Source organism: Molothrus aeneus, chromosome 6 (assembly GCF_037042795.1).
Source record: "Molothrus aeneus isolate 106 chromosome 6, BPBGC_Maene_1.0, whole genome shotgun sequence".
NCBI classification, from domain to species: Eukaryota; Metazoa; Chordata; class Aves; order Passeriformes; family Icteridae; genus Molothrus; species Molothrus aeneus.
The window spans coordinates 51,934,830-52,171,024 of NC_089651.1; the positions used below are offsets into that span (position 1 = coordinate 51,934,830).

Below are 236,195 nucleotides of genomic sequence, written 5' to 3' on the forward strand. Positions count from 1 at the left end.
AATTTGGGATTATTTTAATACTAAAAGTCTAAACAATATAAATTATATAAAGAAAACTATTTAGAAATTCTTTTGTGAACAGAGAAAAGCCAAAACTTTTTTCCAGAAAATACTGAGGTGGATACTGATGTGTTTTTCCAATGTGAAAATACTTATCTGTTGGCAATCTGATATCCCCAGCTCTGTCTGCTCATGATCATAGACTAATTCTCAAAATTAATTCTTAAGATCTTCATTCCACAGTTTTAAAAGAAGTATTAATGTGCTCTGAAGGCTTTGTTCTCTCTTAGAATTTCACATTCGTCATTAAACAATCACTTTTCATTGTATACGCTGCTTACAACTTGCAGCAAAGTTTATCTGTAATTAACAGTGATCCAACAAATATTCTGGAACAGATTAATTGTTTGTCACTACAACTCACAGTCTTGTCTAAAAAAGAAGAGATGCTGATATTCTGTAATTCAGATAAATAAAAATATAAGGCATCCAAATATGCAATTGTTTGCGTTTTTTTTTTTGTTACCAAGACACATATACTAAAATCTGTTCAGCAAAGCAGTTTGGAATTCTTAATTTTTCTAGGAAAGCTTTGTACAGAAGCTTCCTCTGTAATTCATACTTACCTTCACACATACACCTTACTAGATCCTAACTAAATACTCTGGATCAAGTCCATAGCTGCAGTGTTTTATAAACGAGGAGTGCCCAGAAAAAATTAATCTTAAAATGTTTGGACCTCTGTAAAGATCAAAACTAGTTCAAGTGTGCATAAAACATGAGATCATTGTGAAATCAAAATGGAGTCAATAGCTATGCAGAAAAGTTGTGGAGGCTCGGATGGGGAACTTACAGGTGTGTCTTAGCAGTGCCTAGACTAGAGATATTATACAGAGATTCCATTGTGTTTAAAAGACAAGAACATCATGAGTCCCGAAGAACTGTTTTCTAAGGATTAACAGTAATTCCATCATATAGAATATTACTGTTATGCAGTACTATCTATTCCCTTTAGTAATTAATTACCTCTGGTAAAAGACAGTTTATTCACTTTGAAATACTGGTTGACTTCTGCTCTCAAGTGTTTTGGTTGCTAGACATGCTGAAGCCAGGATGCCTAGCTTGCCAGTTATTTCAATAATCTCTTTCAGTAGCCAGAGTCTCCATCCAAAATCTGAGTACAGAATGTAGAAAATAGGAGCATCCTGTGTCTATTGCAAGTTCTCTGTCTCGGAGGAAACATAAATCAAAAATCTAAAACGAATAATGCATGGCCAAGGCTTACAGTCTTCAAAGCCTGTCAAGGCACAGATCATCTCATATCAGTAATTAGTAAAACATTGTTCCCTTTGCAAGAGAACACTCCTAGCCAACAGAACTGGTCTGAGAATTCTAAAGACTGTAGAGTGGAGCTTAATTCTGGAAATGAAAATGGAGGAATGACTAGACAGCAAATTCTCTATGAGTATTGTATGTCCCAAGGTGGCCAGTGTTCTGTGACTATGTAAATCATCACTGCTGAACAGGTAGGACAATAGAATGGGAACTATGTCTGCCATATCAAGAACAGTCAGGAGTGATGTCATGGCTGAGAGACCATCTGGCCTTCATTAAAACAGAGAGGGAAGTATTAGGAGAAAAAAAACACCGAGAAGAAACCATTTGAATCTGTGTCTAGAAAACAAAGCCAAATACTTCAGCAGCCAACACTGCAATGGTGTTGAGAAATAAGCAAGCCCACTTAGACTGAGGAGAGAGGAAATTGATCCACATAAGCCAATTCAAGAAGCAGACAGCCTTGGAGTAAAACACACACATACACTATGTGTGATGGGTAGTGATATGGAGAATTTAGACTCTCTGGAATAAGCTCTTTTAGTGATCAGAGAGAAGATAAACATAATACAAAAGCTTTCTTAACTCCTGATAAGAAAACCTCAAAGTCTAGCTGCCTTTTGCACAGTATTTGCATCTTGAACAATCAGCAAAGAGAAAACTCCTGAGAAATATGGCCCTAATTGAGAAAACAAAGGTAATCCCACATGTAGGCTTGGCCAGGTGACTTAACCTTTGCATGTTCTGCACAACCAAAATGAGGTTTTGGACTTAATCCTCAGTTCAGGAGAAGCGAATCTATTAATTGCAAAAAATCCACAAATCATTCCCTTTCAACAAGAGAAGTTCCTTATATGAAGACCAACAGCACACCTCTACTTATACCACAAGGACAAAATTTTGGATCTTGCGTGCCTGTGATGTAGCAAAGCCATTGTAATAGCTAACATGGACCCATTTCAAGAACTTGTGGTTTGAGAACAGATACCGTTTAAGACCAGAGGGCATATCTAGGACTTGACTTTTTTCCCCAGCAACAATAACCTTTGAAGAAAGAATATAGTCTCTGAAAAGGTTGATCAGGCAGTAAATGGAAACAGCAGTGCTAAATATGCAAGGCATTTTGGGGGCCTGTTTCTTCAAATAAATACAGATTTGGGGCAGGTGCCAGACTTAGAGGGAGAACAGAAATTTGGGGACTGTTCCTCATCAAAGAGATTATCCAATAATAGGGAAATACCAGAAGAATCCCCTTCCCACAAGGTAAACTACATGTCTGTTCTTTCCTTAAGCCACAACTAACATACCATGCCTAAAATATGAAGTTGTTCAAAGGAGTAACGACACACATTCTTGGTGCACACAATATCACCCTTAAAACTACAGTAGCAATAGCTCTGAAAATGTAAATAGTGTTACAGTGTTTACCTCTCTACTTGATCACACAAAAAACCACCCTAGAAAATCTTTTATCCTTCAATGTGTCCAACTGCACATGGGTGCCAAGGTCCTGCTCCTTAAAACAATGTCAAAACAGAAAGCTATTAATTCCCACAATGCAGGATCCAATTCTATATGTAACACTGGAGGAGAGACTCATATTTTCAGGTACATCATTAGTCAAAGACCAATTTCTTAAGTATTGCAGTATTTATTGCAAAAATTCTATGTGAACATAATAAAGGGTTAAACTTAAATATTTTAAATCAAAACACTTATCAATTCTCTCCACTTTTATCCCTATTCATATCATAACTCCTCAAAAAATAGTGAATTACTTAAACAGTTGCAGCTGGTACAGAATGCATTTTGAATACCCATTAATTTCCACAGCTTAAGCAGCAGTATGCTTTGGCTTGAACAGTCAAAGGATGCCTCAAATTCGATTAATCTCTTCCTCAAATAAGTGTTTTCTACTTTGTGTGAAAAAAAAACTAGTAGTCAAACTAACCAAGGTAGGAAATTAAACAGTTTCAGAGTCAAGAAAGGGCTGAAAAAAACCCATAAACTACATTAGATGTGACCAAAAAAAAGGAGTGGAATGACCAATTAATTGAGATCCTAAACAAATGTAGAAGTTTCATGAACACTAATTGGCTTTATTGCTTCAATTAAGTCTAAAAGTATAGGGATAGAATAGGAGGCAGCATTATTGATGACAACAATTAGTCAGGACTGTCAAATCTAAAACTTACTGCTAGCATTTGCAGAATTATGCCATACTGAGACCAGGAAGTAAAATTCATTAACTACAAAGACAGTATCTCTGACTTTGGAATTTCCTGAACTGCAAACTGCTGGAGCTGGGTAGAATATTCTGACTAAGTAACAATGCATTATTACCCTGTTTGAACACTTTTTTTTCCACCAGCATTTTATTTTAGCCAGTGGCAGAGGTAGGAAACTGGCCTAGGCTAACCTCTAGTTCAACCTAGGACAATCATTCTCAAGTTCTTAAAATGGATCATAGATGCATAAAATCAATAAAGGCAGCATAATTCAAAAGGTCAAATCATATAAAAATATAATCCCTTTATATTATCATAATGAGGGGTGGTCTGAAGAAGACTCATTCTGGATAATTCTTTGAAAATAGCAGTTAAATTTGCACCAGGATTCAAAAAGGCACACAATACAAACTACTAGGAAAGAAACAGAAATAATTCTAAAACAACAAAAACTTACCATGTTCCCAACATGTATAAAGTATGCAGTTTTGACATTCCATCTCAGAAAAAAAGATCCTATAAAGCAATAGTTTTAACTTCTACAATCCTATAGTGTCTATAAAACTATGGAAAGAGTATCAAAGACGAATAAAAGTATGGAACACCTTCATCTGGCTGCTCAGGGCCTGGATAGGTGCTCTTTTCACTGGGTAATGAACTGGCTGGATGGCTGGGGCCAGAGCATGGTGGTGCCTGGATTTGCATCCAGGGATCAGTCTCGGGGCCAGTCCTGTTTAATGTCTCCATCAATGATCTGATGAGGGGACTGGGGACACCCTCAGTTGGTTTGTTGGTGCACCACGCATGATCTGCTGAGGGCAGGAAGGCTCTGCAGAGGGATCTGGACAGGCTGGATCGATGGGCCAAAGCCAGAGGTGGGAAGGAAAACAAGGCCAAGTGCCAGGTCCTGCCCTTGGGTCACAACAACTCCTGCAGTGCTACAGGCTGGAGACAGAGGGGCTGCCCAGCAGAAAAGGACCTGGGGTGCTGGTCAATAGCAGCTGAAGTTGAGCCATTGTGAGCCCAGGTGGCCAAGAAGGCCAAAGCCATCCTGGCCTGTGCCAGCAATGGTGTGGCCAGCAGGAGCAGGGCAGGGATTGTCCCCCTGTACTCAGCACTGCTGAGGTCACACCTCGAGTGCTGTGTCCAGGTCTGGACCCCTCAGCTCAGGAAGGCCAGGCAGGGGCTGGAGTGTGTCCAGAGAAGGGCAATGAAGGGTGAAGGGTCTGGAGCACAAGTCCTGTGAGGAGCAGCTGAGGGAGCAGGGGGTGTTCAGCCTGTAGAGGAAGAGGCTCAGGGGAGACCTTATTGCTCTCTACAGCCACCCAAAATGAGGTTGCAGTGAGGTGCAGGTGACTCTCTTTTCCCAGGCAACATATAATAGGACAGGGGGGAATGGCTTCAAGTTGTGCCAGGGGATGTTTACATTGGATATTAGGAAAAGTTTCTTCACAGAAAGATGGTCAAGCATGGGAACAAACTGTGCAGGGAAGTGGTGAAATCATCATCCCTGGAAGTGTACTAAAACCATGTAGATGTGGTGCTCAGGGACATGGCTTAGCGGTAGACCTGGCACTGTTATGTTAATGTTTGGACTTGTTGACCTCAGTAGTGTTTTCCAACCCTAATGATTTTCTTTTTCTATGAAAAGAAAAACAAAACACCGCAAGACGCTTCTCTTTAAAAAATCCTGAAGATTGGAAGCAAAAGATGACTAATTTTAATGTTGGGATAACTAAAGTCATTAATGTAATTAAAGAGGCTAACAGAGAAGAATAATCTGATTTTTGTTGCTCTGCAAATAATAAGGCTCACCAATAGAATCATCACATAGCAAGTGAGAAGCAATATTAAGCTATACTGACCTTTAGTCTCATTTCATGTGACTGATCTGATATTCTAAATTATATTTAGTAAATGGGGTCAAGAACTTATATGTAAATATTCATATAAAAATAATATAAATAGAGCAGATGCTTACAATTATTATTATTTTATATACAATTATTTTTATGGAAAGAGCTACTTAAAGTGAATCAGATTAGCAATTAGAGTTCAGGAAAATGCCAGCCACAGTAGTTTCCTGTACATTTTTACACCTTCTTTTGAAAGCACAAATGTATCAGCAATTTTCAGAGACAGGATACAGGACCAGATGGAATTCTTATATTCAGATGAACGTAAAGTACAAGCCTTTGAATTTCTGATTTTTCACAATTCCTGAATAATTTTCATCTCATAGAGCTACATATTATTCCAGGCAATATATTTATAAAGTCTTGTTTATTGTTCTGTATTGTTGATATTTCTCAAACCTGTACCCCAGGACTTCTTTTAAAATATACTTCTTGTCATGTCCCACAGCCCAAGCATATCCATGTTTTACTTTTTCTTTTAAATTCCAATATGACTTGGCACACTGAGTAAACAGACTTAATAAGCTGAACTCAATCGTGACTTCTCCACTTACATTTTTTGGCAGAAAATGCCTTTCTGAGTTTCTATTTCAGTAAAATTCACTTAATACGTCCAAAGCTGTGTAGGCTTTGATCCACAATTACAAAGTTAATATATATGGAGAAAGAATAATGCTGGGAAAATGCTCTTTTGGCAAATAAAAGCTAGAGCAAATTAATCCCACAAATTTCCCACCTTTAATGAGTTCAAATCTTGCCATCATTAATAATACTGAAATAGTTATTAACATTTATATAAATATAATGAGAAAAGGTCTTTGGACCTGCCAGCAGGATCGAAAGCTATTGGAACTTTTATCACATGAGCAAGATCAAAACCAAAGCAGCTATACACATTTTTTTTCTTTTGCTTTAAGTAACTCCATAGCCCAGGCATCTGATTATGGTCTTGACTTAAAGTCCTTGGCTATAACCCAAAGACAGGTTCAAATAAGGTTCTTTTATTCCACAAACCATGCACATACACACGTTCTTTGAATCCACTCTCCCTGCATGCAGGACTCAACAGGACTTAAGGGCAGAACTTCAAAGTATGCCCAGCACATTGCAGGATGTGGCCCTTTATCCTTATTTGACCCTTCTTCTGGTTTACTTCTGGTTTTACCAGTTCTATTAATAATGTCCAAACCCCACTAATGCCTACTGCCATCTTTCCTTGAAGTCCTATACAGCACCTATCCCCAAGTTACTATAGTAGTTTCTATATTCTATATCATTAATTTTAGAAAATAAGGTAATTCTGAAAACCGAGAATTAAAATTCTCACTTGAATTTGAAAGGTTGGGAAATTCCTTAGTAAATACATAATTTTTTCTGTGACATATTGTTCTATTATAGTCTGCAAGGAGATGCCTATTTATCTTTAAAATTACCAGGACTGAATTCTCATTGCTCATGATCCTAAAATGTGGATTAGAGTTTATCTTATCATCCAGTTACTCTAATTTATTCAGACTGTTAATCTGTCTAAACTGAAAACTTTCTGCCTGTATCTTTAGGTTCTCATTCAGCACAAATGACAGCGTTAGATTAGTGGGGAAGAGGAATGATGTACCTCTAGAGCTTGTTCTGACAGTCACTTAAAATGCATGTCTGTATCCAGGACCTCACAGACACCACAGCAGAATTCAGTAGTTTATGCACAGCAGTTTTATAAACTTGGTGGTGATGAGTGCATTAAAAATTAATGAGTCTTCTGGACTTCGTTTATTGATCATCAAACAAACTATTAAAATTTCCTACAAATCAGCCACCAGTGCCCAAAGGTAGCATTTTTAAATGCATGTTTATATACTGAAACAAAAGTGACTTGAGCTTTTGGGAAGTCAGTCAGCAATTTGACTGTTTGTGAGTCTACAAATCTGTGAAGGAATTACATTTTAGCACCTAAGCTTGCAAAAATGAGTTCAAATGTTTTGGACTTTATTCTTAGAGGTCATACTGCATTTAACTATGTAGACATTGAGCTTATCAATTCCCTAAAATTTCTGTTAGTAAAGTAATCAATACATTTCCCACAAAGTTTTAGAAGAGACAGGACAGAAGTTTATCTGATTGGAATCTAAATTAGGGAAACAGAAGTGCAGAAGGATTTTTCATTACTGGCTTTTTAACAAGAATGTTCCTAATTTCAAGAAGCTAGGTAAAAGGAAGAAAAAGTTTCCTCCATTTGAGAGACATAAAATGTTTAAAATTTTTGAAATTTTTGCTGTTTACATAAGTATAATCACTTTATGTTTTGTTTCCAAGTAAATTAAATATTGATTGAGTTTTCATCTTTCCACAAGTCCATTAGTAGCTGTGGAAAGAAAGCAGCCAGCAAGACAAGGGAAAAGCACCCCTACTGTAGTATTTGACACTCAGGTTAACATATCCCAACTTCTTTAACAAATCTTTTTAGTGTTTAACCATCACAGCTCCTTTCCAGGCCTCTTTCTGTTCATCTGCAAGAGATAAAATATTATCAGAGTAATCAGATGTTCACTATGTTAATATTTTTAAGTGCTTTCACATTCTTAGATTATTGTCACAAAATAAATTTAAATTGCTACATACAACTAGCAGAGTCTTTATTTAACAAGTCTCATGAGATAGTTTATTAGCAAATAAATTCTCAGTGAGAAAATTAGCACATTGCCCACATAATAATGTATAAATTCAATATTTTAAGAACTCCATTCATAGAATCATCTCTTTTTTGGAAAAATTGGCACTAGAAATTGCTTAGCAGCAGTCCCTACTATTGTTATTTGCACTATAACCCATATCTACTGCATTATGAGTGCTAGTGCATTAATCATTATTATTAATAGATACAGTAGGTGACTCCTGCATGCTTGTCAGAAAAAGTTATGGTGTGCACACCAAGTCATACATTACAGATGTTGGATGATGTTATAATATAACATTATATCACATTAAATACTGTCCAGAAAATGAACTAAAATAAAAAGATGGGTGGCAATACCCTGTAGAAACACTACTTTCCCAAAGTCTGTCTTATACACTACAATGATTTTCTACTTTTAAGTACAATTTAAGAGACAGAATTCTACAATCTGTTTTAAAATACTTAAAAGATAGATATGAACGATGCTCACTACAGAGTTTTGGAGCCACCAGCACCTTTGGAGGCAAATAGTAAAGCTGAATGGTGTAATGGTTGTTTTCAATCAAAATTTATTGTTCGTATCCCATGTAGGAACTGCAATTTAACATATGTCACAGCTCACTCCTTCCAATGAATCAGTGGTAGAAATCCTAAAAAATGCTGACAACTGTCTTCTCAAATTTGATATTGCTGAACTATTGCTGATCTCAAAGCAGGCAATTGATTCACCTTGATTCAAACACACTTTTTAATCTATATTATCTAAAATAATTATTGATATCTGTCCCTAGTTTTGGAGCATTTAAATGTAATCAGTTTCCAAACTAAAGAGCATTTTCTTACTCAAACACACACAAAAAAATAAGGCCAAAACAACTACAAGAAAATAAAAAAACTTCAACCTGAAGCACACTCCATAATGTTACATAAGCCATAGGCACACATGTCCAGAATGTACAAGGATATTAGGTCTCTAAATTTTAATAGTAAATATTCTTTCATGCATAGTTTACCTCATTCTTGACTTCACTCCGTTTTCAGAATCCTACTTTTGATATGAAATCAATTTTTGTTTTTCACTGAAATCAGTGAGGAATTCAAGGAAGAAAGAGGCAAGTCAGGGAAAAAACCCTACTCTGTGCATGTACCATTATATTAAATGGACTAAAACAAATTAAGAAAAATTTTAAGCAGTCAAATAAATGCTAAGTGAATTAAAATATGAACATTCTAGAAAAACGGAAGTTGTAACATACTCTAAAAAGCACCTGATTCTTTGATTGCAGACTATTTCTATGTACTCAAAATTCTCAATAACAAAAAAAAAAGGAATGAAAGGGTAAAGAGAGCACAGAAAGGACAACATCTTGGGTTCCTCATCCAGGTGTTTTTCTTCTGCTGATAAAACTGAAAGGAACGCACATTCCATTAAACACTTCCCTGTACAAGTCAGTTACTCTAAAACACCTTTGGGGGCACATTTTGTGATCCATTCAATATAATCAACTCTTACAGTCTAAGCTAGTGGCTAGACAACTTTGAAGGTCCCTTCCCTACAAAACCATTCTATGATTCTATGAATTGAGAAGCAAGCACAGAACATGAGCAAAACAATTCCAGCCTCATGTGGATCATAACTAAGGTGAAGAATTTGACTGGTCCTCTATCTGTAATGCTGCAAGAGCTGATGTAAAACTGAATTTAGAATCTGAAAGTTCTAAGGTTCTCCCTGCTGGTCCTTTGCCAAAAAACTCAGCCCATTATCATTAACATATTTTGAATCATCCTTCAGCAGGCAGTGCTTACATATAAATCTGGTTATTTGCTGTAGTGAAGCTCAGAAACATAAAATCCTGCCCTTGGTCCCCACCCAGGTATCCCCTACTGTAAAATATCATCTATTCAAAATTCTGAAGTTTTTTGTGCCACTTGTATAATTAGAAAGGAAGAAGAAAATATGCAGTTCCTTTTAGCAACAGGAGTACTCTTCTACAAATCTCAATTCTTTTTTAGAATGATTTGATAAATCTGTTAATGCCAGTGAGAATTCTGATTGTGAAAGAACAGCCACATCAGGGACTAGTCCGGAATACAGAAAAAGCAGAGTACTGTGACTAATATTGTTAATGCCTCTTTACACAAGATTACAGAGTCACATTCTCAAATCCTGAGGGGAATTTGGCTTAGCAGTTCACCCTCTCTGATACTTCTAAAGAACAGAATGTAAGGTGCTAAAAATATTTTTTTGGCAAGAAAATAATCTGAGACACTCTTAGGGGTAAAATAATTTCACAGTAGGGGGGTGCAGGCACAGGAAACAGTTTGGAAGGTAATAAAGAAACTGCAGTTTGTTGTGATTAACAGACAAAATAAAATTATGGAGTCATGTTCTCCATTCCTCAAAAGAAATGTGATTGATAACAAACTTTTTGTAGAAAGTATCTACTTAACGTTTTTCCTTGAGTAGTAAATTACTTTAAATAGCGGTATTATAAACAACAGGCACGTAATGAAAAAATGGTTAGAATGCAGACTCCCATGGGATTTTTTTAACTGTCTTACAATATATCAGAAGCCATGAGTTTCTTTTATTAGCTAAACAAGCAAAAAAAGCACACAGCATATAAGATTAGTATTTAGTTAAACATCTTTAAAAGTACTATTTGACTTATATTGTTAATTCCTCTATTCATAAGTTTGTGTTCTCAAACTGTAAAGGAGCATGTGGAATTTAATGATTGATTTTTAAAGGCAATACCAATGAAGAATGGATATCCTGTACTGAAGAGAACAGGAAGTGACATAATTACTGAGAAAAAATTAAGAATTCATATTATTTTAGATTATTATATCAACACTACGGCACTACTTGGTTTAGGCAAAATGCTTCTTATTCTTAAAGCACTTAGTCCTCTCACACTCTGTTACCAGCAATTTTTGTAGCACTGTTTCCCAGGAGAGACCTGCTGAAACACAGAAATAGGCACTCCCTGGAAAAGCTGTGTGACTCCTCTGTCTGGTAGCACTTTTCTTACACAATATTTTGACCAAAACATTTAGAACTCTTGCTTAATTTAGAAAGTTGTTTTTATTTCATATCAGTTTCACTTGTTAACTTATTCAAATATAGAAATATTATCTCCCATCCCAAACCAATATGTCAGTGACCATATTCTTCATTCATTCCTGCACTCAGCAACTTCTCTTTCAGAGAAGGGCAGTAAAAAATATGCAACCAGAAATGGTGCCATTTTCAAGCTGAAAAACCAACTTCCTCATCACATCAAAAGATTCTTTAATAGCAAAGGGCTCCCAGAGCCAGATAATGAATGATTTTCACAATGGTGAGTACTTATTCTCTTATTCTTATAGTCCCAGCTCAATAAACAGGACAACTAATTTTTTAAGTGCCTTTATTCTGGCCTTCTGTTCTACTTGGTAATAAATTAGTAGGGGTTTTTTGTTTCATACTACTGACAGTATATAATATTTAAAAATGAGAAGGACATAGCTTCTTTTTCAACATCCCCAGTCAACTTCTCTTTTCCTCATATAAGATTTAAAATTTCTATGAACATGAACCTCTCTGTAGCCTAGGTCTCCAGTGAATCTCAGGAGGAGCTCTGCCTTTTACAACCCAGATTCTGATTTATACCCTATTTAGAGATATTTGTTTGAAAGTCAGCAATGTGAAAAAATAATGCAGTATTTTTTCCTCACAAATTCCACAAAGCTGTACATTGAAAACAATTTAATTTTCAAAAACTATAGCTCACAAATTGTTAGCAAGAAATACACCACCATATAAAGTAAAGTATTCAGTAGTAAAATAGATTTTTTTTTAGTAAACACTTTTTTTTCCTGACTTCACATTATGGAAAATCACAAGGCTTTTTTTATTCTAGAAAGATGAAGCAGCTGGTGCAGAACCTGACTGGAGAAAGGATTCTGCTCTCTGTAGTTCTATAGTATAAAAACTACTTTACAGCTACACTTCATTGTACTTTAGGCTCTTATGCAGCCTATTCAAATCAAAGAAATTCTCAGCACATGCTTATATGATCTGTCTATTCAATTTATATTAAAAAGTAATTCTTAATACTTTCCAGATATTTAGCTTGGGCAGCAATACACATAAGAGTGAGCTGATACTTAATAAGTTTTGCATCAAATCTAAATTACAGCAACTGAAATCAATGAAGACAGATTTTCAGATTTGTTGTCATAGCCCTGCCACATGCAGTTGGTCTGCTTTCTCTCACTGGAGATCTCAGGGTCCTTTGTTTAAGACTGATTGCTTCCAGATGCATGGGATAGTGTCAGTGGAGAGAAAGAGAAGGTATACTTCACACTGGTGCAATTGAAAAACACACTCTGCAAATCAAAGTCAGTTCCTTCAATGTATTTCTTTATCCTCTCCTCTGTTACATGCTGAAATACTCTTTCTTATGTTTTTTAGTCAAACTCCAGAAAAACTGAGACTTTTCACCTGCACAATTTCTTAGCCAAGGGACTCTGTGCTGCCCTATTCAGGGCAAGACAATAATCCTATATCCACTGGAGAACACTGCCCTGGATTGCATTCTGGAAGCCTTCTGAAAAGTGACACATTTGCCATATGAAAGATCTAATATTCTAAGCACTGCACACAGTACATCATTACACCATGACAGGGGCTGTGGTTATTAGTGGGAACAGAGCAAAACTGTGCCAGACTGCAAGTTCACATTCTCCAGATCATTGGTGTGCAACTGCTACCTGCACATGACATTGTAGCTCTGCATTGACCTGTGAGAAATACATCTGATGATTTTATTTCCTGTATTTCTTTACAGATTTCTAACAGAAGTGAGCCCTCTGCCATTATTGAACTCCCTTTTTGTGCAAATCAGCAAGCAGCAGGAATTTCAAAGGAGCAGATAAAATGAACCATGTTATAGGTCAACAGAAAAGGATATTATCCAAGGAGCTTTCACTATTCTTCCTGAGTTGTCTGCCCTGCTAAATCCATTTCTGCAGAGCTAGCAGTCAAGCTCCACTGGCAAACAGGATATTGGGTAAGAAAGTCTGTGTTTATTACAGAGCTCTTCTACTGTCCATTCTATACTTCACTGAAACACTGAGAAAACTCTGCACTGGAATACAAAGCAATAAACCGTGAGACTACATAGCCAAATATAATGTTTCCAAATGTTTCAGAATAATTCTTAAATTCCTACATTTGTATTTAAGGTGAGATTCTTGCAATTATAAACATGTGACACTGCAAATTATAATTATACATTTGGTTTTATTGTACTTTTTATTACATGAACTTTTTTCAGAACTTTAAAAGGGTAAAAACGTACGTAGAAGACAACATTTCAAAAAACACGGTCATCAAGGGTATGCAATTTTCAGTAACATAATTTCAAATTAATTTGGTTTTAGCCAACAGGAACACTAAAACACATAATAACCCATATCATACTAAAACTATTTTCTTATGCCATTAAGTTATTTGTTCTGGATACATAGAATCAAGAAACACAGAATTCAAGAGAGTCAGGGAAGTGGAAATAGAAATAGGAGACAGATTCACCTGGTAGTACAGACCTATTGAAGAGAATGTGGAACTTAAGTAGTTTTTTTTATTCTTTCTACATCACAGGCTTATTTTTACACAGCTCAAGAGATAAAGAGAATTATTTTGGTCCCCTAAGATGTAGGACCTGTCTTCATATAAACAGATCACAGCCTGTCACAAACACAGAGTTCCCTTTTACAGATCCTCTAAAGCCTTTCCCCCAGGATATCTGGATATTATTTCTTCCTGACATAACTCTTTATTTCTTCATTTATCTGCAGAATACACATAGCAGAGGCAGAAATTCTGAGACTTCTCTGTATTTCACATGGACAATGTGAAAACATTCGGAGAAGAACTAGAGGAAAAAAGAACAAGTCAATCTTCACTGGAAATTCAAACATTGCCAAAAAAATCACTGGATGGTGCTTTCTGTCATTGGCCAATCTGAAATGTAACTTCTAACTGAATTTTTGGGGACTAGAGACATAGAGTTAAGTCATGAAACACAGTGTTATGCTCTGACATACAATTTTTTGTCACTAGCAATGTGAACTGGAATTAAATTATTAGTCAGAAGTAAGAGGATCCATAACTCAATGTAAGCCCCTGAGTAAGACCTTTCAAGTGTTGTAACATCTGAACTCTTGGCATGGTGTTTCTAAAATAACAGCCTTCAATCATAGTGGTGCACTAATTACAGTACTACTAGTTCTTACTGACACCTTGAAAATAGTTGTTGCTTCTTTCAAGAGAATTGTTTCTGTTCTATAGCTACAGTTATGTTGTCACAAATTTGCTGTTTTCCTATTGCAATTTACCACTGCAGTTTACATTACTATAGCAAACACTGCTCAAGTGGATTGTGGAACAAAGGCAACAAGACATTAACTTCTCTCTGTGCACATGACCTGTCCAAATCAAGTATTTCCTTTGGTCCAAGTACAGAACTCAGAGGGAAAAAAAAAGGCACTGCAAAATTTTTACAATATAAATTGAATGCTGGAGAAAAGAATACTGCATTTTTATGTTCTTTTTTTTTTTTTGCTTTTGTTTTTTAAGAACAACTCACATGGAAATTAACAAAGTATTTACTTTGAATTCTTTGTACAGAAATGAAAAGCAACTTGGCACAGTAGGAACAAATACACTTGTGAATTTAAAAATTACCTTATAAAAAACAGGTAAGTTATATGAATGATATCATATATATCAATGCTAGTAGAAGCCCTTTAGTATCCAGTGCTTACATTTCATGGAGCATTAAATGGTAACATTTAAAAGGAATAATGCCACCTCCTAAAACATGTCTGCTAAATCACCTAATGGAAGTATTGCTAAGCCAGGTATGTGGTCCTCTCACTGGACCTGATACACAGGTGACCTGGCTGTGTGTCAAATGGTAAAAGTAAAAGTAAAAAGTAAAATCAGAGCAGTGGGAACATCAACATGTTCATTCCAAACTGTTCTGCTTCTCACTTGCTTCTCTGTTTCCTGCTTCCACTTGGTCTTGGATCTATGTGGGGCATGCATGAATCATGAAGCATCAAAACCTCGTTATTCCCAAAATACATGATGAAATATTTAGATAAGATTTCTGCAAAATGTGTCAGAATTTCTAAAAAAAAACAAAGACCCCCTAACAACACAAACACACACAGAAAAAAACCCACACCAACCAAAAACCCACAAAAAGGTGACATAGGATTTTTAGCATAGAAAAATTTCCAAACTTCCAGAGCAGGAATATTTTTAGAGAATGAGCGAGAAATAATTTAATTTTTTGTACTATCTATACTCACAGTAAGCAAATACACTTTCAGTCTAGACCAGCCCTTTTAGTGAGTAAGTTTAAAAAACTAATGCATTGAAATCTCAGAGTTTGCTCTCTTACACAAAATTTGTCCTTCTTTATTTTTCCTTAAGCCATATGCTGGATTTTTGAAATTTCAAACCGAAAAAAAAAAGAAATTAAGAATATTTTATATGCTTGTGGATAACAATATCTAGAGACACTCTCACCATGAGAGTTAGACTTTAACAGCAGTGTTGAAGAGGAGACTAAAAACCAGCTGGTGGTCAACCATGTTAAACACAGCACCTATGAAAAAGTCACCACAGCAGAATACAATTACATAAGTTCAATAGTCTGGAAAATCACAGGAAATCATATAAATATACATATATATATATATTCTGTAGTGCTGCTGATGCTGGTGGTTGAGTACATGTCATCACTTTGTATGCAGCATTCAGTTAATTACTCCTTGTTGTGTTATGCAAATCAAAACTCTGAATTTATGAATAATAACGATGACACCCCATCTTTTCAACACACGGAAACCAGTCCCCAGTGCTGGAGCTGGAGCCTTGTGTTAATGCAATCTGCCACTAGAGGATAGTGTTGCCTTATGGCTATGCACACACGTTAGGTACAATGAGTACATGAAATTACTGTAAAGTTCAAGTTGCTTGTTTTCTAAAGCCAGAGGGGAAAAATTATATTTCAATAAAGAATTTTTTTCCCTGAAAAGCCCTGAAGACTATTTTTTTAATAAAAATTAGAGAGTAAAATCACATGGCATAATTGTTTATTAGTTTATTCTTAGTAAATTTAATATGTAGCCTCAGTAATCTTTAATATGTTCTTTGTTTTCAAGGAAATGAGATTAATGCACCTCAGGCCGAGTGTACTACCTGGGAATCTCTTGGAAGGACAAAGCCTTGGTGCAGGGGTCTGACATAAAGCAGGTAACTGAATTTTTTTGTAGTGGTATTGATATGTGTGAGAGTTACAGGTATCAGACTTGAAAAGTGACTGAGTGTTCTGAACAGTAGGAGCCAGGTCAGGCCAAGCTCAGGAATACTCACTTATGGCAGTAGCAGGGAATCAGAAAATCACTCCTAATACATTACTAACGCCTTCACTTCAGCAAAGCAGAGATAGATCAGTGGCAGATTTTAATTACAATGTGCAGATCACACTTAGGAGAAAAACCTGTGCAAGTTTCAGGAATATGCTATATTAAATAAAAAGCCATAGTGAATTGCTGCCATCAGGAATAGGAAAGGAAAGGAGGAGATACTGTCACAGTCATCCCCCACAGTTCTACCTGATGCACTACAAATTTCTCCATGTTCAAAATAAGAATTCTAATTTCTGTGAGAAAAAAATCAAAATCTAACTTCAGTCTGGTGATGATATGGAGAGATATTCTTCCATGAAGAGTATGTATTCTTCCAGGATACATTTTACATACACGTTTTCAGCAGTGGGAATCCACAGCAGAACACAGCCAATGCATTTGGACCTATGATGACTTTATGATGTTATTTCACACACTGAACACCACACCCTTCAGAACCAGAAAGCATTTCTTCTTCATGTTTCTTAAGTACTCATAATTTGCATTACTAACACGACAATACCTACAGTAAGGTGCCTATTTACTGAGTTATTTTGTATTACTTTAATTTTTAAAGTCCGTAGGCTATATTTGCTAATATTTGGAGAAGGAAAACAACAGTACATGTGGCTTAGAAAATGCAACCTATGAGAAAGACAAAGAATCTGAGAGTGCAGAACTTTAATTCTCTTTATACATGAAAAAGGCAGTTATAAAAAGATGATCATTTATTGCTCAATGTATTCACCAGAAGGAGGACTGGAAGAAGCACAGGAAATATTAGTTGAATAGTACATTGAAAAGAATCAAAGTATACATAGTGATAATTCTGCCAAGCAGTAGAATTAGACCCACTATGAAGGCTGTAACACCTCTACCAAACCTCTACCTTATTCAGGAGAAGAAAACTGACAAGAGTCATAAGTTATCATGGATCATCTCTTCAGGCATATTCAATCTTTCCTACATATTTTTAATTCTTGTAAGATCCTAAACTGTTGCAAAACAAAAATCTCTAATCATTTGCAATCTTAGCAAAATCAATACAAACTGAGGAAAAGGTATTGTGTCTGATAGGTCCACTTGTGTTATTAGCAATAGTAATATGGCATTTTTAGGAAAAGAGATCTGAACTAGGTACATACGAAAGCTATTAATAATTGAGAAAAATCCATCCCCATTGTTGATGAGGTTCTTTCAGCTGTGAACACATACTTAGCACATTCTCTCTATGCCCTTGTACAAAACTGACCATGTAAATAATTCCCTCCTCTTTTCTTAGCTATCAGTTCATCAATAATATTGAGAAACATCCAATCTTGGAAACTGTACTAACAATTTCTGAAAGTTTTTTCACAGTACTGAAACCAGTCACTAGAAAAAGTAAATAGTAGCTACTAAAAACAAAAGAACCCAAATGCTTCAGCTTTGTCACACTACAAATGAAGCATTCTTCTTTCAAATGGAGTTATTTAAATTCACTTAGGAATACAATTTTTTAGGTCATCTTAATTTGAAATGAAGTAAATTTGAGTAATTTTGAACCCAGCAAACTCCACAAACATTTAACAGGGATTTTTTCCTGTGAACTGCTTCATTATGCCTTATATTTCTACAGCTATAATCTCCTTGCTGTGGTTGTTTTTATAAACGTATTTTACTCCCATTTTAGCAAACTTTTGAATAACATCTTAATAATCAAGCTTTACACTTTATTGTTTGAGAGGATATTTAAGCAATAAAATTCTGTGTGTGATCTCTGCATTCTAAAGAAATCCACCAAATCTATCAGATCTTCTATACTATGAACTGCTTCATTCAGATAAGAGTTTGGGGTTTTTGGCTATGACTGCTGAAACTAGTTTTAAGTTGCAGTTCTCATTTTCTTACAAATTAATTTCATTTTCCTTGAAGCATTTGCAACAGCTATTCAATTGCATACAATGTCAGAACATGTGTCCTGGGTTGCTCAATTAAATCATTTTTATTACTACTACATAATGTTACTATATCTGCACTAACAAGGTATTTGGCTGTAGGTATAAGTGTTCAGGCACATTCAGTTTTGCTTTTAAATGTACATGATTAAGCAACTGTGAGTAGATAACTGCTGGCAAATGATCTTTACAGAAATGGCCAAGAGCTTTCATAAGAAAGAAGTCCAAATACATGGTCAACAGAGATACTAAATCTGATCTAGAAAGTATTTTAATCAGCATTAAGTGGGTTTTTTGGGCAAGGAGACCTGAATTTCAGATTCTAGACCATGACCACTCACACATTACCCAGGGACATCAGTATAATTATTCTTTAAATTTAATCAGCAAGTCACAGAGATATTAAGAAATTATTTTCTCTCATATCTCCCCTTTCAATCTCTTGGCTTTTGTGATATGGCTATGAAATATTCTCTAATTACCAGTAACTGTGGAGGACCTGGATTTTTAATGTCAGAGTTGCAGCTGGCTTTTGTAATTCAGACACTTTTTGCATAACCTAAATAATAAAAACAAGAATGTTTCATATTCCACCATAACACCCATCTCATTGTTAATATAAGGGCTGTATCTGAAGCTGAGTTTGACCTCAGAAATTTTCTCATACCACTGAGTCAAGCAAGGCTGTGACCAATGAGTTACAGTGCTCAAAGCAGTGCAGTAGATGTAGCAATACTGATACTAGCAAAAAATGAGACACAATTTCTCCCACTTGAAGAATAACAATAAATAAGACTGCAAGAAAATCCCCATCTAAACCAGTTTAAGACTGCACCTGTTTATCTACATAACCTCTTTAGAGTTTCTTACAGAAAGATGAATACGAGGAACAGACAAGGCCTTGATGCTGGTCCTTGTCCTGAAGGTTAAAACCAAAATGAGCCATCAGACCAGCAAGGAGAGCAGTCTGCAGTGAATCCTCAGAGATGCTGTAATTCATGCTGTCAGTAACCTACCAGGCACCGGTTGCCATAGCTATAGCTCCTCTGTCCCTGTGTACTGCAGCAACACAATCTCAAAGCCACAAAGGCATAAAACCTACAGAGATCTGTAGCAGAGGTAAACAGCCAAGCCTTTGGTGGTTTTGGCAGGTCATAATATCTAATATTAAAATTAATTTTAAAAAATAATAGGCTAAAAAGAACTTTTATTTTGCAAATGTCTTGGATCAAGGATGAAACCTGCATGCCATTTTCTCCCAGGCACATAATTCTTTTCCAAGTGTATACAAACCACCCTTTGTAAGGAAAAAAAAAGATCAATACTTAGAAAAAAACAACACTTCCAGAGACATTAAAAACTTAACAGCTAATACAATCTTGTTTTGGCTGGAGGCTTTAATCTGACAAGTTTTCAGATGATATTGTTCATCAATTTAAAAACTAAACAGCTCCTCCAAATGATAAGACTGTAAATTATGTGTTTGAATGGCTTAAGTTCTAATGCAATAATTGTATTGTGCCTGGTGAAACTGTCAATTTAAAATGTTAAAACAGTGTTCAAAACAAACAAAATTCTCTAGATATTTCTGGCTATTTTTCTAGCACTGACTTTTCAACAGAGCTGCATCAATCTATGTCAGCATTCATCTTAAGTCTAAAGCATTGCATTACTTGTTTCATAGCATTAAGTGATTTATATTATCAAGCACAAGATTGGTTGTTATAGTTATAATAAACTATTATACAAGTTACTCTTCTTTGTTCACACTCTGTCTTTTGCAAAACTGTTTTGAAAAAGTAATAAAATGTATTAATGTAGTATAGATTCTTATGAAAATACTAAACAAACTCATACTCGTGGATCAATTCTAATTTCAAGTCATATTCCTTTTTTAATTCCTTTTATCCCCTAAAACAGAAAATACAAAAAATCTTGCCATGGCTACTAAGGAGATGCTGGAGCTCAGAAGCTAAATAATGCTGCTATAGCTCATGCTGGAAGAACTAATAGCAACATAAAAGCTAGACCACATTCTACAAATACATTATTAATGATGTTTTCTTCTCCAATCAGCAGATGGCCACTGAACAGCTCAAGTGACTGGTAATAGGATACTCAGCTTTTCATCTCCAAGTATCTGTGTCAGGTCTGTCTCGAGTGGGTTGTAACTGAAAGGTACAATTTGACAGGCATTCAACAGCAAAAATGTGATAGCCGGCTCAGTCTAGAGACTCTGCTTTTCCTGTGCAATCTGGTAAACAAAGCTGCCATGTTATTTTCAAACTCAGGGTTGAGTAGGCCAGGAGACTTGATTATCCTTTTACATCTAAAGGGTCAGCCCATCAAAACAGTTTTGAAACTCAGGTGCAAGTGGGACAATGGACTCAGTGGTCAGTTTCCATTAATGTCCATCAGGTGTTTTTTTTAATTACTATATTAACTCTTAAACACACAAACAAACAAATAAAAAGACAACAAGAACAAAAAAAAAATAATCTGAGATGAATGGGAAAAAAAAATTAGTGTAGTGAGACAGACTACTGCTTTCACAAAGCTTTCAATGAAGGATGTGATGTGTTCTGCACACTCAAGGCACAAAATTTTTCATATGGATACAAACATACAGTATGGATGTAAAACAGCTGTACTGTCAAAAAAAGAATTAGTAAATTGACAAAATCAAGTGATTGTAACTCCCTTCTGAAGGAAACCTGGCATCTGCTGTTCTCAACAAAACCCATTATGTTCAGCAGTCTCCATGAGCTTTGAATTTATTAGAAGTTTTTTTATAACCACACACTTAGGTTTTCAGGGAATCCAACTGAAATTCAAGGGATTTCAACACAGACTCAAAGGCTGCCTTCATTACCTCGAATCTGATAGAAAAATTAGTCATAATTTAGAAGCCTTCTTCTTGTGAAAAGAAAATTACCATCCAGGTATATTTGGAGTAAGCCTAGAAATAGACATCTCAAACATAATTAATCGGTGAATTTCAAACATAAGGTCAGTGTCATGAAATGGTTTTTTATGATAATATTTTTGAAAATGTATCAGGAATTAAAGGGAATTCTACATGTAAAAGTGCTGCAGACATCTAGCAGCAGGTGATAAGAGTTGTTGAGTCAGAATTCTTAAAAATACAACTTTGTTACCTCCTTGACATCCATGGACATTATGGTTTCTTTCATGTCAGTATAGAACATAAAGACAGATGTTAAAGACTGCTCTCTGATAGGATTGAATACCTTAGGTTAAAGGTGGCTGAACACATAATTTAAATTATGTGTGTAATTTCTTATTAATTAACTCTGTATGTGTATAAAAACTGATTACAATCATACCTCAAAAGAACAATTGAAATTGAGTTTGTATTTAAAGCTACTTGTTATCACTCTTGTTAGAATCACAGTCCAGTTTGCCTTCTTCCTTATTCTGGGCACTGTAAAGACAAATTGCCATAAAGACAGACAAGAGAGATAAAAGATGTGAAAAAGAAACACAGAGATTACCTTGCCAAAATCACACTGCAAATTAAGAATAGAATTCAGATCATTCAAACCCCAGTCGGTTGCTGAGCTCACAGAGTATTCCCTCAGGCTTTTTCTAAGACATTTTTATTAGCTATCAGTGTTTACTGTTGCTAATTAATGTTAGACCATAAAAAGACCTTTTAAACACAAAGCATCTGAATTTACCATCTATCAAAATTCCACTTCCTTTGTAACATTTACAAAATAATCAAGTTGACTAGGAGGCTCCTGAACGTTCTCACTGCACCAAATGTATTTAAGGTTCACTCACTACAAGAGCCTCTCGGGCCAGCTGATGCCTTACCCTCTTCTGCAGCCAAGAGCATGCACAGGAATGCAAGGGGCAGCATCAGGTGATGAACTTTATCCTTCAGGCCAAGCAACACTGACCTAGACACAGCTGAGAAGCCTGGAAAGGCACCACCAGAGCTTGAGCCCTCATGGCAGTGACTAGCGAGCCTTTGCATCCCTTAACTTATGCATACTTAATAAAATTTACTATTTATTTGCTCAGCTTTTGGTCACTTTCCCGTCATTCTGGTTTCTAGGCTACAACTTATGCATGTAGGTAATTTAGCATTTAATTCAGTAATACTATATATGGAGCATACTGTTTGGGAAAGACAGAGCAAAAGATCTTTCTGTGAAAAGAATATTTCCCCTCTAGTACTTCAATTACAGTTCTATAATTCTTCAGCCTTGAATTAAAACCCCTGGTTGGGTCCATAATACAACTAAATAAGAAATCTTTAAAGATTAGGCATTAGTTCATCTAGTTTCTGACATTCTAGACAAATATTAAAATACTTGGACATATTTAGCAGAACGAAAATTCAAATCCAAGTTGGTGCAGTCAGAAAACTTGGGGTGATGAGTAGGATTTCTATATAAATGTGTGTAAAAAAAACCTTTATTTATATATCTTATGTACCTTATCTCGTTTCTGTACACATTTTATTTACCTTGTTACCATTATCCTCTTTACATATATGAAAGGAGCTTTAAATGTAAAATGCTCTGGGAATTATGTACAGGCACTTACCAATCTGTTTCTTTTCTCTGCTAACAACAGGGATTTTTCATTTCAATTTATACTAAAAAGGAGATAACTTTAGTTCAAATGCCTGTTAATTCTTCCTTTAAAAAAAAGATTACATAAGGAAATCTGGGCATTTAGTCTATAAATTAGAAAACACAAGACAGGCAAAGGGCTGCCCATAAAACTGTCTTGATAGCCTGAGTGAAAGGAAGATAAGAACAGCTTTCATAATTGGTCCTTGAATCATGTTACATGTGTTCTCTGAACAGCCAAGAAATGTATGAACCAAGAGTCTACAGATGAAATTGAAAAGAAATACATGAGAGTAGCAATAAAAGCAAAAGCAGACAACATACAGCATGCTGGAGAGACAAGAGCTGGTTTGGGTATTAAACTCTAGAGAAAAGTTGTGATTAATCAGCTGTGCTGACATTGATACATGCCATTTTCACAGCAAAAAACTTTGGACAGCAAAAGAGGAGCATAAAGTTAAAAAAACCCATGAACCTCTGTGAAGGAAATGCATGAAGTATAAAGATTATGTGTCATGATTCTGTGGAATACATGCAGGAGAAAATCCATGTCAAAGGCCTTGTTTTATGACTTCTTAGTAATTGTCTACCTAGTACTTCTAATCAACTTCCTGATGTTCAAAAGAATTTCTAACATACCTAAGAACTGATGATAAAATGTAAATACAACTCATATCTATGTCAAATTTCTGAAATAAATACCAAACATAAGATGCAAACGAATTGAATGTTGGGGCAAAGTTTGTACAGGCATACCAGATAGTCAGTACACAGCATGATATAAATACAGATGGAAGAGAAATCTGCAGTTAAGTTGGTCTAACACTTCCTATTGTAAGATTCTGGTTTGAAATGCTTATAAGCTTTGCCAATGTTTAATTGCTCTGTCTAAATTCTTTCAGAATATCTGATTTTTTTTAAACCTTCAGTAAAAACGGAGCTGACACCTAAAATGTGACTGAGCAAAAACATTCTGGTTTGATGAAGGTGATTTATTCTTAATAATTCTTATATTGAAAAGCTGAATTTAGAATTATGAATTCCTCAGTACAAGCAGACTGGACTGGAGCTTCTGGACTGGGCCCAGCTGGAGGGCTACAAAGGTGACTAAGGGACTGGAGTGTCTCTTTTATGATGAAATGGGTTGAGGTAGCTGGGCCTATTTAGCCTCAGGAAAAGACAACTGAGAGGGGATCCCACCAATGTCTACAAATATCTGAAAGGAGAGTGGCAAGAGGATGGAGCCAGGCTCTTCTCGGTGGTGCCGAGCACAGGACAAGAAGCAATGAGTGGAAACTGATGCACAGCAAGTTCCACCTGAACATGAGGAAGAAATTCTTTACTGTGCACTGACCATGCATTGGAGCAGATTATCCAGAGAAGCTGTGGATTTTCTCTCATTGGAGCTACCCAAGAACCATCTGGATGCAGCTCTGTGCAATGTGCTCTAGGACAACCCTGCTTGAGCAGGGAGGTTGGACAAGATGAACCACTGTAGTCCTCTCAAACCCAACCCATTCTATGATTCTATGGCTCAGGATTTTTACCAACAAGTAGAATCCACAGCTGAATTAGAAGCCAAGGCTTCCATCACAATGCATAAGGAGATTTTGAGCACACCTGCAGTATCAGTTTGAATAACTCTGTTTTGTTCCAAGGTCCTCTTCATTAGCATTCACCTTGTGCACATGTTTGATTATTCCTGGAATACTCTCTGAATCAAAATGACAAGGCTTGCTCATAGAAAAATTCTAGAAGCCATTCAGTGACTAGGTAGTTCTAGGAATGGTATGAGAACAAAATCTCTTGGCCCAATCCTCCAACATTATTCTTGCAAGCCTTTGCCTGGCATGACCCTGTAACATGTCTCTCTGATAATATGGCATAGTAGTAGATAAGTGGTGTGTCAAAAGCATTTATCCTTCTATCTCAGGCAAACAAAAAGGTTTTGTTATTAAAGAACCTTTCAGAATTGTTCAGATGTCTCATATGCAAAGATAGACTTTAAAGTGCCCAGAGGGAATTGGTCTGGCAGAGGCCTCTAGACTATCACAGCTTTTGAAGACAGGGAACCCTGACTGCAGGAGTTACCCTGCCTACCAAAACAGACCTGGTGAGGCTCCTTCATGCTGAGGGATTTTGGTGCAGACCCAGGCAATGATACTTAAACCCAAATTTTATCCTTCCTAAGAGCTGGCCTGATGGCAGGATGTGAGCACAGCAGAGGAGCGATGTCTGTGCCACACATGCAGAGAGGCTGTGGAAGCCTGCAGAGCTCTGTCAGATCCCTGAAGAACTCTCTGAGATCATGCAGCTCTGTCAGATCCCTGCAGAGCTCTGTTAGATCCCTGCAGAACTCTCTGAGATCCCTGCAGCTCTCTCAGATCCCTGCAGAGCTCTCTGAGATCCTGCAGCTCTGCCAGATCCCTGCAGCTCTCTCCAAGATCCCCGCAGAGCCTGCTCGGTGCAGCGGCAGGCAGCCTGCCCTAGGGGGAGCGAGCCAAAAGCGCTGCTGGTAGAAGCTGCTCCTCGCATTCTGACAAGGCAGCACGGATTGCTCCTGAAAATCAGAAATCCAGGGTATGCATCATCTCAGGAGATGGACACTTCTGAGCACACGCAGACACACTCAGCCTCCTGAGTCCACAAACTCATGGCACTTGCAGGGTTAAGTCCTGAGCACGCCTTCTGTGTATGTCTTTCAACTCTTCCCACACTGAGATAAAAATATACAGCTATATTAGCTATGACCAATCCTAAAAACGGCAGAAAAAAGGTATGAAGTGTAGAAGGAGAAAATCTTGTATGGCATCAACAGGAGGTACAATTAATTGGATGTCTTCATTCATTCTATAAATACCAACTTAAATATGATAAAAATGAAAATGTAGGAGTTTTAGCTGCAGTCACCTTTATGTTACTAGTCTCACTCATCTGATACAAAATTAATCTTTCCTTTGATATCGTGTGGGAAGAAGGAATGCTAGTACATGTATGGGAACATTGTATTTAATGCAGCAAAAGCCTGGAATGAACAAAGACTGCTAAAAATTGCACCAAAACACACCATAAAAATACTAAATTTGGACATGAAAAAGAGATGAACTATCAAAAATAAATATGTCCCTTCTACCTCCTAAATGCTAGGCAGAGACAATAAATTTTAAACAGATTATTATATAATATTTTCAAGTAATGCTTAACTCATTATAGAGACAAAAAAACAAACGCACAGAAATAGAGGAAATGTGAAAGCAGACATCCTAATTTATAAATGTCACAAACAGAGTTAACAGAGTTGCCTGTCTCTGAGGTTTTTTCCTGAAAAGATTCAAGTCCATGACATACAGCAAAGTCTTGCTTTTAAGATCTTTTAATTTGCTTCACTGAGGCAGAGGAACATCAAGCGATTTGTACAAAGTGTTTTAACGTTACTATTTTTGTAATTCCCATCTCTCTGGAATTTGGGTATCAGCACACAAATTCAGGCACTTCTCATAGGAATTGGCATTCTGGATAAGACAAATGGTTCATCCGGCTTAATAGCCTGTCTTTTACTTTGATCATCCTCTGAATTCCCCAATGTAGGTCATTTTAATACTTAATAACCACTGTGGTAACTGTGGCCACAAGCAGATAAAAATGTTTTAACTATCATTAGATATTATTAGATATTTTTGTGATATATTATTTGTCCAGAATAGTTCTGAATCTCTGAATAGATGCTTGTGATGGTTTAATCCCAGTAGCCAGCTCAGCATCACACAGCTGCTTGCTCACTTATCCCCAATGGAATAGGAGTGAGAATCAAAAGGGTAAAAATGGGAAACTTCATAGGTTGAGAAAAAGACAATCTAATAGTAATTAAAAGAAAATACACAAAAAAAGAAAAGAAGAAAATATAAAAAAACCCAAAACAATTGCTCACCACCAACAGATGCTCAGCCAGTCCCCAAGTAGTGCCAGCCTCAGCCAAGCTCCACACACTTCCATCCAGTTTTAGTGCTGAGCAAGCCATCATAGAGTATGGGATATCCCTTGGATCAGCTGGGGTCACTGTCCCAGTTGTGTCCCCTCCCAACCTCTTGTGTACTCACAGCTTCCTGATTGGTCGGGCACTGTGAGGAGAAAAGTTCTTGAGGTTGTGTAATCACTGCTCAGCAATAACAAAAACATCCTTATGTTCTTAGCACTGTTTTCATCACAAATTCAAAGCACATCTAGCCCCATAGAAGCTACAATGAAGAAATGTAACACTATCCCAGTTAAAACCAGTAAAATGCTTTAGTAACATTCTGCATGAGCTGTCCATTCTCATTATTTATGTTTTTCAAGTTCATTTGAAAATTAAGTTGGCCCAAATAGAAATCCAGAATCCATGTGTTAGTTAATACTGAAAATTCTTACAGCTAAGATCCAGATAGCATAATCATTCATACATGAATTTTTTTGTCATTTTTTACTAGTCCAAATTTAGCAAACATACAGAGTAATATGCCTTATATACAGAGTAAACTAGAAGGCACCAAATATGCATCATACTACTAAACAGACATGTGATTAATTATGGTTCTGAACATGTATCTGTGATTCTGTGTTAAGTGATGACAATAATTGCCATTTGTAATTATGTGGTCACATATAAGGCTAAAATATCATGTTGTTTTCATGCATGAAGCTCCAAGTTTGACCTATTACTAATTACCTCAAAAGAGTCTGACTTTTATGCTGCTGTGAATAAATTGTTTTGCAACCTTTACAATACTGGAAATTGTGACAGCAGGGCATTCAACACTAATGGATTTTAAAATAATTGAGAATCAAAGCTTTATAATTTAGATTGAGAGCAGCACAAGAATTATTTAATGTGATTCAGGGTAAGTAGAATGAATTCATGCTTGTAGAGAAAGTTCCTGAAAGATGTTTAAGCTTTTTTTGTGAAGTTGAGTATACTGGTTTTGCAGCTTTTAGTGTTAGATTGCATAGAAGCAGAATCTATTGCAGGTGCTGATTAAGTAGTTTCTTCCCTCAGTTAGTTCCTTCAGACATAATCTGCCAGTTCCACTATTCTTGCCAGGAAAGTTACCTTAAGTAGTATTTTGGCTCATGCAAGCATGAGAAAAAAAATGTTTCTATTTCAACCCATCTATTCCAGCCTCTTTACTGCCATTGGCCCTTCAGGGTTCAGCTCTCTCTATCTGACACAGTGTGCCAGACAACCAAAGTCTGCACCAGTCAATGAAGAGATGTTTTGGGAAACAGCCTGACAATGTTTGACAATTATGTATTACGATGACAGTTCACTGGCTGCTAAAACCTTGTCCACAACTGCTGTTGCATAGTTTCAGCTGAGCCAAATTAAGAGCTTCCTAGCAAAAGGTCTCATTGTCTCCTGTCACCACTGCTCAGTTAGTTTTCTGCCATTTTAACAAGCTGAACTGGCATACCACCCAATTAAACCAGAGACAGGGCACGGGAAGCAATAAAGCCATACAACTGGGGATGGAAGATGTTATCCCTGTCACAGTGACAGTGGTCTGTTCAGTAAACTCAGGCCAGAGCATGACTGCTCAACCACTGTAAAGGGATTAAAAAACAAGCAACAAAAACAAATGAAAAGCAATCAGACAAGAATATCCAATACAGCTGGAAAGGACTAATTGTGTAAATATTCCCCTTTCATTGGCACACAGGACACTTGGCCCAGATTCAAGCTATTAAGTATTATCCAGGTGTTTTACACAATACTTGACATTATTTGGTGGCTTAACTTTTGCAGATTTAGAGAATTTGATCAGTACAGTAAAAAATGCAAATTGAAAACTATGCTACATGCATTAGTTTTTGACATTTTAATTAGAGTGATAACCTAATCCATGTGAATATATTCTGGTTTTTGAAAACACCTAATTTGCATAAAATGTTCAGAAATTAATGCAAATATTAATATAGTCATATTCACACTCAAATTACATCACCTTATTTACATAGTTATTCCTACTCCATAGCAGAATAATTAGGCCCACAGTGCCATACCGTTGTAGTAAAACTAAGATTTCATCACATAAGTCACATATCTTAGTCTCAGGTTTTATGAAGGCACTAGAGCATACAGACAGAACTATTTTTCTTGTAAACCTCCTCCACACACTAATTATTTCATATAATAGAGCAGGCCTTGAAAAACACAATTGCTTTCTGTTACTGGTGAATTAGACTCTGCAGCAAAGCGAGGTGAGGGGGAGTCAAGTTTGCACAAGAGTTTCTACATCTGTGGTCACAAAGAAAACCTCATAAATGTTAACTGAGTCAGTGCCAACTTTTGAACCTGTATTCAGTTCAACATATTGATTCAAGGTTTTCCCAACTAACTGCAAAACAAGAACAGACAATTTTTGCTGCTCCTGTTCAGAAGTAGTTGGGTAAGAATGACACTGACAGAGTTTTTCCATTATTTAGAAAAACTATGAGCACTAGCAGCACAAAAGAGGCCAAGAGCCAATGAGAAACTCATTAAGCTGCTTAAACTGATCTAAATCTAGGCTGTTGAGGTCACATCCCGCCCCCGCCACATATTTCCACCCCCTTCCTTCAGCCAGTGTTAGTGTTTACAGAAGCAGGTGGTGGTGTGCCAGTTCAAGGCAAAAAAAAAAAAAAAACAAAACCAAAAAAACAAACAACAAACTCCAAACCAAAACTAAACCAACACACCAACACGTCATTTTGGGAGGATAGTTTTCAACCTGATCAATTCTATGAGCAGGTTTTAACTTCACAGCACCAGCATCAGTGCAGGGGAGGGAGATAGGAGCACAACAGCTGGGAATTAAGAGTAGTTTAAGCTTCTACAAAACTGTAACCTAACAAAGTGGAAGCTCTTGAGTTTATCCCTAGCCATGCAAACCCTTTCACACACTGATTAAACTCCAGACTACAGATGGAGGTAGATTTCTTTCCTTTGCTGTCTATTAGTATTTCAAAAGTCCATGTTATTCTGTTAGTCAGAAATGTCATTTATTAGTAGCAACTCGTTCATGACTGGCTCTCAGCAGAGGCACAATAGTGATAACTGCACCTCATTTCTAAGCTCTCAAACCAGAGATGAGAGAAAGGATAAGAGGCAGACATAATTTGCTTCCTAGCACTTAAGAAACAGGAAAGGAAGAGGACTGAAGTAAGAGGAAGCAGCTCTCCACAGCCAGTAAATTCCTTTGCAGTGCCTGGAAAATGCAAAGTTTCTTCGTCTTTTTCACCACAGCAAAACCAGGGTTCAAATATAGTGGATACAAGCTGATACAAGTATCTAACGTTAGATACCATCCTACCAGATACCAGTGCTTATTGGAATTCCATATCCCAAAAATGAGAGCATATCTGTTTGCTCATGCTGGATTTTATACTCGCAGGCTGGGTAAGAAATGAGATCAATTTCACTTTTACGCTGTATTTATTAAGTAGTATTTTTTCTATCCTTTAGCAGTACAACACAATTAGAATTTAACAAGTACAACCAATCTAAATTTAAAATATTTTATGTCTCGGTGCTATTAGGACTGCTAATGTCCTTTGCACTTTTTCCTCAGCCAATAATTAATTTGTGGCTTAATCTGACCATGGGAGAAATACAGTTTGTAAATTTTCCAGATGGAGTATTTGCACATTTCTTTTGTCTTAAGATTGTCCTAAATATTGCATTCTGGTTTTGGGAGATTAAAAAGTGATTTGCTTGGACAAAAAATTATCTCTAGTACGGGTGAGCATGATGAAAACATGCACAACCAAACTCAGGCTTTTAAAAGCAATCAAGATATCATTTCAAAACCGGTCTGTAACTTCCCAAAGTTCACCTTCCCCATCCACACGCTGCAAGCGCATATTGAAGTCCTCAAAATGATGACGGACACACGGTTTTCGCACGAGAGGGCCAACTAACTTCAGGCATGCTCTAGATTGTTTTCTTGTTGGGTTTGTTTTGGTTTTTTTTTTTCCTTTAACGTTTCCGCTCCCCAGTGACGGGTGCCCCTCGCCCAAGAGCGGCGGAGGCAGCGGCTGCAGGGACCCCCCGCTTCCCACGGGCCGCAACAGGACGAGCTCGCCGGAGCCTCGGGGCCCTGAGGGCACCTCAGCCCGTCCGGCTGCCCCGCTCAGCCTGCGGGAACACCCCGAGGCGTGGCCGGAGCCCGGGCGGAGCGGGGGAGCCCTCGGGAGAGCCCCGATGCCTCCGGGAGAGCTCCGGAGCGGTCAGGAGCGCTCCGATGCCGCCGGGAGAGCTCCGGAGCCGTCGGAAGCGCCCCGATCCCCCCGAGAGAGCGCCGGGGGCGGAGGCGCCGCCAGCCCCGCCCGCTCGGTGACGAGCGCGAGCTGCGGCCCACGTGACGCGCGCAGCCAATGGGCGGGCAGGGCCCGCTCCCCGCGGGCGGGGGAGGAAGGGGGAGCACCAAGGCCGCCGCGGAGCGGGGGAGCGGCAGCGCGGGGCGGGCGCGGCGCGGAGCGAAGCGGGGCCGGCGGGGGCTGCGCCTCCGCGGCCATGCCGAATAAAAACAAGAAAGAGAAAGTGAGTCGGGGGGGATTGGGAGAGACGGGCCCCGCGGGGGGGGCTGTGGGGTGCAGGCCCCGCGGGGAGGAGGGGCCTGGGGTGGGGGGCGGCAGCGGCGAGCGGCGCCCGTTCCCAGGCGCTGGGAGAGCCGCGCGAGGGGGAGCCCCGGGTGAGGGGCAGCTCCGTCCCTCCCTCCCTCGCTGCGGTGTGCCGGCCTCCCCCGGGTGCCGGGGAGGGGGCAGCTCCCGGCGGGGCCTAGTCCGGGGGTGCCGAGGCGGGGTCCTGGTACCGACTCGCCGGCGGCCGTCGGAGGGAGGGAGTCGGTGGAGGGCGGCCGTGGGTTTGGCGTGCGGGGGAGTGCTGGAGGGAGGGAATGGGAAACGTGTCCTGAGCCCGGGCTGGCTGAGGCGGAGCGGGGAGCGGGGCTCTCGCTCGGGGCTGGCCCGGGGGCGTTGGGGAGGGGGAAGGGATTATTTCCATGGCAAGGTGGGGGCGTCCGTACCCACGGCGTCTTGCCCGGGCCCCGTCCTGGGAAGTTTTGCTGCTGCGTAGCTCTGGCTGCAGTGGGGGCTGTGCTTGGGGGATCTCCATAAGTATTCAAGGAGCACTGATCGCCCCTCGGAGGCTTTCAGCTCCTTCTCCTGACAATAGAATGAACCTAGCTTTGGCCCCGCTTTGCCTCAGGCTCCCGGGAGTGATTTGTCTGGCGGCTACGAAAGGGGCTTGCACAAGTAACGATAGCAGAAAACTTGTAAACCCGGCAGGAAGTTAGCTGGATTGCACTTTATTTTGTGTGATAGGCAATTAGCTGTGAGTGCAAGTCAGAAACAGTGAAGTGTGCTGTCCTCCTCAGCCAGCTGCTGTGCTTCTCGACCGCTTCTGTTTAGCTTTTAGTTTGTCAACGTCAGTTTAAAATTGGATGTAGGGAAGTTGAGTGTTGAGGTTTTTGGGAGTTGTTTGCTTTAAATTTTCCCAATATCCTTGGCCCTTTCGATGTTAAAAACATTGAAACTTTTTTTTCACTTTTCTGAGAGTAACAAATCTCAAAAATGGGTGAAGGATTCAAGGGAAGTACAATGCTGTGATGCAGAAAATTGAGTTGTGGGGCCTACTTCTAACAGTGGACTTTCTAGCCCCTAGAACAGACAAAATAATAAAGTGTAAAACGTGTACTATACTGATGCTAGCATCAAAGCTAAACTAAATATAAATATTTCTGAACCAAAAAACCAAAGACAGCAAGGTAGTAAAACTAAGTAATTTCTTAGACATGGTTCAAATCATTTGCATTCTTTGTCCCTGCCTGCTTACCTATGTGAAAGCTTATCTTTATAGGTGAATTTTGAGGCATAAATAAAACTCCAAAGTCTTCCTACATATAAAAAATTATTAAAGTGGCTTTGTAGAGACTTTCAGTTCAATATTATCATCTTCCAGTTAAATTGTATCACTTTTATTCTGCCAACTTTATTACTTTTAGCAAATATCTAAAAAAGCCTGATTCCTTGACTTAAGAATCTATCTAGAGCTCCTTTAAAAAAAACCAAAAAAAACAAAAACTGAAACTTCAAACTTTTTTTTAAGGAACCTGCAAAATCAGTTAAGAGTGGAAAAAGTGGCAAAGATGGACAAGATAACCAAGAACATGAGGTAAATATTACTAAAAACCATAGTATTTTTCACAGTCTTTTCACAGTCATTTGTAATAACTTCTGAAAAGTGCTTTAAGGTTTTCTACGTTGTTATTTTGACATGATGATAGTTTTGAGGGAAAATGACTCTGGAACTACTGCCCTGGTATTTGGCAAGATATAAGATGATGCTTTTAAGGAAGTCAGTTTTATTTAGAGTAAATAAATATTTGCTTGTTACAGTCTTAAATACTCATGTATTCCCTTTTTTGGTTATGAGATGCACATCTGGTTTATTTTCTGCTTTTATTGTGAGTTTTTGGGCTTCTCTTCTTGTTGCTCAATGTCGTTTTTAGAATTCTCTGTAATTCCCAGAGGTCTCTTCTCTCAAACTGTCGATGCTGGCATGTCAGGTAAGTGTCAGTATCCTGGTTTATTGTCAGGAGACCTTAGGCTTAATGAGAGGCTGCCAGCTGTTGTGTTATGTAGATCCTTTTTATAGGTATACCATGAAGTGTGCCATTTTTGACTAATTATTCTGTTGATTTTTTTTCCTTCTGCATTTCTTTCTGTTTTGCCCACTAGCAAGGCACAGCAACTTGAAAAGGGACGATTAAATCATTATTTACTCCCTTGCACACGTTCATCCAGAAACTCAGAATTAGTTTTGTTTGATTTGGAAATCCACCATTTACGTTAATTTCCTGAAATTTCTTTAAAATGTTCTTGGTAGTTTAAATGTAAAATGGTATTCTGAAAAGTTATGTATTTCAGCCTCTAAACAATTCTTGATACTGAAAGATAATGTTTGAGAACAAAACACTCATCTAGCTTTACCATTTTTCCTGTCCTGAAATGACTGTTAGGGGTAGGTGGGTTGGACTATTTATTGTATGCAGCTCAATGAGTTCTCATTTGTCTGTTGTGCAGAGTGATTCATGCTACTGTCATAAATCAAGAAGATCATTAAAACTTGTAATTTGTGTGTAAAAGTATTTTGGTAAATTCCTGTGAGAGTGATTGAGTTTTGATGGAGGGAAGCTAGCTTCTAGAAAGGATCTCAGCTACCAGGGGAGCTTGTAGAATGAAGTGGGAAATGTATCAGTGTAGATGTTCATAGTGGTGTAAATAGATGTACTTCATTGTGATGTGTTCTGTCTTTGCAGTATTATTGCTATGGTATTAAAGAGAGTGTCACTTGGCCATATTTTTAATTCCTGTGTAGTTGTAATACTCATTATTATCACCATCTTTGGAGTACATTTTTGACTACTTATTTTCTCAAGCTTCTGAATGACAAGTTTCTGAGACCAAGACTATTTTCTTATTCCCTCTTGGTACTTCAGGATTGAGTGTAAAGCTCCCCAAGATAATAAGTGAAGAGCTTTGTATGGTAGCCAAAAATGTGTATGTGGGTTTCTTTGTCATTTCTTCCTGTCTTTGCAGATCTAGATTTTTGGGTTTTAAACTTGAAATGTGAGAGAGATGAATCTCAATTGAAGAATATGTTTTACTGTTCATACACTCTTTCTTTTGTCCATCCAGGTAGAATTCCCAGTGAAAAGTACAGTTTACTTGACCATATGTGAGCAGGGGCAGAATGGGAAAGGAACTGGGAATGTTACTGGCACATACAGTATGGTTGTCATTCCCAGTGGGCATTATTTACTCTCCATACAGTTTTGAACACCTCAGTGCTTGACTCATTATCTTAATTAATAGAGTAATTGCACACAAAATAGTAATGTAGACTTTGCATTCTAACGTGGCTGGCTGTAATCCTGCTGGATGTTAGCTGGTGTTTATATGAACAGAAAGGAGGCTATTTATTAACATAGTGAAGATTGGTAAATACAGAAATATTCAGGAGCATCCTGTTAATACATTTTTAGGTTTCCTTTCTCTTTGAAAAAGGTTGTTGTCATGTGTCGTTCTACATATGTTTTAATATGGCTTTTAAAAAATCCTCTCCTAGACTATGAGTAGGTTTGGAAATATGGTGGTTCATTTCAGCTTTTTGTTTCTCAAAATGCATTTAATGCATATGCATTTAATGCAAATGGCAGATTGTAAAGACTAGAAACCGCCTGCTGTTCAAAGAACAGGGACAACACAAGCAGCAGCATCCCACAAATACTTTATTTATAGATACTTTTATAGCACTTAACTAAATTCATGATGCCTTGAACTTCTATAGATAAAAAAAGTAAAACAGGTCTTAGTATTTACAAAAATGAGCATGTGCTTTTCCTGTCTTGCAGTCAGAGAAATGAGGTTTCAGTTGATAGAAGCTGTACAGCAAGTTTGAAAAGGGATTGAAATGATTCCTGGTATACCAGGTCCAGAATGCCCATGCTAAAAGGGTGAAAATCACTTAAGCTGATGGTTTTTGCATTAGCTGAGTGTGTTAACTCTAAAGAAGCCTTGCTACCTGTGAAGTAGCAGGGACCTCCCTTTTGAATTGCTATGTGGTCAACTGCTGATGCTTGAGGAGAAAGAACCAGAGTAGATGTTTATGTAGGATCTTTCATCCTGGTATACTTTCCTTTAAGCCAGTATGTGGTTTAGAAGGTTGTTTAACTGGAAGTTATGTAAAATTAGTATTAAATTATTAATTATGTAATTGACATTTATATATATTTTTAATATGTATTTTATATTTAGGGTTTTTTCCCCCAAAATCCTGCTTAATGTCCCCTACATAGGAGGACTGCTGTTACTTTGATTGTCCTTCTCTTGTTTCCATTTCCTTTTGTTACAGAGGTACCAGAAATGCACAGTCTGTATGAGGTGAGGGTACCTTGTCCTTCTGTACCCAATGCCATTATTCCAGTTTCCAGTTGCATGTTGCTCATTTATTGAACACTTAAGAAAAAACTAATATGATTGAGCTCCTGTCTAAGCTTATTTTGTAACCTGTTAGTAAATGCTAATAAATTAGACTAAATAGTTGCCAGAACACTTAAATCTATTCCTTTAAGTATAACCTCCTATTTCATTAGTTAGTCCAGCATATTAGGGTCCTCAAGTTGTGAACAAAGACTTAATCTGTTGTGTATTGGTTTTCCCCTCTGTGGGAGTAGTGTCTCTGCTCTGGTAAATTCTTGGGGCCTTTGTTTAACAGTGCCCAAAAACTATACTTGCACCAAAAACTGATACTGAAAATTAAATCCACCTGGATGTGGTGATTGGCCATTCCATTGGTACCTTGTGGACATATGCCCTGTGATCTAACTGGCTTTTGCAGGAATTATTTATCTGCTGGATGAGCTTTGTTGTAGAGTTTTGTTTTGTCACAGGGGTGTGGAGGTCTCCTTTTGAGTGGAGGCAGTAGTAATTTATGGACAGTCCCATTTGTTTAGAAAAGGTGACTTGGTCATAGTTAATGACTGTTGAAAAACATGACCTTTTTCTATCTCTAGAAAAACCTAACCTAATACCTAAAATAATTCAAGTGCAGTACTTTAGCAGTGGTTTTCAAATACTACCACAGAGGAAGGAAGTTAAAATTCTAACCCTATATACTCTTTATTTCTGACTTTTTTTTGTCTGTGAGAGAGTAGGTGGTAAAACTTGCTCTTTTCACCAGTCACTGGAACAGTTCAGGACAATTAATTCACTACTGTGATTCACCTGGGGGATGGAAGGGTCAGAAGTAGCTGGTGGCCTTTCATACATGACAATAGTCTGGTATAAAACTAGGTGACAGGGAGTGATGGCTTCTTCCCTGTCTAGCTGGACTGGCCTAAACTGGCATGAAAGTTCTAAATGTCATTTGCTTTCATTTTCAATCCAGATGCTGAGTAGTCTGTAGAAGGCAAAGAATATTTTTGTTGTTTGAGAAAGTATTGGCTTGGTGACTATCAGCAAATGAAAACAGAAGTTATAACTCATTCTTCTGCCATGCAGAAAAGCAAACGGAAAACTAATGTGGTTTTGAGAAGCCTCTCTGTGTGTGTGTGTATTATCTTGTTGTTTCCACGTGCTGTCCTTGTTGGTTCTTTCTACTTTAAAGGTATTTTGTTGTGGGTTTTTTTTCTTCTTTTTAATGTAGGTAAATCAAAATGTAATAAAATGCAAATTGTATTAGCCATTTTTCTTGCTGTGCAAGAAATTGATCTATTGATAGCATGTGTTGCTGATGTTAGACTATAATCACTGCTGAGACCAATTTTAAAAATAATTTAAAGTCTTTTAAGTGCTATCCATGCTTCTATCCTGCCACTGTCTCACAGCCATCACTTTTCAGTAGGTGTATTAGTGCAGAAATTTTGTAAGGCTTTGTTTTCAGAAGTTTTTCTTCCCTGCTTTTTGAGGCCTTTTTAATTTAGAAGTTAACTTCTTAAGCTACTTAGCATAGTGGTAATACTTTTCAGTAAATAGATTTGCCAAAAAATTATAGAAATCTCTGTTTGCATCTTCAAAACACTTCAGCACAAGTAATGATTTTCATCCCTCTGAAAGAACCTCCAGAGGTGGCTATCCAGTTTTCCATGATCACCTTTATTAGCCAGCACATGGTGGGGAAAGACTGTCAGTGTTCTCACTACTTCTTTAAATAATTCCTGATTATATGAGCACAAAGGATTGTCACTTCCATTAAAAGTAGGAAGTTGCCAAAGGAATGGGTAGTAGAAGCAGTGTTGATGTTTTTTGCATGGCTTTTTAAGCTGAGATCATATGTGGAAGTATCCTAACATTTAAAGGAAAGCAAGGAATAGACAAAAGCAATAAATCCAGCACTATTTTGTGTTAACAGGTTTCTGTGATCAGCTGAAGTTACTTAGAATGTTGAGTGGATATTCTCTATATATGCTGCTTATTTTTCTCATGTTTACTGTTTGTGATTTTCATTATTGTGCTATTTACCATGAGAAACAAACATACCTGATCTTGAAGATGGGGACTGTTTCACAGTGTCCAGTTTGAGACTAGAATTTTCTACTTCAGAATTTTTTTAAGTTATACTTGAAAGCCTTGGCACAAGTAAGTACTAATTTGGCAGTTCATTTAGGCACCAAGGCAGAGGAGGTTGAGGTTTGGGGAATGGGGAGGGTACAAAGTTCTGTGATTGTTTTCTCTTCTTTGTTAACATGCATTAGGACTGCTCCTAAATAATTTCTGGAAATACCTCCTTGTCACAGGTAGGTATTTATCAACTTATGTGAATAAATCCCTCCATCATTGTTGTTCAGTCGTAGAATCACAGAATGGGATGGGTTGGTTTGGAAGGACCTTAAAGACCATCTAGTCCCAATCCCTCTGCCATCAGCAGGGACACCCTCCACTAGACCAGGTTGCTCACAGCTCCATCCAGCCTAACCTTGAACACTTCCAGGGGTGGAGCATCCACAACTTCTCAGGAGAAACTCTTCCAGTGCCTTACCACTCTCACAGTAAAGAATTTCTTCCTGATATTTAATCTGAACTTACTTTCAGTTTAAAGCCATTCCCCCTTCTCCTGTCCCTACATGCCCTTGTAAACAAAAGTTTCTGCATCTTTCTTGTAGGTGCCCTTCAGGTGCTGGAAGGATGCAATTAGGTCACCCCAAAGCCTTTCTTCTCCAGGTTGAACAAACCCAGTCCTCTCAGTCTTTCTCATAGCAGAGGTGCTCCATCCCTCTGCACTTGCTCCAACAGCTCCATGTCCTTCCTGTGCTGAGGACCACACAGCTGGATGTGGTGTTCCAGGTGGGGTCTCACCTGAGCAGAGGGGCAGAATCCCCTCCCTCCCTGCCCTGCTGCCCACGGTGCTGGGGATGCAGCCCCACACACAGGTGGTTTCTGGGCTGCCAGTGCCCCTGGCTGGGTCATGTCCAGCCTCTCATCCACCAGCACCCCAAAGCCTTCTCAGCAGAGCTGCTCTCCATCTGTTCATCCCCAGCCTGGATTGATATCAGAGTTGCCTGGACCCTGGTGCAGCACCAGCACTTGGTCTTGTTAAACTGCATGAGATTCGCATGGGCTCATTTCTCAGGCTTGTCCAGGCCCCTCTGCTTGGCATCCCATCCTTCAGGTGCATCAACCCTCACACCATTTGGGCAGTTTCTGTAACTCAGTAGCACTGCATTTTGGATACATGGCATTCATCATCTTTGACGTGTAAGATTGTTCTTTACTTGTTCTTGGTAGAAGTTGTTGTCCTTAACAAAGAGATACATTTAGCACTGACAGGCATCTCCATCTCATAACAACCCTAGCTGGGCCCTGGCTCTTCTCTTCAGTGGTGTGCCCCAGCTGGACAGGCTGCAGGGCCAGTGCTTTCATGAGCCAGTCCCATGCAGTAGTAGATAAAGGTGATTTAAAACTGGTGGTCTTGCATATGGAAGAAGAGTTAGATTATGAAATAAAATTGAAATTTCAAACAACTTGTCCTCTCAAGTTTGAATCATGGAATGATTATAAACAGACAGTGTTAGACCCATTATGTAGCTTTCTAGGGCTATTAGGTTGGGATTTTACTCATACATTAGCGAAACAGGATTTTAAACCAGAAGTGTGTCTGAAGTTGGGGTGGATTTTCTCTTGAATCAGTTATAACGGATACAAAATAAAGTTTGTGGGCTTTGGAGTGGGTTTGTTTAGTTTTAAATTGGTGTGCCAACTTCTTTAAAAAATTAATTTGAAAACTATTTTTTGATCATGTCTTGAAGTTCTGATTTTCTTTCCTAGAGAGATTATTTTAATGGGTTGATATAACCATGAAAAAATACTTGAGTGTATACACCTACTTGAGTGTATATAGCCTCAGCTATTTACTGAGTAAAGAGATGCCATGTGTTATTCTTAGAGCATCTACAAAACTTTTTGTTTGTCTTTAACTTCTGTAATTTTTCTATTTCCAATTTTTATTGACATCTTGGCTTTTTGCTTTTGACAACTAGAATTTCCTTCTGTCTTCTAAGCAAAGGCACCTTAATACTGAATAGTGGAGTTACCTTAATGGTGTTTGTTATGTAACTTTAACATTATGCTTCTAAAATTAATGGTGTTATTAAAGTGTACCAAACACTGCTGTATACAAGTATTTTATTACCTAAAATGAGACACTTCTGAAAACAGGATCTTATGCCCTTCTACTTCTTACACAAGGCTGACAACAACTTGTGTAACATATGAGGTGTCAGAACTGTCTGTGGTTTAGTTCTTGCTATCCTCTGCTTTCTAATGGTGTTTTTAAGCTCTCTGAATCCTTCCTGAATGGAAGCAGCACAGCCATGAAGGTGAAGGCTGTTCTAATCAAAAGGAACAAAGGAACTTTCAAAAATGGATACCAGCATTTTGTAAACTGAAAATATCCTTTTCATCCGTTGTTTCAAATTGCTTCTCTTAATTTTTTTCATAAGAGTTAAGGCCTAGCACTCAGAGAGTACTCAGATGTACATGAACACATGTAATACAGAATTATTAATGTAGTTATTTCTTAGAGAATACAGTGAGAAAAACAGGTAGCTGTTGAATCTACCCATATGTTCACAGACTACAAAATATCTTGTGTGCATTTCCCCCCCCTCAATTTCATTTGAAACCAGAATATATTGGTAATTCTAGAAGTAGGATGGTAGGCTTTGGGGTTTTTTGTTTGTGTGTCCTTCCCTGCAACAGGCTTAGAGGGCCATTTACAGAAACCAACCAGCCAAAAGCTAGGAAAAAAATCCTGGCCTATTCCTGAATATGCTTCTTAAAAGATGACTGCCAAATATTATAATTTGCTACACATTTATAGTGACTTTTATATACTTCCTCATCACTTCTCAATTTAGCAGTCTGAAATACTGACAAGTATTTCAGCAACATGTAAAATAAAAGCATATGAGAGCCAAAGATGAAGTGATTTGGTGTAACAGTTCTGTAGAAGCAGTTACAGTTACTATTCATAGAATCATAGAATGGTCTGGTTGGAAGAGACCCACAAGATTATCTAGTTCCAACCTGCCATGGTGAGGGACACCTTCCAAAAGACCAGATTACTTGTCATGGACTATAACTCTCTCAAAGAGCATCTAATACAAATACCAAATTGGTGGGCAGGAGGCAAAGTAAAATAAGAGTATGACTGTGTGAAGTGAGAAGCTTCTATGAATAGATCAGGGAGCACAAAAATATGGACTTCAGTGGTAAAGCCACATGTGCAGTTGCCTTAGCTCATCAGTAGCTGTATATAATTAAAATTTACAGTAGTGTATAGGAGTTGATGCCTAAAGCAAATGGGTCAGTGTATGATTTCCTTCAAATGTGGGAACCTTACATATATATGTGTGCATATGTGTATGTACATACATATATCTAAAAAGAACAAGGGTAGTTTTTGTTGGTTTGGGGTTTTGTAAAGTAAAAGGATACTTCAGGCTCATCAGAGAGAAATTATAATGAAAATCAGTAAGTAAAGTAATTGAAACCAGGCCATCCTTTATCCAGATTCTTCATCCCTGAATTCATATAAATGTTTTGAAATAATACTTAGGACATTATCTGGTTTAAATCTTATTTAATCAGCTAACTGGTTGTTGCAGGTAACAATTTATTTTTATTTCCTGAGGACATTTCTTGCATTGAAGTTTTGTGATAGAAGATACATTAGGAACCAAGTGTTGCTTTGCTGCTTTTTGTGAAGTACCAGGTGCTCACTGATGGTGGTGTTTCAGCAAAAACAAAGCAGTGTCGATCCACTTGAAGTCTGAGCCTGGGCACCCTCTCATCTTTGCCAGTACTCTGCAACCTTGGGCTGAAGATCTGAGCTCTGACTAAAGGGAATCAAATCTCAGGTTGTTCCTGGAGTATATTAGTTAAAGCAAAATTAAATTTACAAGAAGCAAATGGAAAACAAGCCTTATGCTACTGATGCTTAATTGTGAATGTAAAATTATAGTCTATTAATGTCAAGGATGCAGCACACTGAGCTGAAACATGGGATTGGTTTGGTGTGTTGCAAGTCTGGTCTATTACACAAAGCTGTGGTGATACAATTCTTTAGAAGATAAAATTTGAGTCCTGTGTATAAGCAGCTAACAGGAAATACAAGCAATGCTTTGTGTTGTGAAAAATAAACAGCGGCAAGAAAGGCAGGAAAGCTTCAGCAAGTTAAGACTTCTGAGTGGTTTGTGACAGTCAAGTTTGTTGTGGGCTCCACAGCAAAGAGGCCCAGATGGCCCTTGGTGCTTGTAAGAAACATCCCAGGCACTGACACAATTCAGCAGACTCCATGCTGTCTCTGGCAAAACACTAATGGAACTCCATAGGCAGACATTGAGAGTAGCCAGCATAGCACTGCTGTACGTAAATGCAAAATCATAGTTGTTAAACAAGTACTAGAGCATAAATCCGTGAGTGCTAAAATACAGAGTTTGTCATTACTATCACGTTGAAAAGTTAATCTTTTTGCTTATCATTAGAACAGCGTGGATACTCAAAGCTTTAGGATACAGCTCTTGGTGTAATAAAAACATAGTAAGTAATGCTGAGATAGACTGGATAGTAATCTCCAGCAGTAATCTCAACTGCTGAGAGTGTTTAACAATAATAAGCATATTTGCTAGAAAGGCAGCTGCAAAGATCATTCTAGCAGCCAATCCAGTTATCATTCTGGCAAATGATTTTGTTGAGGAAAAACAATAGACATCTAAATTGCCATCTGTGTGAAACCACCCAGAGTCTTCAGCACCGTAAGCTGCCTCTGCAGAGACTCCTCCCTAAGTTGTCTGTCCAGACTGGCTTGTGGTGGTAAAACTAGTGAATAATAATGGCATAGTAGCAAGAATCTTCAACAAATAACTTCAGAAATATCTGCTGTCCAAAACACTACCCTGCAAACATGTTGTTTCCCTGCTGGTTTTAACTGTGTTATTTATGGATCAGTGTTCCCTTTTATGTACCCAGTGTATTCCATATCAAGCTTTGTATCATTTGTACTGATTCTCTGTAGATTGAAAATACTGATGTTAAAAATCATATCTACTTGTTCCATAATAAACTCTGCCAGCACATACATGTGCTAGAATTACTGCAGACTGTCTGAAAGCACTGTCAGGCCTTATCTTTAATACCATTAGTAAAAAGAGTTTATTCTGATGTTATCCTCTTGGAAGTCATGTTGAATTGGTGCTGGTAACAACACAGACTTGAAATCAGGTGACACATACTGCTCTCCTGGTAGTGTTGTCTTGAACAACTTGCCTTGGTGCCAGCTGCTGATGTCACACCACCAGCCCACTTCCTGTAGGTATGGTGTGGATATATTTACCAGCCTGATGACAGCTGGGCCATATACCAGATACTATCTGTCCTTGTTCCCACCCCAAACCAGTAAACGAAGATCTGCCAAGGAGAGAGCTCTGTGGTAGTGTTCAAGATTCCTGGAGTGTTCAGAGATTCAGAGATTATTCACACTACTTTGAAGTTACTGCAGAAGGGAAAAAACTACATGGAAGGCTCTTTAGCTGCTCCCTGCCCATTTTGATTCCTTGATCTTTGATTTCAGTTGTCATCTCAAGAGATTAAATTAAATTCAGCTTCTCAGCCTAATTACATTGATTATGTATTAAGCCTCAACCTGTTAGCCAAATTATTTTGGTTACATACTGGGCCCTCATACAGTTTTGAAAATCAAGTTGTTAATGTCCCTTTCATGTTTTGTGATGATCTGTGTTTAGTTTCAGTAACCTGTATTTCAATTTCATTTTAAGCATGTTTTAGATGTACTCCAGAATGCTTTCATAGCATTTTCTGGGGCTGCCTTGGCAAGAAACAAGCTCTTCTGGGTGCTGTAGATCAGACCTCTGTTTATCTTAATGAAAAATAAGTTCATGGAGGCTACTTACTATACCAAAAGGAAAAGAGGGAAGGGATTAATTCTGCATTAAAATAAGCATTTTCCCTCTGCTTCAGATTCAGACTGATGATTCTTTTAAAGTGTTCTGTGCTTTTTGCTCTGTGTACTTGTATTTTACAGGGAACCTTAATCATGTGTGAATTGGTACAGGGTTCACCTACCAGATTCCATAGTCCAGAGTTTTTTCTCAAGGTTTTGCTCCTGCCATTGTGGAATGGTGTGCACACTGATATAAGCTTGAATGCAGTGGTGATACTTAGAAGGCAGAAATGTGTATATTTGAATATTTGTATATACAGAAATGTGTATATGCAGAAATGTGTATATTAGTCTTAGAGTGATCTGTGTAAAGAAACACCATATAGCGTGCTACCCAGCACCATGTTTCTTCAGGCAGAAGATCTCTATTGCCTTGTGCTTAGGAGATCTGATTTTGTCACTAGAAAGCCATCCAGTTTTCTAAGTATTTTAATGACAGATGCATCAAGGTGATTTTACTGTCATTTTCAAATCCTCACCCTGCTCTTATATCTTAGGAAGCAGTATCCAAGCTTGCTGCATCGTTATAGAATTGACTTCACTCTAGGCTTGGCTTGGTTTGGCTTTTGATTTTGTGGATCAGAAGGCTTTGTGTCCTTTGGTCTAATTCAGTTACTAGTGCTTTGAAAGGTAAAGTCAGACAGAGTTCTTCTGGTTGCCCTTGTTTGTCGAGGTAGCTTGAATAGCATTTCTGGGAGACTGTCAGAAAGGGAAGAATAGGTTCTCCTGAAAGACTTCTTCATGTACACGGCATGCAGGGTGGATCCTCCTCCCAAGTCCCACCATACTCTCTCTTGTGTCTTAGATAGTTGTCCAGAAGTAAAAGTTGCATTGTGGGATGCTTGATGATGATCAGTTTAACTTAAAAAGAAAAATTGGCTGTAACTGTAGATGTGCTTGCTCTACTCGTGTCTTTCTTTCCCTGGTTGCAAACTTAGTGTTGTGTTCTTATCTTTACCTGCCTGTATAATGTCAGAAAAGCGAAAGATCCAACTTTGCTCAAAAGAGTGATGTTAAAAGGAATGTACCACATCCTGCTTGGTGCAGGATTCAAGGGATGAAGGGATGCAAGGGCTCTCTGCCTTTGAACCGTTGTGACTGACAAAAAAACTTCTCTCCTCCCCACCTTTCACTCTATTGAATTAATTTTAAGCTTAGTCATGGCCACTGAGGAGCATCAGCTGTATATCTTCAATTGTTAAAATCAGAATTTAAAAGTTGAAATCACACTTAAGCTGATTGTCTTAATGTTCATTGAAGTATGTATGTAAAGCTCTAGCTTTTCAGAAATAAATTGATCAGAAAACCTGAGGGTTGTGTTTTAATCATGATTTGAAGAAACATTCTCAACGTGACATTTTTCAGAGCAGTTTGTGCACATTTCACAGAGCAGTTTGTGCACATTTTTAGATGTTTATCAGAACTTTTGGAATTGAATGTCCATATAAACATTTGGGTAGGAGGGAGCTGTTTGCCAGAACAAGGGCAAGAATAGATATTGCTTCCTCTGGTCATAGAAAGAGAATTGATAAAAAGGTGTCTGTAGCCTGACTGTTCTGGTGTCAAATACATTGAACTGTTCACTGATGTGGCAGTGTCCAGCACTTACTCTTGGGAGCTGTGGTGTCTGTGGGAGTTTGGTTTGTTACTGGGAGGAGGAAGCTGAGCTTGGCTCTTCCATCTGAACTCAAAAATCTCCTTACTCTCAAAGAAAGTGTGTTACCGTGAAATCTTTAGCAGATGAATACACAAATGTTAGTCTGAATTTGTTTGCCTTTTTTGAAGAGATGTGGTTAAAATTGCTGAGCTTTGTGGCTTAAGTTGACTTAACTCACTTTCTGGGTGCCCTTCTGTCCAGTGTTGCTGCAAGCCCTGGAGGACAAGCTCCTGGAGCTCTTCCATGGTAGCACCATAGTGCCAGTTGCAGAGGTCATTGGGTACAGCTGCATGGCACTGAAATCATGGTTTAGAAATAATTCTGGCAGCTTTCTGGTATGTGCTGGCTGACAGGAGCATGACTGAAAAGCAGGGGTGATCATGCTTGATGTGTAGGAAGCAGGAGGAAATCTGATGGATAAATGGTCCAGTGATTCAGGACTAGAATTACTCTGGAGTCATCACTTCTAGATGGGAAGTTGCCATAGCAACAAAAAATGCTTTCTTTCAACAGTTCTAGTCAGAAATGTTACCCATCCTCTTAAATAACCACTTCTGGCTAATTTTAGAATTTTTCTGCAATTTAGAATACTTGCTTCCCTGAGGTGTGTGCATGTGTGCAGACACATGAGAGCACCTGTTAATTTGGAATGAGAATTTGTTTGGGAAATAGAGGAAACAGGAAAATGGCTTTTCCTGTTCTAAGTAATGAAAAAATACAGGTGGCAGTGGAAAGTAGCCAGTTCAGAAAAACACCATTAGGCTCAAAAACAATATTGAAAGTACAGAATCCTGTGCAGTAAAAATGTTTATGATGCATCTTAATTAGCATTTATTGCTTAATACTCAGTAAGTTATTGCTTCCTAATTCTTAGTGCTGTTTTTCCTTTAGCTTAGTCTATTAATACTTTTGTTTGTAATGCTTTTTAGAATTTCAATTAATGGATAGAAATTACCTTGCAGATCACTTGTATTTCTGCATAAACATTTTCAAGCATTTAGTGTCTGAGATTGAAAAGTGAAATAGTCTGAAAAATGCAATGTAACAGGTATTACTTGTACATAAATTCTTTCAATTTGCTGATGTATTCCATTTTTACTGGAACAAGTTCTAGAGTGTTTTTGGTAACTGAGACTTATAATATTCACTGTACTGTCTCCCTTTATTTGTTCTATAAGGCTGTATAAGGGGTTTTGCTTTTATAATATTAAATTTGAAAAATGGTCATCTTAAATGGGTTCAATGAAACCTAAATTTTGCTCTCAGTCATCTTTGATATATTAAGTGCTGTGTGTATAATATAATACAATTGTTAATCTGTTCTTGAAGTATATATTCTTTCCTGGTCATACTACTAAAACAAAATTGGAATTAAATTACTTTGAGTGACCTTTTGAGTCTTGGAGAGTCAAAAGGTAGACATTTATGTATGGTAACATTTCCATGCAGGCTGAATGTATACACTACAAAACTATGCAAATTGTTGATGAATAAGCTTTTCTGGAAATACTTTTTAGAACATGAAGAAAATTGGTTTCCCTTGGTTTAGCACTATCTATGAAAAGGCCACAGATGTTATTCCATGCAGGACTGAAGCTGCTTTCATACCTATAACACTTAACGAAATTCTAATGAAATCAAGTCAAACTGCCAAAGTACCAGTGTTACAACTTGATTTCCATCATGAATCCTATTCCCATCTGATTTTTTTCCCTATTGCTTATCTTGTGGGCACTTTCTGAGAAGAATACGGTCTTTCCTGTAAGGAAGAAGTGCCAAGGTATATTTTAAGATGTGTGTGCTTCTAGTTTGCAAATTTGAGAAACTTTTACAGCAAATTAAGGGCCTGCAAAATGAATTACAATATTGCAGCAAGAGGTCCTTGTCAGCTGTTCCTGTATTTTTAGCGTAGATCACTCATAGATGTTTTATCATTCTAGTAATGAATGTCATGAAATTATCCATATTTTGAAAGTTAACTATTGCCTCCTTTAAACCTGCTTTTCCTCCTTCAAAAAAAAAAAAGGAATGAGAAAGGCAGCACCACAAGTTCTGACAGGCTTTTGTTAAGGATGCATTTTATTCAGCTTGAGAGAGAGCAAGTGTAGTCAGTGGAATAACAGCAAACTGAAAACCTGTAGTGGGAACCATTTTTCTGGATTTATGTTATAAACTTCATACAGAGGTACAGTGACAATTTAATAAAAATTATTACAGTAAGAGCAACTTGCTTTGAGTAGGCAGTAAACCATGTTTTTGAAGCTGTTAAAGCTACTACAATAGTAAGACTCACTCCTTTAACTTTGTATCAAAGCCTGACTGCCCTGGCCAAGCTTAGGACTGTCAGCAAGGCACAGGATGAATAGGCAGTGAAAGGTCCACCTGCTGTAAATAGACAAGTTTCTCTGGTCCCTGTGAAGATGAACTTAAATACCTAGGACACCCAGACTTCTCACATGGGGAGAGGTGAGAGTAGCTGAGGAACTACATTATTTGAAAATATCTTTTCACTTGTCTGGTAACTTCAAATAAATGGGCTGCTGCATATATCAAGGTGATCTATTCCCATCTGTATGAGGGTTATGGTGCAGAAATAAATGGTGAAAAGATGAGCAGAATAGGTGGCAATACATTCAGAGGATGAGGGATACAATAGTTTCATTAAAAGCATATTAATTTTCAGTTATTTCTGTGAAGATTTTTATTTCTAAGTTCAGCTGTAATTAACTGCTTTAATTTCTTTTTAAACAGGTGTCAAACAAAAAATCAAATAGCGCTCCTCCCCCAGCACAACTATCTAAAATCAAAGTACCAGCACCACAGACTGTAGTGAAGAAGGAAAAGCGTCAGAGTTCTTCAAGGTTTAATGTTAGCAATAACAGGGAGCTTCAAAAACTGCCAGCTTTAAAAGGTATGTCTTTCCAAAGTGGAATTACTCTTGTGGGGAAATTTGGGCATGAGGCTGAGAAGCACCTCAGCTGTCACACTTCTAATATCTGGACAGCATACATAATACATCAAGTATGCACATCTGCAAACTGCACATACTTACACTGCATGGTTTTTTCTTTTGTTTTATCTCCACTTGAGGACTTCCAGTATGTTGCCTTCTTGGCAGTCAGTATAGGCAATGTCTGTGTGACAGCATATTCACTCATCTCACATAAAAGCACACTATTTAGGATCTCTTTGCAAAATATTAGGCATCTGTCCTCAGAGCAGTGTGCTCAAACCTTGCTTCATTTGTGCTGAAATTTCTCTTTATACTGTTAGAAGACCTGGTCTATCACTATGTATGGGTCTGTTTTTGCTGAGCATGGGTCAGGCAGAGTGGTGCCTTTTTAGTGTATATGAATTTTTCCTTTGTTGATTTTAAGGCATTTTTATCTCTTAGATTTATGTTTACTTCCATCTGTGACAAAAAGATGATGATAATTGATGGGTCTTCTCTTACTAACCCAGCTTTTATCATTTTTATTTGCTCTGAAGGCTTATTTAGAGGAAACCAAAAAAAGGCAGTTTTGAAACAAAAAAAAGGTAATGTGTACTGCTTTACAGTGTTCAAGAGTTCAAGATTGCCAATGAAAGCCAAATAGATCACTGAAATGTTGAGTAGTACTGGTGTAGGCAATGTGAAATTATGGGAAAAATTATTGTATTCTTTCCTCCATTCATCATTTTCTTAATATAATAAATTAGTGTTTCTTGAAAATAAACTCTGCTTCTCAGCCTGTCTGAATTACACTGCATTTCATTCAGATCAAATGAGATTGCAAGATTTTTCTCTTTACACAGATACTGTTTTTACAAAAAGAATCTGAAATACTGTCCATCATATTAATTAAGCAGCCTGTATAGAAGATGCTGTTTAATATATTTCAAGACTAAACTACTGGTTATTTAGTTAGTTAATTTCAATATATGTATTCAATTTTTAATAAGACTATTTAGCAGCACAGATTATGAATAATATGTTCTGTCTTTTAAACTGACATAGAAGGTTCATGCACAAGCTGTGACAACCAGGGCATGAGTGACATAAGCAAAAGATACTAAATTAAAGTAGTGATTTTTATAAGAAGTTACACATACAGAACCTTTTGTTCAAAGACTCAGACAAAAGAATATAATTTGTTTCTTGGTCATATTTTAAAGAGAGTGGTTCTAGTAGTGCCTGGGACTGCAGCTCAGGGATACCAGAACTGAGCATGCAATTAGAAGCAGTATGGACAGAGAGCTGGAAATGGGGAAAATGAGTGCAGATAGGACAGGGGAGAACTAACCCATCCTACAGTAGTGAAGGTGAAGTTTAAGATCTGTTTCTACCTTGGCTGTGTTGCAGTTTAAACCAGTAGGCCAGTGAAGTGCAGAAGAATGTTGCTTGTAGTTGGAGGAGGGAGGAGTAAGAAAAAAAGCAAATTCTTATAAACTGTCTCAGGTATTTTCTCAGAGCATTCTAGCACTTTTTGACACAGTGTTCCTATTTGTGAAGAAATGGTAGGAGTATTGTGCATTGTAATTGCCTTGAGTCTGCAATCACTCCCCCACGCTCAGGTGAAAGGAATGAAAAGATCTTGAGCTTCTCCCTGGTGCTGTGTGTATGTCCCCAGGTTGTCATGGGCCAAACTTTGTTATGGAGCACTGGTGCAGTTGTTGATCTACTGAGGGGCAGTAATTGCCACCTTTCACTAGTCAAGGCAGTACTAGCTTTATTACCAAGCTGTACCCAATCTCCTGCATCATGCCAGATGTCTGCATAATGGCTGTGCTCAATGCATGTGCTTACTCCTGATGTAATTCCAGCCTGCTGGGGTTGCTGAGGATACTGTTGGCCAGTCACACTGCTCCTCTAAAAGATACAGAGATACTTGACTTAATGTGCATTTAGTGGGTCAAGTGAATCTGGGAAACTTTCTTTTTGGATATCTTTGTGTGTTGTTTAATGTCTGTGTCTGGACAGGAGTTAAATTGGACTGGCAGGCTATAATTTAAAGGACTGAAATGATTAAGACAGGTTTGACTTCTGTGAAGTGCTGGGAAGAACATAGTGTTCCTTCAGGTTAGCTGCACTTAACCAGCTTTCAAACTCCTGTTACTCATAACAGGTGGCTGCATTTCTATGGCTACAGTACCTGGGGAACCTTTCTTTTGTCTGTAGTAGAGCAAGAGGTGTGTATTTTCTTACAAATGTTGCACGGATTACTGTGTGGTGTGATGTACTTTACATGAGACTGTATTTTAAGCACAAAATATAGAATGGGGTTGTCTTTGCATACTTTAAGGTCCATATGAGATATGTGGAAGCTTGTAACTGGTAAGATCTAAATGACCTGTGGTATTGGTGAGATAACCACCTTTCTTCTGTGCCACAGGTCTGGAGATGAGGTCAGCAGATCGCTTGAAACAGTGGGAGGGAAAGGAGAAGCTGCCAAGGTGGCTTTTCATCAAGATTTCTTATTTAAGAAATAGCTTTTTGATCTTCAGGCATGCTGCAAACTTTCTCTTGGGTGTTATACCAAAGTGCTGATGATAAGCTTCTGGAAATTCCAGCATATTTGCCCTGGTGACTGGTATTAGTGTGGTATGCTTTCTGTTCATGGGAGCAATTTATGATTAATGTTATGCACCCTCTGATTATCCAGGAAATGGAGGAGCAGGATAGCTCAGATAATGCAGAAAGAAAGGGAAACAGATTATGAATTAAGAGGTTTAAGAAGAGAGCTGAATGTAGAAAAGAGAAGTCTGTGATGTAATTGGTTTGTGGAACATCAAGATCCACATATTAGCAAAGCTGCAAACTTGTTATGCTCCCTGCAGCACAGTGCAGTGCAACCTGGTTTAGCTGGGTAGAACAGGGAGCTCGTCTGCCCACAGATAACCTAAAGTATCTCTGGAGAAGTGCTTTCAGAACAGTGCCAAACATCTTGAAAAGATCTTACCTGTTTTCACAAAAAAAAAAAAAAAAAATCTGTGCCATTAAACTTGTGCTTTGTTCATTTCTGCTTATCCAGTTGCATTTGTTAGCTAACATTGGTAGTACAGGTACTTAAGTTACAGAAAGTTGATTTCTATTTTAAATTGTTAATTGAGAAAAAATTATACTGGACCTTAAGATGTGTTTTGTTTTATTTTATTTTGGTTTGAAAGCTTGCAGACTAATGCTTTGTTTATATCAAATATAAATGGCAAAGGGTGCTTCAGCCTTCAGAAACATACCAGTTTCTTAATTTTTAGTTTCCTAAGAAAGCAGTTAGTCATTTAGGATATGTTAAAATCAGTATATTAAATATAAAATATTAGAATTACATAAACAGTTAAAATTGTTTAAAACTTTAAAAATGTGTTCTCTGTGAAATAAACAGTGTAAGTGTTCAATATTATTATGTAAATATATTTAAAAAGTAGCATATCCAAGGTTGTGCACACTTGAGCACTGACACAGTGAAGAGAGTTTGTGTTCTTTGCATGCTCACTTCAGCTTTATGAATTCATTGTTACATTACTGGTAATTTTTCATGGTAAGTGAGATTTCTAACTGTGCAAACAGGTGAATGTATTTGTAAGTTATTTTGCATGAATGTGCTGATTTTAGTAAACAGTAAATGTAGTAAACTGTAAAATAGAGAAATGACTGTACAAAGTGTTGAGATTTTTAAGGATATGGTCTGAATCATGACAATATGTAAGAAAATGTCACAATGAGAATTTTAAAATATAATATTAAAACACCCTAAATAGGATAAAATGTTTCATGCACTGTCAAATACAGTTGTGTCACAAATCTAACTTTAACCTTCCAGCAATATTCATTAAAAGCAATGTTCTCTGTCAGTTCTAGAATAACAAATTTGAAAAAATAAGTCAGTACTACTTAATATTCCGAAACGTTGCAAACTTTCCCAATGAACATATGTTAGTCATGCATATGTAAATTTGGGCATGATTCAAAAATATGCTTTTTTGGTAGCATTTTCATATATACTTTTTTAAAGCTGGGTAAAATCCTTTTACAGCCATATAAAGGCCTCTTGGGATGCAGTGTCGTGATTCAGTTTGTGCATTTGGCATTGAAGTTTTTTGTTGCTTTTGTTTGGGAGGTTCTTTTAGATAAAAGTGAACATTGTTAGATACAACAGAGATTGGACATCAGCTTTTATTTTCAAATACAGTTCTCAATTTATTTTAAAAGTTACCATTTACCTCTTGGAGTTGGACTTCTGATCTCAAACATGTGGATACAATATTCTTATAAATGTTTTTATGAAGGTAGGAAGAAATAAGCCACATTGACAGCTGAGGAATATGAACTGACTTTTAGTGCTGAGAAGTATAGAATTGTTTTTTTTAATGTAGAATATCTGCATGTGATAGGATTAAACAGATTCTGGTATTTTGTTGTTTAAGATCTTAGCACACATTTTGATCAGTCCTGGTTTTGATCTTCTGATGATGTCAGTTTCTGCTTTAGCATGGTTTCAACATTAGAAGTACTATTAGTCATATCTATTTGAAAAACCCAAAAACAACACAAAAAAACCTACTCAATAAAAGTGGGGAGATGGAAAAGAAAGGAACATGGCAGGTCATTTTTCTGAGCACATTTCATGCAGAGAGCATGGTTCTTGTTTTTCTTCAAGCAGAGACTTCAGAGCTCTGCCAAATTCTGACTCTGTTCTGTGTAAAAGAACATCAGGGTGGTGTCTCAACTCGTCTGCCTGTGATACAGGACTCTGATAGGGAGGGAAGCATTATTAAAGCTTTCCTAATGTTTTTAAGTTGTAAATGGCTGTCTAGGAGATAGCTCTGTTTTCATCATCTGTAAATATTGTCTGATTAATCAAAATTGCAGAAGAGGTGATTTCAGTTTGAGTCTGATACCTAAAAAAACAATAGTACCAAATTTTGATTGATAAAACTGTTGAAACCACAAGAAAGGAGGAAAATGTGAGAATTGCTCAAGAGGTCAGAAATGTGAAATTATTGTGTGTTTTTCTCAAGTGCAGAGTACTAATAAGTAAGCAAAACTGATATCAAGTAAATGAGAAAGCAAGTCAAGTTTTGTTCTCGGTACTGTAGAGAAATTCAGCCATATATGTTGATAGTTTCTACAAGCTCTTATTGGAATACATTTAAACTTAAGCAGAGTGTGTTACCTGTTCATTTAAAGCTAGCATTTATTTTCATGGTACAAAAGAGATTGACTGGATGTGTGCAATGTAATTGAATTTGTGAGAATCATGGCACTAATGGACTGCTTTGGGGTTTTGAGGAGCAATTTTCATATAAGCTGCTGAAATTGGAGATCTCAAGGTTTAAGATCATTTTCATTGCAGAAACCTCCTGCCACTCATAATTTATTAGAGGACAAATATGCAGTACTTTGGTCTTTCAGTTTAATTGTACTTCTTCTGTGCATGCATGGCAATTCAGGAATTGTGTCCAGCTGCGAGGTGGTAGCATTCCTGTTTAGATAAAAGTATTTTATGCAAAGTGAGATGGTAGATTAAACAAGATAATGCTGCTATAAAATATAATTTACCGTAATACATAATTCATTTAAAAGGCAAGACACTAAGGCAAAACAAATTAATTCTCATGGAAAATATCAATGAATGCAGTTTTGTGAAACAGATCATCATCCTCTCCTTCATATGTGACCTATAGTGGAGTAACTATGCTAAATGCTGTCCTTCTGGTCCTGACTGTGTTTGTGCTTTTATAGGTTTTTTTGGCAGCCCAGTGTTGTATCATATTTATTGAAACAAAAAGTCCATAATGGAAAATACTGCAGAAGGTCATTCTTTCCTATATGAGTATGGTTGAATGCATGTATTGTCAGTGAATGTATGTATTGTATCATGTGAAGGAACTGGGGAGGCTTTTTATCCTGTACTTTACCTTAAAAGTATTATCAGTACTGCCTAAACAGACTTTCCTGTACTGATTTTTCTTTTAGATATTTAACATAATCATTAAAATGTCTGTGGTGAGCATATACATTTCTTAAACCAAAAGCTGACAATTGTTTGGTGTTCATACAGGAACATATGATCTGTCAGTGGTTATAAAGTAATTAATATTTAAATGTTTAGAAATTATCCAGTCTGAATTGCTCTGTAGCATTTTAAAGATTAAGAAACATGATACCTAATGAATGAAGAACTTCCAAAAAAAGAAGGTTGTAGAGGAAAAATACTTTGCTTGAGTGTGTGAATTCTTTTCCTTCAGCTAGTTTTACATGAAATCATAGGCTTGGATTAATGAGCCATTTTTCATTTCAACTGCCCTATCAAACACCTACTCATTAGTCAGCAGCTGAAAGTGTTAGAAGAATGCACTACATCTGTCACTGGCAGCATTTCCTACCCAACTTGTTTCCACTGAAGTTTGGATAGAATCCATAAAAATAGGATTTAAAATGTGGTATTGTCTTATTTTCTAGATTCTAACCTGTATCTGAATTCAATTTAGATCTCTCTTAAAATGCCTTTTATTATGCCCTCATTCACAAAGGGAACATTTTGTTCCATTGCATAGATCCTCATTATACTCAGACCTTCACATTTTTGCTGCTGCACTGAACTTCCTTCTTCTTAAGACCTCTAGAGATTAAACATTGAATTTTTACACATGAATATCAATCAGTGGTTGTTGGATAACTAGCCTGGTCTCAAATTTTTACTCTTTAAATGTTATTTTTACACTTTATTTCTTAAAAGTGGTATGTGTGACCTATGTAATAATGCCACAGACACTAGTGAGTTTGGTGTTATTTTGGTGGATTTTGCACAGGGCTTGATTAAAGTAGTGTGGCAGTATTTGAAATGAGCTTCTGCAATCTACCCTAGGAATTACTTTTTTGTACCAATGCTATTTTTAAAACAGGTTTCTTTTAAGGTAATGGTCTTATACAGCTTTCTAAACTCAACCAATATCTACTGGTTTTTCTCCCTGTCCCCACTCACAAAAATTCTTGAGTGTACAAGATTGATTGAAGGAAAACTTGGCACTGTTGAACCTGTGTGCTAGTGACTGTGCAAATATTAGGAAATCCAGATAGAGACAGGAAATCCAGTCACAAACAGACATTTACCAATTCCTCTTTAACCAAATTTTGCTGTACTAGAAGGAGTGAATATTAAAATTTTTTAATGAGGAATTGTCTTTTGCTGTGCTTGAGTTTTGGGAATTTTTTAAGGAAGCTTTATGATAGTTCATATCCCTTTCATTTATCCAGGTAAGTATATTTTTCTTATCTCTGAATTTCTTTTGATAGCTAAGTATTAACATGGTGTTTACTGCCTCTGTTTCCTTGAAGAATTTCCTCTTGGCTGTCCTTTGGATTTAGTCAGAACCTAGAAGGAGAAGCCCATATGTTTCCTATTGCTACAGGTTCTCCTCCAGAATGTTCAGCATCCAGTACCTTTCCTTTTCTAAAACAAAGTTACTGTCTTTGAGTAACTCACTGTTCAGGGTTGTGATGAGACCCATGTTTTCTTATAGCCTGACATCATTTATGAGAACAGTAAGTTTAGTGTAAGTTATAATTGGAGGGGGGGGGAAGTAAATTATATTGCTCCTACCAGAAAAAGCAAGTCATGTTTATTCATGTCCCATTTTGGGTGTCTGTCTGGTGGGCCAGATAATGGAATCAACATGGCTCAAACTCACCCTTTTCTCATTTTAACTGTGCTCAGTTTCCTAATCTGGTTCAGCCATACAGCTGCACAACCCTTGTACAGCAATTTCAGACACTTGGGCACCTGAGCCTCGTAAGAGAGGAGATTGCAGCAGTAGCTCCTGTAAATTTAACTCAGCTTAGACTGCCATGGAACACAGTCTAAGTTAGCAGAAAACTAACCTGACAATAAAGTGGCTTTCTGTTGGCTTATGGGACTACAGCAGCTCAGCTGTGGGTCTGATGACCAGTGAAGCAGATGAGAGCAAAATATTTTTAAATGTAAAGCAGAGAGGAGTGCAGGAAGGGGCCTGAAGCAGCCTGCAACAAGGCTGGCTTAGGTTGGTGAGGAATTACAATTTCAGCAATTGTGCCTTTAGTAACCTTAAAGCTGAGACTAAATATCTTCCCTTCCTCTCTCAATCAAAAAATGAAAACTCATACAGTCTGAGAGGTAACCAAGCCAAATGTCTTCATGTAAGTAGAAGTTTGTGCAGTTTTAATTATATTGTTGTTGATTCTGCCATTATCTGTTAGAGTAGTAGGTGGTGTAGAATGGAAATAAAGGCAACCTTTGGGGAGGTGAATTTGCTATATGTGTTGTGGGGGGATGATAAACAGGGTGAGTGGTTGTTTTTAAAATCAATAACCCAAATGGAGTGTTTGTTTTTGAAAAAGTGGCACATAGCCTCCAAGTTTAAAGAGTATTCATTAGCTATAATGCTGGATCCTAACTAAAGGATCTGATTTTAAGGCCCCTTCCAACCAAAAACATTCTATAATTCTAAAAAGTTACACAGTTATTTCCTGAGAACTTCATAGGATTTTTCCTTCATTTCCATCATTGGAAAGTTAGAAGTGATGAGCAGGGTTCAGAGGGAACCTGTAATAGCTACAGGTTCACTACATTGTCAATATGGTTTTTTGTTCATTTAATTCTAAAAATCGATAGCTGAAGTTAATACTGTTTTTCATTTTCTTGCAACAGAAATGTCTTCATAAATTTGTTAAAGTAAGCTCTTCTTCCTCCCATTGATATTCATTAGCTCTGCTCCACTTGCACTAATACTCCTTCCCTTCCATTAGGAAATCAATTCCTAACTCAATTTTCTTTGCAATTTTTTTTCCAAATGAAGTTGCTCAAAATAATTCAACTTAAGTAAATATTTTCCTTTGGTGGCAAATCAAATATTTTAAGACTGAAACAAAGGGAGTGTATAAAAACCTCCTGAGCAGAATGTACTCTCAATCTGTACAATGGTGAGAAAACTGCAGAGCTGTTAAACCACAAAAGGTCTTATGAAGACCAAAGTCAGCTTCAGTAGCGTCCTGTCAGAATTACACTAGAAATATACTGGTTTATGGGTGTTTTGACCAGTTTCTCTGTGGTTTTTTTAAGTACTGGGCTCAGACCTAACAGAGTCCAGCAAAAAAGAAGAAATGAGAACATTTCTGCAAGAGAAAACTTCCTGGATGTGACTGAGTCCTATCTGCCAATAGGACTGCTAGTCCTGTGAATGTCACGTTTACTTTGTCTAATGAAGAACTTTTTAGGGGGCTTTACTCTTAAAGCACTACCTAAAATTTGCTAATAAACCTCCAACAATAAAAGTCATGCTTATGTATAAATTAGGAAATGTCACTGTAACTAATGTTCCCTTTTTGCTCTGTTGTGAAATTGTGTCCATGGCCACAGGGACAGCCTTCCTGGCCATTTCATCTTTGTAAGGAGTTTCAGAGAGACATAAGCAGCAGCTGCCCATTAAAGCAGACACGAGTAGAGAGGAGTGATAGAGCAGCTGTTCTTAAATATATAGTTACCAGATAAACTGGAATTTTAAACCTTATTTTTTGCAACTTTGTACTGTGGTTTATTACTATAAAATAATCTAATTCTGCTTTAATATCAGGGAAAGAAACAGAATTTGCTACAAGATCCTGCATGTGAAAATACTTCAAAAAATACCCAAATTGTTTTGTTTTTTCCTTCATCCATCAAAATCTTGTACAAAACCTTGATAGAGGTCAGTCTTGGTTTTAATCTAGTTTTTTTAAAGGCATATGTCTATGGTAGCTTTTTATTTTGGAAGGCTAAAACTCACATTGAACTTGGTGACTTTAAAGGTCTGTTCCAACCTTGATGATCCTATGATTCTAAGGTATACTTAAGGGATATATAGATAAAAAACGTGACTTTTTTGGGGATACACCTTCCCTGGTTTTGCCTACATTGTAAGGACAAAGGATTTGAATCTTTGTAGTCTTAGAGAAGAGGTCTAAAAAGTTCATGTGATTTGTTTTGATGTTGTCAAAAGCAGGATCAACTTCATTTATGTGACACATTATGTTTGGTCATTTTTTAAATTACTAGAAACCTTGCAGTCTTTTTTTTTTTTTTTAAGTGTGCTTATTGTGAGAGGATTTCATTTAATTTCTAACCTAATCTTCTTTGAGGTAGGATGCATTTAATGTTTGTAGTGAATGTAGAAAAATTAATTCCTTCCACCTCCATAATTATTCTTTAAAATACTTGGGTATTCTCAGTCAGGTCCATTCTATTTAAAAACAAACAAACAAACCAACAAACAAACAACCCACACACCACATCAAACAGAGGAGCTTTATTTTTTTAAACTAAGTAATATTTTAAAGATTTGTTGTCTTTGGGCTTTCTCATCAGGTTTACATCCAGGATGTACTACTTCAAATTGGGCCTTGTCAGCAATCATTAAATCCAATTGATTTCTTTGTGTGTCTTATGGATGATATTCTTCTTTTTTATATCCCAGTTAGTCTTTTCCCTTCACCAATTGAATAATATCCAGTACAGCTCTAACTCACCTTTGACAGTATATTATTGTAGTGTGATGTAATTTTTCTAACCAGGTACACATATGCCCTATAATTTGTTTTTATTTCAAATTTTCATCAGCAAGTTACTTAATGAAAAAATGTCTTCTGATGTGCAGCCTTTTTTTTTTTTTTTCTTTTTTGAGCAGATAGAAGTTAAGACAGTGTCATAGATTCAGTAATCTACATACTCATTTGCACTAGTATGTGACCTACAGTATTTGGGCAGGACAGATCTGGAGACAGCACAAGTAACAGTGCCAGTTTCTCTGAACATCACTCCCAGCAGACAAAATGGTCCTTCAAATAGCTCATTGTAAAAATAAATGTGCAAGTCTCATATGACCAAAAAAAGGCTGCTCACAGTTTTGTTGTAAATACCTTAACCAGTCAAACTAACAAGATCAGAAATTGCTAGCTATGCTTTTTTTATTGTACCTCTGACATCATGCTTCCATATGCTTATATATTGCTTCTTAGTAATTTTATTTACTCTTCAGTAATAGTTTTAAAAGTTATTTATAATTACTGATCTTTTTAGAAAGGAAAACCAGTATTTTGCAACATCCAAATTTAGGAACATTAACATAAACTGAAGGCAGATCCATTTCTAGATTGATAGAAGTATCCAGGTCCATTTCTAGATGAAAAGACATATTCAGCATGAAACATGAGGTTTTCATCTGCTGCTTGTCATATATATGTATTTTTATTTGTTATGTACATACTAGTAACCAGTGGTGAAACAGTGCAAGGCATGTTTATGAGGTTTTATATTTCTAAATCAACAGTAATAATCTAAGGACCTGTATCTTACTGTAAACCAACTACCTTTTGTTATGGCTCTTGAAAGCTGAAGTTGTAGATGTTACCCCCAGTGCTGTGTTTTTCCACGGTTAAATTAAACCTTGGTTTGATAATCCTGAGAAACCGTACTGAAGGAAAGGCTAAGGAAAGAGGAAAAATAAAACTGCATGCGCTCTTTCTAGCAGGTGCTACTGAATATTATCGAGGGGGCGGGGGTACAACAGCAGCAATGAGATCATCCTGGCAATAATAAAAAACCCAAACCCAACGCAGCAGGGCCGTCATCTCCGCAGCCGCTCCGCCCCAGCCGCGGGCGGCGCGGGGCCGGGGCCAGCGCGGGCGCGGGGGGAGCCCCGCACCGGCCGCGCTCATTCGCGGCCTCCTCGGTGTCATTTGAAGTTGCTGCCGTCGGCCAATGGGGCTCCTCCCGCCCGCTGACATCACTCCCCAGCCAGTTCCCTCCAGCTGCAGAGCGTTCAGTTTCTGTCTTTTTTTAAACTAAAATGGAGGCTGGTTTCTTGCCTTAAGGAATACAGTGCCGTGCCTGCTGGAGCCTAGATGTTGACATGTAACAGAGCTGGCAGCAGGATGGTGGTTGACGCAGCCAATTCCAATGGGCCGTTCCAGCCCGTGGCCCTTTTGCATATTAGAGGTGAGTTATTGTGCGTGTGAGAGTGAATCGCGACCCTCTGACGAGCGAATAAATGGCTATTGTGGAGCTCGGAGAAGGGGAGCAGGAAGTCCTTTGTAGCTCAGTCCCTCTCGGTTTGTTACAGCCGCGGTAAAACCGGCGGAGAGCAAAACCCATTTTCTGTTAAATGTGTTCGGGTAAGATTTAAGAATTCATGGTGGCATTGCATACATAGTTAAAAGCAGGTTTTACAGCTTTCTGCCGTAACTCTCCCATCCCCCTTCCAAGCTGTGCTGATGTCAAAGGATGTGAAGTCACTACCCCAGAAAGGTACTGAGGGGGGCAGGGAAGAGCCAAGTTATCCCTATACCGTTTCTAGAGAATAAGGGCAAACCTTTGGTGTGCTTCAAAGCCTTTTTTTGTTTGAATTGTTCAGATAGATCTGCCTTAAAGTGCACTGCAGCTTGTAAAAGAATTGGAAGTGTCAGAGAAGGAGGGGGAAGGAGATGTGACGCTTACTATGAAAATATCCTTTATGTATTTAGAAGGCATTTCCTAGAAGAGATGCGGTTTGGCTTTAACAAGCAAGCTCTTGTGTGCCTGCCGTGTTATGCAGTTCTGAATGTTCAGTTCTTCACGGAATATGTTCTTTTGGGTTTATAGAATTAGTGCATTGCAAATTACATTTTATATAATTTGAAAATACATGTTGGTTTGACGCTTCTGTACGATATCGAGCGTGTATCTCTTGTTCTGTATTTTTTTACGTAGTACAATTTTCCTTTGTGTTGGAGGGGTTTTGGGTGTATTTTTTTAGCTGGCTCTTAAGCAACCAGTCCTTTTTTTAATATCTGCTGTGGGGTGTTTCTGGTTTAGAACTTTATGAAGGCAGAACATGTATTAGCTGGGATGAGCACATCTTGAACAATGGTATTTATATGCAAGAAACATAGCTGGTACTGTTCTTAATTACCTTTGCTTCTCAGCTTTCACTGCTATAGGCTGGATGTCAGTACTGGAAATAAATTTTAAATTAATATTCCATACACTGAAAAAAATTTCCTTTGGAAGTTTATAAACCCCAACTGTTCAGAAGTCTGTTCTTTTAAGTAGGAACATGGATGTTCAAGTATTTAAAAATCATAATTTCTCTTTACCTTTTAAAAGAGCCATAGCCTGCTCTGTCTGAAGTCGCAGTGGATAATTTTGGATAATCTAGAAAACTAATTTTGATCTCTGACTGGGGAAGAAATGCAGTAAAATTCCCTTGATTTCAAATAAGGACTATGCTCGTTTTCAAGGGAATATACATGGAACTGCCAGACCTCTGGACAAGCCTTTGCTTTTCACTCTGTACAAATCATCTTAATTTCCAGTTAGGTGCTGCCTTTTGGAAGGGAAAAGCACCATCTTTTAAAGGTTCAAGTTAGGAAAACAATCGAAGGCTGGAATTAGAATGATGAAATATTGCAATGATTATCCTTAATCCTTTGTCTCAATATGATAACAAGGTTCATGTCATTGAAGTCCTTATTCTGCCTTTCCTCCAATGTAATACATAATTGTGGAAACCATGGATTTTAAGAAACTGTTCTGAAATTTACTTTCCCAAGACCTACATTTTTGGTGTACTGAATAATACAGTAGTAGAGATTAAAGGGGTTTGTGGTTTAGGGGTTTTTTGGGTGATACAGTTTTTTTCTGTTTGGTAGATTACAGTTTTTCAGTGGATTATGAGAGTAGAGTTTATTGTAAGCAATTAAAGAATTACTGCGAGATTGATTGTTTTTCATTTTTCAGGTGGCAGGAAATGAAATGGGTTTCTGGTATTATAGCCCAGAGGAGTTTCTTGGCACTGGGAGAGCAAAGCATCTCCTTCATACATCCTGAAGTGTGCAGAAGTTCCTTTGGGTTTTTCATATGTACCTCAGAAGTTCCTTTGGGTTTTTTATGTGTACCTCATATCACCAGCTGTGCTGGTGCTACCAGTACTGATGCTTCCAAATTGAAGCCTGTCAGAGCAATACATACAAAATTAATGGCAGTAAAAATTAGCTGGTAATTCTGAAGGCTAATGACACATTATTACTGTTTGTCCCAATGCATGCTGCTTTTACAGTTGTCCTTTTGCATCATCTGTTGTAATATAGGATTAAATTTCTAGTAGAAGTCTTCCTCTTGCCAACTGTGAGAGCTAAAACTTCAAGGTCAAGGACAGGGGGTAGGGGCATAAGCCCCTTGGGTGTTTCTCATAGATATCGTTTGTTGAAATAGAAAAAAAATTTCTTGATCACCAATTCCATAAAATTTTTGAAATTTTGAGATGGTATAGGTACCATATTTGAACTCAATCTTGCTTCTAAAAAGTATGTGAAACCTTGTGGACTATACTGTTAGTACTTTATTGAAAATAAAAATTGCAATCTTACTTATAAAGTTAATTCCAAAGCACTTTCTGTACCTGAATCATATGAAATATGTAATGTTTGCAGAATTAAAAGGAAATTTTTAGCAAGCAACAATGTCATGCCAGATCAGAACCTTTGTCCTGTGTATCCTGAACTGTAAGGAGCTTTGTTGTCTGGGTTGCTTACAGATTTACCTAAGCAACACAGTTGGAAAAAGATGCAATTGATTTTTAACAATTATGTTAAAGTCTTGTGAATAGGAAATAAGAATGTCAGAATTTTACTGACTGCCGTTGCTGACACCGTTATCTCCAACATCACCAAAAGAAGGAGCAGTGGGTACTTGTAGGATAGGAGGTGTCATGGCCCCCATACCCCGTCCTCCAGCAGTTCATTTGGCTGCAGGTACTCAAGTTCATCTTGAGTATGGTGCAGCCACGTAATCGTGACTCAGAGTGCTGTGGAAAGAGCTGTGAGTGTGTTGGGGTTCCCCTTTGATTCAGGAGCTGTCTTTAGGCTCCTGTGGCCTTGGCTGTTGCCTCAGCTGGGTTGCAGCTGTGTGGTTGTCCTGTCATATGCCTCGATGATCTGGATTCTGGTGTGTTGACTTCCCAGGTTGGTGTCCCTCTGCACTGAGCACTTGTTCAGCAGCCACAGGACTGTCAGCTGAGCCTGCTCAGTGTCAGAATAGCTGCTCTCTTTTCTTCATTCAGGTACTGCAAAACTATGCCCTTTGTCACAACTGTAGACTGTTGGCAGTTGTTCAAGAGCAGTGTGTAGAAATCAGAAATGCAGGTGACTTTTGACCCACTGGTGGAAAATAACAAGCACCAAAAGAGCCTAATCCATGCTAAATGCAAGTGGTGTGGCACCATTGCTGTGTGTTATCTGCTTGTGCTGAAAACATTGGCTCAGTGAGAGTGATTGGCCTGCTGGGGTAGTGAGTCTTTAGTCAGCAACAGGCTCTCCTGGGGATCTGAGCTATGCTGCTGCTGCACTGATCTTTCCAGAGTACAAAGGTAGCTGAACATTATGCCCTTGAATTGATTGTCACTTATTGCCATCATCAACTGAAAACTTAGTTGTATTGGAATGATATAAGGCTTCTAGGAAAATTACAATTTCAGTTTAAGCAGCTGTTACAGACATGGAATAACTGCTGTGGTTTGTGATCTTGGATGGAGGCTTGACCTTGTGAAACAAATGCAGCTGAAGGAACTCATCATGGGATATCTGCATGGAGAGCTCCCTTAGGATCTTTGTGCATTGACAGGCCACTTGCAATCAAGGTGACACAGAGGGTTATTAGGTATCATGAATTTAGTGTTTTTACAGCAAGGAGGGAAGCAGATCTGGATGGTGTTTTCAGGATGCATCCCTCCATATGGAGCCCTTCTGGCAGCCAAAGGCCCAGGGTGATGAAGTACGTTCAGGGCCCTGACAGGGTCAGCCACAAAAACAAGGTGAGGCTTGGGGAAACATTTTTATTTCCATCTCAGCACTTCAGTCAGAGAAAGCAGCTGTAAAAGCTGCATAGATTAGAACAAACAGTAAATGTTCATCACTAGACTTCAGAGCTACCAGTTCATATTTACTGTTGAGTGTTCAAAACCATAACTGTAATACAGCGTGTAGTTACAGGTAGAAAATAATAGTAATTCATTCTGTAGGCAGATTATGAATACTCAGGGGGGAGATGTTTTTCATTAGGAAAATGTGTTGATACCAGTGTTGATGACAAAAATCCCTTAATATTGTTTTGTCAGAGCATAGAAGTAGTCCAGATGCCAATGTGTCCATGAACTCAAGACATATTTTGAACAAAATACATATAAAACTCTGTTCTGATCTGCAATGGCAGAATTAGAATGTAAAGGTTACTTTAATGGCTTGGTTGCTGACTGGCTGGAACTGGTAATGTCTGTTCATGCTTTTCAAAAGTTATTTTCAAGATGTTTTGCAAGACATACTGAAAATTGTGTGGGAAGAAGGGTGAGAACACCCTGATACTATGTTCACTCAAACTGATGCTTCCTGTAGACCATAACGTGTTTCACATATCTCATTGTCCATCCTTCTCCTTTGCCTTCCAGAGCAGCAAATGTTTTTTGACAGATTTGATTTGTCATTATTTAAATTACTTTAGATTTTGTGGAAGATGCTTTGACTTTTTTTCAAAGATGATTTATGTTAACTGTGTCCATTTTTTCTGTGTGCCGCTTGTTCATCTTGTGTGAGGGATCATGGAAGGTATTTCAGATTCCACTTTTACATAGTGTTCTTCAGGGCAAAAAATGTCAGTGGTAGTGTTTCTGTGATGAAAATATCTGAGTATTTAGATAGAAATTTGCATGTTCTTCAAAGGTGGTGAAAGATCTTTGTTTAGTTGGGCAATTTATATCTTAAAGGAGAAGAGCTTGGCACTTTCATTTTAGAAAGAATCCATCGTGTGTTTGTCTTGAAAAATAATTGACCTGAAAATACTTCTGTCTAACCACAGTTGCTAAAAACTGTTGCTAGACTGTTGCTTTGCAGAATTGTGACTGAGCTAAAAGAAGAATAAAAAATTATCCATTCTGTAATTAAAAGGGAAGCAGAGCCAAAAGCTTCAGAAGTAGTACAGACCAAACTCAGCATGCAGAACAGCAACCATTTACCTCATGATGTACAAAGGAGGCTGAAAGAACTGGATTTGTTTGGCCTAAAGGAAGGAAGGTTGAGGGGAGATTTGATCCTTGACTAACTGACGGGAGGGTGTAGAGCACAGAGCCATGCTCTTCTCAGAGAACCACAATGGGTGAATGAGAAGTAACCAATATGACTTGGTAACTGTGGAGATTGCAATTGTACACAAGGCGAAAATATTTTCACCATAAAAGTGGTTAAAAGCTGAAACAGGATTCCAGAAGGGGCTGTGAAATCTCTGTAATTGGAAATATTTTGACTGGAGAGCAGCTGGGTTTATGTAGTGGGGGATTAGACTAGCAGAAGTGACTGTCCCTTGTGGTGAATATTATTCTGTGATTCTGTCATTCTTTGGTTCTTGTGGGACCAAAAAATTATTGACCTTGCTGTAGCATAAAAATATTACAATATTATTTTAAATGTCTTTTTTTTTTTCAAGTTCAAGAACAATATTCTTACTGTAAACTCTCTTTATGCCCCTTCTTTTCTTTTTAGTTACTAAGGCAAACATTTTAATACTTGGTGCTAGCATGCCTATTAGTAGTACTTTTACTTCTGTTAACTCAAAGTTTTTGGTGTTAATGGTGTTTTAAATTATTCTTACCATGTTTTAGCAAACTGTTAAAGATGGATGACTGCAACTGCATGCAGTATTAAAAACACTGGCATGCTAAAAGAATGTTTTATTCATTTCTAAATCTTCAGTTAGAAGCTCAGCAGCAGTCCATACCTTCTGAATAAGATAGAATTAATAAATGTACACAGACAGCTATTTCACCCACATTTCTTTACATTTATCAGCTTTTGGAAAGCTCTAATAGATTGAATTAACTTGCTCAGTACTGTGAGATTTTTCTCTAGCCTTTTTTGACAAGTTTGAATTGACAATGAGTACAGCTTTTAACAAACTGTGTGACCTTGCTATTCATCTTCTGTGGTGTTTATGAAAATGTTGAACAGTGTCATTTCTAACACATCCTTACAACATGTTTGTAGTAATCTTCCTGCATTATAACAACATTATGTTAAAAATACAAAAATCCCAGGATAATTGTCACTTACCAAATTTCTAATACTATCCAAGAACTTGATGCATTTGAAGCATAATTTCCTTTACATGTGCTGAGTTTGCCTTTTTGGGAGTAATAATATTTTATTATACTCTGAAACTAGCCTATTCTGATTATAAAAGCATACCAAAAAATCTCAAAGTCACATTTCATGATACTGGTTTTTTCCTCTTAGTATATTCTGCAGCAGAAAATTAATCTGGTTTATTCCTTCTGTATTTTCTGTGTAACTATAATCTACACCTTTGAATGCATCTTGCACCATCCACCTAAGTAGGTATTTTAAGGATGGTGAACTTATTCAGTCTGAGCACATATGTTTATTTAAATCTTAATTTTCTTTCATTCTTTAGCACATTTAAATTCAGTCAATATTTAAGGTACAATCACTCCTTGTTGTTAGAAGTGAGCAAAGTCTTCCTGGGAGGAAAGGTGTATAGAGGAGACATCTTAATTTTCTTCTGAGATGCTTCCATAGTAGTGATGAACTGTGTTATGTCTCTGAGTGAATTTAAATTTTAAAATGGAAGGCTTATTTGTACCTTTGTGGAAATATTTCCATGCAAAAGACCTTCAAAACTTTTTTTAGTCCTTCCAATCCAATAAATGGAATTTCCCATGGTCAGCAGGCACCTTCTATCCTGCTTGTGGGTCATAGTTGGGTTTTGATCTAATGGATAAACCTCAGTTGAGATTTAAAGGAGATGAAAATGCTTGTTGTTCCCTTTTCTCCCCCATTAGCCAATTATAATTTGGTAACCTGAAGGGGTGAGAACAGGTATCAACCCTGTGTTTGGGCTGTTATGTTCCTGCCAAGCCACATGGACTCCGTAGGTGCATGGCCTGACTCCTGGAGCTCATAGTCATCCGTCTTGCCAAAAGTTTCCAACTTCTACTAGAAAATTCTGAGCCTGCTGCTATTTAATATTGCTTAATGACTTGTACACTTAATTGTTAGCTCTGAAACCCATCCACTGTTCCTTTCTAGAAGTGTTGCCTCAAAAAATAGAACCAAGGCCATCTTCCTCAAGGACAAGCAGCAGTTCTGTTCTTAATGAACCTAGGCCTCTTGTATATATCAAATTATGAAAACTTTCATATGTTAGCATTAGATAATCACCTGAATTATCAAAGGACTGATATTGGTACAAATGGCTCTGTTGTTGTATTACTTCTTGTACTGTTTTGCTAGATCTTTTGGAAGACATTCAGACATTGCCGGACATAGACTGATGGTTTTTTAACATATCTACCAAAGGAACTCATGCAGAGTGGTTTTAATATTTGACCAAAAGCAGGTTTAAATGAGGTTATTTAGTTATTATTCCTGCTGCCTTTAACATGATGACAGGCTTATTAACTCTCCACTTACTATGTAGCACTTTCTATCAGAGAGTGTATTTTACCTTGCTACTGCCTTTACTCTTTGCTCTCTGTCACTCCTCCTTTCTTGACTTTTTTGGGTTGTTTTTACCTTCATATAGACCCTTTGCCAATATGAAGAGTGTATGTACGGGTTCTTCTGCTGGAAACAGTGAGGATGTTAAGTTTTCACACTGCATGTGAAATATCTGAGGGCATGACTGTACAATGTCTCTAGAGGGGACTTTATGTTGAGCTAAAAATACCACGAAATTGTAGGAAGGTAGTCAGCTGGAATTTTTACATTGCTTTTACTGACTCATGGAGTAATGTGCATGCCCTTTCAAGGAAGCAAAAATGGATGCCCTCAAATTTTTATTCATACATACTGTTTTGTGATGGTTGCTGTGAAATACATTTTAAGGTAAAAATTAAGTATTATCTGTTTCTGTGGAAAATTTTCATTTCCATTTCTATTTGAAGCGTCTAATAAATAATCGAGACTTCTGTAAAATTAATTCCATGTGCTATCAAACAATTAATTACTGAAACTGCACTGTAAACCACACAGAATAAGTGAATACCAGCAATATTTAATAGATACAGGGTTATTTGCATCATATGTAGACAAGATGTTCATCTGGGGGAGGTGGCTTTTGTGCTCTAACCTTTGTGCTGGGGGTGGACACCTCATAAAGGTAAAGCAGAGTCTCAGCAGCCTCACAGAGCTGCCCTCTGTGTGCACCACCCTGTCTAAAGTGATAAAACTGAGATAAATGGCACTTGGAGTGCATGGTGTTTTAAAGCCACATCTGCACATCCTTTAATCAATTCCACATAATGTGCATACAAATCATGTGGTACCATTTCTGCTATAACTTGCCAATGCAGTTTTCTTTAATAAAAGTATAGTTAAACTTAGGGGTGGGATCTGACTCTGCATTGTTATCAGTAGTGGAAGTGACAGTTTTGTGTCAATTTTCATAATTGCTCTTGTTACTGATAATGATCTGAATTTCATGAAGAAAAATTATACATGAAGTTTAAAATTTAAAAACTAATTTTAAAATTGTCCATTTGGGACTTTTCTGATTGTAGAAGCCTACCAATTGGAAGCACTTTTTAATTTTAAAGATTTTTATGGAAGGTTTTTAGTTTGCATTTTGGATTAAATCTACCAGTTATGTGGCTTCACACAGCCTGTAGAACCAAATTCTGTTGCTACTTTTATATTTAAAGTGAATGTGTAACAGTGTCCATGATGTTTCAAAGGTGTCCTGTGTTCATTCAAGTCCTATTGGAAAGAAAACTTGAACAAAATTATCAAAGCCAACAAAAAAACAATGGGATGTCTGTTCTTTGGGTGTAATAAGTTTTTCTTCGAAAAAATTTTCCAGACAAAATAGTTGTAACAATGGAACCTTTCTTCTAACCTATTCCCATAATACTTTTATACCTTTTGCTCCTGTTACGCTGACTTTATATAAAGTGCCTTAAAATCCAAAAATTGATCCACAGAGGACTGTCCTAAAGTTGTTTGCATGCAATAAAAACTGAATTGTTCTTGTCCCAGTACAAAATTAAGATTTTTATGGCTTTTGAATCAGAATATTACACATCCTCTCAAAAGCAAAATTTTCAGCATACATTTCACTGCATAACTTTTCTTATTTCATATTGTTGGAAACTCAGTAATCATTAATGTATCTTAAGGAACAAAGCATTTCAAAGCTTGTAGTTAAATGGAAGAAATTAGAACAAGCTGCTTTCATTGCACCTTAAATCTTCTGTTAAAAAGGGAAAATGTAACCAGAATAATTAATATTTTGAAAAATTTGCTGGGAGTAAGATGTCTTAATATGTCCAGGGCTTCTGGACATGTAGTAGGGAGTCAGTCCTGGATTCAGAGCTAATACAGCCAATCAACTTGTTTGTGCCCTGTAAATTTACAGATTTCTTGGAGCCTCCAATTTAAATGTATTCCACACTGCAGTTCACTCTTCCTCCTGTGTGAGAGGGGTGGAAATTATCAGCAGAATATCAGCTTTTCTGGCAGCCAAGCAATAGGGACACTTTTGCTAATAGGTACATTTTCAGTTCTTACTAGAATTCCTTTGTGGGACTGGAGGTTAGTATGACTGGAGACTGAAGACATCTGTTGAAGCAAATGTGTATGTTTTCAGACAAATGTGATGTGAGGAAATAATGTTGGATTATGCAGGAATAATCTTTGGGTTAAATGGGAAGCCATTATGCACTTAACTCCTGACAAACATACAAGTATAATGTATATTCAGTCTTCTTAGATGTTGAAAACATGTATTTTTAAATGGGCATAGTTGGCTTTCTACTTTGTTTGAGTCGAAATTTTCATTGCTAGAAAGCAATTTTTATTTCCTAACAGAGAACTGCTCATAATTGTCCTTAGCATTTGAGATGGCCAGCGTTGACTGCTAAGCAATTTACTGACCTAGTTCTAAATATATTCCTTTATTTTCTTACCAAATCATTGTTTGTGTGCTGGTTGATCATTGAGGAAAACTGTGCACTGAATTGGAGGTTTTTTCCCAGTGGATATAAAAAAATCCCAAACAATCAAACAAGAAAAAACCCAAACCAACCAAACAAAAACCCTACCCCCCCCCCCCCAAAAAAAAACCCAAAACAAATACATACAAAAAATACCCTGTACTAGAGATAGGCTTGCTGTCTACTGAAGTCTATTAAGAAATTGCTCTCAAGAAAACCACAAAAGCCCAGTTGATTTCTGGTGAAAACATTTTTTGCATATCTTGTAACGATGTGTGACAATTTGAGATGATTTGGACCTTGATCAGCCATTCAGGACCTTAGTTTGCATCTCAGGCTCAGTGTGACCTATGCTGTTTAAGTTCTTCCTATGAAAAAAGACTTACCCCTCCTAGTTCTAATTTTAAATAGAGTAGAGAATTTAGAAAACTAAACCGGGGTTGTCCTCAAGGAAGGTTTATGTAAGTTTTTGTTAATTTCAAAATAAATGTTTGCTTCAGACAAGTAAGGATGTGCTTATAACTTTAACCAGAGTTCCTTCATGGGCACTGGGTATTTGCTTTAGGTTGCATTGGAGTGTAAAACGCATCAGGTTTGATCACAGAAAAGCTGGGGGGCTTTTCTTCCTGCTTGGAAAAATCTATTGTGTAATCTGTTTCTAAGCCTACACAAGACCCAGTTTGTGATCTCTGTTAATGATTATTCTAAGTGTCATTGTTAAATTCACCAATTTTGGCATTCAGCAGAAAGCAGGCAGCAGCCCCCAGGTTTAGCAAATGTACAGGGAGTGAGGAGAGGGGGAGGCAGTCTGACAGGCTCTGGAGAAGGAACTGAGTTATTTTACATTTTGGCAGTTGAGTGTTCTTTGAATTGTATTTATCACGGATGTGTGACAGGTACTATTGACTGACAAGTTACTCAGACTCAGAGCAGTATCTGACTAAAATTAGGGGTTGGTATGTGGAGTTTGGGTGTGTTAATGGAAACTGTGCGTTTGCTTACAGCAGATGGGTAGGCTTGATTACCTTATTCTTACTTGATCCAATTGTCCAGAGTGGCAGTTTATTCAGGATTATGTATTTCTTAGTTTACTTAATACAAACCTTCTGACTTACACCATGCACTTCAGTAATGTTACAGAATATAATTGAGATCTGGTCTCACAACAGTAGTGCTTAATTTTCTCAGACAGACTGTTGCATATATTTGAAAACCATTTTAAAGTTTTCAAGCACATTTGAAGTTGTTGGGTAACTTGAAAGTGGATTCAAGTACACTCTAATGCCTATGAAATTGAGGGGTTTTCTCTTAGTGTTTTGTGTTTAAAAGTGAGATTTGCTGTCATATTAACTGTATGTGTGCCAAAAAGCTTCACTGAGAGTTCTTTGTTTGGTTTCTCTCCTTCCCCATTAAGACACTTTTTTTCTTCCATTGTCTGTTTGATTATCCTCCTTGCCATTTTTCTCCCTAATTCTCAGGTAGAATTTCCATTTCATTAGCTCTAGCCCATTGCAGCTTGTTTCACATGTTATTTCCTGTATAAGCATTCCTGTTTTCCTCTTTATGCTACATTGCCTTTAAAATATTTATGCAGTTATTATTGCTTTTACTTTTCACTTTCTGCTTTTAAATGTTTTAATATAGTGTAAAAATCTTTATTTCTCTTAACCATATTATAAATATCCTCTTAAGGTTTTTAAAAATTTTACATAGCTTCTAATAAAACAGTTAACTTCTGATAAAACTCTTTTAAAGCAGGCTCTTGGTTCAGAGTCACATTGGTCTGCTTTAGAAAAATCGTTAGATAATATGGTGTGCATATTATTCACTGTTGATCTACCCTTATCATCATCAGACTTATGATTTACACCTGGAATAAAGTTACTGGCAGTAATTTCAGTGCCTCAGGTTGTTTAGTATGTAAAAATTATGCCAAATAGTTCAAAATGATAACAGACCTTTTTTCCTATGTCGTTATTAATCAGTCCTTAAAATCTCCTGTCTTAAATCTTTGACAGTTAAATGTCATTACTTAGTTCCTCTATCCTCAAAACCACAGTGCAATCTCTGTTAGGAGGAGGCTGCCACCCGTGCTGGATTCCCCAATGACTGGAGATTGCAGAGGGGATTAGTGTTGTAAAGCACCTGCTTTGAGCTTCACGCTGGGACTGACAAAACATACGTTTCCCGTTCCTTTCCGGCTCCTTTAAACTGTAGGATTCTTGAGGTGTTGTCCTTTTTTTTTTTTCCCTCTTTCTTTTTTTCAGTTGCTGTTTAATTAGTCTGGTAATAGCTTATTTGATTCTAACAGCCTTTTTTTTTTCATTACATGAAAAAAAAAATATTACTTTAAAAGCCTCATAATCAAATGAAAAGCCACATTTTGAATGAAAATTTAGCCAAGAGATTTCTATATGTAGAAACCAAAAAGCTTAAATGCTATGTACCTTACTGAATTCCAACATGTTGTTCTTGCCTTTGCCCTCCCCACTTCTGTATCATAAAATCACATCATAAAATGGTTCACATTGGAAGGGACCTTAGAGAACATCCAGTTCCAGCCCCCCTGCCATAGGTTGGAACACCTTCCACCAGACTGGGTTGCTCAGACCCCCATCTAACCTGGCCTTGAGCAGTTCCAGGGATGGACATTCTCAGCTCAACCTGTTCCAGTGTCTCACCACCCTCTCAGTAAAGCATTTCTTTCTAATGTCTACTACACCGAACCTGCCCTCTGTCAGTTTAAAGGCATTACCCTTTGTCCTATCACTCCATTTCCTTGTAAAAAGTCTCTCTCCAGGTCCCTTGTAGCCCCTTTACATACTGGAAGGTGCTGTAAGCTCTCCCCAGACTATTCTTAGGTGCAGAAGAGCCCCAACTCCCACAGCCTGTCTTCACAGATGAGGTGCTGCAGCCCTCTGAGTATCTTCATCCCTTCTCGGGGCTCACTCCAGCAGGTCCCTGTCCTTCCTGTGTCAGGGACCCCAGCGCTGGGCACATGATTAAGACTGTTTTCATACACAAGCTGTCACAGGTGAAATAACTTTTTCATTGTAAGTGGAGTTACAGCTTGATCCAGGCTGCAGATTGGCATAGAAACAATATCAGGGCTGTTGCTTTATTAAAAATATAAAGTTTGAATACTTATTACTAAACAGAACTTGTTTGGTGGAAAGAAGGCATCTTTAAATAAGATGGAGTATCTGAGTGTCCAAAAATTGAACTACTTGAAAATTAAAAAAAAGGCACTTGCTTTTGAAATTTAGGTAGAACATGTGCTACATATTTATAATTTTAAATATTGTTTTTAAACTTTTTTTCCTATCAGTATTTAGGGAAGTAGTTATATTTTGTGTGTCTATCACATTTTGGGCGTCAACTTTTCAGGTGAAAATGTGTAACAGTGGCAGATAGAAACAGTGTAATTTCTTCAAATACAGGGAAGTGAAAGGCAGGGTTTTCTCCAGTTACAAATTTCTGTTATCTGAAGAACAGCCAAATGGTATTTCTGGCAGCAGCTCAGTTCCTTGACTGCAGTGGGCATTGGCCTGTAATTGCAGCTAATTCTCATTCTCATGTCTCTGGAGTACCTGCACAGGTGCTGAACATCACGGGGCTGCAGCAGGGCAGCTGATGCAGATCAAGGACACACTTTGGAAGTTTTGGTTCGCTGTCCAAGCATTGCCTGAGACTGGAAACTTCCCCTATGCACCCACCTGCTCTTCTCAGCTCACCTTCTAGCTGGCCTTGAACAAAACAGCTTTACTTTGATAATAGCTGGTTGGAGTAGTTAAGTGTTTTCTTGTAATCCTTAAGGAAGCTCTAAGTGTCTGTAAAATATTTTTAATTACTGATCAAGAGTTGTTTGGGAGTCATGAGCTTGTAGATGAGACAAAGTCTATCTGCTCTTCAGTGTCCTATTTCTGATGGGAAATGGCTGAAGTGTTTAAAAAAAAACAAAACAGGAATGTTTACAGGTCTCATACATGGTAGTTGGAGAAGGACCTTGAACTTACAGTTCAATTCTTTTAGATTAAGCCTGTATTCTTTATGACACTTTACAACACTGACATGTACATCCCTTAATTTTCAATGGTGAGATAAAGAACAGAAATTGGTTCCTCTTCTGTGCTGCTTAAAGTGTTTATATGTGGTGCTCTCTTGAGCTTAGTACTAGCACTCTGTTTTTCCATGAGTGTTCCTGTGGCTTTTTGGTAATTGTGGTCATTTTTCTTGTTTTAAGTATTTCTTCTGGCAAAATGTTTCTGCTAGGTCAATAAATAAAACAATATAAACACCAGTGTCTTCTATGCATTTGTTAGTCCAGTGTATCCATACAACAACTTGCCTGCTTTGAGTTATCTGCAGCCAAATTCCTGCTATTAGTTGCTAGTTATAGTATAAAATGTATTGTGTATAATTTTAGTACTTTCTGGTATTCCTTGAGTTTATTTTTATATGCTGCTAGAAGAAATAGCTTTAATTAAATTTGTCCATGCATGAATTGGAAGTTTTCTTCCCTGTGCCACCCACTTATCTCCAATATCATGTGTTAGGATATAATTCTGTTAATGGGAGACTGTCATCTTTAATTACTGTTAATTATTGTCATCATGATTTCAGTAAAATCACTAAAAACTGTAAAGAGTTGGTCACATAATAGAAATGCAATAAAAATCATTCCAGAGTAGTGTTTCTTGCTTTGAATTAGGATGGTAGTTATACGATTTCAAAATAAGGTAAATATTTTTAATGGAATTTTACCTGATGTTGGTTCAGCTTTTGTAATATTCTAATTTTTTTTTTCTAATTCTTCTCATTTTTAAGGACTTGATCCCTAGTTTTGGAAAAAGTATTAGTTCTGGTAAACCCATGTTTTGACAGATTATATTCTCCTTTCTATGCTGCGTAGCTCCTCTGCCTTTGTGTCTGGCAATTTCCATTCTCTTACTCAAGGCACTGGACTCTATTCTTTGTAAAAATGCTGCTGTGGTATTGTCAACTGAAATGTTTTAAGAGAACATTGCAAGATACTAGAGTCCCTTTGTTGAAGTACAGTTCTATAGGGCATCTTACCAAGCTTCAATAATGCTGCTTTTTTTGCCAATGAACATCAAATTTGAAATGCACTAATACTTTTGACTAGCAGAGGGGACCATGTGACCAATAAATTTAGGGATATCCTCCAGGTAGCACTCTACTTGACAATTAAATGTTGTTTTTCCAAATCTTTTAAGAATTCTAGTCCTTCATTAGGGTTGCTGACGAATTTCCTGAGATGTTTTGTCTGCTTGCAAGTAGGCATCATCTGCTCTACACCAGTGTATTATAGAAGCAGTTACTTTCAGCATATGACGTTTAGTTTGTCTTTTTTTCTATGACCTTCTAAGAAAAAGGAGCTACTTCTCTTTCAATGAAATAGGGACCTATCAGCCAACCAAATCTCATGCCTCTACTAAGCTTTTATATATGAGTAAAAAAGTAGTCACAAAACTGAAATGAATTTTGTGGTCGGAATGTATTTTTTTTGCAAATTTTTAACCATATCTCTGGTTTTCTGTTTTTAAAATTATGTAATATAGTGTGTTTTACTGACCACAAATTGTGTTTTGTGGTAGGAATTGCATCAGCTCTTCTCTGTGTCAGAATATGACCTAAAACTTGAAATTCAACCTTATTTCAGTTCCAATCTGTACTAGAAATCAGCTGTTTCATGTGACATCTCTGGGTCACCCACTTACCCTGCTTTGCCTTTTGTCCTCCTTTCAGCAGCTATTATATTACACTGTTGTCACAGAAAAATGAGCTTCAATGAAAAAGGTAGGGGATGGATCTGCCATCAGTGCCCAGTGATGTCACAGTTACAATACATAACTAAAAATAAGACTTTTAGATTTGAAGGAACATAAAAAATATAGTTAAGAAAACAGTAAGGTCTCTACAGGCCTGCACAGCAAAAATACTTGTGTGTCATAGAATACTGAGCATGAGCTCAGGCACTGAAAACACAAACTTCAGTGTTTTCTGGTTTTTTGGGTTTTTTTACTTTAGCTAATTTTCTTAAAAACCAGGAGAATTTTGTTTTAATATGAAGACATCTTGCTTTGTTAGAATATTCACAGGTTTTAGTTCTTTAGCTGGTCTATACATTACAAAAGAAAGGGTGGGGTGGTAGCTCCTGGGTGCAGACCAGTGCCACATCCTGGCTGAGAAACACTCAAGGTCAAGGGCAGCTACCAGTGTGAAGTCTGTTGGCAGTCAACTCACAGTAGGAATTACTGAAGACATACCTGAAGCTTCCAAAGAATCTGTTTCCATACTGAGTTCAGTGTTTGAATTTAAACTTTTCCAGCCAATTATTTGTGTTCTGCTGAGGACCTGGTAGCTGAGTACCTCTGATCTTTACCTGGCTGTTTCAAAGGGAAATATAGACTGGCAGTGATGCCTTTCAGAGTGAGATATTGGTCTAGTTAATCTGATAATAAAAGCACAGCTAGTATCAGTTATAAAGTGGAAAGTATTTTATTTTATAGTTACCACTATGGAGAAAATCTGGCAAGGCCACAGGCTAAGATGATGTTGAAAATTTTATACTGAATAGCTGTTTCTGTATTAATACTGTTAAAACAGAAGGGGCAGAGTTTGCATATCTGTTGGTTGTATAACTTGATCGAGCAGTTACCCTGTGATTGTAAGGAAGGAGCCTCTGGACAACCCAAATGAGACAAAAAGCTGATCCCTCAGTCCCAGAGATGGACCTTGCTTTCATAATACCTATCATTTTTTTATACTTTTCCCAGTGTATATTTCTCTCTTACAAAAAGGACTGTAGGATGCAGGCCTAGGCATAAAATATGCCATAACAAATTTCTGTAAAGCTGTGTCAGAAACTGCTGGAGATTCAATCCACATAGAAGAATGACCTTCTTTGGGATTACAACAAACTGTACTCCTGTTCTAGTAGAAGAGCAAAAATAGTACTCATTTAAGATATGAGTACTGACAGGGATAAGTGTTCGGAGTGAATAAAAAAGATTATTCTACTGCTACTGTTCAGAAGCAAGTCCTGTGAAAATTATGTAAACCATTGCTACCAGTTGGAGAAGGGGAGCAGAATATATGGGATTTTGGTTTGGTTTGATTGGAAGTGATGGTGTTTGGGTTTTTTTTTTTTTAAACTTTGCTTAGTGAGTAGCTCTAAGTATCAGTTCTGGTATAATTTCTGAATAATTATGACCTTCCCACAGTCATCAGGGAATGGAGCACCAGAGTTGCACAAGTAGGGGATTTTTTTCCCTAATGGCATTCTCTTCAAATATGCCAGTTAATTAAGCAAATGCAAGTGAGGGGTTATCGCTTAATTAAACTGGAAGGTGATTTAGAAATCAGCATGCAGTTAACTGAAAGAACATAACCAGGTAGTCCCTGGCAAATGTCTGAGGATAAATGACTTATTGGGTGTCCCAGAGCTGCTCTGCAGGTGTGCACACATAACTCTTCACAAAACTTAGGGGCTACTCAAGTCATCTTCTTAACCACCTTCCCCTTGGTATCATGCTGAAATCATCCTTTCAGACCTTAAAAGTGGGGGGATCCTGATTTCAAGGCAATTACTCCAGACAAAGTACTAGAAGAGATGTGAGGTCCAGACACTTGAAAGCTGTGGATGAATACTCCTAATGGAGGCAGTTATGTCTCACACAAATAAAACACAGTTCTTTAGAAACATGTGTGGTTCTCAGTCTGTATAAAGAGGATGTCTCAAATAATGAGGATGACTGAGGTACTTAAAATAGTTAAGCCACCTCAGAATAAATGGCGAGGGAGGTGGCTTGCCTAGCTGAGGGTGTTTCTTGATCCTTTTAGTTTTCAGTCTTTAACTTTCACTATTCGTGGTAATTACATCTTTAATGCTTCCTCTCTTTAAGGTTAGTGTACTGTAATCACTGTAATTGTATGTCTATTATTTGTGTAATTATAGTCTGTATTTAGGTTTTGGATTTTGTGGAGTATGCATTCATAGCACAGTATCCCTAAGTGTAACTGCTGTTATGCTTCAGGTTGAACCTTTTCTGTTTTACAGTTAATGGGGGAAAGGTGACCACTCCAACCACTTTGTATGTCTGAGACTTTTTAATTCAGGTCATAAATTTGGCTGGCTTTCAGTATGCAGACTTCTCAATTAATTACTTTTTTGATATTTTCTCAGGAGAAATTATTCATGACTTTTTGATTCAAGTAAACAAAAGCACGGGTATTGAGATAGAAAATTTGCGTGGCTTCGTTCACAACACCCCACAGGAATTTTGGTTGATTTGTCAGAAAGTTGTTGCTCTGCATAGGGACACCTGTTACCTAGCACCTTCTTTCTACTTCTAGAATTCTGCACTGTCTCAGGTGTCTTGGTGACACCAAAGTCTATAACTGGCTGTGGTTTCTTTCATGAAGGCTGCATTTTTGTTCTGTATGTTCTCCAGGGCTATTACTATACAGTGTTTTCTTACTGGAATTGTTCTTCAGAGCAATTAGGCACAAGTAACTTTAAAAAATTGCCAGCTGTTTTAAACAAATAAGTCTTCCAGATTTATTATATCAAAAATACTTTGGAAAGCAGCTTCTCTTCAAGAGAGGAGCTATTCCAGCTTTGTTATCACAGGAAGTTCTTCAGGCACTTATAAGGAGAGCAACTGGTATTTAAACAACTGGACTGTAGATCTGTTGCATGTTCAGTTAATTAGATTGTACATACACATGAGCTTGTATTCAGTAATACCACTTGAAATACTTGGATGGTAGCTGTTGCTGCTTGTGTAAGAAAATTCTTAGCATTTTATGATAACTCTAAGGAAAAAGAAAAGCTCATTAACTAGGAGAAGTGGGAGTAAATTGCAGAACTATTTACAAAGTGACTCTAGTCCTATTTTTTAACATGCTATTATTGCCTTAGTAGTTCATATCTAACAATAAAAAAGTCATTATGCAGAAACATAAAATGTGTTATGGTAAAAGCTTAGGCAGATTCTCTGTGGTGTGTTCACATTTCATTTCTTAAGCTTCGTGCTGTAATCATGTGGCCATTTTAATTGCACACGAGTTTTTGCTGCAGTCAAAACATGGTACTGCTTTCTTTACCTCTGGCCAGTTATCTAGTATTTCCTAGATATTTAAGTCCTGATCCTGGAAGTTTTTGCTATGTATAATTTGTAATCTCACATGTATCTGTCATTTTAATGGCTCATGGGATTACTTCAGCAAAACACAAAGCATATGCAGGCATTTCTTCAAGTATGTATTTTTTCCATGCAGTGTCTGCTTCTGGCAAGGGCAAATTATGTGTCACAGTTGCAATTTTTGAAATCATCCTGATATGTACAGAGTATTTCAGTGGGGTTCATACTCTGGAATGTGATATTCCTGAAAGTTGTGTGATGATTTAGAAAGTTTGCTTATCATCTTAAACACTTCTATACCTGTGTTTCACAAAGTAAAAATTGGGAGGGCAGTGTATCCACTACAATATAATATAAATATTAAACACTGTATAATTATTTTCACTTTTCAGATGTTCCTCCAGCGGATCAAGAAAAGCTTTTTATCCAGAAGTTACGACAATGTTGTGTACTTTTTGACTTTGTTTCTGATCCACTAAGTGACCTAAAGTGGAAGGAAGTAAAACGAGCAGCTTTAAGTGAAATGGTAGAATATATCACACACAATCGCAATGTGATTACAGAACCTATTTACCCTGAAGTAGTACATATGGTAAGTGTTCCTGTTTATGATTCAGTGTTGCTTCTTCACCTGTATCAATTTATCTTAAGAAATTTTGATGAAGTCTTTAGAAAAGATCAACTATGTTTGCACATCTGCAAAAGAGTAACAGGACTTTGAAATTTTATTGCCAGTGTTGATTTTTCTTTTTTGTAAGACAGAAACTAGACACATATATGAAGCAGAATTAGATGATTAGATTAGATTTAAAGTTGGTAAAAACAAAATCTTGTATTTATAAAAATAGGGAGGGAAGTTAAATACATGCATACATACATAGATATATATGTATATGTATGTATATATGCAAAACTGTTTAAAAGACATGTAAATTGTAAAATTGAAATTTTATAAAAATGGGAGGTTAGAATTACGATCACATGTGCAAGCTTGACACTTGTAATCCTGTTCAGTACCAGAGACTAACTTTATTCTGTGTTCAACGGTGAGAATGAGAGTCAGACTTTATTAAGCTCACAGGATGGCAGATGAGGTGTCTGCTGGAGCAAGTTATGTGAGCCATTCAGACCTGCATTGTCCCTCCCTTCTCAATATCCAAATCCTGGCTAGCTAGACTTAGCTTATTTTTCTGTTGTTTGCAAGTCCTCTCCAGAGGAGGAGGCCACAAAATTACAGCAGAGTCTTTCAGCTCTCATTGTGGTGGTGAGCAGACACCAGAGGCTTGGAGTCGCAGTTGGGGTTCTGTAGCTGTTGTCTGCAAAACCCTGAGAACAGAAGGCATATTTTGAAATTCCTAACTAATAAGCCTACAAGAAGCTCTTGGCTGTATGTAACAGGATGGTGTTTCCCAAGGCTTTATAACTTAGGGTGAATTTTCAGTGGGTTGAGAAAACAGTGCTTCTTTACCATGAATGTAAACTTCAAATTTAGTAATTGTCCCACAAATCAGAGACTTTGAAGCTCCTTCAACGATTCTAAGGATTAATAGTATGTAGGATGTTGCTTATGATGAAGATTGTTATCTAAATCAGCCATAAGTGTTTACTGAGACAGAAGTTATTTTCATGAGAATTTCTGAGAATATGAGGATTACACATAACTCTGGATGTCAAACATGTACCCAAAGCACTGAGGATGGTTAATGGGAGATGTGGGATCATGGCTTTTCCCATGTTTTGATAACTTATTTATATCTCTGGGGTTTTTTTCCTAATTGCTTGCTTCTTTGGGAGTACTTGGCACTGTTGAAAGGAGAGATATGAAGGAGAATAAGCTTGCTGAGACTTTCTTTGGGTAAAGTGGAGTTCATGATGAGTTCTTCAATACCAATGTCAGACATTGGTGCTTGCTTTGTGCAAGAGTTCTTAACTGCCCATAGTTCATTGCTTGTGCTTTCTATGCCTGCATTATCTTTCTCCACTAAACAGTTATGGCCAGAGTACATTTGGCTGAGGAGAATGTATGCTTTCTTTGTTTTCAGGTGTACCCAATGGTAACCAAGTCTGCCCTTTGGTCAGTTGAACAAATCTTGCAGCAGAATTTGGCTGCTATCTTGGTTGCCAGGGTTTTGCTGGTAGCAGGCGGTGTTTGAAAATTCTTTTGGTGATATTAAAATGCTTTTTGTCTGCAAGGGTCTGGAGGGTATGGAGTTCTCTTGCATTGGTTTTACACAGCACTGTGAGAGACACTGTCAATGAAGGCACCTGGACTGGTATTTTGAGGTTAAATTCAGATAGGTTTTTTTTCCTTTGGTCATTTCCTTTGGTCAAACAACTGTATACTTTCTCCAGTAGTGTTAATGATCTTTCTTTCAGGCATGTATGTGTAGATTGTCATGAACATTTGCTAAATTCTAGACATATCTGAATTGGTTGTGGGAATTTTAAGGAAAATAAATGTAATGTCTTCATGTACTTTAAAACTCTTCCAAGAAACATTCATAAGTTATGTGCTGCTACTGCCACTGAATTATATTAGTAAGGAATAGCATTTTCAATAAAATTATGAGGATCAAGAAATATTCAGATTTGAGAATGGTTCTCCATTTGTAAAGTATGTGGAGTTGGCAGGAAAGTTGGGATTTTGCTATGCCATTCTGCCAGACTTCACAGCTTGGAGGTTACTTGTTTGTGTACATGTGTACATCCTATATATATGTGTGTGTGTGTGTACAAGTTCTGTTTGGTGTTACTAAATTATTACTTAGTCAGTCATGCAGGGCAATGAATTTCACAGGTTGTCTGTTTACTAGAAATAAAATAATGTTTCCTTTTCCATAGTTTCAAACATTCTTTCTCTCTGACAAAATAAACATTTACCTTATAATTTCATTCCTCTTTATTCTTTATAGTCATAATGCTCATGTCATGTCTATCCATTCCACCCTTCTTTTTTTTTTTTTTTTTCCACTTCAGGTGTCCTGGACTAAATTATAGTAAGATCTTTTCTTTAAGCTATATATTCATCAAGTGGCTTAGCTAATAATTTAGTGTTAAGCCTAAGTCCTTTTTTCAAAAGGTATGAGAAATCAATTTCTAAAATGGATTTAATGTTCTTCTTTCAGAGTGGATTCAAGAGTATTTTCCCTTTCTTCCTCAAAGAGCCAGCTGATATGTCCTTCAAATTTGTTTTATATTTCTAAGCAAAGATGTGATGAAAAAGGAAATGTTTTATTAACTGCTTCTTATACAAGTTCCATTTCCTAGGTGTAGTATAGTTAAGTACCTCTTCTCAAAACTATAAAATGTGTAGGCAAATGTCTGAGTAAATTTTCTAAATGTGCATGATATATTCAGGGTTTTGTGATGAAAAGCATCCATTTCAGAATCTTCCTTAGAAAATAATAATGCTTTTTTTTAGCTTGCTGTAGCAGAAAGCAGGGCTTTACAACAATATTCTCTTGTGCATTAGCACATAGGGTAGTACTATTTTTTTTAATTGATACCATATATAGGAGCAGATCTAATTTTATTCAGCAACTGACATGGTTTTCAGTGCAACTTCTCATACATTATTAGAACTACATACTCATTTACACCTATGTGAGCTTGAGGTTTTGTTGGTTTTTTGTTTGGTTGCTTTTTTTAGTTTTGTGTTCAAAGGGGCATTGCAGATGTGGTGTTCTCTATCTTTGCTCTAGAATAAGAGGGGCTGCTGTGAATAGAAGTGTGCTGTTGTTGCTCTATTAAGTATAAGGTTGGCTTTCCTTCATATGAATACAGAAGGCACAGACTTTCAGTTTATGTGCCTCTTCATTCAGAGCTGTTCTCATCAAGCTTCACGCAGGCTGCTCAGCAGAAGGGAGGAGAAAATGCATAGTATCTGATGCCTACTTGCTTGAAAATATTCTCATGTTGTATGAAATGGGCCACAAGAAAAGCAGGATTTGTGACTACCATTACAGCAAAAGCCCATGAACTGATAAAAATGCAGGTTGTTTTCTTTTCCCTTTTCGTTGTCCCATCCTCCTGTTATGTCCTTTGAAGTCAAGTGTTGTTGGTGCTGGCAGCACTGACAGAATTTTGGCACACTAGGCCAGTGTTCATAAAGACTCTAATTTCATAAGTTTGGGGGTCTTGTGGAATTTTATTGGTGGGAGGAGGAGCTGGGGGGGAAATGTTTTTCAGTTATGCTGTGTTTATTTATACTTCTGTGGGAAATTTGCCTTAGAGGAGATCAGGCTTTGCAGATTGTGTCTTGTCTGTTTGGTCAAGACTGAGAAGTTAGAAAAAAGATCAGCCATTTAATGGGTAAAGGACTCAGTGATATTAATTCATTGTAAATTTTCCTAAACCTCAGTAGGGTAGACGAGAGACAGGGGACAAGAGAGTTTCAGGTTTGTGCTTTCAATGCAAGATCCTGCAGCTTGATTTAAGCAGTTTTCTATTCTGCTGGTCAAGGATATAAAATGCAAAATAGATCACATCAGGCTTCACTGGTTCCATTTCCCATGGAAAAAATACTCTCTAGGTTTTCAATCTGTTTTCTGTTTTGAAAAATACAAAGTACAAAACTTGGTTGCTAACACCTGACATGACCCAGATGTTCTTTATTTAATAGTGATAGCCTGAGACTTTAAGAATTCTTTAGATAAGCTTATTCTTCCATTTTTGTTTGTTTAACAACTTCAACAAGTTTTAAATTTCAAGTCTGATCTTCGGTATTTGTTTTCTTGGAAGACCACTGATTATTGCAAATTTTTACCATATTTTTTAAACAGAAGTCATAGGTGGTTAATCACTTGATGTCCATGCTTTTAAAAAGGGGAACATAAAGATATATCAGCTTTAGTTTTAATTCTCTGCAGTATTTTCCCTCACAGGAGTATAATGTAAGCCTTGCAGATTTAGCTGATGCAGTTTGATACTGCCTCCCACTGTCTGCTCAGCCATCTGTCAGATGGGAGATGGCAGGACAGACGTACACATCCTCCGTGGCCCTTGTATGTAGACAAGCACTTGGAAGCACTAAAATACAGTTATATCAACAAACTTGATAAGTAGTTCATGTTTGCAGACTAGTCCACTTCCATGAGGATGCTAAATGTTTTTCAGGGCATTCAGAATTCAAATGTTAGAAGGATGAGGGTGGGTAGTTCTTCCCCCTGGGTGCTGTGTCAGGTATATGGACATTGTTTAAGAGAAATACCACTGGGGAGGTTGGTGTTGTGAAACTTGGTTTTGAAGTGTTCCCATATGTGTGCAACTGCTATGTGAAATGAAAGTAGTATTTTACAGAGAAGAACAGATGTGAGTTATCTTTGGCTTGCATCTCTACTTCTGGCTTACACTTTTGCAGTTGCTGTAAGGCCTTATTAAGTGTGTATATATAAAAAAGTTTGTGTAAACATTTTACATACATTTGCTTACATACATGTCTGTGTGTAGAGAGATCAGAGCAGTATCCTCATAAAACACATCCTGACAGTAGTTTTGTACTTCAAAGAGTACTTAGTGCATAAAAAAGTGTTCTCCAAGTTAGAACTATGTAAAGTATGAATGTTCCTTACTGTTTAAAATACTGCATTATATAGCATGTATTTTTTTTGCAAATGTTAATTGAAATAGTTGATGTAAAGAATTCTTAGCCAAAACTATCTTGGAAGTTATTTTTTTAGTCAGTCAGTTGTTTCAGAGTTCTTAAAGGCACATGTAATTTCAGTTTGCAGTTAATATGTTTCGAACATTACCACCATCTTCCAATCCAACGGGAGCAGAATTTGATCCAGAGGAAGATGAACCAACCTTAGAAGCTGCATGGCCTCATCTACAGGTACTTCATGGAGGCTGAAACATCACAGTCTATAACAGAATTTTGACATTAAATTCATTGTTTATCTATTCTAAATTGTTTATGTTATGTGTTTATCTCAAAACAGTTACTTTTCCATGTAATTTTTAAAATGTGTTTCTTGAATTAAAACTGATTTTTTTTTAAAAAAATCAGTTGTTATAGGTTAAAGGCTCATGGTTTCTTATGGTAGAGATGTAACTGCCGAGATTTTAAATGAGCTTCTATTTGTCACTATGAATGCTTTGATCTGGCTCTGGCACAGCTTTAGCTTTCAGAGGTACCGTGACAAACAGAGGAGAACAGAGACTTCTTAGAACATGGATTTCTGGGCATGATAAATATTAGATGACTGTGTGTCACTTGAGTAAAGTGTAGTGATGGAGCTCAGCAGAATTTCTGCAGTTTAAATAACCTCAAGTTCTTGTAATTTGTCAGGAGAACAAGAGCAAAGCTTTTACTGTGTGTTATTTAGATAAATATAACTAAAAACATTTTGCAGTTCTGAGCAACTAATCAGCAATTTTAGGAATGTGATGCTTATAAAATGGTTCTTGTTTAAAAGACTAATCCTGGGTTTTTTGTTGTTTATTTTTTCCAGCTTGTTTATGAATTTTTCTTAAGGTTTTTAGAATCTCCAGATTTTCAACCTAATATAGCTAAGAAATATATTGATCAGAAGTTTGTATTACAGGTGAGGTAAAAAAAGATTTTTTTTTTAACTTCAAGCTCTAAATTGTTTTTACAATGCATTAGATTCAGTTAAAGTGCATCTTTTTTCCCCTCTTTTCAGCTTTTAGAGCTCTTTGACAGTGAAGATCCACGTGAAAGAGATTTTCTTAAAACAACCCTACACAGAATATATGGGAAATTCTTAGGCTTAAGAGCTTACATCCGGAAACAAATTAATAATATATTTTATAGGTATGTCAGTATCTTTGTATTATGGTACATGTGATCAGGTATGCAGTTAAAACACTCCAAGACACTGCTCGCAATTTTTAAAATTCTTAATATGTTTATACTCAATATTGCTACATCTAATAATAATTAATACCACTCTGGGAGATTTAAATTAGGGTAGTATTGCCTATGGCATATATCTGGCAGCTGAAATTTGAGTTAATAGATGATTTAGTGGGTGGTTTGGTATCTTTGTGGGAGGCTTTTTTTTGGCGGGAGGGGGTAGTAGTGTTTGTAATATACTAATGCCTTCATAAGGTGTAGTTCTTCATAATGCAGAAAATGGGCTGAAATTGAATGACTGAGGGATCTGTTATTTGCTTAAAGGAACATGTCTGCTACCTCTTCTTTCCTCAGCATTGATGTGTGCAGTTGAGCTCTTGTGAAATATTTGTTTGTTGCCTAGAATGAACTCTAGTATTATCACTGATACAAACCACTCTATTACCAAAGGTTTTTGGAAGTGTGTTTTTACTGCTGTTATGTCTAGTGTGAATGCAAGATTGTGGTGCCTGTTTGACTTTTTTCATTCTTATATTCTTTGCTTTTCTACAAATAATAATGCTGTATATCAGTTTTACATCCTGCTCCTTCTCTGCCACTGTTTTCATCCCACAATGAATGTATGGTGGTACCTCTTTAAGAAAGTAGCAAAAAGCTGCCAGGCCCTCAGTGTTGCATCATGAATGGCACTGGGCAGTACCAGCTGTAGAGGGAGCTGAGGGAGCTGCCTATGGTAACAACTGAGCCTTTGGAAGGGATACAGAGGAGCTACTCTAATATAATTAGTGAGCCTGTACTGTCTTGCAGTCAACTGGAAGTTGACTTCACAGGACAGTCTTGACAGGACAAGTGAAGAGCCAGTATATCCCAAGGAAAAAGTACAAGTGGATCTTGAAGATGCAGATTTTTTCCCCCCCACATTAATAAATTTCCCAATGACTTGAGTAAATTTAATCCAAAACGCATAATTTGGTCAAATATCTGAACAGATGATAAAACAACATCATAGCACATTATATGCACTTCTGAAAAGTGGTTTTATTTGCCATTTCTGGCACTTTGCTTCCATTATCTCTGAAAGCAAAGTCTTCAAATACAGATAGTTCTGGTGCTAAGTTTTTTAAAGACCAAGAAATCTTCTGGAGGTTAGATCAGCTTCATATAGTTTGTATAAGAGAGTTTTCAGTCTGACATGTCTATGGGAGATTATATAATTTGCACAGCTATGAAGTTGTGGGAGAAAAAGAAAAGCCAACCACAAACTTAGACAAAAACTCACTTAGCTGTATAATATTTAGCAGCTCAACTTTTAAAAATTTTGCATCTAAATGTAAACTAGTGCATTTGTAGTGCATCACCAAGGAGAAGTTGTTCCAACTTGTCCTGAATTAGTGAATTGGGCTGTGTGAAATGGATGTGTATATGTACACACATAAAGTATGTGTACAACTTTAAAAATATGTAATTTTGTTATACTTTTACCTTCAAGTTGTCAGTTTATTACTGTGCTTACCTAAGAAATGTGTGACCTTCGTTTGTCTTTTAGTCATTGACCAGAATTACATTAATTCTTTCCCCATAGTGTGTTAATCTATTTTTTCCCAGAAGTAAAATACTTTTTTTGAAAATTATGAAACCTGTATGTGCCTATTACTTCAATCCAAACCTTTTTGTATCACTGTGTTTAATTTTGCTTGGATTTATATCCTGAATTATAAGGAAGGGATCTTTAAGAATTAAAAACTGTTGCTTCAAATATTCTGGATTAAAAGTAGCTTTTATGTCAGCCTATGACAAATTTTCAAATTAAAAAATGCTTTCGAATTAGTGGAATTATTTTCTCCTAAGTGTAAATGCAACTCTGCAAATTACCTGAAGCCATGCATAGAACTTTGTCAATAAATTTGCACTCAGGTGAAGGAGGCTGAAAGGTGACTGCCTAGTAAATTACAGTACTCTGTCTAAAGGAGATTCAGGAAAATGTGACTTCCTTTGTTTATTGCAAGCCTTTTCTATGCACAGAGATCTGTAATGCCAGAAAGCTTTTTACATCCAGAAGTAGTAACTGTTTGAACACCTTGTGCTTGCATTTGCTATAGAAGGTTGAGTCATGGTGTTTAATTGTGCCAGATACTCTTGTGTTATTTTAATATTTAAAGTGTTATTTGTTCAGTTTTGCATTATTAAAATGGTATAAAGTATGAGTGTTGGGAAAAACTTGAGTGTAGGCTGCTTTGTTAAATGTGAGAGAAAAGAGCAAGCAGGTGTGAAGCTTGAAAGCAGCTGGGTGTGCTACTGATTTTTGTTTCCACAAAGTTTGTTTTCCATTGTGTCTCTCTGCTTTTCTTTTACTGAGTGACTGAAATATTTGGGTAATGATAGATGGTATTAGATTTGTATCTCTCTTCAGCAGTAAACCAGTAAAATGTTTCATTTATTTAGGTTTATTTATGAAACAGAACATCACAATGGCATAGCAGAATTACTGGAAATACTGGGAAGGTAAGTTGTAGATTTCATTTCATTTAACTCACTTGCTTTTAAGAGTAGACTTCAAAAAATTGAGGGGATTTTGTGTAAGATTGTAGAAACACAGAAAAAACTTGAACCTTGTGGGGATGTTTTGGGACATGACAATTTTTGTCATGTCTCAGCTGTAGGTATAGTTGTGTGCAGCTTGGAAGAAGAATTTGAGACAGCTGAAAAACTTGGTTAAGGTGTGGACAGAGATTGATCTGACTATTCTATTCATTTGTAAATATTAGAAAACAAGTCCAAGAATTTTTGTATATCCTGCGCAATTAGTGCGAACTTCCATATAATTACTGATCTTTATTTTTAATTTCTTTCTCTGGCAGCATAATTAATGGATTTGCCTTACCATTAAAAGAAGAGCACAAAATATTCCTATTGAAGGTTTTGTTACCATTGCACAAAGTGAAATCACTCAGTGTCTACCATCCACAGGTAAATTTTACTTAGTGTTTTTCTTACTAGTGTTTAAGTAAGCTTGCTTGAAGAGGTTGAGGGACTTGAGTAAGTCTGCTGTAAATTCAGTTCTAAGCTCCAAAACTTCCTTGCTAACTGGCCTGGGGGAAATTACTCAACACATATGTCTGTAATGCTTGACTTGCTGATAGAAAAATTAAAAAGGAAACATGTGGGAATGCAATAATACCCTTTTTAAAAGCACTGTAGTGTTTATAGATGAAACATATGTAGTAGTTGGTTAATGTGAGAGTTCTTAGTATTTATCCACACAGCATTTTTTGTTTATCTTCTTGTCTGTAATGTTTAGACATAATAAATTGCAGAAAAGTATGGTTTTAATGAATGTCATCTATAAACACTTTATTCTAAATTACATTAAGCAATTCATCTGAATTCAGTTTGTTGAATTTCCTGTTTTGAAAGGAATTGGGAATTTACGAGGACATCATTATTTAATTCAATATATCCTTTCAGAAGAACGTAGAAAAAAGGGGTCTCCTGAGTTGTACCGTGCTTTTAATCCATCAGCTTACATTGATGAGCATAGTTATCATTAGTGATCATTGTGATGTATTTAAAAATCTCAAGATTTTTAATATATTTAATATATTTTAAAATCTCAAGATTTACAGCTGTTCAATGCACTTCTATCTAACTTAGGTTATGAAATAGAATATACTTACTAAATCAGCACAGGACACCAAAATGTTATTGAGTGGAAAGCACTCTATAGGACAAGGTCATGATTTTTAAATCCTGTATTTGAAAAGATGAAGTGTGATGAAATGCAAAGTACTGGGTCCAAAAAGGAAGCATCATCATGTGTATCTACATTATAACACAAGAAAAGATGAGGACACACTTGCAAAGGTTGGAAAGAATTGCTAAAACCTATTTACCCTTCTGTTTAAGTTGTCTGCCAAATAGGTTTTTAAATTTTTTTAATTACAGAAGAAACTTGTATTTTCTTTGAAGCATTCAAAATTATTCTTGACTTCTGCTAGTGACTTCAAAATGTGTTCAGTTTCATGGTGAGAATTAATAAAACTCTTTTTCTTTTACTGTAGCTGGCATACTGTGTAGTTCAGTTTTTAGAAAAGGACAGCACACTTACAGAACCGGTAAGTTTATCTTGCTATTATTGCATATTTTGAACTAGTAACGCACCTTACATCTGTAGACTGTTTAAGGAGGTTTGGGGATCAAACTATTTGTAATTGTTTATATTTGAGTCAAATATTTAACCATTTTGATTTATCAAGTTTTAGTTTTTTCCAGCAGTCATTCAGAATATCTAAAACTAACTAAAACAAAGTAGTACAGGTCTTATGAAGAGACAGATTTTATTCTGCTTATTTTGTTCTGGCTGAGCAGACAGGAGATGGTGGATCTAGAAGCAGTTTAGTCAGAAATTAGCTTGCTTGAACTGTGCTCTGTTCAGAGATAGATTTACAGTGGAACAGAGACTTCTGACACATAGCTACCTATTGCAAGGCTTTTGAATTAGTTCCTGTTCATGTCTGCCAGCCTTGGACAAAACCAGGCTTTGGTCTGGCTGCACATAATTGCAGAGATGAATAGTTTTAGCTGTCCTCTATAGTATCTAGTGGTTTGCTTCATTACACCCAATATCAAGTAAGTAAGAACTAAGCTGTTTAATCAGTAGATCAATAAAACAACTGCTGCTAATGAAAGTGCACATTATTAGATTATGACCATTTCCATTGTAAAATGGAAATGGGATTTCTTGAAACAAATGGAAGTATAGACCTGAGCAGGAGTTCACTCCTAGCTGGAGCTTTTGATATTTAATAAGATAGCAAATGTCAGGCATTCTATCATTTGTACTATATGAGATCTTGTTGTCTTAGCTTTCTTCCAGCGTCAGATAGGATGTTGCATATTTCCTAGTAGGAGTCCAGAAATCTAGAACTAATATTGCAACCAGGTTTGTTTCCTTTTTTGATCCCAAATTAGTATGTGATTACAACTTTCTTTAAAAAATTGGCGCACACATCAGCAAAGTACTGACTTCCTCTTCAAAAGATCATGGTGTTTGCTTCCCTTTATAATTGTCACATGAGACTTTTTGATATCTTATTTTTTAAAAATCTGTGTATATTAACCAAGGCTTAATTGAGGACATAATGTCTGCTTTCACGATTGAACAATATATACATGAAAGAAGCTTATTAAGAAAGAACTTATTTCTCAGAGTTGTCTTGTCACTGATGATATTAATTATTGCTTACAGCTTTTATATTTAAAAATCATAGAATCACAGAATGGTGTTTTGAGTGTTCCTGGTTTGCTAGGTAAGCAAGCTGGGTAAATAATTTATTAATCATGAAGAAAGTTAAGACTAAGATTATAGTAAGATAGTCAAATCAAAGTTTAAGAGCAACATACCTAGAATAGTTGGTCACCTGTAATTCAGGCATTTATAATAAATATTTTGTTAAAATATATTGATAGAACTTAATTGCTTGAGTTTTGGATTACATCCCCAAGAAGGTAGAGATTTAAAGCTGCTGTCACTTAAGTGGCGGATAATTTTCCTGATAATGTAGTAGCAAGTGTGTACTTTGATCATATTAAGTTGAATGTTAGGTTTTCTCTCTAGTATTATGATTATTATTTTTGAACATGTCTTACAGACATATAACTTTGTTTTCTGAAGAAGTGATTTTAGACCTATTAACAGTTATTTCTGTGACACTAAACCATGTCTGATTACTACTGTTACATGGGACAAGAAATCATGACTTCTGTGTTCTGCTTAAAATACCAGACTTATTAATGCATTATAATTGAGTTCAAGGTAAAGTGGAATTATCATGAAATTATTTTATTTTTGTCTCTACAGGTGGTAATGGCACTGCTGAAATACTGGCCAAAGACTCACAGTCCAAAAGAAGTCATGTTTTTAAATGAACTAGAAGAAATTTTAGATGTTATTGAGCCATCTGAATTTGTTAAAGTTATGGAACCTCTCTTCAGACAGCTAGCCAAATGTGTGTCCAGTCCACACTTTCAGGTCTGTATTTACTGCATGTATAATGATAGCAGAATTTTTGTAAAGCAGACTTGTAATGTATTATTCAACATAATGAATTTTATTTGTTGCAAAGGAGTCTTCAGTTCTATGTCAAGTTGCAGGGATCCAAACATTAGTTTTACTGTTTGTTCTCAGGAGTGCAATATGTGCATTCATTTTGGGAGATTCACTTCAGTGTTATGCTTACCATAAAAAAGCTGAAAAACTCAGTGTTTCCAGAAGTACCTGAACCCTTTCAGTATAGTGTTTGCATTTCATTACTTGTAATACAAGTTCTACAAATACTGGTTCTTTTGGAAGTATTTCTTTGCTTGAATTTCAGAGTTCATGGGTTATAGATTGAATCATGACCCTAGCAAGGTAAAAAGCAGTTTCTCTGTCTCTCCATCAGCTCCATGCCTCGCATTAGCACTAAAAAATCCAAGTCTGATTTGCAACTTTTTTTACCTTTCCCTTATATTTGCCAAATGTTATAATTATTTGCTCTGTAAGAGATTGAAGAAGTTTTCCTTTTTTCATGTTGTCTTAGGTTGCAGAGCGAGCATTATACTACTGGAATAATGAATATATTATGAGTTTAATTAGTGATAATGCAGCAAAGATTTTACCCATCATGTTTCCATCCTTGTACCGGAATTCAAAGACGCATTGGAATAAGTAAGAAACACTTGTACAAATTTCTGCTACTTCACTTCTGTGTAGTTGTAGGTTTAGGAGTTTGGATCTGTGAGTTGCTAGTTTAACAGTGTGTTGAGCTGTTTATTCCATGACATTGAAGTTGCTGGATAAAAAGACTGTTGTTGTCAATTTTGAGGAAGTATTTAGAACTGTGGAAGATAGCTTTCCCTTTTTTAATTAAACAAGAAAGAGTGTTTTAGTGCATCTAATCCATGACATTCTTCTATAAATATGGAGCAAATTTGGCATTCATCTGTAGTTCAGATACTTCTAAAGACTTAACTTTGATTTCTGATCACTAACCTATTTGCTGATCTGCATTTCTTCTGCATTCTAGTGAAATATATTGTAGAATTTTTTCCCCTTCTTTTTATTTTCTTTTTGTTTACTGCTTTTTTTCTTCTTTCTCCAATGATTATTTTCACTTTTTTCCCCACAATAACGTAGTACTTACGCATGAAAACAGTCCTGGTCAGTTCCCTTCTGCAGCTGTTCCATTGTAAAGTGCCTCTTTGTTTGAGCTATTGTGCAACTGCTGGGATGGTGACAGTATCCCAGTCTGGCTCTAGCTGTGAATTGAGGACTGCTGATGAGCTGGCCAAGAATGAGTAATCAGTCTGCAATTAAACACTAGGAAAGAAATGGAAAATAAACTGATGTTAAAGTGGTTGCTTACTGTCGCTGGGTGCAAGCAGTAACAGATAATGTACTCATTAATAAAATTCCAATTCAGTGATGCAATTATACATAGTAAATGTGGGTTGCTGTTGGTTATTTTTTTTCTGACTTTCAAGGTCATGCATTCATTTTATTCTGAGTAAAAGTCGTGCTACCAGTACAGCTGCACTCTTACTTGTAACTCCAAATACAATACAAAGTAATCATTTAACAGATTGCTTTTTGAGCAGCAGTACATTATAGCTTGGAGCTGTAAATTAATCTGTAAAAGTGCCTTATAAAGCAGATTGGTTTTGTGTAATTTTTGTGATGTTTTCAACTTTACTTTTCTAACACATTTCTTAAGAGTTCTGGCATAATTGCATTGAACTGAGTGCTGTTGCTGTGTGGCAATTTTCAAAAGGAATGGGGTCTTTTTTGCACTCCTTTTAATTACTATCTCTTTTTTTCTTCAATTTATCAGTTGTCAGTAAGTTACTTACATCAAGATCTTTAATGCCATACTGCATTTTCTCTACTAACCCTTATGGGATTAGTGTCTGCTACTAAATTTCACAACTAGGCCTGTATTGATACATGTAGTATTAAGAGTGAACTTCAAATGTCAGCAGTGTAAGTGACGAGTAGAACTGCAGATTAAGAAAACTTCATTCGAAGTTGGTAATTCTAGTACTTGTGTTAGGCCTCTTGTGGGTAAATTGAAACTTCCACTAATTAATTTTATTTCCACTTATTCTGAAATGATGTAATTTTCCAGTTATGTAGGCTATTGGCTACTGTTGACCAGAAAAAGTAGATTTCAAAGTTTAAAGTACTCTGAGTTTCAACCAGAAGTTTTACTTATAGGACAATACATGGCTTGATATACAATGCTCTGAAACTCTTCATGGAGATGAACCAAAAACTGTTCGATGACTGCACACAGCAATTTAAAGCAGAAAAACTGAAGTAAGTTTTCATGTCAGTGTGTCTGTCTGTTCTTGAGTAATTTGTTCAGAGAGCTTTAGCTCTGAAAAACCACTGTGTTTTAAGTGGGAAGCTGCCCATTTGATTCCAGCAGTCTCAAAGCTGACTTCTGCTGAAACTTCTTGTTATATGTGAATTGTAATCTTCCTAACAATAAGGCATCTCATGTAGGCTTAGACCTAATACTTCTGGGGTCACCATCTTCCTAAAAATTAACTTTTGGAGAGGGACAATCTGGTAATGGTGGAGCCCAGTGTAGAGAATCTGTTGAACAGTTTAGTTCACATCCTGTGTTCATTTTTGCATGCTTTATTTACCCAGTGTTATTTCCTTTCATGTTGTCACTCGCTCTGTCCCAGAATACCTTCCCAGTATTTTTCAGCATTGCATTGTGTGTTAGCATATCTTCATATTATTATAGAAGTTACTTGAAATCAAGTGGTTATTCTACTGTAGTGCAGGTCTCTAGTACAGATTTTATTTGATGGAAGAATCCTGCTGAAATGAAGTTGTTTGGGTCTCAGTTTAGGGGCTGGAAGCAGTTAGTAGACTAGCAGAAGTGGGTTAGTACCTACCCACTAACTGGATATAGAATACCTGGATTTGAATTTTATTTTAAATTTCAAAGTAATCAGGAATTCTTTCAAAGAGTGGTTCAGATTATATACCTATTTTAAACTGGTATACTGGAAGTAGCACAGATTCTCAATGTAGCTTGATTTGTCCAAGTTTTAAAGTTTCCAATTAGAATTCAAGAAGAAATGATTTTGTACTGTATCAAATTCTTAAGGTTTGTGTGTTTGTAGATGACAAAATATGAGCATTGGCTCTTCAAAAAAAGACTGTAATTCTCTTTTTCCTGATTGCAAGTAAGTGGAACCCCTTTTAAATGAGAAATCAAATATTTTCTGATTTTTACAACATTTTTGGGTGGTATTCTGAGTGTGAACTAAAGCAGAGTGCTGAGTGATGAGCTAGCAACACAAAACCAAAGTAAAAAATTTCCCACCACATAAGAACTGAAAAAGGGGATGTTTGAAGGGTTCCTAGCTCCCATCTTGAATTAATTTAATTGAGAGCTGGAGGAAAATTGTGGATATGCTTGGATATAACTGCTCTTCCCTTTTTTTCTTGACATCATCTGCTCTGTGCATTGAGAGCACTTTTAGCACTCTTAGTTCAAAATTCTTTTAAATTTTACCAGCCTTCAAAGACAAGTGATCATTCTAGTCTCTGCAAGATGTTTATTTGTAAGAAAGAAAGGAAAACAAACCCTAGAGTTTACATTTTCAAATTGCATTAGGCATAAGAAAACAAATTTTTTCTACTTTGTTAAAAAAAAACTCAAAACAAAAAAACCAACCCACATTTATATCATCACTCTGGGCTTGCTACTCCCTAGGATGAGCAAGGTTTTGTTGGGTACTTCTCTGTTAGAGTTCAATTCCAAATATCTCTGGTGCCTTTTCCCTTAACCTGTTATCTGAAGCCATTGGGCTGACAAGTAAAAATCTGCCCTTTCATGGTCAATTATCAACTTCTTACTTACCAATATAACATTCTAATATTAGAAATTATACAAAAATGTGCTTTCAGCCTAGATCAAAACTTCTTCCAGTTTTAATTTTTACTTTTAACAATGTACATGTGCTAAAGATAAGCTGGTATCATCTGGTTTGTTGCTTTCATGAGAAAATCTTGAGGTTTTTCCCTTTTAATGTTGCTTTGAGATGATGGGGTATGGATATGATGCAAGTTATCCTGTCAACAGTGGTGTTTTGGACAGTAGACTCAAACAGATATAGCTAGATAATTTATTTTGTTGAATTCTTTTACTTCTATATGATTTTTTTTTTCCAGAGAGAAGCTAAAATTGAAGGAGCGGGAAGAAGCATGGGTTAAAATAGAAAATCTAGCCAAATCAAATCCCCAGGTATTTAGAAAAGATTAACATGATCATGTTTAAATACTCTAATTTTGTTAAATACCAATGGGAGAAACAGATCTGACTGATCATGGAAATAAAGGAATTTCACCAACTGTATTATGAAAGATACACAATAAAAGTACTTTTCAAATTTGTAACCTTTCTCTTGTGCAAGTAATTATTTTTTTAAAAAAAAAGGTTTCTCAAAAGTATGATATGAAGCACTTTTTCCTTTCCTTATAATAGGACTTATACCGTATTGCAGTTTGAAAAGTTATTGTGCAAAATTATGGAAAAATATAGAGAGGCCATAATTGGTTTCTCTTGAAAAGCTGTTTTGCAAACAATATATTACAAAAGAGATCTTTCTGCAAACTGTGAGTTTTGACTGGTCAGTTTTCCTTTGTGTCAAATGGATTAATACTGTACGTTCTTGTCTGGTGCATTTGTTCCCATACTTGCACTGGGCTGCTCTGCTGGTGAACCTGCTGCTCAGGTCTTTCCTGCAGGAACCATCCTGTCCAGCATTAATGATGTGGCTCAGTTATGATAACCAAACAAAGGTCCTTTAGACTATTCATTGGATGTTGAAATTACAGGAGAAGGAAATGGTTTGGCTTGGATCCCCCCCACACCCCCTTCACTTGCTTGGAGATTGCTGCCAGTTTTCTTTCAGCTCAGTCATATGAACAAAAAACCTCCAAACATTCAAATTACTTCACAGCCAGAATTCTATTATACTGTGGCAAGAAACTTAATGTACTGTATATTTCCAAAACCATCTAGCTGAGTTTAAAGTGGTGGAAGAGGGAGAAATGGTACTCTGTAAACAGAAGTGGGACACTTCCTGATCTCAGTGCTATTTTAAAACAGAAAGTATGAAGTAATCTCTTTTTCTAAGAAGAGGAAATTCATAAATGTTTTTTTCCTCTTGGGTTATTTGCCAGGGAGCAATTACTAAACTGCTTAAGTAAAATCTATTAAAATTAATAAAATGTCAGTTGACAACAAATCAATTAAATGTCTCAGAAAGGACTATTCATATGAATGCAATAATTGACTTCCACCGACAAAACATTTCTCTAATGACATAAGTCATACAAAAGCCTTGCTTGAAGAGAATTTGATATACATGCTCACTTGCTATCACAAATGATGAGCTATTACCTGTTTAGCTAAATAAGTGGATTGACTTGCAGAAAAATTCAGAGTTCTACGGTATCAATTTCCTTTTCTTTCTAAGGAACTTTTTGTAAATACATTTTCTGATACTGGTTAACACCACCCATATACAGTATGTTCTGCATAGTCTGCTTGAAGAAAGTTAATATTTGGAAGAAATTAAAAAAACAAATTACTGAATGCTCCACTGAATTTGACATAAAGATACAAATGCTTTTTTTAGTGCTCTAGATAATGGACTTTTAGGAGTTTCTTTTTTCCTGAAATGTCTATTAACTTTTTAGTTTGTCTAATAACTAATGATTCTTGTTATTCAGACCTTTTCCTGATTCTGCATGACACAAAAGTACCATTTAAGATTTTAAATCATTATATTTGTTAAATCCTCGCTGTTAGGGGTTTTTTTTAATTTTTTCTCATTTGCATTGAGTTATTGGTACCTGGTTATTAGTTATTACTCAGATACCAAAATATTTATGAGGAAAAACTGATGAAAAGGTCTGTGTGTGCATATAAATAAGTTCTGAATTCAAAACTATATACACCTCATCTGAAATAAAATAAGATCTGATGTATTGAGATTACTAGGCAACAAAGATTTTGGGGTTTTTTAATTCCTAAAGTACTTTTATAATTGTTTTCTTTCCAAAGACAGAAAATGGGCTTTTTTGTTTGAAATCATATTAAATGTATATTAGGTATATTTGGTCTTTTAACAGTGTATTTTTTCTTCCAACACAAAATTGGAGCAGCAAGTAAAATGATTGTGTTTGGATTACTATATTGTTCACAGAGCACTTGAGAATGTATTAATAATGTTTCAGATTGCCAAAGTAGACATGCAATACTGACAAAATCTGAGTATTTTGAAATTGAGACTCAGATAATCAAACCATCTTTTTTTTTAATGCTGATTGTATTTTTCAGCAGGATATTTCTGCCAAGTGTGAAAGTATTGGAGTTCAATTCTAAAATCTGTTACTTAATCCCTGGATGCATAAAATATTGAAGTTAATCTCAGATAACTAGTCATATCAACCAAATGCTCAAATACACTCCTAGTGTTTCGTTATTGTGACTAAGAATGATTATTTTAACATTTTGCATTTTATTAGTACCCAACATACAGTGACACGAGTTTGCTGAACAGTCCTGTTGCAATGGAAACGGACGGGCCTTTAATTGAAGATTTGCAGACGCTGAAAAAGACAGTGAAAGAAGAGGCTTGTCAGGTAAAGCCTTGTGGAGATAGCAAAGTGCTCCAATTTATTAATTAATTTCTTTAGGTGACTGTTAATCATGAACTTGGGTTGTATTTTCAGCCTCATAACCATTTGTTCTATAGTAATAGGCTTCACCAGGGCTGCTACTTTCATATAGTCTAGCAGCCAGAAGCAGTGTTATGTTTCTAATGCCTGTGAATCTGCTACATAGTCTCTTTTAAGGTTTCTTCTTAGAAACTTTGTTGGACCACTGTGATTTACGTGCCAATAAATAAATGGCTGAGTAAAAGCCAGGCAGTTTTTAATAAGGACTTGTTTATAGGAAAAAAAAAGAATAAACAAGCAAATTAGGGTAGGTGAGCCAGACATGGGAACTACATAAAAACACCATTATAAAGTCAAAGGTACTTTGTTAGGAATATTGTCTGGTTTTGAGAGAGCATTGGTAAAATGGTAGTGATGTCAAGATTGTTAATAGCTTAGAATTTCATACTTGTTTCTAGTTTTCCTCTTAGCAAAAAAATTGGTATTAATACTTGAAACTGCATAGATGGTGGGGTAAAGAGGAGAAAGTATAAACTTCTTTCCAGAGATTTTTTTATTTCTTTTCCTGTAAGTGAGTATACTGATGTGCAAGAAGTACTCTTAAGTAATGTTTAGTAATTAGTATGTTTGGCTAACTTTGTTGTATTTTTATTTCAGGCACAAAAAGATCAGAAAAAAGATCGTCCTCTTGTGCGACGCAAGTCAGAACTGCCTCAGGATATCTATACCATGAAAGCCTTGGAATCACATTGCAGAGCTGATGAATTAATATCACATGATGGGCATTAAACTATTACAGTGAAATATTATTTTGGAGGAAAAGTTGTTTTCTTTTCTGGACTCAGTTCTACAGTAGAACTTAATTTTTTGTGCCATACCAATCAGTTACACACAAAGTCAAAGCTTTCTTCAACCCATTTCTGTAGGCAATAACTTAATAGAGTATGCAGCTCAAGATTAGTAGTTCAAACAATGGTAAATTACCCAGTTCCATTTGCAGAATATTGGGTTGACTATAATCAAGTGGACACAATTTCCTGGAGGTGTTGTCATAGTACCAACTAGCTGATAACATGCAGTTTTTATAGTCACATTTGAGAAAAACGTTCCATAAAATCTTTCCATCTAAATAAGTGAATGACCAATAGTTGGTACTAATGATAAATGTGTGTTTTCAGAAGGAAAATTATTTCAGATATAAGTATTAAACTTTTTCTAGGATTTCTCAGCTTTACAGTTGTTTCAACATTATTGCTGTCTTGTTATATACCAGCAGTTTTGAAAATACAATTATTCTTTCGTATTATAAAACATGGCTTACAAACTGGTAACATTCATGACAATCCTCAGTCATTCATTTCTAAGAATTCTGTAAATTCATTTCTCTTTTGCTTAGGGTAAAGATATATATATCTATATATACCACATCCTAATACTTCATGTATATTTAAAGCCATATCTTCCAGTCTTTAGTGTGTAATATGGCACCAGTATTCCAGATATGAACTGGTAGAAGAATTTTTCCTAAAATGAAAATTTGTTTACTATGACTGGGAATAGACTGAATATAAAAATTCATGTTAATTTTTTTCAAGTCAATAAAATAATTCTTTCACTGTTTTCTCCCTTATCTGAGCTTTTAATACTCAGCATTTTTCTTGGGCTCTAGGAGTTCAATATTCTGTGGCAGATATTATGTGTGATTTCAGTTGCATCAGTTTTTATCTGAAAGATGAACACAACATCATAAGCTTATTAAAATTTAAAAAAGAAAAAAAGAACAGGCTCTTGAATTCCATTCTGCTTCTTTTTAAATGAGTCTAAGAGCTGAGGAGATAGTGACCATAATTTTACCGTGAAAATATTTTTTTGTTGTTGTTGTAAAGAGCACATGTGCTGCAAATACACCTCACAAGTGAACTGAAAATGCATCTGAGTTGCTGATGATCTTCAAATGCTGCTATATATTCCACAAGATTACTTGCATGTAATGAGCTTTTTGTTGTAGATGGAAAAGCACGGGAGGAAAATCTCTTTTAAAATATAGTGCTTTGTCTTCAATATTTGATTTCTCTCAGGGTGGCCAGTATTTTGACTTACTTATCCTGCTTACAAGCTGTTTGAAATGTGTTCTGCTATTCTAAATGGGTGATTAGTTTCTTTTGTCTCTGGCAGTAACATGATATAACTTAATGTTTAATGTCTTGATGCATAAAGAGATAAAAAACGTGGCTTCTTTAAAAATAGTTTTGTTTTACTTTTTAAGGAAGTATAACATCTCCTGCATCCATAAAAAAAAGTATTGCTCAAAGCAGACATTCATAGTAACCTTGTGCAGATGTAGTGCCTGCTGTTTGTTGGTTGCATTTAACATTCAATTTCCAATATTTGTTACATTGTCTATTGGAAGAAAATTGTGAGTGGTAAATATTGGCTTACAACACCTAAATTTAAAGACCAACCCAACCTTTAAGTGGAATGTCCACTGTGTCTGAAAACATTTCCTGTAAAACTTGAAAAAGAAAATGCTTTACCATTAGGATAAACTATATGAAAACAGTTTAAGATGCCTTCTACTTTTGAGGGAAAAAGGGTGCTTTTTTAATTGTGTAAAGCAACGTCTCTGTATTTTGATATACCATTGTTTGAACTTCCATCTTTAGCTGGTAGATTATCAGTTACCTTTGATTTTGGGTGTTCAGTATGTCTGTGCAAGAGATTACTGAAAGGAATTATTCTTATGTTATCCAAGGGGGGGAAAAAACCCCAACTGTATATCAGTGTTTGATTGATTGTGTGATACTCAACGTATAAGAACATCTTTCACTGTCTAGATTTTATTTTTATTCTTTATTGAAGATAAACACTCACCAAAAAGGGAAGTATTGTGGTAATTTAGACGCTTCAAGTTCTCTATAAAGGCATATTTGAAATTTTGGGTCACCGAACATTTGCTTAGGCAATATTCCAAAATCTTACCATCACTAATGGTTTAGCATGTTTGTTATCAATATTTATATATTTCGTATAATCTTGTACTAAACAATTCTAAAACTAATACATCCAAAATAAAAAGAAAAATTAAAGTAGAATTTTGGTGACTGTTGTTCTTCATAAAGTTCTGTCTGATACCTTCCCCCATTTTCCAAAATTACACCTGTACATCAGGAATGTCGAAAGTAATATTACAAGTGTCTTTTTAGTGTGGCTTTAGTATGGCTTCATTTTAATATTGTACATACATTGTACCTTGTTTTATGGTAATAAGTAATAAAAATGTAGACTTCATATTTTGTACAGAATCGTCCTATGTACAGAATAAAAAGTTCCTAGAAACAGCAAAAATAGGTAAGTGGCACAATTATTTTTCATTAGACAATATCTGTAACATTATACGTTAGTGGAATGTTAAGTTCAAATGTACCTACATATTTTTTAACATTTTGTAATTCAATTTTTTGTTCTGGCATTGTTTCTGAAGAACTTCATACACCTGCCATTTAATATGCTTTTATCTAATTTTAAAACTTAAAAAAAAAAAAAGGTGTATTATATGGACAAATAAAGAACATGTGAATTTTACTTGCTCATCATGAAACTAAGTTTAACACAAGGTGTTTGGGGGTGTGTTCATATTATCACTGGTAGCAGAATCGTATGTACAAATTAACTTCATAAATTTCACAAAAGCAAGACAAAATTATGGAAAGGCATTAATTAAAAAAAAGAAAAAGCAGGAATAATTGATATTAGGTAGAAAAAGCAGACTTTGCCTGTAGAACAGCAATCAGTACTAAAATCTGGTTGTGCTCTAATCTAAAAAAAAAAAGTCTTTCTTTCATACCATATTATTTTCCCCTGAAACATTCCTGTATTGACAGGCTTCAAGCAAAGTAGCCATAAAGTCTGGGATTATATTGTGGTACTCGATACATAATCAGGTGGCAAGGATATGGGGAAAAACTGAAGTCTGCAGTAAGGCTTGTCTTCCCTCTGCAATCCATAAAAATCTGCAAAAGAACTAAGGAAATTAGTCGCATAAAGCTGGCATTCAGTACCTGGGGGAGTTGGGGGGGGTTGGGCCTGGGATCAAGAGCTGACTACTGGCTTGAGTTACAAATGTAAGGTTGGAGTTACAAGTTGGGTCTGTGTAGTGAAAGAAACAGTTTTCTGCATGAGCTCAGTAGTAAACTCACCAAGTCATGAATGAAAAACAAGATATTGAAACAACTGAGGATCCAGTTATTCACCTTTGGAAATCAGGGTTAAATACATCTCAAAATACAGTGTTTTAAACTACTGAGAGCAATGACATTTTTTCCACATAAATACGTTAGTGAGTTGCCAGCTTTTTCAGGAAATGACCTTTAATCCTTTCCCTCTAAGGGAATTAGTCTCAGGGGCTTTGACCAGCAGTGGTTTTTTGGCACTGCTTTCATGGTTTGGCTTTGTAGAATTGGAAAGGAAGGTGCTAGTGTAGCGCATATTGCTTGTGTTTGGAGATGTGTTCATTTGCTTTATGCACCTCACAAAGGTACCTACAGGAGATAGCTGTGATTTCAGGTTAGCCATGTTCTGCATTGTTTTGTGGGCCACCCACCTAGAAGTGGAGCACTTTTGCCCCTTGTATCTTGTCCTTACTGTGTGCAGTGATTGTTGAGACTGACTGTGTATCGCTAATTAAGAAATGCCATTCTAATTACCATATCACTGTCTCCCTGGATTACAGTTTCTTTTGTATGAGGAGACTTGGCTTGGGCTGTCTTTACTTTATGCAATAAAACTGGATGTAGTTAAACATTTTGTATGAACAAATTCCCAAGGGAGAATTGACTGTGGAGCTAAAAGAAGGCAGTGCATTCATTATTCCTTGCCCAGCTCACTGAAGAGCAGCACGGCTGCAGCTGGCTCTCGCTGGAGCCAGGCACGCGGGGACTGCATTCATTCCCTCCCCAAGGAGGTTTGTAAGCACTGACCCTGTGGTGAGGAGGGGAGAGTGCAGTCATAATTGCCTTGAGCTATTTTAGGCATTTTTGTGATCCAAAAAACCACACTGAGCAGGTTCATGCTAGCATGAAGACCCTGCCATAGTAATTTTTCTAGTACAGTCTCTGTAGAATTAAAGATGCAAGAGGATTAGAGATGGGAAAGGAGGTGATTCGCTCTAATGGTTACTTGTTGGGGTATTTTCCTTTGGTTTTGGTCTCAAATACTACCAAATTAATATTAAGTATAGAAAAAAAATCCTTTTTTTCCCCCTGCTGAAGCTCGCTCTTTTATAAATTACAAAAAAGGTTTTGTTTCTACATACATTGTATTGCATTTTCTAGGAGTAAGTCTCGTATCTTGACAAGTCCTATTTTCATTATGAACCTCTGAAGTATGTGTCTTTAGTTAAATTATATGGGAAATGTGTCATACTGGCAGTCTTTCCCTTTGGATGGCTGATTGCAGTGGCTTCTCACACCTGTAAGAATGGTCAGGTCTTCTGTGTGCCTGGGAAAAGGACATAGATAATTAACTAGAACCAGATCAAGGCAAATTATTTTTCACCCTGACTGAGCAAGTAAAGCCTTTCCTCTCTCCATAGGGTTTGACTGCAGAAGAGAACTTATGTTAAAAATTAGTTTATCTTGTCTCTGCCTCAGTTTCCTTTAACTGAATTTGCATCTTCCTCCTGCTCCCCTTAGCACAGTAGATAAGGCTGAAGTGATTAAAGAAATACAAAGTCTCTGCGTACACTGGCTTTTAGTTGCAAGTGGCCTAACACTTGATATCAAAATTCAAGACCTGTTGCACATGGAGCATTTCTGATTTTAAAATCTACAGTAAGATGAGACTTGAGGATTTTTGACCCTACTTTTTCTGCAAGTCAGCAGCAATATATATAAATATTTACTTGAATTTTAATTTCCTATCCCTGTCCTGCTTTCTTCTACTTAATTCCTTATTTTCCTTATTTGCATTTTTTCCTGGCAAGTTTTACAGGAGGGAGATATTGTATCTTGCTTTGTAAACTACAGAAATTCTGTGACAGTTTGGCACAGCAGATGATGACTGCTCCAGAAGAACTGAGCATGTCAGTACTTGGAATCATTGCTTGAGCTCACCTCCAAAGAGATGCCAAGTTACACTTGAGGTGTATCTACATTGCTTAGGAATAATATCAACACCCTTCTAATGAACATCTTCCACATCCAGAATGTTAATTTAACCTGGGGGTTTGGGGTGCTTGGCCTGTGCTGGCACTTACTGTGTGGATGTAAGAAGTAGCTAATTCTCCCTGCATTGGAAAGCTGTCAGCCAAGACAGGGGAGCCTGGGTGGAATTCGGACAGCCATGCAAAGTTAGCACTTTTTTAATACAAAACACAATCCAGGAACAACCTTCATGTAGAAGAATTACAAGGTGTGGGCAAACTAGACTTCAGAAAATTGAAATAGGTGCGTGCTGTTTTAAACACTGTCTCAGTAACCATTCTATGAACAGAGTACTCAGAGAAGTATTTACCAGTATTTTTCTTAATCAAAAAAATTACCTTGGGGGAGGGGGATGTTAAATAGGTTTGATTCATCAAAAAACAATCACCTCTGTTAGTTTTGGTGCTTGCAGTTGAAACTTAGTTGCTGAGCAAATAATTTTTCTTCCAGACAGGAATGTTTAAGATTTTTATTACTTAAGAAATCTGTTTTTTCAAAGGTAAACTGGACTCATAAATTCTCTAGGAGCCTGCCTGAGCACAGTATGCTTTCTCCCCTGGTAGAAATAGAGGAACTGGGATATGTGAGTGGGCTTTGCAGATTTCAGCTAGTGTCCTAGCTGGACATAAACACTTCATTCTGAGTTACACTTGTGTAGAGGCTTACAGATCAGGTCTTCCTCTGCTAGGCAGGATATTCCACCCCAGCTTCCTTACTTCTTGGGCAGTACATCTGAACAGATCCTGGGCCTGGGGGTCTGTGCATTTCCCTGTGTATCTATTGAGGAAATGCATGGGAGGTTCAGATGCAGTTTTGTATGGTGATTTTGCTTTTCTTTTGGGGACAACATTCCCTTTTCTACTTCCATATGAGCAAAAGCTGGAGTTTCAGTCTGTGGGTCACCCACCATCCCTAGTGTACTTTTGGGGAGTCAGTGGAATTGCTTTGGAACTTCACTGCCCCCTCCCCTCTCCCAGACACCTCCAAACGGCAGCCAGGACTGGGGGACTAGTTTGGGCAAAGAGGAACAGGATGGTCCATCTCAGCAGCAGTGAGTTAAACTCATCTAATACCTCCATCAGTCAAACATACATTGAGATGTGGCAGCTGTAACAGATGTTTAAGAATTTTTAAAAATTAAATTCTTTCATTTTTAATAAAATCCCCTTTCTTACAGAAGTACTCTTTGTCCCTGTCTCCTTTTATGTCCTTTGCTTTTGGGAAGCAGTCTCACCAAAGACTGGGATTAATGGTTTGGGTGCCGGATTGATTAAACTGTAATTAGTACAGCTGGCTGGCTGGGCATGTAAAGCACCAGAGATACTTCACTGAAAAAGCCTTGCAGTTGCCCTGCTGCTTTCTTCACGGGAATGTGTCGTTTTCACCACCTGACCGTATGGCTTCTGGCCTAATTTTTCACATGAAATAAACACTATTGTCCTTTGGACAAACGAGCCTCGGGCCTGCTTTATCTTCCGGCAGGACACATCTCCCGGGTGCTGCTGCCAGGGCAAGTGGGGGGGAGGCTTTGCCTTCCCCTTTTTGCTCACATCCCGCCCTTTTCTTCCAGAATAAATCGCTCTGGTAAAACCCTCGTGGAAGGGTTCCTGTGGGGAACCCTTCAGTAACTGAAAGGAGCTTACAAGAAAGACGCAGAGGAGCTTTTTACAAGAACATGTAGTGACAGAACAAGGGGAATGGATTCAGACTGAGAGTAGGTTTTGATTAGCTATTAGGAGGACGTTCTTTACAGTGACGATGGCGAAGCACTGAAATGAGTTGCCCAGAGAAGCTGTGGGCGCCCATCCCTGACAGTGCTCTAGGCCGTGTTGGATGGGGCCCTGAGCAGCCTGGTCTAGTACGAGGTGTTGCTGCCTATGGTAGGCCTGCTGGAACCATGATTTTTAAGGTCTCTCCCAACATAAACCGCTCCGTGATTCTACGAATAGGCGGCGGCGGGGAGCGGCCGCTGCCCGGGCGGGGCGGGAGGGGCGGAGCGGGGCCGTCCGTCCCAGGCTCCCCCGCGGCGCGGCCGGGCGGGGCTGGCGGCGCGGCGGGCGGGCTCAGCCGGGGCGCGGCCGGGCGGGCGGAGCGCGGTGCCGGCCGGTGTCCCTCTGCCTCGGCATGTCCGACTCCGGCGGCGGCGGGGGCGGCGGCCCCGGCGGCGAGGAAGGCGGCATGGAGGTGTCGGGCTCGGCGGTGCAGAACGTGGCCGACGTGTCGGTGCTGCAGAAGCACCTGCGCAAGCTGGTGCCGCTGCTGCTGGAGGATGGCGGCGAGGCGCCGGCGGCGCTGGAAGCGGCGCTGGAGGAGAAGGGCGCCGTGGAGCATATGCGCAAGTTCCTCTCCGACCCGCAAGTCCACACGGTGCTGGTGGAGCGCTCCACACTCAAAGGTGAGGCGGGAGCGGAGCCGCCGCGGTGGCAAAATGGCCGCTGCCGGCCGCGGCCGCCGCCCTGCCGCGGGTGGGAGGGGCGCGCCTCCGCCGCGGCCCCGCTCCGCGCTCCGCCTCAGCGCGGCCCCGGCCGGGAGGCGCCGCGCCGAGCACCGCGGGTTCGCTGTCGGGCTCAGGCGGTGGCGGCACAGCCTGGGCTGCGGGCGGGTCCCGCTGGCCGCCGGCCCGGCCTCCCCCGCCGCCTTTGTTCCGCGGTCCGGGGCCCAGGCGGATGCGCGGCCGGGCTGTGGGCGCAAATCCGGGCGTGCTGCGGCCGCGGCCGGTCCTGCTTGGAAAGGCGCCTAAAGTGCTTCGTCAGCCGGCCGTGGCAGCGCTCCTGCGGCAGGCAGGCTGCTCGGGAAGTGACCTCCTGGGCGAGGCAGAGAGCCGCTCTGAAACAGAGCGAGAGCGCCAAAACCCCGGATAAAGGGAAAAAAATAACCCCAGCCTGAATCGACCTGTAAAAAGCGTCGTTTCATGGTTAAATAGGTAGGTCCTGTAATTGACAAAGGAAGATGTGGACCTTGCCGTGCCTTTGTTTCGTTATCAAAGCCTGGTGGCCGTGGTACTTGCGCTCAGAACCGCATCAAATGCTGCATGAAATACTGCAGCCAAGCTGAGACTGTGGCTGGAGTGTCTTTGTTACTCAGGTGCTGCTGTAACTGTTTATTTCGAAAATGACTTATTTATCTGTTGCTAAATAGGCTCTTAGTGTCACAGAATGCAGCCTAATATACAGTGACAGAATACAGCAAGGTTTCATCAATAATGCAGGCTTTTACTGTTAAACAAGCCCCTACAGTCCATAAATGGCTACCTGCCTGCCAGCGTGAGCTTGCAAAATTGTATTAAACTTCTGAATCCCTACTCCTAGTATGATGGTGGTTCTGTTCCTGTATATATCAAATCCTAATAAAATCACGTTTCACATTGCGTTATTTAACATGCCAACAGAAACAATTTAACGTCCTGATATATGCCCTGCAGTTGCTGCACACAGAGAGAAACATCAAGAAGGTTCTTTCATTCACTGTCTATTAATTGTAAACTTCAGATGTTGCTCAAAAACACCCCATCATTGTTTATTTTTTGCCTGTATCCAGATTATCCTCCTCTTTCCCCTTCCAAAGTTTGAGATGTCTTTTCCAGTAGGGTTAATTTTCTCAAAGAGAACAAAAGAACAGCTGTCTTTATGAATTCATGATACAGTGTTTAATAAGGTTTAAAGAAAACCATTTAATATTAATGCAGATGATTCCTGCATTTTTCCTATGCCTGGATCATAACAATGGTTATCCCTAGTTCAGGTTGGAAATAATATAGTGGTGATCAGTTATCTCCAGGCTCATGGCATAGATATTGTTGTATATGTATGCATAAAAAGACATTGAGAGACTCATTACATGTCAGAAGCCAAATACTAATTTATGATGCACAGATGCCATTTCTGTCCATGTCTTCTAGTTTAATAGCAGTTACTTGGGCAGAGTGGATTTTGTGAATGACAGCCAGGTGTTCAAACGTAACAGATCTGAAATCTCCAGCAGCGTATGGAGAGATCTGACACTGTTAAAAACTGTAATTATTGAAGCTTGTCCATGGACTGCATAGCATGAAGTAGATTATTGATTACAAGCACAATAAAACAGAAGCCTTATTTCTGCATAGTGAAAGCAGCTCTCTGGTATCACCAGCTCCCCAGCCTGCAGGGGACAGAGCAGGACAGAGTCTGCTGTGATGTGTCCAGTCAGAGTGTGTCCCCCAACCGGGAGTAACCTTCTGCACCGAAATCACTGCATTGCAGCACGGCTGCCTGCATCCTCGGCAATTACATCATCTGTGATTCACTGGCTGTGCTAATGCCTGAGTACTTCCCACAGCTTGGCTTTTTGTTCTGCCAAGAGATTTTTGTTGTTGTTGTTGTTCAGAGACTTTATTTCCAAATCATTTTCAAAGTAGATGTCTGAAAATACAAAGCCACCTTTGGAAGAAAAAAGCAGCTGTTTAATGTTCTCACTGAAGCATAGTTGTCCTGGCAACATACCTCTGCAAATAAATGCACATTCTGTATTGCAGATTTCTCTCTCATATAACTCTTCTGTGAGTTATAATTCACTTACTGTAATGCTTTATTATTTTTATAGCAACCTAAATCTTAATGGAGTTTTGTTTAAAAACAATGAACCCATTCTGCATCTGAGACTTATTGCAAAGCTACATTTGATCTAATTTAGTTAATTAAGTTGGTGTGGAGTTTAAAGATTAGAAAATAGTCTGTTAACAGCAGAAGGTGGTTGAGAAGGAGTGGCAGATGTGTTAGAAATTATTTCTTACATACTATTTTTTTTGCAGAGGATGTGGGAGATGAAGGAGAAGAGGAAAAAGAGTTCATTTCCTACAGTATCAGCACTGACATTCATTATGGAATAAAGTCAAACAGGTGAATTAGTAAAATAGATCTTAACATTTCTACTCTATGTATGTAACACTTGTATAAGCAAATTTACTTGCTTTACCTACAAATTTACCTTCAGTTTACCTATTGCTTTCAGGCAGTGTTTTTATTCAAGCTTTTCAAGGCAGAGGCTCTGATAAAAAAAGGGTGTGTCATGAGGCTGAAAGGAGTGGACCTAGGACTTCTAGCTACAGAGTTAAAGAAACAAAGTTTTATTAATTTTGGCATACATGCAGCTGTAACATACACAACTTAGGTTCAGTATTCTTTGGTTATGTCTGGCTGTTACATCTTTGTCGCTTATATTGAGGCATATTTGACTCTGAAGCTTTGTAAAATGTTTTTTTCTTCAGTGCTCCCCTATTTCAGTTATTGATAGAAGAGTTATATGAGAGTTATTGATAGCTCAGCTTGCTTATTGCTGAACTGTAAAGATGTATTTATTTGGAAAACTTGTATTCAAGTCTCTTAGAAGAAAGGTTGTGAAGTATGATGATACAGATTGCCATTTGACTCCTAAACTTGCAGTCAGATTTAAGCTGTTGTGTCATTTAAGTGTCAGATGATTGGTGAGTAACTCTCTCTTCTCTGTTCCGTAGCCTGGCCTTCATTAAACGTACAGCAGTGATCGATGCTGACAAACCAGTGTCTTCCCAGCTCAGAGTGCTCACTCTCAGTGAAGATTCTCCATATGAAACACTGCACTCTTTCATTAGCAATGCTGTTGCTCCCTTCTTCAAGTCCTATATCCGAGAATCTGGCAAAGCAGACAGGTAATTCAGTAGAAATGCTGCATTTCTGTGCTAATGAACTAAAGTGTTTAATGATTAAAAAGTAACAAACAGCAGTGACTCTTCAAGATGAATCCCATGAATTGTTTAAGCACACAGTTGGTATGATGCTGTTGCTGTTTCTGGGGAAACAGTTCAGGTCTAAATGTGTTATGTACGGTTTTTTGGTTTGTCTTCTTACATGTAAACCTCTGTGCTTTTTCAGAGATGGAGATAAAATGGCTCCTTCAGTTGAGAAAAAGATTGCAGAGCTTGAAATGGGTCTCTTGCATTTGCAACAGAATATTGAAATTCCAGAGATCAGTCTGCCTATTCATGCAACCATTACTAATGTTGCCAAGCAGTGTTATGAACGTGGAGAAAAACCAAAAGTTACAGATTTTGGTGAGAAGGCTGAGGATCCATTGTTCCTTAATCAGTTACAGTCTGGAGTCAACCGCTGGATTAGAGAAATACAAAAGGTAACCAAATAAAGAACAGGGGGAAAAAGCAACTAAGTAATAAGCACTTCTGTGTAGTACTGTGTATCTTCTTCACAGTTTAACTGGAAAAATGCTGCTTGTGCAGGATGCTCTGAAGATCTCAGACCAGGTTTTTGACTCACCAGAGACATTGGTCTAAATTAGACTAAGTCTAGTCTAAAATTAGGCTGAGCCTAGTCTAAATTGTTTGACAAATAACCAAGAGTATGACTTTGTTTTACATGTTGTAATAGACTCAAGTGATTGGCAGTAATCCTGTGAGTTTTGTAACTGTTCTTCAGTTCTTTACAGATTGAGCAGCAGATTGGTACAGCAGATTGAGGAACACATCTGATTTGGCCTGTTTTGTTATTTGTCCCAGGTCCATCCACAAGCACAATGATTGCTCCAGCCCTATTTTATAATTTCATACTTCTGTTACTTTTCAAAAGAACTGCTGTTCTGCTGCTGTTACTCAAAAGCAGCATCTGAGATACTAGTCTGGCTTTTTGCCTCTGTTGCACAAGAAACACCTATCGCTCATGGAACAATGTTGTCTTTTCTTGCTTAAGAGCATAAAACATTTGTTGTCTTGCTTGGGTCATCTGCCTTTAACCAGAATACAGACACTGCTCAGGAAAGCAGGCAGGTGACATTTTTAGGCTATGCTGAAGATTATTACGTGAGGGTCCTAAAACCAACCTTTAGGATCTCTGGAATTACACTTGTCACATGTTGCATACAGTTCCTACACTCTTCAAAGAATGAGTGCCAAAACTGTCTGAGGTTGGGTTGTTAAAACCTGGCAGTTGTTGCATGTTTCAGTTATATTTTAGCAAGTTTTTACAGCTGAAGCATATTAATTAAACGCTTTTCTCTCTCCCTTCTCTTTCTCTCCATTACCTTGCAGGTGACCAAATTAGATCGAGATCCTGCATCAGGCACTGCATTACAGGAGATAAGTTTCTGGTTAAATTTGGAAAGGGCTCTGTACCGCATTCAGGAAAAACGGGAAAGTCCAGAAGTTCTGCTGACTCTGGACATTCTGAAACATGGCAAACGTTTCCATGCAACTGTCAGCTTTGATACTGACACAGGTAAAATATCTGTTCAATAACATTTTTCTCAAATGTCCTGCAACTTAAACTGTTAAAAAACCTGAACATTGTGCTACAAAGATCAGTGCTGTTTAGAGGAACCAGATAGAGATTTTGGTCAATGAAATGAAAAGTTATATTCAAAATCTTTTCCATTTAGGTCTGAAACAGGCATTGGAAACTGTGAATGACTATAATCCACTGATGAAAGACTTTCCACTGAATGACTTGCTGTCTGCTACGGAGCTGGACAAAATCAGACAGGCCCTTGTTGCAATATTTACCCATTTGAGGAAAATCAGGAACACAAAATACCCAATCCAAAGGGCATTGCGTTTAGTGGAGGCTATTTCAAGAGATCTGAGCTCTCAGCTGCTTAAGGTGTTGGGAACCAGAAAACTGATGCATGTGGCCTATGAAGAATTTGAAAAGGTATGTTACGGCTTTGTGATACTGTATTTTTGTGTTGGACGGTGACTTTCGGGAAGGATTAAATTTAGAAGCTGAAGTTCCTGTTCTAAAACTTTTTTCAGGTAATGGTTGCATGCTTTGAAGTATTCCAAACCTGGGATGATGAATATGAGAAGCTACAAGTTCTGCTGAGAGATATCGTGAAGAGAAAAAGGGAAGAGAACCTGAAGATGGTGTGGCGCATCAATCCTGCTCACAGGAAACTCCAGAGTCGTCTTGACCAAATGAGGAAATTCAGGCGTCAGCATGAGCAGCTGAGAGCTGTCATTGTGAGAGTCCTGCGACCTCAGGTAGTCTTGGTTGTTACAAAACAGAAAATCTGTGTGGCTTCTTCAAGAGTGTTACTGTTACTTGAAGTTAGCAACACAAATGTAGTGTAACATTCAGTTTCCATGTTTAGTTTTGAACCCTTGCTAATAGGCTTAGTTTGAATTCCGATTTACATTGCATAATACATGCTCATGTTCACAAACTCAGCAAGTCTAGACATAACACAGAGGATATTAATAAATGTTTAAATCCTTGAACTTGGCTAAACTACAGTGGAAAATGAGATTATGCTGCACAGTAGTGGAAGTTTGTAAAGTAACTGTGCTGCCCTGTTCCTACTGGAAGTTAATTCTGAAGCATGACTGAAGTTTGTTAAGAATTTATCACTGATTGGCTGAGGGTTTGTGCAATATTTTTTAGAACCAACTGCATTTTGCTACTTCAGGGAAATTTTGAAGTATCCAGCTCACTAAACTGTGATTCTAATACAGGTAACAGCTGTTGCCCAGCAAAATCAAGGAGAGGTACCTGAACCACAGGATATGAAAGTAGCAGAAGTCCTTTTTGATGCTGCAGATGCTAATGCAATTGAAGAAGTCAATCTTGCTTATGAGAATGTTAAGGAAGTAGATGGATTAGATGTTTCCAAAGAAGGTACAGAAGCCTGGGAGGCAGCGATGAAGCGCTATGATGAAAGAATTGACAGAGTTGAAACAAGGATAACAGCCCGTTTGAGGGACCAGCTCGGTACAGCAAAGAACGCCAATGAAATGTTCCGAATCTTCTCGCGCTTTAACGCCTTGTTTGTGAGACCTCACATTCGTGGTGCCATTCGTGAGTACCAAACGCAGCTGATCCAGCGTGTGAAGGATGATATCGAATCTCTTCATGACAAATTTAAAGTTCAATATCCACAGAGTCAGGCGTGTAAAATGAGTCACGTTCGTGACTTGCCTCCTGTGTCTGGGTCTATAATTTGGGCAAAACAGATCGACAGGCAGCTCACGGCTTACATGAAGCGTGTGGAGGATGTCCTTGGCAAAGGCTGGGAGAACCATGTGGAAGGTCAGAAGCTGAAGCAGGATGGAGATAGCTTTCGCATGAAGCTCAACACTCAGGAGATCTTTGATGACTGGGCAAGAAAAGTTCAGCAGCGCAACCTTGGCGTGTCTGGTCGCATTTTCACCATCGAAAGCACTCGTGTTCGAGGCCGAACTGGAAATGTCCTGAAACTGAAAGTCAACTTCTTGCCAGAAATAATTACACTTTCAAAAGAAGTCCGAAACCTGAAGTGGCTTGGTTTCCGTGTCCCACTAGCAATTGTCAACAAAGCTCACCAAGCAAACCAGCTCTATCCATTTGCTATTTCTCTCATTGAAAGTGTCCGCACATACGAGCGAACGTGTGAGAAGGTAGAAGAGCGTAATACTATCTCACTGCTGGTCGCTGGCCTGAAGAAGGAGGTGCAGGCTTTGATTGCAGAAGGAATTGCACTCGTGTGGGAATCATACAAGCTGGATCCATACGTACAGCGCTTGGCTGAGACTGTCTTCAGTTTCCAGGAAAAGGTTTGTGTTTTCTCTCAAAATCTGCAAAACTTTGGCATTTCTAATTCAGCAATGTGTGGTTATCTAAAAGTGTCATTGTATAGCTGAGAACCAGTTTTGCAGCTCTTGGTTTAAGTAGCTGATTGAGTCAGCACAAATTGGCCAACTGGATGGATCCTTTAGTATGCTAAAATTGCTATTAGCAATACTGTTTTCATTTTGATATTGCTAAAATCAATGGTTTGCTGCATCCAAATAAAAAGACATGATTAACCATTACTGAATAATTATTGTTTCCTTGATCTAACCTGTCAAACTAAACATCCCATTTGTCCTAAACTGTCTTAGGTGGATGATCTGCTCATTATTGAAGAGAAGATTGACCTGGAAGTGAGATCATTGGAAACATGCATGTATGATCACAAGACTTTCTCTGAAATCTTGAACAGAGTTCAGAAAGCTGTGGATGATTTAAATCTTCATTCATACTCAAATTTGCCAATCTGGGTCAATAAGTTGGATATGGAGGTAGGTTTGAGATTGAGGACTAGTATATGTTTAGAGGTAACATTTTATTCAGGTGCAAAATGTATTTTGATTATTTCTTCATAGTCACCCAGGGAGACTTTTCTTTATAGTTACACCAGGGAGTTAATTCTCATTCCCTGAAAATTTCAGTGCATTTTTGATATGCAGAAGATGCAAGACCCGTGTTGGGGTTTTTTTACTGTTGACTTTTGGGATCAGTTAATTCAAAGGGAATTTTGTCTTTTGAAGAAAAAAGTTTGATGCAGTTTTACAGCCTAGAGGATGCTGGGGAGCAGGGTAGATAAAGGGTGGTGGAAATTTGCTATCCTGGTAGCAAAGACTTGTTGCCATCATATTGTTTGCTTCTCCCTGTTAAGTTCAGGTTATTGGTCGCTAGGCCAACTTCAATATGGTAAAAATTGTTTAATTACAATAAAGTCCATGAGGAGGGGGAGAAGCTTTGAATTATATTCAGTGCAAATTTACCAAAACTCCTAAACCTCTTTAATCATGGAATGGTTTGCATTGGTAGAGACCTTAGAGATCATCTAGTTGCAGCCCCCATGCCATGGGCAGTGATGCCACTGATTCAGTAGCTCAAAGCCCCATCCAGCTTGGCCTGGAACACTTCCAGGGATAGGGCATCCATAACTTCTCTGGGCAACCTGTTCCAGTGCCTCACCACCCTAATACCTAATCTAAACCTCCTTTCTTTCAATTTAAAGTCATTATTCCCTGTCTTATTGCTACAAGCCCTAATAAACAGTCCCTCCAATTCTTGTAGGCCCCTTCTGGTGCTGGAAGGGCTTAGTAAAGGAGCAGTTCTTTGAGGTGCTGTAGTGTGCCTGTCAGAATATATTGATAGTGGGGATCTTCATGCAGTGAATATGCAGGTTTTTCCTCCAATGTCCCTCATTTTCTTTAGATTGAAAGAATCCTGGGTGTTCGTTTGCAAGCTGGACTGAGGGCCTGGACCCAGGTTCTTCTGGGACAAGCAGATGACAAAGCAGAAGTTGACATGGATACAGATGCTCCTCAAGTGAGCCATAAGCCTGGTGGTGAACCCAAGATCAAAGTAAGTTTTCCTGTGGTTTTTTTTTGCATTAGATTTTTTTGGTTTGTTGGGTTTTTTTCCGTATTGTCAATTAACTAATGCAGAAATTATTTTTGAGGCCTGTATGGTAGATAAATATTTCTTGTTGCATCTGTTTTTGGAGAAATATTTTCCTCTTTCCGTTTAAGTGCAAGTTGATTTTTAAAAAGTACTTCTTGAAGTTCAAAATTCTTGTCTATATGTAGCAGTATCTGCCAGTAAAACCAGGTGTTTTTACTATTTCTGCAGAACATTGTACATGAACTAAGAATAACCAACCAGGTGATCTACTTGAATCCACCAATTGAAGACTGTAGATACAAACTTTACCAAGAAATGTTTTCTTGGAAAATGGTAATCCTGTCACTGCCAAGAATTCAAAGTCAGAGATACCAGGTAAGTGTAATGAAGCTGTATCTAAGTCTGAGCAATTGCTTTCACTTATTAATTAATTGTCCTCAATATATTAATGTATTGACCTAAAACCAAACCCGAGTGCCCTGGAAATCCCAGTATATCACAAGTGTAACTGTGGCTCTTAGGTTGGAGTGCATTATGAGCTGTCCGAGGAAGAGAAGTTCTATCGTAATGCATTGACAAGGATGCCTGATGGCCCTGCAGCTCTGGAGGAGTCATACTCAGCTGTCATGGGAATTGTGACTGAAGTGGAGCAGTATGTCAAGGTAGGAGGCTGACAGGATATAATGGAACAGCTAGAATTAACATGGACTTTCAGTTTTCCTGGGGGCTGGAGGGAGACACATGTTTTGGAATATACTGGAGAAGTTCTGAACATTGTGAAATACCTCCAATAGGTTTGGCTGCAGTACCAGTGTCTGTGGGACATGCAGGCTGAAAATATATACAACCGTCTTGGAGAAGACCTGAATAAGTGGCAGGCCCTTTTGGTTCAGATAAGAAAGGCAAGAGGAACATTTGACAATGCAGAAACCAGAAAGGAGTTTGGACCTGTTGTCATAGACTATGGCAAGGTGAGAAATCTTAATTATTAGCTGTGATAAATGCATTGAATTTCAGAATAGGTGTATAACAGAAAATAGCAAGGGTGACAACTTACTGTTATGTAACATTATTCACTTGTAGGTACAATCAAAGGTGAACTTGAAGTATGACTCCTGGCACAAGGAGGTGCTCAGCAAATTTGGCCAAATGCTTGGTCAGAATATGACAGAGTTTCACTCACAAATTTCTAAGGTAAGAAAAGTCCTAATTCCAGTTTTTGACTTTCAGATCAGTTTTTGTAGAATGCTAAAACACTGATTTGTGCCCTTAACAGTCCCGTCAAGAACTGGAGCAGCATTCTGTGGACACTGCTAGCACATCAGATGCCGTGACATTCATCACTTATGTGCAGTCCTTGAAACGTAAAATCAAACAGTTTGAAAAGCAAGTTGAGGTATGTTTGTTGTCTTTTGCTAATGTTTCTGACTTGTGGTAATGTCAGGCTTAGCTCATAAAATGCAGCTTCATCATAAAATAATACTCAAGTTCTCTTAAAAACAGATTTGAACTTCGTATTCTGAAAAATCCTGCTCTATTTATTAAAGTGTGTTTATTTAGCCTTGCAGCTTAAATTTTGTGTTTTTAACTTAAAACCACTGTTTCTTGTAGCTTTATCGCAATGGTCAGCGCTTGCTTGAGAAGCAAAGGTTCCAGTTCCCTTCCTCTTGGCTCTACATTGACAACATTGAAGGAGAATGGGGTGCCTTCAATGACATCATGCGGAGGAAGGATTCTGCCATTCAGCAACAAGTAGCAAATCTGCAGATGAAAATAGTTCAAGAGGATCGTGCAGTGGAGAGCCGAACAACTGACTTGCTGACAGACTGGGAGAAAACGAAGCCTGTAACAGTAAGTAGTGATGGTTAACATTCAGTGAATGAGGTAGATTTTCTGCATTCAGTTTGTTTTTATGCTTTTTTTGCAGTTTTTCATTTTAGGCGATTCTTTTTAAGGGTTCTGTAATAACCAGCCTGTGTTGATTTTTGGTAATAGTTGCAGAGGGAAATTTACCATTAAAACATAGACCTCTCTTAGGTGCAGAAAAGTAAATTACTTCATTGACTAAGAGAGCTTTGTCTGAAACTAGTATATGTCAGAGGTATGCAGGTAGGAGGATTCAGAAGCAAGCTGCTTTTTGCCTTTTTTTTTTCTGAAGTGCTTTTTAGCAAAGCAAAAAACTGCATGTAAAAACTAAATGAGAATGTGGAATGGTATATTGTCTTATTGTCAGCAAAATAGAAATGTAAAAACATGAGACAAACCAACATTTATATTTAGTCCCTACTTTTAGCTTGCCTTCAGTGTAACTGTAGGATTATTGGATTAATGTATCCTGTGCAAACTTTAGGGGAATCTGCGTCCAGAAGAGGCTCTTCAGGCTCTTACCATTTACGAAGGAAAATTCGGCAGGCTGAAGGATGACCGTGAGAAGTGTGCCAAGGCCAAGGAAGCTCTGGAGCTTACAGACACTGGGCTGCTCAGTGGCAGTGAAGAGCGTGTCCAGGTACAACTTGTTCACACACCTTCTTGCCTGTTTTGGATAAAAATGTTTCAGTTCCATCATTTTCTCCCTCAGGAGAGTGACCTGTAGTGTGTGTTGTACCAATATAAGGGCACAGTCTCCACAGTGACTCTGTGCTAGCCTTCAGAGCTTGTCCATGATCTCTTCCTTGACTGTCTTACTCTTTTGAAACTGTTATGTGAGCTGAGATGGAAAATTTCATCTTGGTCACTTGCTGTTGCAGTTCTGTTGAACTGGCAAACTGTCCAAAGGTTTTTGATGGATTAGAAGTATTTTGTTTAACTCACCCATGCTATTGACTTTGAAGAAATTAGGAATAACTGCTGATGTTTGATACATTCTTTATTACAGGTAGCCCTTGAAGAGCTGCAGGATCTCAAAGGTGTCTGGTCTGAACTCTCTAAGGTCTGGGAACAAATTGATCAAATGAAAGAACAACCCTGGGTCTCAGTACAGCCTCGCAAGGTACTTCATTTTTGTGTACATTAACAATTTAACTGCTGCAAGTATATGCAAATTAGGAATTAGACCTCTTGAAACAGACATGCTCTATTATCAGTCTAGATCATTTTCAGTGTTTAGGTGCCTTTTTCAATATCTTGGGAACATGTTTCTTCTGAAGTTTCTTCTTCTTCTTCTAAGCTAAAAAATACTCACAGGATTGTCATAATTTAAGTAATTATACAGGGAATTTATGCAGTTTCCATAGTTTGAGATTGGACTGCATCTACAGAGAAGAAACTGCTGTTTTTAAATAGTCTGTTGGACCTCATTAGAGAAATTTCATTATACAGTTGGGTAAACAGCATTGATTTTAGTTCAATGCTCAGGAGGTAAAGAGCAGAAAGAACACTAACCTATAAACTAACTGCCTGTGACAAGACTGCATCATGAATCTCAGTCAGACCAATAAAATTACATTCTCAGCTGCAGAGTAACCACATCTTAGGCAAACAAGGATAACACTTGTAAATGCTGTCCTGTTGCTAATGTCTCATTAGAGAAAGTGTTCCATAACAAATGTATAGGTAAAATGCTTTTGTGTTACTGACAGCTTCGACAAAACTTGGATGGTCTGCTGAACCAGCTGAAAAACTTCCCTGCCCGTTTGCGACAGTACGCCTCCTATGAGTATGTCCAGAGACTTCTGAAGGGCTACATGAAGGTAGGCTGCCCACATTTCTAAAATGCATGTGTTTTATATTCAAGTTCAAAGATGTAACTTGCTTTCTTCTCTTCTGCAGATAAACATGTTGGTTATTGAACTGAAATCCGAGGCACTTAAAGACCGACACTGGAAACAGCTGATGAAGAGGCTTCATGTTAACTGGGTTGTCTCAGAATTGACCCTGGGCCAGATCTGGGATGTCGATCTACAGAGAAATGAAGCAATTGTCAAAGATGTTCTGCTTGTGGCTCAGGGAGAGATGGCTTTGGAAGAGTTCTTGAAGCAGGTTAGTATCAGCCCTTGTATGTATGCATGTAATAGCAAATCTGAGGGTTGCTGTTAAGTGGCTACTTGTGTAGTTAACTTGTCACTCTGAGCTGTTGGAACAAGTGCCAAGACTCCGTGGTTTGTTCTGTTTTGGGGTGCAATTTAAAGTTTTGTAAACTTCCTGTGATGAAACTTGCATTATTTGGGAAAAACAGTTCTTGGTAGTAACTGCAAAGATCCCACCTTGAACTTCATCATAGTCTCAGTATTTTTAACAAAAGCTTAAGTATAAAGCCAGAATCTTTGGGTAAAAAAAATAGTATCTGACTACTGTAATACATTTCTACTTTGTAACTATGTTGGAGCAGAAATTATTGGTGTCATATCTTAAACATCTTTTTCTTCAGATAAGAGAAGTGTGGAACACCTATGAACTGGACTTGGTCAATTACCAGAACAAGTGTCGTTTGATTCGTGGATGGGATGACCTTTTCAACAAAGTCAAGGAGCACATTAACAGCGTGTCTGCTATGAAGCTGTCACCATACTACAAGGTAAAATGGAGAACAAAGCTAAAGAATTTTTGTTTATTTCTGCCTTCCCCTTCTGTTTAGTTTATATTTTTGTCATCAGGGACTATATTCATTATTTAAAGCTGACAGACTGTTAATTGTATAATGCATACTTTGTAACTCTCAAAAAACTGTTTCCTCTAATAATTATTAATAGACAAACACTTTATAATATCAAAATGAATATTAATGTAGTGTTTAAACTTCAGGTGTTTGAGGAAGATGCCCTTAGCTGGGAAGATAAGCTGAACCGTATCATGGCCCTCTTTGATGTTTGGATTGATGTCCAGAGGCGGTGGGTCTACCTGGAGGGTATCTTTACTGGCAGTGCAGACATCAAGCACTTGCTGCCTGTGGAGACCCAGCGGTTCCAGAGGTAACTTCTTCATTTTGTTGTTTTCTTGCCTCCCTTGGAGCACCCTGTGGGCAGGCCTGAAACTTCATGACTCACTGTAGCACTCTCTGAGTTAAAATACTGGCTGCATTCTTACCTGGTCCAGCTGGATTACAGCTGCTCGGGATACAAGTTCATCAAGCAAAGAGGTGCAACTATGGCAGAAAATGTAGTAAATGAGGTGATGTACAATTTTTAGAAGATGATTTGGACTCAGTTCCTGTCAGTTACTTCAAGGGTTTTTCTGGCATTGTGGCTGCAACAAACAGGCAAATTTCTGTTGCTGCAGCCTTTAATCTCACTTTTTAAACATTATTTACTTCATCTCTTTTAAGTTGGTCTGATAATACTTACTCATTCCACACACTTCCAGTCAGATCAAAGAATCAGATTTATGCATCACTTCAGGAAGTAAAGATAATTAGATCTGCTCTGGACTTGGTAGATTGAACATTACAGAGAAAGTGAGATTTTGTTGTTCAGGGCTTGAGGCAGATAAAGAGAAATTTGGGGAATTTAGGCTTGTTCCCTAGAGCTGGTACAGCCATTAGAGGTGGAGTGGTCATTTAGAGACAAATAACTTCAGCGTTCTGTAGGCCTGTGGTTACTGAGTTTGCACTAATGTATTGTGTTATTTTACTTGCAGCATCAGCACTGAATTCTTGGCACTCATGAAAAAGGTGTCCAAATCTCCACTTGTGATGGATGTTCTGAACATTCAAGGTGTGCAGAGATCATTAGAGAGACTGGCAGACTTACTTGGGAAGATACAGAAAGCCCTGGGAGAATACTTGGAAAGGGAGAGGTCCTCTTTCCCTCGGTAAGCAGTTGACTCCTGAAGTAATCTGATGTTTCTGTGCAGGAATTGGTGTACTGCTCTGTAAAGCCTCTACCAGGCCTTCTGTGGTGCATATATATGAGATGTTATGACCATTTACTTAGGTATTGTCTATATACATAATTCAGTTACAGTTACTTCTCCAGAAGTGGGGCTGAAACTTCCCTTACTTGCTCATCTGTGGCTGGTTTCAGGATTTGGATATTGCCTAAGGAACCACTGCAGTTGATTTCTGTAAACTGAAGAGGTGCTTCTGCCATTTGATTAAAGGACAGTGTCTAAATTGTCACAGTCCAGTATTTAGGTCATTGATTTTGACTTACCCATGGTCTTCAACTAGTTTGTCACTTAGCATGAGAAAATAAGAGTGAGGGAGGTACTGAGTGGGAGTTCTTCCTGACAGGCAATTCAATCCCAAACTCTACTGTTGTTATTTCAGAGATGGATAAGAAAATTATCCACACTATGGAGCATGTATACACTTCTGTATGGTACACGTGAACTTAAAGGTAGCACTGGGGTATAACTGCTGGCAAATTTGTGGATCATGCACTCTTGCAGTGTTGAGGAAATGGTTGTCAATTACTTCCATATAGTGGCCATGGATGAAGCATAAATTATAAGTGATAGTTGAAGTTCTGATACAGATCTGATTTTATGTGATTAATAGGTTCTACTTTGTTGGTGATGAAGACTTGCTTGAAATCATTGGAAACAGCAAAAATGTGGCCAAGTTGCAGAAACACTTCAAGAAAATGTTTGCTGGAGTTTCTAGCATTATTCTCAATGAAGACAATTCTGTGGTTCTTGGAATATCCTCACGTGAAGGAGAGGAGGTATAGCTGCAGTATTTCTTTTTAAATAAAATTCTGAAAATAAGTGGATGTGCACTGACTTAAACCTTTAATTCTTGCAGGTGCTGTTCAAAACACCCGTCTCCATCACAGAACACCCCAAGATCAATGAGTGGCTCACTCTTGTTGAAAAAGAGATGAGAGTGACCCTTGCTAAATTGCTTGCAGAGTCTGTTACTGAAGTAGAAATCTTTGGAAAAGCAACTTCAATTGATCCAGCAGTCTACATCTCTTGGATTGACAAATACCAGGTATTAATGTGGAACACTTAAGTATTCTGCAGCTTGGTTACTTCAGCAAGGAAAACTATCTGATGAGGGTTTTTTTACACAGGCTCAGCTTGTTGTGCTGTCAGCCCAGATTGCTTGGTCTGAGAATGTGGAGTCAGCCCTCAATGGTGGAGGTGGAGACAACAGTCCTCTCCAGTCTGTACTAGCCAATGTTGAGGTCACACTCAATGTCCTGGCAGACTCTGTGCTGATGGAGCAGCCACCCCTTCGCAGAAGGAAACTGGAGCACTTGGTGAGTAAAAACTTCCTTTCCTCTTCAGGGTTTACAGGTGAGCATTTTTAAATTTTAATGAAAAAATGGGTCAGTCTAAGATTTACTATTCCTCCAGGAAAAGATTTAGTGTGATTTAAGCAATTACATTAAGTCCTGATCCTCAGTGTAGGTGGTGGTAGTTTTTCACTCTAGTCAGCTTAATGCATGATATCGTATGATATGCTGTCTCAGTGAATTGATCTTCAAACTGGATCTTCCAGGTATGGAAGTTACTGATTTTTTTCATTCAAATGTGAAATATGTCATTAAGTTGCTTATTATTGTAATCATAATATGCTTCTGTTTGTAGATAGGGATTGGAGGTGGGGGGAGAATTAAAATGATCTTGGGTTATTTCTAGAGGGAAATACCTGGTTTCTGGCAAGTAAAATACCAAGTTCAGTAGTTTAATGGGTTAACAGACTGACTGGGCCAAAGTGCTTTGCTGTAAACTAGGGAAGTCATTAGGAACAGTAGGCAACATTGTTAGTTTTGGCCTTGTAGCAACAAATTTTTAAACCAGAGACTGGTTTTAGGTCATGATTTCTAAGTGATGGCAATTCACTGTGCTCATCTGAGAAGCTGTAGGATTCCTGTCTTTATTGGCTTGTATTGTTGTGTTGTTAAGGAGTTCCTTCCTTCTCCAGATCACTGAGTTGGTGCACCAGAGAGATGTTACAAGATCACTGATCAAAAGCAAGATCGACAACTCCAAATCCTTCGAGTGGCTCAGCCAAATGCGGTTCTACTTTGACCCAAAGCAGACAGATGTGTTGCAGCAGCTCTCCATTCAGATGGCAAATGCCAAATTCAATTATGGTTTTGAGTACCTTGGGGTTCAGGATAAGCTGGTGCAGACTCCTCTCACTGACCGCTGCTACCTGACAATGACACAGGCCCTGGAGGCAAGACTTGGAGGATCACCATTTGGTAAGTTTGTGAGACAAGTGTATAAAATTCTTATCTTCTCTAATATATATGAGAATGAGTGGGTTAGGTCACTTAAAGAATCACCAGTGAGGAATCAGTAAAGGCAGGTTTAAATATGAATTTGTAAAAGCACAACACGTATGGCAAGGTTCATTCTGTTACTTACTATATAGATAAAGCACACAAGGAAAAATCTGATGAAAATAAATCTAAAATGGTATATGTGGAGACTGGGGACACAGAAGGAAAAGCAGGGATAACAGTAAGGGATGCAAAGGGGTAAGGGAGATTGCTATTGTGTTACAAGGGTCAGAGAGGACTCCCTTGCCAAACTTCACTTCAGACTGGATCAAGTCAAGGTCTAAAGGATTTAGCAAAACTTAATTACCTAATCAATACAATAATAGCTGTACTTGAACAATTTATTAATTTAAAACAAAATTATTCAGTAGGATTTTCTATAAGCACAGCAGTAATTTGATCAAAAAGTTTAGATTAATTATAGACCTAAATTGGCAACACTTGAAAGGCACACAGACATGAAGTATGTGCCAAGGTATACCTATGAAAAACTAACCTTAAATTCAGTGCAATACATCAGATGCCTTTGCAGCTCTCCAGAGATGAAGGGTTGGGGGTCAAGGAGTGGGGGATATCAGTCCAGGTTCAGTTGTCAACTTTCAATGGCAATCCTCCATTGCAAACTGGAGATGACAAGCTCCAAGAGGCATCCCACTGGGAGGGAGATCCTGGTCACAGCCTGCTGCAGTCTGGGAGATTTCAAAGCGTCTCACTTAGGAACACTGTTTATAGAGTTGCAAAATTACTGATTTTAGTCATCAGTAAATTTCCATCCTGGCCACAATCCGAGTTGGTGGTTGCTGGAACTTTCCTTGAGAAGTTCAACAACAAAAATATTATTCTACTTGTTCTGTTGTTCAGATAGAAAAAAGAGAAGTCTCAAGGCTATTTAAGTAGAAAACAGGAGCTTGTTAGACAAGAGAAGCTGTGGGAGCAGACAGGGTTTCTGATAAGCACAAGGGGAGCTAACTGGTGCTGTTAATGTAGGCCAAGGGCTAACATGCATTGCTGAGACTGTAGTGTGGCCTAGGATGGGCTTTACGGGGTGGACTGGGGAAAGGATGTGCATCCCCACAATACAGTGTTAATATGAACATGCAGGACACTTTTAACTAAGATGGCGAAGAACAAAATGGTCTTTGGGGGAAGTGAAAGACTTTTAGATTTTGTTTGAACCCTCTTGATTGAACAGGCACCTTCAGAATCCACATGCTGGCAGATTACACAAGTTGGCAGTGCTATTCAGATGATAAACTCTAAAACATGTCCATCCCATTTCAAAAACAGGTCCTGCTGGTACTGGTAAAACAGAATCTGTTAAAGCTCTTGGACATCAGCTCGGCCGCTTTGTGTTGGTTTTCAACTGCGATGAAACATTTGACTTCCAGGTAAGCTGTTTGATTAAAACAAGGTAGTCTTTGTTAACAAGCAGTAGGAATCTCTTCACAACCCTGAAAGAGCCAGCAGTGTTTATTTTCAAGATGATGATGTAAAGTCCTAACTGAGCTGGTATCTGTTGGTCATATATAGAGCCTCTATAACAAAAAAATGCCTAAAGCACAAGTGGGATGGAACATTGCTAGAGCAGAGGTTCTGTGCTTTTGAACAGGTAGTTCTGTAACAGCAAATGGAGGGAAAGGAAGTACAGGGGCAGGGGCTTAAGACTGGCTTTAGGAAAGTATCTTCAACTATGTAGCTTGCATTGATAGGACTGGTTTAATGAGGAATAGATGAGAGTGTGAGATTACTGAAGTAGCTGTACTATTGCCAAATTATCCTTTACAACACAGATGTGCAGTTTACCTCAATGTGTGAAGAATTCTTCAAAACTAAGAAAATTTATCCAGACATTTGAAGATTATTGACATCTTCAAACTGAGAACCAGATTAAATGTCTCTAAACTGTAACACAGCAAATTATCTTAAAATGAAATCCTTGGTCAAGTGTATAGATAAAAAACAATATAAAACATGGACAAGGAAGCACTAAACTTTATGGATTCTGCCTGTTTTTTTTCCTCTGCAGCTGTAATTTGACCAGATCAGAATGCCATTTAACCAGCATTTGGCTTGTAGGGGTGACTGTAAGAACATGCCTAGGGAGTATTAATATCACAGATAATGTGATCCTCCTTGCCCCAGCTCACTTCCTCCCTCTGACAGTTAGAACAATCAGGATGTCCCAGTGGGAGTGTGTTACTCTGTTCATGCTCCAGTGAACCTTTTTTAATGTGCCATTTCTCCCCTTAAATCCACTTACACACTTGGTTCTATAACATCTTTACCAAATTGTTACACTGTGCACTATTACTGTGCACTTCATGAAAGGGCAGCTTCTTTTTGTCTTTTTTCAATGATTCCTAAGTACTTGTAGCAGAAAAGACAGTGAATAATTGATTCCTATTTATCTGAAACCAGTACATTGCAGACCTCCATCATGTTCCCTCTACAGAATCTTACCTTAAAGGTTGTTCTGTATGTAGAAAGGTTATCATACTCTGGCCATCCAATTTGCTCTTCTGAAATGTTTTGTAATTCTTGTACCCTCCTTGCGATAATGGACTAGAACTGCACCTGATGTTAATGGTATCTGCAAACAAAACATTATGCAGTGGACTTAGTTTGCCTGTTTTGGAAGGACTGCAGTACAGTGTGAAGTAATAGGGAGCTATGATCTGTGGTTCTGTGAAGCAGTGAAAGCTGAACTTCAGAACCCTTTCATAACTCTTACAATACTACAAATACAGTAACCTACAAATAAACACAGCTTCTTCTGCCTTGGATGCATTGTATAAAGTGCTCTTCTCTGCTCCTTTTGCCAATGCAATTGAGTGAATTTCCCCCTCTCTGTGCAGGCAATGGGACGCATCTTTGTGGGACTTTGCCAAGTGGGCGCGTGGGGCTGCTTTGATGAGTTCAACAGACTGGAGGAGAGAATGCTCTCTGCAGTTTCACAGCAAGTTCAGTGCATCCAGGAAGCCTTGAGAGAGCATTCCAACCCCAACTATGACAAGAGTATGTAATTCTTCTCTAACATCCTTCATGCTTCTCTAACATCGTTCATGTTTTGTTGCTCAGCTATGTTTCTTGAAAACTGTGCAAGGATGAAGCTACTTTATGTCAAAACTTAAATATCTGATGTCACTTTCAGCTGGGAGAAATTCATATTGTTTGAGTTGCAGTACTAGAGAACTTGCTGTTCTTTATTGTAGGAAACTAAAATAGAATAATGTATGACTTCAGTTCTCAGAGTGATGGATCACTGACTCCGGTATAACTAAATGCACTCTCTTTTCAGCTGCAACACCCATTACCTGTGAGCTGCTGAACAAACAAGTCAAAGTGAGCCCTGACATGGCTATCTTCATCACCATGAATCCTGGCTATGCAGGCAGATCCAATCTGCCTGACAATTTGAAGAAGTTGTTCCGTAGCTTGGCAATGACAAAACCAGACCGTCAGTTGATTGCCCAGGTCATGCTGTACTCCCAAGGTTTCCGTACTGCTGAAGTTCTTGCCAATAAGATAGTACCATTCTTCAAGTGAGTAACAAGTTTGGTTGCAGTCAGTAATAATAGAACTTACTTCAAAGCTGTAATATTCTCCACAACTCACTAAGCACATTGTGCAGCAGTCATTTCAAGCAAAAGTTTCAAGAATGACATTTACTGAGTTTACTGACATTACTTATGTTGGTTCATACTGAGAATCAAATTGAATTTTGTCTCTTGTGCTTCTTAGGCTTTGTGATGAACAGCTGTCCTCCCAAAGTCACTATGATTTTGGCCTGAGAGCACTGAAGAGTGTGCTGGTTAGTGCAGGTAATGTGAAGAGGGAGAGGATTCAGAAGATAAAGCGGGAGAAGGAAGAGCGTGGGGAAGTCGTTGATGAGGGAGAAATCGCTGAGAACTTGCCAGAGCAAGAGGTAATGTGTGTGCAAAGATTTTTACTTTTGTGATAGAGGATGCACACTAAACAAAGGAAGTTACCCTTCAGGGTTTACCATTTAGTATTAAGCCATGTGAACAAAATAAAGTTAGTTACCAAAGGTCATTTGATAGCTTAAAAGCACCAAGTTAAACATGTCTTCTAAGTCCCTGAATCATAGTGAGAAAATTATTCAGATGAGGTGGTGCATCCATGACATTTATTGCTGCACAGCGTCTCAGCAATTAATGCCAAAAGCATAATGAAGAGACTCAAAAAGGACTTGTATAAACTGAAAATCACTAAAAAACCATGGGTAGTTCCAAAGTTGAAACCACATCAACAGTCATTTTGACTAAGACTACCCTGGTCTGGTACTTAATCAGTAAATTATTTAGTGAAGTTTTCCTTGTCAAACATGTTTGGTAAAGTGAACTTAACAAATCTTCAATGAAATGTGACTCTCTCTCTCTCTCTGCAGATCCTGATCCAAAGTGTATGTGAAACTATGGTACCAAAACTGGTTGCAGAAGACATTCCACTGCTGTTCAGTCTCCTTTCTGATGTATTCCCTGGAGTGCAGTATCACCGTGGAGAGATGACAGCCTTGAGAGAGGAACTTAAGAAAGTGTGTCAGGAAATGTACCTTACCTATGGTGATGGAGAAGAAGTTGGTGGCATGTGGGTTGAAAAGGTAAAATATAAAACTGAAAATGTACAGTTGAAGTTTATGTGTAAGACTGAATTTCCTTTTATATTATGAAAAGTTGAAAGCTTTTAAATTTTTCTTGTCTTAAACAAACTGTACCTAAAAGCTTAGATTACCTGCTGAAGTTAATTGGTACATTATTGTGTCACAGGTTCTTCAGCTGTATCAGATTACACAGATAAATCATGGTTTGATGATGGTTGGTCCCTCTGGAAGTGGAAAGAGCATGGCCTGGAGAGTACTGCTGAAGGCCCTTGAACGGCTGGAGGGTGTGGAAGGTGTTGCTCACATTATAGATCCAAAAGCAATCAGCAAAGATCACCTCTATGGTACTTTGGATCCAAATACCAGGGAATGGACAGATGGCTTGTTTACACATGTCCTGAGAAAGTAAGTCTGTGATAACACAAATACAAAATGGCTGGTACATTTGTGCCTAGGATAAACTCACCTTAATTCTCTCCTTCAATCAATATTTTCTTTAATATAGAATCATAGACAATGTGAGAGGTGAACTACAAAAACGTCAGTGGATTATCTTTGATGGTGACGTAGACCCTGAATGGGTTGAGAACTTGAACTCTGTTCTGGATGACAACAAACTTCTGACTCTGCCAAATGGAGAGCGTCTCAGCCTCCCACCAAATGTAATGTTACTTTTTTTATATTGTGTTCATGTGCTCTGTATAAGCTTGTTGGTTTAATTTAATATATACTAGTGTTGTGCCTCTTTCTCATCACAGGCAAAGTAGTAACGAGTTCAGATTGTGGTTTGCTGGAGTAAAGGGTTTTTGTGGAAACATTTCATGTTACACTTACTCTGACTCTGTAAGACAAAATTGGAATTGTGTAGGTCTTATGGTAAATGTCAATAATGATGAACTTACCTTAAGGGAGAGTATAATGCTGATGTTAATTATTCAGAGTCTAAATGCAAATCTGCATATTTTAAAAGCTCTCTGTTTTTTCAGGGAAAGAGTGTTTGTATTGTTTTGGTTGATTGTTTTTACTCCTAAATGTTGTTTTAAATTTCTTTTTTCAGGTGCGTATCATGTTTGAAGTACAGGATCTGAAATACGCCACTTTGGCTACTGTGTCAAGGTGTGGTATGGTCTGGTTCAGTGAGGATGTTCTCAGTACAGACATGATATTCAATAACTTCCTGGCCAGACTAAGAAGCATTCCTCTGGATGAAGGTGAGGAGGAAGCTCAGCGCAGGCGAAAGGGCAAAGAAGATGAAGGAGAAGAAGCAGCATCCCCAATGTTGCAGGTATAACTTAGATTTCATTATGGGATAAAGTAGTAAAAATGCTTGTATCACAGGTACACCATAGTAGAATTTATGACAGCCTATCAAAGGAAAGCTGACTTCCTCTTTACGTCTTTTTCCTTTTTATTTTTTTTTTAATATGAAGCATTTCAAACCTTAAACAAAACCTTTTCTTTCTGCCTGGTAGTCCAATGACAAACAAACACTTAGAGCAGTGTTTACCTCCCCCAACAGATTCAGAGAGATGCTGCAACAATAATGCAGCCATATTTCACATCCAATGGCCTGGTGACCAAGGCGCTTGAGCACGCCTTCAAGCTGGAGCACATCATGGACCTGACGCGCCTGCGCTGCCTGGGCTCCCTGTTCTCCATGTTGCACCAGGCGTGCCGCAACGTGGCCCAGTACAACGCCAACCATCCCGACTTCCCGATGCAGATAGACCAGCTGGAGCGTTACATCCAGGTAAATGCAGCCTGGATGACTGCATTAGTGACTCCTGTGTTTGCCTAGATTGAGTTACTCACTGGGCTTTGTTCCCTTACTCTAAAACCAATAGCTGCTGCTCTTGCTTCTTACAGAGGTACCTGGTGTATGCCATACTGTGGTCTCTCTCTGGAGACAGTCGTTTGAAAATGAGAGCGGAGCTGGGAGAGTACATTAGGAGAATCACCACTGTGCCACTGCCAACTGCACCCAACATACCTATCATTGACTATGAGGTAAATCTTTCTTGTGCTAGAAATGTTGCTCTTTCATTTTCTTAAAAGCTTGCTTTAGATTTTGGAGGCAAACCTGGAGAATAAGCTGCTAGACTGTCTTAAATTTTACAGTTTCACATTTCAACAAACACATCAAATTTGATGTCACTTAAAAAAATAAATTTAACTAAAGTTGAGCTGGATTCCTCTTCTAAATTGTCTAATCATGTTTTTGTACTTCTAGGTGTCCATTACAGGTGAATGGGTGCCATGGCAATCCAAAGTTCCTCAAATTGAAGTTGAAACACACAAAGTTGCAGCTCCTGATGTTGTAGTGCCAACCCTAGATACAGTTCGCCATGAAGCATTGCTGTACACTTGGCTGGCAGAACACAAACCTCTGGTGCTCTGTGGACCACCAGGATCTGGAAAGACCATGACCCTGTTCAGTGCTCTCAGAGCTCTGCCTGACATGGAGGTACACAAGAGACGTGTGTGTGTATGTGTGTGTGCGTGCACATAGGGTGTGTGAATTACAGAGTAGTACATTGTCTTTAATCCTTTTAAGATTAAAGATAGCATAGAACTTATTTCCTAGCTGAAACTCAGTGATAGCTTCACCTCAGTCAGACATGCGTATATATAATAAAAAATAAAACTCATGTTGAGAATGCAAATTCATTTCTCAAGTTCCTTAGCCTAAATCATTTCTTCTTTCTTCCTTTGCCAGTTCAGTAACAGAGGAGCATTCCTGCATTCAGTATTTAAATATACTGTGCATATGTTTAAGAGTAGCTCTCATCCTTCAGTGTATTTAGGTGGAGTGACAGTTACATGAGGCTGTCATGTTCAAAACACAGGGTTAGGCAAGAAGCTTTGCTGCATGGCAAATGGAGAACCTGCAGTTGGAAGCAAGGAGTATCTAGGCTGTACATAGCTGTATATATGTGGTAATATACCTGTAATGTGGATGGTATATATACTTCCATTCTGAACAGCCAAACATACCTGTTTCCAGGACTCTTGATGCACTCTCTTTCAGTCCTTAGTGTATTTTAATTTTTTTTTCCACTGTACTCTTTTTAAGGTGGTTGGACTCAACTTTTCAAGTGCTACCACTCCAGAACTGCTGCTGAAAACTTTTGATCACTACTGTGAATACAGGCGTACCCCTAATGGAGTGGTGCTGGCTCCTGTGCAGTTAGGAAAGTGGCTGGTGCTGTTCTGTGATGAAATCAACTTGCCAGATATGGACAAGTATGGCACACAGAGAGTCATATCCTTCATTAGACAGGTTTGTTTTTCTTTGTAATCAACTGTATCAGAACAGCTACTTACAGAGAAATAAAACGTTCCATTGATTTGATTTGATTTTTATGTTTTTCTTCCAGATGGTGGAACATGGAGGATTCTACCGTACATCTGACCAGACATGGGTGAAACTGGAGAGAATTCAGTTTGTTGGTGCATGTAATCCACCTACTGATCCCGGAAGAAAACCTCTGTCTCATAGGTAATGTGTCTAGTAAATTCTAGGTAACAATGGAATAGAAGTCAAAACGGAAGCATTGATTATGTAATCTGTTCTTAATACACTTGTTTAACAACAGCTGTGCTGAAATTTTGTTCCTTGCTTTTGCTCTATCTGCTGCTTGGTTCTTACTCTGAAAGCCCAGCAGTGGACTCAGTATTAGGCTGTTGAATCACCTGTCTGAAACCCTTGAGAATGGGAGCAATCAAACCAGCTACAGCTGCTGTTGATGGTTTTGAATCAAGCAGTTCTTTAATTTTGGCAAAAGATAACCAAGAGAATACAGATAGTAATTTAACTTTCTGTACTGTGTAATATGCTGATCTTTCAGATTTTTACGACATGTTCCTGTGGTTTATGTGGACTATCCTGGACCAGCTTCACTTACTCAGATATATGGAACATTCAACCGTGCAATGCTGAGGCTGATCCCATCACTTCGCACGTATGCAGAGCCTCTCACTGCTGCTATGGTTGAATTCTACACAATGTCTCAGGTAACTTGTTAAGTGCAACTCCAAACTCCAGTTAGAATGCTTTCTTCTATGCTTCATTTAACATGAGTTGTTAGCCTTTCACATGGATAATATGTGTACAAGAACTCAACTAATTACTTGAGTTCTGGCAAAAATGACTGAATTATGCTATCACAGTAATATCTTGTAATGCCAAGTCCTGTAAAAAATACAGTGCAACTTTGAGATAAAGTAGCTAATTAAGTTTAAATTTTTAGGAGAGATTCACTCAAGACACACAGCCACACTACATCTACTCACCTCGTGAAATGACTCGGTGGGTGAGAGGTATATTTGAAGCATTAAGACCACTGGAAACCTTACCAGTTGAAGGCCTTATCAGGATTTGGGCCCACGAAGCCTTACGTCTCTTCCAGGACAGGTAAAAAATTCATGAGCTGGGGAAGCAAAACCATAAAAAGTTGCCTACTCCTTGCCAACTTTCATTAGAACATCAGACTAAAGTGTGCTTTATGTTAAATAACTGGAATACCAGTGAGAATATTTCATTTTGCTGCAGCTTGACTCTCTTAGGAGTTGTATCTGTACAAAGCAAAAATATACTTCAGCCATAGTGCTGCCATGTGGTGTGATTATATTCCTCCCATTACAGAGGAATGTACTCTGTACATTGTACTCACTGACTTAATTCTTTATCCAGACTTGTGGAAGATGAGGAGAGGCGCTGGACTGATGAGAACATTGACATGGTTGCTCTGAAACACTTCCCCAACATTGATAAAGAAAAGGCTATGAGCAGACCTATCTTGTACAGCAACTGGCTGTCAAAGGCAAGTCAAAGTTTAAGAAAAAATAAACCCTGAAATTAAATAGGTTTGATGCAATTGAGTGATGCAGCTCTTATGACCATATTAAAGTGATAATCATTGCCCATCATGCTGTTAAATCGATCTCTAATAAATTTTTAATATTATTATCTGAAGTGAACTCTGCCACAAATTTAGTTCCTGTTTTGCCAGGGATGCTATTGTAAGAGCCACAGTGGAATGTAAAGGCAGTATAAAATAATATTTCTCAATAATACTGTGACACTACCAGATGACAGTTATTCCTTTTGGAATCTCTTGGATTAGACAGTGACCCTTGAGCAATACTGATATTACACATTTTCTGGTGACCTGTTTCTTATAATCTGAAATGATCCATCTGGGTAAGCTGTACAAATCCTGGTGAGTTTAGGCAAAAATCCACCTAGCTCGCTGCTCATCTCTGACCAATAGTAAATGACTAGGAAACACTGTTCAAAATAAACTGGGGAAGGGATTTAGTCTGTAGTGCTACTTCCCAGTCTCTTTGGTAACTGGCAGCACAGGCTCAGCCTATGGTAGGTTCAGTGCATACAGTGTTTGAACCTCATGCTGCTACCTGTGGCACTCTAGGCAGTGGGCATGTTCCTGTGCAATTTAAATGGCTATGTGGTTCTTAAACTTTTGTAGAGGATTGCTACTTCAAGTATTCTAGTAGTTCTGCTTTGGTGTGCTCATAAATTTACCCCTAAGCAAATTCCCTTAGTGTTTACTTCCATACTGTATTGACTGTATTGGTTCTTTTAGGATTACATTCCAGTGGATCAAGAAGAATTGAGAGACTATGTGAAAGCTAGGCTTAAAGTCTTTTATGAAGAAGAACTTGATGTACCACTTGTCCTGTTCAATGAAGTCTTGGATCATGTGTTAAGAATTGACCGGTAAGTTCAGACTTCCATTGCTGCTCATATAAGCAGTATGTAGAGTTACTCTAAACCAGAATAGCCTCAGAACAGAGTAAGAATGGAGCATGGTCTCATTGATATCTTTAGAAAATATACTGCCAGCCTCCAGATAGCAGAATCCTATCTGGAAAGGTGTGTCAGTTTTGGTGCTAACTTGAAGCTTAGATGTTCTAGGAAATGCTTCAGTAAGTTGCTAACACTTATCAATCACACCTGGTTGTGTTCTTTTTCAGAATTTTCCGTCAGCCTCAGGGCCACTTGCTGCTAATTGGAGTCAGTGGAGCAGGGAAAACAACCCTGTCAAGATTTGTTGCCTGGATGAATGGTTTGAGTGTCTACCAAATCAAGGTTGGTGTGCTAAGTTTACTTCTAAAATCCTGTGAGTCAAAACTCCCATTTATATATTGACCCCTAAAATCCCATTAAAAGCTAAACCAAAATGTTAATGACCAATGTAAACTCGTACCAGGTTCACAGAAAATACACAGGTGAAGATTTTGATGAAGACCTCAGGACAGTATTGAGACGCTCTGGCTGCAAAAATGAAAAAATAGCTTTTATTATGGATGAGTCAAACGTCTTGGATTCTGGATTCCTGGAGAGAATGAACACTCTCCTAGCCAATGGAGAGGTAAGAAGATTTTAAATAAATATTTTTTGCACCTTTTTGCAACCATAAGCTACAACAAAACTTACCCTTTGAATTAGGTTCCTGGTCTCTTTGAAGGAGATGAATATGCTACCCTCATGACTCAGTGTAAAGAAGGAGCACAGAAAGAAGGTTTAATGTTAGATTCACATGAGGAACTCTACAAATGGTTCACCAGCCAAGTTATTCGCAATCTCCATGTAGTGTTCACTATGAATCCATCTTCTGAGGGCCTGAAGGACAGGGCAGCTACCTCTCCTGCTCTCTTCAACAGGTAATTGCTGCATATTCCAATATATTTTCCAGGTACCATTAAAACACTGCTTTTGGGGAAGTCTTCACAAATGCTTTGTGTTTCAGATGTGTCCTGAACTGGTTTGGAGACTGGTCAACTGAGGCACTGTACCAAGTTGGCAAAGAGTTCACAAGCAAAATGGATCTTGAGAAACCAAATTACATTGTGCCTGATTACATGCCAGTTGTGTATGATAAGCTGCCACAACCACCATCACACAGGGAGGCTATTGTTAATAGCTGTGTGTTTGTTCATCAGACTCTTCACCAGGTATGTTATTACACTGCTTAACTTACACTTAACCTCTAGGCCATGGCATCATTCACCAGTTTCCTAAAAACTATGATCCTTGGCATGCAGATAAATTTTAAAACAGTGCATACTCTACAATGCTTTGTTCCCTCAAGGCTAATGCTCGGCTGGCGAAACGAGGAGGCAGAACCATGGCAATCACACCACGCCACTATCTGGACTTCATCAACCATTACGCCAACTTGTTCAATGAGAAACGAAGTGAGCTGGAGGAACAGCAAATGCATCTGAATGTTGGTCTCAGAAAAATCAAGGAAACAGTTGATCAGGTGTGTGTTCTTAAAACTTTGCCCTCTATAAAGCTGGAGTGAGTAAATAGATCTCAATGCTCAATATGAATTCTCTCTTCCATCTTGCAATCAATCTTAGGTGGAGGAATTGCGGCGTGACCTAAGAATAAAGAGTCAGGAGCTGGAAGTGAAAAATGCTGCAGCCAATGACAAGTTGAAAAAGATGGTGAAAGACCAGCAGGAAGCTGAGAAGAAAAAGGTAAAAATTTTTGTTAAATCTCTGTGCATAGGAACTATTTTATTTACAAAACAGAGCCTACAGTCCAAGTACTGGAAGAAGTTCAGCTTCTAAAAAGCAGTATTTTTGTGAAATTTCCTTACAGGTTATGAGCCAGGAGATTCAGGAACAGCTGCACAAGCAGCAGGAGGTCATTGCAGACAAGCAGATGAGTGTGAAAGAAGATCTGGACAAGGTGGAGCCTGCTGTCATTGAAGCTCAGAATGGTATGTTAGCACCCCAAGAGATCACACTGTGGTCTTGGATCTAAAATTGGTCTATGGGAATGTGTTTTCTTGTGATCTGGGTTGACCCTGTCTAATGAAAGTGTAGGCTCGTAGCATGGGGCTGAACAGAGTTGAAGAAATCCCTTCTTTTAAATTCACAGTCTTTGAGCTGTGATTTTTGTGCCTTTTTTTTTCCTTGCCTGTGTGTAATAGTACCAATCTGATTCTTGATACTCCTTCTATGGCTTGTGGCTTAGTTTCTGGCAGGCCAGCTGTAGAAAGACCAGTGATGCCTTGCTGCTGAACAGACAGTATACAGTCAACCTGCCCATTCATTAAACTGTGTAGACAAGTCACTGGTTTGAGGGAATCATTTTTAGGCAGCAGAGTCCTGTGCCCATTTGGCAAGCTGACATTCATGAATGTGTTTCTTGTAACATAGTAGTTTTTCAGTAGTATCTGCTTCTCTAATAACCTCATATTCCTTTTTAGAATCTTAAAGCATTTTTGCAGATCCAGGGTACTCTGCTGGGCTTTGCTAACTTGTTTGTTTTCTTCCCAATCAACACTCTTCATCTTTGTGGCACTGGTTAGCTGTGAAGTCAATAAAGAAGCAGCACTTGGTAGAGGTGCGTTCCATGGCTAATCCCCCTGCAGCAGTGAAGCTGGCCCTGGAGTCCATCTGCCTGCTGTTGGGTGAAAGCACCACTGACTGGAAACAAATACGTTCCATCATCATGAGGGAGAATTTCATTCCAACCATTGTCAACTTCTCTGCTGAGGAAATCAGGTGAAGTGCAACTGTGAGATATTTATGTGAACAAACCACTTACAAAGAACAGAGGGTCTTAACTGGACTTTCCTCTGTGTAATTGCTTTGGTAGCACTTGACTTCTTTTGACACCAGCTTATTGCACATGGTGAATGTGCAGGTGGTACAGGAAATAAACTGCTGAAGCCAAGGTGTATCATGACAAGGCAAAGCAGCCACTTGTTTTATGACTTAATGGCATGGTTGCAAAGCATGTGTTGGTGTCCAAAGCCACAGTCAGTTGAAAATGGTTTTGCAGCAATAACAGACCAGGCTGCTGAGGGCTTTATTCAGCTTAGGAGGTCAGCTTCCTAGCTGGCTCTAACTGTGAGCAGAAGGTCAGACTAGAGACATCTAAATTCCCTTCCAGCTCCAGAGTTGAGCAGTTTGTGAATGACTAATCTTAAAATATTGATAAAATTTTTTTATCACCTTTTAAGCTGTAGTTTCTGAAACATGTTGAACATCTCAGCTACTACTCAGCAAAACTGACAGGAAATGTTTCTTGGCAGCTGTGGGAAGGCAGGCTAGACAAAGGGATACTGAGCACCTGTGTGCTGACATAGTGTACTCATGCTGTCTGTAAAAATTTTTCCCCTGCAGTGATGCCATCCGGGAGAAGATGAAGAAAAACTACCTGTCCAATCCAAGTTACAACTATGAAATTGTAAACAGAGCATCACTGGCCTGTGGACCTATGGTGAAATGGGCAATTGCACAGGTAAAGTCAGCTTGAGGAAGCAAAGGCAAGGTGAAAAGAGTGAAACAGAAGGCACATAGCAATGGCTAAAGGCTCTGAATTTGCCTTTATTCAGCTGAGTATTGCAAGCTATTTTGCCTCAGAGAAATGGGGTAGATGGTTTAGATGAATGCTAATGGGATGTATATATATATAGTGCCCTGTCAGAGAATTACTGGCCAGTTGGGATAGAGCCCCTGCACTGAAAGACTTTAGGTTTACAGTGACCACTGGTGAATACTTTCTGTATGTGATCTTACTCTACAGTACAAGACAGTCCTTCAGTGGAAAATGCAATGCAGTCCTCTTAATGAGACTGCGTTTGTGTTGCCTCAGAGTAGGACCCACTCAAGGCAGACTTCTAAGTTTCCTGAAGGAATAAGCTTTGGGAATCTTGCCTCTAGAGTGAGGTACCCAAGAATGGTTTTACTTGCCTGTTGGTGTCCCAATACAGCAAAATTCTTGGCTTGTTAAAACTCTGCCTGCTTGTTATGGCATGATCTAGAAAAACTCTATTTAACTTGAATCTTGCTAACAGGCCCTGTCCTAATTGTTCTGTGGCTTAACTTGATTCATTTCACTGCTGAGAAGAGCAGATTAGCACAGTACTGGCATGGACACCCCGTTGAATATTTATGTAAAACAATGCTGTGCACTTCTTAATGGGGTCTGAACCTTTTGAATGGCTTTGTGTAAATCTACAGCAGTACAAGGATCTTGCAAAAAGCAATTACTTATGTATCTGTGCTTAGTTTAAACTAGAGTCCTAGGGATTGATAAACAATACTGAGTTTCTCTTAAGTAGTTATTAATTCTTACACAGGTCAGAAGTACATAAATTTGAAAAGATGCAGTTGATAGTATATACCAGAATGCTGTGGTTCCTGTTAACATGTCATTTTAGAAAGTGGAAAGGTTCTATTTTCCATTTGCAGCTGAACTATGCTGACATGTTGAAAAGAGTGGAACCTCTACGCAATGAACTGCAGAAGCTGGAGGATGATGCCAAAGACAACCAACAGAAAGCAAATGAAGTGGAGCAGATGATTCGTGACCTTGAGGCCAGTATTGCCCGTTACAAAGAAGAATATGCAGTACTGATTTCGGAGGCTCAAGCTATTAAGGCAGACTTGGCTGCTGTTGAAGCAAAAGTAAGACTTCATATACCAATAATTTTTCATTCTTTGGTCTTTGACAGTCTGAAATTGAATCATTCTTCAAATTTGAGAGTGGACTTGGTTGCTTCCCCTGTGCAGTGCATTTGAGCTGTTTCATCTCTGGGTGTCATGAGGCTTCTCAAGAAGCCTGTCTGGAGTTAGAGAAATACCAACTCGTATTGCTATTTGATTAACAAGACAGTTCTCATAAGGTTTAAAATATATAGAAAGCCTTTGAAAACAGGCATGGATGTAGTGAAATTGTAATGTCTTAACTGGACTTCAAGGAGAGGAGTATGGATTTCTCTATGTACTTCATCTCATCATTAGTATGTTGCTACTCTGATAGTACTTAGCACTTCTAAGTTCCTTAAGGTAACAGTTAGAATCAACTTAATAAATTAGCACTGAAGAGCCCCAAATTTATCTCATTCTGAGCTTTTAAATTTAACTTGGGCCTTGAGTCGGAATTTAAGTGTTCTGAGAGACTTGTAATATAAGAACATTTCATCATCTAAAGAATCTACCTTCACCACTTACTTCTAGGTAAACCGTAGCACAGCTCTTCTGAAGAGTCTTTCTGCTGAACGTGAAAGATGGGAGAAGACAAGTGAAACTTTCAAAAACCAGATGTCCACTATTGCAGGAGATTGTTTACTTTCAGGAGCTTTTATTGCCTATGCTGGCTACTTTGATCAGCAGATGCGTCAGAATCTCTTCACTACATGGTCTCACCATTTGCAGCAAGCAAATATCCAGGTAAAGATACAGTCATGATAATTAACTGTGAATTGATTTACTGCAGGAGTTAAGCTTTAGGATCGCTAGGTAAAGAATGGAGCTGTTGGAAAGCTGTTGCAGCTTTGTAGAGCTGCACTTGATTAAAATATCTTCACCAGCTGGTTGGAGAACGTCAAGTTAAACATGAACTTTGTTTCCTTCCTGCAGTTCCGCACAGACATCGCAAGGACTGAGTACCTTTCCAACGCCGATGAGCGGCTGCGCTGGCAGGCGAGTTCCCTGCCTGCAGATGACCTGTGCACAGAGAATGCCATCATGCTCAAACGCTTCAACAGGTACTTCATTCTAAGATGTGAAGTTCTTAAGCAACATTCTCGAAGCAGGCAGGGTTTGCACCTATTGAATCACAGTAGCTCCTGCAAAGCACTGTTTCACTGGGGTGTGAAGTTCTAATATTCATAAAAGCTTCTCAACCATGTGTAAAGGTAAAAACTTTCATCCACCTTTGCTTGCCTTTTTTGCTTAGCTGTTAAAATAAGTTGGCTTGGACTATTTTGTTATTTGAGTTATTTTGTTGCTCAAAACTGAAGTGAGTCATTGAACCTGCCTCAGCTTAGTGAAGGAATAAACAAGGTTTTAGAGGTGAGACTAATAATGCAATGTAAATTCATAAAACTGCTTAGACACTGTCTGCAGTCAAAACCTAACCAATGAAAGTGTTTTATTGATAACTTAAGGTATCCATTGATCATCGATCCCTCTGGGCAAGCTACAGAGTTTATCATGAATGAATATAAAGACCGTAAGATAACTCGTACAAGTTTCTTGGATGATGCTTTCAGAAAGAACTTGGAAAGTGCCTTGAGATTTGGTAACCCACTTCTTGTTCAGGTTAGTGGCATGATTGTGTAGAAGCTATTTAAATTCTTGAATTCTGTCCTATGTATTAGAAAAGTTTTCAGTTGTTCTCTTGCATGTAACTAACATGCAGGCTACTTTATTTTCAATTTACAATTTAACAAGTAAACTAATGATACATGTGATGTTAGTCCTGAGAAGAATTAGTGAGCTACAAAATCAAAAGGAGGTATTTCCTTTTCCACCATTTCAAGATGAAATTCTTTTATTTTGAAATGATCTTTCCATACTGTAAAATTACTTGCAACCTATCTGTTCCTTTGTTTTTATGTGCTTTCTCTAGTCACAGACAATGGCAACTAATATGGTTAGTTATCTAGAATTTAATCTGCTCTGAATATCAGGGAGAAATTTCAGTAACATGAAGAAAAAGGCAGCTATAAGAATAATTGACTTGCACTTGAAATGGGTATGTTTTTCACTTCTTAGTATGGAAATGGAAAAGATCAGTAACTGTTGCTTGTGCTGTTTAGAATAGGGCTTACCTGCAGTAGAGCTAACAAATTACAGCCACTAATAATACTTCTCTTCTGTACCTGTGTAGCTCAACTACACATCTAAAGTGTGTAAACCTTCTGAATGTGATACCTATTCCAAACCAACTACCAGTTGTTTGCTTACCAGAATTTAAGCCTCTGTTGGATTGGGAGTTTTAGCTTGAGACATTTGCAAACAACAGTCTTTAACACATCTGTCTTTCTATTTTCTAGGATGTGGAGAGCTATGACCCAGTTCTGAATCCTGTTCTGAATCGTGAAGTCCGAAGAACTGGAGGCAGAGTTCTGATTACTCTGGGAGACCAAGACATTGATTTGTCACCATCCTTCGTTATCTTCCTTTCCACCAGAGATCCAACAGTAAGTAAAATCAAAGCAGTCCTGTTTGTAGAAATGGCATGTGAAGAGAGCTGAGAAAACTTTTCCGTGTTTCCTGTGACAGGTTGAATTCCCACCAGACCTCTGCTCTCGTGTTACGTTTGTGAACTTCACAGTAACTCGCAGCAGCTTGCAGAGCCAGTGTCTGAATGAAGTCCTGAAAGCTGAAAGACCAGATGTTGATGAAAAACGCTCTGACCTCCTCAAGCTTCAGGGTATGTTTGCCAAAATTAACTTCCTCCAATTCTAAAAGAATACAGTGGGTTTACTCTAAGAGCACACAGTGTTCTTATCTTCATATTCTTTTTTTCAGGATGCCCAATGGCAAAGACACATATTTCACATAATTCTTTAACATATCTGTACAATATGTATGTATGACTTTTTTTTCCTCTAATTAAGGTGAATTTCAGCTGCGCTTACGTCAGTTGGAAAAATCCCTACTCCAAGCACTTAATGAAGTGAAGGGACGTATCCTGGATGATGACACCATCATTACTACACTTGAGAACCTGAAGAAGGAAGCAGCAGAGGTCACCAGAAAAGTAGAAGAGACTGATATTGTCATGCAAGAAGTGGAGACTGTTTCCCAGCAGTACTTACCTCTTTCTACAGCTTGCAGCAGTATCTACTTTACTATGGAATCACTGAAACAGGTAAGTTGAGTTCTTCCTCTCAGGAGCTTTGAGTGTTTACTGGTCAAAGCTAAATAGGCACTGCCCAATATTGTAGTTTGGTAGGCATACTCTGTTGGTTATCAAACAGCAAGATTGTGGAGAGAAAAAATAAACTCTCTTCTCTTTCAGATACATTTCCTGTACCAATACTCCCTCCAGTTTTTCTTGGACATCTATCACAATGTCTTGTATGAGAACCCAAATCTGAAGGGAATTACAGATCATACTCATCGTCTCTCAATCATCACAAAGGATCTCTTTCAGGTTCAGTGTTTTAATTAATAAATGTAATTCTTTAATAATTTTCAAAGGGTCAGAATTCAAAGCTTCTTACACTACTACTCTGTTTTGTTCCTAGGTGGCCTTCAACCGAGTGGCACGTGGCATGCTGCACCAGGATCACATAACATTTGCCATGTTGTTGGCCCGGATCAAACTGAAAGGCACTATTGGGTAAATGTTTGTTTTCTTGCTTCACTTTAGTTGAAAAGGAGAGGGCTGTCTTAAAGGCATCTAGCTAAAGTCTTCTTTTCCCTTAACATTAGGGAGCCTACATATGATGCAGAATTCCAGCACTTCTTGAGAGGGAAGGAGATTGTACTAAACACTGCATCTCTCCCCAAAATCAATGGTTTGACTGTAGAGCAAACAGAGGCAATGATGAGGTTGAGCTGCCTTCCTGCATTTAAAGACCTTGTTTCAAAAGTTCAAGCTGATGAGGTGAGTGTTGCCTAGGTTCTGTCTCTCTGCTGAACTATCTTGTTAAGCTTTTCAGATGTCTGCTTGAAAAGCTTCATGCTTACAAACAAGCTCTCCTGCTGTGGAAAGGGAAGTTCTAAAGATTAACTAGTTGTATATGTGGAAATGAATGTTCTTACTTCCCTCGTAACACAGCTGTGAAACTTGTGAAGACCAGCACTGTTCATCATTCAGAAACAGTTTCACCATGCCTCTGGCTTTGTGGTTGACCAGCTTTGGTCCCATGGTAGCAGAAGGTGTGACATTGCATGTATTTTGCTGCATCACTATTGTGTGATAATTAGCAGTAGAGATGAGCAGGCCCAGCCACACATAACTTCATTGTGGTGGGCTCTTGGACATGCCTAAGTGGAATCAAGTTGGATAGTACTCAGCTGCTGAATGCTGCACCTTCTCGTGACTGAAGTGTTCAAAGAGTAATACATCTTTGTCTTGACTGTGAAATATGTCATAAATTATATCCATATCTTAAATAGTACCTGTTTGGTTTGCCCTGCCTAATTTTTATCTTAGAAGTTGAATTCTCTTTACTACATCTAATTTTTCTCAAACTGTTCAGCCCGGGGTAAAATAACTTACAGCTTGGCCTGGGACTTGATAAAGATCTGTAGAATCAGGTGTGCTGGAGGCTATCAGTGAAATGAGGCATATCAGTGAAATGATTTGGCACATCTAAAGAGAGGATAATAGACAAAGTGTAATTTGAGTTTTACATGTCCTTGCTGTATGTTTCTGATATCTTGAAAGTCAACTTCAGGTTTTTTGCCTTTTTTTTTTCAATACAGCAATTCTGTATCTGGCTGGACAGCAGTTCCCCCGAACAGACCGTACCATACCTCTGGACTGAAGAAAAACCTGCAAGTAAGTGAATGTGCACTGTTGTCCATATCAGTCCTACTGTACTGATCTAAGTAGTTACTATGATTTTAAAAGCAATTCTAAAGTAGAATTTAAATTTGGACCTTAATGGTTGAGAAAATCATGAAGTTGGGATTGTATAAGAACCTCAAGTCTAGTTGGTTTTTCAACTGGGTTGTTTTGGGGGTTTTTTGGGAGGTTTGTTTGTTTTGACTGCATTTTTTTTAAATCAAACTTTTCTAAGCTGTAGTTACTACACTTGGTTGCTTCACCTTACGTAATTCTACAATCTCATTAGATTGCTTAAAGGTTTGGATTAACCTTAGCCATTGCCAATCTGGAGATATCTCAATACTCTAAAAAGCTCCAAGACACGGATCTTCTGGGGACAGGGCTGTTCTAGTAAAGTTTTAGACCTGCAGTTGTACCTAAGCATGAAGTTACTTCTTGCTACATTAGTAGTCAGTGCTAATTTTTCAAGAGTGAGAACTTGAGGGTAACTGTTGCCCTTCAGTTCCTCCCCTATCTGAAAGGTAATTTCAGGAAGTGTTGCTGTCTTTGATCATTCCATGCTCATTCCTGTAGCTTTCTAAATTAAGGATTCTAAGCTCATATTTACTAGCTGCTTATTAAAGCTGCTGCTGGAGCATTAACTGAAGCAGCTCTAGGTTATCTACCCTGTCCATGCTAGTAAAGCATTTTGTGAGTGAGAAGATGTGAAAAGATCTGTTGTCCCTGGAAATTAAAATCACTCCTGTCAATAATTTTAGCCTGTAGATTTTGTAAACCAGCTGAAGCTGCTAATTTTTTTTTCAGTTGTCAAATTAAAAGCAGAATATTAAGCATTTCATTAAAAGTTGCATCAGCTCTTCCAAAAGGATAATTAACTTTCTAAATATGTAGTCTTCAGAACAAGATGGGGAGAAATTGAATGGAGAATTGAAGAGAGGAGGGTCCATCTAATCCTGTCTCCTGTTTCCAGCTCCCATTGGACAGGCCATCCATCGCTTGCTTCTGATCCAGGCCTTCCGTCCGGATCGTTTGTTGGCCATGGCACATACCTTTGTTTCAACCAATCTTGGAGAGTCTTTCATGTCCATTATGGAGCAGCCTTTGGATCTGACACACATTGTGGATACAGAGGTAAACTACTTGGATTTGAAATGCTTAGGGCCACCTTGCATGAGTTCCACAATGAACATTTCTTCCACTTTCTCTTCTCTGGTATGAGTGGATTGGTTTTTTTTAAAGTAAAACTAAGAGTAACATAATGGTTTTAGTGGTTCAGAGGGAAGAAACACTGAGCTTACTGCATTCTCATATTTATCTAGTGATTGATTCATATCCTTTTCAACTTCTTGGAGCACAGGTGAAACCAAATACCCCTGTGCTGATGTGTTCAGTGCCTGGTTATGATGCCAGTGGTCATGTTGAAGACCTTGCAGCTGAGCAGAATACACAGATTACTTCTATTGCTATTGGTAAGAGCATTCCTTATTTCAACATCTAAGCATAAATGAAGTTGTTAGCAGTAAGAGATTTAGCAACTCTTCTGTCTTTTAGGTTCTGCCGAAGGGTTTAACCAAGCAGATAAAGCAATAAACACAGCAGTGAAATCTGGAAGGTGAGTTCTATTTCATTTTCAGCTAGAATACTGTCTAGTATTCTAGCTGAAAGGTAGAAGGGTAAAAGGGGGAAGTTATCTATTGGTTAAAGAGATAAAACTGACTAAAACAAAAAAGCAGGCCTATCTTTTCAATTGTAGTTTGTAATAGCAAGCACATCTGCATACATCTTCTGTTTAAATATTTTCAGGAGAAGTAGGTTGTACCTGCAAAACAAAAAGTTAACTCATTTACAGTACATAGTAACTGGTTCTATGTAGAAGGCAAGTTTAAGAGGGAGGAAAATCTGTAGCATTGATATATTCTGTTGCTCTTTGTGATGCTCACAGCCAGGATCCATAAGCTGTTCACTAAAAAACACTTATTTTGTCTCAAAAATTCATAGATGGGTAATGCTGAAGAACGTTCACCTGGCTCCTGGCTGGCTCATGCAGCTAGAAAAGAAACTGCATTCCCTGCAACCCCATGCTTGCTTCAGACTCTTCCTTACCATGGAGATTAATCCAAAGGTAATGGTGATTTAAAATTTTATTATCTTGCTGAGTAACTGGCTTGCAGAGCTAAGAGTGCCCCCCAGGGAACGTTCTCTCATGACTGCCTTCTGCAGTAAAGAAGAAGGAAAACACACCTGTCAGGGCAGTTATTACCCTTGTTTTCTGATGAATAAACTGTAGCTGTAAACTTGATACTGTTCCTTTTGCTGATTCCCCTAATCTCCAAAAAAAAGGCAGTACTTCATGTGCTCACCATGAGGTTTTGAAGCTAATGCAAACTCTGCTGGGATTTAATTTAGTGAAGGCTAAAGCAGCTGGATTTGATCTTCTCTAGGTGCCAGTGAATTTGTTACGTGCTGGCCGGATCTTTGTGTTTGAGCCTCCTCCTGGTGTAAAGGCAAACATGCTGAGGACCTTCAGCAGCATTCCAGTTTCTAGGATGTGCAAGGTGAGGCTGTGATTTGTCTTGATGAAACTAAATGGAAGAACATGTTCGTTGACATCTTACCTTAGATGATAAAACCTGAGATATTAAGATGTACTTGAAGTGTTTTTTCTCTCCTCACCCAAGCAAAGCAGTAGTTGCTTTTTCTGTAGAATGTATTCAGTTTCAGTAGCAACTTAGCATTAAATCTGATACTTTCTAGTCTTTTAGCAGGCTTTGGTTTTATCAGTTCACTTGAGTGACAGTTGTTTGGTTTTGTTGTTTTGGATTTTTCCTCCCCACTTCTAGTCTCCAAACGAGCGTGCTCGTTTGTATTTCCTCCTTGCCTGGTTCCATGCCATTATCCAAGAGCGCCTGCGCTACGCTCCCTTGGGCTGGTCCAAGAAGTACGAGTTTGGAGAGTCTGACCTGAGGTCTGCCTGTGACACAGTGGATACCTGGCTGGATGATACAGCAAAGGCAAGTAGTGTTGTGTGCTTAGGCACAGGTAACGCATTACTTAAGATCTTCAGTGAAACAGTCTGCTCTGGAAAAATTAAGGAAGTTAAATGAGTAGGCACAAAAAACCTGTTAGCGATTCAACAATTATTTCCTGCTAATTATAGGGTCGCCAGAACATTTCCCCTGATAAGATCCCCTGGTCTGCACTGAAGACACTGATGGCCCAGTCTATCTATGGAGGGCGTATCGATAATGAATTTGATCAGCGTTTGTTAAACACTTTCTTGGAACGTCTGTTCACCACCTTAAGTTTTGACAGTGAATTCAAACTGGCTTGCAAGGTTGATGGACACAAAGATATTCAGATGCCAGATGGAATCAGGTATCATTTTTTTCTTATCCTGATCTCTTATGTAAAACTTTTTTTTTAATTAGCAAACTGCACATAAAGATGAAAAAGACCAAGCACATAACCTGTATTTCTGTGCTGTGTGAACATCTGTCTCAGGCAAAGCATTCACTTGGCATTCTAGCAGAGGAAACCCTTTAATGGATATTAAAACTCTGCATTGCAGGCGTGAAGAGTTTGTTCAGTGGGTTGAGATGCTCCCAGATACACAAACACCATCATGGCTGGGATTGCCAAATAATGCAGAGAAAGTTCTTCTCACCACACAAGGTAAATCCAGAACTTAGCAATGTCTTCCATGGAGTACCAAGCCACCATTTTAACTAAAAAGCAGAAGAGAAATACAAGTTTTGCTGAAGAGTCAATAGCTTTCTTCTTCTCCCTCAACATAATTGGTATTTGAGTAATCCAAAAACTGACCAGGAGCCTGTGAATCAAAAAAAGCCACTTCCATTTAGTCTTCCAGATGGCAAGCTCCTATCTTGATTTTGGAAAGCTTTATTGTAAGCTTCTGGAGCCACCTACAGCTGGGCAGTTCTGAATCTTAGGTCTAGACTAGGAATAATGGAAAGTCCTGGTTCTTGCATGTAGTGGGATGTTGTAACCTTGATGCCACTGCTTCTCTAACAGCAAATCTTCTGTTTTAGGCATAGATATGATCAGTAAAATGCTGAAGATGCAGATGCTGGAGGATGAGGATGATCTGGCTTATGCAGAAACTGAGAAGAAGACAAGAACTGATTCTACATCAGATGGACGGCCAGCCTGGATGAGAACACTGCATACCACAGCCTCTAACTGGCTTCACCTTATCCCACAAACTCTAAACCATCTGAAGCGGACTGTGGAAAACATTAAAGTAAGAACTATGTTTTATTTAATGGGGGCATAGGAAAAGCACAAGGTGCATTGTGATTTGGAAGTACCAACTACACTGCTGAGGGGTCAATGGAACCTGTGTCAATGCTGATTTTGAGTGCCATAGCCATGTAATGACCTGCTTGGTTTCTTGAAATGCTCCTAAAACCTGGTTTGTGTCTTTTGGGTAGTATTTGAAGAAATGCAATGGCAAACAGTCTAGCTGGGCAGTCTGCATTAATTGTTCAACTGTGACTTCTAATTTCTTGCTTCTCCGAGGGAGAGGAGATTGTTGGTTGTAAAATAGCTTCTGTAATCACTTTCTGCACCACAGTGCTTGTAGTCAGAGTGTTCCATCCACACGGAATTTGGGGGGTGTTTCTCGTAGCAGTTTTCCAGCAAGAACTTTGATCTGTGTCTTACTTTGAGTGTTTTGGCCATCAGGATCCTCTGTTCCGGTTCTTTGAGAGAGAGGTGAAAATGGGAGCTAAGCTGCTCCAGGATGTTCGACAGGACCTGGCGGACGTGGTTCAAGTGTGTGAAGGGAAAAAGAAACAAACCAATTATTTGCGTACACTGATAAATGAGCTGGTGAAAGGTATGGCAGTTCAAACCAGCATCTCCAGGGCTCTCTTTGCTGCTTGCACTCTGTAAGAGGCTGCTGTGGTCAGCAGCTTAAAAAAAACCAAAAATGGTAGAAAAATGTGGATAGATTTTGTCATTTGAAATTTGAGCATAAAATTCGCTTGATATGAGATTCCAAGTTGAGGTTGATAATAGCCTAATATTTAGGTAGTAATAATAATAATAATAATAATAATAATAATAATAATAATAATAATAATAATAATAATAATAATTATAATAATAGTCCAGCTTTAATATATTAGGCTTTTTTGTACACTTTACATTAGCAGCTTAATTTCTAGGCTGAAACCTTACTGTGTTCTCTCAATTTCTGACTTGTGACAGAACAAAGCTATTTATACCACCAAATGAGCAGTATTGGTCCTATAAAATCTAGAAAATATTCAAGCTCTTTGAATTTCTATTTAAAGATTGTACATGTGGAATTTTCACAGACAATCCTGCATGTTGTAATACATGGTGATTTGAACAAAAGCATTTCCTAAAACACAGATACTCAACCTCTTCAGCTATTTCTAAAGGACTCAAATCTTCATTCAGAGCTGAAGGTTAGGTCTTGCAGTAAATAGCTGTGTGTAACTGCAGCTGCTCTTGAAGGGTGTTTGTAAGTGGGTGGCATTTTAAATACAAAGTAGACCTAGAGGCCATTTGCTCTGTAATCCTTGAAAGTGTTTTCACTTACTGAAGGGCCTTTTAAAATAGAGGCTGATATTCCAGTCCAAGTCTTCAAAGTTTTAATATAGTGTGTAATTTCAACTTGTATATGAACAAAACTTAATTCTAATCACATCTTTGTAGGTATTTTGCCTCGTAGCTGGTCTCATTACACAGTGCCAGCTGGTATGACTGTTATCCAGTGGGTGTCTGACTTCAGTGAGCGCATTAAACAGCTCCAGAATATTTCCCAGGCAGCTGCATCTGGTGGAGCAAAAGAACTGAAGGTACTTTGTGCTGACTTCTCGGGGTTATTGGTGGAGCTGTGTAACTGCTTTCTGGAGTCTTTACATCAGGAATTCTAAATAGCCCCTCAGTCAATGAACTTGAGTCAGTGCTCTCTGAAATGTCTGTAAATACTGCTGAGCGTCTCCTGATCGCAGCGTGATGAGGCTTAGCAGGGTAACTGTGCACAGAGATCAGAGGGAGCATTAGTATTGTGGGACAGTGGGAGACAAAGCCTTAGAGCAAAAAGCATCTTAGCAGTTACACTGTGCTCCAGTAGTAGCAGGAACATTTTAATGTAAATAGATTGCTTAAGTATTTATAACAGTCATTAATTAATACTGCAGCTGAAATACTTTTTCCCCTATATTTTTTCTCCTTAAATAGAACATCCATGTGTGCCTGGGTGGCCTGTTTGTGCCAGAGGCATATATTACTGCTACAAGACAATATGTTGCCCAGGCAAACAGTTGGTCCCTTGAAGAGCTCTGTCTTGAGGTCAATGTTACAACTACCCAGAACGCAGTCCTGGATGCCTGCAGCTTTGGAGTCACAGGTAAAGTGAGCTGAAGGAAGAGAGCTTCCTCTGAAATGTTTTCAGAAGCTTCTGTATTAAATGGGCTATGTCAAATGAAAAAGGGGCTGTTGTTGCAAAAGTTAATACATGCTTTCTGAAAGTATTTTCAGATTAGTTTGATATTAGTTATTAGGGAAGTACTTAAAATGCTAATAAATCTCAAGACCAGGCTGAGTATATATTGAAGTGGTATTGCATAGTGTATCACCTACAACCTCTTCATTTTGCATTATGAAATACTTCTCATTTAGTGGACTTAGCCCTTTAATGATACAGAAGGAGACAGCCTTTGGATGTATGAAAGCTCTTAGAACTCTAAACTGCATTGCAATTTGCAGGCCTGAAGCTCCAGGGAGCTACGTGCAGTAACAACAAGCTGTCGCTTTCAAATGCTATTTCAACTGTCCTGCCCATTACACAGCTTCGCTGGATCAAGCAGACAAACGCTGATAAAAAAGCAAATGTTGTAAGTATGATGATGAAAATATTTAGATATCCCTAGCAATTCTTTCCTAAGGCTTTATGGATACTTGTCCCGGGCACAACAAATCAGATTAGTGTTCTCTAATTACTCTTGTTGTCAGTTGGCATCTGATTTCAGGGCTAGCAGCAAACAGACCTAGTGCTGACTGTGTCTTTCCTTTGTAGATAGATAAAAAGGAGAGACATCCAAAAATGCTGTTCAGTGCTGTTCAAGTCAAAACTCAAATTTATATCTATAGCAGCATCTGTGAATTTATTAAGTCTTGGGGTTTTTCCTCATATTTTGAGTACTGAGTTATCTGAGACTGAATTCCCATCTCATTGGTATCATATAGTGTTAGAGAAACCTGTGACACTCTTCAGCTGTCTTACAGAACTCTCCTATATTCTTGTTTTTCCCCAGGTTACTTTACCAGTTTATCTGAACTTCACTCGTGCTGATCTGATTTTCACCGTTGACTTTGAAATAGCCACCAAGGAAGATCCCCGCAGCTTCTATGAGCGTGGTGTTGCAGTTCTCTGCACTGAGTGAACAAACCTATTTTCACTGGTTAATGCTGTAGTAAGTGTCAGTCTTCTATGTAGTGCTCACCTGTACTTTTGTAATCAGGGTAGGTTAACAGATGGATTTGTGTCAAGTTGGCTGGAAAGGTGACAGTGCAGTGGGAAGATAGGCCAGAGAGATTTCTTTGAAGGAAGATTGAATGAGGTTTTTAGAGGGTTATTGGTAGATGTGATATTTGATGGATTATGTTATATTAAATAAAATATATAGCAAAAATTTTGACCATCTATTTCTGTTAATCTAATTCTTAGTGATGATTTCGGTCTGGAAAACCTATACCCATGATCTTTTCAGAGAATAACTATGAATTGCTCTTCAAGCTAACCTCCAGTAACAGGAACCTTGGATTGTAAGTCTGTAGTGCAGTAATACACAAAACCTGACATCTACTGTGACAACTCAGGCCATTGCATTAATTGCAATGGACTGGGTCTTACTTGAAGTCACCTGCTACAATGCATTGAGAAGCTGGAGCATCCTGAGCTAAACTTTCTTGTCCTATTGACCACAGAGCTTCCTCTTTCTCAAACTGCTTTTATGGTGAAATATGTCCCCAGATTTATGTCTCAGTAACCCAAGAGGAGGCTATTAAATGCTTACACAAGGAGTTACAGTATTATTTGAGACTCTCACATGTGACCAACCATTACTAAATTAGGAAAGCTGAGAGTTCCTGCTATTTGCTTGGGTTGCTGTAATGGTTTGGGCATTTGCTTGCTTTTTCTGATCCTGAATTTGTTGGCTCAGCATTTCTACCTTTCTGACCATCCTCTCAGCACAGCTGTCCTCTCTGACAGTGGCTGAAGTCAAGTGTTCAAAGGCATGTATGAAGAATGTGGGTACACAGCTTTCTAATCTCAAAACAGAAATCTTGGGAGCTCCTTCCTCCCCAGCTGCTCCTATGAAAGCAGTGCCTTTCATCAGCTCCAGTATTTTTCTGTGATAAGGGTTCCATAGTACAAGCCTGGACTGGGAAGAAAAATTGGTATCTCAGCCTGCCTCACATACTTGTTTTGGTCAGTGCTTGCTGTTTACTAAAACAGAATTCTGCTGTCTGCCCTCTCCATACTGTTTTGCAAAGTTAATCCCTGAGATTAAACTGTCCTGGTTTTGTTACTTTACAAAGTGTGAATCCCAGACCAGTGAATCATGTGCAGTTTAATAATCTTTGTGCAGTTCTTACCCAGTTGTGAGGAACAGAGGTGAGAACTACATGCATCATGATCCAAGATGAGTTGTAACTCATCTGCCTTTGCTTTGTCTCAGCCTCTTTGAGAGACTTTGCTTTCCAGCATTAGAATATGTCTGGAACTGGTATCACTGCCTCCAGCATAGTTTCAATTACATTGTACAGAAAAAAAGCAGCGTGCTCTGAGTACCAGCTGCAGTATGAAGTATTAGCTTAAATCAAGAGCTGGCTGTTGGCAGCTCCACTGAATATGCACCTTCCTTTCAGCAGCTGCTGTTTGTGCCCAGCTCATAGACCTGGGCTGTGGCACCACTTACAGCTACTATTAAAACTCTGCCCAAACCAGTTCCACCTATTGGCAAACACTGATGGGGAGATCAAGAGTCTCAACTATCCTAGAGCTTGAGCTTCCCAAACTCTTCAGCTCTTTTATGTTAACTGCTGCATTAGGCCTGAATTAACAAAAGGTACAATTTCAGGCCACAAGTTAATCCACATCTGGATTCTCATACTGAATAAACCTATTTCAATGAGTAGATACTATCGTATGTGGCTTACCTTTCCCCTCCCTTCCTTCCTCTCCTGTTGTCATTTTTTCATGCTGTGTGAAACAGCTGCTTTAAGTGAAATCCTCTTTAGGTGAGTTATGGGGTTTTGGCTGCAGTTTGAAAGTCAGGGGGTTCAGTTTTATTTAGCCTCAGCTGATGGGGCTGAGAGCTAGGGTGTCTGATAGCTAGGACTTAAAATGAGGGGCTTGGCTCCCTCACAATTTTGTATTCTTAAGCTTTTCACACATCCTCATTCCAGAGAGAGCTGTAGCCTAGTTATAGTACACACAAATCTATAGCTGCAAGTGGTTGGTTGTTGGTTTGTTTGGGGTGTTTTCAAATAACTTCACAGTTTTCACTGCAGCAGTCTTTGCCTCTGGACAAATCAAGGGGCAACCACAGTAGCTTCTGTCTTGGGGCAAAGGCCTCTGAAGCTTACTGTTTAACCACATATGTTCCAAGCTGATTAAAAACCATTTCCAGCTAGGGGAATAAGGATGAAAGAAAAGTTGCTTTAATAAAATAAATACACAGGTGGGAGGGTGCAATGTTAGCAGTTAAATAACATTTTAAGTGGCTTTCCATCCTATGAAAGAAACTGGAAACTAAAAGTCTCTGCCAGTTGTACAAAACAAATCCTTTCACAAGTTGCTGGTACTAACATCTTTCAAGCCATCATTATACTTTCATAGTTAGTAGTTTCCCTCCCGCACAAATGGACTACCCAGATTCTAAACCTGATTAAATAAATTACCATACAGGAAAGGGAGATCAGAGAGACAGTTTTTGCTCCCTAACTGGCCTCCCATCTGTGGGCACCATTCCTGCAGCTCCTGAATGATTGCTTTCATTAAGCAGCTCTGAGCTAATGTGTTCCACATCACATTGTAAACACTCTTCTGGCAGCTACACAGAAACTGCCCAAAACATTGGTCAAACAAGGAAGGAGCAGCTGTGTTAACAGCAATTAGACATTTTCTCCTCCTTTGAAGGAGAAAATAAATGCTGGATTGCCAGTAGTTGCAGTCAGTTCAGTGTGATGCAGTGCAGCGGTTGGGAGTCAAACCTGTATGTTCACCACTCGAGGGAGGTCAGACACAGCAGGAGCCAAACATGATGCCAAGCAGGTGCCAGACAAGCCATAGCTGTTGGAAGATAATTGCAGCCAAGGGGTCATTCTTCTTTCCCTCCTCCACAAACCCTTGTCAGTGTTGGTGAAATTACACTGAAACTGAGCAGCTGCCTCCAGGTACTGCACACAGGTGCTGGGGCTGCTGCTTCCAGAGGACCTAGGCACTGAGCTTGTCTTTCATGCTGTGGGTATACCTTTGCTAGTTTTGTCTGGAATTGTCACACAACTTTTTTGGTTCAGTTTTTCAGGTGGATCTCAGAGCTTACTGTACAGTGCAGTGCATTTGTAACAGGCTTGAGGCAGCCTGCTTAGTTCAGGTACACACTGCAAAAGAAATCTCTACCAGAATGATCCTTCAGAACAGTCTGTCCAACGATTTATTCATCCCTTAGATTAAGTTGCACGGAATTTCTTTCTCTTTAGTTTTTCACTAGCACTCTCTGGAGCAGGAATCCCTTGTTTTCTTTTAATTATGGGCTGCTGGGCCATTGTGCCATCACAGTGAGCAGCGAGCAGGGGCTGTGGAGCAGTGTCAGCCGGGACTGCGGGGAGCTCTGCGGAGGCTGAAGGGTTAACAGCCCTCGGTGAGGCGTGGCCAGGTGTCAGCCCCGGGGGGGCAAAGCCTTCTGTGCCTGGAGGCGGCTCCGGTGATTGCAACACACCCTTCTCCGGGGCTGCTCGACACTCCTTTACTGCCTGAATTTCTCTGACATTTGGAGGATTAGGGAAGGATTCTTCATCTTCTGAAGTATCAGCATCCTCCAGAGGCACTGCTTTTGAGGCACTGTTTATCCATGGTGCATCTTTCATACCACAGTCAGTGTGAACAGATGCATCTTCTGAATCACCATCATAAGGATCTGAAAACTAAAATAAACCTCTCTAAACATGGTGGATAATTATTTGTCCCTAAAAAAAAAAAAAAAACCAAACAAGATGCTACATACAATGGAATTTAAAATCCCTTCCAACCTAAGTCACAGACTTGCTGTGGAAACTTTTCTGTTTATCCATACACTCCCTACCTCTGTTTTAGTTTTTGGATGCTAGACGAAGAACTGTGTAATACCCAAAACCTACTTGTAGTCCCCTGGATTCCTTTGCTTTCTTGGGTCCTCCAGCAAGTGGGCTAGGCACAACCTATTTAAGAAAAGTTAACATAGGTTTATCAGGCACTTTCCCTTAAGCTGCCAAATGAAAAACAGAGTAGGTGGAAATCCTAGAAAAGAGGAAGCCAGATTATCACTTTGCTAAAAGAATAAAAAATGTGTCTCAGTCTAACTTGTAAAGGCTTGGTAAAGTTAACCTCAAATAGAGCCAGGGTAAGTCTTTGTGCACTTAAAGCATTGCCCTAAGGAGAACAATGAGTAATTACATGGCACCAGAAAAATAAACCAAATTAGCACTTAAATAGTAGTAGTCAGGATACATTTTACAGACCTTCCCTCCCACTCAGGTCCCTTTCTGTTCTTTCACATGGGGATGATTTGAAATTCTGAAATAGTGCTTAGAGTCTTGGCCCATTAATGGGGGGAAAAAAAAAGCCATATAGGGAGACTCCCTTTAGAAAGCAAACCCCAGGTACCAAGTCTCACAAAGGAAAAGAAGTTAACAGCAAGGAAAGTGGGAAAGTTCTTGAAAAGGATCCACCACAGGTGTTCAGAAAACACCCTGCCAGTCAGTGCTGTGCTGCTTCCAGTGGGAAGGGGAAGAACTGAGCACAGCTGAGACAAATCAGGGCTCAGGAATCTGGGCTCAACAGGAAACCAAAGGCTTTATCAGAGGAGCTGAAGTCCAAGCCCATTTGTGACCGTGTATTCTTGTGCTGCTTCAAGGACAGAGACACCCCCACCAAGCCCTTCTGCTTCCCCAAAGAGCACAGAAACCCCCCAGTCCTGGCCCCTGCCTCAGCAGCCTCCGTGAGAGCAGCCAGCTCTTTGCTCAGGCTGGGACCTGTGGAAGCCCCCCTTCCACCCTGCCCTGCCATCACACAGCTGCACTTCCAGCCTGGTTTCTCACAGGAGAACAGACAACTCCAGCCTTGCCCTGACCTTTCTGGAAGGTGAAGTGGTGGCAGGCAGTTTCTCCAAGTCCCAAAGCACAGTGATTCACATGGACCAACAGTGAGCGTCAATTCCAAAGAGTTTTACCCACAAATTTAAGTATTTTGTTCTCCATTCCAGCATCAGGTCTTTTTTCATCAGCACTAAACACATTGGTTTGACAGAACAATGTTTAATAAGTTACCAATATCTATAACTAACTGCCACAGCAACAGAGCTGCTCTTAATCTCCTCCAAAAGGGACAGTCAGAAGGTTGAGGTTCTCCACCCAGAGCTGCAGAAATCTCATTGGACCAGAGCTGCTGAAAGTTAACCACCAGGAACAGCTCAGGTCAGCATTTTCTTAGCAGGTGTCTGCCTAAAACACTGTCCCTTTCCTGCCTCATCCCCCTAGAATCAACTTTTCTAAAGTTAATAACAGTTGTAAGAAAGAGCCCAATGGAAAGGGGAATATTGGGTTTGGGGTTGTTTTGGGTTTTTTCCAGGCACAAAATCAACAACCCCACAACATGTCTTGGAGGCTCCCTGTTGAGGCTGAAGGAAGGGTTGGATGCACATCAGGGAATCACATCACCATCAGAACACTGCAGAGCCAGTCCTTACCTCTGCCCTGGATTCAGACTCAGACTCTGTGCTTGACTCCACTGTGCACTTCTGCTGCAGAGGAGGAAAGGAAAGAAATTCCACTCAAAGTAGAAGTTACTGTAGCTTCAGGCTGAAGCTCAAGTTCTAGTACCAACTGTGGGTGCTGAGTTTCTCCAAAGCTTCCCCATCTGAAGCCAGCTTGTCTTCCCAAATATCCCACAGTTGTGCTGATTGGGTTGTGCAAGTGAGATATAAGGGGAAAACAGAAGCCTCTCTCATCACTCCTTACCCCAAAACCACAAAGGGAAGCAGTCCAGAGCATGCCTCACACTTGCTAACAATGGTTACTCCAGCCTTGTGAGTAACTTTACAACACATTTTTTAATTTGCACTGTGGTTCTCTTTGTTTCTTTGCTTTTGGTAACCCTACAGCTCAGAAATGTAACTGCACATGAATGACTCAAAACATCCTCATTTCTTCTAAAGCTCTTGCTTAGAAAGAGACCTTACAAACAAACAGCTCCCCTCGTCCCCAGAGGGTAGCACAGAAGTGGAGGAGTTGCTTCCATCCCTCCCATTTAAATTAATTCATCCACACCTGTTCTTCATGCAATCTTTTCCAGCCGAGGCAGCTGCACCATCAGGCCAAGGGCAAACCAACAAATACTTTCTGAATTGTCTTTTAGTAGACAGGTAGAAAAAGTAGCAATTTAAAAAGTTACCATGTATTTTCGTGCCAGTCTTTCCACACAGTCTGGGCTTTTAACAGAATCCTCCTTTTCCTGAGCATCTACTGAAACAGGTAGAGGGTAGGAGAGCACATTAGAGAAAACCTTCTCTGAGATAAAATGCCCAGACATGGCTACTCCCTTTATGCTAGAAAAGTTGATCAGTCCTTCACATAATGAAAGGCAGCTTCTGTTTAAAAATAAATAAGAAGCACCCACTGTCTTCTATAACAATAAGCCTTCATTCATGAGGAAAATATAATTTTTTTATAGAAGCTTATACCAGACCATAAGGGTTTTTTTCCTTTTCTTTTAGGTATTGCAAGTTTTCTGAATGCTTTAAGAGGTATTTGTGCTGAAGACAACCGACCAGACTAGAGAGGGATAAATGCAAAGCTGTGCCATAAGCCAGCCCCCTGTTCCAGGTCCCCACTGCCAAATTCAGTCCCTGTCCACTCCCACATCCCCTTCCCCCCTCAGGGCCCTGTCACAGGGGCTCCCTTTCCCTCCCTCTCTCCCGTACGCTCCATGTCCTCCCCCGCCTCCCGCCTCTTCCTCCGCCGCTGCCTCCTGCCAGCCGAGGCCATGGCGGCCCCGGCGCCTCCGCCTCTGCCGCTTTATGGGCCGGGCCCGCCGCCCCGCACCCTCACACGGGCCCTGCTCAACCTCCTGCACCTGGAGCTGCTCCTTCCGAACACGGAATTCGGCAAGAAAACTCGGGAGTGAAACCCTCCTGTGAAAGAAAGTCCTTTGTGCCACTGCAAGGCTCCAGCGCTACCTCTGTGGGGCCTGCACTCCTTTAGTCACTGCATTTCCCATGTGCATACAAAATACACATGTATATATTATATATATGTATATTTAAAAGCACAGACCCCCCGTTTGCACGGCCTGGTGGCCAGGGGTGCGACGCTTCCCCTGTGCTCTCACCAGTTTATTTTCTGGAGCCCGTTTCCTTCACAGGACCCTCAGGCTGACAGAGAGCCAGCAGTGGAGGCCCTCTTCACCCCCTGCTCCCTCCAGAGGCAGCCAGGGCGACCAGAGATGTTTATGCTGTGATTTCTGGAGCAGATGATCTCCCCTGGAGCAGAAGGACTGTTGTAGCTGGACACAGAAGAGCTTTCTGAGCATCTTCTTAATCTTTTTACAATCACAGCAATTTACAAGCACAGCAATTTTACTGTTTTTAAATACCAGGAGCAGTATTTTTTCAGAGTTACCAGAGAGCTATGGATCAGGTCTGTTTTTCACAAAGAAGCACATTTTATTTGACCCTTTAAAAGCCACATTGCCATTTCCTTTCTTCTTGTTCTTTTTATAGGAAATTAGGAACTCCCTTTACTTTTTTTCCAGATCAAATTCCTTTTCTTGCCATTATCTCTATCCTAGCTGGCTTTCTTGCATCTTTCTGCAGTGCAGAAGGTACTACTGTATAAAAACCTCAGCAAAACAAACATCTCACTCTAAAGCCAGCAGTGGGCTGTTGCTCTGAAAAGGCACCAGGAACAAGTCCCAGTGGAGGTGACAGTGACAGCAGCTGTACTGGGAGCAGCTCACAAGCCTTCACCCCATTTCTGCCTCCAGCTGAGCTAGACCCTGTTCTTACTGCACTTTTATTCCCCATACCTGCCTTTCCATCTCCTCAGCTTCTCCACCCAGACTAAAAATCTGATGATTACTCCCTCTCCTCAGAATCTCCAACCATTTTCAAAACATAGCAACCAAGAACCTCAGCCACCACCCCACAGCACCTCCCACTGCTGAAGTGGGAGCTGAGGAGGCTCACTTAGTGTTAGTGCCTGCAGCTCCAGCTGAGTTCAATGAGCACAAATGACCATCCTGCTCCACCCAAACACAAGGCTGGGACTCGTTACTCCCACAAAGGCTGCCCAAAATTAGCTTCAGATTCTTGTTAGCAGCAAGGTCTGGGCTCCATGGGCTGCTTGGTCTGCGAGGGGCTGCAGGTGAAATGGTGGCTGCAAGGGGGAGCACAGCCCGAGTCCCCCACAGCACCCCTGAGCCCTTCTGGGCAGGGCCAGGCAGCAGTGACAGTCACACAGAGCATGCCAAGGGAGAGCTGGGTGTCCCCCTTCCAGGCACACAGGGGATGCCATTGCTGTGCCCTGTGGCTGCAGTGGGGGTGAGGAGGGGGCCCGAGGGTCCCAGGGGTGCAGCAAGTTTGCTCCAGGGTTCATTCCCATCATTTCCCAGCGCTCTGCCACTCCTCATCACTCTTGGCCCTGCACAGATCTTGTGCCAGCCCCACAAGCTCTGATCTCCCTTGAGTCCAGGTTTCTTATGGTCTGGCTGCCCAGTGTAATGCAGAGAATGATTCAAAAACACCCAACACGTTCTCAGGGCAAGAAATACTGCAGATAGCATGCAAGTTTCACCTGAATTATTCTCTTAAATTAGTTTTCAAGAGAGGTTAAGATTTGTGCCATCACTGACCAAGTGGAAAAGTCTTTAGCATTATATAAATTTTAAATCCCAGTGTTACTAACTGGAAGACACTTTCACCATTCTTTACACAAGATCTTGTAGAATAGATTTTAGTCACAAGTCACACATACCTTAGAATCTCCCTTAGGTTTGATACTATTGAATCCTATTTTCTGACACTGAGGTCTTGAAGCAACAGCTAAAGCTTGCTGAAGTCTGCTCTTCTGATAACCTCCAAGACTGAACATCACAGAAGGAAAGTCTTTTCCTCCTGATCATTGCTTCTGTCACCCACACAAAAAACTGAAGTCAATAATGGTGCACATATTAGAAACTGTAACTTCCCTTTCTGCATCTGGCTCGATGCCATGTTCGTTATTACAGCAGCAGTACATCCATCACTGTGAGGGGTGGTGATGGAACACAGGGACACCTCAGCCAGTCTGAGCAAACAGCTCCTGCCAGGCACAGGACACTTGAGATCACAGCACACCCCATAGTCCCCAGGCAGGGCTGTGGGGGAGCTGCAGCTCCATGGAAATGATGCCCTTGCTTTGACAGTGCTCTTTCACTGACGGGCAGGCACCAGCCTCTTCTGCAGGCTTTTATGAGGTAACCACGTGAAATGATTTTGAACATTTCATGTCATGATACAGAATGTGAGGTGTGGAAGACAAATGCCCCACATGTTACATATGTTCAGCCTTCAGCAGTTGTGTAAGCAGCATTGAAGCAGCTCATTTTCATACCCATCTTATTTCTCATCTTTGATACAGGATTCAGATTTGGAGCTGTGTGACCAGCTCAGTCTGTTGAACTGACATATAGAGACACCAGCTTGAATTCCTCAGCTTGCAGTGTAGCCAAAAAACGGGTCAGCCTCTCCCCACCAAGGGCTGCTTTGACATAAAGGTCTCCTTACAAACCACAACTTGTCCAACTCATTTTGAATTGGTTTGCATGAAACTGAGTTTAGGTACCTGTAAATATACTTGGAGCCAGAAACTCCCATCTTTTCACCCTACTACAAAGGAGAACACCAACACACCAGTGTAATATATATATGTGAATTATTTTATACTGGGAACTCCTGTATCATGGAGCAGGACAAATGGACACAGGAAACCTGCAGGGCAAGCTGGTTAGAACCTGCCCTTAAATCCCTCCTCCTCCCAGTCAGTTAATTGAATTTAAGACATTGCACCAAATACAATCTGCCTTAAGTCAGCAAAAGGGCACCCAAGAGGCACCAAGGCCCAACTGCTGAATGGAACTGCTTACAAAGAATTTCTCTTTGCTACTCTCCAAGACAAATGCCAAGGAATACAGAATGCAGCACAACCACCTCATTCCCTGGCAGGCTCTGTGATGGTACTGGCAACTTCTCAGGTAAAAAGCTCTTACCACCTCCCAGAAGCACCATGGAACAGAGGTGCAGCTCCATTCACCCAGACTTCAGAAAATTACTGAACCATCCCTGTGAATTATACCCCAACTCAGAGCAAATCACTTTTCCAGAGACCCTTTCCTGCTCTGGCGTGGCACTGGTGTTGCAGTGGGATCACCAAGCACACTCTATTCATTACATATTGAGGGCAGCAGCTGGAGCTCAGGATCCAGAACAGCAACTCGTGTGGGCATAGGCAGAACAGTTTTATTTCAGAGTGAACAGACAAGTCAGTGACACAGCTCAATTCTTAACACTTTTATTCTTACAGTTCTAGGTTTGAACTGTACATGCAGAGTTGCATAAGTCACAAGAGATTTACAGTGGATTCTATTCTATGGTAGAGTGCAATCCAGAATCCTTGAACAGTATAAAAAACAACTTTAAACATCAAGACCTTGTTAGGAGCAGAAGGATTAAAGCTTCCCCAAGAGATTCAGCTCTCCTAGATACCTAGTTACTAGGTACTGTATGTTAGACACTTAAGAATTGAAGAGCTGTGTAACACTAAACAAACTTGAACACCCAGATGTCTTCCCATCTCCGTTACTTCTTTCCACATTTCTGGCAATTAAGAATAAGTCAAAACCCCTGCCACCTGCAACCAGCTAATACAGACAAAAATAACTACTCCTTACTTGCCTGTTTAGGGTTGTACAGTGTTAAAGAAAATATTCCCTCAATGGCATTTTTATCTCACATCAGCTGAAAAAGCAATGTAACAAAAATAAAGGTATAACATCTTCGAAAATAAATATAAAGAGGGAATGCAGACAAAGTGTCAAAGATTTTTTTTGGCAGGTAACATTCATAATATACAAAATATAACTTATTCATATTAGCCAAGGAAACATTCATGAGTTCCTGTAAACTCGTTTAATCCACCTCCTCCATGCGTGATGTGTCATCATCTCCTTCAAGAGGGGGCATCTCCTCAGTGACTGCTGGACTGGCTTCCTCTGCAGCAGTGTCATCTTCATCGATGCCTGTGCAGGAAACACACACCCAATTAATGCTGACAGGACAATCCAAACCTTTTATCTCCACAGTACTTCAGCACCTGAGGGTTCATTTTCCACACTACCAAGCAGGACCAAGAAAATACACCCCAAGTTCACAGGAGCCAGGACAGATTTGGTAACTTACCCAGCCCAAGTTTGATCATTCTATAGATGCGGTTGGCATGTGTCTGAGGGTCTTCTAAGCTGAAGCCAGAGGACAGCAGTGCTGTCTCATACAGCAAGATGACAAGATCCTTCACAGACTTGTCATTCTTATCAGCCTCTGCTTTCTGCCTCAGTGTTTCAATGATGGAATGATCAGGATTAATCTCCAGGTGTTTCTTTGCTGCCATGTATCCCATTGTGGAGTTGTCCCGTAATGCCTGCGCTTTCATGATCCTCTCCATGTTGGCAGTCCAGCCATACGTGCTTGTTACAATGCAGCATGGAGAAGTAACTAAACGATTGGACACAACAACCTGCAGAGGGAATGCAAAGCACAAGTTGGCAATTTAAGCATTTTAACAAGTACAACTGATTTACCCAAAATTCATTTTAGATTGACTTTTACACACAGGTAAACCAAGTACTATTTTTACCTTTTCTACTTTCTTTTCAAGGATATCTTTCATTATCTTGCAAAGATTTTCAAACTTTGCTTTCTTCTCCTCCTGTTTCTTTTTCTCCTCCTCATCTTCTGGAAGCTCCAGACCCTCTTTTGTTACAGAAACCAGGGTCTTGCCTTCAAATTCCTTCAGCTGCTGCACACAGTATTCATCAATAGGCTCGATCATGTAGATCACTTCCAGCCCATGCTTGCGGAGACGCTCCACAAAAGCAGAGTTGGCCACCTGATCCTTTGTTTCACCTGCAACAAACAACACCACAGATGAACCTCAGCACTAAGAGCAGCTTGTTCAGCTTCTGCAGAGCCTATGCAACAGCTGTGGTGCTTCGTGGCCCAACCACAGGGAAAAAAGGGCATCAACAGCCCAAAAGATACTCAAGCTGTTTAAACTGACACTCCAGCATTTAATACTCCTAACTGATTTGGAAGCAATTATTTCCTGAAATACATTTTTTACAGGTAAAAAATGCTTCCCATTCCTGCCAAGCAAGGGAACGGGGGACCCTGTAACAGCATTTATAAATCCCCCAGAAAGTAAACCTACACACAGTGTTGGCCTGACCATTTCAGGTCCCAACTCACCAGTAATGTAGTAGACGTGTTTCTGGTTCTCCTTCATCCGAGTGCAGTAATCCTTCAGGGAAACCATCTCATCACCAGATGCAGATGTGTAGTACCTCAGCAATTCTGAGAGCTTCTTGCGGTTCTGCGAGTCCTCGTGGATGCCAAGCTACAAAAAGCAAGAAGAAAAATCATTTAGTGATTCCTTCAGGTAAATACTGAACTGCCACAGTCACCCATCTGCAACTGCAAGTATCAGCAGTGCTCAGCAGAAAGACTACAAACCTTGATGTTCTTGGAGAACTGCTCATAGAACTTCTTGTAGTTCTCCTTGTCTTCAGCCAGCTCAGTGAAAAGCTCCAAGCACTTCTTCACCAAGTTCTTCCGGATCACTTTCAGGATCTTGCTTTGTTGCAGCATTTCACGGGAAATATTCAGAGGCAAATCCTCAGAGTCTACCACACCTCTCATGAAATCTGCAAACAGAATTACCTTTGTTAGTCTCAAACAAGTATTACCAGTCAACTCTACCTACATTTGCCTCTGTCCACTGGAAATTGTCAATTTGTTTCCAAAGAACCCCAATAAACATGAACTAAGCAATACTTTTTTAACTGCTCAACAGCTGTTTAGAACTGAAATTTTCCCCCTTCCAGATTTCTTTACATACGAAAGGAAACTACAGAATAGCTAAGCAGTTCTTCTAACTTTTCAGGGAACACTTTCTGCAGAACTATACTCACTCAGATATTCAGGGATCAGCTCCTCACAGTTGTCCATGATGAAAACTCTGCGCACATACAGTTTGATATTGTTCTTCTTCTTCCTGTTTTCAAACAGATCGAAGGGTGCACGCCGTGGGACAAACAGGAGAGCCCTGAATTCCAGCTGCCCTTCCACAGAGAAGTGCTGTGAGAAAACAAGATGATAATTTTAGTCAGTTTGCCTGGTTCCACTGTGATAACCACTAAACAGCTCTTCAAATGCAGAACACAAACTGCAACCCATCAAAGATCAGATTACAGAGCAGCTGAGACACTGGTGAGAACAGCCTGTCCTCAGACAGACACACTGAATTGGTGTTACATTATGGCCAATTCAGAGCACATTCAGCTCCTTACACAGTATACTGAGATTTAGAAAGCAAACATGCTCCAATGGTACTTCCCCCATCTTTAAACAAAAGGCACAAAACCTTTTCAATGACAAATTACAAACCTAGTCAGTTTTTGTACTTATATATAACCTAGTCTCAAGTTCAATTAGACATGGTGACTAAACTATTAACTGGGAAGGCACCTGCACTTCCTGACTGCAGGTTTAATCCAGATTATGAACATCAATGCATAATGGATCAGTTTAGCAGCATGCTAAACTAAGCAACCTTCCACCTTCAGTGTATATCTACAGATACAGCAACTGTAGCTGTATCTCTAGAGAAAAACTTACTTTTACAGCCAGGTGGTCTTCCCAGTCATTAGTCAGACTCTTGTAGAATTCTCCATATTCCTCATTGGTTATGTCATCTGGATTCCTGGTCCAAATGGGCTTGGTCTTGTTGAGCTCTTCATGATCAATGTACTTCTCCTTAATCTTCTTCTTCTTCTTCTTATCTCCATCCTTCTTCTCTTCTTCTTCATCAGAACCAACATCCTCAATCTCTGGTTTATCCTCTGTCTTTTCCTCCTTATCTTCTTTTTCCTCTTCCTTTTCCTCAGCCTCATCATCGCTCACCTCCTTATCACGCTCCTTCTCCACCTATGAAACAGTATCAGTACTTGAATTGCAAAAGCTGTAAATTTAGTAAGTAACAGTGCTAAAGTATCCCTTGCAGCCTCACGAAGCCAGCAAACCTCAAGAACATGGTGTCAAGCTCTCCCTCCCACACTCCGAGGACTCTCATTCTGAGTGCTGACACAAGTGGGTGTTTCCATGTGCTACGAGCCAAGTTTTTACTGTTCAGCTTCATTACACTGAATGGCTCCTAACAATACACCTAGATTAACTGTTTGGGAACAAATACTACTGGCTTGGAAAACATTGGTTTTTTTAACATAGTCCTGTGAAATAGAATTTTAAGTAACAGAACTACGTTTCCCCAGAGCTTCCTCAGTGTAGTATCTGAGAGAACTGAAACTAACCAAAGGAAGATTGACTGCTCCTTCTTACATGAACTCCCACTTGTGAAACTGGTAATACTTATTTAGCATTTCAAGCAAGATACGTACAAAGAGTGTAATGGGGTAGCCAATGAACTGAGAGTGCTTCTTCACGATCTCCTTGATTCGCCGCTCCTCCAGGTACTCAGTCTGATCTTCTTTAAGATGCAGGATGACCTTGGTTCCACGGCCCAGAGGTTCACCTAGAATGGAATTTACATGTTTTACCTTGCTGTAGCAGGGCAGATTCAATTATTAACTCTTTAAAAACCACAGTGCTCTATCAGCTCTTTTTTCACCTTAGCAAAATGGAGCTTCTGTGTATAAAAACAGCCTAGGTTATGCTTTCTCAAGTTTACTGCATGTATTTCAAACAAGCTTCAGAAGATGTATACTACTCTGTTCAGGGTCTTTAAAGACCCTGCATACAAAGTTGTTGAGATCTTACAAATACTTTTCCATGTGTAAGCTTTGAAAGCTTAATGCACTGTTTACCTAGGCATTCCATACATATCAAATTATGCCAACAGAAATTACAGGGTAAGACCTGGATCTATGCCTGATGTGACACATTAGTTGCATTAGTTTATCTTGTGTCTTTTCCAAGGCAGACTATGCACCATTGCCAAACGTCTTTAAAAGATGCCATTGAGCAGGAACACTGAACACTCACCATTATCCAGTCTGACAGTGAAGGATCCTCCTGCTGAGGACTCCCAAGCGTACTGCTCATCATCGTTGTGCTTGGTGATCACTGTCACCTTTTCGGCAACCAGGTAGGCGGAGTAGAAGCCAACACCAAACTGACCAATCATGGAGATATCAGCACCTGCCTGCAGGGCTTCCATGAAAGCCTTGGTGCCAGACTTGGCAATGGTACCAAGGTTGTTGACGAGGTCAGCTTTGGTCATGCCGATGCCAGTATCCACAATGGTTAGAGTGCGATCATGCTTGTTTGGAATCAGGTTAATTTTCAGCTCTTTCCCAGAATCCAGCTTGCTTGGATCAGTCAAGCTTTCATACCTTATCTTATCCAGAGCCTGTAAGAGAAGAGACATGCTTAAGCATTCCCTGGCTACTCCTAGAAAATGTCAGTATTTGTCAGAACTAACCAGAATACTTTTGGCACTTACATCAGAGGAATTGGAGATCAGCTCACGGAGAAAGATTTCCTTGTTGGAGTAGAAAGTGTTGATGATCAGAGACATCAACTGAGCAATCTCAGCCTGAAAGGCAAAGGTCTCCACCTCCTCCTCCATTGGTTGGTCCTGAGTTTGCACAGCTTCCGGCATCTGTGAAAGGAGAGGGAGGAGTTGAAATTCCATCCTGAACAGCTTACCTAACATATACTCTCTTACAGGCAATGACAATGGTATTCTGAGATCAAGTTTTTTAACCACGTGGTTTCAGTACCAGAGAACACACACACATAAAAAAGCCCTTCCCAGACCCTATTTACAGCTAGTAACTATTCAGAAGTTTTAAAGAACGCAGAAAATAGATGACAAGACTTTTACAACAGGCTTGCTTTACATTCATTTTACCCTGCAGCACTTAAGATAAAACAGGACTGCTCCTCTCTCCTTCCTTTAATTTACGGATTGATATACGACCTTTATTTTCACGTTTCACAGAAGTACCTAAAATCTTTACTTGGATTATTTCTCTCTTAGCCGCATCCCCTGACTATTTTGCATACACAGCTATCCCCACCTCTAACTTAGATACCAACACTGTTTAGCTGAACTCGCTTCTCTGGACAAATATTTGCGTTAATAAATACTCGTCCTTCATCGGCTATAGCTGCCCGTTTGCCCCTCTTGCAGGAGCCGACCCTTCACCCGACAGAGCTCTGTCCAACCCCGCACAGCGAAGGGCACCGAGCGCAGGCCCGGCCCCCGCCGCGAGCGGCCCGGCTCCCCCCGCCCGCGCGGGACCGCGCCCCGAGCCCGCGGGCGGAGCGGCGGCGCAGCGCCCCCTGGCGGCGTCCGCCGGAACCGCGGCACGTTCTAGAAACTACCAGAGCCTTCCCTGGCTGCCCCCGCCTCCCGCCCGCGCATTCCCCACCCCCCCAGAGCGCTGCGGAGCGGAGCAGCCCCCGAACCCGCTCCTGGCCCCATCTCCTGCCTGCCTGTCCCCTCACGCCGCTTACTCCCCCCATCCCCCTTTTTTTTTTTTCCCCTCCTCCATCCCCCGCTTTTATCCCGCTCCTTCCTTCCTGCCGCCCCCACTCTCAACCTCCCCCCCGCCGCTCCTTTCCCTCCTGGCACTCTACTCCTTTCCTCTAATCTCTATTCCTTCTCCCTGTAATACTCCATTCTTTCTGCTTATGCCACCTATTTCTTCCCCCATATCTCCGCCACTCCTTTTCTCTTGCTCCCGACCCCGTCCCCCATCGTCCCCCCCCCCCCCCCCCCCCCCTCGCCCTCGCCGCTTTCCCAGTCCGGCGCCTTCCACCCACCGCCGCCCCCCCCCCCCCGGCTCCTCCATCTTGCATTCTCATGGCTGGGGGCCCATTCATTGAGAGCGGATTTCTCCGGCCACCCGGTACCTCCGCAGCGAGGCGTGCTCGGGTCAGCCTCCCACAGCCCTCCCGCGCACGCTGCGAGGCGGAAGGGACACTGCAGCTGCAGCCCAGGACAAGAACAGCCTTCCCTAACCGCCCTCTGCGCCCGCCGCTCCGCTGCCATACCGGAACCCCCCACGGAGCTGCTCGCTTTCCCCACCTCCGCCGCCATTCTTACAAGAACGCAAATTTAGAAAGCTGGCTTCAGAATCACCAACCCTAGTCTCCTTTTCCCCTATACCAAGACTGTAAGCCCCAATCACCTTTCCCAGGATCCAGAGAAGCACAGAAGAAAGCACAACCAGCGCCACGCGGCTCCTACAGCACACCCCACCCCCACCACCCACGCAACTCCGAACACGAGCCCCGCGCCCCAACCACCGAGCCCCGGGGCTCGGTCAGAAAACGCTCCCTGCGCCGATCCACCGCCGGCGAGCACCGGCTGCTGCCCCCACCGCTCACCTTGGCAGGGGGACGGATCGCTGCTCTCCGCACTGACGCTGTGACACAGCCGCTGGATCCTCTCTAGTGCGCGCTCCCCACAGCCCGCCCGATTTATATACGGCGGGATCCGCCTCCTTCCAGAACCATCGGGAACCTTCACCGCCGGCGCGGGGGGGCGCGGGGAGGGGGCCGCGAGGCGGGGGCGGAACAAGCCGCCCGAGGGGCGGGGCCGTGCCGCTCGCAGCCAATCGCAGCCGTCCGCGACAGGCGCCGCGGGACCGGCGGCTGAATGGGCGCGAGCGCGCGCGCTCCCCGCGCCCCGCCCCGCTGCGCCCCCAGCGATTGGCCCGGCCCGGACTCCAGGGGGAGGGGGAAGCAGGAAGGAGGCGGGCGCGTGCGCGGGAGCCGCGCGGGGCGGTGCCGAAGGGGCGGTGCCTAGAGCGGTTGCGCGAGTGCTGGATGACATCACTAGCTGCCGAGCCCCGCTCCGAACGTCCTAGAAGGGGGCGGGGCCGGGGCCGGGGTCTCTGCCCCCCCGCCATCCTCGCCCATTCTCCCCCCGCACCCGCTGAGCGGCAGGGAAGGGCCTAGAAAACTCGGGGTCCCCCCCCCGCTCTTGCCGGGAACGGCCCAGGGCTGGAGTGTGGGGCTGCGGTCACCCTCTGTCTCCCCGTGCTGAACCCCTGTCTCTGCTGCGCGGCCGGTGCGCCGGCGTGCGGGAGCGCGGGGGTACTCAGGTGTGCGGGAGTGCGGGGTGCAGGTGTGTGAGGGTGAGGGAGTGCGAGGTGCTTAGCTGTGCGGGGTGCAGGTGTGTGAGGCTGGGTGCGTGAGGGTGCGGGTGTGTGAGGCTGGGAGAGTGCGGGTGAAGGTGCGGGAGTGTACTGGACGGAGCGCGGCGGTGCGGAAGTGAAGGTGTGCGGTTGCTCAGGTATGCAGGTGCAGTTGTGCAAGCTCAAGGATTTAAGTTACTTAAGGATTTAAGGTGCGTGGCTGTGCAGGAGTGCGGGGGTGTAGGAAGGTGTGCGCTGTGCAGCTCTGCGTGTGCGCGCAGGTGGAGGTGTGCAGCTCTGTGGCTCTGCGTGTGTGCAGGTGGAGGTGTGCGGGCTGTGCAGCTCTGTGTGTGCAGGTGGAGGTGTGCGGGCTGTGCAGCTCTGTGTGCGCTGTGCAGCTCTGTGTGTGTGCGCAGGTGGAGGTGTGCAGCTCTGTGGCTCTGCGTGTGCGCAGGTGGAGGTGTGCGGGCTGTGCAGCCGCCGCCGTCCCCTCGGCCGGGACGAGGGGCTGCGGGAGGGCGGCACCGCTGCCCCTGCCCTGCTCGCCGGGCAGGATCCGGCCGCGCTGCCGGGCGTAGCCGGGTGAATCACAGCTTAGGGATGCTGTGGTAACGCGTTTCGCCTGCTCAGGGAAAACAACACCCGTTCTCACGCAGCAAGTATAAGTCTGCGAGTTAACAGAATTCTGCCTCTCGGCCTGTGCACTTGCAAAGAGCCGTGGGACCGAAGCCAAGCGGCTCAGCAGACCTACATAGCTATGCAGTTACTTAAGGATTTAAGTGCTAATAGTAGACATGAGGCGTAGGCCAGTGCTGCTGGGTTTGTAACAGCCCAAAGCCTGAAACCTGCTGGGATTCTCAGCCTGAACGTGGCCTTTGCCAGTTCATCTGGGAAATCTCGGTTGATGTTCAAAGGGCACCACAAGAGACACCTTTATACATACATTTACATATCCTGCATAAAGGCTTTGATATGTACACATCTCATTATACCAAGCAGCTCTGTGATTGCAGCATTTAGCAGGGCGGGTATTTTTATATCCTGAATGACCTGATTGGGAGCAGGGAGTTAAATGCAGATCTTCTGCATCTCAGGAGAATGATCTGCATCCCATGTGTTCCAGACCAGCCTTCTAAAACTTTCTTCTTGGAGCTGATCCACTTTCGAGGATATAAATACCCAGAGAAACTACATGTTAAAATTATGCACTGATGTAAGCATGAATTTAGACAAATCTCCTTGCTCTAAAGAATGGCTGTTTGAGGAATAAAAAGAATGTTTCTGTTGCAAAAATTTATCTCAGGTGCAACTTCTTTCCATTTTCTTTTGGCTCTTAAATGTGCCCCAGACTTCTTTTCAACATCTGTCTGACTTTGGCGACTTGAAGTTTAAGTTGCCTAACCTGCCCTTCTCCAAGTTGAGCATCTGAAATAGACTGGCTAGCATGAATTAATATTCCAGTACTTAGATCCATTAACACATTTAATCGAAAATCCTCATGCTGAAATTCATGTCCTTTGCATTGGTTATCCTGCAGTTTTAACCCAGACAAGCAAATCTGATTGAATTGGGGTCCACTGGCTTGATTTTGTTGTAGCATTATATTTTCAGAGTTTTCAGTATTCTGACAAGAAGATACATTAAGTACACATGTAAAACATGCAGGAACACCAAGGAATTAAAATTACAGCTTGTCTTGCTGCAGTTTCTGCAGTATCTGGATCAGAACAAGCATTGGTGCAATGTCCTAGAGGACTCTGCCCTTCTCAGTCCTGGTGCTCCAGCTCCGACCCAAGCAGTTGGCCAAAATACAGGATCCTGCAGGTTAGTTAATTAGGTGGAAAAATTAATCATGGTGTCAACAACGTAAAAGGGTGTGTAAATGAGCTGCTGCTCAGCCCACAGGAGAAATCAGACTGTAAGGGTGAGGTTATTTGCTCACCATTCTAAGCCACTGGAAAAGTTGGCCTTCAGCCAGTGCTCAGGCTTGAAAGTTCCACACTTACGTCTGGGTCACCTTCCTGGTACTTACTTTGGCTGGTTGTTTTCTGTACTGTCTTCAAGCTGGATTTTAGGGGGCTTCTCAATGTATTTCTCTTCCTTTCTCTCAGACACTGTGTGCCTGTACAGAGAGCTTGTGCACCAAAATGCTTTCTTGAGTACGACAGGTTCCTTTCTTTGCACAGTGACTGTGATTTCAGTGATCTGACAGCTGCTTTGCTTGTCTGCTTCCATAAAGCAGCCTAGTGGCTCTTTACCACTGCCCTAATAAAGTGTGGCAGTTACACTCAGGCATAATGATGTGACTTTCATGGTTTTCTTAGATTAAAAAACAGTCATGGTATAGTACAAATACTACAGGATGTGCCTTTTAGGCTGAAATCCTCTTACATTCAGATTCCATGGAGGGAAATGCTTTCTAACATGTATTTGCACCAAAGTAACTTCTGTACTTCAGAAAATGGCTGAAGTATTGCAATATATGTCCAAGCATTTTATCCAGCAATATCCTGCTAAATTTGCTTGTGTGCTCTCCTTTTGTGGTGTCTAGAATTTTAAGGGTGCCGCTTTTATAATAATATTCAAGATTTAAGAAAGTATTTTCCTTTCTAATCTCTCGATTAATGTGGGCCCAGTGATTCAGACTTAGGGATATATGTCATTTCAAGCATGTGAAAACCTATGGAAGGTTTTGCATATGTCTGCAGGATCACATGCCTAATCTCCAGTCACATCATTCTGTTTTCTCTTTTGTGGTTGTGTTATTCAGCTTTCAAAAGCAGGCTGATTTCTTTTGTCAAAGTTGTTTGACAAGTGCACTGGGAGAATGTAATCTCATACCAAACCATCGAAGTTTTCCCAGCTCTGCTTAATCCGAGTTCCTCTGTGACTGTGTCAAACACATATTTTCTTCGTGACTTGTGAATAACCTGTAGTCTTTTTGTTCTGTAATGCAGTGAGGGGTAGCAAATATAGACATTTTGTTCCTATGGTTACTCTATTTTAACTGGTCCCAGTTTTTTATTGCTTCACTTTTAGGCACGAAAAAAAAAAGGTTCCTAACTTGGTTTGTGTCAGAGTTAATTTTGGAGGAAATTCTGAGCGAGATCAATTTTTCAACCAAGAGATTGTGCTGGTTTTCATCGGGTAATTTTCTTCACAGCAGCCAGCATGGAGTTATATTTTGAATTTGTGCTGCAAACAATGTTGATAACCCAGAGACATTTATGTTATTGCTGAGCACTGTTTGGACATCATCAAGGCCTTTTCTGCTCCTCACACTGACCCCCAGCAAGGAGGCTGGGGGGCACAAGGAGCTGTGAGGGGACTCAGCTGGGACAGCTGACCCCAACTCACCAACAGGACACTCCTTACCAGAAAGTCTCAACTGTGCATTTCCTGGTTTCCTAAGGATTAGTTCCACGCTTGGTCTCTGTATACATTTTCATCCTCTTTAATAGGATCTTTAAAATCTTTAATTACACAATTTAATAGAGCTCCTTGCTATATGAAAGTTATAATACTTAAAAAGAACAAAGTAAAAGCTGAAAGGAAGGTATTTAATGTTCAAAGTGTTGAAATAACCTGCAGGAAAACCTGGGTTTATTCTTAATTCAATCAAAGGCTTTTTCTGTGTTGCTGGAGATTCTTTTGTTTTTTATAAGCCACTAAGAAATTAAAAAATGTTTGCACAAAGAATTTGAATTCCAGCATTTAACTTGACTTCTGAGAGTTTGGTGTTGTAGCCTTAATGCTTTTATAGCATTGCTTTAAAATTAATTTTGTTTGAGTTCTGAGATAGTTTTGCCATGTTATCTCAGTGCTTCAGGGTTTACTGAAGGAAAACAAAACAGCACCAACTGAAACTGCTTAACACTGGATTTCAGAAGAATGATATAAGTATAAAGATGTGATAATATATGTCTAGTTTGCTTTAACACATGGAATTATGCATGTAAAATCTGTGTTATCATAATGAAATATAAAGCTGGGAATGGATATCTGTCTGAGCAAGCTTCATGTTTTCTTACAACTATTTCCCAGGCTGTGTTCTTTTGTGCTTTCTCATTGCTTGCTGGAAGCTAAAGTGATCATAAGATCTGTAGGTCACAAAAAAAGGTGATTCATTCTAGAAATAGGATCAATAGTCACTTAGAAGAAATATTTCTCTGGTGAAGAAGCTACTTAAGAGGCAAAGAACAAAATCGATCTCATACAATGTAATTGTACTGAAGAACTGCAGGTGGCAGCAATAATTGCATGGACCATAGGCTGTGTGTACACGTTCTTTTTCCCTAAAAGCTTATGGTTCTTGAAATATTTGTCAGGGACTGTGAAAACTGTCAGTCATTTCTCTCAGAAGGAATTCTAAAGGGACTTACTGTTGAACAAGAATATATTTGTTATAGCTAAAGTCAACAATTCCACTACCAACAAATGCCAATTATAATTTATATTTTATATATATAAAATATAACATATATAATATATTTCTATAGATATTTAAAGCTCAGCTGCATAGAAAATCTGAGAGAATGAGCATGGAAAGGCCTTATTAATTCATAGGACATTAATAAGGTTCCAGAATAATTGTTCAGGATTATAATAAATTACTTTATGTGGTGTTCGTTATAAAATTAATAGGTTAACCTTATAACAACTCAAATTTGATATTTAAAATTTTTCCTCATCTTAGTATTCCCTTATGTCTGGAACAAAACATTCTTTATAGTTTTAGACCTTATATAATGTTTTACACTTTCCCAGTATAAATGCATCATTTTGTACTTCTTAGCTGAAGTTATAGGTACAAATCAAGCATCATACCTATGCCAGCTGAGCTATACAAGACACTTCATCTTCCACCAAGTTAAAAGTTCTTCTCTGGTTCTGCTCTTTGTTTTATGAGCATTTTAAGACGACTGTGGTGCCTTTTGTGGAAATGTGTGTGATCTCCATGTAGGATGGGACCAAGAAACCAGGACACAGTTACATGGCTTGGAGAGAGACAGGAGAATGTCATGCCCATCAGAGCTCCCTTAAATCAGAACAGTTACATAAAACTGTTAACTTTGGAGGGAGAACAAGAGGTACGGTGGCAGCTGTAACTTTTATTATCCATAGTTAAGAGCCTTGTTCTATTCATAGCCAGAAGTTTCAATAGATCCTAATTCAGAAGGACAAGAAGCTTGGAGAAAAAGCCCTTCCAGACCGCAGAAGGTTTGACTTACAAAGTCCCTAGACAAACAAAACCCTAGACTTTCCATGAAGATGTTAAAAACAATAGTGATGGTAAAGTTACATGGTTAAAAAAATAACTTAATAGAGCCCCAGTATCAGTGAGCATGGAAATAAACCTGACACTTTTTCCCCTGTACATACTCAAGTTGTAGGAGTTGAATTCAGTATAACAGTAAAGGTTGGGGGTTTAGTACCTATAACAGCTGAGCACTGCTGCATATTTTATTATTATTTACTTATTTTGTGTGCCTGGTAGATTTGGAGACAAAACTCTCCTTCAAGCCACCTTCTAAATGTTGGATGCTGTTGGTAATTATGTCACAAAGGATGTGTTCTGTACTTCACTAACATTCTTGATGCAATATTATTGATTTTGCAAATTATTGACGACAGGCAACTTTTCAAAGTGAAGTTAGGTGATTATGACATGAAAGAAAAGTGATAGTAGGAAATAAATTTTCAATTCATTTTAAACAGAGGCACAGGAGGTAAGTTTTAGTCCTGGGTTTTAAGCAGATAAGAAAGATCATGTATTTTGGCATTAGGTAGATTTTCTTTAAAGAAGATATCTTTGGGATCAAATTGCTCTGCTGACTTCAGCAAAAGGAAGAAGAAAAATTGTTGGAAAGGCCTTTATAGTTCAGGAACACTTCCAAAGCATCTACGTCTTTATAAGCAGATTTCCTAGAAACAGAGAAAAAGTCCTTCAAAGACAGGTTTACCTTAGAAATCAGGGAAAGAGAGAGCAATCTGGTATGGAGATCACACTTTTGGATTTAGTTGTGAATGGAATTTTAGTTGTATAAAGAGCTGAGAAAGTAGGTTTCCTAAGCAGTGATAGCTGGAATCAGGGTGAGCTAGGTTAAAGAAAATCAATTACATTTTTTATTGAGGATACTGAGTATGCAACAACCTCAATCATTCTACTTTAAAGAGGGCACAGAAATGGAAAGAATTGAAGAATCTTGCCGAACAACTGCTTAAATTTGTGCTAATTTGATGAACCTGAGTCTAGAAAGAATTTGCATGGCGGACTTTCAGTTATGTGTTAAGTGTGAATTACATCTCAAAAGTAGCTCTGGAATCACACAGCCAAGTTACCTTGGATGTGACCAGTATGAAAGGAATTCTTTGAAAAAGATGTGTAAGAAGCCTTGGCCAAGGCTAAAGAGGTGTCCAGGCAGAACACCCCACAGTCCAGAGAGATGTGTGCAAACTTGCTGTCTTCTTTCCTTCTGAAGGTCAAGGAAAATTTGGAAAAAAATTTATTATTGTCACCTTCGTAATTGTGCTGTGCTGCAATATCTGTGAAAAAATATTTGAAGTCAGCTATTCAGAATTCAGTATATGCTGTGTGCTATACTGTGAGTCTGCTACACACCTAGAGGTTTCAAATTTCATCATGAAGCGTGTTTCAATAAAGGTTTTAGAGGTCATAGAAATTTTTAAAATCTACAAGCTCAGGATCCACATTTTTCAGGATGGGAGATTGTGAGCATTTAAAACAGATGTCAATAAGGTTGATTTTCTTCTAGTATTTCAAACAGGATATGCTCCTTAATTTGACACTTTATACTTGTAAAAAAAAAAAAGGCAAGAAATTAGTTAAATTTGTCCATATATTCTAGATTGACCCTTTTTTTCATATTCCAGAGAGTAATTTCATTTTATTACCAAGATATTGATGGGATAAAAACCAAGATACTAAAATTATGGAGTGCTTTCAGATAATCACAGATTAAGGCTTAATAGCTGTCTGTGATGAACACTCTGCTTAGGCACAGTTTATTGTTATTTTCTTGCTGTGTCAGACAGATCAAAAGATTTATTTCTTGTGAAAAAACAGGAGAACCCTGAATCCCAGCTTCCTCTCCACAAAAGAATGCTGGAAAAAAAAAAGAATAGTAGCAGTAAGATATTCTGATTAAAGCTGACTGTGAGTAGGTACTTTGAGAAATTTTGTCAAGAGCTGTGTAAGTACTTGATTAATCATTACAAATTTATCTGTGGGCTACAGGAACCAGGCATAGTGAATTAGAGGGAAAAAATCGGGTTTCATCCCTTCCAAGGAGATGCTTGCTGCCATACTGAGGCAAATCTTCTGATGTAACTTGGCTCTTTATGCTGAAATCCTGCTTTGCAGTCAGCTGAGCCGAGGGTATTCTTAGCCAGTTAATATGCAGGTCAGTCTAATGCAGCTGCTCTGCGCTGGGAAAGTAGGACAGACCACAGCTACTAGAAGTCACCAGGTTATTTCCTAACCAGAGGGGTGCTGGTTAACACTTAACAGAGAGGTACCTCTGCCTATTCTCCCCACATCACTGACAAAACAAAACAAGGAAGAAAACCCCTCCAGAATGGGTCTTTCAGCACTGTGGGAGTTGCAATGACTCTTGTGATTGACAAATTTAAAACTGTTTCAGGTGCTGACAGCCCAGGATTTCTTCATTTCTGCCTTATTTGGATTAGATATATCTGAAAGAATGGAAGCACTTTTATTTTGTCAAATTCAAGTTACTTTTTAAATGTCTAGTGAATCAGCAAGTTTACTCTAACCAGTCAAGTTCTTTATTATAAAGCAAAACTATTAAAAGAATTATAACAGAATGCATTTTCTGTTTCTTGTTTTGGCTGTCTTCATAGTAGATCTACAAAGCTAAGTTGCAGGAAGAGACATCAAAGGATGGGGACAGTAAAAGAAGGGATTTTTCAGCTTTTCTTCCTTAGGGCATAGCTGCTCTTTCTAATGACTTACCTAAAATTGTGTTTCCTCAGACCATTTGTTCAAAGTGAAATCTCTCTCTTGGTTGTGGTTCTATAGACCTGTTCAAGTTTGTTTCATCTGACAGAAATACAGTTCTGAATTTATACTAAGAATAACCACGATGGCTTGGACTCCTTCTTTGTAGTTCAAGACAGAAAATTACAGGAGGGCATTCTGTTTCTAGAAACCTCTGCAAGTCACATTCCTAATACATTATTTAATTTGCATGTTATTTCCATCTTGATGAACTTCCCTGCATGTCCTTGGGTTTGTATGAATAAACATAATTACAGGTCATATGAGATGTCTTTCCAACTCTGCTTTGCAGTTTTGTAGAATTAATTCATTAAATAATCCTGATGCACCTGGCATTCAAAGTACCTTTAGAAAGTACCTTTCTAAATTGCCTTCTGCTCATCTGTTCTCACTTTTGGAGCGAGAGCCATAGTAAGTCTGGCCTAAAATCCAGAATTACTAGTTCGTCACTGCCAACCAGACCTCTTTCAGAAGCATATCTAAATATGTCAGGAGATTTTTTTGGCCCCAAAAGCACAGCTTTAGTAGATATCAATATAAAATGCATAATCAGAGTTTATTGCTTCACCTGAATAATTATGATCTTCAGCTAGAAGCACATATTTTCATTGCCAAGTAGTCCAGATTTTAACAAAAAAGTGAACTGTGTCTTACTAAATTCACTAAGATAAATGTTATCTTTATAAGATTTCCTCTGGGTTGGTGGATGAGAAGCTCAGCATCTAGACTGATATATGGTATAACTCTGTCCTACATAGGCAGTACTCTTTCAGAGCTCATTAGGAAAGGAAACCAAGAAATTATCACACAATAAAGAGTCCTTCTTGCAAATGTTAATTCTGGCAGTACAGAGCCATCTCAGTTAATGTTGTACTAGTAGCATCTGGGAATGATGCAAGGACATTAGGTATGCAGCTAGTGTTTCAAAGCATGTACAATTAGCATCTCAAACAAGGCACTTACAAAGAGTGTAATTGGATAGCTGATGAATTGAGAATGCTCCTTCACAATTTCTTTGATTTGTCTTTTTCCTAAGTATTCTCTTTGGTCTTCTTTCAGATATAGGATAATCTTTGTTTTACAGTCATGTGGTTCCCCATGAAGGAAATACATGTATTTTAGTGACAGCACAAATGGACAAACAGCAACCTTTTTCTGAGTTAATACAATTGTAATAAATTCTTAATCATCACTGACTACCTGATAATGCTGAGCTGGTGTTCTGTACCTGTTCTGTGCTCCAACAAATGGAACAACTAAAGCAATTATACCATTTCAATGTGTATTTCTGCCAGCTTTCAAAGCCCTCATGAAGCACAGCAATATAACATATGAACTGCAAGAGGAAGTCTATAAAGCTTCATTAAGTTTGACCTTTCTCTTTAAATGTTACACATACTAGAAATGAAACACAGCACTGGTGCTGTATTGTGTGATGCACATTCATTCTCTGCTGCACAAAGGTCAGTCAATGATTATTACCCAGCCAGGCAAATTTGCTGCTGAAGGTAGAGATCCTGTGCCATCAGACTGTGCACCTGTGCTCCCCCTCTATTCTGCACAATGTTCAGTTCACTCTCACCAGCCACGAGACAGAGAGCAATGAATTCTGTTGGCAAATATTCACCATTATCAATGACAGCAAGAACCTGGAATGGAGGTGACCCCCCTACTGCCTGTCTTTGCTTTGTGACCATGGTCACGTTGGCAACCAGGGAGGCAGAGAAGCTGACTCCAAACTGGCCATTCCCAGAGACACCAGCACAAGCCACATTTCTATAGAAACTCCTCTGCTGGACCTTGCAGTAGCCATGGGATCAGCTTTGGTCATCCTGTGCCTGCATCCAGGATGGTCAGAGTGCAGTGGTGCTTGTCAGGCCCATCATTCCCAGATTCCAGCTTGTTAGGGTCAGTCACAGCCTCAGGTCTCATCCTGTCCAGGGATCACAACAGAAGGCTTGAGCATTCTCAGGGTTACAGTTAAGAATCCAGGCTGTGTTTTACTGCCTGAGTCACATTAATAGCCAGATTACTTGCAACCAGTGATTTGCTAACTGCCTCCCTCAGAAAGTTTTTCTTGCTGGAATGGAAAGTGTTGGTGAGCAGTTATTTCTGCCTGGAAGGCAAGAGTCTTCATCCATGGGCTGATCTTCAGTTTGCACAGACTAAGTGTTAGTAAGGATACACAGAGTTGAAACCTCACTGCATGTACACCCACACATACACTTGACAGTGGCACATGTGTTCTTAAACTGAAAAAATATAAATAATTTGTCTTGAGAGCACAGGGCAGAGAAATTTAATTATTCAGATGTATCATTAATAATCCAATATACATTTTAGATTTTTCACTGATTACTTACTTAAGAAAACATAGAATGAATAATTGTTTAATCAAGAGGAAATCCATAGGCTTTTTAATATTGTCATGTTAGATTGTATTATAAAGTAAGAAAAGTCATCACAGGATTTGATTTATTTTCACTAATTAATTTCGCTTGTACATTCTAGGACATCCCAGAGATAAAATTTTGCAGTTTTGACAGAATAACAAACACAAGATTTTTGCTCTCCTTTAACTGAAACACTGCCTCAACAGGAATACTCTGAGGTAACTCTTTAATTTTAACAATAAGCTTGAAAATTCTCTGGGGAATGGGAGATACTGGCTTAGTTGATATAATGATGACACTAATACAGATTTGTTTGTAGTCTCTTCAAGTCAGAATAACACTGAAGGAAACACATTTTGTTGAAGGGACATGTTACAATGTCCCTTCTCTTGATCATTTAACAGAAACCAAGTCTGAAACCACCTAAAGATGTAGATTTGCTCCTTAAGATATGCTATTATTTCCTGTTCCTATTTAAGTTCTTCTTAAACAACCCCCTTTATTCACCTCTCATGAAAAAAGGCCACAAGGCCCTTGTGTCTGGTTACTAGCTGTTTTTATTTTGCCCCAATTCTCTCCTGTCACAGCTGTGGGAAGGAAAGTAGACAGAAGAAACAGAATCAATTATAATTTAAACTGACTAGAAATACTATGATGAGATTATGTTTGAATTTTCCAAAGGGAAATGATGGAAAGAAACAGCCTGTAGCCACATTTCAGCTTATATTAGAAGAGCAACTAATCTTCATCAGCTAAGTCTGGCAGTAAAAGAATCATTGTCATCACTCATCTTTCTACAGAATTAGTGTAGGTAACCTTTAAGCCACCAAAAAATAAAATTAAAAAAAAAAAAACATTAAAAATCAGCCCATCTCTTGGTTTAGACATGCAACAGAAGGAGAGTAGAGAGAAACTGAACAAGACTCCTTAGGCATGGAGCAAGTCAAGGCAGCCATGGAGAGTGTCTTAGTCTGACCTACCAAATATCAAAGGCTGACAGGGTTTGCTAACTCATTTACTAGAGGCAAGCGGCCTCCTTGTTTCTTGTTTAGAAACTAACAGCATGATCCTGCACTTCAAAAGAATTTTATAAAAATTTCTTTTTACAGAAGGTAAGTAAAATGCTTCCTACCCAAACCAGTGTTGATTCATATTGATATTGAATAAATTATTCATATTTATATTAAATAAATTATAATATTAAGGGCAAACTTTTAGGATGATGGAGTGTTTGAGGATGGGAGGAAACCTCTGGAGGCCACCTCATCTCTCTCTGCTCAAGCAGGGCTACCTGGAGCAGGTTGCCCATTACTGTGTCCACTAGCAGCTGCTCTGAAATGAGCTAATTGATGGGTGACATCCCTTTGCAGGCACAGAAAGTGGACCACAGCCCTCCCAGAAAAACACTGAAAGGTAAAGTCTCTGTAGGAGCAGTGGGCTCAGCCCTGGCACACGTGGCCTTGGCTGGAACAGCACCAAGGATCAGAAATGGCAGATTTCCTGGGAATGGGGCTGACTCAGGTGCACGGATGGGCTGTGCATGTTTCTGGATGCAAACAAACAGATTAACTCCCTGACTTGGGAGATGAATCCGTGAAAGCAGAAGAGAAGCTCATGAGCCATGGTACTGCCATGCTGATGAGGATTCCTGCTGCTGTTTGTGCCCTGTGCAGTGGGCAAAGGGAGCAATACAGGGGTCTCTGTGCAAGCCCTGCCACCCACCCAAGAGCTGGGACATGAGAGTGCAGCATCAGGGCTGTCCAGTTTGCAATGCTGTTAGAACTCACCAGATGGGGCTAATACAGCAAATATAAATATTCTCTATAGGAGTCATATTGAACAAATATGTAGAGATAGGTAGAGAGAGCAATATATATTTGTGTATATGGCACAGGAGTTTTAACCTTATAAAAGTTGTTTGGTTTCTTTTTTTTTAAGTTAACCCCCTCAATGAGTCCATTATTTTTAATAGATACTTTGTTAAATTAATTTTCTATGAATCATATGTTTAACTATTCAACCATTCTCTCCCACTCCACAAACCAATAGCTGTCTCAGGAAATCTGTTGGTTGGATCAGGCTTGCTTATTTTTAACTTTTAAAAAACTCTAAACAACTATAAAACCACATATATAAAAGTTGAAGGTTTGTGTTAAGATCAATTCCTAATTATTATACTTTTATCTCTGTTTAAATAAGTGAAAGTTGTAAAAATCAGTTTGTTTATAAATGTGCAGAGCTTTCCCTTCTCCTTTGGTACACTGAGACTGATCCTGTCACAGAAGTCCATCCCTCAGATTTATTTTCCTGTAGAGATTCAACATATTTAGACATCACAGTAGAGTTTTAGTTAACTGATTAAAAAAAAAAAAGGAAATATCTGTATGCCAGTGCATATATCAAATAACCTCATCTGTGTCAAATCACTGAATCAAGAAGTTAGTATTTGGAAATTGAAAGAAATTGCCTGTGAAAGATGTCAGACTGGTGCTGTCTGTATTTTACCATGCCTATAAGAAGCAATTCCATCATTTTTACTACTGAAAACAAGGAAAATACATGAAGATTTAATACACATCTACCCTACATTTGATTTTAGCTTGTTATACCTACTCATGAAAAGAAAAATGACAGTGAACAAACAGACTTCAGATGGGATTTAGCTCAACCAACAGAGCAGCTATTGGAAAATGACATAAATCTTGTTATATCTAGCACTTGGCTTAGAAAGACGGAGGCTAAAGACAAGGAATGTCACAGGAATGTGTGTACTTGATTACATGATTACTGAGAAGTGCTTGTTATGTAAGAACAATATTGTATGAGCTGCATAATGATGATAGTTTCAGAAAAACCAGAAAAGCAGGGTCCCAAGAGCCTACTCTACACAGGTAATCTTCTAAATCACACCTTTCTTTAGTAATACCATCCCTAGCTTTATGTATGCAGTGAGAGAAAGTGAGGAGAGAGAAACTGAACAAGTCCCATTAGGCATGGAGAGAGTCAGGCTTCCATTTAGACAGGCACTTAGGCTGCTGAAAGCCTGAGTGGTGATAATTTTTTATGATTAATTAAATTTTGTGTGTGATGAAATGATAAGGTAGCTATGGTAATGTAAGAGTACATATGTAACAATAATAAATACCCTTTCTCCTCAGCCTATCTTGTAGATGACAAAACCCCAATCATAAAAAAGCTATCCCCACTTTGATGGAAAATACTGTACTGGTAAATTTTATCTATAAGGCTGTATATAATCTTCCTATATATGAGTAAGTTCTGGACACCAGATGGATGGAAAAGCCATGTGAATTTAACTTATGCCCTTCTAGACCTGCAAATGAAAATCAGTGACCACATGACCATAACAAAGCCAGCACATAATGATGACCAGAATGGAGCCAGCACATAATTCAGGGAAATAAGCTCTCCTTTCTTTAAATGTGCAATGATTCAACCAGCACTGAATGAAGAGCCAGTGCTGTGCAGTATCCAGAGCACCCATGCTTCAGTGAGCTTATGGAAAAACTCATAAAAATTCCCATTAGACGATCATTTATCTAAAGCTTCAATGCTTCATCTAAAACAATTTGGAGACAGTGATTCCAGCCATGGAAATGAAATTATGCTTGTGACACTGATGGAGAATCTCCTCCTATGACTGGACAGAAAGCAGATAGCCATTCTTTTACTGAAGCTCTCTGCAACCTCTGAGATGTGAGAAAGGTGATAAAGGAATGAAGAATGTGCTAACAAGTTTTCAGTTCCTCTTTGTGTAATTCACCAAAGTGACAGAGAAAGATCTCACCATCAGCTAGGTAGGTGACCTGGGGGACACTGAAGAACCTGACATAAACTTAAGATACACATGCACATACCTGTCCTATGTTCAAAATGTTCAGAGGCTCCTGAATCTGGTCACCTTTAAACAAAGACACTTTTTTTTTTTTTTTTTTTTTTTTTTAATGCTGGTAATGCTTCCCTTTCCTTGACTGTTAAAGTCTGTTCTTTCCAAGGACACCTTTCTCAGCTTTCCTTATTTCTTGTTCTGCTTAGGGACTCCTAAATCACACACTGGCAGCCCACTTTTCTTGCATGGATGACCATTAACTCACTGTTGCAGGTTGCTTGGCTGACCTACAAGACTCATCAATAACCAACCATGCATTACTGTAACTCAGTAACCACGAGTTTCCCAATGAAAACCAGCTGAGTGAAACAGCCAGTTCTGATGAAAGACAAAATAATTCTGAAGCACATATTTGCTGAATCTATTGTTTCTTGAATTACAAACATTCAAGGGTCTATTGCAGACTGCACTTCAGGAGTGTCCTTGGCTGTCTCAATGGCACTGCATTCTCACACTGCAACACTGTCTAGAAATTCCAGTTTTGTGAGAAACAGAGCTGCTGCTGCTCACCAACAATCAGACCTTATTTATTCACAGGTTGTCATTCCTCAACTGATTACAGCAGTAGTGTTTATATGGACAATATGTCTTCCCTGTTTAGGGAGTTTTGAGAAGTACATAATGCTGCAGCACAGCTTAGAAACACAAGTTATTTGTAGGTATATCAAAACAATCTCTCTGGCTTTCCGTAGAATTTAAATTAATTTCAATATCTCAGTCTTATCTTCAGAGAACGTAATTTCCAGGACAACTACAGTTCCAAGATAATAACTGTTGTTGACATGAGCAGCACTCCTGGCTATGGAGGCAAGGTACTCTTTTCAGGAGACAACTCACAGAGACCTGATTGCAAACAGCAGAATGAAGTTTTCCAAAGACAACAACAGAGTTCACCCATCATCCTGTCCCAGCTACAAAGCAGACTCATTTTACCTTGCATCCTTCAATCCAAATGTCTGTTTTCAAGAGTACCCATTTGTTTCTCAGCAATTAACCGCCACACTATGAAAACAAAATGCTTCACATGCTCTTGCTCCTCTGTGGAGGGATACAAGTATAAACCACATGTAATGTGTTCTAGGAGAGCAGAAATTTCCTTGTAACACCCTTTCACTTTGTAATACATAATGCATTACCTCACATATTTAATGTTAAATGTATGCAGTGTTTAAGAAGAGATTCCTAATGCAAATAAGCAGCTATGAAACTATGCCAGAAACAATAATTTCTCATGATGAAAGCAAGTTAAATGTACTTTAAAGACCATGTAAGTATTTGGAAATATATTTCCTCTTTCTTCTCCCCATATTAAATGGAACTTTCATGCCATCCTCCCACCAGCACCAACTTTTGCCTAGTTCAGATGTGCTCCTTACATGTCTGTGTACCTGTTAGTAACTCACATACATTCAAAAGTTGTTAAAATTTGACACATTGCAGAGCTTTGGACTCTGTTGACTCTTAAGCTAGTCACACTAAATGCTTAAATTGTTTTGGGCATCAGAAGTCCCAGAAAGACTTGACAAACCTGCTATAGCTGACAGACAGCACAGAGATGGTCTCCTGATTTCTGCAGTATAATCTGCAGGCAGTGCTTGCTGGAATAGACAGTTTGCCTAATGCAGTATGGGTGTAATCACCCTTCTCTTTTTTTTTGCCTCAGGAAAGCTGCTAAAAGCTAATACCAGTTGCTGCACTTTTTGGGAAGTAACAGACAACATTCAAACTCAAACACAGGAAAGTTTTGTTCATAACTGTACTTGCAGGTTCTTCATGTCCAGTAAAAGCACTATTAATATGACATTCTGAAAAGTTGCAGGACCAGTTTATGCCCTGCATAAAGCAATCTCGAAGGACCAAACTATTTTATTACTGTTAGTGAATTTCGCTCATGTCTGTTTTCCAATTTGCCAAAACAATTTGCAAAAGGTAAAGGCACAATACAGCAGTGATTGTGACTCACTTCAGTTTATTGGTTGTGTGGTACATACAAAACAACTCATTTGGGGTGTCCTCATGAGATCATTTCAGAATTATCATCCTTGGTTAGCTTGAAACAGAAGAATTTTCAAGTGGTACAGGGAATTTTTTTATAAGACTTATCTCTGTTATCTCTTTTTCTCCTAGTATTTGATGAGCATTGTTGATGGGGTTGTACAATAGCGTTCTTGTGACTTGCAGCTGTGTTTTTCAAATGAATATTTGTCTTGGATTCTCCATGGAATCTCTCAGCAGCTTTTATTGATGTTTCTTGTAAATGTTAAACACTACATCAATTCTTTGACTTTCTACACCATCATGTACTGCTGATAACCAGGTACTTGTTAACTTTGTTTATTCTTTGGATCACACTCATTCCATCAGTGACAGATGGCCTGCTGTGGTTTCAGTGTGATTTGCATTCCACACAGTCCCTCTACCAAAGTTGCCTGCTTTCTTCTTCAGAGTGATCTATCCTGTCTTGTCAGTATGAATAAGACATACTGAGTATGCCTGCTTGGAGCAACACATTTTTTTTTAAATTTTGTTGTTGTTGTTACATCCTTATCTGTTTTGAACATTACTATTAAGAGATCCTTGCTGTTCCTGCTCTTCTTTGGTGATTCTTTGGTGAAAGAAAATACTCTTTCTCTCTGTAAGTCCATTAATGAAATTTCTTTATGAAACAATCACTCTTAACATGATTAAAAAAATGCAGGGCTGCTTACCTACTTTATGTGCTTTTAGGAGGTCATCAATACCATCTGGCAGGACTGGCTGATAAGCTGACAAAATCATTATTGATTGGCTTTATCTTAAGAATTTCAAGCAAGTCTTCAATACTTGGCCTTTTAGAAGTCTAATCATCTGTACTTGTTCAGTATTCACTCAGATACATACTCTGTTCTGGAGATCCTTGGCTGTTTTGTGTCTCTCAGCTATTTTTTACTAATATTTTGATGGTCAGCATCAAGACAGTATTCAGCTACAAACAAAATCTCTTTGAACTAAATTGACTTGAAACTAAATCCCTTTAACCCCCTGCAGTCTGGAAGGCTGAGTGGAGTTCTTCAGCTGAACTGATGTAATGGAAAGCAAGAAGGTCCTGCTGTCCATTCCCTTAAGCAGTCAGTGTTTTTTGTTTAACCATACTCATTTCACATTTGCAAGGAGCTGAGTTGTTAAAAGCCATTTACCTTTCAGAAATGGCTCCTCATGAGGTCAGGAAAGCACTGTGGCTGGTACAGGGAGGAGTAGCAGCAGACAGTCATGTCCAGAAAGAAGAGAGCAGGACAATGCCTTTGGTAGCAGTCACATTAGAGCCATACAGCTACAGCAGGAAACTATACCTTGAAAGTGTGGTTTTTTTTTTTATTGTTAACTTAAGATATTCTAATTCTGTGCTGCTTATCTTCCCCTAGTCCCACATTCCCAACTCCTTCCTTATTTTGGCTCCAGCAGTTCTGTGGTGAGTTGAATCAACCTGGCTGCTGATCAACACTTTGCTTACCTGAGAACTCGTAATTTCTGTGTGTGTGTTAATTTTCAGGTGGATCTGACTCACCCTTTGGTTGCATGATTACTAGAACTGATGCAAGGCAAGAAATGGAAATACCTGTAGAGGAGGGGCCAAAATCTTTTTTTCCAGCTGGAAATCAGTCTTAGATCAGTTTGAGTCAGTCATGGGGCTGTAGTCAGACAAACTCTTAATGCTGAAACTGCTGTCAGAAGAAACAGTCCTGCCTCCCTGCCCAGTGAATGCAATCCTTCCCAGCCCTGTGCCACCTCCATCTGATATTGATCTGGTTCCTCATGCAACAGAGCTGGCTGCATGGCTGCAGGATGATCAGAACAATGGGGTGAATGATTTGATAACCAGTTTTTCAGGTTCACACCTCAGGCCAACTCCCAGGCCTGGCTCTGCCTGAAGCAGGTTGGAGGCTGTTGCAGGGCTGGAGGGATGGAGGCACCATCTCCATCAGGGCACCTGAGCTTGGCATGAAGTGTCAAAGTACAGCTGCACACCTGGATTTGCTGTCTCTGCACTGACAGACTCTCACAGCAGGAACCTCACCAGGCTCCAGGCACTGGCAAGTCCCCTGTGGGCAAACGAGCCAATGGAGGTGGCCAGGGCTGTGGTGCCTCCCTGTGATGTGAGTGGAGGCTCTCACCTGGGAGCCATTGCCTGAAAACCAGCGCTGCACATGGACACCTCCTGATTATCTGGCACTTCCAGCAGCAGGGGCCACCTCACCCTACGCTGTGCTGGCACTGATGCCCACATCCCAGGGTGGCAGGGCCCTGTGGGTGCACAAAGCCCCTGCTCATGACCTCCCCCTCTCTCCCATCCCCAGAGCAGCTGCCCGTGGAGCCACCATGCTGGGTGACCCTGCTGAGGCCACTCCTGCAGCGCTGGGTCCAGTTCTGGGCTCTGCAGCACAAGGGAGACGCGGAGCTCCTGGGTTGGGTACAGTGGAGGGCTACAAAAATGATTGAAGGACTGGAGCATCTCTCCTAGGAGGAATGGCTGAGGAGCTGGGCCTGTCCCGCCTTGAGAAAAGCTGACTGAGAGGAGACCTCATCAATGTGTATAAATATCTAAAGGAGGGCTGTCAGAGGATAGAGCCAGGCCCTTCTCGCTGGTGCCATGGGCAGAAACTGATGCACAGAACTTGCACACGAACATGAGGAAGAACTTCTTTACTGTGCAGTGACCGTGCACTGGTTGCGCAGAGAGGGAGTGGAGTCCCGCTCACTACAGACGTCCAGGAGCGCTCCGGCGGCAGTACTGCTCTCCGGGACGGCCCTGCGGGGCAGGGAGGCCGAGCGCGGGGACCCCACGCTGTCCCCGGCCGGGCCCCTCGGGCACGCCGCCCCTCCCGCCCCAGGCCGCGCCTCCCGCCCCGGGCCCCGCCCCAGCACCAAGCCCCGCCCCTTTCCACGCCCCCCGGGCGCGCGGGCCCGGCGCGCGCGCAGTCGCGCGGTAAACAGGCCCCGCCGGCCCCGCCTCCTCGTGTCGCCCCCGCGCGCAGGGGCCGCGCGCGCGCCGGCGGCTGCGCAGTGTCCGCACATCCGGGCACTGGGGCAGGATGAGCGCTCCTTTCCAAGATGGCGGCGGAGGGAGGTGGGAAGGAGATGAACGAGATTAAGACCCAGTTCACCACCCGGGAGGGGCTGTACAAGCTGCTGAGCCATTCGGAGTACAGCCGGCCTAACCGCGTGCCCTTCAACTCGCAGGGCTCCAACCCTGTCCGCGTCTCCTTCGTCAACGTCAACGACCAGAGCGGCAACGGGGACCGGCTCTGCTTCAATGTGGGCCGGGAGCTCTACTTCTACATCTACAAGGGGGTCCGCAAGGTACCGGGGCTCCCCCGCCGGGATGGGGCGGGGACTGGCGGGGGCTCCGCGCCGCCCGCCCGCCGGGGTGCGGGAGCCCCGGGGCCGCGCCGGGGGCGGGGGAGCGAGGCCGGGCCGCCCCTCCCTCGCTGTGCCCCCTCCCCCGGCCGCGGGGCCGGCGCTCCTCGGCTCCGGCCGAGCTCCCGGTTAACCGGGTAGCGCCTGGGGAGGGGGAGAGCAGGCCTGGGGCGAGGGCGGTGTGAGGGCATCGGCGCCGGGTCGGTGCTCGGGGCTGCTCCAGATACGGTGTCACCGGCGGGAGTTGTGTGTGTGTGTGTGGGCCCTGTGCAGGGATGCGATCGCTTGGGCCCTCCTTGTGCGGGAATGAGGGTTGGCTTTCCCTCCCTGGGCCTCCTTCACCTGCTGCTTCAGGTCAGAATTTGCTGGACACACTAATGCCTGTTGTGATTATGGTGGTGTCAAATCCCTGCTTCCAGGATCTTCCTAGCTTTGGTTGCATGGCTGAAGCATTCCGTGCAGCTTTAGGCCTTTGTTATGACTTAGAAGTGTGGGTTGGTTTTAGAATTGTTTCTAAATGGGAGCGGTGCAGTGAGATGAGTCTTAAATATCAGATAATTGACAGAGAGAAAGTCGCTTTTGCAGGAAAGTAAGATTGATGTGCTTGAGAGAGAGACTCCTTGCTTGTCATTATAGGATGCAGGTCAGTGCATGCTTTTGATCTCTCAGGTCACTATATTTATGAACATACCCTTGATTTTATGGGATTCAGAGAACAATTCGGAATTTGCCGTGCTAGGTGAACACATGTCACTCCTCAGAGATGTAAACACAGATCTAATGAATCTCAGCTTTCTGTTTTGTTTCACATAGTGGGTGTTCGTTATTTTACATGCTCGGGTCTCAGCTGCCATCATGTGAGTACCTTGAAATCTTCCTGCTTTTAGCTCACCATTCAGCATGGGATGGGGGCACAGAGAGCTAGAGACTCACAGGAGGCTGTGCAGGAAGCTCGTGGATGAGCAAGGGATTATGCCTGGATCTGCTGTGTCCTGGGTAGTGCCCCCAGCACTCCTACTTTCTGTAAAATGTCGGCACAGCAGGAGTTTAAAGTCTACGTGGTTGTTTGTTGACTGTGACCTAACAGATCTGATATGTTTTGTATAATTTTATGTGAAAGTGTGTCTGTGTGTATTTAGTTTCACTCTTTAATGAATTTTAATAATCTAGGTATGTTTCAAAGAGTGCTTGGACAATGGCCTCTTCAAGCATACAAGGAGTATTTAGTATCAGACAGTATTTCCTGCTTACAACCAGTAGCTGTCTTTACAAGGTATCCTGAGGAGCAATATCTCTGAAAATCTGTATCCTAAATTGTTGCCGTGTTTGGGTCTTGCTATGTTTGTTTTTTCCTTGCAAAGTAGCTGCAGAGTTCTCTCCCTCAGCTCACAGAGCAGGCCTCTATGTAGTTTAGTAATGGCACATGTGATTCTTGCAAGTTCTCTTAGTCATCTCTTGCCACACTTCTGAGAAATAAAAATCTAAAGGCTGGAACGTTGTTCACAATAAGGAATGAAATAAGTATATCAAATTACAAAAGTCTTCTTGAGCTGGGTATTTGGATATCTTTTTAGATGCTAAAAGCTACTGCTATGGTATACAATAACTGAGAAATTTAAGTTTGTGAACTCAGGAGGCATTTATACCTGTGACAATGTGAAACACTTTTTTCTCTGAATAGAGTGAAACACACACATTGTTAGTACAGAATTAATCTTAATGACCTTTTACAGTATTAACTATGTAAAATAATACTGTATATTCTATATTATAATACTTTAGTAAAGCGCACCTAAAGAAAGAGCTGAAATAGATTGACTCAGTCTAAGGAAAGCACTTTAAATGAAATGGGACGATGGTCTGGCTTAAATCTGCAGTACTTGCTGCTTTGGAATTTATTTTGGAACTTCATTTGGAAGTAACTGTTTTGTCTGTGTACAAAAGTGAAACAGGAACAGGCTGACAGCCTGTCAACTTATCATGTGAACTTTTCAGAATCAAAAGTTCTATCTTGTAGCTATCAGAAAGGGAAGAGAGCTATTGTTACCTAAATGGACAGGATGTAATTCTGCCTTAAACTGGGCAGACTATGACATTCTGTGTTCCTTCCTGTTCCTGGGAGCAGGATGGAGAGAGGGATTTGATCTGTTTAAGACCAACCTATTTGTGCTCCTTGGCATAATGCAGGTGCTGATAACTTCAGTTTTAGCTGTTAGTTCATAATTATTTATGTATCCCTTAAAAATTTTCCCTGATTACTTTAAGATCATGATTTTCATTCTGGCTAAGTCATATTGGAGTATTGAGTTGAATTTAATGAAGCTGTGCTGTGTGAATATATCAGCTCACCATGATTTTGTCTTTTTATTTTTTCTTTTTTTCCCTTTTTAAAAAAATATTTTTAAGACTTGTTTTCTTGATGGGAAAATGCTATATTTTTCCTAAAATGAGTGAAAGAATCACCAGGACTGTATTTTAAGTGACCATGTCTGTTAGGTACTGAGATAATTCTTGCATCAGTAATCCTTTGCAGATCAGTACACATTAAGGAAGAGTAACACTTAAGCCATGAATGACACTTAAGAATAAATAACCTAATATTGAAGCAGAGATACCACTTGGAAGGATATTTCTTGACATCCATATTGCTAATCTTTCTTCTTTTAGTTTCCCTTAAATCCTAAATGCTTTGTGTCTGCTATATCTGGTTTGTAAGTCACCTTTTTACATGAACTGCTGATGTGTGTGTTGTTTTAGGAGATTTAACTTACATAAAGAAAAATGTTTCCAGGTAACCTTGATCCTTCCAAGGCACTTGGTGGAGAAGTTACATCTGGCATCCAGGACAGTGGTGTGGAGATTTGTCTCTCTACCAAACCCTTAGGATTGGAGTACAAATAGAGTTTTGGACAGCATTTGAGGCTGTCTCTAGAGACTTTTCAAAGCAAAAAGGTACTTTCTCCCAACTTTGTTCTTCACCTATTTAAGAAGAATAATAAAAACATTATTAAAAAAACCTGATTTTTATAAAATAATGAAACGTTGCAGCTGTCTTTGTGTTTATAAAGCAATGCAGACTTCCAGAAAACTCCTGTTTTCTGATTTGGATCCACTAAAAAAAAAAAAAAAAAAGACACAGACCTGTAGTTTAGTAAGAAGTTAAACTGTGACAGAATGAGATGTGGTTGGTTTACTTAGATAAGTATGTAATTGTTCTTAACTGCACTGAGTGTCAAGGGACTTTCCCTTTCAGTCCTCCTTTACTTTGGCTTTCAGGTTAGATGTGTGCAGTGATCTCTTATTAACCAGAAAGGGAAAATTTTCATTTACTTCACCTGATCTAGTGACAGCTGTAAATGATGGACTGGCAGTGTAGGATCCTCTTGGCAGTGTGCTCCATCTCCTTGTCTTTGGCAGTGCTCAGCCTCTGGTTGAGCTAGTACAGCTTGCTAAACCAGCAGCAAAAAGTACTTGCAGTTTTTCTGGGCAGATTTCCTCTTGATTTGGTGAGTTGAATGGTGTCATCTTGGGGTTGATGAGTACAGTGACAGCAAGGAAAGGGTTGGAGGGGCTCAGCCCCCTTCAGTGGCCTGGACTGTCGGCTGGGATCCACTGCCTTGGAGGCCTCTCCTGAGTAAAGCCTCTGCTTCAGCCTTAAGTCAGTTCTGGAATGATCTGTTCCTGAGGGATTGTTGACTTGATGTTGATTAAGAGACTTAGAGGTGTTAAAGGAAGCTTTTCCTGTTATTTTAGGCATTTCCCTCTTCATGGAGTGAGATTATTACATAATAATTCAAAAATTGTTCAAGTTATGATGCTCTAATGTTCTTGTTGGGTTGCTTTTTCCTACAGCCCCTAACCAGGAGTGAGGGCTGTTACTTGATTTTTGTTTATAAGACAGTCCCAAAGAACTTAAATATGGTTTGTGGCTAGCTTTGCAAAATGATTTATTAGTTGATTCATTAGGCTGGAAAAGAGGGTGCTATATCATCTTCCTTGCCTTAGGAATGACTGACAAGGCAAGGCTTTCCAGCCTGCTGCTGACATTAACTATCAAGTCCTTTTCCCTTCCTGCTAGAAAGCTTGTGCATTTTCCTTAAAGAAGTTGTGTGTGTGATGATGTGTTATTCTCTTTATGTTGTAAAAGTTTCTGGGCAGGTTCATCTGCAGCTGTCATTGCAATGCAGGTACACATTAGCAATAGTGTTGCATGGTGCACAGTCTTAATTTTTACGTAATATATCGGCAGGTTATGAAATTTGAATGTACAGTTTAGCTTATTACAGGACAGAAAACCTTTTAATTCTGGCTATATACTCTTTGGTAATGTGTGGAAGACTTTCTTAACATTGGCTGTTTCATTTTTTAGAAATCACCTTGTTGCAAGAAGAGGCTTTGCCTTTAGTTTGACTTTTTTTCTTGCAGCTATTTAAAGCAGCAGTCTGTTAATAACTTTGCAATATTACAATATGTTGCAGTAGTGTTGGATTAGAAGCATACATAAATGATAAGCACAGGTTGCTGGAGCCATGTAGGGCAGAATTTGTTGACTGTCTTTTTAAGCTTTACTTGAGCAAGTGTCTTGGAAATGATATTTGTACTAGGTTGAAAATCATCTCATATCTCAACTTCTTTTATTGAGAGTTGGCATACTGGTAGTGCCTGCTTATCGGTGAAAAGACTGATGTATAGGATTCCTTCCTTTGCAGTTCTCAAAATTACTTTTTTGTGTCTGGCTTGATTTGTTGTGCAGTTGAAGAGTGTTATCCTTGGTGGTGACTTTCATTCTATAGACTGTTCACCTGGGAACTTGTGGCAGTGACAGAATGGTAATGGATGACATTTGTCACTGTGCTTAATATATTGCTCTGAGAAGAGCAGTGTCAGGCAGTTCTAGGTTGGAAGCTGGGATGTGTGGGGAAAACCATCACATTTTCTCAAGATGTGGTGGGAATGTGAATTTGTATTACTGTATGCTTATACGGATCACTAAGCTGTGGCAGGCCTCTGAAAACCATGCACATTTTAAAAGCATATATGAGCTATAAAAGTGCTGAGGTTTGTAAGGATCTTGGAAGATACAGTAGGTCTGAAGCAGAGGGAAGTATATCCACATCTTAGTGACTGGTTTTTACACTTGCAGTAATGAGAATTCCACAGTTTCCTTCAATAATGATTTTTGGTGTTGTCTTTCTTCTTCCTCCAATATCTGACTAAACTTCTCCTTCAGGGAAAAAAGAGAAAGCAAACCAGGCTGAATGCAGTTATTTAGTGTGGACATAGAGGACAGTTGACTATTGCCTTTGGCTTTTGCATATTTAAAAACTTGTTAATTTGTCCACTCAATTTTCCTAAGGTAAATAAATCCAGCTCTTAAATCATTCTTCTCAGATAATGAGCTCCAAATGCTTAATTGTTCTCTGTTGGCTTCTGTTGTCTTTTATTAGTGGTACTTAAACTAGACCTAGACCCAGTGCTTGCTCTGTGACTTCAGTACAGAGCAAGGGAGAATTGTTGCTTGCTGTGTCTGTATTCTAATATTCTTGCTAACATATTGAATAGTGTTGACATTTTTGAATCCTCATAGTGATGACTCACTTGGATTGTTTCTTATCATATTGCTGCTTTTCTCCATTTTTATCCATGCCTTGATTTTTGTGGATGTTTATAAATGCCATGTAGCATTTTCATTGAATTTTGTTCTATTAAGATTATTAGAGGGGTTTTATTTCCAGTTCTGTGCTGCATAATGCAACAAATCCTTCCAGTCTTGATATTACTCACAAATTTGATTTGTATTCTCATCTATTAATGAAAATCTCTCATGGAACTTAAAATCCATCTGTTGGATTTGCTGCTGATGTTTCACATTTCTCAGGTGTGTTAGATGTGACTCTATTCTGTCTCTCTTTAAAAAGGTGTTGTAGATTTCTTTTTTCAAGAAATCCCTTTAATTCCTGCTGAGTTTTTTTCTTCTCTTTGGGTTGGATAATAGTTGTTATACTGGGACTGGACTAGCCAGTCTCATGGAGGTATTGTGGCTAGGTCAGCAATACTTTACCTCTTGATCTGTGGTTGTGAAGGTATTTGAGAGCCTCTTGGAAATTTGTTTCAGGTGTTTAATGGGTGGATCTATTTACCACTTTGAGTTTTGTGATGCTATTCCTAATTCTAGCAGTACTGGGGATTGACAGACATGTTACAAACTACTCCTGTAATCTTTCCTGAAGGATAGAATTTTTAGTGATGCCTTTTTTTTCAACAACACTGCTGAAGGAAACGGTGAAGAGTTAATGTAGATTACAGATGTGTAGGTAGCTTTCAGTGTTTAATTTTGTTACGAGGCTTCTACAGAGCAACTAGGACTGGCTAGAGTAAGATAAAAAGACTAAAAAGCTGCTTTAAAATGACAGTTACACTGTTAAATGTTTCTTGCTCTGGAGGAAGATGAAATATCTATGGTTGACAGAGCTTGCAAGATGATTTTTATGTAGGAAGTGATATTAGTCTGTAGTGCTTTTTCTTGTCCTAGTCTGTGCTTCAAGCCCATGTCACAACTGTTTGACTTGAGTGGGCTCTTGCACTGTGCTGGCTGAAGGATTGCTCTCTGAGGTAAGAGTTCATTTGTCTGTGACTGCTTCTTTGGCTGGCCTGTTTGACAGTGAATGCTGGGCTGGGCTGGCCAGAGCCCCACGTTGGGATGCAGTATTTTATAGGCAGTGAGTTTCTGTGTGTGTCTTGGGTTGGGTGTTTTTTGCCACAGCAGTTATAATTTTGGAGGTTTTTGTTTTGTATTGAAGTGCATTTGTGGTAATACTGCACTTAGTTGAATTCAGCTGGGGAAATTAATTTAGCGTAAAGCCAATAATTGTGGCACTTATTCTTTGCAAATTGATGAAATTTTAGTCATAATGCTTCACAGATGCAAAGAGGGGTCATTTGTAACAAATACTTCTGTGCCTGTGGAAAGTTTTATGGGGCAGCTTTGTCAGAATATTTATAAAAGCGTTGTGCTATGTGCTGAAATTACAAGGAGTTTGCATTATACATCTGTGAGTCTGCAAAACACTTAAATAGTTAACTGTTAATAGTTAAAATGTACATTGAAGGTGCCTCAAACTCTAATTAAAGGCTGCCTAGACCCACCTCTGAGAGGATTGCCAGCCATAATTGTCTTGTTTGACATTCTAGAATCAAATTTAATGCCCTAGTTTGAAGTATTATTGCAGTTTTCTGGCTAAAGGGACCCATCTGAATTACTTTCTTGTGAAGGATGTGTACTGGAAGGCCACTTGCTATCCAGTTGTCATGACTATGAGTTGACACACTTGGACAAATTATTACTTGAAAGTAGTGCCATTTAGTTCAAAATAATGCCTAATATTTCCATTATCTGTCCTCTTAGAAGGCGTAAGGAAAAGAAACAGTAACATTAAATGTGCTGTACTTTAAGTATTAATATTTGGTTGTATCCTTCTGGGAAACAGTATTTTTTCTTCCTTACTCACTCCACTTTTAGGCCCAAGTGAATAGACAGCCCATTTTTTAGCATCTGCATCCCACCCATTTCTTGCCCCTTATAACTGGAGGCAGCTGCTGTTGCCTGTTTGGCTCCTGCTGAGCAGCTGTTGGTGCACTGGATGCAGCCCCCTGCTCTTTGTGGGCAGGACCACCAGCTGCTGCAATTGAAACCTTTCCAGTGGCAGTGTTGAACTTGCATTGGGATTTCTCATGCCTTATTCAGTCCAGCTGTTCATAATGGAATGATAGATCTCTAATAGATACTTTCTGCAAATGGATTTCAGTTTTGGTTTACCAGATATATTTGTTCTTTAATTTCATGAGTTAATATTAATGTTTACATATGGCTGTGATGGTAAAAAAATATTTATAATTTCTTATTCTTATTTTTTAACTCCGTGTGAGATTGGAAGGTGACTATATTAAGAAGTTGTTGGTTTAATAGTGTGTAATTTTTGTACTACTAGAGATTGTGAAGTGCTATGTCAGACAAAATACTAGTCTAAGCAAGAAATTTAGCTTAGGAGCATGCTGGTGTAGGGAGAAAACATAGCATGTTATGAACAAATGTCATTATCCCCAGTTTGCTAATAATTAAAAAATATTTAGCAGAAGTTTTAGATATATTTTTTTTTCAGGGAAATGGTATGATGTGAAAGTTGGAGAGGACTCAAGTTTATGGTTTTAATTCTCTCTTTCAGCTAAAGAAAGGGGGAGCAATGACAACAGGAGAGAGAATGGATACCAATATACATTGAACTGTGTGTTAAAAACCCACAAGTCTGGTGAAAGAAACAATTTGAACAATGCCTAAAGGACACTTTGGCCTGCCCAGGGCTACAGTGACAGGGATAACTCTGTGAATCTCAATAACTTAATGTCTCCTTTTCCTAACTTACAAATGTAACCATAACAAATACAGAATCCTAAAAGTTGTAGTCTCATCCTATTTTAACTGGCAGCTTATTTTTAAGGATTTTTTTGGTATGGTTCTTTTAAGACTTCTAGAAAGGTTTTGTGCAGGTTTTCTTGATATTTGAGGTGGGTAGTAGAGCATGACTGTGATGATACATGTTTGAAGCTATCATTGAAGTGAAACTTTGGCACAAGTTGTAAAGAATTACTTTTGTTGTCTTGATTTTTCTGGTTTTCTATTGGCAACTGTCAGTAATATAGAAGAATAATTTTGCAATTTTTTTTACATACATTATTAAGATTTAAATTATAGTCTAAATGTTTGGATTTGCATATTTTAGTGGTTTGAATAGAAAATACTATTTCTTAACAACAACTTAATACTGTATTGTGAAGCCATAGGTGAAGACTTAGTGTGCATTTTTCTTCAGATTTTTGTCTTTCCTACAGAATAGTTTGATTTCATTTTCAGACTTCATTTTTAAATGAAGGTATTTCTAAAGGTTGCTTTTCTTTAGCCTTTTTAGTAAGAGAGTGGGCCAGAGACCTTCAATAGCTACCTGTTTGCACTTAAGGTGTCAAGAGGGTTTGTCTTTAAATACTGATTTTTGAGGGCAGGAATAGCTGCATGATTAGGCAATACCACTTTTGAAATTTGATATCATCTACTGCCAAATGCTGTATTTCTTACCTGTTTTGCAGCCCATTTTGCATTGTCATTTTGAGTCAATTTGAATTATTATTTACTGTCCATAAATAACTAAATAATATTTTTTTAAAATGTGCCTGATCAGTGTGATATATTGATCCAGGAGGTTTTTTCCCAAAGAAGAATTTCAGAAATACAGGGTGCAGCTTGTAAAAGTGAGATGCTTGTATTGACTAGAGAATTATTGCTATTTAATAGCATGAGATGTATATCTCAACAGGTGACTTCAGGAAATGTCTTGCTGTTACTTCAGTGTGAACTTGTGCTCCCTCCCCTCTGAAGGCAACTGTCCAGTTTCATTCGCATCAGTTTAACACAGGGGATGGCCTCTCCTGCCTTCAGCTGTGCAACTGTGGTCCCTTGTACAGACTAACTTCTGTCTGTGTGTCATGAGCTGTTTGCTGACACCTACAGAGTTTTAAGATGCTGTTCCAGGTGATGCTTCTGACCTAAGAGTGTTGGCAGAATAGCTTCTGTGCCAATGAAGTGACTGTTCAAGTGTAGTTCTGTGTTTTAGCCAAAATGCTGCCTCTGTAAATTCTCTAGATGGAGCTGGGATAGTTAAGCGTGGGCACATGTTAGCACTTCTAAATCAGAAAGATGGGGCAAACAACTGTTCTAAAGAACTCAAACAAATGCCCAGGTTAAGATGCTTTTAGTGATGCTCAGGGTGATCCATACTTCTCATTTTTAGAGTGACAGAGTACTGGTTACCAATGAGCTGCAGCAGTCCAGTGGCAGCTTGCTCAGTGCTCTGTGTGCTGCACTCTGAGGTCTCTGTTCCCTTGTACTGGCTTGGCCAGGCTCTGGGGGGCTTCTGTGAGAAGCCCAGGATGGACCTGCTGCTGGCCAAGGCTGAGCCCGTCAGGGATGGTAGTAACACCTCTGTGATAATATATTTAAGGAGAGAAAAGTTATTTTGCAGATGTATTTGCAGCCAGAGAGGAGCAGGGTGAGAACATGTGAGAGGATCAGCTCTGCAGACACCAAGGTCACAGAGGAGGGGCAGGAGGTGCTCCAGGTGTCAGAGCTGAGATTCCCCTGTGAGAACCATGGTGGGACAGGCTGTGCTCCTGCAGCCCATGGAGGCCCACAGGGATGCAGGGATCCCCTGAACCCTTGGAGCAGACCCACATCAGAGCAGGTGGATCTCTGAGAAGAGGCTGTGAACCTGCAGGAGGCCCAGGCTGCAGCAGGTTCCTGGCAGGGACCTGTGGACCCATGGAGGGAGGAGCCCATGTGGAGCAGGCAGGACTTGGGACTCTGCTGGAGTAGGCTGTGCCTGAAGGACTCGGATAGGAAAGGTTCATGGAGAACTCTGTGCTGTGGGAGGGACCCCACCCTGCAGCAGGGGAAGGACTCCTCTCTCTGAGCACTGTGATGAACTGACTGCAGCCCCCATTCCCTGTCTCCCTGTGCTCCTGGGGAGGAGCTACAGCTAGGAACAGGGGAGGAGTGGGGAGAAGGTAGTTTTAAGGTTTGTTTTTACTTCTCATTATCCTGCTCTGATTTTCTTAGTAATAAATTCAGTTAATTTCCCCAGGTCAAGTCCGTTTTGCCCATGACAATAATAGGTGAGTGATTTCTTCCAGTCCTTAGCTCATGAACCTTTCACTATATTGTTTTCTCCTCTGTCCAGTTGGGGAAGGTACTGATAGGACATCTTTGGTGGGTGTTGGCATCCAGCCAGGGTCAACTCACCACACACCTTCTGCAAAAACATGTTGGACTGGCATTGATCTGGTTAATGTGTGTATTGTGTTTTGTTAGTCCTAAACTGATGGAAGCATTGTGTGTACATAAGAGGGAGTCAAAGGGGAATGCTGGTAGGATCAGGGCCTGGAGAAGCCCAGTCTTAGGAGCCTGGAAGCAGCTTTTGCTGTGCTCATCTGGGAACCTTTTCTTCATTTCTATCTCCCCTATTTAGTAGGTATCTTGCAGTGTGGCACTTGCCGTGCAGATTGATACAAAGGAGAGTTTAGATTTGGAAAGTGTGTGAACATCAGTGGTGGTTAAAGGTGTGATTATTTTTGACAGCAGAGATCCCTGGTGTGCCTGGTATCAGTCTGCCCATATCAGTGGGTGGGATGATTCAAGAGCTGGGCTGTGTGGGGTGTCCTCACAGTCTCCTGGGAGGACCTTTAGCAAAACGCCTGCCCTGTGGGCACTCCGTGGGCAGCACTGTGTCTGTGAGGTCTCTTGGCGACAATGGACAGTCTGATCACTCCCTCCTACACTTGAGACAGAAATCGCCCTGAGGAAAGAGACAGTGTTGTGTGACCATTTGGTATGTGGAATACTTTTAGCCCTTTGATGGTAATTTTTAAAGAAAATTATTAATGGCAGGCAAAAGGTTGTGGGTTTTTTCACATAATATCTATACCAGTGAAACTGCCAACACTTATTATTACTTAAAATATCTTAATACTTTGCTTACTTTAAAAGAAATATTTTTATTGAGAAAGCAAGTGCCTGAATGGAACATATTGCCTTTTGTTCTAAAAATTCTGAAGGAGGATTCTGCTTTTCAGACTGGGTGATATCCTAGAACTTGTACACATGGGGTTGTGGGAAATCAGAGTTCACTATATTTGTTTTAGGGATTTGGATTTGATACTCGTTTGCTAGTAGCTGTGTTTGTTTTGCAACACTTTTCATCTTATTGGGCTGGATTGTAATGAAATGTCTTCAGCCCCAGAAGGAAGAGACATTGCAAATTAACAACTGCAGGACAATAGAGCAAATATGTTATTTCATCTGTCTGTTACTGTATATGACCACAAAAAGCATAATCCAGTGGGCCTCATGCTGGTTTTGGAGCACAGGTTATACATTTGTGCAGTATTTTATTCACATAACTTCTATGGGACTGTTCTGGTGCTCTTAGGATGAGAGCCAGCTCCATCTTATTTTTAGTACTAAAGTAATTAGGTCTTTGTTCTAGTAATATTTTCTTAACATGCTGCAACATGATGGAATAATTGATAAAAACTCTATCAAAAATGTCCAGCATTCCTGTAGGACTTGCAAAATCCAACAGTAGCCAGAAGAGACATAATTCAGACTTGCTGGACAGATGTGACAGTGTCCCATTTGACTTTTATTGAGCTTTGTAATGAAAAATTATAAATTGATTAGCAATTAACTGCTACAGTGAAATAAGTTTCTATAGCAACAGGGCAGTGCAGGGTACAATTATTCAGACTGCTTTCCTTACCAGATAATTTTTTCTTCCAAGCACTGAGTTTACACTGTTGGACTAAAACATTGTTTTATTATAGCAACGCATAATCCTCAGCTTTTGCTGCTCTTGCCTTTTAATTTTTTTTTCCTTCGTAAAGAAATAAATTTTCCTCTTATGAGCTGGAAAAGAAATGGAAGAAACTTTCTGAGATAGCAGTGTGGTAGACTGGTGGAAACTCAACCTGCAACTATTTGCCTGTATGTTATTAGTATAATGAATGGAGTTATATTGAATATATTGTTATGCAGTATGAATTCCTATTTCACGAAACTAAACCTGGTCTAATTTAATAATAATGGTGATCATATAATAGCTTGCAAATTTCAAGTAAATAAATTTAGATAAGTTGTAATGCTCATTCCCTGAATCAGCCAGATGTGGGGGTTTTTTTATTTGTTATTTTTGTGTTTAAAGTCTCTGTATTTGTTTTTTGGTTTCAATACTTCTGAATACCTTTAAAGAGAGGAATATTCTACTTTAATCTTCACTCTTAAAATTGGAAAACATTAGGATTTTGTCAAGGGACTGCAGGTGTTTTGGGTTTTTTTGCTGTAGAACACACTCATAAAGCCAACTTTTAAGTGTTACTATATTTTGATCTTTTTAAAGTTAGAGGAGATGAAATTTTAACAACTTAAGTGATGAAGCTACAGCAGTCTTGTTTTTTTAACAGGACTCTTAGTTTTGAGTTAAGTATTTTAAATACACTTCAAATGTCTGATCGTGTGGAAGAAAAAACAAAAGCAGTTTTTGCTTTTGTCAGTCAGCCTCAATGTTTGCTGTTGTGTTGCACAAGTGCATTTTTCCAGTGTTGTAACAAAACCATACCATTGTTTTAGAAAAGAAAAAAGTAGGATTCAAAGGTAAAGTGAAAGTACTGGCTTTGAATGAGTGACTGACTGGAACACTGGTCCAACAGGTCGGGTAACTTTTGTGTGTGTGCACGGGGAGGAGGTGATCAACTTAGAGATGATGATGCCATTCAGTCATGCAATGTTTCCAGTTTGCTCCATGTTTTGGGTGCCATCTAAAAGCAGTCTGCCAGCTCTAATTTAAATAAGTGTTGCCTTTAACAGGTATGATTTTTTAACCAGTTTTGCTTGCAGAGCTGAGCCAATTTAAACAATTTCCCAGTGAAAGTAACTTACTAAGTGTTTAATAAATATTGCAACCGAGTGTGTGAACCAAATGAGAACAGCTGCTGAATTGTGCCAGAATGTGTGGTTTGACTTGGAATCCATTTGATATTTACATACCTATTTTCCACATTTTAATTTGTTTTGTACATCTAGTACATATATTCTTATCTCTGTTAAGCTCATCTGAATTATGCCTCACTCATAGTGTTAAAAAAGGTGAGAAAGACTGATTATAAGTGTAGGCAAGAGTGTGACTAGACTGTAGGAGGAAATAAAGGGATCCACTGGAGAATAAGGAGCAAGAAGGAGATCAGAAAGGTAACTATTACTTTTTTACTTTAGAGCTATGAATCTCTTTTAAGGTACTAAGAGAACTAGAATTATAGTTGGCTAAGCATAAATATTAAGTGAGACTTGCAGAACTTAATTATGAAGTGTAGTTAAGGAAAGAAATAATTGTTACTGTACACTTCACTTTCTCAGTTCCTCAAAAGTGAAGAGACTAAAATGTGTGTTTCAATGCCTTCCAGCCTTTACAGAAGGTGATGTGTTCTTCACATAGCTTGTGACAGTCCATAAGTAGTATTCCAGCACAAACTTTATTTAGTGCCTGTGAATATTTGGAATGCTCTGTGCTATTCTGAAATCAGTTGCTTTTTAATTCACTCTGTTCCTAACAGTGAAAATTTCTGCTGAAAACCTTCTGACTGCCTTTGGCTGAGTGACTGGCAGGTATTTTTGCAAGGCTTATCCTGGATTGTATTCACATAGAGAAAAACATGCAGGAGTGCAATTCAACACATACCCCACCACCACAACAACAACAACAACAACAACAAATCCCCGTTCAGTTTTAGCTTTTGTAACTCTTACATTGTAGACTTCTTTGTTAGAGATTCTTTTTTGTTTTGCTGAAAGTAAAATGTTGTCTCCCTTTGGTGGGAAAACATTAATGTATAAGATGTATATATAGCCAGCTTTATTTGAAGTTCAGGCATTCAGCCTTTGTAGTGTAACACTTTGGTAGTAAAGGAGAGTTGTAATTTACTAAGTTCATGTCCTTGAATGAAGTGGAAATTCAGTTCCATATATAAGACATTAAAATTGAGGGAATTTTAGAACTTGGAAATTCTGTTACAAAATGTTGAGAGAATTAAAAGCTAAGTTCTTTATATCTGAGACAACCATTGGGAAGAGACCTTCAAGTTGAGGTCTTCTAGGAGTGGTTTTGGAAATAATTGAATTGGTGACACTGATACAGAGAAGCAATAGCAAGTACTTTGGGACACATCACTGGTTCATAATCAGAATTTCTTTGTAAGGAGAAACAAGCTGATACCATAGCCATAGATGAAGTGAAAATTCATTGAAGAAATCCATAGGGAATTTTTGCTTCAGCAATAAAACTTTGAGAAGATGATACACAGAGTGTAGTGTTGATTACAAGCTGAGCCAGCTTGTGATACAGCTGTTGAAGGCTGAAGGACATAAATGCAATTCAGAGATGTATCAAACGAGGTTTAAAATAGAAATAAAGAAGGTCTTTATTGCCATTATACTAGGCATTGAGAAGATGGCTTTAATATTGCAAGAAATTCTGGTTGCTTGTGTTGAAGGTGATTTTTAACTCCTGCTACTGAAAGAGGATGGAGTCTAATGTAAAACTGGAGAAAGAGGTGTGTGATTTTAATTTTCTGAGCAAAATAATAAGTCACTAAATACAGTTTTTGTCACACTATAAGAAGAGAGGAAAGAACGGAGAGAATAAATAATACAAAACCTTCCCTGGATGTATGAAACATTACCAGATCTTCCACAAATCCCAATCATGCAAAATCTACTATTAATTTGGAATTATCCTGCTTTTTGACTAGCCCTGCTGTAACCAGTTACTAATAGTTGAACTGCAGAATGAAAATACTGTGACCCTAAGGGAAGTACAGAATAGGTTTTAACAAGAGGCAGAATGTTTCCCCCAGAAGCTTCTTAGGGCTGAGCCAGATGAACAGAGTGAATGAAGGCAATTTATTTTTAGTGATACAAATCCAACTCTCTGTGTGGTACCCAGTGAGGCCACCTTACTGGCTTTCAGATCAGGAGAGGAAAGGACTGTAAGAGACTGAGGAGCTGCAGGCAGTAATGTTCAGTGAAAAAATGGATGTACAGCTCACTTGGCAGATATCATGGAAAGAGCAAGAGATTTTTAATGGTAACTAAATGGATGCTAGAGTATCTCACTAGTTTTGTGGGGAAGCTTTAGGAGGGGATTTTGTATTTTGTGTATTTTTGGAGGTGGTTTTCTATATTCTGAGTCTCCATTTATACAACAGGCATGAAGGTCAGAACTATTTCATCCTGTCTTAAACCATGAGCAGAGTAAAGGATGAGATTTTAACTGGTGACCAGCCAGCTTTTTTTTTTTTTGCTTTTTTTTTTTTAATCATATGGTGTAGTGACACTGAAAAATATGAGCAGTAAGCCTGTTTTCTCAGGTTTTCCTAATATGTTTACTTACTTTTAAATAAAATTTTACTATGCTGAGGTATTTGGCAGGTTTTGTAGGAAGTGGAAAAGATTCTTGTGCTTAAAACAGATGTTTTCTCATGATCCTGTGTTTGAGAGAAATGTTTGAAGAAAGATCTTTCTTCAAAATGGAAACTAAAAGAAGCAAGCAGCTGTGCTTTGGCTTTGCCCTGTTAGTGTTAGTCCTGGAACTTCAAGTTAGGCAGTTGCCTGGCCCCTCTTGCACTGGAACAGAGCAGTTTTCCACCAGGGAAACAATGCAGAAAACAGTCTTTCCCATTCAAATGTACTCCTGGAGCAAATTCTCCTTTCGGACATGAATGCAAACTCTTCTTTCGGAGGGGAGAAGATAGAGTCAGATAGAGACTGCTGTTCTAATGTAGTTCCTTATAAATTGAGTGTACTCCTCCCATCTGAGTGCATTCTCTTTATCTGGTAGCTTTTTACTTGCCTCTTTGGCAAAGAAGTTTCATTACTACCCTGCCATTTTAAACAACAGCAAAAATCCTTTGAGGTTTGTGATACAAGGTGGGTCTCCAGTATGAGAATGGCTGCTTCACTCTTTGGAGTGCTGAAGGATGTTAATGTATCTTGATCAATATGCAATGCTAAACAGTTGAATGGAATTTCAAGTAGAGGCTCAGGCTGCTTGGTTACCATGGCAAACACAGTAGGAAATTCATGCCAAAGTTTGGAAACAAAGATACGCAAAAGAAAACTTGTAAACTGAAGTAATCACTTTGGAGAGCAGATATACTTGTTTATAATTTATTATAGTCCGGTTCCCAAAGAATACAGTTTTAAAATCCTATTTTATTAAGCAGATCTTAATTGCCAGTCCAGAGTTTTGCACAAAGGAGGCAATATTCACAAGCAGGGAAGAGTGACATTCTTTGTTGGCTTGCCCTCTAACTGTAAGGGCATTGAGTGAATAGAGTAGCCTCTTGGAGACAGAGGAATTGAATTACTTAAGTACTGTAATCAAGGTTGACATATTTTCAGTGTGCAATGCCTTGTTTCACAGATGACTCAGTCTTGTCTCTCTAAAATTTGTCTGTGTTAATGATTATATGTATGTTAGATCACATATGTATGCTGTGTAAATATATATATATGATCTTTGTGTATTTCATGGTTTGTCTATCTTCCTGATTGCATATATATCCTTTAATTACTTGTGTATATTAAAGATCTTGCCATATTTAATTCACTTTCCCACAGTTGTTTGTCTTAAGCCTTGCTACCTGTAACCAAGGTCTTTATGTGAGTATTTTAATGGGGTGATTTTCAGTTTGATAGGTTCCCTGTGTAATCAGCTTACTGTGAACACAGTATTTGGGTATTGTAGTCCTGTCAGGATGTTGTGGCAAATCTGATCCTTTTGCATGTGACTTGCTGTACAGTTTTCCATAGGTGTGGGCACATGCAAATCATGCAGTTATTTTTCTCTTTCTGAATGTAAACTAGTATGTATATTTCCATGTATCTTCCCCAAGGTCTCATCCCCCAAAGGGAAGCTGTTACACAGAAAGCCAATCTGGGGCTTGAGGGAGACACTGCTTTTAAAGATTTTCTGAAGATCAAGGTTAGAGCTGGTGTTGGGCGCTGTGATCAGGAGCACCTACCCTAACATGTGACTCTACCTCATCACTTTATGCATTGCATAACATGGATTGGAGATTATGGTAGGCAGTTGGAGGCTCAGGGAAAGCAGTTTAGGTTATTACTGAGAAACTATGATGAATTTGCCTCTGTCTTTATAACACTTGGTCTCTTGGGAAGGGAGGCTTGCTGTTGTTATAACTGGGAAGTAGTGTTACTGGAATGTGAAATGTTGGAGGTGATGGAACAAACAGTTTATGAAATGGTGTTCAGGAGTTCTGGTTGTGAACAGTAACTTTTATATTGAATTACAGGTTAGTCTGCTTTTTGCTGACCTCTTTAAAAAGGACTTACTGAGCACTTTTTAATTAAAACAAAAGTGGAACGTGAAAACATCTGGAAGATTATACTAGGGCTTAATGCAAAGGAAAGTAAGAATTTAGAAGCCACAGGAAGAGAAGAATTGTGCCACTGATTAGCCACAGTAAATAAAATGTCTCATCCCACTAAGCTTAACATGGTAATTTATAGTTATGTGGTATATCTAACTTCAGGAGAAGTGAAAGGGGAAGAGCAGCAGAAGTTGAAGATGCACTGGTTTGACTGAGTAACGGGCCAGAGGCAGCTGTAAGAAACCTGGGAGGTGCAGTTAGGATACTTGAGTGAGCAGCAGTATGTGTTCCCACTAATCTCTTGGTGGCACACAGTGGAGGAAAATACTTGAGTCAGTTTGGAGCTATTACACAAGAAGAGTGGATTGATATTGGTGATTGCCTTAACTGATTAGTACTTGAGTTCTAACAAATATTTATTTCTTTAAGAAATGGAATGGAGAAGAATATTAGAAACAAGAATTGAATAAATCATGCAGCAATGTATAAATCAGTAAGTCCATCTCTTCTTATAGGTCTATAAAAATGTATTATTACATAGATATTCAGAGAAGTGGTGAAAATTGTGGCATCTGAAAACTTTTATGTAAATACTGAGGACAGGACTGGCTTACTCTAGTAATCAATATAAGTGCTGTGTATATGAGGAATATTAGACATCATTGTCTCTTCTTGGGAACAAGGTGGTGTTCAGTAAAATCAGAGTGGAACAAAATTCAGAAATTACACTTTTTTTCCCCACATATTAACTCATCAGGATACCTTGCTTCGGTAATATAAGTGAATAATGAACAGGAAGTGGGAGTTAAAATCTGGCAATTTTTTCAATTCCATACAGTAGTTAATGCAAAAAAAAATCCTGTGTTATTGAGCTTCCATATTTGCATTATAAATGACTTTGTGAAAAAAATCTAGGATGGACAATAATCCATTAATGCATCTGACTTCATGAGTTAACTTCTGGAACATATATCTGCCCACTGTTGAAGAAATGGTACTGGAGTAAAAAGTCCTTGCAAAAAAGTCCAGTGTGGAGTCCATGATTCTAAAGTATGTCTGTGCTAAATTGGTGTCTTAATTGTTAAGCCAATGAGGGGGAAACCAGTGTAAAAATGTGACCTGTCACCCATGGTTTATAAATACCCCAAGAGATCATTATTTTGAACTTAAAACTGCACAGTGAGATCTCTTTCTTATATATGTTCTTAAAAAGAGCTGAGTAGGGGGAGAAGAGGAGGAAGGTGTCTGCATCACATGCACAACATCCGTGATTCTGAATCAGGGTTCTGCTGGAGAGGTTTTTATCCAGCAGCCTAAGTTACAGTAGAGCCAAAGTTCTGCAGACCAGGCACTGGGAAGAGACAATAATGCTGATATCAGAGCTTCTTCTCCCTTCTTCTTAATAAAAAAAAGGCAAGTAATTGCTTAAACCAAAATAGAACATCTAATTCAGTTCATGTCTGTTGGGAATGTGTGATACAGTGACTTTATTCTGAGTTGTTTAATTAGCCGTTTACAGATTTAGTGTGACCACACGCAGAACACTGGAGTCATAGTCTCAATTTCTATCTGAGTTGATCATGTCATTAACTGGCATCCACGATGAGGGGAACTTTGCAAAAGGAACTGTGGAACACCTTTTGTTAGCGCTTCTTCAGCATGGGTCTCTGAGGGATTGTTTAGAGGCTCGAGAAGAGTTAAAGCTCATGTATTCTTTTTGTCTCATAGTAAAGCACTGTTGTGCAAAGTGTGTAATTCAAGTGCTTTTAGTGAGCAAAGGGAGCAGGTTTTCTTCTGCAGGTGTAATAAAAAATTGACTTTGTTAAATATGGAGAAACAAACACCTTTTGAAAAGTTAGAGTGTCCTGTCACTTGCCTGAAGTTTTAGTGGTTTGATTATAGTGCAGCTGAAGATGCTGGAGTTGCTTGAAGTGCTTCTGGTCAACTCTGTGGAGTGGGCAGGCTGTTGGGTTTCTCTTGGAGATGCTGAGCTCTCAGACCTTGTCAGGACTGACCAGGATGTGCTCTGGAGAGCTGTGTCAGGGTCAGTTCTTCAGAACAGTTTGGGTGTGACCTGGCTCTTTGAGCAGCACTGTCACAAGTTGTGTGTTCTGGTCTTTCACTCTAAAGCAGCAGTGTCAGCGTGGGTGAAAATTGAACCAAGTGAGTAAATAACACCTTGAACTGAAGATGCTTTAAGTTTCTAAAGGAACAGTTTCAGGGATTTCAGACCTCTCTTGGGTTATGACAGGTGGAGGCAGCAACAGCATTCTGTGCTCAGAAGACAGGGATTTTTGTGTGGAGGGGTTCAAAACCTTGTTCCAACTTCACTTAACCTCCCTGGCCTGCAGCAATTCAAATGTGTTGGTATTCTTGGACTGTTTTAGTGCCCTTTGCTCAGTCTTATAAATGAAGAGTAAGTTGATGCTGTATACACCTGTGAAGTGAAGGGGTCTTGCAAACAATTTTTTTTGAGTCTGCTGTTCTGAGGTTTTGAACACTTCTTAGAAATAAAAATATCTACTTTTTCTAGGGTTATTGGTAGTCTGGTGCTTTCACCTTAGACAACTTCCAAAAGAATGTGCTGATCTATACTGTAACCACAGAAATGTTTTGGTTTATGGCCTTACTAAAATGGAGTTAACATTGTTATGATAAGCTGTAAATCAAACAGTCCTTTATGTGTGTTCTTTATGGTGTTCACATCTACTTTCTTGATCTTGTCAATTATATAACCATGGGTTCAGTTAATATGACACAGATTTATTTCAAACCAGTGTGTGCTCTTTGCTCTGCTTGAGTGCTTAGAGTAATTCTTCTGGAAACAGAATATGATTATTTTATTGGATCCTTCAGAAAACTGCACTGATCTCTGCCTAAATATGGATTTATGTCCAGTTATCTGGTCTAGAGCTTTTCTCTAAATGTAGGTGGTCACAGTTGTCTGCTTTATGAATAAATGCTTAAATCTTGTTAAGTAATGTTTTTCTCCTTTCAAAAGTCATGTATGTCTTGTATGGCCCCAAGTGGGAATTAAATCTAGAAGGGAGAAGAATATCAAGTAGCTTCCCAAATTTGCAAGCGGCTTTGTACAAAATTGATCTTTAAGACTTTGTTATGGATGAATTGTGTGGAACACTTGAAAAAAAATTAGGTTAAATAAAATTACTTGGTGTCCCTGTTTTACTAGCAGAGCTGTTCTTACAGAGTATCCTAGAAACTGTCACATGCCTTAAGTGTTCCTGTTCAGCATTTAATCAAGTGCTTTGTAACTTATAAAAAACCTTCTGCAAAGATACAGGAACCCATTTATGAGGAATAGTATTGTGAGTGGCAAGCTATTGATGCTTCAGTTCATGGAGTTGGAAGATCAGCAAATTTGAAATGGAAAACTAAAAATAATATTTTTATTGAAGTTTAGAAATGTGACTTTAATATAAAGCAGGTACATTGAATGCAATCTAGAGACCTAAAATTTCCTTAGCATTAATGGCTTTGCAAGGCTCAGGAGACATTTAAAACTACCGTGTGTACACACACAACACCTATTATGCAACCCTTGAAACTAAGCACATCACTCAGGTATGGAAAAAGCAGCTCACATTTATTTAAGAAACCTATTGTGGCTATAAATAGGGCAACTTTACAAATGGTGATTATCTACTGGCTTTTTATTGAATCCTAATGAGAATTTTTACCCTTTTTTCCCCTTTCTTTCTCTTTGGTTTCTAAGTGAAAGCTGAGAAGCTTTTAAACTATTTTAAGTTTTTTTGGGGGGGGGGGGGGTGCTTCTGAAGTGAACATTTGTTGACCTGTACAGTGCCTGAAAGGTTTGTGTACCTGAATGTGAGTTCTTGCCAGACTTTAAAATTTCTGCCGAGAAAGCCAAATCAGCAGTCTGTCAGCTTAGGTGCAGTTATATTTGTAGCAGCCAGTTTGCTACTGACAGGCTGTGGCACTGTCAGCTGCACTGAAGAGTGTTTTGTTAGGGCTTTGTACTTGCAGGAAGTGTTGCCTGGACTTTCTGTTGTGTATTTTATATAAACTAAGCAGAACTTTTGCCCTACATCAGTGGTCTTTATAGGGAAAGACAACCAACTTGTTCCTGGAGTTTTTTTGCTTCCTGAATTTCCTTTATGATGCAAACCAGAGCTGTTAAGTAAGCTGGGAGTGGCCCTGTTGCTGCTGCTTTGGTTGATCCTAAGCTTAGGATTCCAGGGCTATTCAGGTGGGAAGGAAGCCCTGAGAGTCTCCGGTCTAACCTGCCCCAAGCAGGGTCAGCTGTGAGATCAGATCAGCTTGAAACAACGGTGATGTAACTAAAAATTATTCTGTTGCCAATATTAAGTGATCTCTATTTGGGCCGTATAACCAAAAAATCTGAAAGTTCGCTCCTGTGTTAATAAAGTGGAGTGTGAAGTATTGACTCTGGTATTTCTGTCACAAACTTGTGTACAGAAACAAGGAATGGAGTTGGCCAGAAGATTCTACAGAAGTGCCTGGGGTAGCTCTGCTTTCTTGTGTTCCTCAGTGGTCCCTGTCCTTTGGCATATCTGCAGGAAGGAGAAGGAGACCAGCACAGACGTGGAGGAAGAATAAACAAGTTTAGTTTTCCCTGTCCTTGCTATGCAGTGAGCAAGTCAGGGAGGGTTCTGCCCTATTCACAGGAGATGGTGTAAAGCAGAGGGCTCCAGCAGGGGTTGCCTTGCCTCTTTTTTCAGCCAAATTTTAAAGAGCATCTGTGAAGTTCTAAGAAACTCACTTAGTAATAATTCTAAGAATTGATTTCTTCTGTTACCTGTACACAATAAGCATATTAAGCTCAGTTTTCTCTTTCCCTAGACCAGGGAGCATTAAATCCCTGGACAGCAAGGTGTGGAAGAGGTAGGAGGTTACAGGTAGTCAGTTACAAATTCCAAGCTCCAGAAATACTGAGAAAATTGTTTTCAAAAGTACATTGTCTTGGTTCTTGTGTGTCTTCTCTTTTATTGTGCACTAGAGTTGTACATACATAGGCAATCTGTAATCTGCTGTTCAAGATCAATTAATTCTCTGGACAAGAGAGATTTTCTTAAGAGGATTTTTTGGCAGTAAAATTTTTATTAAATGCTTCACTATTCTGTCTCAATCTCACAGCTATGACCCATTGAAAGCCAGTCTCCTGGCAAATGTAATATTAAATACTATGAAGTATCTAATGGAAGCCTTTTCATGAATGCAATTGAAATTACCTGGAATAAATTAATAAAGTAATTAATTTAATATCTTGGCAATGTTTTCAGCTTGGAAAGAATTGCAGCATGTATGACACATTTCATTCAAGTAAAATTTGCAGAAAGCTGCAAATGTAAGTTAGGAAAAGTAAAGATACAGGAAGAAATAACAACTGTCAAGGAGTGTGATTAAACAGTGACTTAAAATAATGTGATTCACTGTTTAGACAATCTTATTATGAAAGCTCTAAGTCTTGGATCAATAAAATAAATCTTGGATAGATCTTTGGCTTTGACCTTAGAGTTACACACAGCTACAGAACCAAGGTTATTGATGCTCATCCTAATCAGGCATTTCAGACATCAGAATCTGAATGCTTAAAATTTGCTTCAAACCAAGGCAACTGTTTTTTGTTGGGTTTTTTTTCCCATTTTTTTCTTAATGTTTATGTAGTTAAAGCTATGATTAATATGTTCCATTTGACTGCCCTTCTACTGGAAGTCATGAGTCCAGAGTAAATGGGCTACTGTTAAACTGTTAGATTTTTTTTCTTCCCTCCCTCCCCAACAGAATAGGAATAGTTTTGTTAAAACAGTGTGCTGTGAGAGTTTAATAAATAAGAATAGGAAGTCCCTCAAACAGTTACATGGTTCATGTTTTATTTCTAGAGTATGAATTCATCATGCAAACCTAAATGTTCGATTTTTCTTCTGTGAGCAATTTTTCTTCTGTGAGCAAATCTACTTCTCTTAAAGTAGAATTTTAATCTCCTCAGAGACAGGACCTGGGAGCTGTTGATGCCCAAGGTACAGCAATTTTGTTCACTGGCTTTATACAGGTGTGTGAGGTTCCTGTTGTTGCCCAAAAGCTGTTACTCCTTGTCTCTTTGCCCAGGGGGTGCAGTACCTGTGTCTGAAGGAACAGACTTTGAGCACAGGTACCAGTTGGCCAAGGTGCCAGTCCCAGAGCCTTGGTTAGCTGAGATGTACTTCAAGGCTTGCACAGGGAAGGATGGTCTTGATATTCCTTGCCTTGCATCAGCTGCCCCATTGTGCTTTCAGTTGTGATTACTGAAAGTGTTGCTCTCATCCTGAATCATCCACAATTGAGGGAGTTTCTCAGATGGACAGGCTGGAATAGTGCTGAGTGTTTTTCAGAAGGAAATGTTAAAAGCATTGGGACAGGAAGTCCCAGATAGCTTGCTGCCAGCTGCCATGGTGAGGGTGTCTGCTTCTGTGCTTTTAATCTCCATGCCTGGAAACACTTAATCCCAAGGTTTTTTGGGGTTTTTTCAAAGTAGATCACCACTTCTAAGTGGGGGGCAGTTCATATCACCTTGCTCAGTAGAGAGTGTCAGATCCAAGGATTTGACAGTTTTTTGTGGACAAGATCTCATGTAAAAGCTCTTCTCTGAGAATGGCATCTTTCACAAAATAGCAAATGGGTTTAGTGGTGAGCTAATGAAAAGCTGACTCCCATGCATGATTGAATTTTATGAGTAAGCACTTCTCTTGTTCTTAGCAAAATCCAATAGCAACCTTCATGCAGAAATAAAGAAAATGTCTCCTAGTTGCTGTGCCCATTGATTCTTCTCTCTTTCAGTTAAGAGAGATGTAGACTAAAGCAGTGTTTTAGTGCTTGTAGATTTGACTTATCTCCATGAGACAACTGTGCTGTAACTGGAAGCAGTAGCTGCATGTAAATAAAAGGCAAGGCATCCCTGTCAGCAGAAGCCTGGTTAATTCTGGGTTGAATTAGTTTATTTATACTTCATTTAAGTTCAGACAGATTCTCACTGCCATCTGGTTCCCAGAGAACAGCTAGAATAAGCACAGTGAAGTCTGTGCTTAGATTTAATTTATCAGAATTTCATGTGTTGCTAGGTCTGTTACCACACAATTTCATGCGACGGGGAACTTGTCACACCGAAGTTGTTGGACAACAAAAACAAAAGCTAGTGATGTAAAACCTCACCCAGACAAAAGAGCAAGGTGTAGTTTGAACATAGCCACCTATTTATTGATTCTTTGCTGCTTCAAGGGACAATGAGGATTCAGAGGAAGGTGGTAATGCCTGTGTCCTCTGCTGGCTGGGACAGTCTGTGGTTCTCTGCTCATTCAGTAGGATTCAGGCCAATAATTTTTACTTTAGAATGGATCTTTGTTCTTAGCATTGAGTCCTGCTGCAACTTCTGTCCAGAGGAGAGAACTTTGAGTCTCACAGGTTTGCTTTAATTCTGCTTTATTTGAGGTATGGCTATGTGTTTGTGTAGCTTGCTCTTCCAGATAGAAATGCTACCCCAATTCTGAGAGTTCTCTCTTGACATCACTTGCTTATAGTGGTACAGGACAAGGGAATGCTACACAGTCTTAAGACATAACTGCAAGGCCTTTAGGATTTGATTTTTCAACTTCAGATCACAGATTTACATCAGCCTGTGAGCTGGAGAATGCTCTGTGGCAGGCATGCACATTATCCTGCCATCTCCCAGTAGAACTAGTATTCTATTTAATTTCTCCTTGAAGAGGTATTGGTAATATTCTCTTTTAGCTTAAAATGGATCTCTGGACTCTGGGGAATAACCTTTTAGTCTGCTGACTTTAAAAATTGTAATACCTCATCTCATTTTGGAGTTTGTAACGAGGAGACCGTACACCTGATTAAACTGGTTTATAATATATGCTGCAAAACATAAGTGCAGCTTTAATACTGTTGTGTATAAGTGCTCGTCATGCATATCCTGTAGTTAAATTTGCCTTGGAAATGGCTCACCTGTGTAGCTGGTTAGGATTTTTCCCTACTGACAGGTCTAGTTTCTGTCTGTGTAGCTCTATGAATACCAAAGATGTGCTACTCTTCAGTCCTTGTCCTCCAAGGTTTAATGCTCTGGAGCAATTCTATTTTATGTGAAGCTTGTTTACTTTCTCTTTTATTGCTGGCCTGATTTCCTCTGACTAAATAACTGAAAAAGTATATATCAAAATTAGAATCTGAGCCCCAAATCACAGCTATGTCTGAGGCCTGTAATATTGTTTGAGTATCTGCAGCTTTCTAATTACAGACTCTGAACCTCGTAAATAGGGAGGTTAAAAAACAAGGTTGAACCTGGTGTATGATCTTGCATATTAAAAGTGTGGGGTTTAATCTCTGGATGATGAAAGATTTAGTTGTCTGTTCAGAAGTGATATGGGGATAAACACGGGTGACACAAGTGAGGGAGCATTTTAAATTGCTTTTCTGTTCCTTTTGATTCTTCTGACACTTAGTGCTAGATCTTAATTTGTTTATATTGAAATTCCTCAGTTTTGTTAGCACTTATTTTGTCTGAGCTATATTTGAGTTTTGTTTTCAGAAGTAAATTACTTTGTAGCTCAGTGGTGTAAAATGTATTTTATAATCACAGGATCAGTATCTTGAATCACTGTTCTTAGAAAGTGCTCTCTTAGGAGCTGGTTGATCATTTTTTTGTGATTATGGAGAACAATATCATTTGTTTGCCTGTTGTTAAAGGATAGACTTAGAGTTCAAGAGTTGTATGATTGAGAATATGGTATTTTTAATGCTAAATTGGTTGTACTCAATACTAGGAAAGTGCTACTAGAAAAGTAGAAGATGCCTTGTCTCTGTGATGGCTCTTGTGGCAGGAGAAGCCTTCTGGTATCTTGAGGATATCTCACAGGAGCCTTTGTGCTATGGAGTGGTTGTCATTGGTTTGTCACGTGCTGTAGGTGCCAAGGCAAGGGCAGGAGTAGTTTGTACACTTGCTTGATATAGAGAAACATTTTGATACGATCTTGGATGTCTCATAAATGCAGAGCTGCTTTTTAAAGTAGGGTTTTGTGACTGCATAAATTGTAGTGTGGTATGAACATTGTTTTCAAACAGATGTGGTTATGTGCACATATTGTGATAAACTGAATTCTGTTTGCTCTCTTTGCAGGCTGCGGACTTGAGTAAACCAATAGACAAAAGGATATACAAAGGAACACAGCCTACATGCCACGACTTCAATCATTTAACAGCCACAGCAGAAAGTGTGTCTCTTCTAGTGGGCTTCTCTGCAGGCCAGGTCCAACTTATAGACCCTATTAAAAAAGAAACTAGCAAATTATTTAATGAGGAAGTAAGTAGAAATCTTAATATTGTTGCATGCAATGTATTTGTGATATTGAAGTTTCTAGATTTTCAAAGTTCAGTAGATGTGGCTCCATTTGCCTGTGTAGCTTATTGTTCAGTCACTGCCTTTGTTTTTCAGCTGTTCCATTGGCTTGGAGTACTTACATAAAAATGTTATTCATTGTGAAAAGATAAAGGCATCCTGTGGGGTTTAAGATTAAAAATTAGCATTTTCTAGTTTGGGTAATACTGTAACTAGCATTGAGGACAGTTTACAGATTGAAATAAGGTCTACAAATGTAAATGTTGCTGTGTGTGCTCTAAATTCAGCTGTTTCTGAGGCTTCTGGATTGCCATTGAAGAAGAAAATTTTAAGCTGCTATTGAACTCATATTTTATACTCAGAATATTAAATAAGTTAAAAATACACATTTTTATGGTTGGGGCATTACAGCAGAAACTGCCTATATTCCTAAAGGCTTGCTTGGATAAGAGTAGGCTATAAAGCTGAGTGCACAGAAATGCTGAGGGTTTATGATGTCTTGGCCATGTGATGTTCAGAAGGAAACTCTCCATCTGCTTTTTCTGTTGCTGCAATAAGGAAAGAGAAGGAGTACTATGGGGAGCATTAATGCCAAGTTACAGAACCACTGCCTCTGAGTATCTGGTAGCATTGGCATTCTCAGAGGAGTAAGTGTCCAGATGCTAATAAGGAAAGAAATCTGGTAACTGGGATGACTTGTGACAGCATTTTCTGCAGAGGATAAGCTCAGGGAATTCGGGTGGTTTGGGGGAGGTTACTTTCTTTTGGGGATTGTTCTTCTGCTCCTTTTTTGTTTTAATTCAGTTCTGTAGAGAGGTTTGCAGGCCTCTTGGTTGGCTTTGTTTGTTTGTTCTTCTCTCCTTTTTTGAAACTTCACATCTGGATTCAAACTTCACAGATGAAGTTAAGCCTTGCTCAGCTTTCAAAGTATACCTTTCCTGCCTCAGAGAGATGTGTTGCCTTCCTCCTTCCTTGTGCAAAGAAGACTGAAGTATTGTTCTCACTGGGGATGTTTTATAATTAGATCTAATTCCTCCTCAGTTTTCTAAAAGTAGCAACATGTAGATCAGAAGAGGGGCGTTTTTCTTCCTACCTGGCCTTGTCCCAACTGCTCTGCCTCTGCTTGTGTTGAGTGGGAAATAGTGCTGGAGAATCTTTTAATGAATCTTTTGTCTGTTGGTAAAAACCTCTGTATAAGTAGTTGAATTGTTAATTTTAGCATTGTCCTACCACCGCCACCCACCCCTCCAAAAGTGTCTTATTTATTCTTGTACAATAATATTGTAAGTATTAAGAAGGGTATCAGACATACTCTAAACAGCTGGTTTCATTTCACAGAGTAGTTCCCACTCCTGTAGCTGAGCTGAGTTCCTTTGAGAAAAACTTCTGCTGGAATAGTTATATCAAGGCCCAGTGCATGTTTCCAGGCCTTGATGGTGTTTACTGTCTGGTGACTCCAGTGCAGAGCTGTGTTGCAGGCTGAATAGCTCCTGTGGTATTCCCCAAATGCTGGAAGCACTGCAGCCACTTCCATCAGCCAGTATTGCTCTTTGTCTGTGCTATTGTCAGATTACTTCAGTGGGATGGAAATGTGGCCTTTGACAATTTGGTGGAAATCTAAATGAGGTGATCTCTCTTCTACCAAGCTGATGTAAGGATTTGCTCAGTGCTACCAAGACTGCACACAGTAGGCTACAGTTAAATGACAAATTCTTGTTTCCCACACTGACCTTATCTGCAGTTACAACCAACTCTAAAACTGAAATATATTTTTATTCTGTCAGTTACAGTATTGAAGTTTGCCCTACATGTGTTTGTAAGTTCTGGCTTGTATTTAAAGCCCCTTTCAGAGAAAAATTAGTGAGCACTGATGTTTGAACCAGTTCATTTGCTTCAAGATGAAGGTGCCTATTGGATTTAGAATATATTTTGAGTTTAGATAGATTTAAGACTATAGATAGCCTACAGTCTTTAGGAATAACTGTAGGCATAAGGTGGTGTGAATGAGTGTGAACGTTGTTCTACAGATCCAGCATTCATGCTGGAGGTAACAGAATTCACCACCTGTCCTGTGAGTAATTTGGTGCTTCAGGTAGCCCAAAGCTCTGCTTTGCCTATCAGCTGTGGTAGAGCAATCAGAATAGCAATCAGAATGTATATGCTACATTAAATAAATCAGCCTGTTATGATAGGCTATGTTGAACATAAAATGCAATAGCCCTAGCATAGTCTTAACTCGTTACCAAATTTTTTAAAATTCTGTTGATGTAGAGGATGATAGGGACTTGAAAGGCTGAGGAGAGTGATAGATACTGTGCAGCTTGTAGCTGCCTACATAAATCCATCTGTAGCCACAGTGGTATTCCTTCCAGCTGTATCAAAATTAAACCAGTAATATTTTCTTACTGCCCAAACCAGTCAAATATACCTCACAGATTCAGTTGTTTCCAGGCAGTAATTGGTTATTATCAAATTAGCCAGTGCTTTTTCGTCTTACTTTTTAATCCTTTTTTAATTTAAACGGAAGCCTTGAGCTGCATTTTTTTCCTAATAAACTCGTCCTGTACCTTTGTTGCCAAAGCTGTGTAAGACCTTAATGCAGATTCTTTGACTGCCTCAGATTTTTCAGTCATTTGTGTCCTGTGCCTGTAATTTTGTCCCTTCAAGTTCTTCAAAACATGACCAAGATAATCTTGGCAAGTGTTTCTGCCTGGTGAGTGAAGCTTCTTCACTTCCCATTCTTCCATCAGACTGAACATAAGCTCTTTATCTCACATCCCTCACTGATGTGCTGATACTGCATTCAGACCATTCTTGTAAGGCATCTGCTGCTCCTACTGACTGCAGGTCTGGCTTTGTTGTGCTGCAGGACTTTGTGAACCCAGCTGGAAGCTTTTAAAACTCCTGAAAGTCCTAACTTCAGAGTTTGTGTCTTGGGAAGGGGATGCTTGGTCACTGTGGTCACTTGAACATGTCAGATTAGAGTCTCTCTGCATCTTGTCTTCCTGAGCTGATCAGTTCTCATTGCAAATTGTAATCTTCTGTTTTTCACAGCCTCCTTGAAGTAAAGATCAGGTTTGCAGAGTTTCTCTGCAGTATTTAGGATCATGTAGGCCAATATGGTTATGGACATAAAGTGCCATTATTGATACAAAATTTGAGCAGGTGCTCTTATTAGCAAACGTTGTATGTCAGATTGAGCTGCTTTAGTAGAGAGCAAGAAATTTTGCACATTGGCAATGAGAAGATTGGTGCCTACAGGAAACCAGCTGGACTGGTGTTTCCTGCCCATGTTCTCCTAGTGTGTGCCAGGTAACTTTCTGGTTGTGTTTCTGATGCCATCATTATCGCATGAATATATATCAGTGAATATGTGACAAACTAGTTAAAATATCACAACAGAATCAGAGACACTATTATTTTAAAATTACTCAATTTGAAGGAACAGTGCCATATTTAGTTACATCTCTCAGCTCTCAAATATACCATGGCTGTTTTAACCAATGAGAATTTTCAGGAGAGAGACTTCCTAGTTTCATACTGAGGTTGAGAGCAGCAGAAGTGTAATCTAAAATGGCCAGGTGCTGCTTTTAGTGACAGTTCCACAAGAGATAACAATTGATGTATTATCCATTAGTTTGATGTTTTTGTGTGTGATAAACAGCATAGCAAGGTTTGGGGGGTGATTCTTCTTTCTTCTTTGTTTTTAGGGCTTTTGCAACTTGTTCTGGTATTCTTTAGGGTCTTTATATTTGCACTCTTGCCTTTTGTGTAGCTCAGCTCTTCTTTCTGCTTTCAATCAATATGCCAAATACAAATCTTGAATACGCTTGTAAAGAATTACTTGTCTGCAAGTTACAGCTGAGTGGTGCCATGGACAACATGGTAAGTTGTGGAAGTCCACCAGAACTGAAGTAGTCAAAGGAGTCAAACTTTACCTCTCCGTTCTTAGAGCGTTGAAGACATCATGACCAGGAATGTTTGTTTAATGTGTGTGCATTCTTTTGCAATGATGAACTCTATTAAAATGTTATGTTTTAAAGGAAAGTGTGTAATCAAATGGTAACAGGGTATTGACAGGTCCTTGGCTATTGAAAGAAAAATATAATTGGAGACTGGGGATTCCAAGGTGAAAAGTTGGTGGTGCCTTGTAAATTCACCCAGCCCGTGCATTTACCTACTGACTTTGCAGCCACATGATAACAGGGTCCACAGCCTTTGCTCCCTGAATCAGTAAAAGCTGGTAGGTTTTTTTTCAGAGGTTGGGTTTTTATTTGTGATTTCAGATAAAATCAAAGCCTAAATTTACTGTTGTTGATTTGTAACCTGTTTGCTGTATAATACAGATGAGTAACTGCTTTTTTCCCCTTTAGTTTATTCAATGTTTTCTTGTTTCCTTCTCATGCTCTTCAACCTACATAGGGAAAAATAAACCAAAGAGCACTGCCTTTAGATTCATAACAGATTGGCTTGAGTGAAGTACGGTCTTTGTGGAATGTGACTGTACCATAATAATAACCTTTGAAAGTACTTTGTCTGGAAACACTTTCCTCTTTACTGCCTGATAAGTTTTAGCAAATACAGTAACATAGTTCCTGTCTAGAAAGTTAAGTTCACTTTATTTAAACATTGCTCCTCATCCCCCAGAAAGCTCAGATGTACAGTTAATCATGGAAACCTTAATTTTCAGAGTTTCTGATGTGTATCTTCTTTGTTTTTCACAGAGACTAATAGACAAGTCCCGAGTGACCTGTGTAAAATGGGTACCAGGTTCGGAAAGCCTTTTCCTAGTAGCTCATTCCAGTGGCAATATGTACTTGTATAACGTGGAGCACACTTGTGGTACCACAGCCCCGCACTACCAGCTACTTAAACAAGGAGAGAGCTTTGCAGTGCACACTTGCAAGAGTAAATCCACAAGAAACCCTCTGCTTAAATGGACAGTAGGTGAGGGTGCCCTGAACGAATTTGCCTTTTCCCCTGATGGGAAGTTCTTGGCGTGCGTGAGCCAGGATGGTTTTCTTCGCGTGTTTAACTTTGATTCGGTGGAATTGCATGGTACAATGAAAAGCTACTTTGGAGGACTGCTGTGTGTGTGTTGGAGCCCCGATGGGAAATACATAGTGACAGGCGGAGAGGATGACTTGGTGACAGTTTGGTCTTTTGTGGACTGTCGAGTCATAGCGCGAGGCCACGGACACAAATCGTGGGTCAGCGTGGTGGCCTTTGATCCATACACCACTAGTGTAGAAGAGAGCGACCCCATGGAATTTAGCGGAAGTGATGAGGATTTCCAAGACCTTCATTTTGGCAGAGATCGAGCAAATAGCACGCAATCCAGACTGTCCAAAAGGAACTCTACAGACAGTCGTCCAGTAAGTGTTACGTATAGATTTGGTTCGGTAGGCCAGGACACACAGCTCTGTTTGTGGGATCTTACAGAAGATATCCTCTTCCCCCACCAACCTCTGTCAAGAGCAAGGACACATACAAATGTCATGAATGCCACAAGTCCACCTGCAGGAAGCGGTGGAACTAACCCAGGAAGTAATGGAAACAGTATCACAACACCTGGAAACTCTGTACCCCCTCCTCTTCCACGGTCAAACAGCCTTCCACACTCTGCAGTCTCAAACGCTGGCAGTAAAAGCAGTGTCATGGATGGTGCCATTGCTTCTGGCGTTAGTAAATTTGCAACCTTATCGCTACATGATCGGAAGGAAAGACACCATGAAAAAGATCACAAGAGAAACCATAGCATGGGACATATATCTAGCAAGAGCAGTGACAAACTGAACCTAGTTACTAAAACCAAAACGGACCCAGCTAAAACTTTGGGAACACCTCTCTGTCCCCGAATGGAAGATGTTCCCTTGTTAGAGCCTCTTATCTGTAAAAAGATAGCACATGAAAGACTGACTGTGTTAATTTTTCTTGAAGACTGTATAGTCACTGCTTGTCAGGAGGGATTTATTTGCACATGGGCAAGGCCTGGTAAAGTGGTAAGTTTTAATCCTTAATGCTGCATCAAAGAGCTAGAACTCTGAATAGATAGTTTTCTTGAAATATAATGAATGTTGAATATAAAATTTCTTTATGCTTAATGTAAAAAAAATATCCTCAGAGCCATACTTTTGGATACTGCATGCCATATTTCTGAATGATTTGAAGTGTCTTGGATACAATTATTAAATATAGTTGCCTTCCAGCAGAAGAAATAAATACTGTGCATCTAAACTATTGATCAGTGTTCTTATACTTAAGCATAACCACAATATGGTGAAAGCTATTTATGTAAAAATTGAAGTAAAACCTGTCAAACACTAAAATAATCATAATCCTTCGAATGTTTTCTAAAAAATAAGCACTCCCAATGAGAGTAGCTTATGAAAAGCTGCTGCTTCTAAGTCTAATGAGAAACGTGAGCCTCTGAAAAAGTGAAAACCAAAGTGTTTTATTCCTCCATTCTTTTCTGTGGTGGCCTGCCATTAATGTGAAACCACTTCTTATTAAAACATCAGCCATTTTATGCACAGATTCGTGAGCCCTGTACTGACTGTAGTTTATGCTCTTAAATTGTGAATCAGTATTAACAAGGAACTCTAATTATAGCCAGGTTTTGATTTATGTATTTAAGTTAGGGAAAATCCTGCAAGCTTTCTCTCAGTAGGTTCAGTGTTCTGTTCCTGTCAGGTTTGTTAAGGCAGTTCAACCACTACAAGCTCGTGTTTTTGATGGCATCTGTTCCATCAGCTGAACCTACATTAGTCTATTACTAGTTTTCACTCTTGTTGTTGATGCACTTGAACACCTATATTATTTTATTTTTCTTCTGTCCAATGTATAGATAGCTAAATTTTGACTGAAGCTAAATGTGGTGATTCTAACATTAAAAAGTACTTTGTGCTACAATAGCTCTGCTTGCCAGCAACAGTTCAAAGGAATACAGCTATGAAAACATTTCCAGAGTTGATCTGAGAAAAAGGACCATTGTTTTTGTGAAAATTTCTGAAAGGGGATGTAGACTATCACCTGAAGTGAGAGAAATGATCTGGTAATACCTGAATAATGCCATGTTGAGCAACTTAAATGAAAATCTGTTGTTTGTTAGATTTTAACCATTTGGTTCATAAATCTGACTTTTGAAGTAGAGGTACTGTATATATTTAGATACCACATCTTCATTACTATAAACTTGCAAGTAAAACTCAATTATTTTTCTTAAAATTGTTTGTATAATGTAGGCTTTTTTGAGATCCTATCAAATTTGTCTCAACATATGTGTGCGTAAAAATCTGTGTCTGCTCTGCATCTTAATGCATATTTAAAGGTTGAATCTAAAACTTAAAATTGAAAACCCCTTTATGGGAGAAGGGAGGAGGGTGTTACCTAAAAGTATTTTTTTGCCTGAGAACTACAAATCCAGCATTAATTAAAAAAAAAAAAAACGCCAACACTCCCTTAAAACACTAAACTATTTAAAATGTTTGCTCAAAATGGAAGTATTAAAGCAATTATACTTTTGTGACTCAGTGCACTTCACATCTTATTAATTACAGCAGTGCCTCAGATTGCTATTGTGAGCTACATTTTCTTTTTGTTCTAAAACTTTTTTGAATACTATTAAACACTACACTGTCACATTTATTTTTCAGTGGCTGAGGTGGGTTTTGTTAGACTGAGTATAACTTAAATATTTTTGTGTATTGACTTTGATTTGGAATATGACATTTCAAATATTTCAGAGATAAAGTATGCAGTACCAAAAATCAGGATTTATGTATTGGCCAATATGGAAAACTTTAACTACAGGTAAGTAATTTTCATGCTGAAGTTATCACTTTCAAAATTAATATATTGCACACTGATGTAAATGCCATATTCTTTAGGATGTATTTACTTAGAAATTTACAAATTAATTTGTTTTTCTGATTTCACTTGCATTTCTAGTGAGCTCACTCTGCTGGTAAAAACTAAATTTTGGTGGCATGTTTACAGGGCTTTGTTAGGAAAATACTTGTGCCAGAAGGACGTTATGAGCATCCTTTTTGTTTATAGGAAAGCACTTAATTTTATTTAATGAGAATTGTCAAAGTATAAAACACTCATGGTGATGTCTTTCTTACTGGGTTATATACCATCATTTCTGTTTCACCAGCTGTTTCATCCTAGCATGTCCCGTTACTCTGGGGTTTAAAGTTGCTATTTCTAGTCTTCCTTTGACATACGGCTCCCCAAGTGATCTTAAAGCTCTGTCACTTTTTTGTCTGCCAACTCTATAGAGTAAAAGCCTCTGAATCTTGCTGCTGCTTCCATCATTGCCTCAGAAGGCCTTCATTAAATTGATGCCACTGCCAGCCTGAAGAAAGAATTGGATGGAAAAGCAAAGGAGGCTTGCAGTGTCTAATGTAATTTCCATTGAGCCAGTGCTACCTCTCCCTCTCATTTCCAACAGCCATCAAAACATGTGCTGGATAATTTGACAGTGTATGACAAATTCTGTTTATTTTTCTGGTTGGGCTTGGGCTGCCCTGAGTGGAAAATAAATCCAGAAGTGTCTGTTCAGCCGTGATCCCTGTGATAGTTGATAGTCTGTACAGTGCTGACATTGTCCTGACAGTTTGTTTATAAACTTTCCAAATTACTGCTTCAGTGTGTACAAAATCATACCTTGAGCTTCCTCACGGGATGTGCTGTTCTTGCATTGCACTTCCAGAACTGCTTTGCCAACTCCCAGTCAGTGAAGTGAAGTGAATAGCAAAATTCAATTAGAAACAAATTGGATGAGGTTCAGGGTTCATTAGTTTCAATTTTTTATTCTTTTTTTTTTTTTTTTTTTTTTTTTTTTTTTTTTTTTTTGTGAGCTGGTTTCTGTGAAAGGTTCAGGGTGGTCAGAAAAATAGGTTGCCTTAACAAGAGTATGAGCTTTTCTCCTCAACATGGTGACAATTAGCTGTCATCTCTCACCCCTGTCTTTGCCAGGCCCTAATGGGAAACCTAAACAGGATTACAGAACTGTTGGATTAATCTAGAAATATAGAAACAGAATTTGGAAGGAACAAAAGTAAACTTTATTGTGCTATCTTTATAGCTACATCAATCTGAATTACAGGATCTGCAGAAGCAATTAAAAAACCCCAACAAAAGCAATCCACAAAACCCCAAAGTGGTACTTGGATATGCAAAGTAAGTTTTCTCTGAACTCAGTGGTCAGAGTAACTACTTACATGATTTCTGTGTTGGGCTTCAGAACTCACTGTTCACTGTCTGTACAGTGACTCCATTTTCTGGGAGTGAAAGTTGCTGGGGAGTTCCCTGTGTCAGAAAGCTCAAGGTAAGATTGGCCAGAAGCACCCCCAGGTGAAATGGCAGTGTATAACCTAGCAAGAGAAACATCCTACCACTTTGTAAAACAAATGCACATGGAATTTATTTATTTGACTTATTGTACAGGAAAACTTAGACTTAAATTATAACATCCTTGAATTTTCTAGTTAACTACAATTGTAGTACAGTATCATGTTTTAGTATGGCTTCTGTTTTAGTGAAAGTACTTAAACATTCATGTACTATATTTGAGTGAGACAAGCAGCTATACATACTAATTCTTCCTCAGTGGAAAGGAGCATTTCATCATTACAATTGAAGTTCAATTGCTGGTATTTAAGTACTATCAAATAGATTTCTTTCAACGTGATACGGTATCTGTATAATCTTCAGGGATGATTATAGTTAAACTGAAACACAGCTATACAACTTCAGGTTACCATGCTAAAATTTGAAGCTTTCTGTAATGTGCACAATAGCAAAGTTGCACATGGCATACCCACATTATCAGGGTGAATTAAACCTAGAGTACACTGGTGTGATATTTATAGCAAGGTATGTGTGTGTGCGTGTGTGAGGAGGTGTGACAAGTGGCTCCAGTACAGCCAGGAGAGATCATAACCCTCTAAAGGCTTTATGATGAGGATGTCTGGATTAGGAAATAACATGACTTTTACTAAATGCTTTCTAGAAAACCCATGTTCTGAATTATCACCTCTTAAAATTTGAGTATGTACTTGGAATGACTGTATATGTCTGCCCCTTTAACAACATAAAACTACTAAATTAATATTTAAAATGCTGGCCTGCTTATGTTACAATAATAAAATTTGTGTCAGTTAATTTACTGTCAATTTACATGTAAAGATTAAACTATTTTTTCTGCATTTTATGATTCTGTATACTGGAGTTTGTTAAAGACTGACATGTTAGGTGATACTGTACAAAATTGTATTGACTACCTTTAGTGAAAATCAAAAGTAAAATTCATATGTATTTCCTTTTTACACTTCCATCTAATTTCTTGACAACTTGAATAAATTTCATAGAGCCTTTCTAACATGAACTATTGTTAATTTAACTGTTGCAATAATTAAGCTTTAAGAAGTATTGTTGGTATATTTATAATTTTAAGAAGATCATGTTTGTTTCATACTGCTTATTTTTAGCTGTTCTATTGTCACTGTTACAGCTGAAGAACTTTACTAAATACTTGACATTACAAAATAACTTGCTGGGGTTGTCCTCTGTATACTGATGTTAAATAAAAATGTGTGATTGAACTGTAAATGTAGATAACTTTCAATAGTCCTTTCCACATTTGAGTTTTAATTTATCTTGCAGTGCTTAGGTGGTCTTATGCTCTCACACTGTGCTGAACAAATGGCCACAATGAAACTGTTAACTTGCCATGCTTTAAAGTAAGAAGTTGATCACATCTGTAACCTGCTCTGAGAAAATGTTTCATCTCAAGACTATGCAGATGTTTTGATGTTTAAAGTTTGCTGATAAGGTCATGACTCAAGGTAGCTATTTTTTTTAGGACTAGAGTAACATTAAACAGAATACTTACCAAACCACTTTTCAAACTTGTTTAAACTCAGATTCAGCAGAACACAGACATGGCTGTCTCTAGATTCTCTCTGCACACCTGTCCGGTAGGAGCTGGGGCAGAGTGTCGTCATTCCTTCTAGGACTCTACAGGAGCTCTTTCCTCTGTGGACTCTGGTGCAGGGTATGTCCTTTATTCCAGCTTTAGATCTTGGTGTTTACCTAATGATTGCTGAATTTACAGCCCTGAGGATATAGCTCATACAGGTGATTCAAGCATTTTCTGTCTAGAAGAAAATAGTCTAGGATAAAACTCATCTGAACTAAAATAAACTAGCCTAAAGCTTTGCAAAATTTCTTGGAGCAAATTTAGGTGAAGACTTCAGATGTTGCCCTTCCTTTTGAGGGGTTAGGCATTGTCTCACCTTTGCAGCAGTGATTCTTTGTTAACAAAGAAAAGCCAAACAAATTTACTGAAGTGTTTCAAAGACATTTTTGAGGAATTTCAGTGTAAAAGTGAGTTACTTTGGGTCCAGTCTGACAGGGAGGACTGTTTGTCTCTTATGCAAAAATACTCTGTAGACAAAAGCTGAGGCAATCATCTTCTGTAAACTTGAGAACTTTGTGGTACTTCCAAGGTATTGACTGACCATTGTGATGATCTATACATAGAACATTGATGCATATTTAAGAACAGGGGCTAGTGAAAGAAAAAATGAAATCTGCTTGAACGCTTCTGGAACATCCATTTATATCAAATGATGCAAGAACTGGTTGGTCAAACCAGTTTCCCAGTAGTGTGAGCCTGAAACAAAACCCAGCTTCCACAGGTTTTGTGGTCAGAGAAAGTATTTGGCAAAATATGTCTTGAAACATGAAGGTGTCATTTTACTTGCCTTTAATAATGTTGCACAAGCTTCTCAAGGAAATAACTTTTAAGACAATATTATTTTCTGGGTTTTGAAGCTGGATTTTAGGTAGGTGCTGCTCAATCAAACTCATTTGGCTCCTTTCTTCTAAGACCACAGTCACTTTATGGCTAACTCACATGGGGTTGCCTTAAGTTATATGCTTTTCCTTGAGGTTTCCCCTGGTTTATCTCAATTTCATTATTTTCTAAACTGCAAATTTTACACCTTACTGACTTTTGTAGGTCGAGAAAAGTAGAGAAACAACAGTTTATAAACATGTGAGCCCTTGGTACTTGAATGAAGCGTAAGGTCCTATTTTTTGAGCCCAGGTCAGGTTTCTGCTGGCAAAAGCCTTTTTGCATTTTCAAGCACCCAAGTAGTTGCATCTTAGTTTTTTTTTCCTCTGCATATCTTCCATTCACCTAGTGCCACTGGACAGATTTTTAGTTACTGATGGTTTTCTACCAGCCTTGAATTTGAATTTTTTTTTGTTGACAGTGACCTCTGTTAAGAGAAACTCCTTTATATACACAGAAGAGAAGTTGCAAGTGAAACCCTAAAGGTGCTACAGTCTTTTATAAGGTCTGGTGTCAAATGGTTTATGTATTTATACTTTTGTGTAATGTTATCAGAACGGAGAAAAAAAGGCAAATGGAATACAAATTTAAAAGCCCATTTAGTGAACACAAAAACTGTGCAAAGGCAGGCATCAGCTTTGCTCTATCCCCTAAATCCCATACAGAATATTTCTCTGTAGCATGTTATGTGAATGAACAGCATGTGCTTTCCTGAGCATTTTTATTAAATTAATTTTATTACTTCATTAGAGATTAATATGTGATTTAGTGAGTATATGCAGTTCAGAAACTTTTGCTGTTGAACACTTATTCTTTGGATAAAGAACTTGACTATTTTGTTCATGCAAGTCTTAAAACCAGTGCAGCTAATTTAACTACAGAATTTTAAACAAATGTGAGAAATCTCACTTTGTTTTTTGTGTCTTAGTGCTCAAACACCATAGTGGACCATGGGCTCTTTTCTCAAGCAAAGCTTCAGTCCAGAATGCTTTGTAACTCTAGTTACATAGTAACCCTAATTACTCAAAGAATATCACCATTCTGGCCAAAAAACAAACTACTCCTGAAGGATTTTTCAAATAATAGCTTCCCATTATTTTACATACTGGCAATAGTAGAAATGGTTTAACAAACCAGTACCATTCTTGTATGGGCATTTGTTAATTCAGCCATATTTTAATTGGTTTAATTGCATTAGTGAAGTGTACTATGAGACTTTCTTTTTTTATATTGGATTGCTTGTTATGTTGGATCCTTTATTTTTTTCTACCTTTCAATTTCAAACCAGAAAGTAGAAAGATGAGCAGAGTTTGACATCCAGCATGTTCTGAGTGCCAGCAGAGCTGTTTCCCGGAAGGAGACATGCACTTTCTGGATCCTGCTTGCATGTCCAAACTTGCTGTTTATTATCTAGATTAGTGAAACTGTATGATTGCACCTTTGGCTCCAATTAAACAGCTTCTAATTTAAATTAAGAAAATATTAACTCAGTGGCTACTGTTTACTATTTTCCTATTTAATATTGCAATATCTTCCTGTTTGTTTGTTTGTTTTTAATACAGCAATTACATGCTGATCTTTCATGGAATTAGTTTCTCTTGTGAAACATTATGTTTCATGTCTTTGGAAAAAAGCCCCAGACTTTTGTCTGGATTGTATGTGGAATTTTAAAATATATACCCATCCTTCTCCTCACAATCCCATAAATGGGGAGGAGGGTTTGTGTTTGTGCTGCTGCAGTGACCAGACCCCAGCAGATGAGTGCCACAAACCTCGGGTGCAAATGGCTTTCCTGATTGTACTTGTTATGGCTTTTCATTCCTACCCATGCCAGCGTATTTTTACCAGATGTGCAAAGTCCTGTGTGTTTCAGGAAGTCAGAGAATGCATGGATAAACAGGATAGCCCTAGCAGCGAGAGCTGAAGCAGCCTGTGTTCAGTACTCACAGCACTGACTGACTTAGGAAAAATGACCCCATCCTCTGAGAGCTGCATTGCTCATCTGTGGAGTGTCCCATTAAGATGACAGCAGCTACCTCTGAGGTTGGGATGAATATTGTTGTACTAAATTCCTGTCTTGGAGCTCATAACTCTTCCATTTCCCATGCCTGCTAGACTCATATGCTGACAAAATACTACTGCTAATAAAACACTACATTTATTTACAAAACTTTGAGCAGTGTCTTAATTTGTTCCTGCTGCTTGCTCAGTGGGATCTGTTTGTCCTTAAGCCTGAAGCTGCTGCACCAGGCAGCAGAGCTGCAGCTGTGGCTCTGCTCTTCCATGTTTCCTGGCACGGCTGTTAAACAGGCTCACTTGGCTGTTGCTCTAATAAGTTGCTGCAGCTTTTGTTTCATCTTTTCCCACCTGATAGACTGGGTGGTTCCATCACAGAAAGCACTACACTCTAATGGCTTTCTTCTTTCTTTACAGGCAGGAGCTTTTTATATTTTTTCATTACCTTACCCATTGTATTCTTCCAGAGAATACAACTACAACTGTTCCAATCCCACACCCTTTGTATCACAGATGAGATTTACTGTGAACTTCTGTATCAAAGCAGTAACTTTATTTGAGCCCTCAATTGCTTTTCTTAGGTTGTTTTCCTCCATCTCCAGTGTTACACTGAACACAACCTGGTGAATAGCCTTGCTTGGAGGCTCTGATACAATGGCAAAATGCTGCAGAATTTTTGTTTTGATCAGGACCCACTGAGAACTCACCACCTTTGGTGAAACTTACATGCCTAAAAACCAAATTCATACTCTTTGCTTTTCTTGTATGAACATTTAAGATGTCTTCTGAAATCAAGTACTTGAAAGAACTCACAAACTTTCTGGTCTCTCCCCTGGGAGTGAATTTCTGAACAGCATCATAGCCTAGTAGTCCTAGTTTCAAGGCAATACTTGCATACATTTGTTCCATCTGCAGAAGCACAAGGATATTGCTTGAGGTTATTTTCACTTTGGTGTTCCTCTGGCTTGCCTGCTCAGAGCTGCAGAATTAATTCAGAGCAAGGACTGAAATAAAGGAATTCCTAGTACTCACTGAAAGCCATCTGCACTGAGCTGCTGCTCTTCAAAGCAGGGAGCATTCACCACCTATGAGATGTAACCAGGACTGACTCCTTGTTCCTAGTCTTGGAACTTACATTCTAGAGTGGCTGATAGTTCACAGGGAATAAGGCACCACACTGAATTTCAGTATGTGCTGCCAGTTTCTAGAGGAATCCTAGGAAAATAACTTCATTTTGTTTCCCAAGAATTGGTTGTGTTACAGTGTAAATCCAATGGTAGCATAGGGCTTGCTTCTCCTGTATAGGGTGGTTATAGGTTAGCCTGTTGAAAAAGACTTGACATTATGCCATCCCTAGAGCTTCCTGTGTGCTTATAAAGCACATATTTGCATATGAACAGATTGTTGATTTAATTAAGACTGAAAATAATACCTTTGGACGTCTTTTTCCAGGGTACTTCAAAGTTGCTTAGTGGATGTAATCTTCTGACAAGAAAGACCTTCCAGTTGCTGCTGGATTTAATAGACTTGTGAAGAATGCTTCAGTAATGAACTAGTGAATTCTGATTAACCTTGTCACTTTCCAACAAAACTTCCCTGGTAAAAATTTCAGAAGTGCTTCAGTGGCTTGTTTGCTCTAAAGTTCTGCCTTCTTTCACCATCTAGTCCATAAATAATAACTAGGAAAGTTTTTGTTCTCATGAAATATGCAGGATCTTTGCACATCCTGAATGTCAAGTGTAAAGAAGAACCCACTTCAGTCTACCTCAACAGTGTTTGAATCAGATATTCCCTGCATAAACAAATACAAATAAAGGTGTTGTTCAGGTTCTTTCAGGTGAGGTCTATGGAAGGCACCAAGTTAAGTTCCATGTGCTTTGTTATGTATAAATGTCATATGGACCATATGCAAATACAGTCTGCCAGAAATCCTGCAAACTACTCAGGTTCATGATGTGTCTGAAATGATCAGATGTTTTTTTTTAAAAAGAAGGGCTTTGGTTTGAACAGAAATTTGATGACTTGAATCCAGTCAGTCTTGCCCTCTTTCCCCTCTTTCCCCCTCTTCTGAGGTCAGAGTTTACTTCCATCATCATGACCTCTCAGTTCTTGGATCCAAGTTTGAAAGAGCTCCTGTAGATTCTGAAGAAGTGACATAATTCTGTCTTCTGTCTGTATGCTAATTGCTGCCTGATCTTGTCTAGTTTGATGGATCTGAGTCCCAGGATCTTAATTTTGAGGTAAGAACATAAGCTGGGAGCTGCTTAGAGGAGTTGCTGAAAGTGCATTTATCATTCCTACAAGGTGAGGAGTTGCATGGGGATATTTGCTGGTGTGCTTCCAGCTGCCAGTGTGCTTCCAGCTGCCAGTGTGCCCCTTGGCTGCCCCTTGGCCTGCTGGCACTCGGTAGAACTAATGACCTTATATAAGGCTAAATTGTATTTTGACAATAAGCTTTTCCTAAGTAAGCCTGATAAAGTTATCTTATGTGAATTATTAAAAAAGTGGCTACTGTGCATAAATCTGAAATGGAGTCTGTCCATTGGTACCCAGAGGTTTAATCTGTAAGGTGTAGTTGCTTTAATCCAGAGCAGCAGCCTCTGTGTGGTGAGGGGCACTGTGCAGTCATGGGGCTGTGTGTGAAATAAGTCTCTTGATCTGAATGGCAGGGTAGTTAGAAGAGCTGGTACCAAGATTTCCTGAGTGTGAACTTAAATTGTAATAGGAAATCTCTACTGAACTCTTGTCAGGGTTTCATTCTGTATTAAAATTACCAAAACAAATATTTGGTTAGACAATCTATTTTTCTATTCAAACCTTGTAATACTCGATCACATATAAGGGATAGAGTGTTTCTCTGTATCAGGTCAGGTGTCAAACATTGATATTGGAATAGGTTCTTTTGACAGCACCCCAGTAAAATGCTGATCACTTTTTTTGGTGTATGATTTTTAAAGTTTCAGAGTTCACTATGACTCCAAGTGCAAGGTAGATTAAACCAAATGCTGGGATCAGATCCATTCCTTGTCATAACGCACACATTTCTTCCTGTCTGAGAGCTCTTTGTGTGCTGCTTGCCTGAGATCGTGGTGGTGGCTTAGAGCCTTTGTAGGAGGGAAGGTGCTGATGTCTGAAGTAATAAACAAGTGTTGGTAAAAATCAACTGTACTCATTGTAGGTTGAGGTTAAGAACTTTATAAAATTCATGTCAGGTTCTCTTGCTGGATTAATGTAAACTGCTTTGTTTGCAGGGTTTATTGTCATCCCAAAACCAGGCCAATTCTCCAAGTGGAACTGTAGTATAGCCATCACACTACTGCTAGCAAATCTCTGAACGCAGGACAAGAAGTAATGACAGTGGAACCACGAGCTGTTCTTCAGGCAAAGAGCATCACAAATTATGATGTGGCAGAGTGTAAACATGGAATTATGTGAATCACATAGTGACTTGCAAAGGACAAATGTAAGGAGTTCTCACTACAGCTGATCCTGCTAGGCTGCTCACCCAAGGAAGAGTTTGCATTGGAGAAAAAGCAAAAAGCTTCCTTTAGTATTGCAGGAAAAAGTAGTAACATTTTTGTTTTCTTTATACTTTTCAAGTCCAGTGTAATTTAATCTCTATAAATATATAAATAAAAGATATATATATATATATACATATACATATATATATATATATATATATATATATATATATATAGTGTAAAATAAGATATGTTTCTTAAATTCAAGTAAGTTCAATGGTTAAACTAGTACTTCACCATTGTTTATTTTGCACTGATTTTTTTAACCAGAGATGGCTAGAAGACAGCCTGGAATGCACTCATGGAAAATGAAAGTCATTACTTTCTGGCTTCAAAATGTTTTTCAGGAAGATGGATGCTGCAATCATAGATTTTTTTAAAACAAAATTGTTTTGCACTTAAATAGTTCAATGCTTATAGAGAATTACTTTAAAATTGGTGTCCAGACACCAGAAAAACTGTTGTGGAGAAAAGATCCTTTGTATCTATTAAACATTTATTTTAATATTGTTGTTTTCAACTGCAATCAGCTCTGTATTATATGTATAAATAATGTAATTCAGTGATGGGGGATGGGAGTAATGGATCATTACACTAGAAATTCTCATTCATTTAAGAAAGTGATATTTCTAATTCAGAAAATACATATTAAACTATCTTGAATATGCATTTTTGTTTACTTTCTGTTCAAATCCAATCACTTTTGATGTAACCAGTTCTTTACTGAATTAAATGTTTGGTACAGAAATACTACCTAAACTTTGTAGAACAAATTCCTTTCAAAAATATCTTACCTAGAACATTGCTTCATATTTAATAGAATTG

At 39.1% G+C, this 236,195-nt stretch overlaps 4 protein-coding genes across 9 annotated transcripts; 3 read left to right on the plus strand and 1 right to left on the minus strand.

Annotated features, from left to right (window-relative positions):
• Positions 1 to 31,625: 31,625 nt before the first annotated feature.
• Positions 31,626 to 102,900, plus strand: PPP2R5C (protein phosphatase 2 regulatory subunit B'gamma). Of its 3 annotated transcripts, XM_066551371.1 has the most exons (16): positions 31,626 to 31,720; positions 33,287 to 33,352; positions 48,609 to 48,768; positions 80,440 to 80,639; positions 85,770 to 85,880; positions 86,500 to 86,592; positions 86,692 to 86,822; positions 89,307 to 89,366; positions 89,723 to 89,831; positions 90,923 to 90,976; positions 92,722 to 92,892; positions 93,443 to 93,570; positions 95,116 to 95,217; positions 97,096 to 97,168; positions 99,460 to 99,576; positions 100,270 to 102,900. In XM_066551371.1, exons 1-16 carry the CDS (start codon positions 31,694 to 31,696, stop codon positions 100,399 to 100,401), a joined length of 1,734 nt encoding a protein of 577 aa, XP_066407468.1. In that variant the 5' UTR covers positions 31,626 to 31,693; the 3' UTR covers positions 100,402 to 102,900. The 3 variants fall into 3 exon arrangements, with proteins under 3 accessions (XP_066407468.1, XP_066407469.1, XP_066407470.1); XM_066551372.1 differs by lacking the exon at positions 33,287 to 33,352 and having other exon boundaries at positions 31,630 to 31,720; XM_066551373.1 differs by lacking the exons at positions 31,626 to 31,720; positions 33,287 to 33,352; positions 48,609 to 48,768 and adding an exon at positions 60,619 to 60,844.
• A 4,997-nt stretch (positions 102,901 to 107,897) lies between these two features.
• On the plus strand, positions 107,898 to 152,774 carry DYNC1H1 (dynein cytoplasmic 1 heavy chain 1). The gene is made up of 78 exons (XM_066552125.1): positions 107,898 to 108,207; positions 110,599 to 110,686; positions 111,301 to 111,474; positions 111,698 to 111,953; positions 112,864 to 113,050; positions 113,211 to 113,482; positions 113,584 to 113,811; positions 114,283 to 115,359; positions 115,687 to 115,866; positions 116,792 to 116,941; positions 117,209 to 117,355; positions 117,502 to 117,642; positions 117,775 to 117,951; positions 118,064 to 118,174; positions 118,257 to 118,376; positions 118,592 to 118,831; positions 119,331 to 119,486; positions 119,856 to 119,969; positions 120,559 to 120,669; positions 120,749 to 120,958; positions 121,347 to 121,493; positions 121,721 to 121,887; positions 122,552 to 122,725; positions 123,414 to 123,579; positions 123,660 to 123,848; positions 123,931 to 124,119; positions 124,788 to 125,070; positions 126,439 to 126,539; positions 128,007 to 128,166; positions 128,450 to 128,693; positions 128,893 to 129,076; positions 129,560 to 129,772; positions 129,939 to 130,177; positions 130,278 to 130,434; positions 130,830 to 131,057; positions 131,292 to 131,522; positions 131,639 to 131,779; positions 132,003 to 132,236; positions 132,846 to 133,052; positions 133,150 to 133,271; positions 133,621 to 133,786; positions 134,023 to 134,186; positions 134,466 to 134,595; positions 135,379 to 135,512; positions 135,770 to 135,884; positions 136,006 to 136,167; positions 136,245 to 136,459; positions 136,546 to 136,750; positions 136,888 to 137,061; positions 137,162 to 137,281; positions 137,406 to 137,526; positions 138,121 to 138,316; positions 138,941 to 139,058; positions 140,012 to 140,227; positions 140,780 to 140,992; positions 141,182 to 141,309; positions 141,712 to 141,865; positions 142,603 to 142,749; positions 142,832 to 142,982; positions 143,170 to 143,423; positions 143,574 to 143,708; positions 143,803 to 143,897; positions 143,990 to 144,164; positions 144,989 to 145,064; positions 146,044 to 146,204; positions 146,431 to 146,542; positions 146,625 to 146,685; positions 147,072 to 147,195; positions 147,515 to 147,628; positions 147,914 to 148,084; positions 148,231 to 148,448; positions 148,642 to 148,745; positions 149,123 to 149,334; positions 149,778 to 149,931; positions 150,780 to 150,922; positions 151,308 to 151,476; positions 151,836 to 151,963; positions 152,384 to 152,774. The coding sequence occupies exons 1-78, from the start codon at positions 107,937 to 107,939 to the stop codon at positions 152,510 to 152,512; spliced, it is 13,950 nt and encodes a 4,649-aa protein (XP_066408222.1). The 5' UTR covers positions 107,898 to 107,936; the 3' UTR covers positions 152,513 to 152,774.
• A 10,148-nt stretch (positions 152,775 to 162,922) lies between these two features.
• On the minus strand, positions 162,923 to 170,185 carry HSP90AA1 (heat shock protein 90 alpha family class A member 1). The gene is made up of 11 exons (XM_066552516.1): positions 170,057 to 170,185; positions 168,162 to 168,320; positions 167,702 to 168,068; positions 167,098 to 167,231; positions 166,319 to 166,627; positions 165,613 to 165,778; positions 165,155 to 165,345; positions 164,891 to 165,038; positions 164,280 to 164,548; positions 163,826 to 164,159; positions 162,923 to 163,665 (listed from the first exon to the last, which is right to left on the minus strand). Exons 2-11 carry the CDS (start codon positions 168,318 to 168,320, stop codon positions 163,556 to 163,558), a joined length of 2,187 nt encoding a protein of 728 aa, XP_066408613.1. The 5' UTR covers positions 170,057 to 170,185; the 3' UTR covers positions 162,923 to 163,555.
• A 20,036-nt stretch (positions 170,186 to 190,221) lies between these two features.
• WDR20 (WD repeat domain 20) lies at positions 190,222 to 235,465 on the plus strand. Of its 4 annotated transcripts, XR_010783897.1 has the most exons (6): positions 190,222 to 190,489; positions 217,746 to 217,928; positions 222,689 to 223,966; positions 228,896 to 229,026; positions 230,252 to 230,335; positions 235,098 to 235,465. XR_010783897.1 is itself a non-coding variant. In XM_066553025.1 (5 exons), the coding sequence occupies exons 1-4, from the start codon at positions 190,241 to 190,243 to the stop codon at positions 228,983 to 228,985; spliced, it is 1,800 nt and encodes a 599-aa protein (XP_066409122.1). In that variant the 5' UTR covers positions 190,222 to 190,240; the 3' UTR covers positions 228,986 to 229,026; positions 235,098 to 235,465. The 4 variants fall into 4 exon arrangements, 2 of the variants coding, with proteins under 2 accessions (XP_066409122.1, XP_066409123.1); XM_066553025.1 differs by lacking the exon at positions 230,252 to 230,335; XR_010783898.1 differs by lacking the exons at positions 228,896 to 229,026; positions 230,252 to 230,335 and having other exon boundaries at positions 222,689 to 225,776.
• The last annotated feature ends 730 nt before the right edge of the window (positions 235,466 to 236,195 follow it).

Bases quoted from the DNA above. Each gene is read 5' to 3' on its own strand.
- PPP2R5C (XM_066551371.1), top strand. From the start codon at position 31,694: ATGCCGAATAAAAACAAGAAAGAGAAA. The intron at 86,823-89,306 runs GTATGTCAGTAT...TCATTTATTTAG, and splicing joins ATTAATAATATATTTTATAG to GTTTATTTATGAAACAGAAC. The intron at 99,577-100,269 runs GTAAAGCCTTGT...TTTTTATTTCAG, and splicing joins TGAAAGAAGAGGCTTGTCAG to GCACAAAAAGATCAGAAAAA.
- DYNC1H1 (XM_066552125.1), top strand. From the start codon at position 107,937: ATGTCCGACTCCGGCGGCGGCGGGGGCGGCGGCCCCGGCGGCGAGGAA. The intron at 123,580-123,659 runs GTATAGCTGCAG...TAATTCTTGCAG, and splicing joins CCTCACGTGAAGGAGAGGAG to GTGCTGTTCAAAACACCCGT. The intron at 149,335-149,777 runs GTAAGAACTATG...TTTGGCCATCAG, and splicing joins GGACTGTGGAAAACATTAAA to GATCCTCTGTTCCGGTTCTT.
- HSP90AA1 (XM_066552516.1), bottom strand. From the start codon at position 168,320: ATGCCGGAAGCTGTGCAAACTCAGGACCAACCAATGGAGGAGGAGGTG. The intron at 166,628-167,097 runs GTACGTATCTTG...ACTGTTTCATAG, and splicing joins GCTACCCCATTACACTCTTT to GTGGAGAAGGAGCGTGATAA. The intron at 165,039-165,154 runs GTTTGTAGTCTT...TGCTTTTTGTAG, and splicing joins AGTTCTCCAAGAACATCAAG to CTTGGCATCCACGAGGACTC.
- WDR20 (XM_066553025.1), top strand. From the start codon at position 190,241: ATGGCGGCGGAGGGAGGTGGGAAGGAGATGAACGAGATTAAGACCCAG. The intron at 190,490-217,745 runs GTACCGGGGCTC...CTCTCTTTGCAG, and splicing joins TCTACAAGGGGGTCCGCAAG to GCTGCGGACTTGAGTAAACC. The intron at 223,967-228,895 runs GTAAGTTTTAAT...GTTTAAACTCAG, and splicing joins GGGCAAGGCCTGGTAAAGTG to ATTCAGCAGAACACAGACAT.